Source organism: Clarias gariepinus, chromosome 12 (assembly GCF_024256425.1).
Source record: "Clarias gariepinus isolate MV-2021 ecotype Netherlands chromosome 12, CGAR_prim_01v2, whole genome shotgun sequence".
NCBI classification, from domain to species: domain Eukaryota; kingdom Metazoa; phylum Chordata; class Actinopteri; order Siluriformes; family Clariidae; genus Clarias; species Clarias gariepinus.
In genome coordinates, this window is record NC_071111.1 from 5,840,815 (window position 1) to 6,129,172 (window position 288,358).

The 288,358-nt window shown below is 38.8% G+C and overlaps 14 protein-coding genes across 20 annotated transcripts; 9 read left to right on the forward strand and 5 right to left on the reverse strand.

The window, feature by feature from the left end:
• The first annotated feature begins 73,582 nt into the window (after nt 1-73,582).
• slc26a5 (solute carrier family 26 member 5) lies at nt 73,583-92,200 on the forward strand. The gene is made up of 19 exons (XM_053508353.1): nt 73,583-73,672; nt 77,037-77,241; nt 77,518-77,657; nt 78,536-78,646; nt 81,801-81,973; nt 82,707-82,871; nt 84,996-85,148; nt 85,240-85,322; nt 85,396-85,543; nt 86,085-86,198; nt 87,434-87,511; nt 87,983-88,078; nt 88,188-88,294; nt 89,437-89,506; nt 89,600-89,692; nt 90,033-90,158; nt 91,108-91,308; nt 91,774-91,828; nt 91,929-92,200. The coding sequence occupies exons 2-19, from the start codon at nt 77,090-77,092 to the stop codon at nt 92,066-92,068; spliced, it is 2,205 nt and encodes a 734-aa protein (XP_053364328.1). The 5' UTR covers nt 73,583-73,672; nt 77,037-77,089; the 3' UTR covers nt 92,069-92,200.
• Nucleotides 92,201-96,102: 3,902 nt separating this feature from the next.
• Nucleotides 96,103-101,941, reverse strand: psmc2 (proteasome 26S subunit, ATPase 2). The gene is made up of 12 exons (XM_053508354.1): nt 101,749-101,941; nt 100,665-100,702; nt 100,499-100,580; nt 100,293-100,392; nt 100,063-100,194; nt 99,902-99,974; nt 98,913-99,008; nt 98,662-98,826; nt 98,489-98,576; nt 97,078-97,280; nt 96,482-96,578; nt 96,103-96,374 (listed from the first exon to the last, which is right to left on the reverse strand). The coding sequence occupies exons 1-12, from the start codon at nt 101,816-101,818 to the stop codon at nt 96,217-96,219; spliced, it is 1,302 nt and encodes a 433-aa protein (XP_053364329.1). The 5' UTR covers nt 101,819-101,941; the 3' UTR covers nt 96,103-96,216.
• A 130-nt stretch (nt 101,942-102,071) lies between these two features.
• Nucleotides 102,072-110,594, forward strand: prdm4 (PR domain containing 4). The gene is made up of 12 exons (XM_053508280.1): nt 102,072-102,203; nt 102,362-102,418; nt 103,645-103,766; nt 103,983-104,171; nt 105,068-105,802; nt 106,191-106,340; nt 106,764-106,882; nt 107,024-107,109; nt 107,226-107,353; nt 108,327-108,758; nt 108,996-109,164; nt 109,938-110,594. Exons 3-12 carry the CDS (start codon nt 103,646-103,648, stop codon nt 110,269-110,271), a joined length of 2,463 nt encoding a protein of 820 aa, XP_053364255.1. The 5' UTR covers nt 102,072-102,203; nt 102,362-102,418; nt 103,645; the 3' UTR covers nt 110,272-110,594.
• Nucleotides 110,595-113,237: 2,643 nt separating this feature from the next.
• Nucleotides 113,238-124,370, forward strand: akr1b1.2 (aldo-keto reductase family 1, member B1 (aldose reductase), tandem duplicate 2). Of its 2 annotated transcripts, none has more exons than XM_053508719.1 (10): nt 113,238-113,481; nt 119,604-119,771; nt 119,886-120,002; nt 120,299-120,376; nt 120,461-120,583; nt 122,938-123,044; nt 123,128-123,209; nt 123,700-123,783; nt 124,058-124,140; nt 124,248-124,370. In XM_053508719.1, exons 1-10 carry the CDS (start codon nt 113,416-113,418, stop codon nt 124,288-124,290), a joined length of 951 nt encoding a protein of 316 aa, XP_053364694.1. In that variant the 5' UTR covers nt 113,238-113,415; the 3' UTR covers nt 124,291-124,370. The 2 variants fall into 2 exon arrangements, with proteins under 2 accessions (XP_053364694.1, XP_053364695.1); XM_053508720.1 differs by lacking the exon at nt 113,238-113,481 and adding an exon at nt 117,773-117,895.
• Nucleotides 124,371-128,317: 3,947 nt separating this feature from the next.
• stmp1 (short transmembrane mitochondrial protein 1) lies at nt 128,318-130,990 on the forward strand. The gene is made up of 3 exons (XM_053508776.1): nt 128,318-128,428; nt 128,698-128,751; nt 130,385-130,990. The coding sequence occupies exons 1-3, from the start codon at nt 128,414-128,416 to the stop codon at nt 130,454-130,456; spliced, it is 141 nt and encodes a 46-aa protein (XP_053364751.1). The 5' UTR covers nt 128,318-128,413; the 3' UTR covers nt 130,457-130,990.
• A 1,397-nt stretch (nt 130,991-132,387) lies between these two features.
• Nucleotides 132,388-135,193, forward strand: LOC128534455 (uncharacterized). Its single transcript, XM_053508884.1, has 3 exons — nt 132,388-132,668; nt 132,903-133,026; nt 134,285-135,193. Exons 1-3 carry the CDS (start codon nt 132,458-132,460, stop codon nt 134,553-134,555), a joined length of 606 nt encoding a protein of 201 aa, XP_053364859.1. The 5' UTR covers nt 132,388-132,457; the 3' UTR covers nt 134,556-135,193.
• Nucleotides 135,194-136,756: 1,563 nt separating this feature from the next.
• Nucleotides 136,757-143,016, forward strand: golt1ba (golgi transport 1Ba). Of its 2 annotated transcripts, none has more exons than XM_053508248.1 (5): nt 136,757-136,938; nt 137,979-138,070; nt 139,065-139,243; nt 139,489-139,570; nt 140,810-141,711. In XM_053508248.1, the coding sequence occupies exons 1-5, from the start codon at nt 136,914-136,916 to the stop codon at nt 140,816-140,818; spliced, it is 387 nt and encodes a 128-aa protein (XP_053364223.1). In that variant the 5' UTR covers nt 136,757-136,913; the 3' UTR covers nt 140,819-141,711. The 2 variants fall into 2 exon arrangements, with proteins under 2 accessions (XP_053364223.1, XP_053364222.1); XM_053508247.1 differs by lacking the exon at nt 140,810-141,711 and adding an exon at nt 142,396-143,016 and having other exon boundaries at nt 136,765-136,938.
• Nucleotides 143,017-148,336: 5,320 nt separating this feature from the next.
• Nucleotides 148,337-150,416, forward strand: spx (spexin hormone). Its single transcript, XM_053508209.1, has 6 exons — nt 148,337-148,457; nt 149,554-149,634; nt 149,747-149,804; nt 149,907-149,969; nt 150,059-150,145; nt 150,284-150,416. Exons 1-6 carry the CDS (start codon nt 148,452-148,454, stop codon nt 150,340-150,342), a joined length of 354 nt encoding a protein of 117 aa, XP_053364184.1. The 5' UTR covers nt 148,337-148,451; the 3' UTR covers nt 150,343-150,416.
• gys2 (glycogen synthase 2) lies at nt 150,411-167,601 on the reverse strand. The gene is made up of 16 exons (XM_053508208.1): nt 167,370-167,601; nt 165,206-165,387; nt 164,675-164,866; nt 164,286-164,471; nt 162,041-162,185; nt 161,448-161,565; nt 161,227-161,347; nt 160,970-161,076; nt 159,947-160,006; nt 158,869-158,947; nt 157,172-157,285; nt 156,875-157,001; nt 155,360-155,455; nt 154,604-154,767; nt 153,632-153,712; nt 150,411-151,099 (listed from the first exon to the last, which is right to left on the reverse strand). The coding sequence occupies exons 1-16, from the start codon at nt 167,488-167,490 to the stop codon at nt 150,866-150,868; spliced, it is 2,127 nt and encodes a 708-aa protein (XP_053364183.1). The 5' UTR covers nt 167,491-167,601; the 3' UTR covers nt 150,411-150,865.
• A 2,918-nt stretch (nt 167,602-170,519) lies between these two features.
• Nucleotides 170,520-173,629, forward strand: kiss2 (kisspeptin 2). The gene is made up of 2 exons (XM_053508587.1): nt 170,520-170,600; nt 173,169-173,629. Exons 1-2 carry the CDS (start codon nt 170,525-170,527, stop codon nt 173,432-173,434), a joined length of 342 nt encoding a protein of 113 aa, XP_053364562.1. The 5' UTR covers nt 170,520-170,524; the 3' UTR covers nt 173,435-173,629.
• Nucleotides 173,630-173,702: 73 nt separating this feature from the next.
• ldhba (lactate dehydrogenase Ba) lies at nt 173,703-182,483 on the reverse strand. The gene is made up of 8 exons (XM_053508586.1): nt 182,329-182,483; nt 177,888-178,019; nt 177,676-177,793; nt 176,906-177,079; nt 176,294-176,467; nt 175,978-176,095; nt 174,541-174,664; nt 173,703-174,176 (listed from the first exon to the last, which is right to left on the reverse strand). Exons 2-8 carry the CDS (start codon nt 178,014-178,016, stop codon nt 174,009-174,011), a joined length of 1,005 nt encoding a protein of 334 aa, XP_053364561.1. The 5' UTR covers nt 178,017-178,019; nt 182,329-182,483; the 3' UTR covers nt 173,703-174,008.
• Nucleotides 182,484-197,095: 14,612 nt separating this feature from the next.
• tmpoa (thymopoietin a) lies at nt 197,096-211,690 on the reverse strand. 5 transcript variants are annotated; one of them, XM_053508618.1, is made up of 14 exons: nt 211,284-211,683; nt 206,652-206,769; nt 205,605-205,757; nt 204,169-204,296; nt 203,943-204,044; nt 203,705-203,755; nt 203,479-203,631; nt 203,302-203,379; nt 201,325-201,405; nt 201,164-201,205; nt 200,849-201,073; nt 199,766-199,882; nt 199,449-199,552; nt 197,096-198,846 (listed from the first exon to the last, which is right to left on the reverse strand). In XM_053508618.1, exons 1-14 carry the CDS (start codon nt 211,515-211,517, stop codon nt 198,456-198,458), a joined length of 1,977 nt encoding a protein of 658 aa, XP_053364593.1. In that variant the 5' UTR covers nt 211,518-211,683; the 3' UTR covers nt 197,096-198,455. The 5 variants fall into 5 exon arrangements, with proteins under 5 accessions (XP_053364593.1, XP_053364592.1, XP_053364591.1 ...); XM_053508617.1 differs by having other exon boundaries at nt 203,302-203,619; nt 211,284-211,687; XM_053508616.1 differs by having other exon boundaries at nt 203,302-203,631; nt 211,284-211,687.
• A 1,436-nt stretch (nt 211,691-213,126) lies between these two features.
• strap (serine/threonine kinase receptor associated protein) lies at nt 213,127-223,130 on the reverse strand. Its single transcript, XM_053508140.1, has 10 exons — nt 222,921-223,130; nt 222,553-222,712; nt 221,159-221,294; nt 219,217-219,298; nt 216,688-216,760; nt 216,505-216,604; nt 216,282-216,419; nt 216,034-216,170; nt 215,748-215,897; nt 213,127-213,937 (listed from the first exon to the last, which is right to left on the reverse strand). Exons 2-10 carry the CDS (start codon nt 222,662-222,664, stop codon nt 213,876-213,878), a joined length of 990 nt encoding a protein of 329 aa, XP_053364115.1. The 5' UTR covers nt 222,665-222,712; nt 222,921-223,130; the 3' UTR covers nt 213,127-213,875.
• A 6,881-nt stretch (nt 223,131-230,011) lies between these two features.
• On the forward strand, nt 230,012-257,437 carry etnk1 (ethanolamine kinase 1). Its single transcript, XM_053508370.1, has 8 exons — nt 230,012-230,387; nt 238,925-239,184; nt 240,956-241,096; nt 246,744-246,886; nt 249,696-249,779; nt 250,684-250,844; nt 253,658-253,731; nt 253,854-257,437. Exons 1-8 carry the CDS (start codon nt 230,241-230,243, stop codon nt 253,924-253,926), a joined length of 1,083 nt encoding a protein of 360 aa, XP_053364345.1. The 5' UTR covers nt 230,012-230,240; the 3' UTR covers nt 253,927-257,437.
• Nucleotides 257,438-288,358: the final 30,921 nt, after the last annotated feature.

Below are 288,358 nucleotides of genomic sequence, written 5' to 3' on the forward strand. Positions count from 1 at the left end.
GTTCGTCTCTTGGGTCTCTGGCTACTAGCCAGTTTAGCAATTAGTCTGTTTAGCTCATATCTAGCTTAGCTGCTAATGTGCATAACTGCTAGTAGGCCTAGCCAAGCCTGTCTTGTGTATGTTTAGCCCCTTGAATGTATAGTACCCTGTGTTTAGTCCTCTAGTCTGTTTAGTGTCTTATCTTGTCTGGTTTGTATCCCATGTCTGTATTGTATTCGATTGTGTAATCCCTAGTCTGTGTTTTATGAGTTCTGTTTATAGCATGCTCCAATGTAAAGCCAACTTCCTTTGTTTAGTTTATCATTAAAAAGACTTTCACCTCATCCCCTCTGTGCCCATGCCTCAACACCATGCCCGCAGTCCAACATCTAGCAGTATGTGACACTGTCTGTCTTTCTGTATGGCAGAACTCTGTTAAACTTAATGTGGAGAAATCTCAATATGCAAGATGTTTTGCTGCATTTGATACATTCCCTAATCACCTGACACACATAGGAAATATCTATCTGCAAAGGACAAAACATTACGTGTCAAATTTTGTAAAGATCAGCGCAAGACCTTTGAAAGCACTGTACTGGGGGTACTGTCCTCGCAATGGCAGGCAGTCCTTTTATTTTATATTGCAAGCAACTACAACTCAAGCAAATAAAATGAGGTAGATTTATGGTGCCAATAGCAAATACTAAGCAAAGGGTTCAAAAGAAAAAAGAACACAATGTCTTGTAAACTTAAATTAACAATGCATGCTAACACTGCCTAAGAACATTTTTGTATTATAACAGAACTCTTTTATACCCTGGTCCTGCGACTCATGTTCTAACAGCCACTAATCAATTAGCAGGCCTTAACCTTCTAAGGTAAATACTGATGAACAAAGCTGTGCTTATACTGCCTCTAACTAAACCTAACACATAGAGCAGAATACATATTCTTATCTTGAAGTTGGCTATAACACAAAGTACATATCAGTTGCTAATGTCACCCTGTAACGGGAAGTGCGTTAGTTGCAGACATCATGCTTCACGGTCCATCTTGGGTATGATCATCGTTGGTAACCGCAGTCTTGCAGATGTCGACAGCTTCTGTCTCTGCACGTGTTGCAGCAATGTCAAGAAGAGATGTCTTTGCAGAATTTCGCCTCTCGGCGTCTCTTCTTAGGCCTTCATCAAGCTTTTATATCTGAAACCTATTCGGCTTTATACAATACATCTCCTATAGTGAGCTGAGACATATGACAACTTAAAACATTGGCCTCTTCCACAACAAAGTGTAGGGGTCATGAGGTGAGGTTTAAACCAGCCTCGTGCACACTGTCGGAGCTTCCGTGGCTCCCGGAGCTCCAGCAGTGTGCACACGGCTGTCCTTATTGCGGCGATCAAAGGCGTACTCACGTTTCCACTCTTTTGCCTTTCAAACAGTGACCTAAGTGTTCCTAAGAGATAGAATACAGGATACAGTCTGAGTGATAAAACAAGGAGCGTATACATCTGAACAGTATACGAGCTTAAATTAGATCCGCTACATCAAAAAGAGCCAGCTGAGGTGGTTCAGGCATGTGATAAGGATGCCTTCCGGATACTGTACCTACCCAGGGAGGTGTTTCAATAAGTGCTGAGAGTGAGGAGGCCCGGGGGTAACATTATAGACCCTAGGGTTACAAGACATACCTGTAATGTCTCTTGTCTGGCTTAGTACTGCCTGGGTATGTCTGTGTGAGCTTCAGGAGGTAAAAGAAAGAGGGCATCTCCACTCAGACTGTAGAGATGACCTGGTCACAGATAATTGGTAGAAAGTAGATGGATAGATGGATGGATGGCAGTGCATCATAACAGATATGTGGTGTGTATTTTGGCAGAATGTCAACCAAATAAACATGGTCTCACCATCTGTGCAAGATTCGCACTAAAGTCAGTAAACATATCTGCTCAAACAACAGCAATTTAAAGATTTAGCCTTTCATTTCAGTCAAACTAATGCTCATTTAACCAAAGCTTCATTACTATCCTTTAATTTTTATTTAATTTTACTTGTCTTTGTGATACTCTGGCTTATCATCCAATTCGCTTATTGCCTGTGATTTGTTTCACATTAAATAGCAATAATTATTTATTTAATATCAGACAAGGGAGGCTGAGATAAATGTAGGTTTAGTCTTTTTTTCTATATTAAAAAAAGTACTAGAAGATAATCCAAACTGTTAGCAGAAGCAGAACCAGGAACAGGTCCAGGGTCTGGTAATGATACACTTCAGAAAACTCTTTGAGTCCAGCATGTACTTACAGTATATGCCAGTTAGTGAGTGTGATTGTGAAGAGGTGTTATAAGCATTAAACTCATTCCTGTGACACTTTCAAATGGTACTTTTTTCTCACCTAACCTTCTCACAAGCACATACAGTGTTCAATATCATTGTGCGGCATTTGCTCACGTTGTTGCAGCATTATACTTGTGCCACAATTTCAGCCAATTAGTAACTCTAGGAGGGTTTTATCGTTCCCCATCCTGCGTAACATTTAGATGATTTTTTTTTATAGCTTGTCTGCATATTACATTTTTCATGTCACTGTTTGGGTCAGTTAATTCTCATTGGCAAGCTGGCAATTTCTGATGGGGAAGATCTCTCACACAGAAGTATAGATAAGATAGGGAGGAAGGTTGCTGAGTGGACATTAGGTCAGGTCTCCCCACTGAAAGCCTGGCTGTGGGATATAGCAGGAAAAAAAAGCACACATCTAATTTTGTACACACTAGAATTTATAGTGTTTTCTCCTGTTGCTGTGTTTATTGCAGCTAAAGTCTTTTTTTATCACGGTCTGGTCATCATGGTGGATATCGAGGGTGACCTGGGTTACATAGTTAGTGTAACGGGTTTGACCCTTGTGCACAGGTGGCACCACAGACACACAGGTCTTACAGGAAAAAGGGAAATTTTATTTAGGTAAAATTGGTAAGGAAAGAGTTAAAAGAGGGAGGAGGGATAAAAGGGACGAAAAAAGTGAAGGTGTGCACATGCAGGTCTGGTGGGCTTTTGCTTTGCTTCCGGCCCTTGGACTGAACTCTGCACTTTACTTTAATAATGCAGAGAAAGCCCGAGGTCCATTAATGCTCATTATCGCCAGCCGGCCCGACCTGGTGGCCCGGCCCTCTTCGCGTACTTGCAGAATGGGGGGCCGCCTGTGTAGGGAGCCTATGGAGTAAGTGAGGAGCGATAACAGATTGGGTGCACACCCCTTACTTCATTAGATACACAGTTTTAAAAGCATTTTTGTAAAAATGGCAAACATCTATTGGGTGTCCATATGTGTTACTGGCAAATAAAACATGGTGGGTATTTGGGATTGTTTCAAAATGCACTAATTTGATATATTGTTAATTATGAGACTGCATCAGCCCAGTATCAGAATGCATCAGCCCATGAACACATTACCACAGTTTTGCCATTTCTGGACAGCAAATTCATGATAGATGGAATTGCAGGCAAGGCATAAGTGCAGAAGTTAAGCTATTACCTTATATAGGGGAAACAAACATAAGCCTATAGCTTAAGGCGGCCCAAAACAATGATAGTATGCATAGCTAACAAAACAACACAGGTAACAAAACAGAATTATAACAGATGCAAAACAATTCAAACACCAACCCAAGGCCTATTTGTACACCCATAGCTCATGAGCCACAGATGCGCCTACTCAACCCATGTGACCAAGGTGCATCCTGGGAAATGGATTTACATGGTTAGTTTACCAAAGTTTACCTTGGGTGTGAGGCACCCTCTAGGGGTTATTCCTGACACTCTGTTAGCAAAATCTGTATTTTCTGTCTGTTCTTAGTTCGCATTCTACCATATTGCATGGGATTAGTGAATAAGCCTGTTTATTTTGTATCAAACGAAGTGGAATGTTCTGCCAAAGGGGTTTCCAGATTCACTCAACTGTTTTGCAACTGATATATTGCACAATCCTTGAGACCTTTAAAGCACTTGCAAACACGCTGTTGCTGTTCCATTGTTGACAATTTACTGTTATTTTGTCCGTGTCAAGAAGCCTGTGCACAGTTCGCTGATAATACATTATTTCTGCTGAAGGCTGAGACCCTGAGCATGTCTCGTCCATTTCTAAGTAATGTCTATATTAGGCTGGATGAGTTAATAATGTGCAAGTCCTGATTATGGTGCAATCTCTCAATATTTGTCTGATTTAAATAGACGAAAATCTTATGACTCATGCTTGACTCTCCTACACTTTCCTTTTATTCCTAGACCTGACCTAGCTGATGTTTCTGACAACAATGCTAACTCCATATGTTCTGTTGATGTTCTAGCCCACATTAACCTCATGGTTTTCCCTCCATGGCTTATGCCAATTACAAGCGGTTTTCTGTAGTTAAAAACATTCAGCTGCCGTGCTTTTTCTTTGCTCTTGGCTTTTGTTTTGGATAAAAGGGTGTCCTTGACAGTTTTTACTGAAATTAACTTTGCTTTCAGAACTCTCCATGACACAGGTGTCTTATTACACAACGACATCTTCTAACCTCCTTGAACAAAGCCATGCTCTCTTACAGAATTTTGCATTTATTATCAATCCCTGTCACTATCCACATAATCCCTAGCTACTTAAGAGATGAAGAACTTTGAGAATATCTCTGTCTGGCTGATCCATGAGGTCCTTGCTCAGCATACATTTGTGCTTGACCTTTATACCAGATGTAAGACATAACACATCGCATACTGTTAGCTCACACCGAATGCCTCTATGTTTTTTTTTATTGTGTTTGATCATACCTTGTATTGTGTACACATAGTGACATATGTGGTATTTACACTTACGAAAGCAGAGTTAATGTTTTAAGATGAAATATGCATTTTTTTATGCTATTAACTGAACATTCTGAATCATTAGAGCATTTTGGCTCTCATTCTTCGCAAATTTTAACCACTCATTTTCTGTCTAGTCCCTGTACTCGAACAGTTTCAGATGAAAGTTTTCAGTTTGTTAACTCACATAGTGACCTATGAATCGTTTTAGTATACTGAAATCCTATCTAATTTAAGGCATGAACCAGTGAGAAACACATACCCAGTTGGTTTATGTATCTTAAATCTTACAAATTTAGCATACTAAAACATCTTAGACAACGCTATGCTTCTATGCAACTTTGTGTTCTGGAAAAGACTCTTTTATATTCCAACATGAACATGCCAAAGTACACAAAGCAAGGACTATAAAGACATGGTTTGATGAGTTTTGTGTGGAAGAACTTGACTGGCCCAAACACAGAGCCCTGACCTTAACCCCATTGAGCACCTTTGGGATGAATTGGAACAGAGATTGCGAGCCAGGTCTTCCCATTCAACATCAGTGTCTATTTTGATTCATACACATTCACATTCCATACAAACTTAAGTAATTATTTTGATTGTGTAAACCTGATTTGCGACAAAGACAATTGTTAAAAGCGCTATACAAATAAAATAAAATACAAAATGAATGGGCACTAATTTCTATAGAAACACTCCAAAATTGCCTTCCAGAAAAAGTGAAAACTGTTACAGCTGCAAAACAATTGGGAGATTGACTTCTTATTGAAGTATATATATATATATATATATATATATATATATATATATATATATACTATATTAAACACAAAACACAGCAATGTAAACTTATTTAAATGTATAGTATTTCCTGGCTCTGATGGAATCATTTTTATTATGTTTTTACTTAAAAAAGAGGGGACACTAACTTTTAAATATAACTGTTACTAAACTGATCCTGCTATGACACAAACCTGGTGTTAATATATAGACTGGCTTAAGTGCATATGAAATATTTAGTCAGAGTGCTATCACTGTCATGTCTGTTATCAGGATGTAACAGTTATGCCGTTTAGAACAAAGAGAGGTGAGAAAGGAATAGACAGAATGACATCATACAGCTTCACGTGCTGACGTTAGGAAAGATTTGTGTGAGATATGAGGATAAACGTTTTTCTTATTTTTATTTAAATCAATAAAAAAATACACAAAAATACAATAGTTCATTTAAAACAGATTTATTTATTTATGTGTAAAAATGTGTGATATTATATGTGATAGCCTATGTGCTGTCTGGTACATTAAAACTATTAATTAATATTAATATACCAATTATTGTACAAATGTAAATGTAGGGCTGTTTATTTTTATGCAAATGAGGCTCTGTGTAATTATACATTTGCATACTTAATCAAACCATGAATCTACTCTGGATGTTATTTTAGATTTAAAATGTAGATTTTAGTGTGAAAACCCTAAAAGAACTTTAATCCAAAACAGAATTACAAAAACTCTTTAATGTTCAGTGAGAACAAAATCATGCACTGTTAATTAATTTTTTTTCAATGCAGCAATAATAAAATGTATCTGGATCATGCTTCTAGTTAAGCATATTAATGAATATGTACAATTTTATTGCTTGTACACTCTGAACAGCAGATTATTTTAGACTAACCCCACACTACAATAAGATATTTCAGACTCTATGACAGTACAGTATATTGACTGGCTCATGTGTCCTGTAGCCTGATTGTTCACTTTAGATCTGTGTTCTTCTGGAGTCCCCTAGTGGTCAGGACAGTATCCAGTCAATAACCAGTTCCTTTAAGCAGAAAAATCAAAGTGGAAGAAAAAAAACAGGAGGTATACCAAAACAGATCTGAAAATATTTTATCTTATTTTTTATATAAAAAAAAACATTTATGGTTGTTTTGACTTGCTTTTGAGTGCAATAATGACAGGATGTTCATCTGACTCAGGAAGACGTGACCCAGATGCTTTATTCAGAAAGGCCTGTTTCTCTGATCATCTACAACTCCCTGGAGTGTCTGACTGATAAGTGTTACTCAGCACTTTACTGTTACATCACTGTCGAAAGAGAACTTCACCGAAAACTTCACCTTTTGCTGACAAAAAAAAACAGTTGGGCGTACATCCAGCGCACACATTACTAATACATGTTTATTAGAATTCTTATCTCATTTTTATGTGCTGAGTTTACTTTTATGTGCTATGTACTTATGTCCTTTTTTTTTTTTACATCATTGGGCAGATGTCCTTATCCAGAGCGACATACATTATAAACAAAACCGCATCTCAGATAAAATCTGGCAAGACAAGCTCAGGGGCATGATGGACACACGTTGTTTTAATATGAATGAGGCAATCAGCAACACCTTTAAAGTAACCTGAGTCTGAATATAAACAGTGCTGTGTGACAAATATGCAAAAATAAATAAATTCAGGAAGGGGGAAATTCATTTTTTGTGGCACTGTACAAGTACTTGTTTATCTTGATTAGAAGACACTTCCTACCTTGTGTCACTTTTTAGTTTATCAATCTGAAACAGAAACATGTTTTCAGGCCATATTTTGAAGCACTATAGGTTTTAATCAAAGGTCCCGCTCAGTGTTAAATAGAATTGAGGTCCTAGAGACTTATAGTCACCCAGTGGACCACATTAGCATTCATTTCACACACAATGATCTACTACCAACTACTGACCAAAGCTCATTGTTGCCAGTGAGGACCAAAAGCCACCTTGTCCCACAGAAATGCCAATGCCACAAAAATCAACAAAATCAGTTAACGTTGTTCATGATAGAAAGTTACCACAACATCCAGTGCACGACATCCTGTCACACATGAGGTTTATCAGCCAAAGAGCCCAAAGCCTCCAAATTCCCCAGGTCCCAATTCGATCTAGCACCCATGGGGTGCACTTGACAACAAATGAGATCCACAACTCACAGCACCCAAAGGATCCTGGTTCCAGACACCACAGCACACACCAGAATAGCCAGAGTCACCCAGATGACACAAAAGAAATGTACACCATCCAGGGCTTAATGGTTTGCATTGTAATGTTATGGTTGTTCAGTGGACACACCTTTTTACTCCAAGGTCTTTTCTGAATATTATTTCTTTCTACACTGTAAAACAATACTAAAGGTGTCCAAAATACACAATAATCGATTTGAACAGTTGATATTGAGATGTATCTGCTACTTATGCTCTGTAAAGCTTCATAACAGCTCTAATCTGAGGTGCTGTTCGTTAATTGGAAATTTCTGAGGCTGGTAACTTCAAATGAACTTCTCCTCTGCAACACAGGAACTTTTGGTCTTTTTTCCCTGGGATGGTCTTCATGAGAGCCAGTTTCATCATGGTGCTTGATAGGTTCTGCTAATGCACTTGGCAATACTGTACTTGCAAAAACTATTTCAAAAAGGCAGACCTCCAAAATACCATAAAATGTTATTTCATGGTTTAGTAGGAAAAAAAAATAATAATCCAAACTTTTGTCTTGACTTTTGACTGGTAGTGTGTGTATGTGTGTATATATATAAATATATATATATATATATATATATATATATATATATATATTGTGGCATGGGCGGGGCGGCGGCTGACGACCAGCATGCCTTGCGGGGATGTCGGTGTGTTCACCATGATGGGGAAAGGTGTTTGGGCTAGTGGCTTCGGCCCTGTTTGTGTGTGTGGGGGTGTGACGTGTGAAATGTGCTCCAGTTCAGGCTGACGCTGAATTGGATGTAGGCTCCTGAGTGAAGGTGCTGTTCATGCCATACATGCTGTGTGCCTAATAAAGTACTCCCAGCCATTGCATTGGGCAGCAAATAAGCTCACTCGTCTCTCTAGCATTCTTTCCGGCGTAAAAACGCTACAATATACAGTGGCGGCTGGTGAAAATTTTTCCTGGTGGGGCTGATGTGACAAAATATTTCTTTGCTTAGTCCAATATAAGAATTAAAATCAACAGTCAGACAATGATTACAATTAACAGTAATGATTTAATCTCCTCCTCAAAATCACCAGTTTCACAGATAAAGTAAATGAACAAATTTCCATTGTATAATACTTAATGCTTAAGAGTATCAAATACAATAATCAACATCAAAGGGTATGATCAGCTGGATCACCTTCCAAGCGAAGTTGCATCTCAAAGTGGTTCACACAAAGAAAAACAGGTTAAAAAATGCAATTTAACACAACAGTCTAAAACGGGTATATTAATAAGGATCTCACCGAATTTGGTGGAAACTGCTCTTCGCTCGTTAAGTTCGCCATCATTATTACTCTGATTGACCGCGCCTCTCTCTGATTGGCCGCGCCTCAAAAGAAAAAAAAAACTTAAATCTCGCGGTATTTTCTGCGGCTTGGGGCAGAATTTCCAGCGCCCCAAGACCATAAAATTCTGAGAACCTGATTGGCCGCATATTTATTAATTTACCCTAGCAACAGTACATGACGGGCTATTTGGCTGCACTCAGGGGCGCTTTTTCTCAGCGCCCCATGACAGAAACGATACAAGTCTGTCTGTGGAAATTCACTGTTGAATGAATGTCACTAGGTGGGAAATGTTGTATATGTTATTCATATCGCATGTAGACACATACTGGTGGGTAAACCGAATTTAAAAACTTAATTTGTAAAAAATATATTTTACATTTTTAGCCCCTCTTATCAGGGAGGGCGGTGCCCCAGCGACCCCTATGGGCCGGCCGCCACTGACAATATATATATATATATATATATAGTATATACAGTGCATCAGCCTTATGAGGATGGAGAGTACTGAAGGTCAGTGTCCTTGAGCTACATAATGAAACACATGCCATTCACAATCTATTGTTTTGCACCTCTATCCGAGAGGAAACAAACTTCTGGCCAAAACAGCTCAAGTTCCTCAGGTTGAGTACTGATTAAACCACAGTTTTAGCCCTGCAGTAATGTTCTAATCACGAGCTTCTGTTCTGACATAATTGCTAAAAATAAGCATAGCATATCTCGTACTGTAAGTGTCATGTTGGCAGTTTCTTCATTCAGACTCTGTGGAGTGTCACATGACCAAATGCTGCCATTCTACTAGGTTGACAGTCCAGCTGTGTCTTGCTGCCAAGATTTGGCATTAAATCTATCACAGTATTGATGTTTAAAACCCTAAGCCTTGCAGCCTGGCAGATTAATTCTGTCTCCTAGACATTTGAGTGAAAGTCATCTCTTTACGTTTACAACCTTTGCAATTTATTTACAGTACAAGGACTTCTTTCTACTGCACAGAATGATTAGAAGATTTAAATATAATAGAGGAAAGTGTTGAAAGAAAACACCACAGAGCAGATAGAGTAAGGTCAACCGTAGTACCTTGGGTTAAATATGAGCAGTGGAATCATTTCCACCGGCACCTGTGGCCTCAGCAGGGATTCTATACTAATAAATGTTGCTTTTGTCCTACGGAATGAGAACATCGTGACACGCCACACTTCTCTAGCATTTATGGTTTTATAGACACAAACCTAGTGATAGGATTGAATAAACTAAATTAAAGTGAATCAAGGCTCAAATTTTCATGTGAAACACTGTATAGTGGTGTTTGATACAGAGGAACCATGCTGTGATGATATGGGGGCATTAGGCAGCGTTTGTCTAAAAGCAGCACTCAGTCTGTGGTGATTTATAGGCACACTATCCAGTGTCACCCAGAACAGCATGTGTTCACTTTTCTGTCTGCTTCCTCTCAAGGTTTTTACATCATGTCATTTCAGGATGATTTTTTCCTCATTTCCGCTGTTGCCTCAGGTTTCTCGTTCAAAATACCAAAATTTCAAAAAGACTGATTCCTATTAACCAATCTGACTGTTAGTTAATTGCATTAAGAATATGTCTTATCCCTTAGGATTTGTCAGTGAGCAATTTTTGGAAAACAATGGCAATGTGAATGAGGTGTCCAATTGAATGAATGAGTGATTGCTAATTAGAGCACCTGGAGAAGTGATGTGATTTCAGTTTCTTGCTCATCGTAGTTTTATTCATACTAGAAACTTCTGGTCGCACCTCAACAACACTTGTAGTATTTATGAGTTCAAAATTGTTCTTCTCTGAGGAGTTAGAGGAATCCGTCAGAAATGTGGGTCCCAAAAGCCATGGGCTGTTTGCAAGATGTGCTGCTAGACCTTGTGGCTTTTTGGTCAGGATTTTGGTCAGTTTATACATAACCCCACTGTTCAGGCCGACTGGATCTTCTTATTCTTAAGACTCTGTTGTTACATGGACATAGGAGCATCTGGTTTGTTTGTATATGTACCCGAATACCACTTTTCTGTAAGTGTAGAAAGTGATAGCATCAAGTTAATGTCAATCTCAGATAAGACAAGGTCGGCCTTGGAATACTACACATAAACAGGTTTGCAACATAGAAATCATGCTGCACAACACAATCCACTTCAGGCTCATGATCTTGTCCTTCTAGGTGGACAGATTTTCTCAGACCATAAATTGCTACGGCTGATGACGGGCTATTTCTATAGACATGTACCTTGCAATATTGCAAAATGTACCTCCAAGACATGCAATACTTCATAATATTTTTGCTTGTCTTGGAACCATAAAAATCTCAAAAAGAGAGTAAGGTGGAATATTATATTTCCTTCGCCTTATTCCTAATTGATAATGCTAGCGGCGATGCCATTGCTGTTTTGCTTATGAGTAAGAAGATTGCTTGCTTGCGACTCGGCTGCTTTGTAAGCCGTTTGGGCTGGTAGCTACGGTGTGCATGCTGGTTAAGTTTCTTTTGGTTTTCCTATTTTTATTTTTGAGTGGCTTTTATTCTTGTTTTGTGTGGATGAAATTGTCCTTCTTGGCCAATTGTTTTGCATGTCCGCTCTGTGTATTATGTGGTGATGGTGCAAATGTTTGTGTTGTTGCTGTCCTTTTTTTTTTGTTATGTTAATTTGGTGCGTTTAGGCACCGATCTCAGTCGTATATAGGACTGGACGCGATTTGGTGTTCTATATACTATTGAGTCTGTGAAATAGTTTGTTTATATTTTCTTTTCTTATGTTTGATGTGATTATTGTTCAGTGTGGATTGTGTAGACTTTATGTTAGTTCTCGGTGTGTGTGTACTGTATGTTGTTGTGTTCTTTTTCTTTCCTTATTGTTTTGTTCAACTATGTGGTGTCCTCCAATACCTCTTTAGCCTGAGCCTGTCTCTGCAAAAAGTCCCTGCACTGTGGAAAACATCATGCATTGTGCCGGTACCCAAAACACCACGTCCTTGTGCCCAGAACGATTTCAGGCCTGTTGCTTTGACATCGCACATTAAGAAGGTGTTCGAGAGACTGATCCTGGATACACTTCGTCCCCTGGTGAAGTCCTCTCTGGACCCTCTTCAGTTTGCCTATCAGCCGTTCATGGGAGTCGATGACGCCATAATACACCTGCTACATCGTACCTACTCTCACCTTGACAAGCCTAGGACCACAGTAAGGATGATGTTCTTTGACTTCTCCAGTGCCTTCAACACCATCCAACCGGCAGTACTGGGGGAGAAACTAATGAACATAAACATTGATACCCGCTTGGTTTCCTGGATCATGGACTATCTGACCTGCCGTCCCCAGTATGTCCGACTACAGAACTGTGTGTCCGAGACTTTGATCTGCAGCACTGGAGCTCCCCAGGGGACTGTACTGTCTCCGTTTCTTTTCACCCTATATACATCTGACTTTAGATATAACTCAGACTCATGCCACCTGCAGAAGTTCTCTGACGACTCTGTGGTTGTTGGGTGTGTAAAGGAGGGTGACACCTCTGAGTACCAGTCTGTGGTGGACGACTTCGTTTCCTGGTGTGAGCGTAACCACCTACAACTAAACATCAGGAAAACAAAGGAGATGGTTGTAGACTTTAGGAGAAGCAAGACCCCTGTGACTCCTATATCTGTAAAGGGAGAGAGATAGTGGACATGGTCTCTAAATACAAATATCTCGGAGTCCATCTGGACAACAAACTTGACTGGTCACTTAACACAACGGCACTCTACAAGAAAGGACAGAGTCGGTTGTATTTTCTTTAAAGGCTCAGGTCTTTTAACATCTGTAACACCATTCTGCGGATGTTCTATGAAACCGTTGTGGCGAGTGTCATTTTTTATGCTGTGGTCTGTTGGGGTGGTAACATTAAGGTGTCTGATAAGAACAAACTGGACAAGTCAATTAAAAAGGCCGGATCGGTGCTAGGCATGGAGCTTGACTCTGTGGATGTAGTAGCAAAGAGACGGATTCTATCCAAAGTACAATCCATTTTGAACAATCCTTCTCACCCGCTATACAGTGTCTTTGCTGAACAGAGGAGCAGTTTCAGCCAGAGACTGATTACTATCAAGTGTTCCACAGAGCGCCACAGAAGATCCTTTCTCCCAACGGAAAGCCTGAAGCCCTTTCTCAACAGTTCTCACACCCTGTGGATCCCCCCCACCCTCAAGCTACCATCCTTTCCCCACATTTTTGGGTGGCTGACACTCATCTGGCAATAGAAAACCTGGTGCTACGCAAACATGAGCCGTGTCCAAGTAACGTTCCCCCCAACCGACTCTTCGTCCCAAGCCCCCTGCGTTCTGCTGTATTAGACTGGGCCAACAGTTCCAAGTTGGCATGCCACCCAGGCATAGCCCACACTCTTTCTCTCATTGAGCAGCGTTTCTGGTGGCCAACCGTCAAGGAGGATGTTAAAGGCTTTGTATCTTCATGCGACATGTGTTCTAGAAAAAAGGCCACAAATCGCGCCCCGGAGAGCCTTCTCAGACCGCTCCCTATCCTTCATCGCCGTGGTCGCACATCTCTCTGGATTTTGTCACGGGATTACCACCCTCTAACAATAACACTGGCATTATGACAGTGGTAAATCGATTCTCTAAGGCTGCTCGCTTTATCCCGCTCCCCAAACTCCCTTCTGCTAAAGAAACAGCTGAACTCTTAGTATCTCATGTTTTCCGGCTTCATGGTCTTTCATTACATATTGTCTTAGACAGGGGCCCGTGATTTTCCGCACAATTGTGAAACGCCTTCTGTAGGCTCATTGGTGCCACACCCAGCCTGTCTTCCGGCTTCCACCCCCAAAGCAATGGACAGACGAAACTGATCAATCAGAAACTAGGGAAGTCTCTAAGATGTATGGCTTCAAGGGACGCACCCTCATGGAATAAATTTCTCCCGTGAATAGAATATGCCCACAACTCACTCCCCACTGGAGCGTCTCCACTGGAATGTCTCCCTTTCAATGCTGTCTGGGATACCAACCTCCTCTGTTTCCTGCTCAAGAGGAGGAAGTTGCGTTACCGTCGGCCCAAGCTTTTGTCCACCGCTGCAAGAGGACATGGCTACAGGCCGAAGCATTCACGGTCCGTAAGCTCCTCAGTCCCGCTGCCGTGGACGCGGGTTACAATACCTAGTGGACTGGGAAGGGTACGAACCTGAGGAAAGAATTTGGATACCTGCTAGGTTTATCCTGGACAAAGCCTTGATTAGAGAGTTTCATAGGCTTAACCCGGAGGCCCCTTCAAGAACGCCCAAGACACCCACTCATCGCCAAATTATTGTGCCGTCCATGCCTGTATTCTCACATTTGTCACAGTTTATCGGTTACGACCCCACCTGTTTATTGGTTTTTTCCCTTTGTCTTCACGTTACGGATCTTGTGCTCTATTTTGGATTACCGGCTTTTGAACCTTGCTCACGTTTTTGACCACTGTTTTTGAATTTGCGCATATGATTGGATTAACTGGCTTTTGAACTGGACTTCCGTTTTTGGATTACGAGATCGGATTGTGTGATCAGATCATTGACCTCACCAGCATGGCATTGTGTGCAAACTCCTTGCAACGGCACTTCCTGGTTCCGGCAGACCGAGACGCCCTCTGCTGGCTGTAAGTGTCTCTCTCCTGATAATTCTCTTTCTCTGCTACTGGATCTACATGTATTCCCCCCCCCCCCCCGAGTGTCCCCCGTGACATCTAATTTAAGAATGCTCTATGTTCTTCAAAAGGCTTTTCTCTAAAGACACGGCACTTGCAAAGAGGATGTGTCTTTTTGTGTATGGGACAAAACTTGTCACAATAATTACCTGACATACTGTAAATTTGAAACTTGTGTCATTTCTGATCCTTGCCTGTTGACTAATAACCTCAACAAACACTCCAAATGTAGGAAATGAAACAATATGTCTCAGTTCATAGTCAGAGCCAACAGATAACCACCTTTCTTGAAGTTCGTGGGGAAGTTTTTCAACTACAGGATTTATGCCACTAGCAATAGCAGTGTCACAAGTCAGCCAAGGATGATGGAAACTTGCCTGGAGTTTCAGTACGTAAGTCCATAAGTAAGTCACTAAACTCTTTTAGTTTAAGTGGTGGATGGTCGATACAAGGCTACGGCCGTGAAGAGAAATGGCAAAGACTCCACCAATGTCCAAGAAAAAAAATAATTTTACTGTGCCACAGGTTTTCCAAAATGGTTTACAAATACCAAAGTCCATTAAATCTTCTTCTTTGTCTTTTGGCTGTTCCCTTTCAGGGGTCGCCACAGTGAATCATTTGCCTCCATCTAACCCTATCCTCTGCATCCTCTTCTCTCACACCAACTAACTTCATGTCCTCTCTCACTGCATCCATAAATCTCCTCTTTGGTCTTCCTCTAGACCTTCGGCTAACCTTCATTTCTTTGCTTTCCAGAGCATACCTCCACCTCTCCAAATTTTCATCTGTCATCTGCAAACATCATAGTCCATGGGGACTCCTGTCTTACCTCATCTGTCATCCTGTCCATCACCAGAGCAAACAAAAAGGGGCTTAGAGCCGATCCTTGATGCAGACCCACCTCCACCTTGAACTCTTCTGTCACACCTACAGCACATCTTACCACCACTCTAACATACTTCTCTGCCACTCCAGACCTTCTCATACAATACCACAGCTCCTCTCTTGGCACCCTGTCATATGCTTTCTCTAAATCTAAAAAGACACAATGCAAATTCAAATTCAAATCCAAATTTTGTCATACACAGTACGAAATGTAGTGAAATGCTTATACGACTGCCAGTGACCCTAAAAGAGAATTAAAGTTTACAATAAGAAATAAATATGAATAAAAGAAATACGATAGAAAAATTAAATAGAACAATTTAATTAAACTAGGAAAAATAGAACTAAAAATAAAAAAAGAAATATGCTAGGAAAAATTGAACTAAAAATAAAAATAGAAATATGATGTACATAAAAATAGAAATATACTGTACAAATTGAAATATACTGTACTGAGAAATATACTGTACAAATTGAAATATACTGTACTGAGAAATATACTGTACAAATTGAAATATACTGTACTGGGTGTGCAAATATGCATAGAACAAAGTGTCTTTGTGCAAAGGTTATTAAAGTGTCTTTGTGCATGGTCCAGGATGTAAACGTAAACATGTAGTGTAGTTGTGAAGGTAGGTGTGCAAAGTTATTAAAGTGTCTTTGTGCAATGGTCCAGGATGTAAACGTACAACATGTAGTGTAGATATGAAGGAAGGTGTGCGTGTAATTGTCCATAGTGTCCATGGATGTAAAAAGATTGATTGATTGATCAATTATGAAAAAATTGTGTTAGTTCTGCATAGTGGTGTGGTTGTGGTTGAGAGACCTTATCGTCTGCGGGAAGAAGCTTCTCCTCAGTCTCTCTGTGTTGGCCCTCAGGGAGCGGAATCGCTTCCCAGACCGCAACAGAGTGAACAGTCCGTTGTTGGGGTGGCTGAGGTCCTTCACGATCTTCCTGGCCTTGGTCAAGCACCGCTTGCTGTAGATCGAGTGCAGGTCAGAGAGCTCGATGCGGATGATGCGCTCAGCTGATCTCACCACCCTCTGTAGAGCTCGTCTGTCCTGCATGGTGCTGTTCCCGAACCAGGTCGTGATATTTCCCGTCAGGATGCTCTCTATGGTGCAGGAGTAGAAATTCCTGAGCACCTTGGAGGGCAGTCTAAAGTCTCTCAAGCGTCTGAGGTGGTAGAGACGCTGCCGGGCCTTTTTTACCACGGTGTTGATGTGACAGGACCATGCCAGGTCCTGCGTGATGTGAACACCGAGGTATCTGAAGCTGTCCACTCTCTCCACTGGGCTCCTGTTAATGACGGGACAACTCCCTGTTACCTTCTCTGTACTTCTCCGCCAGCATCCTCAGAGCAAATACTGCATCTTATGTACGCTGTCTAGGCATAAAACCATATTGCTGCTCACAAATGCTTACCTCTGCCCTTAAACCAGCTTCCAACACTTTTTCCCACAGCTTCATTGTCTGGCTCATTAGCTTTATACCTCTATAATTGCCACAGCTTTGCACATCTTCCTTGTTCTTAAAAATTGGCACCAATACACTTCTCCTCCATTCCTCTGGAATCTTCTCACTCTCCAAGATCTTGTTAAACAAACTTGTCAGAAACTCTACTGCCACCTCTCCTAAGCACTTCCATACCTCCACAGGTATGTCATCAGGACCAACAGCCTTTCCACTCTTCATCCTCTTCAACGCCCTTCTCACCTCACTTCTACTAATATTTGCTACTTCCTGTTTCACAACAGTCACCTCTTCTACTCTTTGTTCTCTTTCGTTTTCCTCATTCATCAACTCCTTAAAGTACTCCTTCCATCTTCCCATCACCCTCCTGGCATCTGTCAGTACATTTCCATCTCTATCTTTAATCACTCTAACCTGCTGCACATTCTTCTCATCTCTATCTCTCTACCTTGCCAACCTGTACAGATCCGCCTCTCCCTCCTTACTGTCTAGCCTAGCATACAAGTCCTCATATGCTCTTTGTTTGGCTTTTGCCACCTCTACCTTCACCTTACTCTGCATCTCCCTGTACTCCTGTCTACTCTCTTCAGTCCTCTCAGTGTCCCACTTCTTCTTAGCTAGCCTCTTTCCCTGTATACACTCCTGGACTTCCTCATTCCACCACCAAGTCTCCTTGTCCACTTTCCCCTTACCTGATAATACACCAAGACCTGTCTCCCTGATCACATTGGCTGTAGTTGTCCAGTCAACTGAAAGCCCCTTCTGACCACCCATAGCCTGTCTCAACTCCTCCCTAAAGACTTCACAACATTCTTCCTTTCTCAGCTTCCACCACTTTGTCCTCTGCTCTGCCTTTGTCCTCTTCGCCTTCCTCACCACCAGGGTTATTTTACACACCACCATTCTGTGTTGTCTGGCTACACTCTTCCCTACCAACACTTTGCAGTCACTGATCTCTTTCAGGTTACAACGTCGACACAAGATGTAGTCGACCTGAGTGCTTCTGCCTCCACTTTTATATGTCACCCTATGTTCCTGCCTCTTCTGGAAGAAAGTATTTACTACTGCCATTTCCATCCTCTTTGCAAAGTCCACCACCATCTGTCCTTCTACATTCCTGTCCTGAAGACCAAACCTGCCCATCACATTTTCATCACCTCTGTTCCCTTCCCCAACATGTCCATTAAAGTCTGCACCAATCACCACTCTTTCACCTCTGGGGATGCTCTGCATCACTTCATCTAACTCACTCCAGAATTTCTTCTTCTCTTTTAACTTACATCCTACCTGTGGGGCATAACCACTAACAACATTGAACATTATCCCTTCAGATAACATAACATAACCCAGCTTCAGACTCATCACCCTATCTGATACTGTCTTCACCTCTAGAACATTCCTTACAAACTCCTTTTTCAGAATAACCCCTACTCCATTTCTTTTTCTATTCACACCATGGTAAAACAATTTGAGCCCTGATCCTAAGCTTCTAGCCTTGCTACCTTTCCACCTGGTCTCCTGGACACACAGTACATCCACCTTCCTTCTCTGCATCAAATCAACTAACTCTCTTCCCTTCCCTGTCATGGTTCCAACATTCAAAGTCCCTACTATCACTCCTAAACTTTTGCCTTTCCTCTTCTTTCTCTGCTTTCGAACACGCCTTTCTCCTCTCCTTCTTCAAACAACAGTAGCCCAATTTCCACCAGCACCCTGTAGGTCAACAACACCAGTGGCGGTCGTTGTTAACCCGGGCCACGACCGATCCGGTATGGGAATTATATTCGTGATTCGCATCATTGATTTGGCAAATGTTTTACGTCGGATGCCCTTCCTGACACAACCCTCTGCATTTATCCAGACTTGGGACTGGCACAAGAAGACACTGGATTGCGCCCCCCGTGGTTGCATTACCAAAGTCCATTAAATACAGGTAGCCAAATAAAAATAAAAAAACACTAAAAATAAAAAATAAAAAAAAAAACAAATGAAACCATTCATATTCGTTTAGCTACTGGTCCACACCCCAGCCACACTCTCTCTCCCAAACAATTCTTTATTCCCCCCTAACCTTCAAAGTCCACCTCTTCAGGAGGACATATAGTTGACTACCTGTTCGCGGCCCCTCCCACTAGACAACTTCATGGGGGTATTCCAGAAAGCTTGGTTACCTTACCATTTGGTTAATCATAACCTCTGGGTTGATTTACCCCAAACCCACATACCGTGAGTATGTCAGTTACACCTGAGCAAAGTAAGTTTAATCAACCCCCTACTGGTTACCCAGAGTTAATGCGCGTGCACGGTGCATACATAAAGACATTTTTAATGGATCGTCGATTTCACGAGTTAAAATGGAAAATCTAAGCGAAAAAAAGAGAGCGGCATACTTTACAGAGGTTTTAATGCATGCATATAAGGAATTTAAGCCAATAATAATGAAAAAAAAGCAATACGGCTGCATCAGCTAAGGAAAAGAGAGTTGGCTTGGCAAAAAATAACAGAAAGAGTAAATGCATGAGTGTATTAAATTGCAAATTTGACATCACCTCCCCTTTAATTATAATGGAAAATAATTAAACATCCCTTCTTCATCCTTTTGACTGTTAAATAAAAGCATTTACTTTTCCTGACATTCGTTTCCTTAGGTCAAAATACCAATGTATACTGACTAAGAATTTATGCTTTCTTATTTAATCCCTTCTGGAGCCAGAAGCCAAGTGAAAATTAAACACAAAAACGTTCTGCAAAAAGGCAATATTTGATTACACAATCACTGAAGTATTTAATAAACAATTAGTTAATTAATTAGTAATTTATTTAATAATTAGTATATTCTTTCTGTCATGTAGATAATAGAAAGAAGGTTGAAGCCCCTAACTAGCAGGGACCCACTACCACCTTCCCTCACCCCATCTAAGGAACTGGCTTTGTCCCTTAATAAAGGGCGACCATTGAAACTAACAGGACAAAAAAAAAGTAACAAGATGTAAAAAAAGATGTACAAAACATAAAAAACACAAATAAGTATTAATCATAGAAAACAAAATTAAACACCAACAGAAACGTTTTGTACTTTATAACCGTACGTTATGACTTTTAAATATGACCGTTAGAGACGGTTGGTCAGGAAACTCCTGAAGTCAAATGCAGACAGGACACTTTTCAGTCACAAACTCCTGTAAAAAAATACAGAGATAGATTCAATTAAAATTCATGAGACTTAATTTAGCAAAGGAACAATATTTATACTTTGTTCCTCTCGCTTCACAACTCATTAGAACAGACCGAAACCAGAACCGAACCGCAGATTAAGCACGCACATATAACCGTCGGTATTTTAAGTGTGATTAAAAATACAAGAAATAGCTTAAACCAAAATACCGTGACTAAACATCGCTAAACAGCAGGTGAAATTTATGTTCAGCATTTCGTTTCTATTTAGAAAGATGGGAATTAATTCCTGCTTACCTTTTCCACACGCCCGCCAAACGTTTGTCTTCTCTTCTCGCAATATCTTCTCGTGATGTTTGATCTGATATTTCCGTTTTCATAGTGACATGATCTCTTCGGTTTATTTTAACATGATTGAATCTAATACATGTTAAGTTGTTGAATTTCATGCAAATACAACACAATTTATTCATGTTCATCTTGGAAACATGAAATTATTATGTACAAAACACATATTACATTTTAGTACATGTATCAGGTAGTGATGTTCATTTTTTTTAGTGCATTGTAGTTTGTTAAGTACTAATACCCCTATCTCACCTATCCGTTTTCTCTTGCGGTGGCTGTAAGTAGGACAGGGCTTGTAGGACGACTTTCACACACATTCTACCGGATTTAACAAATAACTCAGTACTTAAATGGCGGACCTACTTGGTTACATCAAAAAAGTAATCCAAGTACACTCAACACTGTATATCAGTGAGTGAGTGTGTGTTTGTGTGTATATCAGTGAACGAGTGTGTTTGTGTGTATACTGTATTAGTAAGTGTGTGTGTGTGTGTGTGTGTTTGTATATATATATATATATATATATATATATATATATATATATATATATATATATATCAGTGAGTGAGTGAGTGTGTGTAAGTGTGTAGAATAGCACCAGGCTGCCTAGGCACCATCTGCTTTAACTCGCGACACAATGCACTGTCCAGAACATGCTCCACCAAATTGGTCCCTCACCAGGACATCTGCATTAGACATATCTAAAGGGGCACACTGCTTTCCCCCTTTCCATAAGGCGCATTAATGCTAGTGAGGACTCCTGTAATGTTTCCTCTTCTAGCTGTCTTCTAAAAAAGAAGGGCTCCTGCAAAGCTACATAAGACTGATAACATCTATACAGCTCTTGCAGTATTAAAATAACCTTCTCTGGGTCCTCCCTATTAGCAATAGGACTATATCTTATTTGTTAAAAAAAATAAAAAAAATAAAAACTAGTTGCTCCATTACAGGAACACTAGGGAGTGAAGAGGCATTACCTGTTGCAGAAAGAGATTGTGAATCAGAAGGCACAACATTCTGGATTATAGAGTGGCAGAAACTCAATCCTGACAGAGCTGTTCACTATCAGCCCTCAAACTGGGCAACCAAACACCTTAGCTCCTGCAATTCGTCCTCCATGGCCGGAATCCAGATTGTGCCAAATACCACATTGTGGCGATAAGAAGGGGCTGTCTCATTTGTTTTTACAATAAAGCCAACTATGGCCCCTTGGGAATTACATGCAAGGAAATCAACCCTTGAAATTAACTTAACTAAGACACCCTAAGGGAGGTACGTTCACTGGACAAGCAAAAAACGTGGGTTTTGTACATAACACGTTTACAGTATTTGCACAAACCATGATCCCCAACTTAGCAATTCAAAAGTTACATACAACAATACTATTACAATACAACAATACTAAGTAGTTGCAACTACACACATGATAAACATGATATCCACAAAATACTATAATGCACATAATGTCAACTTAGAACTGGAGCTTACCAGTGGAAGAGCAGACTACGAAAGGGTAAAGTGGATATCGCACAAGAACCACACCACACACAATTCACTGTGAAAATAAGCAAGAAGGGGTGACCAGCACGCACACGAAGCAGGCCACACTACCACCACCTTTAGCTCACAGCTCCACAAGACTAAGGTAGAACATACACACAACCACAAAAATAGGAGGAGAAGGGGAAGAGAGAGAGAGAGAGAGAGAGAGAAAACAACTCTTAAAATTGTAACACCCATAAGGCAAAGTGCATACAGTATGAGGTAAAACAGCAGCATTCATGCAAAGCAGCAGCGTTCATGCATGAGTCTAAAGCATCCACTCCAACCTGTATAGTTTCTATGGTCAAAATTAAACAAATTAAAATGTGCATACCACAGAGGACAAAAATGTACTAAATAGAAATTACGTACCTGTTCCAAAATGTTGGATGAACAAACCTTAGCAATTTCATTACAACCAGGAAGTACAGGAAACAAGCCACTTACCGACCCCATTGAGGCAACGTTGTTAGAGAGTGAAGACTCTAGGTGGAAACTTTAACAAATAACAATAAATGTCTTAGATTCAATTACTGAATAGTCCATAGGGAACCTACAATCCAGTTTAAATGAGTACCATTTCCAGCAAACATAAGTAAATCACAAGAAGTGTTAATACCTGAGATGAAAGCAGAAGTCAGGGGCGCAACAGGTGTGCAATCTACTGTATGCAACTGAGAGTCTGTAGGAAAAGACTTCACTATGGAAGAATCCAGAGGGAACTTACAAACCAAATTAAGTGAGTGCCTTTGCCCATGAGCATAAAAAAGACATTGCAAGAAGCATTCATACCTGAAATGAAAGTGGAAGTCAGGCGTGCAACAAACCAGCATGCGTTCTACTAGATAGAATGCGTAGCCTCGGATGTTCTGACGATCTCAGGAACGAGTTGAATATTCTTGATAAAACTGTCATTTGTGTGCAAACCAATATCCAAAAGCTCCTGTCGGGTGTAAGATGTAAAAGCACTATTGTTCTGCACAAACAGACCCAAGAAGAGCAAGTAAAATACAGCAAAACTGCAAAAACTGGAGAGACACTAAGCCTCGCGATGTGTACGCGCCACCATCTTGGTCTTGAAAGAAAGATCTTGGTCTTGAAAGAAAGATCTTGATGCCACATGGAAAAAGATGTTAACTGGCCACAAACAAATGATATGTTGGAAATCCAATACTGCTCACCTTTTAAATAACACCATTTCTACAGTAAAGCATGAAGGTCGAAGGACTGCTGGCACTGCAGGAAATGGAGCACTTAATAGAAGGAAATGGATGGGGCAAAGTACCATAACATTTTTGAGGAAAATCTGTTGCAAAGTTCTCAATGGAAAGAAAGTTTACGTTTTAACATGACAATAACTTAAAGCACAAAACAAAACTGACGAAGCAGTGGTTGAAGGAGAAAAAGATGAATGTCCTTGCAAGGCCTAGTCAAAGCCCAGACATAAACCCCACTCAAAATCTTTGAAATGACTTGAAGACTGCAGTCTACAATGGTCACCATCAAATTCAACTTATTAACTCATATAACTAAGTCTAAATCTGCAAAGCTTTGTGAAGGTAATTTTACAAGTTTGCAAGTAATTTTTAGGAGGTGGGGTGATCCTTTTCCAAGTTAGTGATTCTGGTTTTTATTTTACTTTTTTCTGACTTGTTTTATCTTTCACCCGGATGTTAAAAGTTGCGCTAAATACAGCTGGATAAAACAAAAAATGTGTCTTCATTAAAGGCTGAAAGCAACAAAAAAAAAAGATTTTTTTGAAGGGGGGGGGGTTCTTTTCTATACCCAATGTATGATCATTTCATGTTTAATGCTGTATCTGATTATTGACACACAGATGTTTGACACTTAAACAATCTGAAGTCATTCTTTTTGTGCTGAAATTTAAGGACTGTGGGTCAGCAGTTGGATTTTTTTTAAATGAGGATTGTGGATAAACATTTAAATTACTATGGAAAACAATTCACGTCATCCATGCTGTACTCTCTCCAGGATTATAAGAAAAGGAGAAGTAAACAGTGTTTTACAGAGTTGTCTACAAGCTGTGAAGACTTCACACGTCCACCTCACCAGATTTTTAGATTACAGGTATGTTTTAATGATCAGTGCTTATCCTTATTGTTAGAATTAACTAAAATGCAAAATAACATGCAAGGGAAACATGTTTTAAAGTTTTTATAATAACCCAAGTATAATCAAGAAAAAAATAGCTTTTTTGTTAACATTTAATAAATTATTATTAACTGGATAGAAAGCTAAATAAAAAAGGTATAAATTGCATTAATATTCTCTAAAGATTATATGGTTGGAAATTTTACTCTTATTTTTTTGATAGTTTGTTTTTTGTGTTGTTTTATTTTGTTTTGTTTTTCAATTACTTAATTATTGAAATACATTTTGTTTATCGCACTTTGTTTGCTTTGTTTGTTTCAAAAATGAAATCTCTTGCAGTCACTGGGAAAACACTTATATTTAAAAATCAAGGCAAAGTGTGTTGCAAAGAATACCTGACATTTCCTTCACAAACACACATAGACACCCATATGCATGCACACATGGGTGCATGTACGTACACCCACACACACCTGTAAACAGGTGTCTTGTCAGTGGAGGGGAAGTATTACCTTGAGTGCTGCCATCAATTTGCAAGTAGTTCTTCACAAACATGCAATCCTAGGTTCCTACAGTACTGCATGCAGAACGAATTGCATTTATGGAAGCACTACAAAGTGCAGCTGTACAGGCCAGACAAGATCAGCCCAGATTTGTCACCTGGAGTAATGCTACTGTAGTTTCCTCTGGTCTGAGAATTGTTGTAAGTCTTGTTGATGAGATTAATATACAGTACCCTCGATTTTTCGATCTGATTTAGGAATTCTTCCCGTTTTCACTATGCAAAGGGGGTTGCATAGCCCACCTACCTCTTCTTCCAGTACTGAAAGAATTATGCAATGACACAGGAGAACGGGCAGTCCAGGGTTGGATAGACAAGCAATAGGAGCCCACTGCAGATTTTCTCATTAACATTCAGCGAGTGGAACGCCTGATCATTGAAAATCAATGGATAACTTGTCTCCAACTTAGAGACACATCTGTCTGTGAAAACTGCACTTTACAGGACCTCTTGCACATTACAGGAACTCGTCTAGGATTTACTGTATTGCCACATTCTGTGTATAGTCCTGAATCAAAAGTCTCATTTTGACTTGAACAACATTTGCACTTTTTATGTTTGATCTGATTGCACAGAGTAATAATTAATAAGTAAGCATTAGAATGTACTGATTTATGAAGATTTGATTGATGTTCACATTTTTAAAGCTTTTTGCTTTGTTTTAAATTTTGACCACATAGCTACAGTACATCCTCATTATGAAGCAGAAACTGTTTCTGATCATGTGTCTTACTGGTGAGTGCGATTGAATTTTTTCATTGCTATTTAACTCTTTAATCTAAATATTTGTTGCTCCTGATTCTCTTATTTGTTTGTTTGTTTGTTTGTTTGTTTGTTTGTTTGTTTGTTTGTTTTAGTTAAAAGATAATGCTTAAAGGCAGTGGTGTGGACAAAAATAAATACAGGTGCTTCTTCTACTTTTTAAATGGCAGCCTTAGATTGATGACTACTGTACATGCTACAAGTAATCTAAATAAGAAAACCAGAACCTTCTCATTTAATACATATGTACTGTACCATCTATTACTGACTAATGGCTGTGTGTTATTGACACCTGGTTATGTTTAATTTCCTAAAGGTTGTTCTTTCACATTTTATTCATTTTAATTGCCAAAATATTTTTCAAACATATGCCTAAATTAACCTGCCATGACAGAAACCTCATGAAGAAATACACATTTCAAACTGTGAGCTTTATGCAGACCTAAATAAAACTATTACCAATCAAGAACAGTTGAGTGAGCTTTAGCAGGAACTAACAGGGCTGTTTTAAAGCTCAACTGTGGGAGCTCTTCCTGTCTTCATTTTGGCAGGGTTCATCCATAAATGGGCAAAGGGAATTAAGCCTGGTTGTTTGTTAAAGCATTACAATTTACATTTAGGCATTTGGCAGACTTACTTTTTTTTTTTTTATCTCATAACACATCTGAGCAGTTGAAGGTTAAGGGGCTTGCTCAAGGCAAGTGGCAATTTGGTGGTTGTCGGGTTCGAACCTAGGATCTTCTGAACCATAGTCTAATGTCTTAACCACTGCGCTACCCCTGGAGCAACCCTACTTAACTCCACTTTATCAGTCTCTCAAATCGTTTTGCAACTCTACAACTTTACAACATTTCTTTAGTTCCAGGCATTTACTTATGCACAATTCTCTCAAGGTCCTGCCACAGTATTTCAGTTGGGTTGAGGTATGGACTTTTATAAGGCCATTCCAAAACCTTGATGCTTTAATTTTTCACCCCTTCTGATGTAGATTTACTGGTTTGCTTCACATCATTGTCCTGTTGCATGTGCATGTCACAATTTCGACCAAGCTTTAGCTGTCTTATCTGTCTGAAGAACATTTTTCAGGAGGAATTGTCCTGGCAACCCTTTCAAATAAACTATACTTGTTCAGTCTTGCTCTAATTGTGCTGTTACAAACTTGAACATTTTCATGTTTCCAGAACATTTCCATGTTTCAGTAACATGGTCAGTGAGGCCTGTAGGGTCTGAGATGTAGATCTACAGATTTTTTATGTTTTTTTGTATATCTCTGAGCATTGCACAGACTGACCTTGGGGTAAATGATTTATAACCCTTTTCAGATTGATGTGCAGCAACAAGTGCTTCTCTAAGACCATTGCTTAAGTCTTTCCTTCTTTAGTAGTGTGTTAACACACAACTAAATGCTTTAAAACAAAAAACTTACTTTTATAGAGGTCTGAAATTAATCAAAAGCTCATGATTAGCAGCACCTGGATGCAACTCAACATCTTAATATATGGAGCATATAATAAATAAATAATTGCATGGTAAAAAGAAGTCATATGTTGTTGTTCGTCTAAAGATGTAAGACACGCTACAATCAGCTTATTTTTATTATGATTTTACACGAAAACAAATGGAATTAACGAGAGGGTACTAACTTTTGAACATGACTGGTATAAATGCTCAAAATGCTAATTACCTTGCATTTGATTAAAATCCATCATCTATACCAAATGGAAGTGAAGGTGGAGAGAAACTGATCAGACTCAAGCAGGGCTCCTTTAGTAAGGTAAATATACAATGCCATTCTGCACTGCTGCTAGCACTAGAGAAAACTTTGCATAAAGACCCAGGAAGAATGGTTTCTATACCATGTAATTCCAATTCATTCTGTCCAGTGCAAGTCATTCTGTACCAGTTCACATAGTATTGCTATTTCTGATTTTTTAATTCTATTTATCATTAATTACTTGTGACTTCAAACTATTTTTATGAAAACTTGCATCTTATTGTCTTCAATTCTGTGAAAAAGCAGTTTTCATTTACAAAAAAAGAACATGGGAAGCCATGTTTAGGATTTAATTTGAGTAGCTGAGTAGAATTCCCAAAATTGTCAAATTTAAGAATTTTCTTAAACTAAAATCACATTTTATTTGATCACAATGAGCGTCCTAAAACCCATACCAGATTCATGTTTTTTTTTTATCTTTCCTGTGTTTACACAAATACAACTAAACTTAATCACTGAAAAACTGCTGTTCAGTTTTTACATAAATCTTATTGGCTGGTTATTATATTTTCTGAAAGATAGTACACATTGTGTTAGTGTGAATAGTGTGTTGTCTTCTAAACTGTACTCCTTTACTGGTTCACCTCAGGGTTGCATTCTGTCACCCATCTAGTTTCAATCAATGTCAGTGCTTATAATACCGTTTATGTTTTAAAATTTGCTGATGTTTCTGTATCCGTTGGAGATATCCGTGCTAGGTTAGCAGCTAACCCACACAAGCCAGCTATTCCTACCATCGTACTGGCTAACGTACGCTCTTTGGACAATAAACTGGACCACATTCAACTTCTTCGCACAACCCTAAGAACTGTAAGAGACTGTTATGTTTTTGTATTTACTGAAACATGGCTCATCAATAGCATTCCGGATAGTGCCATTTAGCTCGACCAGCTAACATGCTATCGTGCGGACAAAGCTCTCGCTGAGAGCGGTAAAACCCGTGGCGGCGGACTTTGTGTTTACATCAGTGATACGTGGTGCCGCGACGCAGTGGTGGTCTGTAAGTACAGCTCTTCTCTGGTGGATGTTATGATCATTAAGTGTCGACCGTTCTATCTACCGAGGGAATATTCAGCCATTTTTATCGGGGCTGTATATGTACCCCCCAACTCCAATAACAACAGGAGTGAGGCACTAAATGAACTATACCAGCTCATCAGTGAGCAGCAGACAGCTCACCCAGATGCTTTTCTCATCTTGGCTGGGGATTTTAATCATGCTGATCTAAAAAGCGTGTTTCCAAAAATACAACAGCACATAGACTTTCCCACACAAGGAAACAATACACTGGACCTTGTTTACATTACTCAAGAGAGGAGCTTACAATTTAATTCAATTAAATTTTATTTGTATAGCGCTTTTGGCAATTTTCATTGCCGCAAAGCAGCTTTACACAGTCAAAAGAATTATTTAAGTTTGTATGAAATGTGAATTTGTATGAATCAAAATGGTCAGTTTGTCCCTGGTGAGCAAGCCGAGGGCGACAGTGGCAAGGAAAAACTCCCTGAGATGGTAATAGGAAGAAACCTTGAGAGGAACCAGACTCAACAGGGAACCCATCCTCATTTGGGTGAAACAGAAAGCAGTTAATGATCTGCATTTATACAGTGTGTAGGGTGGGAGGCAGTTCAGCTATAATAGCTGATGTTAATTGATGTTAATATGGAGTCCAGGTAGTTATTGAAGACCCAGGTAGACTTGTAAGAAGTTCCAGTCATGAACTATCGAACTGTCAAGTCCCCAGAGAAACAGTTGCCAACACCAGTCAAGGCCAGAACTATTTTCTAGGTAGAGAGAATCATTCCCAGACACCAGACGCATCCCAGAGAGACACACGGGGCATCCATGTGACGAGATCTTCAGCCAGAAGCGGGGCACCAGGATGGGTCAGACAGGTCCATAGGGCAGAGGGAGTCTGGATCACTGGCAGCTCAGGAACGACATGTGTAGCTCGACAGAGAGAGAGAAAGAGTGAAAGGGGGAGACAGGAGGAGAGAGGAAAGAGAAAGAGGGGGGGAAAGAGAAGAAGAGGAGAGATGGCAGTTAGGTATGGTCACAGTCACACAATGTATAATGTAAATGTATAGTAACTGTAGAGTGCAAGCAGAGACTCCGGCAGGACTAACTATGATAGCATAACTAAAAGGGAGAGCCAGAAGGAAACACAAACATGAGGGCTTCCTGACATGTAAAGCAAACAATCACCTCACCGTCAGCAAACAAGGCCCTTCCCCTCCCCCACCTCGGTGCCTCAGACCACATCACTGTCATGCTAATGCCTGTATACAGACCACTGGTTAAAGTCACCAAACCAGTCTGCAAACAGATACAAATGTGGCCGGAAGGTTCTTCTGAGGCACTCCAGGACTGCTTTAGCACCACTGACTGGGATGTATTTAAGCAGGCTGCCACTTACAACAACTTCACAGACCTACAGGAGTACACAGAGACTGTCACTGCCTACATCAACAAGTGCATTGATGATGTAACGGTAACAAAGACCATCACTGTCCAAGCAAACCAGAAACCGTGGCTAACAGGGGGGGTCTACAGACTACTGAAGGTACGGAACGCTGCCTTCAAATATGGAGATACAGTGGCCCTGAGGACAGCTAGGACCAACCTGTCTTCCATTATCAAACAGGCAAAGAGACAGTACTCCAAGAGGGTTGCCCATCGCTTCAGCGACAGCAGAGACACACAGAGTCTGTGGCACGGGATACAGACCCTCACTGATTACAAGCCCCCACAGCGGACATGTGACAGCTCTATCTCTCTGCTAAATGAGCTGAATGCATTTTTGCCCATTTTGACACTCACAATAGCACCACGACACAAACACCCACCTCAGCCCGGCGACCAGGTGATGACGCTTTCCCCAGACAGCGTGAGAAGATCCTTCTGCAGGATTAACGCACGCAAGGCCCTGGGTCCTGACAACATTCCTGGCCGAGTATTGAGAGACTGTGCAGGGGAACTCACGGATGTCTGTACAAACATTTTTAACATCTCTCTGAGGCAGGCTGTTATCCCCACTTGCTTTAAAACCACCACCATGGTCCCAGTACCTAAGAAAACATCTCCCCTCTGTTTCAATGACTTCCGTCCAGTTGCACTTACTCCCATCATTTATGAAGTGCTTTGAACGGCTAGTCATGCAGCAGATCAAGACTGCCCCCCCGCCCTCCTTGGAGCCCTTCCAGTTTGCTTATCGGTCCAATCGCTCAACCGATGATGCCTTTGCTATGGCCCTCCACTCAGCGCTTACCCACTTGGAAAACAAAGACTCTTATGTTAGAATGCTGTTTATCGACTTCAGCTCAGCGTTCAACACAATCATCCCACAACAGCTCACTCATAAACTGATTCAGCTGGGGATCAGCACCCCACTGTGCAACTGGCTGCTGGACTTCCTGACTGGCAGACCTCAGGCAGTACGAGTCGCCAATAACACTTCCAGCACCATCATGCTGAGCACTGGGGCTCCCCAAGGATGTGTGCTGAGCCCCCTCCTCTTCACGCTGATGACCCACGATTGCATACCATCACACAACTCCAACCTCTTTATCAAGTTTGCGGGCAACACTACTGTGGTGGGTCTCATTAGCAACAATGATGAGACTAACTACAGGAGTAAGTGAGGTGAGACAACAATTTCTCCCTAAACATGGAAAAGACAAAGGAGATTGTGGTCGATTACAGGAGAACATACACCCAACACTCTCTGCTGTCCATCAGGGAGGAGACTAAGGAGTCTACAAGCCAGGACAAGCAGACTAAAGAACAACTTCATCCATCAGCTCAACTCCCTTTCAGCTCTGCCTTCCCTGTGCTCATCGGCCTCTCCCACCTCCTTCATTTCACACACACGGACACACTCCTACAGACACACACACACTTAGACACACAACACTCACACATACACACACTCACACATACACTCAATCACACTCTTGCACCTGTCACTTTGTGCTCCATGCACTATTGGTACTTTCACTACCTCAACCCAGGAAATAACATAAAACATTTTTTTACATACCTTGTTTATACTGTATTTATACCCCGTTTTGTTTACTGGTTTATATTGTTCATTATAATGTCACTTGTTACGTTAATCAACTAAAATAAGCACACTTGCACTATTCCTATTGCACTGTTCCGTTTCTCTCCATATCTGCCTCCTGTGTTGTTAACTGTCCCTTTTTGCAGGACAGTAACTAAATTACCTCACCTCTGTGGTTTTTCTAAGTTTGTGTTATTTAAGGGTTTTTTTTTCTTCCTTCAGTGGTATTTGTATCGAGGATAAGAGAAACCTTATTTTGATTCTCTATATGTATGCACTGTACATGTAGCAGAATTGACAATAGAGTTGACTTTGACTTTGACTTACAGAAGAACATTTCCTGGTATCACAAACATTTATGACACTGACATAGATTTAATAACTGAACACAAATACTTGGCCATGGCAACGATGAAATAAAATGATTTATTTAAGGTTTGTAAAGTTCTTATGATAGTTTTTATCAGTCGCAGTTATTGCATGATGGCTTGGTACAGTCATCTTAGATTTGGTAATAAAAACAGACTATCGAAGTTGTCCAAAGTGACCACTAAAGTGACTGAAGTGAAATTGCCTAAGACCACAGGATATTTACCTTAAAAGAGTCTTAAGAGTGCTTTTTAAAATGCCGCCGTGGTGCCTTCACTTTTACTGAGACCCAGCCTTTGCGATCCATCCACTGAAGCGGATAAGGCTGCTGCATTCGTCGTTAAGGCCGCTTTCCCCAGTCGGGAAAAGTGACAGCCAATGTTGGCTGCAATCGCATTAGACTCCCATCTATGGCCACACCCAAGAAGAGCTGGGAGCATTAAAGAGCCTGCAGGAGCCGCTGCCCACGCTGGTCCACTCTGCTCACCACCATCACTCACCAGCCGAGTGCTCACATGCCAGCTGGGCACTGCCTCTGAACCTGCACACATTTTACCTTCCTTCCTCCTTAAAACTATAATATATAGTTAATCCTTTATTTTTCACATATACACTACTGCACAGTGAAACTCTTCGCATATCTCAGCGTAATTGGGGTCAAAGCACAGGGTCAGCCATGATACAGTACACCTGGAGCAGATGCTGTTAAGGGCCTTGCTCAAAGGCTCAACAATAGCAATCTGGTGGCGCTGGGGCTTGAACCGCCGAGTTTCCGATCAGTATATATATACCCATCCAGTGAAGGTAGTTCTCTGGATCAAAATGCTTTGTTGGTGCCAGAGGTTGGTGCCAAATCAAATAACATCTTGTCACAACTAAGCACACAAACACATTGAACCTTGAAGCAGATGAACATGGGCATGGATATGTTTTTCTAAGTCTATAAGACTAACAGTGTGAAGAGGTGAAGAACATAGCAAACATAGCAAAACTGTATGCCCTGGTTAGTCACAGAAGGGGATGTTAAGCTTGAAATGTTCCAGAAGCTGGGTAGTGACTAATATTTCCCGAATCTTGGGAAGAAAAGGAAGATTTTTTGGAAGACTTTTTTTTTTAAGTGTGGTGATCACTGCAGATTTATAAGCTGGTGGGACACTAACTGATTTAAGAAAGATTAACAATTGTGGTAACCATGGGAGTCACAGCAAAGATGTAGTCATGGATGGAGGTTGAGGATTTTATATTCTTAATAATATCCACAAGTGTGTCTTGGGTTATCTCATTAAAAAGTTCCAGGGGAAGAAGGAAGATCTTTCAAACGGATCAACATCATGTTTTACCATCCTGTCTAGTACAGGGTGTTTGCCCAGTGTTCCCAATGATGATGTCAATAATGACGTTATGGGTCAGCAACGGGTTTTTGTAAACAAACCCATAATAGAAACCTCAGTGTGTATATCGGGAGTGGTTGCGGAGGTCCAAGCATTCCAGTCTGGAGAACTTTAACTTTAGTCCCATCACAACTTGGCTACTTTCAGATTTCACAAATTGCTAGGTAGGCAGCAAGTAGGCAAGCAGGAAATGGTGCTAACCAAACTGAAACCAGACCACAGCTGACTGCAGACTAGTAAAAATCAGTAATGAGCAAAAAGCATGGCAAGCAGGAGGCACTTTTGATACAGAGATACAACTACACAGAGAGAACAACGACAGATAAGAGATCTAATGCAGTGAGTGTAGTCACAGGTAAATTCACCAGTGACACTAAAACATGGGATGAAATCCAGCAAAGTATATGTCACAGTTTAAAGTTAGACACAGAGTTCATAGGTGTCAGATAAACAACAGGGAGGTGAAACAAGAAAAGCAGTAAAAAGGCAATAAAACTGAACACTTTGCTTGACTGCACAGATGCCATTGCAAAGGAAATTGCTGCTCAGGCTCCTGAGTTCACTCTTACTCAGAAGGCTCCTCCCAGGCATAATATTGTACCTTCAGGCCTACGGCAGAAAATTAACATTTGGCTAAAGAGTCCAAAACCATTTGGCATCCCAGTTTAATAGCTTGATCTACATAAACTGATAAACAATAACAAATGTAAGGCATGTGGACATTCGACAGGCAATCTGTGAAAGAAAGTTTAACAAAAATGTACAGTTGAGTTTTTTAGTAGATGTAGATAAAAATAAATCAAATTGATAAAATTATTTAAAATGTCACCAACAGGTCTCATACCGGTTTCTGTGGCCAAGTTAAGACCTGCCCATCACAAATACTACCTAATCATGCAAGCCTATACATGGCCACAGGGACAGAATTACTGCAGAGCCACTTACGGTGACATAGCAACAGTTATAACTAAAGAAGATTGGTTGAAACTAAACCAAGAAGCAGCAAGCAAATACTTTTCATCATATGCTTGGATTGGATTGTACAATGGTGACAATGGCTGGATATGGTCAGATGGGACTGAGGCTTCAAACCTCCCATGGGCTGCTGGAGAACCCAGAACTCATAATGGCTGGGCAAAATGTGTATCAACTCAACTCACTGTGGTTAATAGTTATTTTTGCAGCACAGCAGCCTATTTCTTCTGTCACACCGGTAAGTATCAGGTTTTCTTGCTTGTGATATTAATGTAATATGGTAACATCAAAAATAGTATATGGGATGTTTTTGGCATGCTATTTAGGCTCTGTGTGTGTGTGTGTGTGTGTGTGTGTGTGTGTGTGTGCACAGTTATACCAATGAGGGTAAAGCAGGTAATCAAGCTGCAGGTGATGTCTGATGGAAGCGTGTTTGATGCGGCTGTGCAGTCATCTATTTTAGGGCAGGTGAGTTGCATGATATCGCTGAAATTTTGCAAGACCTGTTATACTTGCTTTCCCTTAATTAACTCTCACCTTTCTCACTTTATGATCGAGCAATTCAGTTCTTATTTTGTTTCTCAGATCAAGCAGAAACTGGAGGACAATTTGATGCTGGAAAACACCACAGTGACCTGGAGGGTGCAGCCAGATAGAAACATCTTCTACAAGAAGAACAAGGATCACCAGTAGCATCCTAATAAGTGGGGTCAAACTCAAATTTTGACCATTAGCACTGTTGTCAGACCATAATTATTATTTTCATTTTTCATAACATTTAACCTGTCCTGCTGTGTGTCCAAAGTCTCATGGGATAGGATACGAATTCCTCTAAAATGTACTTTTATTTACACCACTACCTATACATTAACTATACATGTCATAGTTCTATTTTTAGTCATTAGTGTGACATAAATCAAGCACAACAGAAAGGCATTCATTTTAACCCGTGTTCCAGACCACAGTAGAATCTAGAGTGAGCATTACTGTTAACTGCCTACAAATGGCAACCCTCTGAATCTGCTGTGAATTCTGTATAGTGTGATAGCATTAAGTAATCGTGCACTATAGGACATTTCACTAAGCCTTTTTCACTAAGGACATGCAGGCCAAATTAATTAAAGATGTTGAAGCGAACAAGCCTTGTTTTTAAAACTCATAGTCTAAATGCTTATCTTTAATTCCATTCGAAACCTTTTAAAAGATCAACCTACAGTACAGTATTTAAGTTTTTAATTAGTAAGCGGGACCAGCGGCGAAAGTTAAAATAACTAGAAAAATAAAGCAACCGTTTTAGTGGGATGTTTGACAGGCAATTTTTTTAAAAGAATATTTGTTATTTGACACATTTAAGCTTTTAAGTCACCACAATGGTGAAGAAACGATATCTAGGGTATGTCAGGTAGTAAAACTAAGTTTATCAAAAATAATTTTCTCATTTAAGACACGGAACATGATATATTTTTGTAACTAAATGATGCATGTCTTGAACAGTCTAATTTAATCTACTTGCTTCTTTTAATTAAATAGCACCCACTTAATGCTATTTTATATAATTGTAGGCCATTAACAATATAGATAATACAGCAATTTAAATAAATCTGTTGTAATTGCTTTGTAGCCAGTATGTTATTAAACTCATTATGGTCTCCCACTATTAATTTAGTGTATGTGTTTTGTATGCATTTATAGCAATGTAACATTCCCATAATAATAATAATAATAATAATAATAATAATAATAATATGACAGATGATTGGTCAATTAGTGTAAAATAACATGCATGCTCTGGAATGATGAAACAGACATATATGTTAATCCATTGCCAATCTCATGCCAAGACATAAATACTTTTACTAGGACTACACGCATCTATAAATAAGCTTCCTGATCACAAAAGCAAAAATAATTAATTAAAAATAGTTTTGTTAGCTCTGCATTAGCTTGTGGTAAAGTCTGACCTTCTGGATGTTCCACTAGGTCCATAAACAAGCTCCAGTTAGTTTAGAATGCAGCAGTTTTTACTAAAACACATCACTCCTATGTTATCCACATTACCTTGGCTCCCAATGAAATACTGCATGGATTTTAAAATACTTCAATTGACCTTAAAAGCACTGAATGGTATCACTGCATGGTACCCGGGTGATCTGCCGTGCCTACTTTCATCAACAGATACAGACTCATTTTTGGTGCTTAATTTAATGAAAACTATAGTAGAATCAAGAGTTTTCACTTTTAAAGACAAACAGTTATTTTTATTCGTTCTTTAAATTATTGTTTGGGACTGGGACAGTTTAAGTGTTTAAATCTAGGTTAAAGAAATATTTGTTTAGTCATGCCTTCAGTGAATATTTTTGAGTTGGGGACTTATGGGCATATAGTGTGGCCAACTAGTATTTTTGGATGCTTTCCTTCCAAACATTCATGAGTTCCAAACATCACACAAGTTGTTGATGGTGAAGTGACTAGCAACTCCCAGTCAAGTCAAGTCAAGTAGGCTTTTATTGTCATTTTCAGCAAACTCGGCGGTCCTCTGACAAATCTAATCCCATCCAAATGCGAATGTGAAAAATGCGTTTTCTTTTGTGTTTTGGTCAACGTGAACTACCATACTGTACTATCTCTAGCGCACTGGTATTCAAGTTTGCGCACCAATAATGGATGTAGAATCCACGCATCCTGGACATGTGGTCTTGTGCAATGCTCACATGTAAAAGACTACCTCCATAATAAACACGGAGATGTAAGTCCTGTCTGAATGCATACATGAAATGACAGATGTTGTCTGAAAATCATTCTAATTTAAACATAATTTGGAAAACTAGTCCCGCCCGAATAGGGATTAAGAGACCTAATTATCTGTATAGCTCAGATATGCTCAGAGATAGCTCAGGGAGACCTTACAGTATGTCTATGTTTCCTTCTGGCTCTGTTCTTTAATTATAATGTCATAGCTAGTCCTGCTGGAGTCCCTGCTTGCACCCCGACCTTATCCATTATGTGACAGGGAATGTACCATATATATCATGCTCCCTCTCTTTCGCTTTCTCTTGTGCTATCTGGTATCACCCTGTTGAGGATGGATTCCATTTTAAATCTGGTTTCTCTCAAGACTTTTTGCTTTTGTCAACTCATGGAGGTTTATTTTTCTTGCTACCCTTGTTTCTGGTTTGCTCATTATCAAGTGCTTTGCAAAAATGTAAAAATTTTACATGTTTAAAGTGATATACAAATACAACTGAATTGAAATAAATTTAAATAATTATAAATTAAATAGAGTAAATGTTTTAAATCATGGTTAAGCTCAGCTTAACCATGTTTAGCTAAAAGCCATGCCTAGCTGATTGCCATGTCTTTAGCCCTCGTCCCGTCCCTCTCTTGGTCTCTCGTCTCCCTTCTCTCTAGTGTCTCCCTTCTCTCTAGTGTCTCCCTTCTCTCTAGTGTCTGTGTCTCTATGTGTTTGGCCCCCTTGCTTGTGTCTCGCCACAGGGCGTGTTATGTGTCTCCCTCTGCCTGTGTCTCGCCACAGGGCGTGTTATGTGTCCCCCCCTTTGCCTGTGTCTCGCCACAGGGCGTGTTATGTGTCCCCCCCTTTGCCTGTGTCTCGCCACAGGGCGTGTTCGGTGTCCCTCCAGTCTATGTCTTGCCAGAGAGCCCCTGTTAGCACAGAGTTAAGTATTGTTTGAGTTTGTTCCTTTGTTTGTGTCTTTATTTATACTTTGTGTTTAACCTTTATTAAAAGACTCTTTTTTTTTTGGTTACACCACCCCTCTGCCTCTATGCCTGCTCCTTCCACCCATGGCGTTCAACACCTGCCACAACACCCCGTTCATGACACCATTACATTATCATTCTTTCATCACTATTTATTCTAACACCATTCCATACAAAAATTACATAAATATACCTACCTGTTCAGCTGCTCTTATTGTTTTATATTTCGTCATACATTCTTCAAATATTTTCTATATTGTGTATTTTTGTCGTACAGTTATTATTTATTTTTTTTACTTTAGGTTTTATATTTTATTCTTTTCTAGTTTTATTTACCCTATATTTTAATTCTCATATTTATTTCCTATTACTATTCTTAGTCTTCTATTTTAGGTCATGAGCAGTTGCCTAAGCATTTCACTGCATATTGTACTGTGTATGTGACAAATAAAATTTGAATTTGATTTGAGTTGAAGCCTGTGTCATTTCTGGTCAAACTTTCTGATTGAATGAAAATAACTTTAGGTCAGAATTTCCCAGGGGTATGAATAATTTTGGGCTTGACTATATATAAATATGGATACATATATACAGGTATATATTTACTTCATAAATCCAAAAAAAGAAAATTTTGAATTATCATGATCTAAGATCATGGATAGGAGAGATGGCAGTAAAAATGCTTACTAGGTTATTTTACAAAATCTTAAAAAGTGAGAAGATGCCTGATGAGTGTAGAAGTGTTTAAGTTTCAATTTTTAAGAACAAGAGAAATGTGCAGCAACTACTGTACAAAGTCAGGTTTATCAAGATAGCAAGACAAACTACATGCATGTAAATGAGAGAGAGGGTGGAGGAAAAGGTGCAGTAGAAGAAGGTAGAGGTAGGTAAGGTGGAAGAGTTTAAATATTCAGGGTCAACTGTGCAAAGCGATAGGGGGTGTGGTAGAGAAGTGAAGAAGAGAGTGCAGGCAGGATGGAATGGGTGGAGAAGAGTAGCAGAAATTCTCTGAGACAGAAAGGTATCAGCAAAAATAAAATGGAAAATTTACAGACCAGTAGTAAGACCAGCAATGTTGTATGGTTTAAAGATGTTGCCACTGGCAATAAGCAGAGAAGAAGGTGGCAGAGCTGACGAATTTGTTTTGGGAGTGACAAGAACAGGATTAGGAATGAATATATTAGAAGGAAGAACAGGTAAGTCAGCTTGGGGACAAAGTTAGAGAGCAGATTAAGATGGTTTGGACATGTGCAGATGAGGAATAAGGGGTATATCAGGAGGTAAGTGTTAGAAATGGAGGAAAAGAGGAAGGCCCAAGAGGAGGTTTATGGATGTTGGAGGTTGGAGTGACGGAAGATGGAGGTTGGAGTGACAAGGGAAGATGTGGTAGACAGAATTAGATGGAGACAAATGGTCTGTTGTGGCTCCTGATGGGAGCAGCCAAAATAATAAGAAAATTGAGATGTGAGATAATTTAAACCACTTTAAACACTAACACAAGACCGAAAACATTGAGATCCTCACAGGAAAGAGACCTAATACTCAAGATCCAGGAGATCCAGAATGTCTTGCAAATACAGAAATTAGAAAAATATGTACGGCTTGATTTTGTAATGAAGAGTGTGATCTGTATAATAACTTCATCGTTATTGTTTAAGTTTCTCAAGCTTAACATATATAGGGAACATTATTTTACTGTCCATTTTTATTGTCAATTGTTATTCCAATACAGGAATTGTAAAAGTAGAAGATGCGCTTTGTAAAATTCAGTAATACGTGAAAAAGCACAAAGAAATTATATTAAGGCTAATGCCATACCAAGAAGTCACAAAGATGTTTCTTGATAGAAATATCTTTTATTTATTTTTTTTTCATTGAAAACTAACATTTGATTTGAGCCATTTGAATCATGCTGATACTCGGACATTTCCAGCTTTTAAGGGTAAATCTAACCCAGTGGTTCTCAAACATTTTCTGTCATTTCCCACTTAAGGCGGTGGGCGAATTTTCAAGCCCCACTTGTCAACAAAATGATAACGAAATCGGCCAAGTTTACTATTTATTGAACTATCAAGTTCAAAACAGATAAAATACACGTGCTATTGTTATAACAGGCTTACTTTGTCACTTATCTAGAGCTTTCTTTCAAAGAGGTTGAGGGGCTTATTAACGTGACTGGGGTGTGTTGTCTCTAAGTGTCTTCCTACTTTGTTGGGTCTCGTGCTGTCTGCTGCCAGCGTTTTAAGACACAAAACACACAGAGGTCTCTCCTCTGCCCTCACCATCCCCACCATGAATCCAAACGCAACATACAGTAGGCTTTATCATGTTTTCCTTTCGGCTGGATTTTTGGTTGATTAGGCTGTTGGTGCTGAATCACCTGCTTTTTTGTGGTCCATGTAACAAATGTATCCATTGACGCTACTGACCCGGTGTTCTGCCCTACATAATCTCTTTCAAATAATATATTAGAACATAAATTCATAGGTTTATGGTTTACAAATGACAAATTATAACAAACGAATTTAATTATAAAATAAGCAATATACTGTAAAAAAATGTTGTATAGGGGAAAAATATATAAATTATATATTTTTTACATAGAACATGTATATTTTTATATTGCTCATTTTATAATAAAAATCGTTTGATGTAATTTTTCACCACAAACAATATTTATTTAGTGTAATTTGTGATAAATAATTTGTTATTTGTACATTGACAAACCCCTGCAAAATAAATGTGCCATAAAATAATCTGTTTTGGGGATTTGTCTCGACGGTTGTCGCGTGCCTAGGGTTAATTATAATAGTAATAATATCTTTAATAATAATCAACCTTTGAATGTATGTCCTAATATAATATTTGATAGAGATTATGTAGGGGGGCAATCCGTGGCAGGGGGGCATTTTAGCAAATAACACCTGTTTGTGTCCGCGGTAAAGTTAGTTTGATATTCGCATCTTCGAATTCAATAGCTACGTAAATAAACCCGCGAATAAGATACCCACATATATTTCCTCTCTACATTGCCTTTAAGCTACATCCGCCTTAAATTATACAAGTTTAAAAGATAAACACCATTATTCTCTACAGCGTAACAAATGATTTAGGGATCATCGCAAAATGCCGCACACCAACAAAAAGCGTAGAACGATATTGATCTTCCCTTCTGTTCAGCGCCTGAAGGATCAAAAAGCAACTTTGTTACCACACTGGAAACTAGAAATGCCAGACAAGTACTGCCAGATAAAATAGTAATGTTTAACAAAAATACATAAACATCAGCATACACATAGGAATAAATAAAATTACATATATAATACCGAATGTTTCCTTATATATTGTTCCTCTGCAATTAACATGCTGACGTTAAACCGTTATTGTTGCACTATGGTTCCACTTTTTCTCTGATGTTATTTTAATTTACTTGTATTAATGATCCATTTCTTTGCGTGTGATTGTTTAGTTTCGAGTGTCCGATCTTTACTGTCAATAAATAAAAGCATGAATTAGAATAGGTACTTTCCTATTATTTTACACTAATTCCCTCCCGTTCATTGCGCCCCACCTGTCATGTCTGTATTCCCTCACTAGTGGGGTGCGCCCCACACTTTGAGAACCACTGATCTAACCCAATAACTGTTATCCAGTGCAAGTCTCTGTTAGTTAATCTAAAAGGTGTTCATCTGTATAATACTCCGGATTAGACTTATATTATATCTAAGGTCTTGTATTTCAATGACATTAGTGTGACGTATAAAACATGAACTTACCTTATTAATATTCAATTAGGCTTCCTCTTTCAGCTTTATTTAAGCCATGTGCTACTGAGTTAGGCATTTGTGCTGTTGTTCAATCAATAGGTCAAAATCTATCCTGGATCGGGGTGTTCATTACAACGACTCTGTGGATTCTTCTGCAAGTACCCCAATAGTCTTCTCTTGTGGATCTTTGACATTGAGACTCTTCTTAAAAGAAATCTTAGAGGTAAATTTGTACTTCCTGATGATATTGTACAATCGTATCTGATTCTTGTCTCTACAATAATTATGTTTTCAATATCTAGATAAAAACTCTGAGAACATGACTGAAGAGGAGGCAAAAGGCAACACTTGGTTTTGCTACATCAGTTTGTTTTGGGGCAGGTGTTTGTTCCTGTCCAGTCTCCTTCCGTGTTGGTCTTCGATAGTCTGTCTCACATGGGCTAATTGTTTACAGACATTTCTTATTCTTATTTCCATGTGTATCTAAGACCTCTGAATGAATTCACAAGGGACTTTTTGGGGGTGGGGGTGGCGGGTTCAAGGAGCACTCTTAGGTAGCACCTTTACTGGTCCACCATTACATGCCCCCTAATTATGAGCTTAGAAAAATAGTCCTAAATGAAACAACAGGGTTGGTGCTTTACAGTTACAGCATCATCTGGACAAAAAGCTAATCTTCCTGCTTTATTTCTCACTCTTTGTAAATGTGTCTTTTAAAATATACACCATCATGACCTGGTGTTGAGGTGTTGCAGGACAAACAAGTAAGAAACTGTTAACTATTACAATTCTTTAATATTTATTGTGTGACCTGCAATATTTAACAATGTGTTTCAGATTTGGGCTTATATATGTTTTATTATTTATAGCTATTATTTTTGATGTTTACACAGTTAAATTAACAGAATAAAGTAGTGGACCTACTTTACTCTGTTAATTTAAACAAATGCTTTACACTAAAACTCATCTAATACTGTAACCTAATATATGTAAGGAATCATTGGAGATTGGTATTTATTCTCAAGGAAACTTGGCAACTGTGTGATGTTACATGGAGACACTCCTTTTTTTGTGTAACATTACTACCAGTGACAGTGAATACTGGTCTTGGGTGACCCTTCTTTTCCTATGCAAATATAACTCTTTGTGCATATAGTTGAAGAGTCAAAAAGTGAAGGCTTGATTTACATGTGCATCCAATGCTGGACAACAGTGGTACTTTTTTATTTGCAAAAAAAAATGCATTCAAATAATCACAATGTGTATTTTTAACATTAAAAGGTGTGTGGGAATCTATCCCTGACCTGTTTCTCTGTAGTCATGTAAATTTTCTTCCTGTCAATTTTAAGTAATTGTGATTAAGCTGCCTCCACATTTTTCCTCTGCTTTGTCAATTGGTTAGATTTGATCTCACTGCACAAAACTGCTGCCCTTTTCGTACACTCAAAAACAGTTGGGTTAAAAAAACAATCCAACCTTTACCCAAAAGTTGGGTCCCTATTGGACAGAACACTGGTGTTACCATTTAACCCAGAATTCTGGGTTGTTCAAGTGACCCAACCAGTGGGTAAAATTGACCCTTTACCTGGGTTAAATGTTAAAGGGCTGGGTTGTTTTATTTGACCCAACCACTGGGTAAAATTAACTTTTGCTGGGTTGACACATTCTATTTAATTTATTAGATGAAGCCATGATGAAGCCAAAAAAAAGTCCCAAAATGTAACTCAATTACAGAATGATATAATCCCAAGGTGACAATTTGTTAAATATATAATAAATGTAACTAACACTCTTTGTAAAACAATAAAACCAAGAGGCCCCAGTAAATTTTATTTCAATTTATTTTTTATTTTTTTGCATTTAATATAATGTTTAAACACTTTTATATAGTTTTATAAAGTTTTCAATACCTTTCAATGCCTTACAATGGCAACATTACATAACAGTCCCCATCTTAATAGTTTAACTATTATTTTTTTTACCTTTAAGCTTAAATACTACTATTTCATTTACTTTTAAAATAACATTAACAACAAGAACAATGAAGCTAATTCAAATGTGGGCTAAAAAAAAAAAGTTTGCCTCAGTGCTACAGAGTCTCAATAGCATTGCCTTCAACACTAGCAAAGGTGTTTCAGGTCCCCCTTGTCTCATCCTCAAGGCACAAAACATGGAACAGTGCTTCAGTCATCTCTGTATTTTGCTGATATTCCACAATGTTGGTCCCCATCTCACTTAGTGTTGCAATATACAGTAGAACCTTAAATTACGAGCATAATTCATTCCAGAAGTGGGCTCATTTTCCAAAACACTCGTAAATCAAAGCAAATCCTCCCATAAGAAATAATAGAAACTCAAATTATTAGATTTCTACAGCCCAAAAAAAAAAAACATAAAAATCATTACTACAATATATAAACTAAAAATAAAACAAATTAACCTGCACTTTACCTTTTTAAAAAGTAAAAATAAATCCAGACAGATAAGTGTTTCCATTTATGCACACAGGTGCTGTGTGTGTGTGTGTGTGTGTGTGTGTGTGTGTGTGTGTGTGTGTGTGTGTGTGTGTTCAAGTTCAAGTTCAAGTAGGCTTTATTGTCATTACAACCATATACAGTTAGTACACAGTGAAACGAAACAACGTTCCTCCAGGACCAGGGTGCTACATGCAACATAAATTTACAACATAAATTAACAGAGACACTAAACTAGCTACCCAAGAGGCCTAGTTAACTGGCTAGCAGAGACAGGACAGAGAGACCTAACATAAATTACAACATAAATTAACAAAAACTAACTAGCTAGGTATAACTATTTTTACAGACAACATAAAGTGCACGTGCAAACAAGAGCAACAACAAAGTGACAGTGCGCAACCACGACATAACAGAACATAAAATATGGTGTTGAGGTAGTGGGTAAACGTAAACGTAACAGTTACAGAACATAAAATATGGTGTTGAGGTAGTGGGTAAACGTAAACATTCTTTAAAAACAGCAGCAAGAATTGAGAAATTAGTGCAAAAATTAGTCCAGTAATGATCATTGTGCAAAAGATAAACAGTGAAGCATTTATAGGTTGGTGTGTACGATAATTTGGTGGTGTAGGTCAGTGTGTCTGCACTTGTGTTGATTAGTCAGTCCAGTCCCAATATTTTGAGGTAGTTGAGTTAAGCTGTAAGATAATGTTTGTCTTAGTGTGTCTGTGTGTGTGTGTGTGTGTGTGTGTGTGTGTTTATCAGTCCAGTCCCTTTTTGTTGAGGAGACGAATTGCTTGTGGAAAAAAGCTGTTGCACAGTCTGGATGTGTGTGCCCGAATGCTTCGGTACCTTTTTCCAGATGGCAGGAGTGTGAAGTGTGTGTGAGAGGGGTGTGTCCGATCAGCCACAATGCTGGTGGCTTTGCGGATGCAGCGTGTGGTGTAGATGTCTTCAATAGAGGGGAGAGAGACCCCGATGATCTTCTCCGCTGTCCTCACTATCCGCTGTAGGGTTTTGCGATCCGATATGGCACAATTCCCAAACCAGACAGTGATGCAGCTGCTCAGAATGCTCTCGATAGTTCCTCTATAGAAGGTGGTCAGGATCGGTGGTGGAAGCTGGGCCTTTCTCAGTCTTCTCAGAAAGAAGAGACGCTGTTGGGCTTTCTTGTGTAGGGAGCTGGGGTTGAGGGACCAGCTGAGGTCCTTCTCTAGGTGGACACCCAGGAATTTGATGTTTTCGACGATTCCCACAGAGGAGCCGTTGATGCTCAGCGGAGAATGGTCGCCTCGTGTCCTCCTAAAGTCAACAACCATCTTCTTTGTCTTGTCAACATTTAGAGACAGGATGTTGTCTTTACACCAGTCCGTTAGCCTCTGCACTTCCTCTCTGTACGCTGACTCGTCGTTCTTGCTAATAAGACCCACCACGGTCGTGTCATCAGCGAACTTAATGATGTGGTTCGAACTGTGTGTTGTTACACAGTCGTGAGTCAGCAGTGTGAACAGTAGGGGACTGAGCACGCAGCCTTGTGGGGCCCCAGTGCTCAGTGTGGTGGTGCTGGAGGTGCAGTTTCCGATCCGTACTGGCTGAGGCCTACCGGTCAGAAAGTCCAGGATCCAGTTGCAGAGGGAGGTGTTCAGGCCCAACAGGTTCAGCTTCCCAATCAGTTGTTGGGGGATGATAGTGTTGAATGCTGAGCTGAAATCTATGTACAGCATTCGAACATATGTGTCCTTCTTGTCCAAGTGTGTGAGGGCAAGATGTAGTGTAGTGGAGATGGCATCGTCCGTTGAGCAGTTAGGACGATACGCAAACTGCAGTGGGTCCAGTGAGGAGGGCAGCAGGGTCTTGATGTGCCTCATGACGAGCCGCTCAAAGCACTTCATGATAGTGGGTGTGAGTGCAACGGGACGGTAGTCATTGAGACAGGACACAGTAGACTTCTTGGGCACGGGGACGATGGTGGTGGCCTTGAAGCACGTGGGAACGACGGCGCTGCTCAGAGAGATGTTAAAGATGTTAGTGAGATCATCTGCCAGCTGTTCAGCACATTCTCTGAGCACTCTGCCTGGGATGTTGTCTGGTCCAGCATCTTTACGTGGGTTGACTCTGAGTTTTCCTCACCTCAGCTGTAGTGAGACACAGCACCTGGTCGTTCGGAGAAGGGGTGGTCCTGCTCGCCGCCACGTCGTTCTGCCTGTCAAACCGAGCATAGAAGTTATTCAGCGCATCTGGAAGGGAGCCATCACTGTCACAGGCAGTTGATGTCGTCCTGTAGTGAGTGATGGCTTGTAAACCCTGCCACATGCACCGTGTGTCACCGCTGTCCCTGAAGTGATTGTGGATTCTCTGGGCGTGTGCACGCTTTGCCTCTCTGATGGCCCGAGAAAGTTTGGCCCTTGCTGTTCTGAGTCTCTGGTCCTCAGAAGTGCACGCACTTCCGCAGTAATCCACGGTTTCTGGTTGGGTCGTGAGACGATGCTCTTGGAGACAGTGACGTCATCGGTGCACTTGTTGATGTAGCTGGTCACTGATGACGTGTACTCCTCCAAGTCAGTGAAGTCGCCGTAAGTTGCAGCCTCCCTAAACATGTTCCAGTCAGTGCTCTCGAAACAGTCCTGAAGAGCAGAGATGGCTCCTGCTGGCCAGGTTTTCGCCTGCTTCAGAACCGGTTTTGAGCGCCTGACGAGTGGTCTGTATGCTGGAATTAGCATAACAGAGATGTGGTCTGAGTAGCCGAGGTGGGGGCGGGGCTCTGCCCGATATGCGCCGGGGATGTTTGTGTAAACAAGATCCAGCGTGTTTTTCCCTCTCGTTGCAAAGTCCACATATTGATGGAATCTAGGAAGCACTGACTTGAGATTTGCATGGTTGAAATCTCCAGCAACAATAAACAGTCCATCCGGGTGTGTATTTTGCAGTTCACTGATCTTTGTATACAGTGTGTGTGTGTGTGTGTGTGTGAAGCTAAAGTAAAAGGAGATGAGAAATCAGCGTGTATTATTACACGCGCACACGTGTGTAATAATAAACAGTACATGCTGTACACACACGCTTACAAACACAAAATAAAATATGTTTTTTAATGTTTTTTCTTTAGTTTTATACACGCACACACGTGATAACAGTGTTATAGTAAACAGTAGACGTGTACACGGATGTTGATTATACCAGTGAGAGACACGTACTCGGTACTCAAGTATCATGTAAACCAAGACTTGCTCGTTTTTCAAGTAAAAAATTGGTAAAAATCGTTGTTTGTCTTGCGAAACACTTGCAAACTGAGTTACTCGCAATCTGAGGTTCCACTGCGTATATTATTTTTATATTACATAAATATTACATGGTTAAAATTTGTATTATTTAATTTGTGCAGTACAACACAAACCTAATAAAACATGCAGTCTTTGGAAGCAGTGGTTTTTAAGGACTGTAGAATCACTGCTGTATTGCTTTTCCCCCAAAATGCTCAATTAAAAAAAAATTATTTAGAGAAATATGTATTACTAAACTTAAACTTAAGTGTTCACAGTTTTTATTATCTCTAAAATCTGTGTACATGTTCATAATTTGTACATGTTCTACTTGTGTGATTAAGAATATTATATAATTAAGAATATTATTTATTACATTACATTATATATTACCGTTGGAATTTGGTAGTAGATTTTCTGCCAAATGTTTGTGACAGAAAACTTAACCAAACAAACAGACCGCTAGCATTAATCAAAGCTAATAGAAAAAAAATGCCATTTCTGATCAGAATTTCTAAAAATGCTAACACCTAAAACATCTGCGATGGATAATGATTGAGTCTTAGCCGAAACTAACAGGACGTGGCTAACCAGTGTCTTGGCTTTATATCGCATTGCACATTTATGCCACATTGCCCCAATCAAATCCTTGCTCCTGTAGCACTGGAATGGGCTACAACAAACTGGAAACATCATGAACCCCAAATGGAAGTGAGAGTGGACAGAAACTGATGTACCTTTCAGTACAGTCAAATATAGCCCAGTGAAAACAAACTTGCCCTTGTGCCATTTGTAGAGGATATATAAAATGTAAGACTCCTTAAGTAATCTTTAGGTTGTCTTTAAGACTTTACTGTAAAGACTTTGGGAAATTAGTCCTGAAGATGTACCGGTAAGACACGGCGCCCCGTACCTTTTTGTGCTTTAGTGCTGTCCAACTGAGTTCCCTTTGTGCTTTCCCCAAGATGAGCGAGAAGGTGTTGTCCTACAATGTGCACTGGGCTTCAGCCCGTCGGCACAGTTCGATTCCTGCCTTGAGGTCTGTGTATGGAGTTTGCATGTTCTCCCCATGCTTGGTGGAGGTGTGTTTCTTCCCACTATCCAAAGGCATGCAGTTTAGGCAAATTAGCATTTTCAAATTGCCGTAGTGTGTGAATGACAATTGGGTGTCAAACTGGCATCCTGGCCCCTTAAATAACTGCCACAGAAATGAGGTGTAGTGCCTCTTCAGTTTGGGGAGTATCTGTCACCAGATGGCATTTGGATGAACTGAAATATAAAAAAATTGCTTGATGTTAATATGCAGAGGTTAGATTTAGGTATGATATATGCTTTGTAATGTACTAAAGATTATAATTTAATAATAATTAAATTAAAGTGTATTTTAATTTTAAAAATTTAAATACATTAACACAAGAAAATAGCAAAATGTGATTAGGCTGAGACACAAAAAGAGGTGGTCTGCTTTCTAGGGCGCGTTCATAATCAGTATACCACACTAGACATGATGGTGAGGAGCAAGAGAATGCAGGTCATTGGAGTAGATTTCTTGCGTTCTTTTAAACAATGTTGTAATGGTACGCCCACGGCTCGAGCCAAGTTATGATCACCATGACTCCTTTCCACACTCCGTTCCCCAGCTTCCATTTTGCCGCCTCAATCACAGGCTCTAGCACAACGGTTCCTCATTTCATTCATCACTTCGCTCTATATAAGTCTTACACAAGCAACCACTGATTGCCAAATTATTGCATGCTCCAAGCTCCGTGTCTAGTGTATTTTGCTTGCATTGAATACTTTGTTGTGTTTTCATGCTGTCAACCCATTTTGCCCCCCCTGTTACGTTTCTTTGCCTTACGATTTGGAATTTTCTGCCTTTGGTCTCCCCACACAGACGCTCTGCATCTCTGCATCGCTCATCTCCTTGCCCCTGTCTACACCCATTGCCTATCCACGCCACTGCCCACCACAGACAGAACCCCAAGAACTGGTTTACTGCTTAAGCTCCTTCTTTTTCTACCTTTCACATGGTTAATTAAAATCACTAAAACTAAGTCCATTCTGTTGTGTCTGCTTCTGGGTCCTCCGAGCCTGAGCTATGCGGGCACCTAGTGACAAATGTATGGGATTCTGTAACTTTCCATACTTTAAAACATTGCACACAAATAGTGTAGGTGATAGTAAGTGAAATAATAAAAGGTTTCCCCATTTTGTGACCACTCTATGAGAAAATTAGCAATAATACCAAATGCCTTTACTGTAGATGCATTCGTTTTTTCTAGACAGAAAAAATGTGTTGTTTCTGTAGTTACAGCATTGTAGACACAGTTTTTATTTTTTTTAAGAATAAAAAGGTGTATATAAGATTACATTTACAAGACAAAAGATATTCACAGGTGTGAATTTCCATTTCTTTGACCACAACTGTGAATTTGCATCTCTCTGACCACAAGTGTGTATTCACATCTAGAGTCAATGTGTCCTTGTCTATACTGTTTACAATGCTGTGTAATAGACAAGAAATAACTTGACGGCAACATGAAATAACCCTGTTTTGCAGTTAAGAGAAAAAATACTTTTTTAAAGAAGCAAGAAGTGCCAAAATAACCATTCTTTTTGGTCATATAAGTGTACATTTGGTGTCATTTTTTAAAAACCTGAAACTCCACCTCGCCCACTTTTGTAACAATGGATACATCAGCCTGCATTTCTGTTGGTGGTTATTTAGGTGTGCAGTTTAGGGGCAAAAACATTCTGGTTGAAATTTAATAAAATGTATAGCAAACTCATGCTTTGTTTGTGATTCTGAAAGCAGTGGCAACAAAACATTTTAATTACAAAGATTGTTGAGGATCAAGAGAAACAAAAACATGACTTTACAGCATCATCAGGTCCTGCTTTTACCAGTTCCAGTTTTAGTTAAGTAAAGCTTTCTATTCATAGTACAGGTATGCCCTGTTAAATGTTCTTTTGTAAATTTGTACAGTATTCCACATAGCTTTGTAAATTATATAACATGTGGTTTGCACACCATCCAACCGCAATGGCAGTTACAGAGTGAAAATGTTCTTTTTCATGGCTTCAACATTCTCCAAAAATCCAGTAGTTGTATTTAAACCACTCATGGCAGCTGCTGCACAGGAAGGATCTATGCTCCACTGATCATATCGCAGAAAAAGCATTAAGATTAACTTGTCACGATGCATTTCTTTAAAAAATTAGGCGACTTCAGTAGGTATTCAACCAGAAGGACTATTACTGCTGTGCTCACCGTCTCAGCAAAACGACAGTGGCCAAAATAAATCAGTCACATTTCAATGTCATTTGTGAAATGACTGCCAGGTGGCGCGAACAGTTTGCAAAACAGCTGCAATTGCCGCAATTTTTAATTGTAAGTAGAGCTTAAGTCATAAACAAGTCATAATAATATGTTGTATTGAAGAAATAATAAATTGATGGTAATTTCCACATTTGAGTACTTTATACAACAAACATCAAAATATCAGAACCAAAGCTATTGACATTTACTGTACAATGAGGAGTTAAAAAAAAAGCTTAATGTTGTTTAGACAGGCGATCAAGTTTACTAGCTGACAACTTTATTTGTACAAAGAATGAACTTTTATATAGCCTATCTCTGTTTGTATCTGTTTGTTGATATTATAATTTTTATTACATTTAAAGACATTAAACTTTACATATAGAAATAACTGGAAAAATAGACTTTTAGAATAGAAAATTTTTATAAATCAAAAAATAAATTGTCTTACATCTTTGTAAATGTTTCATAGGATTATTTTTGTGTGGATTTTGTTGTACTAAATAATATTTATGCAATATAAACAGAACCTCTTAATTTGTTATTCATTCTTGGTTGTCATTGGTTTAGTATTACTGTGTGTGCTTTACAATGTCAGACAACCGTCAAATGCAAATAATGCACCTTTTCCCACTCCTATTGATGTCTCACCTGTTCACACCTATTCATTCAGATTCCTTACAAATAGGGTTTACTGAGGTCATGGAGAGAAACAAAAGTAAAGCATGATTTCTGAAACATTCATTGACATGCAATTCTTTTGCACACTGTTATGAAAAGTGCTAATGTCTTAAGCTGTCATATGTCCCAGCTCAACTATAGGAGGTGTAATGTGTGGAGCTAAAACTGTTCTAGACATCAATGCAAGATGAGCTGCAGCTCGATGGGAATAAAGGTCTCACAAGAAACTGACAATGCTATATTTCCTGACACCATTTCCTGGTTGATGTTATCAAAGATGGTCTACACACCTAGATATGTTGTGTGAGGTGCAATGTCTGCAGTTACGGTATTGCTGGAGAAATTGTCTGACAGTTTGTAAGACACAAGAAAATGTTATATACTTTGCTGATTTTGCTAAAACCATTGGGAGCCAAGAGAGAGCATCTCAGCTCATGAAAATTTTAGTTAATCACAGTCACACATACACAACAATAACACAGACATTGGACTTTCATACATGCGCACTCACACTTTTTTATTTTTGTATATAATTTGTGTATATTTATTTGCGGTGCACCTTGTATGTTTATTTTTTATTTTTTTACTCAATACACTTTGGGTTTGTTTTGAAATTGTTATTGTCCATGGTCTATGCTTGCACAACACCAGAAGTAATATTTATTAACCCTTTTTTAGATTCTCAACCCCGTAGCAGTGTAACTAGCTTTAATAATGTAGACAAGCGTTACAAAGTGCATTTGCAAAACCCATCAAGCACCATGATGAAACTGGCTCTCATGAAGACCTTCCCAGAAAAGCAAGACCAAAACGTACCTCTACTGCAGAGAAGAAGTTGATTTAGAGTCACCAGCCTCGGAAATCACCAATTAACAAACAGTAATTTAGATTAGAGCCATTATGAAGGCTTTACAGATCATAATTAGCAGACACATCTGAATATCAACTGTTCAAAGTAGATTATTTTATATTTGGGACACCTTCAGCATTGTTTTACAGTTTAGAAAAAAATAAAATCAGAAAACACCATGGAATTAGAAGGTGTGTCCAACCTGTTGACTGGTAGTTTACATATGTATTCTACCATTAAACTTTGGTTGGTATTTTAATTGAACTGATTCTGAACTTTAATCTCTGTAATGAACTTAAAATGCAAAAACTTTTAAACAGATTAAATTAGATTAGATTAGATTAGATTAGATTAGATTAGATTAGATTAGATTAGATTAGATGTAAACAGTATACAGAGCAGGAGTTATATACAATGAGTGCAATGAGTTTAGATGTATGCAATGAGAAAGATAAATAATTTTCATATGTAAAAAGTACACATAGAAGGGTATATACACTAAGTGCAATGAAAGATGATGTATAACCTCTTAGCAATACACAGAGAAGAGGAGTTTGGTGTTCCACAGGGTTCAGTTTTAGGCCCACTGCTTTTTTCCCTTTACATGCTTCCTCTGGGCAACATAATCCGTAAGCATGGTATTAGTTTTCACTGTTATGCTGACGACACACAGTTATACATCTTAGCAAAACCTAATGAGATAAACCAGATTAAGAAAGTTGAGCAATGTGTGCAGGACATAAGAAATTGGATGCTAATTAACTTCCTTCTGCTTAACCCAGATAAGACAGAAGTTCTAGTCATAGGACCGCATACAGCTAGAAGTAAGATTCTAGATCACTCTGTAACTTTAGATGGCCTTTCTGTTCTATCAAGTGCAACAGTGAAAGACCTTGGTGTGATTATAGATTCCAGTCTTTCATTTGAAGCTCATGTAGATAATATTACCAGGATAGCATTCTTTCACCTCAAAAATATTGCCAAGATAAGAAATTTATTGTCGCTAAACGATGCAGAAAAACTAGTTCATGCTTTTATCACCTCTAGGTTGGACTATTTTAATGCCCTACTAGCCGACAGCTAGTCCAGAATGCAGTAGCGAGAGTCCTCACTAGAACTAGAAGATACGAGCACATCACGCCTATCTTATCTTTACTTCATTGGCTCCCTGTGAAATTTCGCATTGATTTTAAAATACTACTTTTGACATATGAAGCATTAAATGGTCTCGCACCGCAGTATCTGAGTGAGCTGATAGTGTCTTACAAACCGCCACGCCTACTTAGATCAAAGAATGCAGGCTGCTTATCGGTACAGTGTATTATGAAAACTATAGCTGGGGGCAGAGCTTTTTCTTACAAAGCCCCAAAGTTATGGAATAGTCTTCCAAATAGTGTTCGGGACTCAGATACAGTCATAGTGTTTAAGTCCAGGCTAAAAACCTATTTATTTAATTAAGCATTTTTATAAATAGATTTGCCATAGGTAAAGGAGCAGATCTGGGGGACTCATGGACGTAGAGTATTATGGTAGAGTATTACCTAGAAGACGGTTCTGGCCTCGACTGGTGTTGGCAGCTGTTTCTCTGAGGATTTTACAGTTTGATAGTTCATACAAGTCTACCTAAGTTTTCAATAACTAAATGGACTCCATATTAACATCAGTTAACATCAAATGTTATGCTGAACTGCCTGCCAACTAACACACAGTATGAATGCAGATCAATTCCTGCTCTCTGTTTTACCCAGATGAGGATGGGTTCCCTGTTGAGTCCTTGAGTTCCTCTCAAGGTTTCTTCCTATTACCATCTCAGGGAGTGTTTCCTTGCCACTGTCGCCCGCGACTTGCTCACCAAGGACGATCTGCTCATTTTGATTCATGCACACTCACATTTCATACAGACTTAAATAATTCTTTTGATTGTGTAAAGCTGCTTTGCGACAATGACAATTGTTAAAAGTGCTATACAAATAAAATTTAATTCAATTAAATTATTTACAGTGTCTGTATAGTAGCATGCATCACATTATGAGTAGGTTATAGATTATTAATCTTAATCACAGATATCGTTCTCTCTTTGCATCAGTTATAATATTTAGTGGCTAGGGGTAGTTAAGTGGTTAAGGCATTGGACTACGGTTCAGAACCCCACAACCACCAAGTTGCCACTGTTGGGCCCTTGAGCAAGGCCCTTAACCCTCAACTGCTCAGATGTGTAATGAAAATGTAAGTCGCTCTGGATAAGAGCATCTGCCAAAATGCCTAAATATATATAAATATAGTGGCCATACAAACCCTAAGATAATTATAACCTATAATTATATGAGAGGGACTTTTTTTTGGAAGCAGCACAAAAAAACAGGCTTTATTAAGTTACATTATTCAATGAAATCAAACTAGAAATCCTGTGCACATTGATATTCACTAGTCTTAAACTAATTTTATTTTTTAATTTTGTGTTTCACACACACACACACACATACACTTAATTTCTCCATTTTAGGCTATTTCACATGCAGGAGAGTGTAAATGGACTTGGAGAAAGAAAACCATCTCTACTTTGCCACATTCTATGACAGAAAAATTGCCGCAGTCCGCCAGTCCTTCGCTGCCAACCCAACTCCTACACCAGAACTTAAGGACCTTCCCTTTCCTCCCTTAGCAGAATTCTCCAATTTCATCTGATGAGATTCAGCAAATCATCTCGTCATCCAACCCCACCATCTGTTCATTAGACCCAATCCTTTCCACAATGCTCCAGGCTATCTCACAAGACCTTCTTCCCTTTACCAAAACCATCATTAACCATTCCATATAATCTGGTCATGTTTCTGCTGCTTTTAAGAAGGCAAGGTTATTCCCATCCTTTAGAAACCCTGCCTGGACCCAACAGGTTAACCCAAGTTAACAACTATTGCCCGTTATCGTTTCTCTCTTTTATTTTCAAAATACTGAAGGAAATGTTTATAACCAAATCTCTTTTTATCTCTCACAGAACAACCTTAATGATCCCAATCAATATGGATTCAAAGGGGCACATTCCACAGAGACTGCCCTTCTGTCAGTCACTGAGAAGCTCCAAGCTGCTAGATCTGCTAAACTGTCATCTGTCCTCATCCTCCTGGACCTGTCAGCTACATTTGACACAGTGAACCACATGATTCTTTAATTTATTCTTACAAGCTTTGAAATCTGTGGAACAGTGTAACAAAGGTTTACTTCTTTTCTACAAGATAGGTCATATGGAGGGGATCCACAGCTGCCCGACGCAACTCTCTACTCTTCTCTACTGGTGTCCCACATGGCTTAGTACTGGGTCCTCTTCTGTTCTCTAAACCAGGTCTCTTGGTAAGGGTATATCATCACATAGATTTTTATACCATTTTTATGCAGATTTCACACAACTTATTCTCTCATTTCCTCCCTCAGATACTCAGGTTTCCATCCAGATCTCAGCATGCCTGGCAGACATCTCATCCTGGATCGCAGCTCATCAGCTGAAGCTCAATCTGAGTAAAACTGAACTGTTGCTCATCCCTGGTGACTCATCCCTAGTTCAAGACCTTGTGATATCCCTGGACAACAATCAGATCACTCCTTCAGCGTCCGCCTGCAATCTTGGGGTAACCGCTCTTCTTTACAACATCAGAAGAATCTGCCCATTTCTTTCTCCACAGGCTACTCAGGTGCTTGTTCAGTTCCTTGTTATTTTAAGACTGGACTACTGCAACTCACTTCTGGCAGATCTGCCACTGTCCACGATTCGTCCTCTGCAACTAATCCAGAATGCAGCAGCATGTCTTGTTTTCAACCTTCAACTCTTTTCTGTTATTGCACTTAGGTGGTGAAACGAACTTCCTCTATAGATGTCTGTACAGCGTAGTCTTCGACGATCTTTAAATGACGACTCAAAAAGATCTGTTTTTTTTATTCTTGGGAGTTGGTTTTGCTTTCCTGATTACAAGAAGCCCTAAAGCACAGAGGAACTTCTAGATATCAGCCAATTTTTCGTTAAAACACAGTGTGTCAGGTTCAACATAAGAGGAGAGGTTTGAAACAGATGCAACATCTAAAAGGTGAGAGTGTGTTTGGTTCCACAAGCAGAGTATTGTCACTCTGTAGTACTGAGGATTCACTAGCACTGTTGTAAAGTGTATTTGACAATATATTAGACTGTATTCGACTGTGTAACTATATTAAATTATATACTGCATATAGTATATAGTTCTGTAAGTTGCCAAATATTATAAATGTAAATGTAAATAAAATCTAGACTTTTATTACTGTATCACAGTATCAGTCTATATTATTGGATCAGACTTAAGCTCTGTATCACTGTGATTGTTACAAAAACAGAAGAAAAAAAAAAGCAACCAGACACAGGGAGCCATTGTTAACTTTACTAAAGTAAAACCAGCCTCTGCCCCCAATAACAGAGTGAAATTATTACCTAACGGCTGAATGTAGATAAACAAATACACATTGGAGAGTTTCTCTAACACTGTGTGTGTGTGTGTGTGTGTGTGTGTGTGTGTGTGTGTGTATAGTGAGCAAATTGAGCAGCAATCTGCTGAGTTATTAAACCACAATGTGAGGCTTATTGAGCTTAGTTCCTGGACCTCACCTCCACGAGGCTGATGGGTAAAACCCCACTCACCATTTGGTCCCAAAAGGAATCAATTCAGTATTGAAGTGAAAGAAATGTGATTAATGGCCTTTCCATGAGTTATTAGGATGACAAAGAGTGTTTAAACGTCCAGCACTTGGCCCCATCTGAGCAGAGGTGGGTAGTAACGAGTTACATTTACTTTGTTACATTCACTAGAGTTACTTTTTGAAAAAACTTCTATGAGTGGTTTCACTGCCCCATACTTTTACTTTTACGTAAACAGATTTGTTACTAGAAAGATTTAACACATGACTGTTTCACTTATCAGACGCAGGAGCAATAAACATTTGACTCAGTTTTACCAATCAGCCGCAATAACAATAACCACATGTACTGTAGTCAGACTGTGTGTGTGTGTGTGTGTGTGTGTGTGTGTGTGTGTTACTGTTCTGATTAATAACACTTTATAATTTAAGGTGCATTAACAAACCTGAGAGAAACACAGACACAGCACCATTCTTCACCAAACACACACATTCACTGTCAAACATGTCTGTTTAGTGAAAAAAGTAAACCCTATCAGTAATAGAGAGAGGGTAAGAATAATCTCCTGGCCAAGCCAGTGGCCTTGTTCACACCCTCTTTACCACTTACACACTTCATTACATACAAATCAAGGGCCCTTGAGAACAATTGACCCCTATGCCATCAGGTGACCTGCTGACTCCCAGACTAAGACATGGAGGTCACATGGGAACAGGGCTTCTATTAATGAGGACTTTTATAGGAAGTGATGTGGTGTGTGTGTGTGTGTGCGTGTGCGTGCATGTGTCTGTGAAGTGACATCAAGACATGTTAACCTTCATCATGCAAACAATTGCTTTGTGACACATTGCAGCTCTTCCCTCTCTCCATGAAAACCTGACAGATTTATGTGTCTCCTTTCCATGGTGACAAAACTATATGAAAATGTCCTCTGTACGTCCAACCTTGAAGAGTGAAATGAGCTCAATAAAAGATTTTAATCTCAAACCATTTCTTTTTTTTATTATTAGAGCCTCGTTCTGACGCTTGGCCATAGAAAGACCTGATGATAAAGATCAGAGCATCAGAATAATTTACGCCTACAGAGACAAGAAGGAAGCTGACAGGACGTCAGGTATTCTCCATAAAACACCAACATTTCCATTAAACTTCAACATTCTCCATCAAACACCTATTTAATTATTTGCCATTAAACAACATTTAACATTGGATGCAAAAATTTACTATTTATCACCAGCAGTTACCATTAAACACAGAGGGTCAGCAAAAAATACCCAACATTCTCCTCCAAATACTAGTATTCTCCAATTCACCAAACCCAACATGTTCTATTAAACATCAACATTCTCCAGCAAACACCAAATTTCTTTGTTTTTGTTTAGTGATTTATTTTCTACATTCTACAACAATACTGGGGATTTCAAAACTATGAAATAACACATATGGGATTAGGTAATTACGTAACAACAACAAAAACAACAGTTAGTTGTTATTTTAAGACACAGAGGTCAGCCTTTCTGTCAGGTGCATTTGCAAAATCCGTCAAGCACCATAATGAAACTGTCTCTCATGAAGGCCGTCCCAGGAGGGCGAGACCAAAACCTACCTCTGCCACAGACGAGAAGTTTATTTAGAGTTATCAGCCTGAAAAATGACCAATTTACAGATTAGAGGCGTTATGAAGTCTTTACAGAGCAGAAGTAGCAGAAACATCTCACTATTAACTGTTCAAAGGAGATTAATGCATTTTTTGGATGCCTTCAGCATTCCTTTACAATGTAGAAAGAAATAAAAATCAGGAACGATCATGGAGTTAGAAAGTGACCCCAAACTTTCAAACGGTAGTGTGTGTGTATGTATGTGTACATATATATACTGGCTTTTACTGGTGCGATTTTGAAAATGTAAGCAGGCTGGGTGATTAAGCTCACAGATCTAGGAAAAGTCATGAAAGGAGGGTCCTGGATTTTGATCAAGTGTGAAGTTTTTTTTTTTCCCCAATGCGGTCAAATGACCAGTACTCGGCGCTTCTAGTATTAAACATCACTTGTTTAACAGAAATCAACAGAAATCTTTTTCTCCTAATGTTGCTATTTGCTTATTGAGATGTTTAAACCATACGGAGAGGAACAATATGAAGGCAAAATATTAATTATCCAATGCTAAGCTGATATTTGTTAGTCACATCAACATTTTAACATTATTTAATTAATTTTATCTGTATTACAGTTTGTTGAAGGTGTTCTATTTGTCATAATTTCCTCTCAGACTGATAGTTTCTTTAGAGATCAAGTTTAGATGCTAATTAAAGGCTTAGTTAGATTTTGGACAGCTAATTGATCTGAAGTTTGCACACGGACAGTGAGGAAGTGAGCCATCACAAGAACACAAGCTTGATTAGAGTCAGACGTCAAGTTAGTGTCAGTGTGACAGAAGAGATGGAGAAGAGAAACCCAAACATCACAAACAAACCCAAACAAAATCTAGTATTTAGCAATTATAAGCAAGGTAACAAGATCCGAGAATTAATTAATGACTAATCTACAATACATGAAACTACACTACTTAAACGCACGCACGCACACACACACACACACGCACAAACACACACACACACACATACAAACAGTTTGGAAGGTGAAAATAAATGAAGTTATTCTAGTACCATTAACTAGATCAACGAAAGTCACAAGAGCAGAGTCTTGGGTTTTATCTAACGGCTCAGTTATGAAACGAGCACCAATATCAGCAAGGTATGCAGCTTTCTTTATTTACTTGCGTTATGTTTCGTTCTCATCCGCTGGTTCGCCCCCAGCGAAGGGAATCACGGCATTACTGATTGGTTGGTGCGCTGTTGTAGAGATGACGTCAGTCAGGAAAGCCCTTCGGTGATGCGTTGGTTGCCTGGTTACGGATGGCTGCGCTCTGGAACTTCTCCTGGGGGTTTCTTCGTTGCGGGACTTTGGAGTTCTGGCACAAAGTCTCGTTGAGAGTTCTTGAAGAGCGGATGACGCAAGCAGTGGCAGCGTAGCACCCGCAAGGGCAGAAGCCCGAGCTGCTTGGAAGGTGTTGTAGGTTGCAGTAGTACATGTTAACTTTTTTCGACTGTAGACTTTCTTAGGGTTGTTAGACTGTCCCACGGGTGATTGGTCCAATCGGATGTAGTTGCGGGGCTTAGCCACGCCTTACGTGGTTCCCCCTTTTGTGCATACCTTAGCCCGGTGTTTCGGCTGTCACGTGGGGCCCATCCGGTTGAAGTTTTTAATACCTTTTATAAAGTAATTTTTCATGAGCTCTGTTTGTGCTACAAATTTCCAATGTTCACCAACGTTCTTTGAATAAAACCAGCTTTAGAATGATATCAAACATTACATATCTTACCCACTCATTCCTTCCTTTATCTAGTAAAAGGGGTTTGTAAATGCTGATTACACCGTTTAAGTCATAAATAAGTCAGAATAATCAAACATACACACAGGAATAAAACATACTGAGTAAATATATGTATCCGCGTTTTGCCATACTGGCACACTTTAAAGATGGTTTAAAGTAGAGTCTGTGTCGTATGCCCTTGTTTATTAAAAGGCATGTGCTCTGGAGAGTGTCAAAGTCTGACTTGGTGGTCCAAGTCGGGGTGAAGCTGTTTTGTTTTTGGGGTCTACTTCAAAGTATCTGGTCTTATGATTGCATATAAGATTGCAGCTTCATTTTGCAGATGCTCCTTTATAAATAAGATTATCGGGATGGCGACATGCACGCTGGGAAGGGGCGCTGGGATGTGATCAATTGACTGTCTCTTTTTGGGAGCCCTGCTCATCACTACAACAGATAATGGTCAAGAATGGAAGAAAGGGAAGTCTTCAATCAGTCTACAACACTTACTGTCACCTAAACCCAACACAACAGGGACAAACCTGTAACACCTCAAGAAATGTTATTTAATAGTGAATATTTGAGGGTTTCCTCCGGATACTCCGGTTTCCTCCCACAGTCCAAAGATATGCAGGTTAGGCTGATTGGGATTCCCTAATGCCCATAGTGTGTGAATGAGTGTTAGTCTGTGTGTGTGCTCTGCAATGGATTGGCACCCTGTCCAGGGTGGACGCTGCCTTGTGTCCTAAGCCACCTGGGATAGGCTCCAGGTCCCCGCGAATACAGGATAAAGAGTATGGAAGATTGAGTGAGTGAGTTTAAGGGTTTGATGGAGATTGATGGTGTTTAGTAGCAAGTGTTGGAGTTTAATGGTGAGTATTCTTATTTAATTATGAGTTTTGGAGTTTAGATTATCATAAAACTGGAGTTAGAGTTTAATTATAATTGTTGGTATTTAATGGATGAGTGTTGATATTCAGTGGTAAGTGCTGGAGTATGATAATGAGTGTTGATATTTAATAGATGTTAGTATTTAATGGTGAGTGTTGGGATGTGTCAGGGTTTGATGGTTAACTTCTGTGTTTGATCTCACAAGGTTTTTCTGACTGTCCTGAAAAAGACAAATTATGTCTCAATATGAGACCTAACAAAGATCTTAACGACTTTATCTGCTTTTCTCTTGGTGTCATTTGATTTGATTGGTATCAAAAACAGTATATAATAATTTCTCTTCTCATTACCAACAACTTCAGAGTAAAATTAATATCCTATAAATCTCTCACAGCAAAGACAAGATATTCTTTCACTTTCTCTCTCTCCCTCATACACACACACAAATTTTTCTCTTCTTTTACTGCAGACTCAGTGTTCTTAAGAAAAGGATAAATGAGTGTTTATGAAATCTGAGAGAAGTAGTGTGTGGGGGGCGGACAGGAGCATAGCAATTTCTCCTCAACACACTCAGCAGCAAATGCTGCACGCATCTACAATGAGGTCACACAAACACACACATGCATGCACAATGCACACACACACACACATAGAGAATACATGATAGGACACTGTTGAGTTGTGGAACAGAATGATGATGCATTTAAATGAACACATCAAACTGACAGAAAATCAATAGGATAAAATGGAGACCAACATTAAATGAAGGTACATACACTCACACACACAAACACACCCACACACACACAAATACATACACACAAAATTTTGTTTAGTTTTTATCTTATGTTCAGTAAAGTAATAGATCTGGGTGGTGAAAGTATGGTTATTAGATTTGTGTGAATTAAACACTGATAAAAATGTCAGGACTGTGTCATGACCATATCATCTCATTTCCTGTTTTTTAGTAAAACTGATGAAGCTCCTAAAGCAGAAGAGGAAAACTTTAAGATCAGTACTCATCAGTCACCCAGACAAAATGCAGCTACTCTTCCTATTACAGTGAAATTATTTTAAAGTACAATACACTGTAAGTCTGATCTGCTCACTGCAGCTTCACTGTGGACTTCACTGGAGAAGACATGGATCTGATCTAATCTGATCTAAATGAAGAAGTCAGAAAAATCCACTTCGCCATGTCTCCATAACAATTCAATTCATTTGAACTAAACCGACTCGTAACTGAATCACTGGAACAGAAGAAGTGTCTTGACTCCGATACCTGAGAGACACATCCAGGTCACTGATCAGTCACTTGGAGCTTCAGGAGATCTTTCCCGATAATGAGCACCTTCATTCTCATTTCCTCTAAAATCTCTAAAGCCGTCTGGTCCTCTCTCACAGCTCTGGTGTGTCTGCCTTGATGGTGTTTGACTGTGAATTAATTCATGATTATTTAGCCTTGGGGAGAATTAATTAGTGATGAGTTTCCATATGCTGGTCATTTTTCTTTTTTTTTCTCTCTTTTTTCTGTCTGAGGACTCTAAAGGGGTTAATTGGACTGGAATTGAGCGGCTCTGAGTCTGTTATCGACTGGAGGATAATGACACCAGACGAAGCTCAGAGGATCTGCATGGCTTAAAGTTACGGATAAGTGGAACAGAATGAAGGGTTTTAAAATCGCCAAAGCACCAATCAACCTACACACACACACACACACACACAAATACACATATGGAAAGAGAGAATCTCTCAGGACTCTGATTCCCACAAGCTGCTGTGACACAGACTGGAAGGAAACAGCAAAGTCTTCGGCTATGTAAATATTTCTGCTCTTTCACTAAAAGTGCAAACCAGAGACACATGTTTCTATGCCAGCAGCTCAGTTGTGTCTGTCCACTAACTGCTTCTAAATTTATAAATACTGAAGAAAATTCCTAAAAACCCAACTTATTCAAGCACAGCTTTATACTTAACAAGCTATTATATTTGTTTTAATTTTATTTATAAAATTGTAATGGATTCATTTACTGACTTCATTGCACCTCCAAGTGGTCTATGAGTCTGATTGGTGCTGATATGTTCACTTTTGACATGTCAGCCATGTTTGTCTTAATGACAAGCTGTTGGCTATGAGGGTCCACCTGCTTGGGAGATCCTCATGTGAACAGAACAAGCGAAGGGTGCACAGTATAAATAAACATTGAAAAACAGTATGTGCCAAAATATACAGCACTGAAATGAGAGGACAAACAATATTACCTAAGACAAGATAAGATATAAAGTGGAACCTTGGATTTCGAGTAATTTGGTCTGCGAATGTTTTGCAAGACGAGCAAATTTTTAAAATAAACCTTAACTTGTAAATGAGCGAGGTCTTGATATACGAGTACTGTAGTACGTGTACGCTTTGTCTGCAAAGCGTCACGTGATCACTACTGAGCCAATAGTTCCTCTCTCTCTCACACTGTGGGATTGTGGGTAATCGTCTCCCATGCTTGGATGCTATAGTCAACATCCTTGCACGCCTGTACTGTTTATTATAACATTGTGACGATGTGTGCACACACACACACACTTGCCTTTGCAGCCCCCCTTTCACCCCCGCCCCCTTTTGGCTTCTTCACCCCACACACACACATACACACTCTCTCTGCCTTACACAGAAACTCTGCTCATTCGCGATTCTTTTCAAAGGTTTAAGTGCAGGTTCTTATTTTACAGCAGTGAATCCGTTAGTAAACACACATGCGCGCTGTACAAACACGCTTACAAACACAAAATAAAATATGTTTTACGCACACACACATGGTCACAGTATTATAGTAAACAGTACACGCGTGCACGGATGTTGATTATACCAGTAGACGAGCACTAAAGACTAAGGTCTGGCTCCACCAAGGTGTGGTGCGTAACCCCTGAACATTTACCATAATTTGGTACATCCCGCCCCCTCAGGGTCGGCCTGGGGAAAGACAGGAATCTGGACAATGCCCACACCTCCATCGCATGGTATTTATTACTTGTAGGGCTCCCCACAACTCCACCAGACTGGCATTATCATCACACCTCTACCACCAGAACCATTCACCAGAAAGGACGTTAAGACAAACACCGGGCAAGGAAAATAGACATCAGAGGAGAAGGGAATAGGAATACACTACAGCTTACAGTGCTGTATGGGTGTGGGAATTGGGAATGAGCAGAAGGTCCACAAAAGGCAGGTCCTTTAGATGTCTTTACATGTGCATACAATGTGTACTATTGACTGACAAGGTCACTTTTAATGTTAGACAAATTATAGAGTAAACATAAAATTATATTAGCCTAGCACAATTAAATAAGGTCACCTGTAAATAGCAGCACAGCGGTTTTCAATTAGAGTTCTTTTAATTTTACAGATTTTTTTTTTTTTAAACAAAGGTCAAAAAGTCACATCAGAGAAACACACAAACACAAGGCAAATAGAAAATAGCCATGAGCTGCACTGATACTTACACAGGAAAAAAAAAAAATTCTTGCTTTAATATACTTGACATTAAGTGAGTGTAAATATTCAAGTTGTAACAGACCACCTACTATTGTTAAAACAGTAATTAGCTGTTAGAAAAATGAATGAGTAAGGACCACCAGAGATATCAATAGTATATATTCAAAGTTTATATACATTTAATATTGTGCTATATATTACACCACTCACACACCCGCCACGCATATCACACCCACAGTCTGTAACATTGTTAAATATTTAGAGTCCTTTCTTTCTTTAACACAAGTCCATATGTACAAACAAAGAACCAGAGATAGCCATCCCGCTCCTCTCCCGGTGTCCTCCCACACACACTCCCCGGACACCACACGGTGATACGTTAATCCCCGGTGAACAGCTGACGCACACATCAACCCTCAGGAATACACATACAAAAACAAACACAAAACAAAAAACTCTCATGCGTATCGGATAGTCTATGCCGCATTTGGGTTTACAAAGTATTATGCTTTTAGCATTAGCATTTATCTTTTTGACTTCGGCGGTAAAACGGCTGCTGTTACCTGGCCCAACCTCTTTTCTTCTTTTATTGATTGAACAGAAACGGTCCCCACACGCCTGTTACACCCCATCCCCCTCAGAAGAAGGTGTGACTTTATACATTTTTTTATTTAAAAACAATACTACCCACAAATTGTGCAAAGATTTCTATGGGCTTTATATATTTTATTTACCTATATAAAGGTAGGGACAAGAAACACAAAAAAACAACAAAGTAAAGCTTCAAAACGCACTTCACTAAATAGTTCCTAGATTTCTTGACACACGCGTTGAAGCATCTGCACAGTACGTCCCATCACTCATTTTCTGTTTGTTCTGTTGGTTCATGTTACTATGTTACTACTATATTGCATACAATTATTGAACAGGGCTGTTTATTGTGTATCAAAGGAAGTGGAAAGTTCTGCCACAGGGGTTCCCAGATTCACCCAACTCTTTTACAACTGATATATTGCACAATCCTTGAAACCTTTAAAGCACCTGCAAACACGCTGTTGCTGGTCCATTGTCGATAGTTTATTTTAATCTAGTCTGAGTCAAGAAGCCTGTGCACAGGACGCTGATTATACATGATTTCTACTGAAGGCTGAGACCCTGAGCATGTCTCGTCCATTTCTAAGTGGACGAGACATGGCGGTATTGCACCCTACAGCTCTTCCCTTGAAAAGCTGTCCTTACCCTCGGTACAAACACTTTAGGAAACGTCCATCAATCGGCTCAGCACGCTACTTCCAGAATCACGGTCACGGCACCATTGTAACGACTCCAATCTGCATTGTGTGTAATTACTGCGACAACTGACACCATTTTACGCCTTGGGTGGAATATTTTATTCTGATAAAAGACATTTAAATGTAGTGGTCAATTTCACAGCATTCTTACAAGACGTCCCATTACAACCACTCTCTTGCTTGGTGTGAATATTAGTAATGAACGTTTTCAGCAGTAAATATACAACTGTCACACATGTAGTACGGTCGCAAAAACAGGAAGCATAAAATGAGACAAAATGGCGCTTCACATCGCTCAGTCATTGAGTTTGCCCATAACGGTACTCACTTGGGTTTACTTTCTTATTAGAGTGTGTGTTTATAGGACGCGGGTTAAATTTGTGTTTTTCCCTTGCTCCCCTTCTGTGAGAGTCCTTAGACTAAATCGCGTGGTTATCCTGCCTATTCGCTTGCTTCCGCGTTTGGGTTTACCATCCACGCTACAAAGGGCTAACCGCTAAGTGTGCTAAATCTTCTGATCATTCCGGTTAGTTCGTGACAACAACACAGTTTGCAAATTACAATGATCCATAATAGAACATGTACCTGATAAAAGACATTTAAATGTAGTGGTCAAAGTCACAGCATTCTTACAAGATGTCCTGCAATGACAGGTACACAATAACTATTACAATATAATTTTTCAACAAGAAAGAAGAAAAAAATACATTATCAAAATATAAAGAGAGCACTCACCCATTACAACCGCTCTCTTGCTTGGCGCGAATATTAATTTTATACAGGTATTTCTAATATTAATCAGTATTAGATTATGGTGAAATAGTATACTGTATATGCATGCATCTTCATTCTTCATCTTCACATCTAAAAAAGCTGGACGTTGTCTATTATGCTGCTTTGAGATGTGTAACTGGTGCTGCACCAAGAACACATCACTGTAATCTATATGACATGGTGCAATGGACATCATTGCACATTAGAAGGAAATCTTACTGCCTATTATTCATTGTAAAGGCTTTAATGGGTAAACTATCTCAGTACATATGCAATCTACTGACACTTCGCATTAACACTTACAGTACACATTTATCAGTAAAACTCTTTCTTCATTCTCCAATAACACGGACAGAGTTAGGCAAAACTGCTTTTTCTTCATATGCACCACATGAGTGGAATTCATTACAAAATATCCTAAATTTGGACTCCCTTTAAATCTTTAAATGTTTTCAAAAATATTTTAAACTTAGTTCTTATACACTGGAACCTTAGATTACGAGCATAATTTGTTCCAGAAGCGGGCTCGTATTCCAAAACACTCGTAAACCAAATTAAAATTTCCTATAAGAAAAAATAGAAACTCAAAAAATTTGTTCTACAGCCCAAAAAAATTAATAGATAAAAATAATTACTACAAAATATAAAGTAAAAATAAAACAAATTAATCTGCACTTTACCTTTTAAAAAAAAAAGGTAAAAATAAATCCCTACAGATAAGTGTTTCCGTTTGTGACGCAGGCACTGTGTGTGTGCAGAGTGTCCATCTGTATCTGTGTGTGAAGCCGAGAGGAGGAGGGGGTGGAGGCGGGGCTATGAAGGTGAGAGTGTGTGTGTGTAATGTGCGTGCACACAACACACATTAACGGAGAGATTGTTTTATCGGAAAAATAAGCAAGGAACATCGCTAGTCACACTCGCGCGAGCACATACTAACGGAATCACTGCTGTAAAGTTAAAAAAAAAACTAATAAACCTTCACTTTACCTTTATAAAGAATCGGAACAGAGCGGAATTTCTGTGTAAGACAGAGAGTGTTTGTGTATGTGTGTCTGAAGCCGGTAGTAGGAGGGGGTGGGAGGGGGTCTGTAAAGGTGAGTGTGTGTGTGTGTGTGTGTGTGTGTGTGTGTGTGTGTGTGTGTGTGTGTGTGTGTGTTGCTGTGAGTGAAGAAGCACTTACGCGCTTACAGCAGTGATTCCGTTAGTAAGCACACACACACACATTGTACAGACACGCTTACAAACACAAAATAAAATATGTTTTACGCACACACGTGATCACAGTGTTATATTAAACAGTACACGTATGCAGAGATGTTGATTATACCAGTAAGAGACGAGAACTAAGACCCAGCAGGAGAGATGAATACCTACCATTCCACAATGCAAGAGAGAAAAATCGCTGGCTCAGTTGTGATCACGTGACTCTGGGCGTCAAAACAAGAAGCATATGCGTGATACATGATACTCGGTGCTCGTAAACCAAGACAATGCTCGTTTTTCAAGTTTATTTATTTATTTTATTTTTTTATTTATTAAAAATCTTTGCTCGTCTTGCGGAACACTCGTTAACCGCGTTACTCGTAATCCGAGGTTCCACTGTGCAACAATGTCATTGTTTTTTTTTGTATACACATATATTTTCAATATATATATATAGGCTTAGTGGTAGGTGTTTTGCCTGCCATGCGCAAGGCCTGGGTTTGATTCCCAGCCAGTGCCCAAAACCCCAGCCACTGAATGCAGTGCCGGTTAAAAATGGCAGGGTTGTGTCAGGAAGGGCATCCGGCGTAAAACCTGTGGTGTAAAAGTTGTAGTGCGGACTGGGTATACCACTGTGGCGACCCCTTCCTGGGAGCAGCCGAAAGACCAACAACAATATATATCAAAATATATATATATATGTTAAATTCTTTATTTTTTCATCTGTTTTCTTGTCCATAACTCTCTCTGTCTCTTTTTGACCTTTGGAATTCCCATCCCATCTTGTATTTTTTTTATTTTGTGTTAACATTGTATATTCTATGTGTATATATGTTGAAACTTTTCAACTTTGTTGCTGCCACCTTGGCCAGGACTCCCTGGAAGAAGAGATGTAATGGGACATTCCTGGTGAAATAAAGGATAAATCAAAATAAATACAAAATAAATGTTTCCAACATGGCACCAGCCAATGAACAGAGAGTGCAGGTTTATTATTATTAAGGGTCCATACACCTAAAAATTAAAGCAAGTAGAAGCACTTTTTTCTAACCTGTTACGCCAGCTACTTAAGAGATGAAGACCTTAGAGAATATCTCTGTCTGGCTGATCCATGAGGTCCTTGCTTAGTATACATTAGTGCTTGAATACCAGATGTGAGACACAACACATCGCATACTGTTAGCTCACACTGAATGCCTCTCTGTTTTTTTATTGTGTTTGATATTTTTATAGTAGTGACATATGTGGTATTTACACTTAGTAAAGCAGAATTAATGTTTTGAGAACTTCATGGCTCGGCTTCACAGGACTCTGTCTGATGCTGTCACGTGACCAAATGCTGCCATTCTGCTAAGCTGACAGTCCAGCTGTGTCTTGCTGCCCAGATTTGGCATTAAATCTATCACAGTATTGATGTTATGGGACCGAGCCTTGCAGGCTGGCAGATTAAACCTGTCTACTAGACATTTGAGTGAAAGTCAGTTTTTTACATTCACAACCTTACAGTACAAGAGCTTCTGCTACTTGACCAAATGTTCAAAAGATGAAACTATAATAGAGAAAAGTGTTAAAAAAGGCACCACAGAGCAGATAGAGCAAGGTCAACCGCAGTAACTCGGGTTAAATATGGGCAGTAGAATCATTTCCACCGGCACCTGCGGCCTGGATCAGACTGAGCGAGGATTCTCTACTAATCAATGTTGTTTTTGTCCGTCTGATGGGAACATCAGGACACGCAACTCTTCTTTAGCACTTATGTTTTTATAAGTAGACACAACGCCAGCAGTAAGAGTGAATAAACGAAATGGAAGAGAATCAAGGCTCAGGCTGTCGAGTCACCTGAACGAAACACTCTATGGTGGTGTTTGAAACTGAGGACCCATGCTGTGATCATATGAGGACATTAGGCAGCGTGTGTCTAAAAGTAGCACTCAGTCTGTGGATTTATAACTGCACTATCCAGTGTCAGTCTAAAGAGCATGTGTTCACTTTTCAATCTGCTTCCTCTCAAGGTTTTAACCTCATGTCATTTCAGGATGATTTTTTTTGTTCCTGTCGCCTCAGGTTTCTCGTTCAAAATCCCAAAATTTCAAAACACTAATTTCTATTAACTGATCTGACTGTTAGTTAATTGCAGTAACAATATCCCTTACATCACTGTTTAAGGTTTAGTGATGAGGAAAGTATAGTTATGTATGGATCTGTAATATGATCTATACATATAGTTAAACTGTAAAGCTTGAGGTAACATATAGGCTGGGTTTCATCGCAATCAGCCTACAGGAAGTTACATTACTAAATACCCTCATCATAAAAAAAATCAATCTTGAAAAAAAAACTACAGTAAGTTCATCTCAAAATTCAACAGATGGCACTGTACAGTTTTTTAATAAATATATTATTTTGTAGCGCTCACCGCTATAGAAATCACACCACAGGTACAGTTTTTATTAACTTGACTGTTGTCGGCCACAGTCACGCCAAAACAAAACGAACAGAAAACCGAACTATATCCGCCCTCGCCAATTCGGAACCGGGACATTTTCCTCACCCGAAAACTCTCACACACACCACACACTCTTTGCTCTCCCCTTTCACACAAACTGTGCAGATATATTTTTTATAAGAATATTTTATTTATCATTCTGGAAAAGATTCATCTTTTGATGCACTGAGATGTTTACATTGGCTATCAATGCTCTTACATATGGTTGTACTTTGTTTACACATACTGTATGTACAGTAAGTTTTTCCCTTATATATATCTGTGTCTCTCTATGATTTGCCAAAAGTTTAAACAAGTTCTCTTTATTGATAATAAAAAGAGATCTTCAAATATGTCATGTGTGCATGTGTGTTTGTCCCTCTCTCCGGGTTTGCACACCAAGTAACAGTTTATAAAACTTAAGAAGGTTAGTGGTTCCCCCAAGTCTCCACCAGGTTGACGGGACAAGACCCTCAACCCTCTCTGCTCCAGTGGCGCTTATCATGGCTGACCCTGCACTCTGACCCCAGCCTTCAGGAAGCTGTCATATGTGAAAAATAAAGTATTTTACTGTGCAGTAATGTATATTTGACAAATAAAATATGAATTTAACTTAACGCACTACAGCCAATTTAGAAATAAAACCTGGCGGTGTAAAGCGACAGTGCCAAGGACTGTCCCATAGTGCCGCATTATTATTATTAGTGGTAGTAGTAGTAGTAGTATAGGCTTACATTTTGACAAGTGTCCCATAAAAGCAAACTGTTTATAAAAATACAGGCAAATTACTGATTAAAAGGATTAAACAAATTAATTTCTCAAGAACAGGAAGAAGACAAAAAAAGAAAGGAATAAACATGAATTTATTATGAATGACTGTGAGTACATATATTCATTGTTATATTTTCTTATTATACTATTATATTAGTATAGTAGAACCAGAAGAGTCAGGCAAATAATATTTTTTTAGGATGGAATTATTCTGCTGCAGTTACATGGTCTGACCAGCAGATGCCGCCGGAGATACACGGTAGTCTGTCCAGTAGCAGAAGTAAAAATTATTCTGTGCTGTTTTCATTTAATAATAATAATGATAATAATAATAATAATAATAATAACAACTTTTATGAAAAAAGACTCATCATTTCACTTTATACACACACAAAAAGGAATAAACATAAATATATTATAAATGACTGTTTTCATTTAATAATAATAATAATAATAATAATAATAATAATAAACTTTTTATAAACAAAGACTCATCATTTCACTTTTTACACACACACACACACAAAAAAAACATGAATATATTATAAATGACTGTGAGTGCATATATTCATTGTTATATTGTCTTATTATATTAGTATAGCACAGTGGTTCTCAAACATTTTCTGTCATTCCCCACTTAAGGGGGTGGGCGAATTTTCAAGCCCCACTTGTCAACAAAATGATAACGAAAATGGCCAAGTGTACTATTTATTGAAAAATCTATTTCTAAACCAATAAGATAAATAACACCAAGTTCAAAACAGATAAAATACTTGTGCAATTGTTATAACAGGCTTACTTTGTCACTTATCTAGAGCTTTCTTTCAAAGAAGTCGAGTGGCTTATTAACGTGACTGGGGTGTGTCGATAAGTGTCTTCCTACTTTGTTTCATGCTGTCTGCTGCCAGCGGTTTAAGACACAAAACACACATGGGTCTCTCCTCTGCCCCCACCATGAATCCAAGAGCAACATACAGTAGGCTTTATCATGTTTTCCTTTCGGCTGGATTTTTGGTTGATTAGGCTAATAGTGCTGAAACGCCTGCTTTTTTGTGGTCCATGTAACAAATGTATCCATTGATTTTATTATGCCCACTACAGAACACTACTGTGTTATGGTCTAAAATGTCCCCCCACCCCCCCCCCCCCCCCCCCCGCCATGGACTCACACACATAATCTCTTTCAAATAATATATTAGAACATAAATTCATAGGTTTATGGTTAACAAATTACAAATTATAACAAATGAATTTAATTATAAAGTAAGCAATATTAAAAAAAATGTATAGGAGAAAAAATATATAAATTATATATTTTTTTCATATACAACATGTATATTTTTATATTGCTTATTTTGTAATAAAAATCGCAACGAATGATTTAGGGATCATCGCAAAATGCCGCACACCAACAAAAAGTGTAGAACGATATTGATCTTCCCTTCTGTTCAGCGCCTGAAGGATCAAAAAGTAACTTTGTTGCCACACTGGAAACTAGAAATGCCAGACTAGTACTGCCTGATAAAATATTAATTTTTAACAAAAATACAGAAACATCAGCATACACATTGGAATAAATGAAATTACATATATAATACCGAATGTTTCCTTATATATTGTTCCTCTGCAATTAACATGCCGACGTTAAACCGTTATTGTTGCACTATGGTTCCACTTTGTCTCTGATATTATCTTAAGTTTTTTTGTATTAATGATCCATTTCATTGCGTGTGATTGTTTAGTTTCGAGTGTCCGATCTTTATTGTCAATAAACAAAAGCATGAATTAGAATAGGTACTTTCCTATTATTTTACACTAATTCCCTCCCGTTCATTGCGCCCCACCTGTCATGCCTGTATTCCCCACTAGTGGGGCGCCACACACTTTGAGAACCACTGGTATAGCAGAACCAGAAGAGTCAGGTAAATATTTTTTAGGATGAAATTATTCTGCTGCAGTTACATGGTCTGACCAGCAGATGCCGCTGCAGATACACGGTGGTCTGTCGTAGCAGAAGTAATAAAAATAATTTTGTACTGTTTCATGTAATAATAACAACAACAACAATAATAATATTATTAATAATAATAATAATAATAATAATAATAATAAACTTTTTTTATGTACAAAGACTCATAATTTTCATCACTTTCTACGCGCACACACACACAAGCACGGTTTGGCAGAGAAACGCAAGTTACTTCCGCGTTACGTGCGGTGACGGAACTACAGGTCACGTGACGCACCACGTTGTGACGTAGGGTGGGGGTGTCACGTGGCTCGGCTTCCTGGAGCGAGTGAGCCGTGCGGCGGTTAAAGGACATAAAGTGTGTGTGTGTGTGTGTGTGTGTGTGTGTTTTATCAGTAACTACAGGGAGAAGGAGAGACAGATCCTGAGACTCAGCGCACTGATACATCACTACAGGTGAGAGGAGGAGGAGGAGGTGGAGGTGATGATGATGTTGTTGTTGTTGTTGTTGTTGTTGTTGTTGTTGTTATTGTTGTTTTTATGATTATATTAATGATTATATTAAAGTGTTAGGACATTAGACCATATGCTGGGATTTGGTGTGAGTTCCCCACTCATGTGTTTCTCCTTCCTGAGTCAAGAGAGAAACAGAATGACTGCAGAATGTGGTGTGATGTGACATCTGAGTTCCTGTTGAATGTCTTCCTCTCTCTCCCTCTTTCTCTCCCTCTTTCTTTCTGTCTTTCTCTCTTCTTTAATAGAAGATGAACATCCAGTAATAATCACGGCTTTAATTCTTCTTTTTCTTTTAATGAACTTTTCACACCGAAAGGTCGTTACTCGGGTTTTGGATCGACCTAAAGGGTACGACTGTCTCATCCGGGACAGATTTATTCGTTTGTCTTCTCATCGTCTACACCACTTTATCCTGTATACAGGAGACTTGGGGCACGATGCGGGGTACACCCTGGACAAGGTGCCAATCCATTATACACACACACACCAGGCGATTTGTGAATGCCAATTAATCTAACCTGCATGTCTTTAGACTGTGGGAGGAAACCAGAGAACCCGGAGGAAACCCACTAAGCTCATGCAAACTCCATACACACAAACCCTGAGGTGGGAGTCGAACCCAGACCCTGAGGGTGTTGTGAGGCGACAGTGCTAACCACTAAGCCACCATGCCACCAGTTTGCTCTCTTTACAGATGGATTTACATTTCTAATTTCCTGCTAAGTGGAAACTGAAAAGGAGACGCATGTTTATTTATTTATGATCGTTATACTAAACAGTTCATGCTGAAGAGAAATCTATATGATGAAGTGGAGCTACTATATAGTGTTTTGTTCCTGTCATAGCTAATAGCCTGTAATAGCATACTTTTTCTCCAGTTACATTTATAGTGCCACCTCAGCAGACGAACACCCCGCCTCACGAATATTCACCTTAAGAACTGAAATTCTGCAAGAAATGTACCGCGGCATATAAAGCATTTTCCGCATATAAGTGCTATAGCTGGTCGTGCATCCGTCATCCAAAACTTGTTCATGTCAGTGGAAAGTTTTTTTTTTTGCATTTTGCATTTTGTGCAAGATTTAGTAAAGACATAGCAACATGGATCTCAAGAATGTTATCAAGAAGAAAAGGGAGTCACTTTCAGTTGGGTTTTTAAAGCAGCCGGTGCCAAGAGGAGTCATAAATTAAGAGTTAAATGAGGTATAACGTCTGTTTATTTTATATTTTACTTCATCTACATGTCTTTTCTAAACATTTTGATTATTTTATTATGCAAAAATATTATTATCATGTTGGAAATTGATAATGTTTTTAATATTTTTGGGGGCTGAAACAGATCATCTGCATTAACATTATTTCCTATGGAACAATACGTTTCGCAGTATAAAATTTTGCAGTAAAAACTCGTCAGATTGTAACAAATTACATTTGTATGCAAAGGTAACGCTGTATATCTTTAATGTCACGTTAGTTTAATAAACACGTTAGTTCCTGTTGCAAATGACTTTATAGCAGCCATAAACAGGTGTTTTCTCACCAACCTCGCTTTTTTTCCTCCTTCTTAACAAGACCAAAAGTTTTAATACAAAGCTTCTTCTCCTCCGACTCCTCCTCTATATTAAATAAATTAATTTCCTGCAGTTCTACAATATTAGGACATTTTTATGATGTACTGTATGATACTGTATAGACGTGTACAGGATCTTTAGGTTTGCTCACAAAGTGCAGAGAAAAGTTCAGAGAGTCAGATGATCTCTTCAGAACATGAAGTGTTCCTTTTTGTTTCTTAATGCTTTAACTAAAAGAAATGAAGTAAAACAATAAAGGTGGGAAAAAACAGGACAAAAATAGATCTTCTGATTGTGACGGTGACTGGTGCGTTGTGATCGCATGAGTTTCCTCTCGTTGCCAAGTTCATATTTCATATTATCCAGTCCTAATGATAACCTTTTTAAACACTGATAAACACTCCATCTGCTACTGCTTTAAAAAAAGAGATGGAGACAAATATCTGAATAGATCACATGACCATTTAACTCCTCTTATTATTTGCTTTTCCTTTATTCTGTATTTACATCATATCAGTATTTACATAACTTTTCTATTATTTTAAACATCATGCTTTTAGGCAATGCATCATTTTACCTGCTTGTATTTTAAAAGTATATTTTCATTTATTTTTACTGCTGTTATTTATTATTTATTGCAATTGTATTGTTTATTGTATTTTATTTTGTTTGTAATTATTAGCGATACGTTTGTAAAATGTTTTAAGTCTATTAACGTATACATATTCTGTATATATTATGTATTACTACGTTTTTTTCCAACTTTCTTGGAATTTTTATATATCTATATATATCTGTTTTTTTGTTTTTTTTTGTTTTTTTGTTTTTTTTTATACATTATCTTGTCAGATTTCCAGAAAAGGGGAATATTCTGTTCTTCTGCACACGCTGGATCGTTATTCGGCTCGTTATTTGGCTCGTCTTTGTACTTCATACTTGCACACTCCGTGTTTTGGCGGTATGGTGATAAATGCCAGTGAAGAGTAAACTATTCAGAACTTTTTAATCTAAATTAACATTTAAATAACAAGTGGTTAACGTTTAAAAGTGTTTAAACAAGTTACACGTCTTAAAGCTACATATTTAACTAGTTATTGCAAACACAAATCCTTCCGCGTCTGGTGCAGCTAACTAGCCGCGACTGGTGGAGCTGAAGACTGACAGTTAGTGTAATTAACAGGAGTGAAAGTAGTTTTAAAAGGTGAGGGGAATAAACCATGGCGGGGTTGGACAGTCTTGTAAATCTCTGTATATTTCCACTTATTCCACTTTAGAATATTAGCTCTGTTAACTTTCAGGTTATGAGGTTAAAGCCAGAATAGTTTTAAATAGAAAGCTAGTGCACTACAGTGCCTTGTTTCACACACCAAGTAGCTCTCTTGATCAGGGGTTAGAGAAGGATTTGGGATAGAAGCTAGTTAACGTTGTAGCTCAGCTTATGCGTAAATAAAACACCACATAGACGACTTTAAAACAACTATCAGAAATGACGTAACGTTATCTGGTGTGTGTTGTTGCTGAATGTGCTCCTGTGACTGGTTGTGAATGTGGGTTTTGTCAGGCAGCTGTTCTCTCCTCAGTACTGCGGACCGTACAGACCTACTCTAACTGACAGTTAGTGTAATTAACGATCGTATGAGTCCCGGTCCTGTTACCGTCTATTATCGCCACCCATGGAGTGGCTCTCGTCCAATCAGATTACGCCTGTCTTATCATGTTTTCCATTTAAACAGGAAGTGGAGAGAGAGCTGCGGGGTGATCAGTGTCATGCCCCTTCTGCGTTGTTATGGACCATGAAAGCGACGATGCTGAGACCTCCTTCGCGCTGGTGTACCGACTCGAGAGACCTGTGTTCAACGAGGAGCACATCCACACCCAGCTGCATAAGAAAGAACGGACGCACAAGCCTGTTCGACAGAGAGTAGCCGAGCACTGCCGGTAAATTATCCACAGTCAGAGTTAAAATCAACCACGCGGGATAATTACTGTTCCCTAAATACTGTATGTGTCCTTGTTAAGGTGTACTGTAATTACTTTTAAACATCAGCTTGTTTAATTGCATCAATACTGCAGTTCTGTAATTACAATGGAAAGTATGTCATGGTTTAACCTGATCTTAAGCTGAAAATTAAACACTTTTATCTCTTTCTTTCTCTCTCTCTCTCTCACACACACACACACGTACACACATCCTGTGGTTTTCTTCCCCCTCAGCTGTTCACCTAAAAAAGCCAAATCTGCCATCTTCAGCTTCCTCCCCATCCTGTCATGGCTGCCGTCCTATCCGGTGAAGGACTATCTGTTTGGGGACGTGGTCTCGGGTCTCAGCACGGGAGTCATGCAGCTGCCCCAAGGTCGGATCTTAGGACGCGCGTCTCATTAACATGTTTAGAACCTCAACTCTGATCTTTATCTGAGAGTGGTTTATGGAGTACACAAATACACACATCTCTCGTAGCTGCAGGAAGTAATTGCTGTATGTGAAGATGATCTCGATACTGTAATCTCACTCTCAGAAAAATCTCTACTGTTATCTCTTGTGCGACGTAGATATGTAAAGCTGTGTTTAGAAAACGGGGACAAGGAGAGGACGGGAAATCCTTGGGTTTCGTACTCTTTTCCATGAAAGTGTAGTCGCTATAGAATAGCTCTCTCTCTCTCTCTCTCTCTCTCTCTCTCTCTCTCTCTCTCTCTCGCTCTCTCTCTCCTGCCCCTCTCTCACTGGAAGTGTAAATTTTAGCAAAAAATAGTATTCTTTTTAAACAGACTTCTAAATCTTCATAGTTTCCAAGTTCAAAGGGGCTTAGGTTTACATGAAGTAGCTATTATAGGAGTTACTCCAAGTTTTGCGAAATCATCTCCGTCATTTTTACGAACTGCGCCGCAGTTTAATCCAGTTTAATTTGTATCTTGTATTTTATTTATTTGAGAAGTTAAAGTTTAGAAGAGAGGAAGAAGTTTGGGGGAGGACACATTTTGGGGACAGAACGAATTTTGGTGGACAGGACAAAGTTTTGGGAGGGACACAGTTTGGAGGCAGAACGAAATTTAGGGGAGGTCGGAGTGTGATGGGCGGGATGAAGTTCTGGAGATACAAGTTTAGGAGACAACAATGTTTACGCTCTCCCCAACTCCCTGTCAATCACAGATGAATATGATGTCATGTGCATGTATGCTTATCCCTAGCATGTCTTGTACTGTGCTGATCTCTTGCCCCCACCCCTCCCCCCAGGTCTTGCGTACGCGATGCTTGCTGCGGTTCCTCCAGTCTACGGCCTGTATTCATCATTCTTTCCTGTTCTTCTCTACACCTTCTTCGGCACGTCCAGACACATCTCCATAGGTGAGCTCCTCTTCCTCTCCCTCTCTCTCCCTCTACCTCTCTCTTTCTCCACAGCTCACATACTGATGTACAAGGGAAAACTCAGGAGTGTAAACCTCTCTCTCTACAGCTGCAGTTACTCATCATTTAGACTCCATGTTAATCAACGAATTACACTTTTATAAAAACACTTTTTTTTACACTTAAAAAAAAAAGTCTATTGAAATAAGTGACTCCACACCTCCTGACCAATGAGAATCCAGAACTCGGCAGAGTTGCGCTTAAGCGTGGACACATCTGGATAAAACGAGTGTAGTGTGAACACACACAATATATATATTTTTGAAAGATAGATATGAACAACCTCAGATGAACTTAAGTTTATTTCGTCTTTTACACATTCTCACAGCTGGATCAGTGAGTGTGTGCAAGCTTTCCAGCCACGTGTTTGTTTGTGTGTGTGTGTGTGTGTGTGTGTTATTATGCTGAGTGTTACCATGGAGCTGAGGCTAAAGGGCTAAAAAGCTCTCTCCGCAGGACCCAAAACTTAACTCGACAGGAAGATAAACACGACCTGCCCTGTTCTGGACTCCCGCGGAGATAAAGTCTTCAGTATCTGACGATCAGCACGGCGGTGAGCGCGAGGAGCGACCGAGTGTGCTTTTAGGGCTTTAGATCAGTTCTTGAGATATGGCTTTAAAGAAAGACTGCGTTCTGTTCTCTCCAGACTCACTTGCTCGTGATCTCATGAAGATAAGAATAGAAGACTTTACAGGACAACTTTTCACTGAGACACACACACACACACACACAGGTAGGATCATCAGACACAATCCAGGTGTGTCTCAGCATCATCCAGGTGTCTTGTGCTGCCCGAACGATCCGAGGGAGCCAACTCTGTGTGACCTTTTGTTCAGTCATGATTTAAATCAAATGCAAGTTTTTACATTTTTATTATTTTATTGTACGTTTTTTTTTTTTTTTTCCTTTTTTCCCCTCTGGTTATCAGGCTCTTTATCCACGCATCCATCCAGGATGTTTTTTTCAGCACCATTTGTCAAAAACATTGATTCTATAGATTTATTTATTTTAATAAATAAATCTATTTGAATTATATATTTTTTTCAAAGTGGATCCACTAAGGTCAAGGTCACAACAAGGTCAAATGCCTAAAATATTTCCCTTAATACCTTCCTTCCTGTGAGAAAAATACATTACTAATACTTTCACGCAAACAGATGAATAACAGGAAAGAGTGCACTTGTGAAACAGGAGGTTCGTGCTGTTGGTGTTGAGTTCCAGCAGAAATAACTGTACGTCCTCACACTTATACACGAGCTTAGGATCACTTGCATATGTCTGTTGTTTTAGTTTAGGGATTAATTAGACGGTTGTTAATGAATTTTGTGAAACATTACACGTTTACACGAATCCATTTGTACTAATAAGTTCTCGTTTCCATAGTAACGGCTCATTCACAGCAGATGCAACACATGAATTTTGTTTGTTTAGGTTACGGATGGAGAGAGTTGGTCCAATATTCAGTTGAAGGAGTCTCCAGTGTCGCTGATTTAGGAGCGTCTGAGCTAAAACTATAACATTTCCCACCTAAAGCACCATGTCTTGTTTTTTGTTTTTTTTTAATAAACAGAAGCAGCCAGTAAATAGTAGTGGGATAAGCGGATTAAACACCCCAGAGTGGAGAGAGGAGGAGGAGGTGTGATTTAGAGGAACAGTACGTCATCATACCAGTGATTTGGTTAATACTGAACATGTGGCCAGTGGCACAAATAATGGAAATAGAGGAAGAGACGCGCTCTTAGTAACGTGCGCTCTGCAGGAAATGTCTCTGACAGACTCCACCCTAGTGTTCACTAAAGATATTTATCACGATGACTCGGCAGATTCTCTTGTACACGCCGCTGATGTATTTATTGTCATTAGTCACAACCAGTCAGGTTGTGTGTCGCCTGCCTGTGAGACGAAGGCCACACACACACACAGTAAGACATGGGTCGCTATACGTCGTCACGCAGGGCGTCCTCCTCGCGCTTTTACTTGGTCTGAATCATTCATGGGGATTTGACCAAACCCCCGCAGAACATTAATGATGAAGTGTTGACGTGCACTGGCTATTTCACCTCATTTAATAAGTGCGAATTTTGGTTTCATTATTAAGACAAGCAGGTTTCTTTTTTTTTTTTTTTAATTATACAAATTAAGAAAGGAAACCTCAGTGCTAGTGAGGGAATGTTTGATTATCTGGCAACCAAGAACTTGTGAACTACTGTACTGTACACAAGCCTTAGACAACCTGTTTTGTAGTAAAAGTTTTACAGTACAATCTGCACAATAACAATCACTCCAACACACACACACTGTTGCATACTTTTTCATACACTTGTGGAATTTGCACACTACTTTACCGTTTACAGTGTAACATTTAATATTCTCATATTTTAATATTTTCCTTTTTTTTAATTCTATGTAAAATGTATATTTTTTTATATCAATTTTTTAATACCTTTGTTTATTATATACATATTATGTATATGTTTATTTTATTCAATTTTATCTTTATTAGTAGTTTTTTCGTGGCATTCATTAGGGCACAGCAAAGAAAGTTCTTATGCAGCTAGAACGAAAACATTTCAGATTTTCAAACATCAGTAGCCAGGAGATTATTTATGCGCCAGAAATGACGGCAGCAAATTCTAGAAAAAAACGTACTGTAGTTTTCGTTAATTATTGTTTTCTGGGCTTTGTAGTGTTTTTGTGTCCTTTGTTTCAAAGGCGTTCTCGCTCTTCAGCATTTCTTTGCGTGTGTCAAAACTTTCCCTCGGTATTCTGTACATACGGGTGACTTTAACTATCTCACTGACTCACTCACAGAAAATCACACCAGGAAATGTGTGTGTGTGTGTGTGTACTATGATTATGATCACTCTTTGCGTAAGTCTTGACGTAATCCAGTCTCAGGTGACATAATACACACAATAAAAAAAATTAAACCAACTCAAAGATTACAGAAAAGTTACAGAAAAACTTTGGAGCTTCTGCTTCACATTGTTGATCAGTTCCGCGTAACAGGACGCCCCCTGGTGTTCTATTTGTTTATGACCCTCTGTACTGCGCGCAGCTAACTGTTATTGTTGTTGTTGTTGTCGTCCCACAGGCACGTTCGCGGTGATCAGCCTGATGATCGGCAGCGTGGCGGTGAGAGAGGCGCCGGACTCCATGTTTCCTCTGAACGGGACAAACGGGACGGGGCTGATCGACGTGGCCGCTCGAGACGCCAGGAGAGTGCAGGTGGCGGCGACCGTCACCGCGCTCATGGGACTGTTCCAGGTGCTTTTACACGTAGTGTAGTGGGACAGTGTGATCAGTACTAATGAGAACCTCAGCACTGCAGTGTTCAGATAAGGAGCACATGATGATGGAGGGAGTCTTTAAAAGGAGCAAAGGCACAGAAAACTCAAACAGTGTTTAATGTTTATGATGTCCAGAGTCGAGTGCAAAAATCTGTACACCCTATATATAAATTTAAGAAGATGTTTAAGTTTAACTCTTTCTTTTGCTCTCTATATCATCTGTCTCTGTTAATCTCTCCCTTTCTCTCTTTTGATTTTCTTAATCTATCTTTCTCCACCACTTTTTCTTTCTTTCTTTGTCTTTGTGGTATTCTTTCTATCTGCCTTATTCAATCTCTCTCTCTTTCTCTGTATTCCCCTTCCTCGCTTTCTTTCTCTCTTTCTTTTTGTCTTTGTCTCTTCCTATTTCTAATCTTCTTTCTCCCTCCTTCTATTCACACTCTCTTCCTCTTTCTCTCTCTCTTGCTTTCCCGCCTTTTATTAATGCATTTATTTATTTCTAAATAACAAAAATATCTGTCTGTCTATTTGTGTATCCAAGTGGGTTTTGAAAAAATGCTGCTTAGGTGAAGACATGGTTAAAATAAAGGTCAGAAGTGAAAAACTCACTTTCTCTCTGCTTCTCTATTTCCCCCACATCCATCTCTCTCTCTCTCTCTCTCTCTCTCTCTCTTCTCTCTCTCTCTCTCTCTCTCTGTCTCTGTGAGCAGCTGATGCTGGGCCTGCTGAGGTTCGGTTTCGTGGCGATCTACCTGACCGAGCCGCTGGTGCGAGGCTTCACCACCGCCGCTTCGGTGCACGTGTTCGTCTCTCAGCTGAAATACCTTTTCGGGGTTAAAACCCAGCGCTACAGTGGGCCGTTATCTGTGATCCACGTGAGTGAACATCTCAAAGTACACACGACCTTTTACCGTGTTATGACCCGCACTCGCTGAAACGCGTCTCGCTGCTGAGTGTGATCCTCTCTCTGTTGGTTTTGGGTTTGTTTTTTTGTCTTTTTTCCCAGTGAATAACATTTGCCTTTTGTAAGCACATGAGCACAAGGTCACGGTTAAACCTGATAACTGCGTCATTCAAACACACACACACACACACACACACACACACACACACGATCACTGAATAATCGCTGAACTTTTTAAGTTTTTTTTTTTTTATCCTTTTCTTTATATACAGTGTCCACAATTACAAAGTAAAAGCAGGTATTTGGATTGTTGTGCTACTTTATAAAACAAAAAATAAAGACTAGAATTTTCCATTTCCTTAATGACCATTTTGTTAGGACACTTATAACTCAGGAGCTCTGGCGTGTCCTCCTCCCATCAGTGGTCCTTGCCTGGAGTCCAGCTGTTCTTCATTGAAATCGTTGGACGTCATTAGCAAAGACACACACACCTGTCTATAACATCTCACATTAGATGGTCAGACAAGTAACCAAGAGCGTAAAGGTCAGTATAAGTGAGATCCCGAGTTCCCCTTGTTGGAGATGGACGACATCCATCACTGCAGCACTCAGGCCACCGTACAGCAGCCAGACAGAACTCATTCCTCAGCAAAAGTCACATGACCGATCGTCTGAGATCAGGAAATCAAGCACCTTATGAAAGTGAAGTTCATTAAATCCACCCCACAAAAGAAATGCCTAATAAATAACGTCTCCAAGCATCAGAAAATATAAAAACTGATCATCCAACAATTGTTGAAATCCTAGCCAAGTTATAATTTTTAGAATTAAATCTTTATCATTATTATTATTTATTTACATTTTTTTTTACCTGAATTTCTTTTTAATTTAGTCGTTTTCAATTCCTCCCAGTCACTAGGCGGCTCGCACATTAAGGAAAAATAACAAACTACATGAAATAAATCCTGATGTGGAAACAAAACACATATTGTTGGGATCAATTCATTTATACAAGACACTCAAAACCGACACACATTTTTACTATCAAGAGAAAGTTCACCATCATGTAAAACCCTTCTGTCCCTCAAACGTATATTATTTAACTGTAATTCTTTTACCGCTGTAAGGAACCTGTTTTATTCTTTTAACACTTAAAAAAAAGTTTTTAAACAAGTGAATTAAAAGTTCCAAAAGCTTTTATAAAAAAACATCTCAAACATCTTAACTAGTTTTAATATCAAATAGCAAAAACTGACTCTCGCCATGAACAGAAGTAGAAGCTGGCATGGCTTTTTAAAAAAAAAAAAAAAAAAAAAAAAAAAAACTCCTCCACAGTGCTCAGGATCTCAGGCTGGGATGACGGTGTTTATTTCAGCAGGACAACAACCCGAAGCATAACACCAAGAAAACCCAGGAGTGGCTTTAGAACAACTCTGCCCAAGTCCTGGAGCGGCCCGGCCGATGGATTCTGAACCCGAACGCCATGGAGCATCTCTAGAGAGTTTTGAGACTGTGTGAACACCGACCCTGCATGTGTAACCCGGTCGGGCCCAAATGATAATGCCAAGAAGAACGGAAGAAACCTCCAAAAGAAGGGTGTACTGAGTGTGTATCATCGTTCACAAGCAGACTGGAGGCCGACCCTGCTGCCAAAGGAGCTTTAACCAAGACCTCACTTGTATATCAAGTTACAATTTATTTTAAAATTTTGCTTGTCTTACTAAAGTGCTCGCAGACCAAGTCACTCACAATCCAAGGTTTCACTGTACTTACCAAAAAACTCCCAGCACCTGTTTTTTTGAGTGTTTTGCATAGAATGATGAGAAAGAAAGAGAATTTGAATTCATTTTTCGAAAGAAAAAAGTGTCATTATGTGTCTCAGAGGAAACAAGACGATCGAGGGGTGATAAGGTCATGACGAACAAAAAAGGGGAAAATTGTTGGAAAGTGTTTAAAACCTTAAAGCATTTTGTCCCACAATTACTCCAGAGTGGGCCGATTTATTTATTTATTTATTTATTTTTAAGCAGCATACAATCCTTCAGTATTCTATGTAAGCACATTTTTTTACGAACGTCTTCTCATGTGTCTGCAGAGTTTCATGGCGGTGTGTAAAGAGATCACCAGCACTAACATCAGCGCGCTCGTCGTGGGACTGGTGTGTATCGTCTTCCTCTACGGTGTGAAGGACATCAACGAGCGGTTTAAAAAGAAGCTGCCCATCCCCATTCCCGGAGAGATCATCGTGGTAATGTTGTGTTTATGAATCTAGCCTTGTATACGCGCGCACATGTGTGTACGTCTACGCGAAGGTCCTCACACGACGCATGCGTTTCCAGGTGATCGTCTCGACGGGGGTTTCCTACGGCATGTCTCTTTCTGAGAGGTACCAGACGGACATCGTAGGAGAGATCCCGAGAGGGTGAGTCTCGGTGCCGCCGTCCACGATGGAACGCGTACGCACGCTTTTAACCACAAGGTTTCTGCTTTTTTAGGCTCCAAGCGCCATGCGTGCAAGACTTCAGTCTCTTCCCCAACCTGATCGCGGATGCCGTCGCTCTGGCCGTGGTCGGGTTCTCCATCGGGATCTCCCTGGCCAAGATATTCGCTCTGAAATACGGATACAGCGTGGATGGAAACCAGGTGACGCCTCACTTCCTGTGTCACGCCGAGCCTCAAGCGTAACCTTAAACTGACATATAGTATAAACTATCCCACTCGATGCGTTTTTGACATGTTTAAACATCATCTGACCATTGCATGTTCGTGAAGAAAAAGTATTGGGGCCGGGTTGGTTGACACAGTTCCTTAAGCAACTGTATTATTTAATAAGAGAGCTTTTACTTAATTAAACATGTACAGTAATATATTGTCTCCTTCCTTCTCTGAGTCGTAGAGCTCTAAACCGTCTGCGATTTATTACTGCTTTTTTATTACAGATGAATGTTCTTGCCAACATCACGTTTATTTAAAGATCCGATCCTGGGTTTGGGTTTATCGTCACACCAGGCTGTAAAGTGCTGATTAAAATGGACTTCCTGTTTGTTTTGTTTGTTTTTTTATTCATAGGAATGGTTGGGTGTGATATTAACTTTTTCCTTAACCATATGATGATTGATTTATGGCGGTAACTGAAACAGCAGTGATGTGATGTGATTGATAAGGTTGTGATTTGTGACTACAGGAGCTGATTGCGCTCGGGTTGTGTAACTTCGTCGGCTCCTTTTTCCACACCTTCGCCGTCACCAGCTCGATGTCTCGCAGTTTGGTGCAGGAGAGCACGGGTGGAAAGACTCAGGTAACACACACACACACACACACACACACACTTAACCTATTGTTACATAGGTTAAACCTTTGTTTGTTTAAATGTTTGTTTGTTTGTTTTTTTCCTTTACTTTATGTGAACAATACAATAATCCGTCCCTGGGGCGAGTTCTTAAGGTGAAATTTCGTGTTGTGAAACACGCTGTCCCATAGGAAATAATGTAAATCCAGATAAACTGTTCCAGCCACACTAGAATATTACCAATATTTTCAATTTCCAACACTATAATCATATTTTGTATAAAAAACAATCAAGACATTTAGAAAAGACAAGTAAATGAAGTAAAACATGAAATAAGTAGACATTAAACCTCACTTAACCTTCATTTATGATTCCTCTTGGGACCTGAAAGTGAAACTTCGGCTCCCTTTTCTTCTTGCTGACATTCTTGGATCCCATGGTGCTTCATCTTCACTAAATCATGCACAAAAGGAGAAAAATATATGTAAACTCGCTTCACTTGGCTTTCTACTTGGCTCGGCTCGGCTCGGCTCGGCTCGTCTCGTCCTCTCGTATACCGAAACCAAGTTTTTGCAAAGTTTCCGTTCTAAAGGAGAAAATTTTTATAGCTTGTATGCCGAGGTACTGATGTGTTTAAATAATATAACATGATATTCAGATTAAATGCCTGGAGTCCGAGAGACTGTGCTGCTTTGAGTGGGAGGGGCTTGTCCCCTGTCTCCCCTGTCAATCACAGACGTCTGTAGATGGTGTATGAGGAACAGGGCAGAGAGCTGCTTTGTGTGACGCAGCATGACTGTGTCATGGCTTTATGTGTCTCAGAGGAAACAAGACGATCGATGGGTGATTAGATCATGACGAGGAAATCGAAAGAAAAAAGGGGAAAGATTTTTGGAAATTGTAAAATAGATGTGTGTATGCGTTGTTTATCCCCATTTGTAGCAGATTTAAATGTTTAAATGTGCTAACTGGTAGCAAGGAAGTTTAGTGTGTGTGTGCGTGTGTGTCGGGGTATAGAGTTAATCACTGTTTTTTGATGGATGATTTCCTGCCCGACATTGTTCAAGGTGTGTGTGTGTGTGTGTGTGTGTGTGTGTCCTGGGCACGACATAATTACAGTAGCTTAATTTCTGTTGTGATAAGTGTAAGATAAGCTCACTTATTGTAAGTCATAAATGTAAGATAAGAATTTTCTTAACTGGAGTTAACAGAGTGTGTGTGTGTGTGTGTGTGTGTGTGTGTAGATTGCAGGATTGCTGGCCTCCTTACTCGTCCTTTTGGTGATTTTGGCAATCGGGTTTGTGTTCCAGCCTTTACCACAGGTACACTTTTATTCATATTTATACATGTCTCTCTGTCTCTCTCTCACTTTATCTGTCTCACTTTCTCTATCTGTATCTCATTGTCTCACCCTCTCTCCCTCTCACTCTCTCTCTCTCTCTCTCTCTCTATATATATATATATATGTATATACATATATGTATGTCTGTCTTTCTCTCTGTCTCACTTTCTTTGTGTCTCTGTCTCACTCTCTCTCACTTTGTTTCTCTATCTCCTTGTCTCACTCTCTCTTTTTCTCTCTCACTCTCTCTCTCTGTCTCACTTTCTCTATCTCTATCTCTCTCTCTCTCTCTCTATATATATATATATATATATATATATATATATATATATATATATGTCTTACTCTGTCTGTCTCTTTTTCTGTCTCCCTCTCTGTTCTAGTAGACTTGTTTGTATTGTTAACGTTTAAGTCACATGGTCTCTCTCTCTATCTCTCTCTCTCTCGTCAGACGGTGTTAGCTGCCATCATCATGGTCAACCTGCTCGGCATGTTCAAACAGTTCCGAGACATCCCCGCTTTATGGAGAACCAGCAAGATCGAACTGGTGAGTTTTTAAGCTTCAGAGCATCATATTGGAATTAGAGTCAGAAAACACACCAGGGTCTGCTGTGTAATTCACAAGCCGTGTGTGTTTCTCATCATCTCCTCCCAAGGCGATTTGGGTGGTGGCCTTCGTGGCGGCCGTCCTCCTGGGGTTAGATTACGGACTCCTGGTGGCTGTTACATTCGCGATACTGACCGTCATCTACAGGACACAGAGGTGAAGAAGACCAGTTTATACATAAGAATAAAAAAAAACAGTCTGTGTGCTTGGATTGTTCACTGAATCATTTGAATTATTCATACTTTTTTTTTTTTTACTATTTACGAATCATTTGAATGAATCATAAATCACATTACCATCCAAAGTCTTCCTAAGAATGTGCTCTTATAATTTACACAATCATTTAAATTAATTTGAAGTTATTTACCATTCAAAGCCTGCGAGCATGAAAAATTATTTTGAGTAAATCATTAAACATTTGAGTCCTTCAAGGTGCTTACACTTAAATTAGTCAGGAAATCTGTTTAACTACCACAAACCTGTGATCGTGAACGATCAGTTAAATATTTTGAAGTGAATCAGGAATCATTTCTTCATCTAAAGTCTTTCTAAAGTGTTCGGATGATTCACTGAATCACTATCCTGGTTCTAATGATTCATAGAATCATTTGAGTAAATCTGAATGAGTAATAGACCTCAGGTGATTTATTTTGTTTTCATTTGTAAAGTTTAAATGTTTAGTTGAATCATTTAAATGAATCACGAATTATCATAACCTTTAAAATCTTGTACAGTATTTAAAAAAAAAGTGCTCAGATGATTCACTGAATCACTAACTCATTTCTAATGATCCATTTATCTGATCCGCTCACTGAATCACCTGAGGTCTTAAATGATGAGTAAAATAAGTTAAATGAATCCTAAATAATTTTAACACCCAAAGTCTTTCTATCAATTCGTTCAAGTAAATCATTGAATCACTAGCTGAGTTCTAATGATTCACTGAATTCATTGATCGAATCAGGATAATTTTAACAAGTTGTACTTTGTAACTGTAAGTAATAATAATAATAATAATTATTATTATTATTATTATGTTTTAAACTTAAACTTTATACGTTGTACTTACATTTAGCAATTCAATTTGATTTGTTTTATTTTATACCTTAAATTAAATATATTAATATCTCACCATGCATGGCTGATAAATTTTTTTTTATTATCATTATTATTTTTTACACTGTGCTGTTGTTCTCCGGTGACTTGACCCTGATGTTTTCCAGTTCATGAGGTTTTGTTCTGTAATATGAGATTTTCACAATATTTTGCTTAAATATGATCCTGATTTTGTTTTCCAGCCCTAAGAGTGTTATTCTCGGGCAGATCTCCAACACTGGACTTTACTACGACACTGAGGAATATGAAGAGGTAGAACATCTTCAGGACTGAAGTCGAGTTTCGATTTAATCTGCATTGTAAATATCATTCGTCTCATCATTATCTCTCTCTCTCTCTCTCCAGGCTACAGAATGTTCAGGGATTAAGATTTTTCACTCCAATTCTTCAATCTACTTTGCGAACAGCGACCAGTACGTGAGCGCTCTCAAAGAAAAAGTAAGAAGATACTCGAGGGAAATTCACAAAAAATACTAAGCGTAGTAGCAGAACACTAACAGCATGACTTGTTTACATGTAATGGAAAAACATGAAGTGTATAAAACTTTAATTCCCCTCCAGCTTCTCTTTCATCTCTCTCTCAGAGAACACTCAGAGTTCCTCCTCTCACCATTACACAGCTCTGACTGAACTGAACACTCCTCACACACGCGTTAAATAAACATCTCCTTACGGAAAACTTCACTATTTCATTACCTGATCTCGTCAAACAGTACGAACTATTGAAATCGGATCAAAGTGAAACGTGTTGTTTATCTGAATCGTGTCTCTGATACAGACGGGAGTAAATCCTGCACAGATTCTGGCCGAGAGAAAATCCCAGCAGAAGCGCGAGAAGAAGAACAGAGAGAAGAAAGACTCGCGGCACGGCTCTGAGCAGAAGAAGACCGCGGTGGTTAAACAGGTACACTGGGGGTATAGGGCGTTCTCACACACACACACACACACACACACATCAATACTACTCTATAGTAATACACATCATTACAGTGGAGTACCTTTTATTTTACTTCTGCTCCATTCTACTCTACTCGTCTTTTACTACACAGTAAAAGTCGTTGGCAACAATAAATTCCACACAGTAAACTGTGTATTTTATTTTAGACCACCTACAAACGTCATGACGTTTACTTTATCCTGGTAAAAAAAAAAAAAAGTGCTCTAGCTGAGTTTCCAAAAGTTACAGATATTTTTTGTTATTTTTCAATTCTTATTGTTAATATTGTATTTAGGATTTTTTCTTTTTCTGGCATACCAGGCTTTTTAGGGCCCTAACATGCTCAAAAAGTTATAAAAATTAGCACACAGGTTGGAATCTGCTGCCATTAGTACACCTGAGAGTCTGGGCCCCGGCCATGGATTTTGCTGAATAGCTCATATGCACTTGCACGTAAACATGCAAAACGCATCTAATGGAATTTGATATACTTCTCCTTGGGGATTTATACAATCACCACCAAACTGGGCCGATGTGATCTAAAGACATTGAGGATGCAAAATTGCGAAGGGATTTTTGATATTTCAAACGGGTCAGCCCTGGCGAGGACTTAAACTTATGCCAAAAATTGGCTAATAACTCCTGGAGTGACATCACATTGGGTGACACCATACTGTCATGCTTTTTGGACGTTTTGACATGCTCAAAAAGTACACACATTGTGTGGTGCATCCAGGCGACGATTGCACTGGTGCTTGGGCCTGCTCATTGTTGCTTTGGAAATATATACTGTATATTCTATAAATGTAATATTTTTTTATATATAAAATTTTATATATAAAATGTTTTCATATAAAAAAAATAAGAATTGTTTTTTGCAACACTTGCAAGTGTGTGTGTGTGTTGTTCCTGTTAGGATGTGGAAGGCGTGAGTCATGAAGTGATAGACGAAGTCCAGACGCACGTTGGCTCGCAGGTTAACGGGCAGATCGGTGAGACGGAGTCGGGCTCTGAGGACGATCGCTTCCTCCAGCCGCTGTGTCCCGTCCACTCCATCATCCTCGACTTCTGTTCCGTCAACTTCATGGACTCTGTAGGAGCCAAAGCTATCAAATCTGTAAGCGCACACCTTTTATTTCTACATAAATGTGGAATCGTCTGCATTCTGCATTGTGATCGATCCACAGGAAGTGTTGATGATTTTTTTTTTTGACCGGGATAAATCGATTCAGTTGCAGTTTATGGTGGTAAAATGTTGCTGGTCCTCTGTAATATAAACGTAAACGGAAAACAGGAACAAACTCGTTCAAAAGCATTTAGATGTTACCCTTAAATGGGTAAAAAAATGGTGCAACAATTTCTTTAACGAACAGAAATGTAGAATAATTGCTGAGTCATCGTTGTTCAAGCAAAATGAGCGTCGTTATGGAAAAATAATCAGGGTTGGTAACAGTAATTGTTGCTTTGTCACACCGCTCTGTTGTTATTTTCCTGTATCAGTGTGACGCAGAGTGTTTTCTTCCTCGTGTAAACTGAAGACTGTGTGCGTGTGTGTGTGTGTGTGTGTGTGACTTTATTTCAGGTCATTAAGGAGTTTGGAGCCATTAATGTGAAAGTCGTGCTCGCCGGATGCAGCCGTAAGTGTAGAAATATTTTAAAATGCACTTGAAATTATTTAAAAGATGAATAAAGAAAAATCCTTTATACACTCTGATCGTGTGTGTGTGTGTCGGACAGGAAGTCTCCTCTCCGATCTCAGGACTCTGCAGTTCTTCAGCGGCCCCGTGACCCTGGACATCATCTTTCCCACCGTCCACGATGCCGTACTGCACTGCCAGCACACGGGGGCGCCCTCCTCCAGCCTCGCCAGCCTGTGAGCGCACAGGAAACAGGAAGTGCTCTTCTGAAGAGTGTGTGGGGAAAAGTCATTTAGAAGCAAAAAAATATAAAAAAAAAAAAAAACAGGAGCTCGGTGTCAGGTACCTGGAACACATCCTGCCTTTAAACACTTTACGTGTCTGTGTGAGTTAAACACGTTCTCTGTGAACAAATGCGCGCGCACACACAGCTGTGGAATCATATTCATATCTCAGTAGCAATCTGTCGTATGCTGGGTTTTTTATCTACTGAACACACTCTTTGTGTTTGTTTTTCAAAAATTTCACTCAGCAAAGTTTTCCTCAGTCCCCTGTGTGTAACTCGACGGTAGAAGCTTTAAATAAAGAAGCTGTTTGTCTGACGTTTAAATTAAAAGGAACATCGTTACAGTGTGACTAAACAGAAAATAGATATAATTTATTTATTTTTTTGGTGACATTTTATTTAAATCAGTTAAATTAAAAACATTTAATTTATTTATTAAAATGTGACCAAATCATATAAACTAGAATGACTGAAATTTAAATTAATACTATAAAATGTAGATGGATAAATAAAAAATGACAACTAAAAAAACGCCTAACAGGAAAAAAAAAAAATTGACTTCAATAACTAGAATAAAAAATTATAATAAATTATGATTGTAACTGACATCAGACGCCTCTTGCCCAAGTCGGTGAAAAAATTAGAGAGTAAATATAGAGAGCGTATCTATATTATAGAATATTAATTCATATATAATAATCACTGAGAATAACAGAGTTACTCTAGAGCTGAGCCAGGCTCGTAAGCTAGCTTAGCTAACGTTAGGAACACTGATGAGCATCGCTATGGTTACGCCCTGACTTGTTCGCGGTTTGTTTAAAACCCTAAAAATATGCGTTACCGACGTTTGAAGAAAAAAATAAGGAAATTTCCCAAGCTGTTACAGTGTTAGAGTCTTTAATCGAAATGCTGAGAAAGATCAAATATCGTATTTAAGATGCTTGAGAGTGTTAGAGTTTTATTTTTACTGGGTTTGTTGTTTGTTTTCTAATTCAGCGAACAGAATCTGAATGTGTGTGTGTGTGTATATATAAACTTAATACAGTGGAACTTTGGATTGCGAGCATAATTTTTTCCAGAAGCGTGCTATATCAAAACACTTGTATATCAAAGTGAATTTCAACGTTAGAAATAATGAAAAATCTGATTATTTGTTCCACAACCCAAAAATGTTCATATAAAAATAATTAATACAAAATATAAAGTAAAAATAAAACAAATTAACCGGCACTTTACCTTTTAAAAGAATCGTAACTGGAGAGAGACGAGAGAAGGAGGAGGAGCAGGAGGGGCTACTGTGTAGGACGACTTTCCTTCTCTCTCTCTCACACACACACACACACACTAACGGAATCACTGCTTTTATGTCAGCTCACTGGATTCTTCTACTTTTTGCTGGACTTTAACAAGCTCCTTTCTGATGTCACTTGCTTTTACTTGCTTTTACGTCACACGCGGAAATGTGACGTTAAATTGTCGTTAAACAGATTCCTCTCTCACACTGCCACAGGCTTTTTTTTTACCCTTTTCTTCTTCACACGGGTTAAACTCTTAAAAAATTTTTTGCTCAGGTTGCAAAACGCGGTTGCCAAATCCACGGTTCCACTGTATATAAAAAACATAATTTAAGAATTTCTGTAAAAACATAATAAAAATCGTAGCAGGTCTCAGTCTTGGTCAAATACAACTTCAGACCAACAACAATATAACTTTTTTTTTTTCCATCGTGCCATTATTTATTTATTTAACACAAATGAAGCCAAATAAAAAACAATACCGAGCAATACTAAGTGCCCCCCATGTTCCAATAGCGTGTAGATCCATCTTCAGCAGCAGAAACTTGAAGGAATCGTTTCCTGTACTGTACAGTATGTTCTGTATTTATTATGTCTCTCACGTCAGTTTCTTTACAACATTGCTTCACTTCATTAAGGTTTTCAGCCGTTCGCTCATGCACAGTTCAGTTGGGTTGAGGTCTGGACTTCTCGCTCATCGTCTTTACCGCTTTATACAGGCGGGATACACCCTGGACGGGATGCTAATCCAGCACAGGGCGCTCACACACACTCACGCAGTCATTCACACACTCTGGGCAGTTTGGGAACACCAATTCATTAATCTGCATGTCTTTGTACTGTTGGAGGAGACCAGAGTACCCTGGGGGAACCGCAAACTCCACGCACACAGACCCCGAGGAGGGAATCACACCGGGACACCAGAGGTGTGAGGCGACAGTATTAACCACTCGACCATTCCAAAACCTTTATTCTTTTATGTTTCAGCCATTCTGATGTAGATGGGTTGGTGTTCGTCACATCATTTTACTGTTGTACGACCCAATGTCGACCACGTTTTGGCTGTCCAACAGATGCCCTCTCGTTTGCCTCCAAAATACTCTGGTATCCCGTGGCTGCAAAAAACAAAGCACTGACCCCCTCCCCCGTCGTGCCTGAACGCTGGTTATGAGGTGTTTCTGCTGAAATGCTGTTTGGTTTTCCCCAAACTTGGTGCTGGACATTAAGGCCAAACACCTCCACTTTAGTCGTATCTGTCCAAACTGCATGGCTTTGTGAACCTCAGTCCTGCTTCAGTGGATTGTTTTTGTTGTTGTATTTCTCTATGCATTGCACGGTGTTACCTCTGGGTACGCTCACTCCTGGGACAATTGGTTACTGTCTTGAACGTGTGAATAACCTTTCTTTCTGAACTGTTTGGAAATGGTTTTATAACGTTCCTCTTAGACCATCGGTTGTGTCTTTTACACTTGGCTCTGTTTAGTGATGTTACTGTGACACAGAAGCTCCGAAGCTTGTATCGAGCAGAAGGGGGCGTGTCCAAATGAAGCCTCGCTTCGTTGCACGTTCCGGTTACCTGAGAGTCACGTGACCAATGACCAACGAAGCCTGGCATTGCCGGAATCATGTGACCGACTCTTTCGTTGTTTAAGTAAAGGCTTGTGCACTCTTCTGTTAACTTACAAAGTTTCAGAGATGGTGATTATGTGCATAGACATTTCCTTTAACAGTGCAGCTGCATGTACATAGATTAATTGTGCTGCTTGTGATGTTATGATCTAGTTGCTAGACAAAACCTGTCCACTAGATGGCAGTACAATAATCCCTTGAATGAAGCTTCATTAAATGAACCTTCTGTCTGGGAAACCTCGGCACCTGAATGATTCGCCTGGTCATCACTAATATTGTGTTAACACACACACATCGAATGCTCCAGATTAATTGATCATGAGCAGGTGTGCAGAAGAACTGCCAGAACGTCTGCACACCTGCTCATGATCAATTAATCTACTCTTCTTTACTATCCAGTGGAAGCAGTAGTGGGGTACTTAGTGTTGCTATTTGTCTTCGGTTGTATTTGACTAATACAGGTACTCGCTACGATTCAGATGATTTCTATTATGTTTTTACGCAAAAACACGAAGGATTTAAAGAGGGGGTAGTAACTTTTACATATGACTGACTGTGTGTTTGCATAATATATATATACAGTGCCATGAAAAAGAATTTGCCCCAGTTTTTTGCATATTTGTCACACTTAAAACTGATTTGATTAGAATAATTTAATATTACACAAAGATAACCCGAGTAAACACAACATTTTTAAATGATTTCATTTCCAGTAATTTAATCATTCTGATGAGGTGATGACTTTTTTTTTTGGCTGGTTAATGTAATTATGTAAGTGCACACAAACAAATGCTGGTACCATTTTTGTTTTTAAAATTCTTCTACCAGAAACAATCAATGATTACACACAGACTTGGATGATACCGAGTCTGAAAAGTGTTCATATATGACTGTGATTGTGTGTGTGTGTGTGTGTGAGAGAGAGAGAGCCTTGTTATGAAGCCTGAAGCTGCGTACTTGTGTGTAGTTTCTATAATGTAACACTATTTTGTGCTTCATAGAGGTACTTTGTATAATAAAAGGATCTATATATATATATAAAAAAATTAAAAAGTCTCAAGTCTTTTTTTTTTTTTAATGGTGGTACGGTTTTATTTATTATTTATAACACTAAAGGAAAAAAAACAATAAGCACATTTGGGCCTGTTTCTCTCCGAAAGAAAGAAGAGAAAGCGGGTTTAGTTGTAGGTCATGTATCGTGGAGTTGCGCTGAACTTGGCGTAGGATTTGATGACTTTGTTTACGGCTTCGAGGAAATCCTTCTCTGTGGCGATTTTCCTGCGAGCCCTGATGGCAAACATGCCCGCCTCCGTGCACACGCTCCGGATCTCAGCACCTAGACCACGAGTTTACAGACATATGGTCAGTCTTTGTAAACTTTATAAAAAAAAATATTTATATTTTAAAAACAAGTAGTGCATGCGAGGATGAAAGCGTCCGTACCGGTGCTGTTGGGACAGAGACGCGCCAGCAGCTCGAACCGAATGTCTCTCTCTACACTCATGGAGCGAGCGTGAATCTTGAAGATGTGAGTGCGGCCCTGGGAGAAATAAAAGTAAGGTAAGTATCATCAATATGATGCGTTTTTTTAAGCAGGAGCTCAATCACTTTGGTCCAATCATGTGCAAGATTAGAAGATATCACACATCTTGCATACTTGATTCATACTCATGTATTGGTGGTGGTTTATTAGACATGAATATATAGAATATTGAATCCATATTGAATACAGAGTTCATGGTTTAAAGATAAATGAGAAGAATATTCATAAACATGACGAGTGATACTGTTATTGTCTCGGCCTTGTGCATCTATCTATAAAAAAATTATATTGTTGAATTGTTGTGTAAATATTTACTTTTAGGGTGCTAATTAGGCCCAACCTATTTAATTTTGTTCTCTTAGCAACTAGCAACAGAAGATTATGGGATGGATCCAAGATTTAACTTATGAAAAACACATTCCACACACGGATGCAGATATTAATCTGGAGCCATCTCTGAAAATTTTGTTTAAACGCTCTTATAAACCGTCCTCACCTCCAGGTCCGGCAGGCTGAATTCGATTTTTCGGTCCAGACGGCCGGGTCTCATTAGGGCCGGGTCAAGAGTGTCGGGTCGGTTGGTGGCCATCAGGACCTTGATGTTTCCTCTGGGGTCGAAGCCGTCTAGCTGGTTGATGAGCTCCAGCATGGTTCTCTGAACCTCGTTGTCTCCTCCGGCTCCGTCATCAAAACGCGCTCCTGGACAAGGACAAGACAGAGTGCAGACGTGACGATGCAGGACAGCGTCTGTTTTAACTCTAAAATATTCATTTCTTAAGAGGAGCCGAGGTTGTAACTTCATTAGAGGTTATAGTAATACAATTTGCAAAATAATCTTTTATTGCGTTTTTGTCCAAAACAGTCTGGTAGCATCTCTAAATAAATATATAAAAGGTGCAATGTGTTTATTTTGGGCCCAAGCACCATGACATCAGCCCCATGTCGTCAGTGTGTAAAGGGCCTCTTGTTCTTCTAAGGATTTTGTTTCCCCCACCGTCTGGGGCTTTTTGGGCATCTTTAAACAAGCTCAAAAAATTGTTGAAAATTGACCAACACGAATCTGCTACCATTAGGACGCCTGAAAGTCTGGGCCCCAGGTGTGGCCCGGGGCCCCGGAATTTTGCTGCATAGCTCATACACACTTGCATGCGAAACCCGGTACACCTTTAGAGCTCAGGCTGGTTATTTTGGGTCATTTGCAAAAACACACCCGATGGATTTAAATAAACTCCTCGTAGGGGATTTATATGATCACCACCAAACTGGGCCGATGTGATTTAAAGACAAATGCAAAATTGTAGAGGGATTTTTGATATCTCAAACGGGTTAGCCATGATAATGCATTAAACTTACGTTAAAAACTGTTTAATAAATTGACATTTTGAGTAACTTTTTTTTTTTTTCAGCATCTGTGGCTTTAACATAAAATTTGTTAATTATGTCATAGTGGTACTGGTATGTCCCTTTAAAACCCATGTTAACATGCTCAAGTGCTAAGGTGTTCAGGGGCTTGGGCCCGCTCATCATTGCTTGCAATAAAATGTTTAACTTGTTTCCTGTGCTTCACATAAATAATAAAATAATATAAAAAAGACATGATTAAAATCACATCATGCACATATCAAATATCAATGAAAGAAACTGGACCAAACCACAGCACTGATTTGTTTATCACATTACGCTGATGAATTTAACAGTCGCTGTACAGCATGAGAGAAAGCGGGGACGTCTCACCAGAGCATGTGTAAAAGGTCGTGGAAAGCCGAAATGTTACTAATGTTAATGAAATGAAAAAGTTAAGGAGCTTACAAAATTTATCACCTGCACAGCTGTCAATCATTCAGGTGTCAGGTGTGCATAATAAACTCAATAAACGTGAAGGAAGTGCCGGACGCTTTCATCATTACCTCCGATAGCATCAATTTCATCAAAGAAGATGAGGCAAGCCTTCTTGGTTCTGGCCATCTCGAACAGCTCCCGAACCATCCGAGCTCCCTGAGGAGAAAAACCGAGTTCTGTGTAAGACACCGCACAGTAGTGCAACAGTAGTAGTGTGTGTACAGCGGTGACGTCGCCTCACCTCTCCCACGTACTTCTGGACCAGCTCAGAGCCGATGACTCTGATGAAGCAGGCATCGGTGCGGTTGGCCACGGCGCGAGCGCACAGGGTTTTCCCGGTTCCTGGGGGTCCGAACAGCAGCACGCCTTTGGGAGGCTCGATGCCCAGGTTCACAAAGCGCTCCGGCTAAACGGGGAAACACAGACGAGCTCAGAGCAGGAAGAAGACAGGAAGTAAACACAAGCGTATTTAATGTTTAGGTGAGGACGTACATGCAGCAGAGGGGTCTCCACCACCTCCCTGAGCTTCTCGATCTGCTCTTTACAGCCTCCCACATCGCTGTAGGTCACGTCTGGCTTCTCCTCCACCTGATCGACAACATAGAGTTATTGTTATAGAGGCACAGAAGATTTTATTCATTGTTCTAATAGGACAGGGAATTTTCTGTGTAAATTAAGGCTTTTTTTTTATTATTATTAATTTAAGAACATGAAAAATGAGGGAATGATTGCTATAAGGCAAGCAACGACAGGAACTAATCTGTTTTATGGCCATTAAACACAACAATAAACAGCTGCACTATGCGTAATGTTGTTCGTTAAAGTTGTAATTATTGGGAACAATAGTGTGTGTGGAACAAGAGGAATAAAACATTTGCCAACTTCATAGTGGTAAGAGGAACCGCACTAAAGCCAACATTATAGCCCTCCTTCCACCCCCTTTCCGCACTTGTTTAAACAAACACATAATTATGTTTTAAATTTACATTTCACAGAGTTAAAATCGAATCTTTTTGCACATTGTTTTGTCGTATGGTGTAAAGCGAGACGACACAGGACCCAAAATATTTTTAAAGCACTCCAACGCAGAAACAAAACAAATGAATTGAATGAATGAAGAAACAAAAAAAATGATATAAGACCCCAGCAAATTAGACATTCATGACATTCACATGATTTACACGGGACTGATATCATGTGTTCTGTGAAATATGGTAGGTAATTAAATTACTTTTTTTTTTTTTTTTGTCATTACAGACATGGCTGATTCACACAGGATTAAGATCACAGACATCCTCCGCAATTATTACACATGACTGGAGGTCCTCAGGTGATACTAATCCCATGCGAATGGAGCTAAAGAAGAGGATGTGTACTGGATAAGTATTAAGTAAGTAGAAGAAACAGGGCTGCTGGAACCAGCTGCCTCTAACACGGTCTGATTGCTTTTTTGCTCAGACGGTTCTGGTTCGGTTCCTCACCTGCATCATAGTCACTGTGGGGTCGATTTTGGGCGGGAGTGGAATGTGGATCTGGTACTTGTTTCTGTCGACGCTACAAGATGAGAGGACACAAAACATTATCTCTATTCCTCCTTTTTCAGAGCGATGCGTTAGTTGTTTGTTGCCTTTTGGCTACGTACCCGACCCTCATTCCCTCCTCGATGTCGGTTGGGGCGACCTGATCGCTCAGATCCACCACGAACTTTGCAAACTGCTTGACGTTAATGATGTACTTTGGGTCCTCAGAGTCGGCATTGATGATCTTGGTGCACCTGGTACGGTCAGAAATATTACATCTTCGTGATGAGAGAAAGTGATCTCAATCATTAATAATTAATAAGTTTAAGACTGTAGGACGTGCAGCTCGTACCTGGCCACCTGCAGTGGCTGTTCACTCTGCAGCGTCTGTTTATCAGCAGCCAGGTCCCACAGCGCGGGAGGAGCCAGCCCCGTATCAGACTCCTTAATCCCTGCACGATCCACAAACACATGTCTCACAACACACAACGACTAACAGGAGCTTTATCTATTCATCCAACTTAACTACTTCCATTTTTACTTGCAGTCTCACCGTACCTGTGAGCTCATTGATCTTCTTCAGGAGCTGCTGGATGTCGTCCTCGACTTGCTTGATCTGACGAGAATACGTGCTCTGACCCTGGACGTGAACAAACGCGTGTCAGCTTTAATAACTTTACACGATATGCGGCATAACAATGTGTGTAAATCAAATGGTACCCACATAAGTCTTAAGAAGAGCGATGTCTCCTTCATCCAAAGCTGATGAAGAAGAAAAAGAAGAAAAAAACAATGTTAATCAAGAGAATGTACTTGAAAATGTTTCTGTTTAAAAATAAAATGGCTATTACCTGGACTAACAAGTAAAATATCAAGAACTCTGGGATGATTTCTTTTTACCTTATAGCTATAGTGTAATACAAAAGACTGATTTAACTGATACGATTTAAATACAAAATGGTGTGTAATTATTAGTTAAATATCACCGTTTAAATCACAATATGTGGCAAAATAATCACAATGCGACTTTCCAGTTCCCTCGCTTCCTCTCAGTTTCATCTTTTACATTAATAAATTTTAGTCGGTCAGTAACTAGCGGAATAGAGACATTCTTGTAACTTACAGTCATATACAGTATCATAGATATGCAATTTTTTTATTTTGATTTAAAGAAAACTTAAAACAATTCATACACTGAAGTGATATCATTACAGCACACAACCAGTAATTTATTACAAAAAAAATAATAATGATAAAAGAAACTTATTAAGTAAACACATCTCACATATGTTTATAATGATGTGCAAAGGTTTTCAGGGTTGTTGTTTAAGGGGTTGCACTTATTTAAGGGGTTGCACTTATTTAAGGGGTGTACATTCTTGGCGTAATAATAAGCAACACATCCTCATTTGATGTTATACTTTAAATAATTTGTTGTTGTTGGCCTTTCGGCTGCTTATAAATAAGTATGAGGTAATAAACTGAACAGTCTTGTAAATATTGCCTAAAGTTAATACAAATACATGTGGGGGCACTAACTTTTGCACCCACTAGTAACCAATGTAGATGTTGGGTTTGATCAATTAGCCAAATTTGCTAACGTCCTGCTTAACTCCCGTTACCTGACAACAATTATTATATAAATATTATTCATTCCTTATATTTTTATTAATCATATACTGATATTTTATTTTATCAGAAAATGTAGATTCCTTTTTTTTTTTTTACAAAGCGCTGGTTATGTATGTTAGCAGTTTTAGCTAAAGCGCTAACTAGAAAAATACATGTTAAAAACAATTAAATTATACCTCGAATTGGCCCGTCATCTTTTTCCTCCTCTTTGACTTTACGCTGCTCAGTTCCTAAATAATCCGGCATGATTTTATTTTTTTTGTATATATAATTTCTATTTTATTATTATTATTGTTCTTGCCGTTGCTTGTATTGAGCTTCTCTTCGGTTGAAGCCGAGGCAAGATTACACAGCAGGTTTTCTAGCTTAGCATTCTCCTTCACTTCCGGTTCACTTCCGGTATGTAAGCTGCATAAATATCCGGTTTATAAAATAAAACCACTTCCTGTTTTCTGAGCGATGAATTCCTGTTCAAAATCGTCGTTAAGTCTTTTATTTTGAAAAAAAGGCTTTCTCTTTTTCTCCTTCTCGTCTTCTCTCCTTATCGTTTAGCTATGTTATTGTTTTCTTCTCATTATTTTTTTTTCTAAAATTGTAATAAATAAGTAAAGTGTAAATTTTAGATCTGATTGTAAGTATTTAAACGTATTAATCAAATTGTATTGTGCAGTGTTAAGTTTAAGACAAGCTGTAGAGACTGTGTGCATTCTTCCTGTACATGCATGTGTTGATACCTTACTGTAATACAGTGATGAATTAAAGTTATTAACTGAAGGAAATATTTTTTAGTGGCAACAATGTAGCTGTAAACAACAATAAACCTGTGAGTGAGATCAAAGCCTTTAGGTAAGTAGTGCTGTTACACTGAAACTGATTGTATGTGCTTGTTAGAAATGTTTAAAGTCTTGTTGTAAGCTCTTATTCCTGACTGATGGTCATGATCAGTGTGTCTGCATGACGCCGCATGGGTGATCCATGGACTATAAGCTGATCTTAAAGTATATCTGTGTTTAAAATAAGCTTTGCCACTCATTAGTGCGCTCCTGCATCCCCCTTTTGCCACCTAATAGCTCTACAACTGTATATTTCCTTACAGAACTCAGTTGTACAAGTGAAGAATAATGTCAAAGCAAAGCTCCACCATGAAGCACAAAATCTATCTATTTATCTTTCTATCTGTCTATATATCTGTCTGTTTGTCTGTCTATCTATCTATCTATCTGCAGTGCTGTGAAATCAGTGCCTGAGTTTTTTTTAATTAAACCTAATACCTGATTGTGCCACCTTCACATCGCTGTGGAGGAATTTCGGCCCACTCTTCATTCAGAATTGTTTTATTTTAGCCTCATTTTAGGATTTTCGCACATAATCAGCCTGTTTAAGTCTAGACTTTGTGGGACTAGACTTCTGGGTAAGAAGAGAGAAGGATGAAGTGATGCACCCATAGTGTCCACTGTACAAGCCTCTGGAGACAGTGTTATGATCTGGGGTTGCTTCAGTTGCTCAGGTCTAGTAAGGTTATGTGGAAATAAAATAAAGTCAGCTGACCACCTGAATGTACTGAATGACCAATGGATTGTTTCTTCCATGATGGCATGGGACATACTCCAAGATGACGATTCCAGGATTCATCAGCCTTAAATTGTAAAAGAGAGGTTCAGGGAGCCCGAGACATCATTTTCATACATGGATCGGACACTACAGGGTCCAGACCTTAACTCCATTGAGAGTCTTTGGGATGTGCTGGAGAAGACTTTACACAGATGTCTGACTCTATTAACATCAATACAACACAAATATCTTGGAGAGAAATTAATGTGACTCTGGATAGGAATAAATGTTTTGCCATTGAATAAGCTTATTAAAACAATGCCATGGCCATACAGTAATCCAAGCAGAAGGTGGTCCAGTAAAATATTAATGCATGCAGGGCGATATATCTGTCTTTTTATCTATCTATCTGTCTGTCTGTATTCTCTTCTGGACACTCTGCTTGAAGTTTTTCTTTAACGTTGTTCTAGACTTTTGTGTCTGATGAGTTTGATTTACGTCAATACTTCTTTTCTGCTCAGGATGAACGACATGAACCTCAGTCCGGTTGGCATGGACCAGCTCAGCGTGCCCTCCGTCAGTGCCAGTCACCTGGGCCTTACTACCTCGCCCACTCACAGCCACAACCCCATTACCACTCCAGGTCAGAGCGCTTGCGTCATTACGACTATCGTATTATCATGAGGGTTTTATTCCTAATTAAACATGCATCATACAGTATAATGGACCATAATGTCGTAACCAGTGAGTCGATTTGCTCTGTATAAAGTTTTGTAAATAGGTAATAAATATTGTTTGCTAGTAGATTACACAAGATTTACCGAAATGAATCGATATCTCTCTCTGCTGCTTTTTACAGGGATGCCGGTCGCCATCCCCAGCCTCGGGCCGTCTCTCGGGCCCCTCCCCTCAGCGCTGTCCCTGATGTTACCCATGGGGCCGTTGGCAGACCGAGGAGTCATGTGTGGCCTTCCGGAGAGGAACTACACCCTGCCTCCTCCACCGTACCCTCACCTGGAGAGCAGCTATTTCAGACACATCCTCCCAGGTAACAACCACAAACACACTGTATAATAATAATAATAATAATAATAATATCATCATACTTTTCTATGATATATATGTGTCACGAAATTAGTTAAATGCAAAACTTTATTTTGTTTTAAAAAGGAGCAGTGTGATATTTTAGTGCTAAAGCTAAAGAAAATTTGAAAATAAATGATGTATTGATGTGAAAATGTAGAAAAAATCTGAATAAAATAGACACAGTGATTTTTTTTCTTCCTTTTTTAATGATCCCTTTAAGTGATTTTAAAAGGATTTTTTTTATATAAAATTAGCTGATTTGAATTGTTAATTATGTTAAAAACTGAATTATTATTATTATTATTATTATTATTATTTTTAAATTATTATATTTTAAGTCTGTTGATTTTATATTCTCACCCTTCTTAGTTCAAGCTGTTTCTTTAGTTATTTCATCACCAATACGCTAAATACATTTTTTACAACGGTTTAAACAGAATGCAAATGAAACTAAGCGCTTTTATCACCATGGTAACGGCTATTTCGTGTTTTTCTGTTTTTGGTCCAATTCTTTTTCAGCTGATGGTATTCGCAATTAACTTGTTTTTTTCTAGGTTATGTAACTTAAATATTTTTTTGTCTTTAAATAAGATAAAGAAATTAAAAGAAATATTTTTGTCTAGGAAAATCATTATCTTTCTCAAAGAAAACAAAAATACACACACAGACGGCATTTTAATAAGAAATAAAATACAAAAGGGCGGATTTAAAATTTCCCTAGGGGTGCCAATACTTTCCAAACTAACAAAATGAAGCACTCTGACCCCTATGTCACATGACTAAGATTAACAAATATAAAATAGACAGAATCGACGTCTATCTGCGTCTTTGTTTTGTTTTGTTTTTTTGCCCCTGTAGGTATTTTGTCGTATTTGGCCGACCGCCCCCCGCCGCAGTACATCCACCCCAGCAGCCTTAACATGGACGCCACCCTGTCCGTGCCCAGCAGCAACCCTTCATCCCTCGACCCCTACAGCGGTGCCGGCGGACATTTAGAACAAGGCCTGGTGTCCATAGACTCCCGGCAGGCCGATCTCCACCAGGGCGGCGCTCACGAGGTGCAGCTGGACGCCACCGGGCTGGCGATGGAGTCCCGCGTGAACAGCCCCATGTCTCCCGACGGGATGGGAGAGGAGCTGGCCACCATGGACGGAGTGGTCGTGACCGCAGACGCGCAGCAGCCCCTCGGAGGCAGGAATCAGCCCCACGAGAGCCTGGAGGGAGGCGTCATGACCCTGCACGGCCCCGGGCTCGAGCTGCCCGTGGTGATGGAGCAGGAACACATGAGCGGACGTGTAGGGAGCGGCTCAGGAACCGGAGCTCCGGGTTCTCTGGGTGAAGCTCTACACTCTAACGGGGAGCTCGGCTCGGGCGTGGTCAGCGTGGTGCTCACCGGCGCCATGGCGGCGCAGACGCAGCTGGAACCCGTCTCGCTGCACAGCTCAGGGATGGGACTGGAGCCCGTCAACGTGTCCCCGATCACCGCCGAGGTGTCTCTCGGCCCGGATAACAGTCTGGTCCTGGTGAACTCCACACTGCAGCTGGAGAACGGCACTGCGAGCAAGGAGACCATGAACGCTGCCTTCACTATTTGTAAGTTTAATCAAAGTTTTATTCATTTAGATAACATTGTTAGATTTTTAAGTCTCAGGTCGACTTAAATACGTATTGGAAAATAATCAGGGATAGTACTGGAACTGGAGACTCCTTCTGATAAACGTCTCTTATCAGAAAACGTCACCACATTCAGTACCTGCGAAGGAATGTCTTTAAAAAAAATTACAATTTCAATTACATTTAAAAGAAAAAAAAGAATATTAAGAAAGATCACACAGATGTGGATTGCGTTTCTTTCTTGCTGTATTTCCTTTTTCACATCCTTTGCCTGTTCCGCTTTTACTTTGATCCTGTTAGAACGTAATTAAGGTTAATAGCAGCTTTAATACCTTTTAATCCAATCTCTGTAAAAACGTGTGTTTAGGGTGCACGTTATGCGAGCGCTCGTACGGCTCCGACTGTCCCGAACACGGACCCGTCACCTTCATCCCGGACACGCCCATTCAGAGCAGAGCCCGCCTCTCTCTGCCCCGCCCAGTCTGCCTGCGTGTGTCTGTAGCCGACGAGCCCAACGGTCAGTAAAGACACTTGTCCTGTTAAAAAATATACAACAAACATCGTTAGAAAAACAATCCTGTTCATGCATGGTTTCATGTTTTTTACCAGGGGTCGTTCAAGTCAAAGCGGGACTTTTGTTTCTGCAGAAAAACAGAACAAGATGTTTATATTCAGTTTATTTCTATATATAATCCCCTGCTACACTAATGCACCTATTTTACTGCGGCTAAGACTACGGTACTGCGCTTGAGGTCTTCTGTAAATGTCAATCACTTTTATGGTTTTATTCATTAGACATTGCATCACAAGTCTCGGTTTGACTTGAACGCCCCTTAGAAAGCAGAATTAAGAACCGTGTCAAATATCATATGTATGTATTCCAAAGAGACGTAAACTCCTTTGTCTCAAAGACGTCATAGATACAGCTTTACCTCCTCAGGTGTGTTTGCCCGGGACACGATTCCCAGCAGGACCTGCTTCGGCCCGATGGTTGGACAGCACTGCAGCAGCGTAGAGCTCTCCGACTGGACTGATAAAGACACGCCCCAACTCTGGAAGGTCAGTTTTTGTTTAAAAAAAAAAATGCATTTAAAACATATACAGTAGTGCTCCTTAAATGCATTCTTTTGATTTAAAATAGTCGTTAGGTTTAAAAAACTCTTTCTAGAAACAGAAAAAAATGTGTTTTTAATTTTTCAGATGTTCCACAACGGCATCTTGGAGTTCTGTATCGTGACGACTGATGAACACGAATGCAACTGGATGATGTTCGTCAGGAAAGCGAGGTACCATGATCACCAGTCTTAACACGTTAACGTCCTTCACAGATAATCAGATAATCACCCTGGGCTTTTGTTTGTTTGTTTGTTTGTTTGTTTGTTTGTTTGTGTTTGTTTTGCAGGACAACGGAGGAGCAGAATCTTGTGGCGTATATAGATAACGGGAAGCTGTTCTTCTGTACGTCCAGAGAGATTCTCCCGGAGCAGGAGCTGTTGTTTTATTACAGCAGGGAATACAGCAGACAGCTGGGTAAGACCGCGTTCAGGTTTAGGCAGAGTCTCACAAATTCTACTCCCGGTCCTCCATAACTGAGGTCATTCCAATAAATGTTAGAAACCTTTCCTGCCTCCGAGACAAGCCGTTCGGAAACGTTGCAAGATCAAAGCTATGAAAATGTGACTAAGACGAGACGATGGCGAGACGACACGGATATCAATAAACAATATTGTTGACGCATGTGGTTATAAAAACCAATAAAACATCGGTCTTTATCTTTCGTCAACATATAATTGGGGGAAACACAATCGCTGGGAAAAATACCACAAACCTGAAAAGACGCGTGGAGGCATCCCATAATAGTCACCCAGTTTTACAGCCTCGTTACACACGTTAACATCATAATGTTGTGATGTATTTTATTTTATAGGTAAACAGTTGCCAAACACATTAAGCTAATAGGTAAGCAAATGATTGTGACCCAAAGGAACAGTCAAAGTGTGTACATTCATATATATATATATATATATATATACAGTATATACAGTATAAAAAATATGGATATTTCATTGACTAAAAATAGACTAAAATACTTGAAAAGTCCAGACTTTTAGTTGACTAAAACATAAATAAACAAAAATTGGATAAGAAGTGATTAAAAACTAACAGGGACATTTATCCTGGGACTAAGACTAAAATTTAAAATAGCTGCCAAAATTAACATTTAGTTCGATTAGACTTTGGAGCGATATAAGAAGGTCATGTGACCTGATGAGTCCAGACTGAGTCTATTCCATAGTGATGGGCACTACACTAACAAATATCCAGTGTGGCTGTGATTGACGGTGGAGTAAGACAGAATTCACTTTACCCCCAAAAAGCATGACTACAAATGTCCTATCATCTTCACATTCTTTAATTTATTTCAAGTCCTACTTATATGAGCATTTGTTAAACGCTACGAGCCTTTCCAACTCTAACATTATTCCCGTAACCTATCTTGCAGGCGTCCCGCACGTTCCAGAGGGTCAGATCTGTCACTGCGGAAAAGAATGCACCTCTTTCTCAGAGTTTAAATCTCACCTCGGCAGCCACGCCCACAGCCACAGCCCCTCCCAGGAAGACCCCAGTCACGGCGTCCACAGTCAGCCACACCCCCAGGAGAAGCTGGCCAGCGAGGCCCCCAGTGGCACCTCGTCTCCGGCGTGGCAGTGCCAGGCTCAGGCTGACGGTCAGTCCGGCGGCGGCGGAAACGCTCAACGTCACGGCAGAGAGAGGAAGTTTAAGTGCAGCATGTGCTCGCGGGCGTTCACAACCTCCACTAAACTCAACGTGCACTTCATGGGCCACATGGGTGTGAGGCCGCACAAGTGCAGCTACTGCAGCAAAGCCTTCAGCGACCCGAGCAACCTCAGGATGCATCTGAGAATCCATACAGGTACCAGAACAGTACCAGAACTTACGGTTTGGTCCGAAACAGCAGCTTTGATCATGAATTGTTAAAAATGTCGTTTTTTTTTTTTCAAGAGCTTTACACCTGATTCATGCTAAATTAGTATTTATTCAAGCATGATGTCACGGCGTCACTGTTTATGCTGATAAAAAGTTTTGGCACCCCAACCTAATCATCTCGGATACAAATGTCGTTTGATGATTTGATTTTCTCATCTTAAAGGTCAGAAGAACTTCAGGTGCAGCGTGTGTGGGAAGTCCTTTACCCAGAAAGCTCATGTTGAGTCCCACATGGTCATCCATACAGGATCCAAGAACATTAAGTGTGACCACTGTGACAAGACGTTCAACAGGAAGCAGGACCTGAAGCAGCACATGTATTCACACTCTCTGTAAGAACCTGTACATTTTATATGCTAACATCTCTTAAGGGTGTGGCCTTATAGTGCTGTGCAAAAGTATTGAGCCCCCTTCATTTCCTTATAATAAATTAAGTTGAATTGAAACGGGAAAAAAATGTTTTACTGTGGCAGGCTGCAAAGTGCCTAAAGACATAATAAATAATATTAATAATTATACAGTTTATTCATGAACACCTTTCAAGCACCCAAGGGCATTTTACATTAAACATAAAAGGTAAGAAACTAAAAACAAACATTAATAACAAAAATGAGAAATTTCCCCACAGTGAGACAAATAAAGATTTATCTTATCTTAGTAAAGAATTAAGAACAAAATCAATGAAGAAATAAAATAGTAAAGAATTAATATCAACAATATCAACAATTTTAATATTATATTAAAATAATATTAAATAAATAATTTGATATAATTTAAAGAGTCAATTAGTGAAAGTTGACAATCCTTATCTACAGTGCCTTGCAAAAGTATTCATACCCCTTTAATTTCCGCATTTTGTCACGTCACAGACATCAACACAATGAGTGCTAAGTATATATTTATAATTAATATAATTAAGTGCTTCACATAATTCTGAAGTGGAAGGAAAATGATAAATGGTTTCCAGACTTTTTTGCAAATAAATGTCTGAAAATTGTGGTATTCCTGTATGTACTGTATTCCTGTATGTAGAAAATGAACGGTTACTTGAGTGTTTTTCTTGTCGCATACCCTCTTAGTCTGTCTCTGTATGTTTGCGCCGCAGCGATCGCCAGATCACGTGCCCGAAGTGCGACAAGCAGTTCCTCAAAACCGATCACCTTAAGAAGCACCTGAACTCCCACGACGGGAAAAGGGACTTCATCTGTGAAAAATGCAACAAGGGCTTCCTCACCAAATACCACCTGACACGCCACCTAAAAATCTGCAAGGGCCCCAAGGCAGCCAGAGGGGCCGCCCACGACGAGGAGGGCGATGATGAAGACGGGGACGAGGAAGAGGAACCGGACGAAGAGCAGGAAAGAGATTTACGAGCGGCGGACGAGAGGAAAGAGTGTGACGCTGGCATGGCCGGGTTTTCCTCAGACAAGACTCTGTAACCTCTCACTGTGATTTCACATTCGATCTATCCTGCTTGAACTGCACTATTTATTTAGCATCATGTTTATATTCGGTTTACATTCTGTTTTTGTTACATTCAACAACGATTTGTTTCCTCCCGTATGTGGAACAATTCATGCAGATGAAAGTTGCTCAGATTAAACGATGCAGAAACAAACAACACGCTGTATTGTATGTGAAACACTGCCATGGTAATGTTTATCAGTTTAATGAAGTCTGTTTTGACTTTAAAGTTATTATTTATTTGTATAATTTTTGTGAAAGCTATGATACAATAGGAAATGAGGTCGTTTATAAATAAATAAATAAGTTTATAGAAATCTTGTTAGCCACACTGCAGATTGATTTTTTTTGTTGTACATTACATGACGTAAACACGTCAGTCGTATTTGTTATGCTGCTTTGTTGTGCCTTATTGCTGATTCAACAGCGAATTAATAGATTTTATGAAAGTCGGTGTGTATGTGAAGTAGAAGGTAGAATACAATTTACTTAATAGCACCCATAATTAGTCGAATAACAATCACTCACATCTTTTATTGGTGGAATAAAAGATCAACAACTTAAATGGCGACGAAATGTTCGGCATTTAAAAAAAGTCGAACCTTTCTGGTGATCATGTGATCTGACTCATTTAAGATACCTAGTGGTACAATAAAAGAAAACATAAGACATGAGGAAACGGTTTCAGCCACGCTTGGGCAAAGGAGGATCACACTGGAAATTATCGCATAGTTTATCCTGTTTACCGTACGGAGAGAAACGAGTCGAATTTAGGCATTTGGCTGACTCTCTTATCCACGACAACTTACCAAAAGTGATTTGAAGTTTCCGTCATTGGATAGATCCTTACACTGGGATACCATCAATCAAATACAGTTGGGAAGGGTTTATTATATATTTTTTTAATGGGGGGGGCGGGGGTAGTCCAAGTACAGAAGAAACAGGTACGCTTATTTAACCTCTTAATGCCGAGCGTTTTTTTCCCCCTGTCATTTGGGATTAGTAGGACCTGATGAGTTTTATAAGGACACGATGGCTTAGTGTCGCTTTGCACTTTCAGTTCCTGGGTTCGATTCTCACGTTTGTGCTCTGTGTGTATGGAGTTTGCATGTTCTCTCTTTACTTGGTGGGTTTCCTTCAGGTTCTCTGGTTCCCTCCACATAAGGAAACACATTCAAAGACATACAGATTAGGATAAGCATTGGCCTCCACGGTCCCTCGTTGGACTACAGATTTTCCTGGATGGATGGATGCATAAGTATAAAATCCAAGTATTGCCATTGAACAGGAAATGGTTTTGAAAACGAATGACTTCCTCATATGGGGACATTGGCAATGGCGCAAGAGTTACCAGTATGTAACAAAGTATGAAAGTGTTTATTTCAAAGCCCTGCAAAAACATCATTGCAAACACTGCTACACAACTAAAAGTCCCGTGATTACTCCAAACTAAGAATGCCCTTTTTGTCTGTAAGTACAGTCCGTCACATCTACTGTCCAATGCTGCAAACATCTACTGTCCAATTATTTTGCAAGCACAGGAACATTGCACACAAGGTTTCCGCGAGCCGCCTTTTACTCTGCTACACATTGGGCGGTTCAGGTTGACCATCTCTGGAAGATGTTTAGCGCAAGTTGTACAGACTGAGACAATGGGGTATTGGAGTGACCAGAAGTTTTTTGCCTTGTTAAAAAGCGTGCATTATCTTTATGTATGTGTTTGTCATCATGTTCACACTTGCTCAAGTAACTCTGGAGAAAGGGACTGCACTACGTCCTCCATTGGTGCACTGCATTCCATGTTACTTCGAAGATACAATAGCCAGCTGTGGGCTGAAGCCTGATCAGTAAAGTGTGTCAGAGGAAGTGTATTCGAATTCTACATTTCTTGGTTCGGATGCTCATTCGGTAGTAACTCATCGTCTTGTCTACCAAGTCATCTCCACCCTTTTTTGTATAGTACTCATACAAAATACCTGGCCATCTGACAGACAAACAAAAACGCTCAACACCACAAACTTTATCAGGTATTTGAAGGTTAGTGATCGTTACAAATACAAAGAGTTTCCAAAACTAGCAAGCACGAAGGTAGAGAGCGCGAGAGCGAGACCCCTCATCATCTCAGCCGCCATTCACTCAGCTAACGATTACAGAGACAGCACAATGACCGCAACCCTACAGCAAGGACAACAACTAATCCACGGATATATCTGCCAAAGTCATGGAATTAATTTGCCTCGATCAGCAGCTGCTGTCTTTTGTGGAGGCCGAAGGTTTTAGGTGACACATGTTCTATTTGGATCCACATTACGGTCTGCCAGGGTATAAATATGTTACTGCTGTGTGCCTGCTGCAGTGGTACAGAACTGTGTTCACACACACATCGACTCCATGATAAAGAGAATAATTAGTTAGTGAGAGTTTGGGGGGAAAAGTGGCTGATTGGAACCTTTTAACGCGTATGTATATTTAGATAATGTAACACCATAAAAACACGTTTTTGTTGCACCAAACAGAAACTCATTCACATTGCACATACAGTACAGTATGTGAGGCTGATCGCTCGATCACCAGTCACTGGTTACTGGTTGACAGACTGGTGCGTCTCTGTTAGAAACGTAGGATGATTTTTTGATGAATGAATCGAATTGTTATCTTATTTTATAACTGAATCATTTTTTTTTTCCCAGGTCTAGAGTTTTGTACTTGTTTCACTTTTATCTTGGACTCAGACAGCATGGCATGAGACTGGCGCCATCTTTTGTTCCCACTAAATCACTGCAGTGTGTTTGTGCTACCACCAGATGGCACTAAAAGTCGTGTATGAATGTAGCGTCTACATATGAGGAAGTTGAAAAGGGAAAAAAAAGCTGAGTCAGACCACGTGACAGGGAGAAGCGCTTGAAGTTCACGCTCCGGTCCACTAGGTGGCGGTGTTGTCGCCGGATTTAGACGCTGTTCAGAAATAGCAAAAACACAGCCTTTCATTCCTTTCTATGGTCGGAGTCAGCTGTCACTCACTGCCTTCTGCATCAGTTCCGACCTGAAGATCTCATTAATAACAACAGTAACTATTGATCTGATATCTAATACACAGGGAGAATCTCATCCTGTCGAAAATGGCAACGTCAGTGAAACTCAACACTGGGGCAGACATGCCTGTCCTGGGTCTGGGGACATGGAAGGTAAGAGGCGCACAAATTTAAATCTCATGCATTTTATGGCAAATAACGTTGTAATGTTTTGCTGCAATGCATTTCATTCTTTAGGTTATCATTATTATAACATGTAGATCAGAGAGTTAGAGCAGAGGGCTCACTGTATCACTGGAACATGAGAATGGTGTAACAAAAAGAGAGAAATGGCATAAAATAAACCAGTCTCGGACTTGTATAATAATTGCAAATGTTACATTAGACACATTGGACATAGAAAAAGACATCAAAGACATCAGGGCTTTAAGAGTAACAAAGTTGCAACAATGTAGTCTAAAAACAAAAGATCAAAAGGAAGAAAACTGTCTGTTGTTTACAATATAACTTAAACAAATAAGTGATTTCAGCAGAAAATCCCCATAACTTCCTTAATGTAAGAGAGAACTCCATGATGATATTCAGGAAGTAACGTTGGTCACCTGCTCTTCTATTTGGCTGATTCATTGTATAATTTACTTATTAAAAATATTAGGTAATCCTTTTCAAAGTTGACTTACAGTGCATGACATTTTTGCCTCTACATAAAACGAATCTCCAAACACCCAAAAGGAAGGTTTTTTTCTCCCCTCCAAAGTGGGAGTCTACGCGATCTGTCAGTATTCCGTTGTCAAACCCAGTGTTTGCTACAAGCGAGTCACATCTACCTTTACAGCATGTGGCAAACACCTTATTCAGGGTGGCTTACATTTTTCTCTCATTACACATCTGAGCAGTAAAGGGTTAAGGGCCTTTTACCCCTACGCTCACTGCAGAACACAGGACACTTGGATATTGTCCATCCATACTGTCGTTCTGTGAGTTGTTGAAATGTCCTTGTGGCTCCAGACCGGATGTTGTTTTTATTTTTATCTTTTCCAAAGTATGTCTAAACATTTGACAGTTAAGGGCCCAGCAGTGTATATACAGTATGTGACAAAAAAATCAATAAATCTTTTAAAAGTAACAAAGTTGTAACAGTTTATTCTAAAACAAGATCAGAAGAAAAAAAAATGTCTTGGCCACAAATAATTAATTTAAACAAAACGTGAGAAAAAAAAGTAAAGTTTGTTCAAATGGTCACTGACTTTTTGGGAGATTAATTTTGTGATTTTTGAAAAAGTTGACTAACAGCGCATGAAATTTAAATTTCTACAGTTATGGTTATCTGCAGTATTTTAGTGATGTAAAACAGTGCCAAAAATGGCTAGTGTAAATTCTTTTGTAGAATTAGTTATCTGTAGTTTTTTTATTTTTATTTTTATTTTTTAGAAATAACTTATCTGAAACATAGAGTTTAAAAAAAAAGGTTTGCAGTCGTTTGCTCCTCTCTGAGGGGTTTGATTATTTGTTTGTTTGTTTTCTGGAATATAATGCGATTAACTTGTTTTTGACAAACACTGTTCACAAACATTAGTGGAAGATGTGTGGTCTTCCTCATCAGTTTGTGTTTATTCCAAGATTTCTTTATACCAACAAAAATCTCGTTATAGACGTTTCTTGAGCTGCTGATATTGTGCGAGAACGTGCAAAAAGAAAGCTTTGGCCATGTACAGTATCTAGTAAATGTACTTTTTTATGTTATAATGATGGGCAATTATTATTATCATAAATTCAAGGGATTTTATTGTTTATCAAATGTAAAATGACAGAAGTCAAGCCAAAGTGTTTTTCAGTAGAATACCTACAGTATACATGCAGTACAAACAACTGTACATATTCTTAGAGTGCAAAATGCACAGGATAAATATAAATAAGATAAAATGTAAAAATACACTATAGTGCTATAAAAGTTAGAGGGCCATCAGCACCAGTAAATCAGCATTATCAGAGCAATGGCAATGACATCATAGTCATGTCATCATTGTGCTTATGTCATAGTCCTTGGGGCCTAATAAGCTCGAGCCAGTAATAGTCTTAAAATTCGATTCCCAGCCGGTGCCCAAACCCCAGCCACTGGATGCAGTGCCGGTCCCAAGCCCGAATAAAATGGGAGGGTTGTGTCAGAAAGGGCATCCGGCGTAAAACCTGTGCCAAGTTGTAGTGCGGACTGGAGGACTACCTCCAGACTACCATGATGTCATAAGCCTGATGTCATAGCGCTTGTGCCCTAATAAAAGCCTTAAAGTATAGATAAATATAATAATGGCTAAAAGAAAAGTAGAATGAAATGTCTGCATTGTCGCAGTGGATGTGTCAGGGAAATCTTTTCTCTTCAGCTTTAATATTAATATTAATAATCACAGTTAATATAACTGTGAGTAGGAGCAGCTCTGATGTGATCCAGGAGATTATTCCAAAGTCTCAGCACAGCAACGGCAAAATCCCTGTCACTTTTGCTCTTTAAAAGGAGCTGTTTAGACGTCAGTCTTAATGAGCGTGGAGCAGAATACTGGGTGATCGAGGCACTGCTGTATTGATGGGCTGGACCATTAAGGGCTTTTATTGATTAAAATAAATAAAAAACAAATTAGTTGGCACCAGATTTAATTGTCGATTCGCACATGACATCATCACACTCGATTCTTGTGTAAACTGTGAGCGCTCTAATGTGTAGCTGTCGGGCTTACAGGAGGGAAGTGAGTAATAGCGCGATAAACACTTTTACCAAAACGTAAAAATCTCCTACTGAGATTTGTGTGTGAAACATTTCACTGTTAACTTGAGCAAAACAGCCGCTAGAATTAGAGGGAACGACTTTGTGCAAGAGGGGGGGCGTGGCCATGTGTGTTTTCTCTGTCTTTCTTACGCAGTTGCACTCGACAATATTTTTCACCTCACACACACAAACACATTGCATTGCTGGCTCTAAGCTCTGCACATGCGTTCTCTCTCTCTCAAAACGTGCATGCGTGAAAGTCGTCTTACACTTTAGCCTTCCTTCTTCTCTCCTCTCTCTGGTCTCAATCACTTCTTTTTAAACTGCAAGTTAAATTTTTTTTTTTTACCTTATATTTTGTATTCATTATTTTTATTTAAACATTTTTGGGTTGTGGAATAAATTGTCTGAGTTTCTGTTATTTCTTATGGGGGAAAGTAGCTTTGATATACAAGCGTGCTTCCAGAATGAATTATGCTCGCAATTCAAGGTTCCACTGTATTAACTTAAAGAAAAAGTGAGATCAGCAGCAAAATCCCAATGACTTCCTTAATGTAAGAAAGAACGCCATGAAATTATTCAGGAAGCTTCAGGAATTATTCAGGAACACTGAACGTTAAACATGTACAGCATCTAGTAAATGTACTGTTAGGTGTGACCGTTTCAGTTTATAATAACGGGTTATTATTTAGTCTCGCCAAGTCATTTTATTTGTTTTTGCAACAAAAAAAAACAAAAAAAAAACAGCAGTGGAACCAAAGTGCTTTCCAGTAGTATATCTACAGTACACAAGCAGTACAAACAACTGTACATAATCTTAGAGTCATACCTACAGCACTTGGCAAACACCTTATCCAGGATGGCTTACATTTTTCTCATTATATAACTGAGCAGTTAAGGATTAAGGGCCTTGCTCAAGGGCCCAACAGTGGCCCCTTGGGTGTGCTGAGGCTTGAACCTGGGACCTTCCAATCAGTAGTCCAACACCATAACCCAGCAGTTTGTCAATTTGCGGTATTGGATGCTCATCAGTGTTAGATAATGCATTAGCTTTCCTTAGCTTCACATGACACTGGACCAAAGTGACTGCCCTGAGATCCAGACTAGACTAGACCAGACACTGTAGGACTCGGTAAACCTCCACAACTCACCGTTTGACTTCACAATTGGCTATTTGGCAAGTAAATAGACGTTCGATGTGGGTAATAATGCAAGCACTTTATCTCTCTGGAAAATATCTGGTAGCCCAGCGTCCCATTTAGAGCCAAGACTGAACAATTACAGGGTGAAAATTATTACAAACTTCATTTGGTTTAGAGAATGCATAGCAACAAGTTGAATGGTGCTGGTGAGCCAAGTCAAATAATCCCTCCCTTAAAAAAAAAAAAAGAGTGAAATTCTATAAATGTTTTGGTAAAACATTTTTGTTAGACAACAGTTTCACTAAAAGTTTGGTATTACGAAAAGTTATTGTTCAAAATCTATGTCTGGTTTAGAAATCTCCAAGGATCTCCTACTGGCCAAACATCTGGCTCTGTGAAAGGTGCCTGCAGGTCAAGTGTCAGTCCACAAGGGGGCGATGGTGTACCTGATATGATATGAGTGCAGGACACTTAAAATGCAGGATATTTTCAGCAGTTTTTGTACTTTGCCTGCTGTGGCTTTAAGGTCAGATGAAGCTAGCTGCCTTCTGCACGAGTACTCTCCCGGACTAACTTCAGAGAAAGGTCAATCCTGTTGAAAATGGCAACTTCGGTGAAACTCAACACAGGAGCAAATATGCCACTCATTGGTCTCGGTACATGGGCGGTAAGAATACGTTTAAATATAAGAATTTCCTGTTTTTATGTTCTGTACATTTTTTAAAATAAACAAGTGAGATGGCATTAAATAAAGATTGTTATCCTTAAAATAATTAGAGGTATGCTCTTGTGTAGTACTTGTATAGTTTATAATAAAAGGGAAATAATAAGTACAACTACTAATAGTACTAGTAATATCATATTTAGGGAAATATTTAGCTTAAAAAGATATGCATTATTAAAATAAAAATGCAAATATAAAGAAGCAAAAAGGAAAATAGTAAATAGCTTTTACAAATTTTAGTATATTAGTATTAATAGATTTTTTGCGTTATTAAAACATTAAAGTTAAAATAAAAAATAAAGTTGTTAATATGCAATATTATTAATAAATGGGTAAAACATACAAGAAGAGAAAATAATCAGCATCTTTTTTTAAATAAACAATTGCTCATGATATCAAGTGTACTCTTGAAGATTTGTTGATTTTACATGGTCAAAGGTACAGAGATGTTGATTGTGTATACGTGTGTGTTTTTTTACTGTATATATATATATATATATATATATATATATATATTAAGTTCATGCTCAGTTTATAAGTTTTTATAATAACTTTTTTGTTGTAGTTTTGTAGTTTTTATACGCTGATGTATATTTAATTTTGCTCGTCATGCTTGATCACTCCCAAAAAAAAAAGAAAAAAAAAAGTGTCTAATAACCCAAACCCTTAACATTAACTATATGAAGCTGAACCAAAACTAGACACTGTGTTCAGACTCTTTCATCTTCAGAGTTGGAAGGAGGTTAGAACGCTGGAGGCTGCAGTAAGTAAGCGTGAATCAGCAGTTTCAAACCTGTTGAACTTTGTGATGGAATAACCTCATCCAGACCATGTATGTCTACAGAGCATGCGCAGAAGGTCCACAATCTATGAATTGGGCCCCAGGAAGGAAAAAAAAACACACGCACACTCACACATGATCCTGATAAATGTCGTCTCTAACAGTGTAGACTCTGTGCTCAGAATAAACCAGGAATATAAAGCAGGAGAGAGGGATTCGAAATTCAATTCCATCCTTTTTGAGAGCCAAAGCAGATGGATGTGTAAAGAAAGAAAATAAAGACTGTCCGTTACACAACCTGCAGTGCAATCGGGAAAATCGTGAACAGGATTACAGACAGAAGAGAAGCCCTGATTTCTCACACTTCATTCACACTCCAATAAGTCCCCCTGACAGGACTGGGGCTGCTAACTAAAAGAGCAGAATGAGTTGCCAAGGCGAGCACAAAGCCTCAGTGTGCACTGCATAAGATAAATGACGTCACAAAGTGTTTCAGTCAAAGCCCGAATACCCACAGCTTCCTGCCAAGATTCAGTTAATATCCTAAGATAAACATGAAGAAGAATGTGTAAGCATGTAGATTTTCCTGCTTATGAAGGAACCACGATGTGGTTATCTTTCATTAAATCTCAACCCTGAAACCACTGGGACTGGACCAGATTCTTTCAACAACCATCATAAGCTAAAAATGTAATCGATTTAGTAATAAAGTGAGATCTTCATATCTGTTGTCTGTTTAAAATGATTTGTTTTTTGGCTTAGTCTTACAACAACTTTTCCTGATAAGCACCTTTGTGATAAGCCCCATTCACAGGTGTAAAATCACATCATGAAAGTTAATGTTTACAAACCCTTTATTCTTTGCCCCAGTCTAAACCAGGTGAGGTCGCCTCAGCTGTGAAAGCCGCCATCTCTGTAGGTTACAGGCACATCGATGGAGCCTTCGTCTACAACAACGAGAAGGAAGTCGGAGAGGGCATCCAGGCCACGATTCGAGAGGGCGTGGTGAAAAGGGAGGAGCTGTTTATCGTCAGCAAGGTACCACTTTAAGGCATGAAAATCCTGCCCGCATTTCAAACCTTACGACAAACTAGCTCGGCCCAATGAAGGCTGAAACAGAGAAGGAGATAACTTTTGTTTATTTCTTTACAGCTTTGGTGCACCTTTCACCAGAAATCAGCTGTAAAGGGAGCGTGTCAAAAGACTTTAAGTGACCTGCAGCTGGACTACCTGGATCTGTATCTGATCCACTGGCCAATGGGTTTCAAGGTGACTTTATATTCTGTAGCAGTAGCTATAATAGCAGTAGTATTAGAAGGAGCAGTCTCTGAGACAAAATGATTTAGTCCAGGGGAATCCTTACAGGGCTAATCTCTAATTCTTCAGATGTTTCCTCACACTTTACACAATGGCAGACATCTTATCTGGATCACCTGGTTAGGTTGTTCATAATGTAACCGTTTGAGAAGTCTGAAAGCTTCCACTTGCTCTACAGTGGTGTTAGAGGAATAAAACACTTCAGACATGACTGATATGACTTGTGTTACCATGGTTCTGTCTCTCAGCCTGGATCAGAACAGTTCCCGCTGGACAGTGAAGGCTTGACCATCAGTGATGACACCAGTTTCCTGGAGACCTGGGAGGTGAGAAATCAATCACAGTTCCATTTAAATCTGCTTCTAGAGACAGTGTCTTGTCATTAACCAATGATCTGGTTGTTGTCATAGGGAATGGAAGAGCTGGTGGATGCAGGGTTGGTGAAGGCCATTGGTATCTCCAACTTCAACCGAGAGCAGATTGAAGCCATTCTGAATAAACCAGGCCTTAAATATATACCAGCCAACAACCAGGTACGGTCAAGGCCAGGTTGTACCACTATTTAACAGGGCTAGAAACAATTGAATTCTCTACTGATATGTTAATATGAATTTATCAGTATGTGACCCAAAAACATCAAGTCTGCTAAGAACTGGGATGAACAGCAGTTTGGTTTTTACTAATATCAGCTGATGAGCTGCCATCCGAAATAAGATGTCGGTTCCGCGTGGAAAACTGAGTAAAGGAAAGAATAAGTTGAATGTCATCCGCATATCCGTATGATAAGCTGTGTAAGGAATAAAACCTTACCAAGAGATCAGGTATAGAGGAAGAACATAAGAGGAGCGAGTACAGCATGATTTTATAAGTGTCGCCTTCCAGAGTATCAACGCTAATAAAGTGCATGGTATCCGCATAGTAATTTTTTTTTTTTATAATTTAAATAGCCAAAATCTTGGGTTAGGGTCCTCTCGCCCTCACTCTCACACACTATAACGCATCTGTTATAGATGTATCCGCCCCTCCACATGTGCATACAAGCTGTGCAATTAAAGCACTTGTGAATCATACCTTATACCTTATCTTAACCCTAGCCATTAATTTATGGCTAATCAGTTAAACTCTTAATGGAAATTACTCAGTTAATGTTACATCATTATCAAACATCAGATTCTTTTAGATTCATAGTACTCTATTGCCATATTGTTGTAGCTGAGTGAAAATTAGCATTTGTATTTAACAATTGTTAAATATAGTTCCAAAGCAAGGATAATCTGGCCCAAGGACCAACGACCTGTGTGCTTTTTGACCATGTTAAGACCTCCAAAAAGCCTAGATGCTGGAAAAAAAGCATCGTTATACAGTAAGTTTAAGGCATTGCCTCAGCTAAACCATTTCAAGATATCAAAAGCAAGACATGTGACTTGAGATTGAGTATTGGCACGGTTTGGTGGCGATCATATAAATGCCCTAGGAAAAGTATAGCGTTGAGTGTGTTTTGTAAACAACCCAAAATAACTTCCTGTTGAGAAGAGTACATTACATGTATAGCGAAAATTGTTCAGCTCAATGATATCTAAAGGTGTACCCGGTTTCACCTGTATATTTGAAAGTGTGTATGAGCTACGCAGCAAAATCCCGTGTGACAACTCTGTGCCATGCCCTGGGCCCAGCAACTCGGGCATCCTAATGGCAGCAGATTCCAACCTGTGTCAAGATTTTCCTGACTTTTTGAGCATGTTAAGACCGCCAAAAAGCCCTGAAAGCTGGAAGAAAATGAATAATCCTTAGAAAAATTAGAGAGCCCGTCACACACTATGACAGATCATAGGGCTGATGTCCTGGTGCTTGGGCCCTAAAACAACTTAATAACTCCTGAGGATCAGACCATGACATAAGCCTTAATGAAATTAGTCACCAAAGGGCAAACTTTTCTATAACGTAGGTGTGTTTCATGTGTTGTTTCCTCAGACAAACAAAAAGAAAAAAGAGAAGCCAGTGAAGAAAAGACTGTTTTTTTTAAGCAAAAAGAGGGGAACTTGTTTCACAGCCCTTCCTCAAAGCCATCCTTTTGTTTTTGTCTTTCTCTCACCATGAGCTCTGGGTGCACGTGTTCTCCTTGTGAATGTCTTCCCGAGTGTCTGCTTAAAAAGCAGTGACATTGACCTTGTTAGCTTGTCCCCTAAGGCTTCATTACAGAGCCAGACCAAGACAGAAAGGTCGTATCATATTTACTAATCCTTGCTTTGCTCATGGCAGCTTAATAACACTCTGCCTTCTGGCGTTTGTCTAAAAGGCGTCGCCGGATTTCAGGCCACGGTCTGTGCTGCAGTGTTTTAGTGTGATGTGATTAAGCATAAAAGATTATGTGCTTGGAATAAATCACCACCAAGTGTCCACAGTAAATGCTTTAATAATGTCATTAGAGTAGGAATCATGAATGGAATAACTGTTGCTTTTTTATTGAATAAACCCTTTTGTTGAATATTGCTTTTATGCAACAGTTTGACAAACTCCATTGATTTTCAACACTTTATGATTAGTTTTTTTATTTAACCAGTTATTTTGCTCCACCCACACACACATCCGTCCACACCTGGAGGAACTAACTAGCCGTGACTGACGGAGCTGGCGACAACAGTGTAATTAACAGGGTGAAAGTAGTTTTAAATTCTCAGTTTTAAAGGTAGGGGACAGTCCTAAAAAAAAAAACTTATTGTACCAGATTTATCTTAACCACTGTACAACACCTGGGATTCCGAGTGATACATATACTGTCGAACTCGTAGATCACCTCTCCTGGGATCGGACTGTTGTATGAGAATGCAAAGAAACACAAGTCTTCATTTATCATATCCCATGATCTTATCATGCTTGTTTCCTGCAGGTCGAGTGCCACCCTTACCTGATGCAGGACAAACTCATCACCTTCTGTCAGTCGAAGGGGATTACTGTGACCGCGTACAGTCCTCTGGGTTCCCCTGACAGACCATGGTAAGAGATTCTTCACCTATTCTTTAGATTCTTTTTTAATAAATGGTGACAATAGCAAGCTTTAAATCATTTTTAATAATCAGGGCTAAACCTGAGGACCCATCATTGCTGGAAGAACCAAAGATCAAAGCCATTGCTGAGAAGCACAAAAAGACCAGCGCTCAGGTACGAAGACCGAACAGTTTCATCTAAAGTGAACATAAATCATTTCTAGGAAGCTCATTGTGCCACGCAGTTAAATGTTTTTAATTTGTCTTTATCATGCCTGCATACTTGACATTATAAACATGCTATGCTATTTTAATACAAACTATTTGATTTGGTCCTTATTATGAGTTAAAATAGTAGGGGGCATGGCCATGTGTAAACCCTTTTACACAGAGACATGCTTCCTGGAGTGCTTTTATACTTTTCTATTTTTATAAGGTATTTCTCCTGTGGTTGTTTCGTTTTTTTTTTTTTTTTTTGGTTGTTGTTGTTTTTTTTAGTGCATGCAGAATTCTTTATATCACAATGCTAGAGTAATCCTTCTAATAATTATATTGTTACTCAAAATTGTGAAGTAACTCATTAAATCTGAATATATCTTAAGATCAATTTGTGTTCAGGCCAAAAAAACACACACAAAAAAAACAGATGTTCTGTACATATCCAGGTTTTGCTCCGCTTCCAAGTCCAGAGGAACGTCATTGCGATCCCGAAATCTGTTACTCCAGCACGTATCACGGAGAACTTCCAGGTAAGTGTGAATGATAAAACTGACACGCCTCGATACTGATATTGATTAATGATAAACCATTAATCTATTAATTGCCATAAGAACATTATTATTATTATTATTATTATTATTATTTAGTTTGGATTGTGGCACTTGAAATGTTTAAAAATGAAAGTTTTTTTAGGGATTTACTGATTATTGCTTGTTAACGTGTTAACCTGCGAAATTTATCACCCCGATGCCAGAAAATATTCTGATTTCGTCTGTTTTAAATTTAATTTTTCTCTGATGTCAGGTGTTTGACTTTGAACTGAGCGACGATGAAATGAAGACCATTTTAAGCTTCAACAGGAACCACAGGGTTTGTCCCATGCAGTGGTGAGTGCTTTCTGTTCTAAACAATGCATGAACATATGGCATGATAATTATAGATGGATAACCTTCACATATTTGTTTTTATTGTGTTGTGTTTGTTTGTTTCCCAGGAGTGTGAAGCACAAAGATTATCCATTTAATGCTGAGTACTGAAACTGAGGAAGCTTACTCAATAAAAAAGCAACACAACAGCCAGGCAAAAATAATAAATAAAAATGGCAACATTGCGTCAATGTTGAATCTTGTCAAGTTGATGTTTTTGTTCTGTATTATTTGCCTTGATATTTCTCTATGAACACTCCAAACGCTCTGTAAGCACTATCCTTTAAATATTTCACTTGTTTGGGGATAAAACAAGTTTAAATCAAAGGACAAAAACTTATAAACTAAAGTTTCTTTCCTTTTTTCACTTTATTTTTTGAGTAAATTTAACGTTTCAACTTGAGATGGAAATTTGTGACAACAAAGTTATTTTCATAAATCTGAAATTATTTTACTATTGACAACCAACATGCTTTTGTAATGTTAATGTAATTTTGGTTTGTTTAAACAATGAATAAAACATCCAAAAATAAAGCCAATGTTTTATTCAAAGTAAAAATGTAAAGCCTGTCTGCCCAGAAAAAGTCGCCACCTGGATTTAACTAAGCAAATAGTTCCACAAACCAAAGTTCCACAAACCAGGCTTCCATGATTACTGCAGTGATTAATGCGGTTTAGCTGCAGTAAGTTATTTAATCCTAACTGATGCAGTGAGGAGCTTCTCATTTCTTAAACAACCATTTCAGAAGATATATCATGTGGTTGAGGCAAAGATATTCCTCTGTTACAGAAGGTTAAAATTATTGTCCCACATCAAGCAAAGAAACAACTGAGGAGATTACTGAAGCGAATACAGGGGTGATAGCGTTCCGGCACCACGCCAGATTTCCGGCGTACTGTGGCTGCAGGGGGAAAAAAAATCAGGTTCACGGATATTGATCTGTCATTTCTTTAGATCTGAAATGCGCAGGTAATAGAGAAGGAACAGCCAATCAGCAGTAGTGTGTGGAAGTCTGTGATTGGCTGGTTTTGTGTCTGTTTTGTAACAGTGGACAAAGTTGAGCGAGCATACAGGCAGAGTCGAGCGCGCACAGAAAACAAATGTTGCACTCGCATGCAGGCGGAGTCGAGCGCGCACAGAATTGAGAAGTCGCGCAAGCGCGGAGAACATGTTGAGCGAGCAGGGGAAACACCGCACGCGCAGAATCGCTCAGAATTGTGGCAGGAATATACCGCCATAATATTTCACCCTCAATGACCGATCGTGTGACTGATTTAAAAATTCGCTTGTGCTCCTTCCTTGCTGAGCTTGACCTGTCGTTTAATATCGCCCACCCACTCGTCACTTTACGTAAGAAATTAGCGGAGGATAATCAGTTAGGTAATCAATTCCTGTGTACTTTGGAGTACTAGTATTGCCACTTACTGACCTGTCTTGGTCTGGCTGTAGCATCTGTAGCATTTACTTCCAGTGATTGTACTAAGATGGGCTAATAATGTCAATCTAGGCACTGAACATATTGAGAAGAAAATGCTGTATTTTCTTGAATAATACTGGGGGCATAATGCAAATATGAAAATATCTAAAAAGAGCCACTTGACAATAGTGATGATCAGGGGTATATATAGGCTGTTTAAATATTTGGGCCCAGGGGCCAACAAGTTGTGTTTTAAAAGTGCGTCGCATACATAGTACCCCCACCCCTACTCACCTTGAGGGCAAGGAAAAAAAGTTCAGGCTCAGGAATTTTTTTTTACCGTCAGCCCTGCAAATAAAATTGGATTAAAACTTATAGTTAAAACCCACAGCAGTGGTGGAGCGTCATGTTCGATGGACAAATGTGGTTGGAAAAACAATCTGAATGATCATGATGGAAGATCAGTTAAAAGCTTAGTGAAATCAAATAATAAAAAACTGTAGAACTCATAGCTATTTTTAATAGTCAAAGTAAGAGCATTTCCACACGCACAGTAAGAAGAGGACTTAAGGGATTGAGAAACAGCTGTGTATCCTTAGGAAAAACACATTAGTGAAGCTAATGCTTTAATTTGCTAGGAAGCATAAAGAATGGATTGTGGAGCGATGGAAAAAGGTCATATGGTCTGATGAGATTGGATTTACTCTGTTCCAGTGTGATGGGTGCACCAACATGCCTCGTGCCGCTCAGGTCTAGGCTCAGCAACGTTATGTGGCAATAAAATGAAGTCAGTTTTTTTTTTCATCAATGGATTTTTTTTTTTTCCCCTTGATGGCCTGGGCATATTCAAAAATGGCAATGCCAGGATTCATTAGGCTCAAATTGTGAAAGAGTGGTTCAGGGAGCATGAGAAATCATTTTCACACATGGTCACCACAGAGTCCTGACCTTAGCTCCAGTGAGAATGTTTGGGATGAGCTGGAAAAGACTTTACACAGCGGTCTTACACAAGATCTTGGAGAAAAAATATATGTGACTCTGCAAACATCCAGTTTGGTGTTGTGTAAATTATGTATATTTGCTGGGCAAAAAAAAAAAACCCTGAAGACAATCTTGGTGGTGTACAGCTTTCATGAAAATATAAACAAAGAAGATGCCTTACTTTTTCTAATGATCTAATGATCTAATGTTTTTTTACCCTGAGGACAACTTAAAGTTTAACAAAGATTTGGATTGTTTCCATGAACCGGTATATTTGTATTGGTATTAAAATTGTATTTTAACTGCAAACAGGCTATACTTATTCAAACTTATTTTACATTTTCCCTTTAGGATTAATAAAGTACTATTAGTAATATATGGGTCATTCTACAAAAATTGTGGAAAGCCTGGTTGCTGTCATCGATTACATTACGGTTGATGCCAAAATCATTTAAATGAACATAACGTGCACATTACTTGTACATATTCAGGAAATATAGCATTTACTTTCAATCATGAAATACATTGTCTTACTTTAATGTTCAATATTTATTTGTGGCTTTTTTTTTTTGTTGTTTAAATAAATGTGTTGTCACTATTATCATACATAGAAATGGGACCATATACTTTTCATCGAAAGATATTTTTTCATAAAATTGTATTCACAATAACATCAATATCTTATAAAAATAAACACTATTGAACACAAATCATAAAACAATAACTGGTTATAATTTATAATCTGAAATAAATATCAGTCATTCCAAACTGTCATTGGCGTTATTGTTAAAGAGTTTAGTTTTGAAATACATTTAACGATTTGAAATTGTTTGTGCGTCAAAGGTCACTAGATAAAGAGCACTGGACAAATGCAAAAGGTATGTCATGTCTCTGTCCATTTGTTTAAAAATGTCATAATTTATTTAGCAATTTTGTGCAAAGCTTTTAATTCCGTCATTTGTTTTCGCTCACTCACTCATCGTCTATACTGTTTTGTCGTGTATAAAGTGTTGGGGGGACCTGGAGCCTACCTAAAAACCCACCAATCACAGGGACAACATGCAAATTCCATGCACACAGACCTGCGGGGGACAATCATACATGGACCCAGGAGGTGCAAGGCGACTACCACTACACCACTATGTCGCCATCATTGGTGTTACTCATTTTATAATTAGAACAGTCACAAATGTGACATAAAAACTAATTACATCTAATAATCCATTGTTTGTTTTTTTACACATAAAACCATGTGGTCTTAACTATTTACATAATTGTAAAAAGTGTGATTTTTCCTCTAAATTGTCATTGGTGTCACCAGGAAGAGAAGTAACACCAGATAGTAAATGTATAAAAGAAATTAAGCTTTACGTTTTGTGGATTAATAAACCTTAAAAAGTTTTAAGGTTTGCTATTAAAGAAGTTCTGGGTGTGAAAGAAGATTTTTATGACCCCAAGAGATTTTTATGTTCCAAATTCCACCTTTTCTGTAGGTCAATACTTAATTAAAGTATCTGACGACATCTGCTGGTCAGATCCTGTAATTACAGTTCAGAAATCTGAGCAAAGGCGGCGAAATTAAATAAATCAAAGCATTTTTTCCTAATGTTTTATGCACCATAATTCAATAAACATTATATATTTATTCCTAATATATTTGTCATTTATATAAAAGTTTTGTAAGCTTTTTTTTCCCACGCGTTACTTCTTGGACGTTTATTTTGAAACTCCTCAGAAACGCTAACTTGACTAGCTGGTTTCCTGTTCACAGCAGCAGCACGCACACACCAAACATTCTCTAAACACTTTATTTAATCACATCTGTAGCTGTAACCATGATGCAATTCATTGTGAGTATTTGTAAATTCTTGTGTGCGTTTAATTAATCTTAATAAAAAAAACTAAATCCTTAAATCGTGACTTAAATCACGATGAGCTAGTTAGCTTAGTTTGTTAGCTCGTGACGTTAGCAGATCTGTCCATAGATAATACTGGTTGATTAAAAAAATATTTTTAATGTGTAAATAATCTTACAGGATTTTTTTTTAAATATAATGAACAAATGAAAATATATCTAATATGTGTGGTAAAGTGTAAGGTTTTGTGTTTGTTTTTGCAGGTTGGCTTTACTTTAGGGAATGTGGTTGGGATGTACTTAGCACAGAACTATGAGGTTTGCTTCAAATGTATTTATTTTATAATTTATCATTTTATATTATGTGATATAATATTATATTTCTATGATATAATTTGTATACACTTTGTACAGTTAAAAATGTTTTTAAACCAACTATAGAAATATTTTTAATTGAATACATAAATCTACATTTAGACAAACATTTTCATCAATTGCCACTACACTTTTTTTTTTGTCCTAATTCAAGTATTTTTCATGCTACAAGTGTAATGCTTTCTGAACTTGTCTTCTGCACTTCATAGAGTTTGTAGAGTTTCTCCTAAAAGTTTCGCTGTTTAACATCACACACATAAATTGGGTTAAAAGCTATATATTCTCAGGAGGTAAATAATTTTATTATTGTATGAATTATGAGGGTTTGTTTTTGTTCAGATAAAGAGAACGTTATGAAAATTAATTCGTGCTCCAGGATAGTTTGCGATGACTTCCTCATACTTTTAAAGATGCTTTACATTGGTAACTGTTAAAGAGAAAGAAAAATAATCTAGGTAAATTAATACACACAAAAGAACAATTAAAAACAGGCTGGTAAAAAGAAATCAAAGAACACAGGGGAATAAAATGCAATACAGTATATGATAGTAAATGTGCATGAGGTATGCATCATTCCTGTCCTGGTAAATTTTCTTCAAACATCAGAAAGAAAGAAGACACCAATCCGACAGCAAGCCTAACTTACAACCTGTGAATAATTATTTATCAAATCAAAAACACCCAATTAATTTTTATTTATATAGCGCTTTTACCAATGGCCATTGTCGCTTAGCAGCTTTAGAGAAATTTAGTAAGTATCAAATGAGTATCAAATATGTGAGTAAATATGTATACATTAAAATTATCAGATTCTCCCAGATGAGCAAGTTAAAACTCTCTGACATGGTAATAGGAAGAAACCTTAAGAGGAACCAGAATCAACAGGGAACCCATCCCCATCTGGGTGATAACTTATCGCAGGGGTTGATCTGCAGTCGTACTGTGTGTTAAGAGGCAGGAAGTTCAATATAACAGGAAAAGTTAATCCAGTTTTAAGTTCGTTATTGGAGGCTCTGGTACAAAACTGTGAATTTTAGTCCTAAACTATTGAGTGACAGCAGTCACAAGTCAAGAGAGAACAGCTGTCTGCATCAACTGAGGCCTGGATCGTATGGTAACAGTCACAATTTATAAGGAGAATATATGTATTTAGTGCAGAGTGCATGCAGGGACTCCAGCAGGACTAACTATGACAGCATAACTAAAAGGGAGAACTAGAAGGAAACAGACATGGGGGTGAACTGGTATGTACAGTGACAAATCACTTCACCGTCAACAACCCTGAGTGATCAGTGAGCGTAAGGAAGACGGCATCTAAACATACCAGTTCACCATAATACTCTACGTCCATGAGTCCCCTAGATCTGCTGCTTTACCTAAGGCAAATTTATTTACAAAAGAAAATTTATATATACATTTTTACTTGCATTTAAAATGTTTATTTATATATATATCTATATATATATATATATATATATATATATATATATATATATATATATATAGTATGTATATATTTATATGTATTTTTTCCAAATGTCTGTCTAAATGTCTGGTTCTTCCGTCTGTCTTTAAGGTTCCTAACATCGCAAAGAAAATCGAGGCCTTTAAAAAAGACGTGGAGGCGAAGAAAAAGCCTCCAGAGTGAAGCGGTTGCCGATGATGTCTTCTGATGATGTTGATGACACTTTGTTGACACTTTGTTAATTTAAAAAAATCAATAATAATAATTTTAGGTCATGTTGTGATGATGAGGCCCAAGATGATTCTCCATAAGATGAGTTAAAGTTAAGTTAAGGATTTAATTGTATATACATACAAACACATGCTGGATGTAGTCTCCTGCAGGTTTCTTACAGATCTGTATGAATGTGGACCAGATTGAAACCTGAAAGGACCCTGAGTTTTTAGAATTTGGGGTCAAATTTGTGTATAAAGAAAATCTAAGTGCACTTTATGAACCCGAAAAGGTTTGAAAAGTTTACGTTTCAGCGAGACTTGATATTTTAAGCTATATACCAATAGCAGCCCAGAAGTTCATAGTTCTTCAGGTTTTTTAAAACACTTCTGGTGAAATACAGTAGATAATTAGTGCAAGTATATTTACTGCACAAATGCAAACTGGAAATTGTAGTTATTGTGTAATCATGACTTGAGAATAAATGTCAGTTCTGGGGATTAACTATTGCTGGGGTTTTCTTCCTTTCATTGTCTTTTTTTTTAAATGACAATTTTACAAATGTCACTGCTACATATTATTAATGAATTATGAACAAAAGATCCATATTAGTAAGTGATTTTTAAGAGACAATACACTCACTCACTCGTCTTCTATACCACTTTATCCTGTATTCAGGGTCGCGGGGACCTGGAGCCTATCCCAGGGGGCTTAGGGCACGAGGCAGGGTACACCCTGGACAGGGTGCCAATCCATCGCAGGACACACACACACTTTTTACACACTACGGGCAATTTGGGAAAGTCAATTAACTTTACCTACATGTCTTTGGAACGTGGGAGGAAACCCACCAAGCACAGGGAGAACATGCAAACTCCATGAACACAAAGACGGGAATCGAGCCTGGCCGGGAATCGAACCCAGACCCTGGTGATGCGTCGCAACAGTGCTAAGTTTTTGAGATTTTCTGTAAAATACATTTTCCTTTTATATACTATTACTATCCATATTCCATTATTTAGCATTCTTTTTTTTTGTCACTATAAAAAGTACAGCAAAATTAGAGGGTCAGTAATGCTCAATTTTGGTATTGTTTATAAACTATTCACAGCCACAATGCCTCATATTACATTTAAGCAATCAGGTTTAGGCAATTTATTAATTAAAGATGAGCAATTTAAGACTGAATTGATATACAGATGATAAATAAATGTAACTATTATTTTATTTAGGAATATTTTGGCTGCCGTTGTTGTGAGAAATGTGGCCAGCAGGTGGCAGCATTAACAAGGGAAATAAAAGCCCATCCAACATGCCACTTAGGATAGTTGCCCATTTTAAGATATATCCTCTTTTTTTTTACTTCTATAAATTGTGTAAACGCTACACATGTTATAAGGAAATAATGTATTTATTATTTTCCATCATTTTAATCCAGAAAAGTAAAATGAAAAAAGAAATTGTCAAAACTGCATACACAGTAGCAAATAGCTTTACACAAACACCCACACACACAGCAAGGAAGTCAAATATATAGTCTAATTGTACAGTTTCGTAATATGAACGCATGTATTAGTCAAACTGTACTAATGATTCTATGTAGAATACTGTACTATGGTAGTGTTTAGGCTTAACATAAATTTTTAAATGCAAATGATGGCTAAAAAAAAAAGGAAAAGTATTACAAATACTTTTTATGTCTTGTTAAACATAGCTCGTGTGGTTATATAAGATTTGCAGTTATTAAATAAATCGTTTAACTAACTATTAATTTATGTCACTATGGTAAACTTTCCAGTTTAGCGCCTCTAGCGGAAGAAGGAAGAATTTCGATTTCACTTACACGCCATTTTGAAACGCTTATTGTAGTACCTGTTATTTCCACTAGGGGCGGACCCCCCCCCCCCCTCTGACCTAGACGGCGCCATATTTGTTGGCAAACTGTGAGCAGCTGCGCTCTACACGGAGGAGATGGTGGTGTCCTGTTGGGTAAATGGCTGCACGAATCGCGCTGGGGGGCCGATAAAGTACGGCTTTTACAGCATCCCGATAGTCAGACATCATGAGGGGGAGCAGACACAGAGATTATCAGACGAAAGAAGGAGGCTGTGGCTGGCAAGGATCAACAGAAAAGAGGATCCTTCAAAATACTCAAGAGTGTGTTCAGTCCACTTTGTAAATGGTATGTGTTTTTTTATTTTGTTAATGTACAATTTGGGGTAAATGAACAAATCTGTACATGTTTTTTTTTTCCATATATTTCTTTTCAAATATATAAGCATGCATTAAACCAGACACTTATATACTGTATAATAGTAGTACTGGATGTCTGATTAAGATAAAATCAATCTGTCATTTCAACTACATAGAATATTAATATTAATAGCATCATTTGCACTTCATTATTTTTCCACAGGTAAGCCATCTGACCTCTATGCGAGAGCTAATCCAGACTGGGCTCCGTCTTTGAACTTGTCTAGGATTTTACCGCCAAGAAGATCTGCACGGCAAAAACAGCAATCTAAAGTCACTGTAAAAAGGTTAATGTCACAATAGAACATATAAACATTCAATGTATTAATAGATTAAAGATCAAATGCATTTAACCTGTTATAATCCCTGAAGAGGCGGTATGATGGCATACTGTTGCCTGGCCCCTCCACGGTTCGGGTTTGATTCCAGCCTCAGGGGTTTGTGTGCACAGAGTTTGAATGGTTCCCCAGTTTCCTCCCACAGTCTAAAGACTTTCAGATTAGGCAAGTCTTTTATTAGGAAATTGCACATAGCGTGTGAATCTTGACTGGAGGTCTTACTACATGTCACAGTACCACAGTGGAATAAATACCGGTAGGTAGGTTTCTCGCCCGCCATGCAGAAGGTACGAGTTCAACTCCCACACAAGGCAAAACCCCAGCCACTGGGGTCATGCCCAGATAAAAAAAAAACTTGTGCCAAGTTGTGTGTGGATCGAAAGGTCAGCTGCAGTGACCCCTAAAAGAGAGCAGCCAAAAGACAACAACAACGATAACAACAACTGGTACTATTTGTGAACGATTCGTTCTCGACTGAGTAAATAGCGAGTGAGTTTTTTATGATATAAAATGCCACCACAACTGGGACATCAACTCGGAGTGTTATTCCCAAATCCAAAAATATGTTTTTTCTCTTTAAGGAGTAAGGCCAAATCAAAATGGGTATGCATAGCGTCAGAAAGTGAAAGAGGAAAACAATAAGGGTTGGAATCACCAGGAATCACCTGATACCATATTATCACAATAATTAGGTGCTGATTCGATGTTTCTTGATTCTATAACATTCCTCAATTTATGTTATTTTTATTATTTTTTTTCTTTTTAGATTGTGTTACAATTTTAAACAAACTCAGCAAATAATTCACCTGTTCGACACTGGATGGGTTGCATGCCAATGTGTGAAAAGTTTAGAGCACCACCTGTAGGATTTTAGAGGAACTGCAACATTTTACCACATCCAACGCAAGCATATATAAATTGAAAATAATTGTTAAAATGAGTGATTTTTGAAATTAACTAATATACAAGTATTTGCTTTAAACTAATCAACATACAGATGGATTATTTTGGTAAATGTAAAACACAGTTTCCCACTTCATCTGTCAAATGTGCAGTAGTCAGAAGTGATATAATTCTTACCAGTGAATTTATCTTTATCAGAACATTTTGACAATCTTGCTAGTTTAAGCTGGATAATTTTTTTAAACAGTACCATATAAATATGTGTGCCATTGTATTCTATATACTGAAGACATATGTTTTACAGATATGCACGAGCTGAAGAGCGAAGAAGAACGAAGGAAAAGCACGAAGTGGCACGCGTGTTACTTGATCTTCAAAATATCCCACCTCCAGAAGATGACATAAATCCATTGAGTGATGAACCAACCGGCTTATTTTACCTGATGGGAAAAAATGAACCTAAACAGCCCTGTAAAAATACAGACCCTGACGCAGAATACCAGAAACTGCTGACTGAAAATATGATGCTTAAAGCCCAGCTAGACTCTTATAAAATCAAGCAGGAAAATGTATAAGGAGAAAAAATGTGCATAACAGGTGTGTTGTTGGAAGCAAGCAGGCGTGCCATGAATGGTGTCGTCAACAAGGTCATGTGACGTCCAGGAGGCTGTGAGAAATACATGTAGAATAGGAGCTCTGTAAGTGGTCATTCGAAAGGGTCGGTTCCTTGGGGTGGCTCTTTGAGTCTGCTCTTATAGGTAAACATCTGGGGACGCCTTGTGTATCTAAAGAGCCATTTTTATACGAACTGTTAAAAGAATGTTTCTTTTTCATTTAGCTGAAGTGATCTAGAATAATGAGCAAAATGGGTCTGAGTCACTGAAACGTCCTGTTGGATAACTGATTGCATTAAGCAGTAGTTCTGGTTGAATGAAAGGAGCTGACTGAGTCACGAAAACATGTCTGGGAGTCGAGCACTAGATCAACAAAATGATACCATGTTGTTTACTATTGTTATGTCTCCATCAACTGACTAGTAGAGTATAATAAGTGTAGTTGATTTGGTGCCAAATCAAATAATTTCAATTAAAAGATGCCATATTCATTTTTGTAAAACATATGTACCATTAACCTCTCTACTGGGGAACATGGTTATTTTGCAATGAAGTAGAGTGTCTCTGTTCATTTAATATTAAAAACAGTTTCATTTGAACTTTGGGCCTGTTGTTACTTATTTGCTTATTAAAATAGTAATAGAAAGATAGACCAGATAATTAATCAAATAATGTAATTTACAGCATAGATAACATTTTTTGATAACATGACTTGTAAAGTGGAGATTGAAGAAAAGCTGATAGTAGTGGTTTGTTTTACCTTAACCATAAGGCCACCAGGCTCTACAGCAGGATTCCGACACACATTGGCAGAAATTATACCTCCAAGGATCTGACTAAAAAAAAAGAGCCATCTGGGAGTCAAATGAGTCTAGTGAAACATCTGTCACATTGAAAAGAGACATCTAGGTGTTAAAAGAGTAAAGTAGTAGATCTGACTCACTGATAAAAGATCGACTCAATGTCAAATGAGTCAGGTTAAACATCTGGCACACTGAAAAGTGGCATCTAAAAGAGTCAAGTACTACAGTAGACCTGTCCCACCGACAAGAGCCATTAAGGAGTGCAAGGATTTGAATAATAGATATCACTTACAGATAAGACATTCTGGGAGTCAAAAGAGTCAAGTAATACATCTGACTCACTGAAAAGATCCATGTCAGAGTCAATTGACTTAAGTGTAAAATCTTCTTAAGATCTGAATCACAGAAAAGAGCCAAAATTAGTTTGGACTGAAAATAGCTATCTTGGAGTCAAAACAGTCTAGTAATAGATCTGCCTCAACAAAAAAAAGGTCATCTGGGAGTCGGAGGGATTGGAAAATAAATCAAACTCACAGAAAAGACCATTGGGAAGTCAAAAAAAAGTCAAGTAATAGATCTGATTCACTGAAAATAGTTATCTTAAAGTCAAATGAGTGTACGATTTGACTCACTGAAAAGCTATCTGGGAGTCAAATGAGTAAAACATCTGGCACATGGAAAAGAGCCATCCTGGAGTCAAAAGAGTGAAGTAATAGATCTGACTGAGCAAAAAGAGCCACGTGTCGAATGAGTTGTGTAATAAATATAATTCACTGGATGGGACGCCTTATAGGCAGGTGAGTCGAGTCATAGACCTGATTCACTGATGCAGCCGTCTCAGAATCAAAGTTGACTGAAAAGAGTTGAGGGAAACATTTGGCACAATGAAAAGAGCCATCTGTAAGTTCAGAGAGTTGAATAATAAGTTTAAATCAAAGGAAAGAGTCATCTCAGAGTCAAATGAACCTAATAATAGATCAGAGTTGCTGAAAAGAGACAAGCAGTAATGGAAGTAGTTCAATAAAACAGCTGACTTCACCTCAGAGTCAAATAAGTTGAGTCAAACATCTGACTCACTGAAAACAACGAGTCATTCGGGAGTCGAACAATAGATCTAACTGTGACTGAAAGAGCCACGTCAGAGTCGAATGAGTCGAGTGACACATATGATTCACTGGATGGGAATGAGTAGACAAGATTCACAGACACGGCCATGTCAGTCGAGTAATAGTTCTGATTCTCTGAAAAAGAGTCGTGTGGAAGTCGTGATTAATGTGATTTAATAGTACACATTCATAATCTTACAAGCTGTTTATTTATTTTTAAAGATATGAGTGAAACCTAGGAATAATTAAATACTTCCGGGATTGGCGGCGGTGACAGCCGCGCGCATGCGCAGTGAGAGCAGGAAGTGTGCGCTACAGCTGTTGCTGCCGCAGGTGACCAGCGAGTGGAGCGTTAATGTGCAGCTGCTCTCCAGTTTCTCATCGCGTTTAAAGTCTGAATCATTGCAAAGATGATTTCTCTGACTGATTCACAAAGTAAGACCTTTATGAGATACATCCGGGTCTGTGGGAGTGTTAGTACAGGCTGGGTTTGATAAGCTAATGACTTAGCATCAGTCAGCACTCAGCTAACTCACACTCACTGACTCAACACACTTTAATGACAGTGTGTGTGTGTGTATACACACCCCAGCAGAGGGGAAATGTTGGTGTTCCAGATCTTGTCATGGCAGAATATGAGTTAATACCACACTCTGATATATTGAGTATTTGTCTGTTATAGTTAATATCAAGTGTAAATGTTTCATAGACCTCACCAGCCATTATGTTAAAGACTAAACATCACTGCTGTCGCTCATCTGAGTTCTCAATGCACAATGCTGGGAATGTCACATGCGCTCGGTCGAGCTATTGACCTGCCTCGCCTTTCTTTGTCGTGGGTCCACCTCGTCTCAGGGTCGTACCCTGACGCTGACGGAGTCCTTTGGCAGACTTCGATGTTCCTTCTGCTTCTGAGTCAACAGCCTGGAGACAAACTCGGAAAAAATCTGAGGATCATCTGGATTGTTCTGTACGATGTCGTGGATTGGTCTCCGACGATAATCATGCACAAGTAGCCGAATGATTTCAACATTTTTGGGGGTTGAGTTCGTTGAAGGTCTTCCTGATCTCTCGTCATCATTCAGTGATGTTCTCCCGCTCTTGAAGGGCGCATGCCGCACAAAACGCCACGATTGACTCGCTGCAGCACCGCTGTAAACTTGTCGAATCGTGTCATGTCATCAGAATTTCATGTTCGCTCTTTGTTTTAACTTGCTGTCCATGATGATATAGCAGACGTCGTCAGAATTGCACGCTATGTACACAGTGGAATGTCTTTTGGCAAACTGACTTATGAAGGTCGGTCGGTGCTCCCTGTGACTGTATGTGCAGCCACCCGTTGGCGTGTTACAAACTTTTTAATACTCCTCATTATTAGTAAGGTTCACAATATGAATCATTTAAGGTGATGTTTTACTTTAAAAGAGAAACTCAGACATGGTTTAGCAAACCCTTCTGTTTTATTCACGCCACAGAGATCGGGATGGGACTGACAGGCTTCGGAGTGTTCTTCCTGTTCTTTGGGATGATCCTGTTTTTTGACAAGGCGCTCCTCGCTATCGGAAACGTAAGTATCTCAGGACGTTTTTATCCAATACTCTGTATTAGCTATACGATCTTTTCAGTCTGATCTTTTGACACAGTTTGCAAACACATAGATTACAAATGATCTTAGGCGTGTCCCTATCTCGTCCCTCGAGTTGAATGAGGTTTACATCTTGACAGAGTGATTCTGGATTCTGATTGGTCAAGAAAGTCTTGATTCATTTCCTGTAACAGCAGCAGGTCTGACTGGATGATATTATACAGATAATATTAGAGGTTTGTATTAATAAGATAAAAAGAAACGTGTAGAATCACAATAAAAAGAATGATAAGTAGAATCATTAAAAAAAGAGAACATTTCAAACATTTACATATGGAGTGGTCAGTGAAGATTGATTTAAGCAAAAATAAAAAGTTTAACAATTGATGGATAAGAATATTATATATAAATTAATAAAGTAAAATACAAAAAAATGCAGTTTTAACTAAATAATTTCCTGTTTGGCTCTATGCTGAAATGCTGTGTAACATAAATAATAATAAGATTTTTTTTTAACCCTTTTTATGGAAGGTCTTTGAGAAACGTGCAGCTGTTCAATAAAAAAACGCGTTTTGGTTTTCTTTCTGGCCTCATGATGTACATTAAGTCTGTTTTTTTTAGATTCTGTGCTTATTTATTTATTTATTTATCTATTCATGGAAGTACAATGTAAAAGAATAGAAACTTTTAGCTTATAATGTATCTGACTAATATTACACGTGAACCTACTTCTGTGATGAGACTTTTAGCCGCAGTAAAACATTTGAACCGTGATGGTGTCCAAGCACTAGTGAAACTCTGGGATAAGTGCATTAGTGTAACAGGGGATTATATAGAGAAATAAAAGGAGTTTTTACTGTTTTTCTGCACTTAAAAGTCCCGGTTTTATTTGAACGTAGGATCAACGTACTGCCGTTTACAATGTTCCTCAGTTGTTTTATGTCCTTCCTTTTTCTTCCTTTTCTCGTCCTCACAGATCCTGTTTGTGGTCGGCCTGGCGTTCGTCATTGGCCTGGAGAGGACATTCAGATTCTTCTTCCAGAAACACAAGATGAAGGCCACCAGCTTCTTCCTCGGGGGCGTGTTCGTGGTGCTGATGGGATGGCCGATTGTCGGAGTGGTGCTAGAGTTTTACGGCTTTTTCCTTTTGTTCAGGTGCAGAGCTTAATCACCTTTTGTAAAAACCTTTTGGTTTTGTAACCTCAGGATCGTAGCGCTGTGTGATTATAAGGCGACGATAGATTTAGCAGCTTTGAGACGGTCGTTTGGAAATGTAATTGTGACCCTATTAACAGCTTTGTCTCGTGTGAAATTCTTGTGTAATATAGTTTAATCCAGAGTCATGGTTTCTGAAATTATTCTCTTCCTCTCTCTCTCTCTCTCTCTCTCTGTGTGTCCAGGGGTTTCTTCCCGGTGGTTATCGGCTTTGTCAGGAGGATACCCATCCTGGGCTCCTTGTTGAATCTGCCTGTCATTAGTGGGGTAAGTGTGCTCACTAAGTAGTGCCCTACACTCACCTGCACCACAATCAGAACAATCGAGCAAATACAAAAAAAATAAAGTAAATGATTATGGACTGCGTAGTGATTACACACCCGGTACTTTCTTAACTGAAATACAAGTAAAGCTAGTTCTTATTTTTGGCTCGCTCAGGTCTAAAGTACATGATTTATTTTTTAAACTTCTTTTTGATATCATAAGCTCATCTCATGACTTTCATCATTGCCTTAGTTATTGCAGACTATAGGATTAGGTTTCCCACTTTTTCTTTTTTTTTTTTTGACAAATCAGTTTTCTGTTTATATCCAACCATTTTAATAGGTTAATTTAATAATTAATATTACCATATTAGCCTTTTTTGTTCAAGTTCTCCTGCCACCGTAGAAACAAAAATAAACCAGAAAGTAACATTTTGTAAAAAACAAACAAACAACAAAAAACGGACCAGTTCTGTAAATAATGTATGGACATCCAGATGTGTCAGGGTCATGCGTGCACAAACAAACTTGAAAAAACATTTTCTCCTTTATGCCTTTCTTTACTTCAACAAACCAGTGAGATTTTACTTCTGTTGTGATGTCATATAAGAAGATCCCCGCCTCCAGCTTGTTGCACAGCTCTGCTGTTCTCTGGAGAAGCGGGCTCAGCAGAAGCTTCTTTACATAGACACTGAAATGGTGCATTTGGAAGAGGAATGAGATATATGGAGTTTGAGGTATAAAAAAAAAAAAAAAAAAAACAGTATTTGAGGAGTATTTCAGCCGGAGCTTTACACCACATCACTCTGATAATGAACAGAGACGAGAACTAACACTGCATTCGATTTAAGTGCTCTGGGAGCTTAAAGGAGGAAAATAAAATCACTCTGTTATTTGCAATTTCTTTCTTGGGGTTGTGCATTCAGCCCTCTTGTTGTGAAATGAAGATGAGTTTACTATTTAAAATGTGTTTATGGTCCGGTTTAATGTACAGCACTGGTCATACATAACACTCTTAATCAAAAACTTACTCTGCCATGGAAGTGTATCTAAGAAAACCTGACTATTGTAGGCTTAATCCTGCTTCAGGAGGTGCATTGTGGGTAAAGTAGAAAATCACAGAAGAGAAACGTTTTAGCTTTAAATTAATCTGATCTGAGGACGTGAACTGTGTGATGATTCTTTACTTATAGTAAAGAATCGTGTGTGTGTGTCTGAATTTGTCTTTGTTGTTTTCTTAAAGCCTTCGTAATTCTGAGTGGACAGTCAGCAGTCTCGGTCAGTCACTGCTGCGTCCCCTCCTGCATGTGAGCACGAACTCATCCCGCCTGAGATCATTACATCACTTTCCCTCACAGGTCACATGACCATGCTGCATATTTATACCACAGCAAAGCGCCATTCAGGTCTGGATTCAGACAGGGTGTTATATTGATATAAGAGATCGGTTCTACAGAGGGGACGGGGTGTTCAGTTAAAGATGAATTCGGCTTATCAAGTACATCGTCCCTTTTTTAATGCTGTAAATCTAATGAGAGACAAATTTATTGTTTTAAAACGTGTATGCCTTTTGCGACAGCTGACAGAAAGACTGGAATAGAAATTTCTGTAAATTTGTAAATGAAAGCGAATGAACTCTCTTATTTAAGTCGTAAGTTCTGTTACTGCTTGCTTGCGTCTCTTTATTTTCAGCTCTGTCTGAGCCATGTTTCTTCCTCAGATAATGTAATGAGCCCTAACCATATGACTATGTATGAGCAGTGTTTAAGTCAAACCGTAACTTTTGATAGTGCAGAATAACAAAACACAGCCCTGAGAGTAAAAACTGCCTTTATTTCTCAATATAATGCCCTGCTACACTAATGCACTTATCCCAGTGTTTCACTAGAGCTTGGACACCATCAAGGTAGAAAGTTTTCTCAGTACGCTGGAGCCACGATCTGATTGCCTGTCTGATTCACGTCTGAAACGCCGGCCTCCCAGAACCTCCTTTAATGGCTCATACATGTGGTTTGGAGCGACGTCAGGACTGTACGACTCCCAGCCGAGTTCCTGTACGTGCAAGTGGTGCTGGTGAATAATGTGTCTCTTTCTTCCACAAAGTGACAACAAGTTATCCGTCAATTGTCCAGGATCAGGCGTTCCACAGGACCTTCTTCTGTAAATGTCAATAGTTTTTGCCCCTCCATTCGCCGGACGTATTACCAGCAGTCCCGGTTTGATTTGAACACTCTTGCACTGAATTAGCAAGTAAAAAATAAATAAATAAAATTGTTGTTTACACATTTTATTTGTTTGTTTATGCTATACAAATTAGCTTCAACTAAGTAAATATTTTTGTTAAACATTCAGCAGTTAAAATGATCCTACATTTATCGTGCGTGTTGGAGCCGAATACATCTTTAAACAGCTGAAGAGTTTATATGGGATATTTCCCTAAACTGATGAGGCGTCATTTTAACATTATTGGAAGGATAGTCAGGAAGTAATCAAAAATTATGTAATAAAAAAAAAGATGTTTAATTTATTATTAAATGTAAATTGCTGTGGTATAAGAGGAATAAACACTCGTCCTATTCCATAACAGAAAAGTAATTGACTCTTGTCACTTGGTGCCGTAACTCTTCTGGCCTCATTGCACCAAGCTGGCGCTGATTAGTTTCCTATAACAGACAACCCCAGTGTTTGATATGTTCAAGATTTTCAGTTTCATCAACAGTTCCTTCCTGTTCGCTCATTTCAGTTCATCCCATTGATGTAAAAATCCCTTACAGTCGTTTGTTTTCAATTGTTTATATTGTTTATCATTGTGTTTTTTCTCTCTTGCAGTATGTGGACAGAGTGGGCGAGAGCAACAGCATGGTATAACGGACACTGTGGGTTTCGTTCTTCTTATTTATGACGGATTTTCTGAAACAAACTGTTTGTAAGATCATGTTTTACAAAAGCCATGACGATTCGTTCCTGTTTTAAACTGTATGTCAATTATATGTGTGTGTGTGTGTGTGTGTGTGAGAGAGAGAGAGAGAGATTTTTTTTATTTGTAACCTATGAAAAGTCGATCCTCACGTGTTGGAGCCGAAACAGACATCTGGAGTTATTTATATGCATATTATACGGTTTTCTATTGCTGTATCCAAAAAAGGAAAAACATCCCCCTCTCTCTGTCCTTCATCATGTTGATGGAGGGAATGAGCAGTGATGTATGGGGCGACGAACAACAGCCAGGGGGGTTTATTCTGTTACACTGACGCACTTTGCTTCAGCTGTGAGTCGGACACCATGACGACACTAACGTCTCCAACGTGGGCTGTTAATGATCAGTACTTTATTTTTTGAAAATCTATTTTTTATCAAAGTATTGAGATACTATTGAGTATGCTTGAACTTTGTAAATACAGCAAAGTAAAAAAAAAACATCTGATGTTTGTTTTTTTCAGTTATTCAAATGCATCATAATTCAATCAGATTATTATAATTGAAGGTGTAATTATTAAAGTATTAAATGCGCATACGTGATTGTAAGTGTCAGTAATTAAAGGTGTCCAATTGAGTGTCATTAATCACACCATTAATTATAGACACTTGCAAGTTCACACTCATCACTGATTACTGACACACACTCACCATTAATTACTGACATTCACAAGCACACTCTCGCTTTTAATTACTGACACTCACAACCACACTCAGCTTTAATTATTGACACACAAGCACATATTCACTTCGAATTACTGTTACTTACACTTACCGTTACTACACACATGCAGTTACACACTTAAAATAAATTACTGACACTCGGTTACACATAAATTTTTGACAATCACACTCACCATTAAACACACACCATTAATTACTCTCACACCCATCTTTATTTACTGACACTAGCAATCACACCTTTAACTACTGACACTCTTACACATTCACTATTAATTACTGACACAATAACATAAATTTTATTTACTGTCACTTGCAATCACATTTTCACCATAAATTATTGACGCTCACAATCACACTTACCTTGAATTACCGACATTATTAATTTAAGACACAATTACAAAATTATATAAATACTGACTCTCACAATCATAGATTCACCAAGAATTACTGACATTGACACACACCACTACTAACACCCACAATCTCATGCTCACTTTCAATTACTGACACAATTACACACTGACCATTAATTACTGACATTCCCAATTACACACTTTTACTTTTTATTACTGACACTTTCAATCACACCTTAACTATTAATTCCTGAGACAGTCACACGCTCCCCCTTACATATTCACCACTTATTACTAACACAAAGAATCAAACGCTCACCTTTAATTACTGACACTTGCAATCACACACTTACCATCAATTCATCGCACTTACAATCACACACTCACTATTAATTACTGACACTCACAATTACACACACTCATCATCAATTAATGACAAAATCACACACCTTTAATTACAATCACATACCATTAATTAGACACTTACAATCACATGTTTACTGTTAATTACTGACACTCAGTCTAATATTCACCATTTATTACTGACACAATAACACTCACCACTAATTACTAACAATCACAAATTCACCAAGACACTCTCAATCACGCAGTTACCATTAATTCTCACATTCGCAATCACACACTTACCATTAATAAATAACTTCCATAATCACAATCGTTTTTATTTGTCGTATACACAGGCATACGACAGGCAGTGAGATGCTTACATGTTTACTAGCAACCAGAGAAAATTATTAAGTGTATCCACAATTAAATAAAAAAAATGATTTTGCAAATAAAAAAAAAGGGTATTCACTGTCATGATCGTACATGTGCAAAAAATATATATAATAATTAGATGCTGAACAGCAAGAGAGCAGTAAAAACAGGGTGAGAATTCGCAGCTGAGGTAGTTGTGTTGAAAGGGGCCGACTTGTAATGTGATATTAATCCAGGTTGTTGTCTGTGTTCAGAGCCTAAATAGAAAGTGAGAAGAAGCTCCTCCTCATATTCTTTGTGTTGGCCTTCAGGGAGCAGAACTATAACAGAGAGAACAGTCCATTATTGGGGTGCTTGAGGTCCTTCACTATCTTCTTGGCCTTGGTCCAGCACCACTTCCTATTTTAATTGAGTGCAGGTCAGGGAGCTCCGTGTGAATGATGCACTCAGCTGATCGCACCACCCTCTGTAGAGCTTATCTGTCCTGCATGGTGCTGTTCCCAAACCAGGTTTTCATGTTTTCTGCCAGGATGCTCTCTATGATGCAGGAGTAATAGTTCCTTAGCACCTTGAAGGGCAGTCTAAAGTTCTTTAGGCGTCTGAGATGGTAGAGATGCTGGCGAGCCAGATGTGACAAGTCCTGCGTGATGTAAACACTGAGGTACCAGCAGCTGTACACATTGGGGTCTTGTTGACAACAGGGGACTGGTAGTTCTTTTTCTGCTCTGTGCTATTGTTTACTGGCAACTCCTTTGTCTTGCTCATGTGCAGGATGAGGTTGTTCCACAGGTTTTTAACTTCCTCCAAGTAGACCACAAGGGTGTCATCAGCAAACTTGGTGCAAAGATGGTGGAGTTGATGGTGCCCACACAGTCATTTTTGTGCACTGAGTAGAGCAACGGGCTCAGGACACAACCGTGGGGGGCTCCAGTGTTGAGAAAGAGAGGGAGGCTGAGACCTGTCTGCCTTACTGCACTTACTGATTTCTGCCAGTCAGGATGTTGGAGATTCACTAAAACAGAATTCCCAGGTCCTCCAGATGAGCCTTCCAAGTGTCCATGTGACTTGTACCGTATGTAGAAAGTGTGAGATTGCATCTCTCGATCATCTTTCGATCGGTTTGGATGGTATGCAAACTGTAGTGGGAGTGTAGCAGATATACTACCCCTCCCTGACTAGCCTTTCAAAACACTCCATCACAACTGAGAAAAAAAATCCAACAAATGCTTAAAAGCTCACTATTAATTACTGACACTCACAACATTAACATCACAGTCAGTGAAGGATACACAGTTAATTAATAAATGACAATTAGTTGATATTGACAATCGGTTCATTCACTCAACACTCACAAATCATGACAGTAAATTAGACACAACTAATGATACTTCACAATAAATCAACGAATTATGCACAATCAATAATGTGACATTCACAATCAAATAATGACAATAAATTGTTAGCCTCACAATCAGGAAAAGGTTAGGTTTTGTATTTATACTGTACAAAAATTACTCATTCACTCAGTGAATGAATGAATCAATCAGTATAGCAGAAATTGGTCCAAATCATAAGTGTTTCTTGGGACTCAACATTATTATTAAAAAAATATATGTTTATTTTTCTCATGAAAAATATATTTACATTTTTTACTTATTTTTCTTTGTCATTTATTAAAAATATAGATATTTTTAAGTTTTAATACTTTTGTGACTTTTTTTTAGCAAATATATAGCTGTTTTTATAAAAAAAAAAACTATGTTAAATCATGCTATTGTAGGTTTTGTAGGTAGCAACTTAGAAATTAGAAATTGCTCTTTAAAAATTTAAGTTATTATATATTTAAATTATAAAGTCAGCACCCTGGTTAGGTTAGAGCTAAAATTATTTATTAGCATAATCAGAATTGTCAATTAAAACAATTACTTTTCTATGAAAAAAATTAATTAGTGTTTAGTTACTTTTTTTTCTTTGTTTGGTTATTGAAAAAACAAATTTCTAAAATGTAAGTATTCTTATAATGCATGATGTTTGTCAAAATTGGAAAATATGGCAGAAGTTCAATTCCTTTCATCAAAATACAGCCCCAGTTAAAAATCAGTGATTAATCAGAGAAACAATAAAGATGCCAGGATAACATGATGCCTCCAAAACCATGCTTCACAGCAGGGAGGAAGTTCTCAGGGTGTTGGGTTTACACCAGATGTAAAGCTTAGTGCCGAAGCCAAAAAGTTTCAAAATCGTTGTTCAGGTAGACAATAAAAGAAGTACCCATGAAGAGAAATGCGGCCTAGTTAGTAGACACACCCACCGGTCCTTTTAGAGTTTAAACTGTAAAATAGAGCGTGGTCCTTTTTTCCAATTATAACCCGTCTAGTCAGTCCATAATTCTAGGTTTGAAATAAAATCTACAAGTGAACAAGGAAATCGATAAAGGGAGCCACAGGGGTTATTAATATGACTGATGTTGCCTAAAAAAAGGCAAGAGGAAGCGGCGTAGTGTCGTTAATAACCTCAGGTCAGAGAGACGAACTCGTCAATACAGTGTCCAGAAGAGACCATCATCAATCCCTCCTGGGTGAGTGGGGAAGCCCTTTCATTAGATACCCGCCCATTCAGAAAAAAACTCCCCAGACTCTGTGTGTGTGTGTGTGAAAGAGAGAGAGAAGTAAAGAGTCGCTTCACTGATCACTCCGTAAACACATTCATATTTCCACCGGCGAGTCTTTCTGCAGCTGCTTTCTAACATAAATCTCTTCTGATATAAAAACTACTTCTTGGGATAGATATATAAAAATATGATTTATACGATACAATATAAATGATATTCCTCATAAGTAAAGTTAAAGTATTTCTCAATATGTAATTCTATTATTACAGAGTGATGCATGTCAACAAAGATATTTAACTATCTGTAGGTTTTAAGTATATGTAATGTATTACACTTATGTGTTGTAGTAAAGATTAGTTAGAAATATTTATGAGAAAATATTTTTCATAATCTATTATGTAATATCATATCTAATATATTTATAATAAATAATTCATGCACTGTTTATTATAAATATTTCCTAATTCACTTTAATAAATAACACATTAATTTAACACATCTGCATTAGGACCTATTTACTTTATCATTGTTAATTATATGAATAACGTTACAGTTCTTTTATTTTTATTTTAAATAGTAATTACACTGTGCTTTTAAACAGTGTTTATAATATATATATAAATTGTTAACTAAATTTAATGTGTTTATTACAAATTAGCAGCAAATCAGCCAAGGTTTGGGTTTCCATGGTAACATGGTTATACATCATTTCTAAGCATTACAAAAGATGTTTAATATTTTCTTTATAAATATTTATGTTTATATAGTTAAATATATATATATATATATATATATATATAGATATATACATATAGATAGATAGATAGATAGATAGATAGATAGATAGATAGATAGATAGGTACTTTATTGATACTGAAGGACATTCCAGAAGTTAACTGTAAATGTAAAAAGAAATATTCTTTCAAAACACAATATTCATGTAAATATTATAAAGAGTATGTCTCTCAGAAACAAATATCTAGTTACTGTTCATAATATATAGTATTTATATATATTAAATGTTTTTAAAATCATGGTTAGTTATATTACAGGAATATTCTTATTTATTTAAAATGATAATGTAAAAAAAGTTATCAGGTTATTCCAGCAAGTGAAGTGTTTCAATTATTTCATTGGAATAGTGCTGACCTATCTATCTATCTATCTATCTATCTATCTATCTATCTATCTATCTATCTATCTATCTATCTATCTATCTATCCACTTGTCCATCTGTCTATCAATTTATCTATCTGATGCTAATGGTGTGCGAGCTCGTCCCCTCGTTAATCAATGTTTCTTGACCTATCACCATAGATGCTGCTCATTGACTAAAGTGCTGTGTGTGTGTGTGTGTGTGTGTGTGTGTGTGTGTGTGTGTGTGTGTGTGTGTGTGTGTGTGTGTGTGTGTGAATCCCTCCACCCTCCACATTTTTATTATAAATAGGAGTGATTGTTTAGGAGCAACTTTGTCTACACTTCTCTCTCACTTCTCTCTCCCTCACACACTGATCACACACTGAGGAGCTCACGGCGAAGACATGAAGGTAAGAGAATCACCTGTGTGTGTCTGTGTGTGTGTGTGCAATTATTTAATGCTTTTTAAACAAACATTTGATTTAACTTCCCTATTAGGTGCAGTATTATTAGGATTAATATTAGTATAGTATTTACTAAATCATCCTACTCATTGATCTTTAATCATTTTTAATTAATTTTTACTTTTATTAACCTTCTCTTTATCTTGCATGATTGTGTTTTTTTTTTTTATTTAATTATATGTTTTATTTCACTGCATGTATTGTATCTAATTATTAGTATTTGTAGTATTAATAAAACAGTTTATCAGTTTATTTCTTTTGAATCTTAGCTTTAGCTTTGCACATAGTTACAGTCTGAACTCTCTTATAATTCTTAGTCTTTTTAATTAAGTCACATTTATTAATTATTATCTGGCATTTAACATAATATTTAATCATTTTATTCTCTAAATCTTGATGTATTATTTTTTCCTTTCTTTCTTTCTTTTCTTTTTCTTTCTTTCTTTCTTTCTTTCTTTACTAACTAACTTATTACTTAGAGGACATTGGGTTTGTTTTAGTTGTTTCCATCACAGCTGTTAATTGCTTGTATTATCTATATTTATATTATTTTAGTAATTATGGGATCTTATTAGTTATTTTAGCACACGATGGCATCCATTTGTTTGTTTGTTATTTATAACAATGATCATACTTTTTAATGGAATTATTAAGTCATGTAATGATTATTATTACTTCTAGCTAATTAATAGTTATTTAGTTTTAATTTTTTTAGTTAATTAATATTGTTATATATGTTATTATTATTTCATTCCGTTATTACTGAATCTCATCCTTTATTCAGCACATGATTATGAGCGTAATGTTGATGTTTTTGTTTTAATAGATATTGTTTTACATTTGATTTAATGTTTTATTAATTTATAGGGTTTTTTGGGTTGTTTTTTTTTGGTAATCAAACTTTTTAAAGGTTTAATGTAGCCAATTAGGGGAAATAAATGTATTTATGAGAATAATTAATAAAAAAATTTAATAAAAAAAAAACATTATAGACTGTGTGTGTGTGTGTGTATGTGTGTGTGTGTGTGTGTGTGTGTGTCAGAGTGTAAAGATGTTCACAGCTTATGCGCTGGTGTTCCTCTTGCTGTCCTCACTCATCTCTCAGGCGTGCAGCGCTCCGAAGGTAACACACACACACACACACACACAATCCTGATGTTATCACTTTAACACCTTTACACTGAAACCCCTCCTGACCTTTCCTGTAAACATGTTGACTTTTTATTACACTAAAGGGCAGGTTCCAGCGGCGTAACTGGACTCCTCAGGCCATGCTGTACCTCAAAGGCACGCGTACGTACTGTACATCTTCTGACCCATTTCCTCAGATTCCTCAGTTTTAAACCACACTCCTGACTCTTTAACGTCTCAGTCATAACATCTTGCTCTTTGCAGAAGGACGCCGCTTTGTGTCTGTGGACAGAAACGAGGGTGACGTGTTCGACACGCTGCACTTGGGTACCGCTATATAATCCTGCTCTTTGACACATTTTCTAATCAGATTAAAAATCCTGGCTTTACCTTTGTTCTTAATTTTCTCTTCACAGAAACACAGAATGAAGACACCGAGAATCTGAGCGTCTCCAAGGCGGCCACGGTGCTCCTCAACTTCCTCCAGCAAGCCAAGGACGAAGGTCTGTGTCTCTGTTATTCTTTTATATAATATAATATAATATAATATAATATAATATAATATAATATAATATAATATAATAAGCTCATCATGAAACAAGGACGTGTGATGACAAACCCAGTGCTTTTACCTGTTTCAGGGATGGATAACGGATTGTTTTTGCAAGACGCGCCAGTGTGGAAAAGAGACTACTTCTGAGAAAGCTCCTGTGTAATATATATAACTGAAGTGTACAGTTTGATTTCTTTCTTTATTTTGTTTTCTGTATTCGGGCTTGTTTGAGGTAAACTCATATTTCATGTACAATACAGAGATTTTGAACCTCCTATGTGTTTGTGGTGTTTAATAAAACTGGATTTGCATGCACTGCATCTGTAATGCTCCATCATGTTTAAGGAATTAATGTTTAATTATTTTTTGTTGTTTTTGCTGCTTTAAAAATCTAACAAATGTGTTTCACTCTGGATTTAAAATGACTGCCTTGAATTGCATAAAAGAATCGATCAGATAAGTGATTTTATATAGCATTTGATTTATATGGGGGCACAAACTTTTGCACGCAACAATTATTCTTACACATAATCAGAAATGCAGCTACTTCATGACATCAGAAGGCTTCATCCTACAAACTAAAAAGTCTCTCAATAATGTTGAGATGAATAAGGGGGCGGAGCATGTTGAAGAAATGGGCGGGGAAATATATGGTAAGGGCGTTGCATTTTTAGTTCCTGTACTCTCCCGGTTGCTTCGTCTTCCCCTTTGGTATAGATCCGAGAGTGAAGGGTGACTTGATGTTCACTCTGTCCCTCTCGGCCTCCTCTTCTTCATCATAGGGTTCTTGCTCTTCATCTTCATCGTCCTCGTCCTCGGCGTCACTGTGATGCGGGGTGGAGTGGAGGGAGGCTGAGGGGGAGGGCGGGACCGAGGGGGGTCTGGGGTAACGGAATCCTTGAGCCTGGAAAGATATTAACACAATTTTAGTGATTCTGACAACAAAAATACACCATCTTCATCATCATCATCGTCATTGTTAAATGGAAACCTCAGAACTTCTCAAAAAACGTACACGACTGATAAGTACATTACAGATGTAATGATCTCGGTTTGCTTTCAGAACATAAAAGTGTCTTTGATCCACGTTTGAACAATTAAAAAAACGAAAAACTTCCTGAGCCCGCCCCCAATCCCGCCCATGTTTACAAAGCTCCGCCCCCACAATCTATAGCAACTCATATGGTAAAGCATCTATAAAATGCCTGACAGGAGGCGCGTCCTAATACAACCAAGCATTCTGCGACTGAAATCAGTTTCACAAATGAGTTTTATAAGCCACACAGCATCATAAGTCCCCTCGTCCCTCACACACGTTTTCTCCCAAACAGACGCACAGTGTGTACAGTGTATACTTTTTCAAGGTTTTTTTAAAAAAAAAATCTTTGGCCAAATTTTTTCCTGATCAGTTTAATAGTTATCAGTTAATTTAATTAACTTTATTAAAATAAAATGTAAATTAAAAAATAAAAGCGTAAATAAAGAGCTTAACAACTGACTTATGATTAAAATAAATGCACACTTAGAAACACAAAAGTCAAATGGGGCTTTAAGTTTTTTTCCTCATTCTTTCTTGGAAATCTTTACAGGCTCCATGTACAGCCAGATGGTGTGGGATTTTCATTTTAAAAACATTTTATAAAGCGAAGAACTCGACCATTATGATGAATGTTTTTGTCAGTAAAGACTCTTTACTATTTATTTCCTAATGTTTGTAAGATGAACAACAATCTAAAGGAACATCACTGCCTGGCCAAAAAAAGACATCACACTCTAAGATTTAATTCAATCACCTTTAGCTTTGATTACACACACTGTGGTGTCCAGTTCACGTGTGAAAATGATTCCTCACGTTCCCAGAGCTAAACTTTCACACTTTGAATCCTGGAATATATCCGTTCCATCAGGGAAAATAAACTCAATAGATGTGAAAACCTGGTGATTCAGTACATTCAGGTCATCAGCTGACTTCATTTTATTGAACTTAGCAGTGAGGTTCTAGACCTGAGCAACTGATCAACTCCAGATCATAACACTGTCTCCAGAGGCTTGTACAGTGGACACTATAAATGATGGGTGCATCGCTTCATGAGCTTCCCTTCTTACCCTGACAAGCCCATCACTACGGAATAGACTCAATCTGGACTTATCTGGTCACATGACCTTCTTCCATCAGTTTTTATGCTCCCTCGCAAACTGAAGACTTTTTCTTATAAACAAAAATCCCAATCCTGTGAGTTCTTTAACATTGTGTGTGTGGGAAAAATGTTTGTAGTTTCCGCTCTGGTTTTTACTGTTGATTTTTTTACCCTGCAACTTCACCAAGCGTTTTAAGTTATCTCGATTCATTATTTATTTCTGGCCACATTTCTATCACAGAGTTGAGGTTTCAGCACTCTCCTTCCAGGTTTTGATGATGTGTTGAAGGATTCTTAACCCAGTTCCAGACATTTCAAATCTCCTTAGTTGTTTTCTTTGCTTTTTTTTTTTTTTTTTTGGCCAGGCAGTATACAGTATGTTCTCTAAATGTATTAAACACATGAAAAGCATTTTTTAATCTGCCTCTTTAAAGGTACCTTTGAATGTTCTATGTAGAACCCAGTAAAGAGTTCAAACAGGTAGACAAGCAAAACAAAGATTTGTTGAACAAAAGTGTTCAGTGAAACTTTTAAAAATGGGATCTCAACTCGAAAAAGGATCTCAACTTACTACAGAACCCTGCATAAATATCTTTCCACATAGACGATAAAATCTATAGACTGACGAGTACTTCAGAAAACTGAAAAAAGTTTGTTTGTAACATCAAAAAAAAAAGTAAAAACCCTTTTCTAGCCTCCCTTTATTTTAGAAAACGCTGAATGTCTAACTATTCAAAGGGTTCATCAAGAGCCCAGAAGGAGTTCTTGTTCAAGTCCAATAAAGTCAAGCACATTATACGTTGTGTTCATTCAAATAATAAAAGCAGTTTCAACTTCCCAGAAAGGTTCTACAATCTAAGGATTCCTGAGTTTCTCTGTCTTAACAGTCTCATATGTAAGTGTTCTCCAATCTGAAAGGGTTGCAGGTAGAACCACATCAAAGAGCAACAAGAAATATCCTGTTTAAAGATCTTCAGAGAAACCGTTGTTCCAAGGATTGGTGTATTAACCAATAGTTTTATTCTAAAATGAATACTACACATGATTACATTTGATGTAAATGAATGAAACGAAGAGTTATCAAGGAAGAGAAATGTGAACAGAACTCTGAGAAACCTGAGCAGGTTCTGCGTCACCCGAGACATGCAGGGGATCTTTACCTGAACCAGCACCAGATAGAAAATAGTTGTGATGAGGAAACTGATGTCACTCTGATATTAGAACGGAGCGAATGTGATGATGTCAACTGTGTGTAATTGGACATTAAAGCTGTGTGAGGGTGCAGGTGTGGAGCTCACCGGCGGAGGTGCGAGCGTGTCCATTTTATATTGCTCAGGAAAAGCTCGGCTGAGGGCCAGGCGTCTGGCGTGCATGTAGAACTGAAACACACATACAGTCACAAAACATTCAGAAAACACACAATGTCTAGAACTAAATCCATACACACATCCATACACACACACACACTAAATTCACTGATTCATAGATTGATTATGATGTGGTGCTGGTTATTAATCCAATTTGGGAATAATTCATAAATAATAATTATTAATCACATTAGTGATGATAGTAGTAAAACATATATATTATTTTTATTTAAAAAATTATTAAAAACATATTTATTTGGTTTGTGGTTTGTGACAATGACCACTGTTAAAAGCGTTATCTACTGTAAATAAACTGAAGTGATTTAAAAAAATACAATTTCCTTGTTGTTTTGGGGGGGGGGGGGGATCACATTTCTTCTCATGAAGATTCCAAGCACAATACGGTGAGGAGACTCGACTTAATAGCCGCATTAAAACATTTGAATGGGTCAAGTATTTTAATGAAGGCCAAACGTCCATGAATGATGATCTCAGGCTGAGGTGGCTCAGAGCGTACTGCAGTTACAGTGTTCCTGTGGACATTACAGTTACAGTGAGTGGAACGCCTGATTTTTTAATACACACACACAATCAATCAGCAACACCATTTACACGTTACAGGAACTCCGCTGGGAGTTTTCACCACATCCCCCTGTACAGTCCTGACGTCGCTCAGAGACATTTCCACATGTTTGGGTGAACATTAAAGGAGTTCCTGGGAGGCCGGTGTTTAGGATGTGAAGCAGGCAGTCTGATTAGTGTAGAAGGGGATTATGCAGAAAAAATAAGGGGAGTTTTTACTCTCATAACTGTATTCTGCACTGTCACAAGTCCTGGCTTGGCCTGAATGTGCATGTGTGTGTGTGTGTGTGTGTATCAAACACGGCCGGCGTGTCCCCTCACCCGGCCGAGGTATCTCCAGTCCAGCAGGTCGGACAGGCGCTCGGTGCGGTTGCGCTGGATGATGCGCTGCCGCCGTGACTGCTGGCAGAACGTGAACATGAACTGGGTGAGCTGATTACACGACTCGTCTGCTGAGCGGAAACGCCGGTCCACGATATAAACCCCTGTGTGGAGAGGAGACATGGCGCATCACTCACGAGCTCCAAAGCTCTAACAGCTCCAGAGAGAAGTGTACACTGTTTTTCATTTTTCTTTTTAGCATATTAAGTAAAAGAGTGAACATTTTAGTGAGGGAACAGCTGTTTGCAGCTGCTGTGATGTCATGTGGAATGATAACAGTGTGCAGGATAATGTGACATGTGAGGAGTATAAATGGATAAAAGTATGATGTTTACCATGTTTACCCAAAAAAAAGGGAAATCGCAGTGATATAAAAGGAGCAACACAATTCAAGGTTTGTTAGGAAACACAATCAGCTCGAGGACACACACACACACACACACATTTTGCAATAGAGTACTTCTAAGTGCACTATTATCCCTTTACTGCCACTAGAGACGTTTCAGTGACTGATATATTGATCATATTTATTACCCCCCCCCCACTCCAATCCCCCCCCCCCCCCACACACACACATATAAATCTTTACATTACTTTTTAAAGGCTACTCTATACTGTTTCTGTTACTGTTCTGTTACTGCTTTAATTTTATCGTCCATTAAAGCTCAGTTGAGAAAGTAAGCTTGTGTGACTGACCATAAGCAGTCGGGTCTGATATGTGCTCCTCCATGAAGCAGCCGAACCCCGACAGGTTAGTGGTCACGCTCGGGATGCCCATCACCGTGCACTCGCCTGACACAAAGATCACGATTAGCAAATGATCAGCGTTCTGTGCGTCAGCTGATGTGTTTAAACTGTTTTCACATATTTAATTGTGTTCATCAGAATCAGGTGCACTGCCAACAGACAAGCAATGTGGTGCAAAACGTATACGAAATATACAACTGAGCACAGAATATAAACAAGAACTTGAATAATTAAAAATAAAAATGATTATATTTACAGTATAAATAAATCATTAATGGAACACTTTATTTATTTATTATTGAAAACATCTTAAGCACGTGTTAAAATTGTCTAATACTCCATTGTCTAATAATTGACTAAATTGGTCTGATAGATAGCTAAATACATTAATTAATAAATAAATTTTTAATCCATTCCTTATAATAATTATGAATTACATATTTTAAAAATATTAACTATTTATTTTCATGCAAATATCTTTTAAAAACATTTCTATCAATAAATGAAATTTGAATAATGATCAATATAAAAAAAATTACATTTTATTAAAGTACATTTAAAAAATCTAAATTCAAAAACAAAAATTATATTTACCATTTTTAATGTTATTTAACTGTTTAAAAAAATTTAATTCATAAGTATAATTGAAATGTTTCTGAATCTTTATAAAAAAATAAAGATTATAACCAATTTAAAATATATATATAAATGGCAGTAAATATAAGAAAAATACAAAAAATAAAAATAATATACAATAAACAAATATATAAATTATCTTTATTTTGTTTCATTCAAATCAATAAATATTAATTGATAATTAATAATAATTCATAATCTTTAATCTAACTGCTTCTGAATATTTAAAATAATCCCAAACAGCATGAAATATGAAGCCAATAAATAAATAAATGAAAATCTTCTTGTAAGCACCCCTGGTGTTATATTCTGCTCTACAAAACTATAAAGTGCTCTGTTTCTTAGATATAAACAGATAATAAACGTTAAATGTCTTGTCTGCTCCTCTTGTCCTGATGTCCTCCTGCAGAACACATTTAAAACTATATTTATATAAATAAACCAACAGTGTGTTAGACTGCTGCACTGATCCAGGACTGATCACCGTCTAGGTCTCTGTCTGGTTCCTGTGATGACATCACTTCCTCTAACTGACGACTCCTTTCCTTATTTATCCCGATAGTCTGAAATGACCAAGTCCACCATGTTACACACTCAGTGTCCACTTGGTCCTGGTCCACCCTGGTGTCTTATAAAACCTGGTGTCACTAGTCTCGACTTCTTATACAGTTGTATGCAAAAGTTTAGGCACCCCTGGCCAAACGACTTACTTGTTAAAAATGATCTTCTACAGCAAATCAACTTTTATATTTATGTTTTATGCTTCAGTTACTTTGTATTTTATGAACAGTACAGTCAGTAATTTGAGAAATGAATAAAGTGTGTAACCTGGTGTGTATCCCCAGGGTTCATAATAAGATGGAAACACTCCCAGGTGGCAGCCGCGGACGAACTCCTCGTAGTCCAGGGGCAGCAGCGGGCTGGTGGAGGACAGGAACTCGGGATGGAAAACAATCTGAGGCACAAAGAAATAAGTGCAGGTGATTATTAGGGACATTGTAAAGCTACATGTTTAATTAGGTGCAGGATGTAAGGTTCAGTTGATTTATCTTTGTACTCGCACATTAAACCAGGACAAGTTGTTTTTTTTAATTGTACAATAAGTGTAACAAGCACGCTGCGGACCTTGACTCTGTCGTTGCGGCTGTTGAAGAGGCCGATGCGACGGACGTTGCTCAGGATGGGGTCCGTCGTGTCGTCCAGCATGTTGTGCGTGGTCACTGGAGGGAGAGTGTGTCTCTGCGTGTGTGGGAATAAAGAACATGAGAGGAAGAAATCGGTAATCGATGAGAGCGCTGATCCATGAATGAGACGAGAGACACGAGACACAGAGCACAATGACATTAGGGATGGACATGAGACACTATCACAGCTGCAAAACTTCTCTTTTCTTCTCGTCGTCTCTTCTTTTAAATGAGCAACATGAGCATTTTCAGGTGAATTATGGACACTTGGACAGAGCAGGAGAAATGTCCCCGGCGGCCCGCTGATGTCCATTTATTACCCACCACCTACACACGCGTGGGTAATAAACCTCCGCCCTTAACGCCCTGAAATATCGATGTAAGAATAAATCTGATCTGAGAGCTGCTTTATTAGCCCTTTATGCGCGGCCTTGTTATTAAGTAGAAGTAATATACAGCAGAGGCGATTGATGGACTCGGATTCGTGTAAATGAATGGTGGTGAAGAGGCCGGGAGCTGCGTGAGGACAGTGAAGGGAATTCCGTCACTTTCTGAACGGTGACACAAATCGTCCATCAGCGCGCCCCGAAGCTGACCTTAGCTCATTCAGAAAAGCAATGCGCGCATCAGTGAATGGGAAAAAAAGAGAGAGAGAAAGGAAAGGAAAAAAAAGCTGTTCTCTGTTCTGTATCTATGGAAAGTGATGACGATTTTACAGAGACAAACTGAAAAATGGACAGTGCAAATGTTAGCGCACCATTAATCCAAGTAAGGAATAAAGCAGTGCATGTGGTGCTTTTATTATTGTGATAACACTGCACACTTGTTTATTACAGAGGGACACGTTGGACCTTTTATGCATTTATAGTTAAACTGAATGGGGGCAGTGGTGGCTCAGGTGGTCAAGCCTGTCGGGGGTTTAAACCAGCACCAGGTCACCCCTGTTCGGTCCGTGGGCAAGACCCTTAACTTTACACAAGTACAACCCAGCCAGTGCGTGCACATCTGGTCCCTTGCCTGGTTAGATAATTGAAGGGATGCGACAGGATGGACATCCAGGGTGAAACCTGATCCGATGTGGAGATAAAAGGGTAAAGGATTTATTTATTTATTTATTTATTTACTTATCCATCCTAGGATGAAAAAAGAACAAATCCCAAGGAAAAAATATACATTTAATGTCCAAGTTCCTGTTCTGACTTATGTTACAGCAACTCAAATATCTCTCTCTTTCTCCTCATTCTTGTCTTTGGTTGTATAATTTATAAAGGCGTGAGTATACACTCAATTCGATTGTTGCTGCGCCTTCAACCTTTAACCCCATTCTCCAAGATCGGATCTACAGATTCCCCAATAATATCACAAATAATGGTTTAAATCTTTAAGCTAAGTCACTTTTCCTTATTTACCTGCTTTTAATCTATAAAGTCACTAATAATTTCTGATAATTGCACAAAAATTGCTTAGTTTCTTATTTTAAAGTCCGTATTTTTGTATTCTCTGATTTCTTTTTTTAGGAAGTAAGTTTTTATGCGAATAAACAGATACATACAGTCTGGCAGGGAAAGAGAAACCTGAGTGTGAATGATGAAAGACTTTGGTTATTATTAAAGGAGGATGTACTGGGACGAGTCTGACCTGCGTTGCGTAAATGGCTCTCTTCATTATCGTGAAATCATCCTTGTCCAGAATCTTGTTCATGTCTGGGATCTCGCCCCTGAAAAAAAAAAAACATGGTGTTTTCAGGGAAGCCGCGTATCCTCAGGACTGACCCGGTGACATCACACCCTGCCGCTGAAAATATCTTAACAATTAACGCATCATCACCCAGCGTTAACACGTCTCACCAACACCAACACCTACAGTAATCACGAGGAGGTCAGAAAGGCACCAGGGGTTCTGTTTGATTCGATTTGGCGTTTTTTAATCCATGATTTCACTGGCATTTATAATTATTTTTTATACGGATTTAAGAAAGCATTTATTTAATTATTCGTAAAAAAACGATTGCATTTTTAAAGGTTTATCTGCTGCATTTTGCTTGTGTGTAGCAGGGTTAGCATGGAATTAGCACAAAGACAAAAAATCACTTCTAAAAAGTAAATAGTCGAACAATTTTTAAATAATTAGCTTAAATCATTGTTCCTTATTTATATGATTTTTCTAAAATTGCTAAAACTAAACAAAAACTAATAAAAATGTATGCTTAGTTTTATGAGTAAGGTGATGCTCTTCTGTATATCTGACACAAGATAAATATATATTTAAACAATAATGCTTAAAATGATTTGCGTTTCAGGGTTTAAAGTTCAAAGCAACCTGGTAAGAGAATTCTCTTTCATCTCTCATAATCTTCAGAAATTTTCAGGGGAAAAAATGCATGAATGATGCACCTTCCTTTTGAACATGTGACATCATCGTGAAACACTTCCCAGAGGTGATTTGTTCAGGTAGTGTGTTCACGGTTCAGTGAATGCACTCAAATGCAGATTTTTCTTTTTGATCACTTTGAATGATCAGCTCATGGACATGGATGTTTTTGCGCATGAGGTTCACCATTAAATGCAATAAGAATCTGATTTTATAAGCACCACACTTTTTAGACGACTTTGTTAAAATGGCTTTTTTTCACATACAAGTTTGGACGTCCCACAATACTTTTTTTGCACAATCAGTGGTAAATATTTTTCCGATCACATCATTCCCAACAGCTCACCGTAACAAAGCCTCGTACAAGCGCTTGCCGAACTTCTCCTTCACCGACTGCGCCGTGTCCCTGTAGGAAACGAGATATTAGCAACACCTCAGAATACACTAGATTTACTGCAATTCTGATTGACATTTCTGCTCACTGGAACTTTATTATTCCAGCACAATTATTGCAATTTTATCATTTTAAATGAATTCAACTGTATACAATCCTATAATGAAATTGAGGGCGAACAGTGATGACCAATATACTGTCTGATTTTAAATACTAGCTTCAGCTACTTAGTGGTGCAGTGATGGTTCACACCATCGCCTGGAGATCACGAGTTCGACTCCCTGGTGATGCTACAGATCTGTGGCCGGGAGTCCCGAGTGTTTTCTCGGAGTGGAGAGTTAGCATACTCGCACTCTCACATCAATCTTAGTGACGCGAGATAATTGTGGGGCATCTGTGAGCTCATGAAAGCAAAATGGGCAGATAGCGCTTTCCTCTGAGTGTGTTACGCCGTCAACAACATTGTGTTGAAAGCATCATGCACAAAACTTGCACCTGCTGGGTCCTGGTTTGATTCCCGCCTCGGGGTCTGTGTGCATGGTGCTCGGTGGGTTTCCCCCGGGTTCTCCGGTTTTCTCCCAAAGAGCGAAGACATGCAGATTAAGTTAAATGCCGATCCCAAATTGCACATAGTGTGTGAACGTGTGTGTGGATGTTGATCCCACCATTATTGGAAAATAATCAGCTTTAAGAAGGAGAATTGATCTGCGCTTCATCACGCTTCATCATGCTGTTGATTATTTTCCTTGAACAGCATCACACTACGCTGCTATATGATGATGATGATGATAAACAGCACATAATCTCATGCCTCCCTGTTTAAAGTGCCGTGTGTATTTATGAGCATGAGATGAGCACACATTCCCTTAGCACTCTAATCCGGGATTAGTTACAACCCAAGCCTAGAAAATCCTTTTGGATTTTTTCGGACACATCGTTTGGCCAGATCATTAACGGCCAGGCGTGATGACGCACCACAGCTGCTTGCGCACGGCTTGACCTTTCAGACTTTCCACGTTGAAGTTGTTCGTTTTAGCCGGCATGATGAAGAAAACCACCACCGTCACGTCACTCTTGTGCACCTGACAAACACACAGTGGATTTCCAATCAGAAATTACAAATCAAAAGTTACACACTGTATATATTTGTAAAATGATAAGAAAAGACTAAAGGTTATTTAAGGATCTTTAACCTCTACAGAGTGATGGGAAGTAAAAACGACTAAAATTACCCGGAGCAGATAATTTAGTCTGGACAGCGCCTCGAGAAAGAGATCGGCTCCCTTGTTGGAAAACTCGTACCGGCCGGCGATGAAGAAGAAAAGCGTTTTCTCCAGATTGAAGTCCAGGTGTCTGTACAAGAGAAGAAACCAAATCTCATCAGGATGGACTACGCAGAACCTTCCAAGAGCGGGAACTATTTGCCTGTGTTTGAGCTGGAGGAGGTCTTTACCCGTAGAAGTGTCCTCTCACAAACTCCTGGATCTTCAGTTTGTTCAGCGAGTGCAGGTTCTGAAACTCGTGCATGGCTGAAAACTTTTTTACATTCAAACCGTTCGGTGTAACTACATCTGCAAAACCAACAGCAAGAAAAACAACAACGCTGAGAATCACAACAATAACAGGAGGATTGCTGTGTGAGGAGAGAAATAAAACATTATGTTAACAAGCTGGTGGAGGAAAATAATCTAATTAAGATATACAACATGAACACCGGCCTGTTTTTAATTATATCTTTTTTTTTTTATAAAAGCATGATACAGTGTGTTGTATTTCTAAATGATGTCAAATTTCCAAAGAGAACTAAAAACATCTGCACTAACATTCTTCAGCATTATGTCACTCTGTGATATCTAAGAGGGCACGAAATTTTGTACTTTTTTTTTTTTTTTTAAGATTTTAATACATATTATCTTTAAGACATGCCAGGCATTTGATGATGTGACCATTCCATCATGTGGTGACATGGTAAAGCTCCAGATCAGATACAGACACATCTCCTGATCTTGGATACGCCTTCATTTGGATAAATGCGTTCAGACCCACCGGGTTTCCTGTGGAGCATGTGGTCGGCCTCCACCGCTGTGATCTGCGAGACGGTGGTGAACACGTGCGAGCAGTGCACTGCGGCTCTCTCCAGACAGTAGCGGTGGTAGATCTGCCTCTCTCCTGCCTCCCGGTCTATATCGAACTGACACACAGAGACAGGAAGTCATGAAGCTTAACTCCTGATGTTAGTCTACATATTAACCATGTGGTGATCATCAGGTACATGAAAATTATTTCCTAATGTTAAGAAAAATAGACATCCACATTTTAAAGTTGTGCAATAAATCAGTTCATGTGATACGTCCATATGAATAAGTTGTTTCTATAAAAATGATAAAGTATTAGAACAAACAAACTAAACACTTTCTTCCAATTTATCAGAATCCAGAATTTAACAGCGCTGTAGTATTAACTTATATATTATTATATAACAAATGCAATTGTTGGCAGACTGTTATGGACCCCAGGTAATAGAGATTATGCTGTTAGAATGTTTAGAGGGTTACATTCCAATAACGTACTCTCTGTTAGGAAAAAAAGAGCCAATATTAAAAAAAATTCTTATAATGAAAAAACTTTTCAAAAGTTATGGACATAAAAAAGTTCTCAGAATGTTCACAAATTGAACCGTTTTACAAATTCATATTTTGCATATTAAAGTAACTAGAATGACATTCAAATACTGTAGGTCACATTTACATAAAGAGGGTTCGGGCTATTTGAGTTATTGTTATCCAGACACAGGGCGCTAATGGAGGAGCTTAGCAATGAAAATCTAACAATGAATTTGTGTCCTAAATTATAGACCTGGGAAAAAAATGCAGGCTGGTGAAGTTTATTCCGGGGTTGTTGCCTAGTCTGATCTAATCTCAAAATGTTAGCTGTGAAAGTTTTCAGGAAACAATTAAAGGAGAGCTGTGTTGTTACATATTTGGCTCTTCAGTTTGGTTCTTTGTGAGCTACGTAGATAAAGGAGGTTCCTCTGGGGGTTTAGAGGCTGGAGAATCCACTTCCCAATGATAAACACGCTGTCAATTAGCCTTGTGCCAAATCGCATGGCCTTTAGCATCTGATGACCTTATAGAGCCCAATTATCACTCCATAGCCAAGTGCATCTTCGCTTTTTACTGTGGAATAATAAGCGTTTAACTGAGCAGGTTACTCTCCTGGTTCAGATAGACAGATGGATAAATGTCAGAGGTTCAGCGCAATTGATCTGGTTTTTGAAACGTTAATGTCTGTGACGTGTCCTCGTATTCTTAAAGCGCACAATCATGTCAACTCTGTGCTACGGTAATCATAGTCATAACCAACACACAGGCTTAACATCAAGACCAAACAAAACCAGCCAAAAAATAGGCGGAACTACAAAGAACACCAAAATAATAAACGAAACTGTATCAGACTCTCCAATGTTTTAGAGAAACCAGGGTGAAAATGGACAAAACTTGGACATGAGAAGGACATGAATATGTGACGCTTGTCACCTTGTAGAAACAACGCCTAAGTTATACATACGGTAACAGTTTTTATTTTAATGAAAATTTCTGATCTAAGCTCAGTTTGGAAATACAGCGGTACCTCGGCATACAAATTAAATCCGATTCTGAGATGAGTTTTTGAGGCGAAATTTTGTATTGCAAAACACATTTTCACACATATGTAAATATTTACAGATATTTCACCAATATTACCAATTTCCAACACTATAATTATATTTTTAAAGAGACATGTAAATGAAGTAACATGAACTAAATAGACATTAAACCTCAAAACTTAATTTACAATTCCTCTTGGAACGAGCCAACCTGAAAGCGGCTCCCTTTTCTTCTTGCTACCGTCATCGATAACATTCTTGGGACCCATGGTGCCATGTCTTTACTACAGTTTTCACAAAATGCAAAAACACCAATAAAAAAAATTAAACTCGCTTTGCTTATCTTTCCACTGATGCGCAACTTAGCTAGCGTTCGGCTCAGTTAATTAGCTTGTTTGCTCATATGCAAAATCTTGCAGTAATGCAGCTCAGCCACTGCAGCGCTTCAGCTACCAGAGACACACTCGTGCAACTGCTCGTCCTGTTTTAGGGCGCAATTACTTTTTATAATAATAGCTAATCATCATTTATGGACTTTTCTTTCTTTTTGCAATCACTTTCTTACAAATCATCAATATTAAACGGAAATATCTGTAAGTAGATTTATTTCAGTGAAGGTGCGTGTGTGTAAGCTCATGGTCTGACCTTATCCAGGTTGTTGTAGAAGTCCACATTTCCAGCACACAGGTAGCGCCCCAGAAGTGTAGCGTGTGTGGTGAACATGGTGGCCATGGGAATATTCCGTGAGCGACTGAGCACGAGGCCAGCTCCGGACTGCCACTCGTGGAAGTGAGCGATCACGTTGAGTTTGCCCTGAAGTTGATCTGTTAACTACAAACAGAGTACGCACGTCATGTAGCTGCAATTAACAGGCTTGTTTTACTTTTAGGGAAGGAGTCTCCAGTGTCAGTGCTTTGCAACAGTAGCTTATACATCAAGCTTTCTGATATCTAAGAGTGTGTTTGTGTGTGTGTGTGGAGCTTTGTGACAAGACTACCCCACCCCACAAAGCATGTTCCAGTCCATGTATTCACCTCTTTAAAGAACCACGCCACCAGCGAGCCGAAGATGAGCGAGTCGTTGGCCTCTCGGTCGTGGTACGGCAGCCCGATGCTACAAGTGTTCCACAAGTCTCCCTTCCAGCGGTCCAGGTTCCAGGCAGCGGCTCCGATATCAAACAGAACCACATAGGGGCTGCCCTCTATGAGCCACCGGCCAAAGTGAACCTACACACATAGGGGAAGTGATATATACGTATGTGTTTATCCATCAAAACTATTTTAGTCATGATTTAATATACCATCTCTCTCTCTCTCTTTCTCTCTCTCTCTCTCTCTCTCTAGGGCTTTTTCTTATCTGTAAAAGGAGGTTGTGATTTGTAAAGGTCTCTCAGCACCATCTTCTGGCATATGGTGTGAAAATCACTCTTTTCCAAACCAACCAAAAGCGCCCAGGTCCACTGCCAATTAATGGATGTTAAACTGAAATGATCAGATGCTACACTGAAATGATTTAATATGAAGTTAATGATCCGAAGTGCCCCCGGTGGATTTCAAGTGCACTACCTGACAGCCGTTGTTGTTGATGGACTCCATGGCAGCTTTCACGGCGTCGTTTGGAGGTTCACATTTCTCCACCTGGGTCTTGAAGTTGTGTTCGTAGTAAGGGCCGATCATGAAGAAGTTCTCACCCCACTCATCCACTGTGATCTTAGCTTTGGTCTGGATGACTGTGTAAATTCCTCCCACTGGAGAAGAAGGAAGAGGAACAGAGGAGAGGAATCGAGAAGAGAAGGAGGAGAGATTCAAGTCAATCCTGTCTGCTGGGGAACAAATACTTTTGCCCTCAACAGTAAATGATTATGTATAGTAGCACTCAGAATGAATCCATACAATGATTTTGTTCATGATATTTTATGTATAGATGCAGGCCTATTAAAGCATGTCACCTAGAGGGCACCTTGTCACATGATCTTGAGGGCATTGAAGTATATTACATAACTTCATGTGACTCTAGAAGGCACTTTATCGCACATTATTTACTGTAGTGGCACTAAAGAGAAAATATTTTAGCTACTGTAAGGGCACATAAAGGGCACTTTATCACATTATCTACTATAGGGTAACCCTAGAGAGCGTTGATCGCATTATCTGATAGAGGATCACCCTAGAGGGCATTATAGCGCTATGTACTATAGGCCCCGCTAGAGGACATTCAATCACATTATCCGCTGTAGGGTCACCCTAGAGGACATATTATTACATTAACTATTACTGGGTCACCCTAGAGGGCATTTTATTACTTAATCTGGTGGGTGCTTTATCACATTATTGCTATTATAGGGGGCCACGGAGGGGGGGCTAAACCTAGAGGGCACTTTATCACATTATCTACTATAGGGTTACTATTGATCACATTATCTCCTATAGGATCACCCTTGAGGGCATTATATCACATTATGTACTATAGGCCCCCCTAGAGGACATTTAATTACATTATCCACTGTAGAGGCACCCTAGAGGGCATATCACCACATTATCTATTACTGGGTCACCCTAGAGGGCATTTTATTACATAATCTAGTATGAAGCTTTAACACATTATTGCTGTAAGTGCGCTCTAGAGAGCATTTTCTTAAATTCACTATTATAAGGTCACCCTAGAGGGCATTTAACACATTATCTTCTATAGGGTCCCCTAGAGAACATCTTATTACATTATCTACTGTAGGTTCACTAAAGGGTATATTATCACATCGTCTACTACTGGGTCACCCTATAGGGCATTCATTGCATTATCTACTATAGAAGCACCCTGAAGGACATATTATTACATTATCTCATAGTGGATCACACTGGAGGGAATTTTATTACATTATCTGCTCTAAGTCCATCCTAGAGGGCAAATTATTATACAGTATTGTCTACTGTAGTGGCACCATAAAGGGAAGTTTATCACAATGTTTACTTTAGGGGTATCCTCAAGGGTACATTATTATATCATCTACTATAGGGGCACCCTAGCACAAAATTTATTATATTAATTGACATAAAAGTTTATTATATTAATTAACATAGGGTTAACCTTAAGGGTTAATGAAGGATCTTTAGTGACCATCCAGTGTAGAGTCACCCTAGGGGGCATTTTATTAAATTATTTACCATAGAGGCCCCTTTTTCAAATTATGCAGCACAAAGTGAACTAATATTATTTAATAAAGAGCACTCCAAAAATCTTTCGGTTAACCATTAACAGCAACCTGCAAAATCTACAGCACTTACAGTACTGATATAAAACACCTTTTTGGATTATTCCAGTCTTCTCTAGCATTTATTTAGCAGTAATATATGGGTCTATTTAATAACTCATGATTGAAATATCCTAATGCATGAGCTGTCCATTATAATGAATGAAAAATCTACATTTTAGTTCAATGCCACAACCCAGAGTTACCCTTATGAAATATCTGGAACATCCATAGTTTAAAAGTCACATGTTTACCAGGATGTTGTATCATATGTTCCTGAAGATCATTTGAGGAAGGAACTCTTTAAGAGTACAAAACAATATAAGTACATGTAATTACATATAGAGTATAAATAAATAAATAAATAAATAAAAACATTTTGTGCGTTCTATCAATTAATGTTTATCCACTCAATGTGATGATGGATTTGAATTTTTAAATAAATTAGAAGTTATTTCCCTAGACATCCTAGTCCTTCTCACCTTTGTTGGTGACTTCCCATGCTATCTCAAACAGCAGCAGATCCTCCACGGGTAACTCCTCTTCCTCCCAGAGAGGAAGGCCGCTCAGTGAGCTCATGGACAGAGATCTGGTCAGGGGCATGATGGGAGGGAATCCGATGTTTCAGGTGTTTCAGGTGAAATCTGGCAGGAACAAAACAAGTGAAGCTGCCCTGAGAGCCTGAGAGGCTTCGTCACTGCTCACTGCTCTCAATCCCAGAGAGTCGCAGAGGAGTTTGGACTGAACTGCGTTTCTTTTTTGAGGCTCTTAAACAAACATTGACAGTTTGGGCTTGAGGTCACCGACATCACGGTGAGAGCCAACTTGGTACATGGCCAATTTTTTTTTTTGTTACCTTAATACAATTTTCCATTGTATATGTCCATTGATGACGAATGCATTAATTTTTAATATTTTCTTCAAAAATAAATGTTATATTTTAATTGAAAGCTTTAGATATTATACTGTAATATTGCACAAAAATCATGTGCACCTGTGCTTCAATTAGTTTATAAATTGTCATAATGTTGCCAAATTGCTCATTTTTACCAGGGTGAGGCTTTCTTGATTTTAAACAATGAATAAAAACCATCAAAATGAACGAAAATTATTTTTCTTTTTTATTTTGAAAGTATAAAGACTAAAAAAATTTATTATTTAAATATCGAATGTTTTAATGTCTGAAAAAGTTCATCAAGTTACCAATAGAACTGAAAAGTGATTGTGTCCCAATGCCAAGTGACATCATCTCATTCTGCTCTGTGGTTAAATCCATCATCATTCTTACATCATTTGCGCAATCAGTCTATAAATGTCACAGCACACATTATTCATATGACTACAGCTTTTCAGTTTTTGATTACCTTCTAACTTTATGGTTTTAATTTCTTTCTAAACTGTAAAACAATACTGAAGGTGTTTATCCAAAACACACAATAATCTCCTTAAAACAGTTGATATTGAGATGTATATCTGCTACTTCTGCTCTGTAAAGCTTCATAACGGCTCTAATCTGAGGTGCTGGTTTGGTCCTGCTTTCCTGGGAAGGTCTTCGTGAGAGACAGTTTCATCATGGAGCTTGATGGGTTTTACAAACACACTTGACACAATACTGTTCTTGTAAGGACTGATCCAGAACAGCTGACCTTCATGTCATAAACTTACAACCGACCATCGTTGTTGTTAATTAATTAACTAATGCCATATGTGTTATTTTATAGTTCTAAAATCTCCAGATTTGTTCTAAAGTGTAAAAATTTTATCACTAAACAAAAACCACAGAATTGGTAGGTGTCTCCAAACCTTTTTGGCATTGGCACAAATCATTTTGGGGTTACAAACATCTGATGGTAACAACTGAAGTGAAACAATCCTTTACGTAAAAAAGAACTGTTAATGTTTAAGCTTTATAACTAAGATACTGTATGTTACACTAATATGTTTTGTTCTGTCGAGAAAGATAACTGTTCTTGTTTTGTTTGTTTTTTTACTTATGAGAAACGTACCTCAAACTGTACAGTAAAATGGCTCATATTTGATTATACAAACACAGATCAAACATATCATTAACACCACTGACAGGTGAAATAAATAACATTGATTATCTTCTTACAGTGGCACATGTCATGGGGTGGAAGACGTTCTACAGCAAGATGTCTGTGAAGCTTCTCAGTCATATCAAACGTTTTGTTACTCATCCTTCAGTCCGAGTGAAATTAGTGGGATTCGACAATTGTGTATCGTCCAGGATGACAGATCCTCCCCTGTCTAAAAAGGTGAACAATGGAGAGAGCAGGAGGAGGAGGAAGGGGGGGGGGAATAAGAAGAACCAGATAAAGAGAGAGATTCGGGAGAGTCGTTAAGATGTAATGGAGATGTAATGAAGATAGGGGAGTCGTTAGGAGTGGATTTCTTGGTGGATCTGTGAGGAGCTCCTGATCTTCCTGGGGATGGAAATTACAAATTAATTGATTGATTGAGTGATTAGAACTTTAAAATGATTAAATAAGTCATTAAACCAAATTAGCTTTTTTTTTTTAAATCCATTTAAGTATTATTACTTTCAGTGCACACCTAATATAAAAAAAAATATTTTGCAAGAAAAAATACAAATTACATAAATCTTTTCAATTATTGTTCAATTTCTTTTCACTCTTTTTCTCCTTATCTGTTTTTTTCTTCACCCTCAATAACTTACAGGAATTTTGTAAAATTGTCATTGTTCACAACACAAGGGGGCAGCCTGCGACTCCTCGACACAAAAATGACCAATCATGGTAAAATGTGGTGGTTTGTTAGTTTCCAGCATGGAATGTCCTGGATGTCTCACTGTTACTGTACATCATGAGTCCTGTTATTTTAAGGGGAAAGGCTGCCTCTGCCAGGAGGTTAAAGCCTCCTGTTAAGGTTTAAAGTTTAAAGGTTATAGTCACATGTCCTGCAAGCGCCAACATACACAAGCTTGAGTTCTTTATTCTGCATTAACACCGAATTTATCTAAATCTAAAAACCTAATAGACGCTAGAGAAACAGGCGATTATTCAAATTTTTGAAATAGGTTTTTTTGTGGAAAATCATAAAATCGCTCACGATGGAGGCCCATTTTTCCTGATCACGAAGTTGGTGATATTGGTGAAGTTGCGAGGTTCAAACAAACAAAAAGCAAACAAACCCCGTCTGAGAAACAGCAGTAAAGTGTAATAGCACCGTTTTATCCTCGTTTCAGTGCGTTTCTCCGAAAAACACAGTGTGTGTGAGAGCGAGATGGTGCGTAAAAAGCATTCAATTTATTCATTATTGTCTGTTTTGTTTTCGTCGTATTCTTTCCACCCAACCATGGCGAGAAACAGAGCAATTTAAATAATCACCCTGCTTTCTGACAGCAGCGTGGGGAAATAAATACAAATAACATTTCCAGAAAGAGAGCGAATGGTCGAAACAGGAAAGAGGTGCTGAGTGAGGTTAGAAAAACTCTCTCCCTCTCTCTCCCTCTCTTTCTCCCTGTGTGTGTGTGTGTGTGTAAAAGATGCCCCCCACCCCCCACCATGCTTATATATCTAGCAAAGCTCTCACATGGAGCGGTTATTCTCAGCGGGGACGAGTTTCTGCACAGGAAGCAGCTCCATCACACGTCAATATGAAACTACAGGTGCTGATCATCTTCACGTCAGTCCTCGTGGCTCAGTGCGCATCCTCACGTGTCAGTATTCCAGGTAAAAGACTTCTGCGATGGAAAGAAAGGTAACACTTTATTCGAGGGGACACAAATACAAGCAGCTCTCAGGACACAGAGGGAGTTAAATACCTTGTAAGTAGTCATAAAGTGGGGAATTTGGATATTTCGTGTAAATCATATCGAAGAAACTTTAAGTGATGTAAAATTTTCCACCTTTTTGGAGGCTACAATCCAAAACGTTAATTATTTCTGCAAATCAAAAACATTCAACATTCAAATAATAAAATTAAACAGCAGAATGAAATATTTAGAAAGAAATTTGTTCAGAATTAATTTAATTTTGATTTAATAAAAAAATTGTCTATTTATTTATTTATTTAGTCAATTGATATGTTTCTGTTTCTGTACAGTAGACTGAGTAGACCTTGGGAAATTAACAAGTCTGCTGGAAGTGTGGACACTGTGAAAGAGTCGATATTAATGTTTTTTTTTTTTTTTTTTTGTAAAATGAAAGCTGAAATGTATATTTCATTGTCAGACTTTTAATCTGAGAGAATTTTTTAATAGATTTTTTTTACTTAAAAAAAAATAAAAAGCATTTTCAAAGGAAAATGTTCAATACTTAAAATATGTAAGATTTACCTAAAATTTCTGTTGTGATTTTAAATAATAATTTAAATAATACAGTAAGAGTTTTACACAAACATTGCAGAGCAAAAATGGGACAAAAGCTAAGACCCTCGAAAGTTGATGAAAATATTTTTAATGGGTTACGTTAGCACTCAGATTATTAATCATTATAGAAGTTGTACTGAATTATATTTTGATATGTTGGAAGCCTTTGAAATCCCACTGTATATTTAGCTGATGAACTCTATATGGTTATTTATTTATTTATTTAACTAATTAAACTCACAACCTCAAACCTAGAGCTCCAGGATGGAGAATTTATTGAAAACAAAATCTGAATTCAGGTGTTTGGTACTAGAGAGAAAGTCAAAAAGCATCATACGCACTAAGTATTTAAGAGGAAAAGTAATTTTTTAAATAAATCAAGACATAAATTTTAAGTTATTTGGCGTTTCATTTACATTTTAATCCTGTTCTAACGCCATGTCTATAGTCGGGACCTTCGCACAAAGAGAAATTAGCACACTTTCATTAGACACTAATGAAAATGTAAATTTTTTTTTTTGATATAGCAGCTGGGAAGCGAGAGAGAGAGAGGAAGAAATCTCATATTTTAAGGATATTTCAGAGGGTTTACACTCCAACTCTGTGCTCAGTGAATTACTCACTAGTGAACTGTTTATTCAGTGTTGTGTAAAAAGACGCATTATTTTAAAGAGATTATAAAATGAACTAATGAGCATGAATGAAGTATGTAAATTCACACGCTTTTGGTTTATGATTAGCATCTTACACACTCCTGACTGCGAAAACATTTATTTTCCAAAACACACTTTGGTCTTCGATGTTTATTTGATGCATTCTGCGTTATTGGAGGCATTTAATAAAACGCCTCATGGATGAGAGACATGTATGAAGAGAACCCGAGCAGATTTGTCGGATATACAGTATTTCACTCTTACAGTATAATCACTCTGTACAACCATGATGAGCAGAAAAACACCTCAGCATCCACAACAACATCAACCAAAACATTTAAAATACTGCAGGCTTTTATCTCATCCACACACATGGGAAGATAATCTAACTGTTCAATAATCTAACTGTAATTCTTGACCATTAATACAACACTCATGAAATAAATCTTACTAAAACTTAAAATTTGAAGATTTTTCCAACACTTTTTCTTTGAAAAAAAAAAAAAAAAACTAATTATGTTGCAAATCAAGGTCAGTGAAGTTGCCAAATACTGTATGGTCCTTGCACAGCTAGGGTAATAATTTTTCCAAAGTCAATATATAAAAATATTTTTAAGTAAACAAAAAAAAGATCCAAAATACAATTGTATTTATTTTCTACAAATGCGATTTTTCTTGAGGTACTGACACTTGTAATTGATCAAATGCAGTTCTTCCAGTTAAACTAGAATAAGCTAAATAGGTTTTACGACTGATCAAAATATGCAGCAACCTATGTGGCATATGATAAAAATGCAAGAAAAAAAAAAAAAAAAAAGCTTAAATTTTTTTTTATTGCATCACATCACATCACTAACTTCACCATCCAGTTATCCATCTTCATTAGTTTGTAGTAATAATAACTGATTATTCAATCTTGGTTTGGATTATGAGATTTCTGGATTATGAGACTAACCCCAAAAAAATTGGTGAAGAATAAAATCCTATGAGAATGTACGGAACAGAATAGATACACACCTAAAGATCAGAAAACAGGACTGATTCAACGATGTGAATTTCAGTTAATTCATTCTTGATAGCTCGTATAAGGTTATTGAACATAATCCCAAATTATGCAGTAACCTAACGTGTACTCTACAGAGTATTAGGCATTAAACATGAGCAAAGTTCTAATTTACATACGTGTTCCCTTAATTTAAGTGTACTTAAATAAAATGAGAAACTACCATTTTATATAATTAGACCAAGACGTTTGTGTTGTTTTGTTCGTCCTGTAGATTTAGCCGGATTCGGAGAGGACGATCAGAGAGGCGTGGACGAGCGGAGCACATCCGAGGACGACAAGATCTGCTTCCTGTTGAAGGAAAAGGATTCCGAGAGCCACATCTCCTGCAAGCACCGTTTGACCCGCAGTAAATTTAACTACAACCCATTCGGCCTGCGCTTCGGCAAGAGAGACGAGCGCGTCATGTCCGAGAGATCGGGATCGAGGAAAATGCTCCCGCTTCTGCTTTTCGTCAGAGAACTGGAGGAAGCGACATGAACAAACACGCACACAAAAAAACAAAAACAAAGGAAAAATAAAGCGAGCAAGTTGTGTGAGCTGGATTAACTGGAGATCTTGATTGTGCTGGACATTCTGGCCTGTTAGATTAAAGCACGCGTGTGTGCGCAATAAAAGCTTGTTTTTTGTAAATTGTTAAACAGTTCAGAGACTCAATTTTACAAATATTCAAATTTAAGTAGTTAGAAGTTGTTTAATTCTTAGCAAGGTGTCAAGTGTTAAAGAAAAGAAGAAAAAACAACTCAAATGTTCTTAGCAATGATTTATTTTGTTCTTTGTTTCAAACATAACTTTTTTTTTTCATATTTAGAGAAGTTCATTACCTCTACTCCACTCCGTACACACCGAACTCCTTCACTCCTACTACACTTTGTAAAGATTTGATCTTACATTTCACTTATTAGAAAAGAAGAGACGCAACCGAGAGTGTGATCTTTAAAAATAATGACGGTGATGTAAAAATAGATCCGTGTCCCAGGTGTGTGTATGTGTGTGTTAAGTGGAGGAGTTAGAAGCACATGTATGATGTGTGTGTGGCACTACAGGATGACTTTCACAGGTCCTTCAGGTCTTTCTGGATGTTCCACAGAGTTTCGGCGCTCTTCTTCAGCTGCGCCACCTCGCCGTCGGTCAGGGTCATGTTGACCACGCTGCCCACGCCGCTCGCGTTCAGGATGCAGGGCAGGCTCAGATACACCTCATCGCCGATCCCGTACATGCCCTTAACACACACACACACACAATCATTTATTCTCCATGGTGTAAAATCCTGATCAGAATCCAGAACACACACGGATTTACAAAAGAGCGAATAAACAGATCTGTGTCACTTTCCCTAGATTTTACATTTCAATTTGGTTAAAATAAATAAATAATAATTGAAAAAATAATGAGTTTAACACTAGGTGGTGCTCTAAAGTCAAAATGTTTCACATTTCTCATCTTTATTACACCTTCACATCATACAATATAATAACCGTCTGTCTCTCAATTTCCCCTCATTTACAGTCTCACTTTCTGCCTCACTGCCCCCATTCTCTCTCCATATCCGTGTGTGTGTGTGTGCGTGCGCTCGCGTTCATCACCTTGACCATAGTGGAGATGGGATGGACTCTGTTCAGGTTCTTCACCAGACTTTCGGTTAGATCCGCCACGCTCATTCCGATGGCCCAGTTAGTGTAACCCTTCAGTCTAATCACCTCGTAGGCGCTGTGGAACACACACACGTTCAGTCACATGATCAACCTGAAACATAGAACTAATGCTTCTGAGCATCATTCTGACCCCGTGTGTGTGTGTGTGTGTGTGTGTGTGTGTGTGTGTGTGTGCGCGCGCGCGTGTGTGTGTGTGTGCGTGCAAGTCTGAGATTGATTAACCCATTTACCATTTAAATCAAACTTTACACTGGAGAGAAAGATGGGAGAAAAGAAACCAAGTATAAGAGCGAATAAAGGGGGGAAAAAAAAAAAAAAAAAAGTGTAAGGAGAGTGAGAGGGAGCAAAAAAAAAAAAAAAAGAAAAGAGCGAGGGAGAAAGGAACAGAAGGAGGGAGAGAGAAGATGAAAATAAGAGAGCAAAAAGGAAAGGAAATAGTAAGTATGAGAAAAGGGAAAGTAGAAAGAATTTCTCACTTACACATGTCTAAAAACTGTCACATGTTCATGTTGGATGAAGAAATATACTTCCGTTCAGTTGTTCACATTTAACCTCAGCCACTTTATCAGCACCGCTGGGCCGAGGATTAACAACCGCTGCACAGGTCCAATCACCCAGTGAGTTATTTTAATCAGCTTTAAGAAACCGCGCTTCCCATCAGAACTCTGAACGAAGATTCAACAAGCAGAGGATAATAAACTCTAGTGTACAGTAACGGACGTCCAGATGTCTCCAGATGTTAAAAGAATGAACACTGGACATTGTGTAGAGAAGTGTATCGGGACAGGCTGTAGACCTGCATCAAATATCGACTAAACAACCAAATCTCAGAGTCTGTATGTGTAGCAGGTGTGTAAACTCATCCTCATATAAACTTCTCTGCAAGATGTCGTCAGCGCTTACGCACGGCTCATCTGATCTACATCAGTATTTATTTACATCACGTCTGTTGCAGCGTTTCTGACGGCGTGGAAATAAAACCCGGCGAGGGGAGATCGGCTGACGCAGAAACGCGGGGCGTCTGTAAACATCAACACTAGATCAGACCTCGGACCCGGCTGAGACGGAGGAGCGGCTTCATTTGGTGCACACGTGCCAGCTGGGACAGAGTGCGTCCACGGTACAAGAATCACGTCAGCTATCACACTCCTGTTTGTCAACAAGGACAGAGTCCACGGTGGGTCGATGCCAAGAGAACGGGAAGATTGAACGACAGCGTGTAATATTTTGTTCCAAACTTAAAACACATGGAAAATTTTATTTTGACAAAAAAAAAAAAAAATAAAAAAAAGGTCTAAAACGTGACCTCGTATGGGTTGACCGTATGTTAATTTACAAAATAAAACCATGACATTGTGACTTTAATACCTGTCCACCACCATCTTGTGAACCTCCTTCCATTTCTCGCCGTCCTGATCCGTCCCGATGGCCGGGTTGAGCTTCTGCAGGTTCACTCCGGCCACGTTGGCGCCGCTCCACACGGGCACTGGAGAACACAGGAACCACAAGATCTCACACCCACGCTTTCCATCTTAAAACCCTGAACTACTGCATGATATTATCCCCATAGTATACGATCAACCAAACGTTTATATAATCAGCTCCCATGTTTAGGCTTTGGTCTAGATCTTTAGCCCCGCCCACCCTCGACACCTCACTCATCCTCCCGTGTTCCGAGGCTCACCGCTGGAGTCTCCGTGCTCTCCCAGGACGTAGCCGTTGAAGCTGCTGGCGTGGATGCCCAGCCTCTCGGCCATCATGTAGCGGAAGCGGGCGGTGTCCAGGTTGGTGCCGCTGCCGAAGACGCGGTGCTTGGGGAGGCCGCTGAGCTTCCAGGTCACGTAGGTCATGATGTCCACTGTGCCGAGACAAAAACGGCTACGTTACACAAAGCGTTTTCAGAAACGGGACAAATTTGTTTACAATGTCGTCAGGAATTATTGGCACCTTTTATTAAAAAAAGTTAAAATAGTCAGCATTATCAAAATAACTAAATATTACAAAATATTACTGTTTTCAATAAATTTTTAGTTGATTATTAGTTTTATTAGTTAACTGATACCAAACACTGACTACTGGTATTTAAACCATTCATATATATTTTTTTTTTGCAGACATACAACCAACATTTCTCCGTTTTTAATCTTAATTTAACATTTCTAGGGACTTGTGTTTAACCATCGTGTTTAGGAGACGTCAGTATCTTTTCTAGCAACATTTAAGTATAGAAAATATTCTTGTTTTCTTAAAGGGTGCCAATAGTTATGGGTTAGGTGGTGCTGGAGCGCGGGCTCACCCGGGTTGGAGACGACGAGGATGGTGCAGTTGGGACTGTATTTGACGATCTGAGGGATGATGTGCTTGAAGATGTTGACGTTCCTCTGCACCAGGTTGAGGCGGCTTTCGCCCTCCTGCTGACGCACGCCGGCCGTCACCACCACCAGGCGCGAGTTCGCAGAGACGGAGTAGTCTGTTAGACAGGGGCAGAGAGACAGTTAGAACACCCCAAAAAATAAATAATAATAAAGATTTCATGGTTGTCTAACGCAGGTTTTAATTTTTACATCAGTGGATGTAATGAAAGGAAAAGAAATTACAAAAACCAAGTATGAATAAAAGGGAAAGTGGGGGAAAATGGAAGTACGTACAAATATGAGTCTAGAAATAAAAAGTGTATGGGAAAAGAAAAGGAAGGACATACAGTAGAGAGGAAGGGAAGAAACTAAGGACTGAAATCTGGAAGGAGAGAAGGACAGAAAAAGGGACAAATTTAGTATGAAAAGCAGTTAACAGAAGGAGGTCTCAACATTTAGTTTGTTAAATCTTTCACTAAGTCTCGTGTTTAATTAATTTTACTGTTTTTTTTTTGTTTTGTTTTTTTAGATAAAAATGGTCTGAGAACCACAGATTTATTTGATAAATCATTTGAGTAATGATTTAAAGCGAATCCTTTGTACAACTGCAACGCTGAACAAGAGAGACATTTAAAACATGATTCAGAAAAGGATAAAAAAAAAATAAAAAAAAACTAAAAACAGACTTGTTCGTAAAAGACCTCTCTCTCACCCTTATCGGCGACGATCTTGCGGGTCTTAAGGAAGAGGCTGCCGTGCTGCAGGTCCATCATCTCTCCTTTCAGCTTGTCCTCGAGCACATCGACCAGCGCCAGCTCATCACACAAGCCCTAGAGAGAGAGAAAGAGAAGGAAAAGCCAGGTCAAGTTAGGGGAAATTTGCTCACACCATGGAACTGTGGTGTGTGTGTGCGTGTTCTCTTACCCTCTCCAGGATGCTGATGGCACAGGCCATGCCCACTTGCCCCACTCCCACCACAGTCACCTTGTTGGTGGGTGGCTCTGCAGGGCCGCTGCTCACGGGGGTGATGAGTTTCTCCATAACTGAGGCCATGATCTACACACAGTTGCAGCACTCATTACAAAAAAAATATTTTCTATACAAAAATCCAGATGTACTTGAAGTCAATACTTGAGGTATTCCGTTTCTGTCGCAGCAGCACTAGTGTTACACGCTTTAACAAAATCTCCTCGTTACACCTCACTAACGCCTCCTGTCCTGCTTTTAGCTTATTTAAAAAAAATAATAAAAAAAAAAGTTTTTAGCTATGTAGCGACTGAGACGGATAAAATCATTGCCGCGTTTCTTTTTTTTTTTTTTTGCCGTTGTCCAGAAAACTTCTAAAGCAGTAATGGGTGTGAAAAACTTCTTGTGCTTGGACACGCTCTCAGATAAAACTTTATTTATTATTAGCTTGTTTTAGTTTATTATTAAACTTTATTTAGATAAAACGTTATTGCACACGTACAAGATGAACCAACGATCTCCACTACATCCCATCCTTCAGAGTTCACCTTTTCACTTCGCAACGTCTTTATACACAGCAATTAGGAAAGATTCAAACTTTTTTCCATTGAATTCATTTAAACAGTAAACAGAAGCTACTCACAGGGAAGGACTGCAATTACAAACAATCTCATAAGCGATCAGCTCAGATTTGTCATTTTACAGCATAAGGCACAAAAAGTAAATACACATAAAAACCCTTAATCCAAAAGGTTAGCTGTTGTAGGGATTTATTTATTTTTTTCTTCCCAAGACTTTGACGGAAGGAGTCTCCAGTGTCAGGGCTTCATAACAATCAAAGTTGTAAAGACGCCGAGTGTGTTATTCAGTACTCAGAGTAATGCAGCAAACTGACGAACGATTCAGGACTGAATTCTGTTCAACTGTTTAAAAAGGTCAGAGTTAAAAGGTCACGTGTGTACGAGCTAAACATGGGCGAGCCAGCGTTCTCGGCATTCTTCCAGCTGCCGAACGCCGGTTATTCGCTAATCCTGAAATGACATGACGCCAACAAAAAGGACAAAAGGAGAACAGGCCACAGGCATCGGGCTCACACTGAGGGGAGTGAGAGAGAGTAGACAAACATTTTAGCACAGTTAAATCTGTTTATCTTGCTGATAAACCCACTCTGGTTTGTTAAGTACAACCGAGTGCAAAAGTTTGTACACCCTTAAGAAAGGTCATTCATAAAAGTTTTTATTTTGTAATGAAGTTTAAAATTCCCATAAAACATGTACTTTGGCTTAGTTTTAGCAGCTAACGTACAGAAGACACACTGCAAGCGTGTCCGATTTACTTCCTACTGTCGGTCGAATCACTTCCTTGCTCGACTTCCCACTGTGTTTGCGCCTAAAGAACCACACAGAAAATGAACACACTTTTGTTTACACCCAAAGCATGTGGAGTGCATCAGGTCAGATTTATATCCACAGCACTACAAACTGCACTCCATGTCTTACACAACCCTCAGGACCAAAGTTCAGACGATGCTTCTGTTCCCACTACATTTAGCTGACGTTTTTGTTTATCAGTGTTTTGTTCCTTTATAAGGCATACCCTTCACCTGGAAACGTGAATCGATGTGCGTTTGAAATGCTAAACGACTAGACAATAAGAGTTAAGCTGCAGGAAGCCGTCTGGGTAAAAGGTACCTAAACGGCACCATAACTGCGCCCAGATCTCTTTCCAACATGGTTAAAGCAGTTTGATGCCAGGAAACGAAGACGCCCGTTACAGAAGTGGGTGAAAGGAGAACAGACAACTCTCTCTGTTTACAGATAATGTTTGCTGCGCAAATAGATTCAGGAACTGCATTTCATTCGGTCTTAACACAGTTTAGTCACTGGAACGTTTTCAACATTTCCTCCAAACATCAGTTGTTAAATCTCCATCGCACCCTCTTTCCTCACAACCGCGCGCGCTCTTGTATTGCATAACTTCACGAGCCCCGTTTCCCTCTCAATGAGACACCATCAGCAGTAATAAAACAGTATTTAATGTTCTTATGAAAATTTCAGAAGTGCATAATGTTTAAATAACTAACTGATTTAATAACTTTAAAGTAGGCCCGAAATCTAAATTAGCATTTCAGATCTTTTTGAAGCTCTCCAGTAGGGTTAAGCAGCTTTTCCTTTATTAAGTTCACAAATAGTAGTTCTTTATTTGCTAATGTTAGAAACATTAGAGTTTGTCACTCCATTAGAAGCAGCATTTGTTACCTTAATTGCGTTAGCAGCTTGTTGGAAGCAATATATTAGCTTACTAAAAGCAGCAGCTCATTGCTAGCACAAGCATCTTTTTTTTAACTCATTGGAAATAGCAAGAATTTGTTAACTGATTGCTAGTACCGAGTTTGTAGTCAATTGAATTAGCAGTTTGTTAGTTTTTTTTTAAAGTAATATATAACTGGCAGTTTGTTAGCTCATTGGGAGTATTGGCATTTTGTTAGCTTTTCAGAGTAAGGAGCAACTTTATTAGCTTGTCAGTAGCAGGAGACTAGCTCATTACTAGCATTTGCAGTTTGTTGGAGACAGTGGCAATTTGTCAGCTCGTTACTAGCACTGGCATTTTGTTAGCTCATCAGTTGCATCAGCAATTTGTGAGCTTATTAGTAGCGTTAGCAGTTTGTCAACTCCTTGGAAACAGCAATTTGTTGACTACTTACTAGTATTATTAGTTTGTAAGCTGTCCAAAGCTGTACCAATTTGTTTCTAGAATAAGCAGCTTGTTAGCATTTCAGAAGTAACTTGTAACTCATTACCAGCATTGGCGGTTTGTTAGCTTTTGAAAAAGCAGTAACAATTTGTTAGTTTGTTAATAGAGTTAGCAGTTTTTAAAATTTCAGATGTCATTTATACCTCATTAGCATTGGCAGTTTGTTACCTTGTTGAAAACATTAGCAATTTCCGTTCATTACTTGCAATAGCCATTTATCTTATTAGAATCAGTACCATCACTCAATTAGCACATTAGTACCATTTGCATTTTGTTAGCTTTATAGTAGTAGGAGCAATTTGTAACTTTATGGCAATCTGCTAGCTTGTTGAAAACTGTTGTTGCTTTAGCTTAAATGTTAGCTTTAGCTTATCAGTAGCAGGATGTTAGCTTATTACGAGCATTAGCAGTTTGTTAGCTACTTGGCAGCAATAGCAATTCAATAACATTAATAGTATTGGCAGGTCGGTAAGCCTGTTGCAATTTGTTAGTTTGTTACTAAAATTAGCATTGGCAGGTGGTAGCTTGTTAAATGCAACTTGTCAGTTCATTAATAGCACTAGCATTTTGTTACTAGCTTATACTAGCATTAGCAGTTTGTTAGCTTGTTAAAAGCACTAGCAATTTGTTAGTTTGTTTCATAGCATTAGCAGTTTGTTAGCTTTTCAGAAACAGTAGAAATACATCTCATTACCAGCATTAGCACTTTTCATGAATTATAAGAGCAATTTCGGCTCATTACACAAGTTATCACCTTGTTAGCTTGTTAGAATCATTGGTATGTTAGCTTTTCAGTTTGTTACTAGCATATGCAGTTTGTTAGCTCGTCTAAAACAGTTTGCTAATTACTGGCTAATACACTTCGAATCTCAGGGTATTTTTTTCCAGAACCTAATTTGGCTGTTGTACAAAGTATGCAAATTTAGAAAAACAAGAGATTTCTTTACATTCTTTTTATTAAACCGTGGAGACTGTGATCTCTTTGGCTCATCACACCGTGAACTGATCAGACCGTACAGCGTGCGCATGACGTCACAGCTCAGTGTCCCGGATGTAGCAGCGTGAAGGAAATAACAGATATTGTACAATTAAGAACAAGACAACTAACATAAGCAACAGAGTGACGCTCCAAAGTGTGTGTGTGTGTGTGTGTCCTTGCAGTGACCTTCACCGGCTCATGTTTCCACAACAATTCGTTTCAGAACAAAGTGCGCAGTTTCCAAGCACAAGGTCAAGTTCATGTCGGCTTCGTTTTATGACCGCGCATCTTTCAACACACACGATCAGAGTCCTAAGTGCGCATCAATTAACTAATTAACTGATACTTTTTAGGCGCAATTAAGCGCAATTGCATTTAGACTTAAAAGAGAAAAAACGCGCATCTTGGAAATCTCGTGAACTGGAAACACACTCTAGTGCGGAAACAATGCATGCATTTTATATATATATATATATATATATATATATATAAATAAATAAATAAATAAATTAAAAACACACACTTATCACGCATATCAACGCCTACATGCGTTTCTGGCCTATATGCACGCGCCTTGTTAAATTACTTCTTATAAAACCAAACAAAAGGCAAATATTTTGGACCATAAATGAAATGAAATAAAAATAACCCGGGTGGTGTACGTACATCAGGTGCGAGAGTGTGTGAATGTCTCCAAGTTCCTGCGGCGCGTGAGTCTGAGCTGATCCGGTCCGATGGCAGGCAGAAGAGGATGTGCGCGTGAAGGGCGCGCGCTCACTTTAGGCAGCTTCCGCGAGCGAAAAGGAGGAGGAAGCGACGGCGGAGGTGGCGCGCGCGGTACGCAGCTTGCGCAGGCGCCCCGAGAGCGCACGGAGTACGCAGTGAGATGTGGAGTAAACGTGTCTAGGAATGTGAGGATGCGGGCGCGCAGGGAGTCGTGGCTGTGACTCCACCAACCTTGACTGTGTTTTTCCACCGGAACCAAGGTGGGGCAGGATTCAAAAATAATAATAATAAGACAAGTTTGTTATGTTAATATGAAATTTCAAATCTAAGTGAGAAGGAAAAAAATCTCTTACATTATACAAAAAAGTTTCTCAGTTTATTTAATTCTATTTTCATGCAGGGTCATTCATTACTTTAGTCTAAAAGTCAGAACAAAATGTCATTTCATGAAGATGTCTCACAAGCATCCATCCATCCATCCATCCAAATAAAAGAACATTGTCTGTACATTGATCAGAACTCACTCCTTCACTGGTATCTTTAAGTTTTATACATTTGAGGACCAGAAACCAGTCTCAGAAACATTTCGGTCTGTTTGTCTCTCCAGATTACGTCACAGCATCACACAAAACTGTCTATACTGAATTTAATAAAACTGTTGCAGTCCTTAGATTTCTGCCTGGACTTTAATCTGCAGCATCAGTGAAATCAAAATGATGTTATGAACAGTTATGTACCAATTTAATGATGTATTTTTTAAGTAAGTTACTAATAAGTAACTTTCCCAATGTAAACAAACACCTGCAACAATAGATATTAATTATAAAAGCTGAACTGTTTATCTTGATATTTTCACTGCTGAAGTGGTATAAGTGAATTTTAACATGCTGGAGTCATTTTAAGACAAAACTTTATTTTGTCTGAGCTACTTTTTATTTTATCGAACAGGGAGTGTATTTGACTGACGATCAAAGAAGTACAATGTGGCGCAAACTTTTCTATATCCTCTCTTTCCCACTGATAATAAGTAACAAGATGAATTTACAGTAGATTGTCAAAATCTTGCCATGAACTAGGTAGATTTTGTACAATTTCCTAATATTTAGCCACCAATACCATATAATGTTGTTGCACCAAAATATTTAATAAGGAGTTCATCTTTGTTGTATGTAAGTGTCAACCTGAAATAATAATATACTAATAATATCACAGATTATTTTAAGCTTTAACCTTTTAACTATTTCTACAAGTTTTTTTCCTGTCAACAAGGAGTACTTATCCTGTGACCCTATTCCCCGGGACATTAGGGGTACACCCTAGATGGAGTGCCACCACATTACAGGACACACACACACACTTACACACACTCAGTCATACACGTAACCATCAATCAGTTAACACCACATGTTTTTGGATTTTTAAAGGAAACTGGAGAACCCAGAGGAAATCCACTAAGCACAGAGGGAACATGCAATCTCCACATACGCAGAGTAGGGGTGAGATCAAACCTCCAACCCACAAGCCTTATGTCAAATGTATTTGTTCCTAGAAGGTATCTGTAGCTCCGCCCACATGCAGATACATGGTGAGGGACTCCCACTACACCGGCCCACGCTACACCGGGCACCTGGTTGTTGATGATGCTGCCTACTGTTAACGTCGGTAAGGAACGCCTGTGACACGCTCAAGCTATGACAAAGCTATAAAGTTGTTGGTTGCCTACTGTTACATTCAGTGATATGAAATTATTTAATTCTACTCTATTCCTCTCTTCCTTGTGGATCTGATGTTACCAAGTTAAATCTATTCAGCTATTACCTTCATGGATCTGATCTTAAGATGCTAACAGTCCTACACTCTCTTTCTCACTCTTTCTTTTTCTCTTTTTCCCTCTCCCCATACCTTTAGCCAACACCTCCTGGTTTGTCTCTGGACGAACATCTGTACAACTTCTACTCTTTTTTCCTCATGATTTCACCTTGACATGTTAAAATGGTTTATGTCCTTTGTAGTAACAGATGTACATGACACCAGGTGTTTGGCTAAACCTATAAATACTCTGTCTTTTTCTGTTAATAAATAGAGACCTGAGGGAGGGACTAATGTTTTTGCACACCTGACGTTGACACCCATATGTGGTTCTTCCTTAAACTGCCAACACAAATTTAAGAGTTGATAATTGCTGGATGCAGGATTATAGTTTTCTTTGACTGGGAATGTGTTCCAGCACGTCCAGACGAGCCCCATAAAGACATGGGGCGTTACGGTTATATGGGAATTGTCCCGCTTCTGCGCTGAACCCCTTACCTATGGGACGAGCTGGAACTAGTGCCTCCTCGATATCTAGAACACAAATCCACACAGCCCTGCCACAGAATCAAGTGCAAAGCCTTCCCAGAAGTAATAGTAAAGGGGAATATATCTGGAGTGTGATAATCAGGTTTCACCTTGTATTGTACAAGCTCCACTCTCATATCAAACCATACTTTTCTTTGTGGTATAGGTAACACGCGCATAACACGTGCTTCCTGTGAGACATGTGAAGCCAGCCACACAGCTCTGTTTAACTGCTTCCACACACACCAAAGCTCGAAGAAGGTGAGGATTGGCTAGTGTCCATGTGATTGACATCAGAGACATCCAACTGGCTTAAGGACTGAGCTGTTTTATTTTATTAATATGGAATTTTTAACAGTATCACAAAACAACTTTACACACACACACACACACACACACACACACCACAAAACTGTAATGACGAGGAAACAAACTCCAGAGAAGAATAAAGCAAGAAAACTTGAGAGGAATCAGGCGTAATAAGGGCGCCCTCTTCTGGGTAATTAAAAGTCAGTCGTAGTTTTAAACCACTCAGGGTATGCTACGGTGGTACCCTTAGCCTGGCACAGTAGAGAAGGTTCTCTTCTTGGATCATTCTGTATATTTGGCTCCATCCATCTCGCCCCCATTCCCACAACCTGATGCTACCACCACTATGCTTTACAGTGAGACAAGACCATTAAGCTCCATTTCGGTCTCATCAGACAGGAGAACCTTTCCTGCAAGATGCCTTCAAGTCAAACCAGGATGTTTGGTTGTGCAGAACACAGAATAGAACACAGTTATAAGAGTATAATCTACCTTTATTTCTCCATATTATTCCCTGCTACACTAATGCACCTATCCCAGCGTTTCACTAATGCTTGGACACCATCAAGGTACAGTAGAAAGTTTTCTCAGTACGTCGGTGCCATGATCACATCTGCAACGCCAGCCTCCCAGGAACTCCTTTAATGACACAAACATATGGAAATGGCTTGGAGAGAAATAGTTTTTAGCTAATCAATATTGTTCTTAAATATTCAGGCTCTTGTGATTGGACCATTCTCAACAAGTCTTTTCAACAGTCAGCAGATTGTTAGTTAATATGGATAATAAACATGGATAAAATACCCCTTCGCAAGGCGATCGGATGAAAAACGAACAAAAGTTAAAGAGCTTGGACCAGATCGACCTGATCTTCTAATTAAGCAGCAGTCACATGATCACGCCGAGCTTACACTCGGTGCTTTTCCAGCACTTCTTATGGATATTTACAGGCAATTATTAAACGTTTCATTTTTATTTTCTTTGCGACCTCGTCTGAATATTTGGGCTTGGTTCATTGACAAAAAAAGTAAAGATGTATTAAAATGTACAAACAGGACAGCGATGTACATTATTATATTTTATAGATGGTTATATTCTTGTATATTTTATAAGACTGCTTTTTAAACCTGTATGGTTTGCACTAAAGGAGTCAAATGAGTTTATTGGAGGACGCCTGGCATTCTGGGTTGTGAGGACAGCCGAGGTGAAATTAAAATCCCAGACACGCTGAAAGTGGTGCAGTGTGAGTCTTTGGAAATCCACGAGGAACAGTCCGTTAGTTTAGGTGTCAATCCGCTGCTCTGATGTCTTTCACTGGACTGAACTAAAGCAACACTGTTTGTTCGGTGAAATGTTTAAGTGAGTTTCAGTGTGTGTGTTAAACTCGGGCAGGTTAGGAACAAGCTCCACACACACACACACAACCACACACACATAGTCTAAACAGAGCACAATGAAATGCTCTGAGCATCCAGGAGCGTTCCAGTAATCCCCGGCTCTCACAGCGGGAGGAACATGTCGCCTCTCTCGCCTCCCAGACTCGAGCAGGAGGAGCCATCACACCACCTCTTAGATCCTCCAATGAGATTCGAGAGCAGGGATCTGAGAAGTGGGCGGAGAGAGCAGGCGCGAAAGCCTTACGGAGAGGTCACACAAGCTTTCTCACATCTTATTCATATTGTTGATCATATTCTCTTTAGATTATGTTTCATACTTTATTTTTCCTCATGTGGCGTTTGTGATTCAGGTCTGATCTCTCGCACCATTAGGACTTCTCAGACCCGATGTTTCAGCAGACATAATTAGCTTTAGCTAATTTTCAGACTTTCGTACTGTAGATTGTTCATTTCCTTCTGATCTGATTAGTGAACTAATGACATTATTTGTTTACAATAAAGTAAAAGATTAAAACATGTGCTGCAAAACAAGATCGAGTTTTAATTATAATACCTTGAATATATTTAAATTATACATTTAAAAACATTAATCTATTGATTACATTGTTTTAAAAACACTTAGAAGACGGGTAAGACAATTTCTACATATTATTTTAATAATTTTAAGATTAAATTGTGTTTTATTAACAGAGAATCTGTTTATTTAAAGCATTTATAAGATAAAATAATTTGAAACTTAGGTATATTCTTGTCCTGTTTAAAAATCAGCCTAATATTTTTATATTAAAATTAAGGCCAAGCACTTTTCGGCCTCGTCCCGAGACTTTAATCACCTGTTTCCATTGAGATAATAAACTTAAAACCTGAAGACTTAGTTGAGATATTCTTATTTAGCTAAACATATAGTAAGTGTCTGACAATTAAACAACAATCCAAACCACAAAGCAGAACCTTACAAACTAAATAACACTATAATACACCTATTAAGTTATAGAGGCTCTCATTCAGAACATAAGATTTTACACACACACACACACACACACACACACACACACTGTTCGACTGCTGAAGATAATAATGAAAACCTGTAAACACGATCACACTAAATGTCTCCAGTTCAACGACTGAAATGAAATTTTGCATCTGTAGACTTTGAAATAACACACACTCATCACACACTCATCACATGAACAACGTGACCCCTGCTGTGGGTCAGTTTGCAGCCTCGGACTAACCAGTGACCTCCATTCTGGAGTGTTGGCCAATCAGAGGGCTGTGTAAAAATGGCTGCTTTGAGTGTGTGTGTGTGTGTGCTACAATTCAGGACAAAAGGACACAGGAGAGGCTCAGAGCCAACTTTGTTCTTATTGTTGGTGTATAATAAGAAATATGATCAGAGCTCTGTTACACATTGAGACTGTCTGACTGGACAAGACGCACTGTTCCACAGCATGTGAAGTGACATGGAAAATAATACCAAGTATGAATAATAATCAAATATATACATTTATGTGAATATTACAGAGGTGTACCAAATCTTGCAAAGTTTAGTTGCAAATTGCAAATCTTTTACAATGAGATTCAATAAGTGATTCATCACTTGAGGATGATTCAGTTCTTTAAATTGGTTCTTTAATTCTACTCCTGCGGTGACCGCTAAGAACTGAGTCTCATAAATCCTAAGAGACATTCATCCATCCATCCATCCATCCATGCATCCATCCATCCATCCATCCATCCAGGAACCTCTGCAGTCCAATTAGGGACCAAAGGGGCAGCGGTGAGCTCTGTATTTATTCCCATTTTACAACCCTGGTAGGACCACCGAGCAACACTCACACACACATTCATACACTACAGCCAATTAGCCATTATCTGCATGTCTTTGGGGGAAACCCGCCAAGCACGAGGAGAACATGCAAACTCCACATACACAGTCCTGAGGCGGAAAGCGAACCCCGACCCTGGAGGTGCAGGGCGACAGTGCTAAACGCTACACCTCCATGCTGCCACTATATGAGTCATTAACTGTTCAAATGCAATGCAAAGGACGCGATTGTATACATCTTTTTAAAATAATAAGAATATACAGGAGTTAAAAGATGGTTAATATTTTAAGTTGCCTTACACTTGGAGACACTGCCATGTCATACATCTTTAAAAAAAAAAAAAGAAAAAATTTTAATTCGAGGGAAAAAAAAGACAGGCAGCAAGTAAGGGATGATCCTGGCAAGGAGGTGAATTTTAATTTTAATTTGTTAATTTAAATTTGGAGTAAGATTTCAGAAAATACAAGTTAATGTTTTATGGATCATTTTTAATGTGAATACAGAAGTTATACCTTTTTGATGAGATGAATAATAATTCTGATAAGACGAGAATTCCAATCAGTGGACTGGTCACATGCTTACACACATCCACAAAACCTGGAATCACTCACAGGGGCAAATACTTATGCAAAGTTCTCCATTTTTATCATTAACAAAAATAAGGAACATCACTCATTGTTTTTTTCTTCCTGGGATGTTAAAAGAGTCAAGTCAGATTCCAATCACTAGACAAATCACTTATACAGTCCTGAGACATGGTGAGGTCACATGTTACCGCGGAGACTCTTCATTTCAATTCTGATTATCGGTATAAACCTGTTACAGTATTACAGATGAAATTAAACGATTCCACCATCATCATTAGAGGATTCAGATTTCATTGCTAAGTATAAAGAACAAGGCTGGGTGACATGCAGGTCTGATCCTGTTAGAAGTGTTTCACAAGTACAGTGATATTTATAATGCATTTCCATAGTGTAAAAAAGGTTGGCGTCATTTCTCTCTCCCTCTGGTTGAATCTTGTCCAACAGACTGAATAAGCAGAATAAATTCGCTGTGAGCTAAATAAAGTGCATCTAAGCAGCAGAAGACTGTCCTGTATATCAATCATCCAGGACGCTCAAACCTGTGACCAAATGTACAAAGATTATTTATATCAAATGCACACCCATTCAGGAGAATTAACCAACTCTTCTTTAAAATTTTTCTTTTAAAATAAGAAAGAAACCGAGTAAAATGACATCTATGGAAGAGTTCCAAGGTAAAAGCCACTTGTTGGTCTTTCGGCTGCACCAGTCAAGGGGTCGGCACAGCGGATCATCTGATCCAAACAACAACTTGGCACAGTTTTACGCCAGATGCCCTTACTGGCTCAACCCTCCCAATTTATCCGGGCCTGGGACCGGCGCTGCACCCACTGGCTGGTGTTTGGGCACTGGCTGGAAATCAAACCCAGGCCTTCTGCAGGGGCGAGAGACCTACAGTACCACAATCTATACAATATACAAGTTTCACTTTTTTAATTGAATTACTGAAATAGATCAACTTTTTGTTCATGTCCTAAATTATTGAGATGCACTTGTAATATTGTGTTTTTCTGTAAAATAAAAAAATAGGTCATATTTTGATTATGATCAATTCAGCATAACAAAATATGTTTTTTCAAGCCTACTTAAGATGTTTTTTTTTTTTTTTAATTAATAGTGTCTCCACTAGTCCTGAGAAAGTCCTCGTCCAGAACAAGCGTTCACTATTTTCTGAAAAATCACTTATTGCGTGCTAAAATAACTACATATTAATTAATTTATGGCTGTTAAAAAGTAATTCATTATTATTTTTTAACTTTAATTTTTCATGTCAACATTGTTAGATTATTTAAAAAATAAATAAAGTCAGGCAATCTTGTGGTCAATCAAAAACTCAATGACCTCTTTAGGACCAGTGGGGGACGTTACTTTTTAAAGTAACTAATTACGTTATAATACTTTTTGTCTCATACGAATACTTTTCCATTACAGAAAATGAAAACTCCTTTGTGATTCCTCATGCATGTTGTTTTAGTCAAGACCTTTATAATTATTTTACCATCATCACTCAGTGAAGTTTGGCCCATAATGTGTTAACTACTAATACCCCCATCTCACCTACGCGGGTTCGCGCGGTGGCCCTAAGTACGGTTCATCATGATTCACCGCGGGTTTTGGCGCTGTGATTAGGTTTCCATCTTTATTGGCGTTGGTCATCGCGGGAGCTCATAGACCTTGCAAAACTTGGCGGAATGTTGGGCGGTCACTCGCGGTGAGAAGCGATGTTAGGAACAAATAGCCGCCGCGAGTGACCGCCCAACCTGCATAGGTGAGATAGGGGTATAACAGCATAAATAACAGATTGGGGCGGGTTATCGGGGGCGGGACTCGTAGGACGACTTTCACACACACACACACACACACACACTAACGGAATGACTGATGTCTGACTCACGGATTACATAAATTGTTTGAATAACGGATTATATTTTTGAAAATATAACTAAATAACTGAAAACTTAAATGGCGGATCTATTGTGTTAGATTACTCGTTACATCAAAGAAGTAATCCGAGCAGCGTTCCATCCAACACTGTTCAGGACACAAAGGCTCGTCTCACATTTGCCAAATAACATCTTGACTTTCCCCCAAGACTTTTGGCCAAATATTCTATGGACTGATGTGACAAAAGTTTAACTGGCATAAATCTAGTACAGAACATCATACCAACAGTCAAACACGGTGGTGGTAATGCGTGGTGGCTGGAGCTCTGCAGCTTCCGGACCTGGACGACTCGCCATAATTGATGGAACCATGAATTCTGCACTTAACCAGAAAATCCTCAAGAGGAATAGAATGTTTGCGGGGGCAAGTACTTTTACACAGGTTCGGACAGCTTTTATTTACTTGGGTTATCTTTGTGTAATAATCAAATTCTTCGATGATCTGAATCATTTAAGTATGACAAATATGCATAAAGAATAATGGAAATTCAGGCAAATCCTTTTTTACTGCACCGTATACATATAGTACAAATACTGTGTTTCAAGTTAATGTTGTGTTTTGGGTATCGCTGCTGTGTTTTTGTATTCAGTTCAAGCACTTCAGGACTACTGTGTAGCTGTAAGCAATAAGTGTTTGTGATGATTGATAATTTGGGAATAAAAGCACAAGAGACACCCAGCTGCTGGAGCTGTACACCCTCTGGCTGTAATGAGTTGTGATGTGTGGCAGAAAGCCGGCGTTTAAACTCCTCTCTGTCTGCGTATGAAACCAGAAGCAAAGTGGCCTGATGTATGTGTAATAGTGACAGTCTGGGTTGGTGAAAGTTAGACAGCGAGAGAGAGTTAGTCATAGTTGGACAATATCACTCAAATCATTTGAAGAAAACAGAACAATGATGGATAAAGAGGTTATGTTTCACCCCTGGCTTTCTTTTCCATGATTACTGATTTTAAAAAACGTCACAAGAACAGGTTTGCGCCACATCCTCTAACCTTCAACGCAGAAGAGAGTCCATTTCTCCGAACTGTCATGAAAACCGGTGAAACCAAATGGATTCTAATGACAACAGTCGCCCCTTACTGCGCGGAACTCGTCTCACATGTTCCCTCCTCGCTAAATAGCGTGACGCAAAGGTGTCTCCATTAGTGCCTGGAGATGGTGTGAACTCCCAACACACATGAGCACTCACACGCAACCGAGACTGCAGCACACACTCTTACTGTTGTCTCCAGCTGGTGACCTGGAAGCTCCGCGGCTCTGATAAGCTCCATTTATATTCGTCGAGCTGCCAGTGTGGGGGTCAGCAGAGCTCGTACTCAAAGCTGATGAGAGAGAGAGAAAAACAGGATGGGTTGGATAGGATAGAGGGAAAAAAGAGCACTCTGAAACACACACACACATTAGATCTCATTTTCTAGTTTGTTCTGTATCATGGAACAAAATGGTTATCCAATTACCTGGAAATAGTTTCCTGATAGATGTAGACGCATCCTTCGGTCACAATTGTGACAATGGAATAGACCTTTAATAATATCTATTTCATATGTCTGTTTCAGAAGCATTTCTTCTGTATTCTAGCCACATTCATACATTTGGTTAACACTCAGTTGCCGTACTCTGGAAAATGCTAATACCATTACAGGGGAATATACACTATATCGACTAAAGTATTTGGCCAAACCTGTTGGTTATTGAATTCAAGTTTACAGGATAAAGCGGTATAGACAGTGAGTGAGTGAGGTGTTTCAATCAGGCCCCTTATCTGCAGTGGGGGACAATCTTAATGCTTCAGCATACCACGACATCTTGGACAATGGTATGCTATAGTACTTTGTGGCAACAGTTTGTTGAAGGCCCTTTTCTATTCCAACATGACTGAGCCCCAGTGCACTAAGCAAGGACTATAAAGACTGGTTTGATGAGTTCGGTGTGGCCAAACTTAAATGGCCCTAACACAGAGCCCTGTCATACCTCAACCACATCAAGCACCTTTGGGATGAGGTGGAACGGAGATTGCGAGCCAGGCCTTCTCGTCCAACATCAGTGCCTGACCTGATAAACACTCTACAGAATGAATGGGCACACATTCCGACAGAAACACGCCAACATCACGTAGAGAGCCTTCCAAGAAGAGTGGAAACTGTTATAATGGCAAAACAACTGGGTGATCGACTCCATCTTGATGTGTACGTATTTGGATACAATGTCATTATTATACAAGGCCAAATTCTTTTGTCCATATAGTGTAGTTGTTGTTGGTTCTTTCGTTGTTCCTTTGACACGTGGTTTTACACTGTTTTACACTTTGTGACTCAACCCTCCCCTTTTATCCTGATTTAGGACCAGCACTGCATCTAGTTGCTGGCATTTGAACCCCAGCCTTAAATATATCAGGCAAGAAACCTACCACTGCCACCAGTCCCCTACATGTAACTATAATAATTTAAACAAATCACATATTATTGCCTATTAATTGCTGATATTGGTATTTTTTGTGTTGAAATTGTGGAATGATAACACTGAAAAAGCCTTTTAATTGAATTTTTCCCCCTTGCTGTGGGATCATATAAAAACCAGGACTAGATGTTGAGGATAAGTTAAGATAAATACTTATTAGTTTCAAGGACCAGACCGAATCAGATCTCAGTAGTTTCAAAGACATGCCAAAATCAAGTCTTATTGGTGTTGAGAACAAATCAACATCGAGTCTTATTGGTGTGGAGGACAACTCAATATATCTAGTCTTATTGGTGTGGAGGACAACTCAAGATCGAGTCTTATTGGTGTGAAGCACAAATCAAGTTGTGTCTTATTGGTGTGAAGGAAAAGTCAAGTCAAGCCATGATCAAGTCTTGAGAAAAACCTTTTGAGACTAGACTTCAGTCCTACAGCCCTAGCAGCGTACCCGTAACCATTATACTCACCTAAGCTTGCTGAACATCACATTCCAGTATTACCTCCATCATTCTTGGAAGACCTTCCACTAAAGTTTGGAGCATGACTGTAGGGATTTGTGTTGATTCAGCTACATGAGCAGTAGAGAGGTCAGGCACTGATGTCAGGTGAGGAAGCTCCAGTTCATTACAAAGCTGTTCAGTGAGGCTGATGTTCTTGCAATCCAACCTCAACACACCATGTTCTTCTCTTTGTGCACAGGGGTGGTGTGATGCAGGAACAGGTTTGGGCCTCTATACAAATATGTGCCTCAGGCTTTGTGGTTACAGCTTGGGGAGGAACCACATATGGGTGTAAAGGTCATAGGTGCACATACTTTTGGTCCTATGGTATATTTAATACATCTAAGTTTTTGAACTCCCTACAGGAGGGAGAGATTTAACTTAAAAATAAGTCATGTAAAACTGCAATAAAAAAAAAAATCTGTAATAGACAAAAATGAGTCTTATTGGTGTTGAGAACAGTTAAAACAATGTTTTAACATGCTTCTATTCTGGTTAGTGTGGTTTAATATCATTTGTGGCGGCGCGGTGGCTTAGTGGACAGCACTGTCGCCTCGCACCTCCAGGGTCTGGGTTCGATTCCCGCCTCGCAGTCTGTCTGCATGGAGTTTGCATGTTCTCCCCATGCTTCGCTGGTTTCCTCCAGGTACTCTGGGTTCCTCCCAGAGACATGCAGTTTGGGCGAATTAGTTTCCCCAAATTGCCAGTGGTGTGTGAATGTTGACTGGAGGTCCTATGGTTGTAAATGGGTATAAATACAGAGGTCACCAATAGCCTCCACGGTCTCTAACTGGATGGATGGATGGAATAGGGTTCACAAAGCTTTTCAAGGATGTGTAAAATGGCAGGATTGTAAAGTGGGATTGTAAAGAAATATTCTTTAATATGCTTTATGATCTTGATCATCTTTGTTCCGACACTTACAAGGGAAAATTAATTGAAACCCATGGAGGTCTAAGGGGGCAATACAATGCAGGATGTAGCTCAATGGACAACTTTAGCCACCACAAATAAAGTGAACTAATTCTCACTCATTTTTGTACTTTTTCAGGTGTTTGACTCACCCTTGTCCTTTCTATGCACACTACATTCAGTTTTATTTTTTAATCTTCTTTTTTCACACCATTCTCACATTCCGTCCCCATTTGTTACTTCATTTGTTAGTAGATAAATTGCAGTAGATTAAATCTTTGCACTCAAGTGAATCATCAGCTAGAAATGATTCGAGTTGGCTTTTTCTTCGTGTTTCGACACTGCAGACGAGTTCAGACACATACTGTACCATCAGAACCAACTAAAGAACAGGGGTGTCTTGCTCTGAGAATTTATACATTTCTTGCTTTTCCGCTCGTGAACTCGTCCACACATCAGCAGAGTTTAGCTCATTGCTCTTCACCTTCTCATTATTTTAAACTTTAGCTCGTTCCATGAGCTCTAATTAGATCTCAGTCGCATTTAGGGATTTATTTCAGGTTCAGTGACATTCCTTGGCCTTTGTTTGTGTGTGTTAATGTTCTAGTCGTTACCTAACAAACCAGACCACTGAGGCATTATTATTGCTTTGCATTTTTAATATTGCAATCATTTCTACAGAATTAATGTCACTCTTATTCACGTTTTGAGATGTGTGTGTGTGTGCTTTATTAATTGGCCTGCATAACTCATCCTCCTCTTCAGAGACTCGGGCATCTCCGGGGGGAGGCGGGCGTGCCAGGCAGAAATAAACCTTCACCGAAGCGTTCAGATCATGATGATGCCAGCGAACGGCCCCTTCCACACGCCTGCAGGATATTATACATACTTATTCATCTCTCTTCCATACACCTAATAGGTTATTAAAGTTATTGAGCAAAGACAGGGTTTAGCATTAGAAATTGTAGTATAAGTGCACCTCCTGGTGGAGACTACATGGAACTGCATCCTCACAACATTTTAAACTTATCCACATGTGCGGTCTTGTGGGTGTGAAGGCAGACGTACCCTAAGTAAGTCTGACTCACCTGACTTGACCTAATCTGCACGTCTTTGGAATGTGGGAAGAAACCCACCAAGCACACGGAGAACAAGCAAACTCCACACATCCTGACCGAGGTGGGAATCGAACCTAGACCCTGCAGGTGCGAGGCCACAGTGCTGTCATATAATATATTATGTTAGCTGTTAGCTAATAAGCAAGTGTTAGTAATAGTGAACCAGCTAGTTATGTTGAACCTAAATGTTCCTTTGATGTTAGCTAATATTACTCTTCCCCTGATCGATTAGCTAAACAATATTGTTCCTTTGATCTGTTCGCTAATCTTAACGCTACTTCAATCTGTCAGCTAACCTTAATATATTCTGATAGGTTAGCTAGCACTATTATTTGTTATTTGGTCTGTTAACCGTTTTATTACTAGCAATATCAGCAAAGAAGTCAGCGCTGCTGCAGCTCAGGACGTCTCCAAGACAACATAAGGCGTAGTATTTCATCGAACCATTAAATACAGCTCACATCCGCCTCTTGGAAATGTTACATAATCCAAAGAAGGAAAAAAAAAACATTACTTGGGATGATTTGTGAGAACTCCACAAACAAACACTAATAATAAATCTAATTGTATTGGCTGGGGTTTAAACAAGCGAGTTAGATTTTCCACCTATTGTGACGATCCGTCTCAGCTTTTATGCTGTATGGCGTTTGGCATCCAATACATTGCATTACCGCCACCTTCTGGTCTTGATCTCCCTCATCTTTCTCTCATCTAGTTTAAATCCTCTTTTATCAAATAATTTCTTCCTTTATTAAATAAAAACATTCCTTTTCATCTATAAATGAGCTTGAACACACTTTTTACATTTCCTGCCTGGTATGACATCATTCCAGGAAATGGGAGGGACAAAAAAAAGGGCTTTGATGCTGGATGTCCCATTTTCTGTAGTCTGACTGGCTAGAAAAATTAACTTTAGCAAAGGGGCATGGGAGAGGGGCATGAGGTTATACTGCTTTCATCAAAATGAAAAATAATAAGTTCACTCACTCACTCATCTTCTATAACGCTTAATTCTGTATTCAGGGTCGCCACCCTAAATAGTTTTTAATTACAAATAATAAAATAGAAAAAATATATTTTTAAGAATGCTTTAAGAAAATCAATAAATTTTTTTTTTTAAATATATATATAGAATGTTGGTTGTTCCATATTCACCAAAACAAAAAAAAATATTTATAAAATGTAATTAAAAATAAAGTCCAACCTGCCGGTTTACCTCTTAAGACCAAACTGATCAGCCGTGTGTGTGTGTGTGTGTGTGACCGGAACATCTGACTAGTACAACACCACCAACACACAAACAAGAAACGTCTTAGATGAAGTTAAATGTTTTATTTTATTTCTACAAATCACATAATGCGGGCTACGGTATAAAAAAAAACTCCCACTGTCCTCAGTCTCAGTCGTAATTCACGCAGCGTTCTCCTGAATAAACATAAACATAACAATAAATACTATACGGAGGAGTAAATATAATATACATGAAGCAATTACCATGGATAAATGAAGTGCTAAGCTTTTGTTACGCAGATAATTCATATTTAAAAAAAAGGTTTTTTTCATCGATAAGCTTTATTTCTTTTTAATTATGACAAGATAAAAAAAAAAAAATTTGCTGTGGGAAATTTTTTATGAATAAACATGTAAAATATGTAGCAAATATTCAAAAAGTAAGTCATGATATACACTGTGTCTACTTTATTAGGAACATCTAAACAGCCAATCAAGTGTCTGCAGCATGATGTATAAAAAGTCCCGTATAAGTCAACAGACTATCATTTGTATCAAACATCTCTGACTTTAGAGCGTGGAGTTACCGAAAAAACCTGGTCAGAGGAGGACAGTCACACTGGATCATGTCGGGTCTTGTGCGTCTACAGTGACTTGAATGATCACTCCTTACAACGAGCTGAACGATCTCAAACACTGTGCTGCTGCAACGTGATAAGCCGATTACATGAATGTTTCTAATAAAGTGGCCGGGCGAGTTCACGTTTTATTATATTGCCAAAAAAAAAAAAGGTATACATAAATAATATAAGACTCGACAAGATAACACTATGTGAAAGTGAGAGTTAGTGAGAAGACGGGTTCGGAAATGGTTTAGGGACGCATCAGGAGGATGTTTATTTGTTTATTTATTTATTCATTTTCAGAACTTTTATTTGGTCTTTGATGACATCAAAACAAGCAGGCTCATTATAATTAACAATCAGGAGAGCCGTGAGATATTTTATTCTGCTCCACGCTGCGTGCACATTTGTACTCGCTCTCTCCAACATTAGCGAGCGGATTCTTGTAACTCGCTGCGTTGATGCGTCCCGAGTTCAGTTTAAGGCCGTCTTGTGACTTATTAAACTCATAAATCAGATTAATTATGCTTTATTTCTCTAGATAATTTATTCACAGAATGTAAAAATACACAGAGACGTTGTGTGACTCCTTTGGCTTTTCCTTAATTCTAGCTTTTGTTCAGAAGCTTCTGACCCACCTACTGTAGCACCACACAGAGCTGCTCGGAAAAAAAACTCCTCCGAAAACAAAACGCAAACGGGTTCTTGAGACCTCGCTTGGTTCTGGACGGTTCTCTGGACCAGGCGAGTTAGAAAAATGATGTACACGGGACAGAAAAAGTCTTTAAATGTGGTGTTCTGAGGGTGGGTTGAAGACAGATTGTTCATTTCCCGGAGGTGTCTAGCGCCTCGCTGTGGCCCGGCTGCCCAAACGGACTCATCTGGTTGCTCTCCATGGCCTGATAGACGAACAGCAGGAAGCCGGCGACTGCGCTGAGCAGCAGCAGCTGCACCCAGACGGGCACTCGGCGTCGCGATTTGGGCGGGACGCTCGGGGGCGCAGCGAGTTTGGGGACGGACAGAGGGACGGACAGGGGGGTCGACAAGGGGGCGGCGCTGAGGCGAGGGACTGCGCTGAGGCGAGGGGCAGACCGGGTCTCTGTGTAGGATGAACTGGTGTATCTGTGCTCGGTGAGACGGGGACGTAGGTTGTCCTGCCAGGTCTCACTGAAGGGCCGTCCTGCAGCTCCTTTAATCGGCTGCCGACGAGTGGCGCTGAGAGGACGCAGAGATACCACACTCATTGTTAGATACCACAAACATTATAACTTCTCAAAACAACAAATCAAATACAGACATGGACTACTGAAACCTCATATCTAAATATCAAAACCTTTACCTTAATCTCAAAAGAGAAATCATTATTAATCTCCAATCCTTATCTTTAACACAATTCCAAATTGAAGCTTGAAAACTATTTGTATCCTTTACTATTCATTTATTCAATAAGATTCAATCAATAAGATTTAATAAGATAAATTAAAGCAGGCAGATGATTTAAGCAGAAACGATTCAGTTTAAAATGCAAAATCATTCAATTTAAAATGAACAATGTTTCAAATAAAAAACAAATTTTTTATTTAAGATGCAAAATGATTCCTTTTAAAATATTCTATCATTCGGTTTAAGATGCAGAACGATTCGGATTGAGTAAAAAATTTGGTTAAGATGAAAATTCACTTTAAGACAAAAAAGCGATCCGGTTTAAGATGTAAAACGCTTCAAATAAGAAGTGAAATGATTCAGTTTAAGAAGAAAAAAACGATTCGGTTTAAGAAGTGAAATGATTAAATTAACACACATTATCACATTCTCACCTGATTCCTGTGGGAGTGTTGAAGACCTCGTTAGGGAACATGTCCTTCAGCAGGTCTCTCTCTGGTGTCTTAGGGGTCTGCTCAACGGCTGATAACTTCTCGATCTGCACACAAACACAGAATGTATGATAAACGCAGGACACCACAAACATCAAAGACTTGCACAACATACTGTGTTACTTATTAGCCCTCAGAAAAAACTCTCAGAAGAACCACACCAACAGAAGAACACTAAAAATGTAGATGACAAGAACCATAGCTGAGGAACGAGGTGAGAGTATAGAACAGGAAGTCAGACGCGGCGCCTGGTGCATTACCAGCGCTCCTGGAGTCTGATCTGTAAGGCCGTGGTCCTGCCCCCGAGCAGGCGTAACTGGAGAGAAGAAGCCATCGATTCGGCTCTGTACTGCTGACGGAGAAGCACACGATCGCGCCTAATGTGGTAAAGCAGAAGCGGTCAGAGACCCTCAACAACAGCTGCAGCAAAACTTAAGATTGAACTCTAATCCAAACCTTTAAATTTCAAAACCCATCATTCTTAAAACGTAACCCTAAAAGATTAAAACCTCAATCTCAAAATCTAATCTTAACCTTCAAACCTTCTCTTGGAATTTAAGATTATATTCAAGCCTAACTTTAATACATTTTAAAACTTGATCTTATTCCTGACGCCTAACATTTAAACTAATCCTGAAACCTAATCTTCATCTTCAAACCTAGTTTTGAAGCTAAATCCTAGAATATAATCTTAAAACTTCCAAGAATCAGATTAATTCAGAATTTCTTTATCTTAATCTGAAACCCAATCCTAAATTGAATCCTAAAAACTAATCTCCAAACCTTAATCTCAAAACTGAATCCTCACCTTATCTTGGGATTTAAGATTGTATCGAAGCCTAACTTTAGAAATCTGAAACAGATTTTAATCTTGAAAAGTAAATATTAATCGTAAAACCAAACTATAATCCTGATTTGTACTTAATCTGAATTTTTTTTTACAGCTGATTTAAAAAGATAATCTTAGAATCATAAATACTTTGAATTAAATTGAGAAATAATCTTAATCCTGTTTTTTTTTTTATTGTAAAAACTAATTTTGGTTTAAAATGCCTATACTAATCTTGGAACCTGATCATCATCTTGAAAATAAATCTTAACCTTTTAAAGTAATCCTAATCTTGGAAACTATTTCTTAATCCTAAACTTGAAACATTTGAAAGAATTGAAAAAGCCTCAAGTTGGTCAAATAAGGTCCTAGTATGGTGGATTAAAAGCAGTCCAGAACCGCGTTCTACTGTAAATTAAATTCGTACCACCTACAGTGTATACAGAGTTAAAAACGACAACACCCTCCACCACCGTGAGCCAAAACCCACAGACCTATCGGTGTAGCTTCAAACCTGTACGTCAGACGAGCTCTTCATGACAGGAAGGTCACGAGACGGACGACAGGGAGACTCCACGAGAGAGAGAGAGCTCGAGGAACCTCTGTCTTGACCGGCTCGAGAAGGTGAGAGTCTGCACATCGCGTGGATCAGCTCTCTGGATGGCTGAGGTGAAGCTGAACAAGGTGAACTCTTCGGTTTTGCGTGCTTTGACAATGATTTAAACTCGCGTGGCGAGTCCTTTAACACAGGCATGATGCAACAGTGAAGAAAAAAGTGAAGAAACTTTCCCAATCTCAGAAACCAGTGTCTCAGTATCTCAGTACCTACCACATGATCAGGTCTGGAGCTCAGAACCTCCTGTGGACCAACCTGGCGTAAAACCACACACAATAAAAACACACCGCATGACTTTGATAAGGACAGAATGTGAGATTCTGTGGTGTTTTAACGAAACTAAAAAACAGGAAGAACGTGTGTGAAGAAATCACCTCGAGGAGAGCGGTATCGAGGAGGGAAAGCTGGACTTCCTCAGCAGATGCTTTAGGCAACGCAGCGACACTTTCACTACGCTTTAGAGAAGAATGATTAAAAAAACTAAACCCAATAATGTAGGATCTGCTAAATTCTGTCTTCTGACTGGTCAAAGGAAAAAAAACAAAAACAAACCAAACAGAGCTGATAAACGTCCTGTTACTACAGCTGTATATCACAGGTTTATAGACCTTTTACAGACACGTCACACCATTGGCAGTCACAGATGTGTACAGCCGTGTGGGTTGTATTTCAGAGGCGCAAAAAACAAATATTAAATAAATAAAAATAATAATAATAAATACCGATTACCTTATGACCTAATACAGGATTACCGGCCGCTTTGACACACAGATAAAATAGTATATACTCTATAAATTTTTTTATTGTAACTTGTAAATTTTGTATTTTCAATAAAAAAAAATATATATATTTTAGTCTCAAAAACACCAGTACAGTGAAACCTCGGATTGCGAGTAATGCGGCTTGCGAGTGTTCCGCAAGACGAGCAAAGATTTTAAATAAATTTTGATTTGGAAAACGAACAAGTCTTGGTTTACGAGTACCGAGTATCATGTATCAGGCACGCACTTCTTGTTTTGACGCCAAGCGTCACGTGATCACAACTGAGCGCGTCTCTTAATGGTATAATCAACATCCGTGCACGTGTGTACTGTTTACTATAACACTGACCACGTGTGTGTGTGTAAAACACTTTTTGTGTCTGTATGCGTGTGTGCAGCGCACGTGTAAAGCAAAAGCAAGTTTCAGAGAGATTCTCTCATTAGAGATAAAAATCCATTTTATCTCTCCCTCTCTATATCAGCCTGCACCCTGTCATTGGACACTGTGCCCCTTCTCTCACACACACGCACACACACAGTTCAGGAAAAGTAAAGTGGAATTTGGGATTCAGCCTTGTGTTAGAAGCTAGTTAGCTGCTAACAAAACAGTGTAAATGATTCAGAGGCGACTCGAAACGACTTAGAAGGAACTAAGTGCTGCAACGTTATCGATGCGTTTTGTTGCTGAAAGTCCTTCCGTGACTGGGTTTTGGTTCTTGTCTTGGCGGACAGACATTGTGATGTTAGGTAAAAAAAGAACGATAATAAAAAGCGCTAATTATTTAATTTTGCTTGATCCAATACATTAATATGTACAAACAACAATATGGTGATGTAAGTTGATACTGTGACGCTTTCTTAAAGTAAGGAGATGTTTATTTAACATTAATGGAAGGAGTCTCAAGTGTCTTTAGCCCTATTCAGACGGGACTAGTTTTCCAAATGACGTTGGAGTTAGAATTTTTTTCAGACGACGTCCGTCATTTCATGTATGCATTCGAACAGGACTAACATAAAAGAGTAGGAGAGTCTGTGTTTCACATGTGGCCGTTGCACAAGACATTATTGGTGCAAAAACTTGAATACTAGCGCACTAGCGATAGTAAGGTAGTTCACATTGACCAAAACACAAAAGAAAAAACACGTTTTGGAAAAAACATTTCCGGCAATCACTGACATTCGCATTCAGGGTGGATTAGATTTGTCAGAGGACCGCCGAGTTTGCTGAAAAACAGTAGGTAATTTGCTCTGGAATTTTTACCGAGGTCGTGTGAGAGAAAGACAGCCATGGCAGATTCGGACGGGATTAAAATCACAAAGTACGTCAGTGAAACAGAAACTTCTCTAACGACCCCCTGTAAAACTAGTCCCATCTGAATTGGGCAAATGATTCTCAACAACGAGTAAAAAAAAGGTAAAGCTGGGACACTTTAAAGCAGAGGCACTTAACACTTTAGTGTTTAGTTTACAGTTTTTCTATAAACTTCTTGTGATGCACAGCAGCTCTTGAAATAAATGCTGGAGAGTCGTTCTCTATTAAAATAAGTTTTTGTAGACACACTTTCTAACGCAAGTACCAATGAAAAGCACCTTTCTTTCTGGCTGGCCGGAGGGTGATGTATGACGCGGTCCCACGGTCTTCACAGCGACGGTAACCCTTTTATAAAACTGAGGAGGAGGTTTACTTATCAAACAGCAAATGCGTGTGAGAAACCCATTCCCTTCACCCAGTATTAACTCAAAAACCACATCTACTTCACACGACACCTTGTCAGCGGAAACGGCGCCGTCCTGATAATCCAAAGGGGCGCGGGCCGAAGACGGACGCCGTTCGGGAGACTCAGACGAGCCCTCCTCACTCACACGAAAAGACCTCGGCAGTGCTTCGGCAAGCAGCTCCTTCGGCTCCTTGGGTATTGCCTTCGATAGAAAAAAATGTGTCACGATTCTACGAGAGCCAGTCGATAATTCCGTGCGTCGTTTACTTACATACCGGGAATCGTTTCCTCTCACGAGGAACTGGGAGCAACTCTGACACAGATACCTTCGAGAACAAGAAGATGACAACATGTGCCTAAAAATAAATAAATAAACAAACACTAGAAGAATGAAAGTCCAGAAAACGTCCCAGGAAAGGTGCACAAGAACAGACAGGGTGTGCTGAGGGTTAAACCCGAGAGCCCTCTGTGGAGCTGCAGAGCAGCATGAAAAACAACAAGCCGTGATGTTACAGAGTCGGGAACGGTGTGATCCACACGGCGAGACGACCTCCTCGACTTCCTCTTGACATTTGCCGCATCAAGGTCTTCTTCTTCCAACTCGTCACCTTCATCCTTACGTACATTTATACACACATACACATACTATTGCAACAATCGTTGCAACAATCGTATTAGAGAAATTGTGTGTGTGTGTGTGTGCATGAGAGAGATCAGTATTACCCCGCCTCCTCCTCACCTTGTTCTGGCTGCTTCTGGTTCTGGTGGTCACTGGGGTTTTTCCTCGGCTCCTTAGCGGCCGCTCTACTATCGGGACAGGCTCGGGTTCAGGCTCTAGCTCCGGTTCTGGTTCTGCTGCTCTTGTTTCTGATCAAAAATCATGCAGCGTGTGAATTTCCTGTATTTAGTGTGCTGGTGATTACCACAGAGACCAAACAGGAAGCTTCTGCTTCCTCAATCAAAATCTGAGTATAAAGGAATTTTTATGTTCAAGATACACCAGAATAAATGCACGTAGTCCCCTATATACGAACGAGTTTTGTTCGGTGAGCACATTCGTAAATCAGATTGGTTCTTAAGTCTGACAAAGTGAGTCTAATACACCTTTGACATGGATATACAATATAATGCATACCAATCCACTTGACTAAGTCTCTGTCCCTTTTTCCCCACACTGCGATCATGATGCCGAAAACCATAACCGCGACTAAGGAAATTAATCTCACTTGTGTTAAATGTAGCGGTGTTGTTTCTGCACCTTTAAATTGTTAGGGGAATTTGTGTTAGCATCATGCTCGCAGCAAGCTAACCGTGTTAGCATCATGCTCGCAGCAAGCTAACCGTGTTAGCATCATGCTCGCAGCAAGCTAACCGTGTTAGCATCATGCTCGCAGCAAGCTAACCGTGTTAGCATCATGCTCGCAGCAAGCTAACCGTGTTAGCATCATGCTCGCAGCAAGCTAACCGTGTTAGCATCATGCTCGCAGCAAGCTAACCGTGTTAGCATCATGCTCGCAGCAAGCTAACCGTGTTAGCATCATGCTCGCAGCAAGCTAACCGTGTTAGCATCATGCTCGCAGCAAGCTAACCGTGTTAGCATCATGCTCGCAGCATGCTAACATGGGGGTGGGCTCATTTTTAATCAATCAATTTTTATCAATCAGTCTCAACATCATGCTAATATTGTTAGCATCATGCTAGCTGTGTTAGCATCATGCTAGCAACATGCCAATTGTGTTAGCATCATGCTAGCTAACATGGGGATGGGCTCATTTTACTCAGGCAACCAATCAATCTCTTAGGATTATCGTGAAGCTTTTAAGCCACACTCTAGGCCCAAGTTTTGCTACAGCAAGCACCGCTCACATTTTATTCAGAAAATGTACCTCAGGAAATGTATTAGTATCTGGTGCACTGCAGTGTCTATTTTTTGTACAATACACTTGAGCTATGATTAACCAAGAAGTAGAACCGTGGTTCATTCGTATCCGTGGAAATTCTTAACTCAAATGTTCATAACTCGGGGACTACCCTGTAACACTCTCAAAAAACAAAAATAAAGAGCTCAAATTTATTCATTACTGATTACAGACCTCTGAACCTCTCAAAAAGTGGGGGGGCTTCACTCTGTCAATCCCATCAACACTAACCAATCAAATGTGTTCACGTTGTTACCTTCCTCTTTATCGCTGTACTGGTCCGAGTCTGCGCTCCCGTTACGGGTGGTGTGGGTCTGAACCGGCTCGGAGACGGTGATGACGGTGGTCTGAGGAGGACCCTGGTCCAGTAACTTCTGCAGCTTCTTCTCGTACACTTTACGTGTGGACGCTGGAAACACACATACAGAGGGGTAATTGAATAATCGTCTACAACTACAAACAGATAGAAATTCAACTTGTTTGTAGTCAATAAACCTTTTGGCAAATTTTCTTTTGACTTCATAACTCTTTCATATAGTACAAGAAATCTTTGTTATAATTTAATAAAAATAATAAAATTAAATAAAAAAGATTACAGGGAATTGCCAAAAAATTTGCATTAGGCGATTAGTTAGGAGATAAACAACTGAAAAAAAGTATTTAAGAATCCGCATTTTTAAACAATTCAGATCAAACTAATTCTTTATATTACACAAAGATACCCAGAGTAAATAGAAAAAAGCAGTTTTAAATAAAGCTTTTAATTTAATAATCCTATTTATTAAAGGGAAAAAAACAAGCTGTCTAAACCTACCTGGTCCTATGTGAAAAAGTAATTGCCCCCTAAACCTAATAACTGATTGTTCCACCCTTGGCGTTTGCAATAACTGATAACTGGTGGTGAATCTTTCACTTCACTGTGGCTTTAAAGCATTTTAACTGAATTAAATTAAAGTTTAAGGCATCTCAATTACATTTTCCACACAGGGCCAGATAGGGTTGGAAAACTTTTTTTTCCCTTTAATAAATTATATGATCATTTGAAAACAGCATTTCGTAATTACTCGGGTAATAAAATTTTGTTTGATGATCTGAATTATTTACACATATGACAAAGCTACAGAACATTTTTTTCACAGCACTGCATTATACAATCACAGTACGTGTGATATCTGGTACACGCTACAGCAGACTCGACAGTTAATAGTAATAACACATCATGACAGCATATTTGTTTGAGCGAAATGTTCATTTCCAGTTACGTCTCCAGCTCAGACCGCCGCGCTGCCTCCTGTGGTCTCACCTACGATGGGTCCGGCACTGACCCCGTACTTCAGCAGCTGCTCCTTCAGCTCCTCGTTGGTCAGTTCGGTAACGTCGATCTCCTCGGGACGAACCCGGTCTGTTTTCCTGGTGGCTTTCTGTGAAAAAGGAAAACGTCAAGTCAGATCGGGTTGAAGGACAGAGAGCGCTAGCTCGAGTACACAGGGACGGGAAAAACCCAGGACCAACTGATCCGATACCCAGGTGAGCAGTCTTGCGCACTCGCCCACTCTCTATGGACACAGTAATGTCTCACTCACGCACACACACCGGCTGGGAAAAAAAGATGCCGTTTGGCAGAACCTCAGGGAAACTATAAACCCGTTCCCAGATGTTAATCTTGCCTCTACAAACAAGACTTCAAGTTTTCAAGAGTCAAAAAAATTCACGAGAGATTAAATCGGTTCGAGCAAATTCCTCAGTAATGGAGTCACGTGTGCCGCGGGTCAGAATCCAGCCACGTTCGCCTGGAGCTCAGTCACGTCTCAGTGTGGAAATCGAAAACATGTGATGGAGATGAAGTGGAACAGAAACACAGCGAGAGAGTGAGAAAAAAAAGAAAGAAGAAAAAGTGTGGTGATGAGCTGAGAGTGTGTGTCACTTTATAACAGTCTTCTGCATTTAAAAAAAAACAAAACCCTGAGATCCCGATGAGGCAATCAGGAGCGACATTACAGGACAGATTTCACAATCAGTGCATTTTAAAGAGGAAGGAAATAAAAAAAATCTTTTCTCAATCTCCTCACCACACCTTGTGTGTTAGCTGGACTGTGTAAAGACAAAACGTTAGACAGAAGGTCGAGACACAAACCATGTGGTTTTGCATTTGAAGTATTTTTTTTTATCAAAAAAGAGAAACAGTGCAAGATTAGGCAGGGGGTGCCAAAACATTAAAACCACCGACAGGTGATTATTCAGTGGCACTTGGTAAAGGGTGCAATATGAGCCTCAGTTCTCAGGAAGAGTGTTAGAATCTGAGCGACTTTCAAAAGCGCATGGTTGTGACGTCTAGACAATTAGATCAGAGTGTCTGCAAACCAGCAGGTCTTGTGTGTTCGCACCAGGGTCACATGCTTCCAGGACCCTCTAATGTGTGTGAGGGGCCGTCCGGTCTGATCCGATCACACTAAAAAGCTAACAGAGTGATCACACTGGATCTGAACGAGAGGAGACGGGTCACGGGTTGTCGTGAAGCTCCACGCTGACCCAAGTCCGTCACTGAAAGCGTCATCATACAGACCGAGTAAATGGAGAGAGGTAAAAGAGGGAATAACTAAAGACTCTAAACTAAAGTCTGTATTCAGGAACTCGGCCACGTGTGTAGTCTGGATGGTGCTGCGGTGCTGTTTTCAAACAACTCTCGTTGAAACGTCACTGATCCAACGTCAAAGACTACTACTCTAATGTCTTAAAGACTTTCTTAACTGGAGAAACACACACACACATCTGGCAGCACAGAGGCAAATTCCTCCTTACAGGCAACTATTTCCTCAATAAAGAAACCAAACCCAAAAGAAAAACAGTCGAAAGATTCAGATTCCTGAGCACAGAGCCAGAACGACATGATACACACACAAAAAATAAAGGAAATTCCTATATTATAGCTTGGACTCGATCAGAAGAGCCACTGGAGCGATCACGATCTCATCACCAGCGTTATGTAGGGGAGGAGAGGGGAGGGGAGGAGGCAAAAAGTGGGGTGTTTAGAAACAAACAGCAATAAATACATTAAAATAAAAAAGGCAACCGCTGCATCAAAAAAGTATTTGTTAAATTTAAATAAAATGGAAACTTATAAATGAATCAATAAGCAGGGAAAAGGGTGGATTGTTTACAAATAAACAAATAAATAGATAAGCCCCAATAATATTAAATAAAATTATTTGTCAAATTTAAATAATATTGAAATTAATCCACCAGGGGATAACACGGGTTGTTTTATAAATAAACACTCATTTGTTAAATTTAAATAACAATAAAACATAAATGAATCAGTAAGGGAGAAAAAGTTGAGCGTTTGAGTAAATAGCATGAAGTAAAAAAAAAAAGAAAACAAAAACGCAACAGGGTTTGAGAACTTTTAACACATCATTTACAGACTAATTAATTAATTAATTCTTGTTAAAAATTATAAATCACTTGAAAATAAATATAGTCATTATGCAGTAAACATTTTGTTGCTCTGTTATGATGTTATTTAGCGTTTTACTGTTCTTTTTTTATATAAATAATAATATATAAAAGTTTGGTTGGCCTTCATTCCTTAAAATAAAAAACTGTGTACATTTTTTAATTATTAAATCCACCACTACTTTTTTTTGCTGATAGTTTTAATTTTATTTAATGTATCGTTATTATTGTTATTATTATTATTTAAAAGCAAAACCACATCTTGATAGCTCATTGTCCTGCCTTTAATAATCCTGACCCGAGGTTTCGGTCTCGTCGCTGACACCCAAACACACACCTGCCTTACTGTATATTAAACTATTAAACAGTGTGTTTCTGACCCTGACGCGACCCGACCGCATTACAGTCCAGTAAAGCTGTGATAAAAAGCCGTAAGTGTTAATAGCACTTCTTTCATCACACTGTGTGATGTTACAAAGACGGTTTGTAAAGATCACAAAAACAGGAAGAGAAAGTGGAACAGAAACACACTACACACACTCAGAAATACTTATTAAAATAATAATCACAGCTCGTTTTAGAACACACGCTATCTGATTAAGTCAATTACTTTTCTACAATAATTTTAACTAATTAATTACCTCACTCTAATTACCGTACATTTTTTCAATCCATTTTTACAAACAGTAACAAACATCGATCGATCCAAATCGTTGAATCTGTTTATCATCATCATCATCATCATCATCAAAGTGTCCGCTGTACAATTACTGTTGCTATAAAAACACCAACATCTTAAATCGAGTGCATTTACACCCGTGCTACAGTCATGAGACTAACCAAAGCCTTTGGCCAATCAGAATCAAGAACCCGATTCAGGATTAAACATCTCTATGTGACTAAATGAAGTCTTGACTTTTTTTTTCACGCTTTTACAGCATTTTTAAAAAATTGATAAACAAATAAATCTATTTATTTAATTATTAACTTTGACATTTAAAATTTTTGATTTGGGGAATTTGCATTAAAACAAAAAACTGTAAATCCCTGTAAGTGGTAGAGATGGAGGTAAAAAATATATATATAGTTATAAATCGCAATTAAATCAATTCATGTATCGCCTCACTGACTCCAAAGTTATAAAAAAACAACAACATTTTTTACATTCATAATCAAGATGAACCAGTCGATCAGCCAGTGATTACGATTAGCTGGTTTTCAGTTCGATAAGCTGATCAGCCTCAGACATGGACGAGAAGCTTCCGAGTGGCGCAACAGAAACGCATTTTTATGGTGTTTTACAAAAAGGGTTATAAAGTTTTGCATGTTAAAATCCTTCGATCTGACTTTTTCTTTACCATCAGCTCACATTAAGCGAAACGTATATAAAAAAATAAAAATAAAACAAGGTTAAGAATTAAACACGGTATTACAAATATTCCATATTTATTTATTTTTAACTTGTTTACTTTTCTATCTGCACCGTGATCATGGTGTGAAGCTACCAGTGGTGGCAGGTGCAAATTTTTTTGGGGGGTGTGTAGGGGAGGTTAGCTCGGCTGTGATCACTTGACTGCTGCTTAATAAGAAGATCAGGTCGACTTGGTCCAAGCTCTTTAACTTTTTTTCTTTCTTCGTCCGAATATTCTCTCATATTTATCTGGCTTCCACATCAATCACTATTCAATACATTAACTAACAATCTGCTGAGTGTTTATAAGACATAAGACTCGTTGAGAATGGTCCAATCACATGAGCTTAAATATTTAAAAACAATATTGATTCGCTAAGAACAAAACCGCGAGGGTTCGGGGCGCACGGTGGATGTCACCCCAAGGATGATTTGAAAAAGAAACCAATTAAAGCTCAGCCTCAAATCACACGCTTTTCAAAACTTTACGCGCTCGTTTGCCCTGCGTACACAAACACAAATAACCATAATACAGTTTAGTTTTTTTATGTAAATTAGTTATATGAAGAAATACAGGCGAATATTGTGACTAAATGAGTTTTTCATTATTAAAATAAATAATAATTATGTTAAATAATTACATGTTACAGTAGCATTCTCCTCTGCCTAACTTATTGACCAGCTGCCACCGGAAGCTACAGTATCGTACGGTATCGTATCGCGTGCAGTAACGGTTACCATGACAACACCTTTACGATCATTGAAGCGGGAAAGTCAAGCAGCATGGCGGCGCGCGCGTATGTTTGTTTGTTTTCCCCCTTCTAACGTCATCACAGATAAATAATTTAAGTCTTACGGTTTGTTCGTTATACTAATTAGACGTTTAAAAAAAACTTTATATAACTTTATATAATATTCTATTAAAAACTTTATATTTCGCGCCGAACCCCTCCGTTACTGTTGCTCCCGAGAGTCGGCCATGTTGTCCAGGTAAAGCGGTGTGTTTACATCCCCAGTAGCGGTGCAGTGATGAGCGGGTCTATAGAGCGGATCAGAGGCTCTGAGTCTCACCCTGCCGGAGCGCGCGGTCACGGGGGCTGCACCGGGGGCAGGAGTCTCCTCGTCGCTGGAGAAAGCCTCCGCGGAGCCGCTCCTCTTGTTCTGGGACGTCAGGTTTTTCAGATACAGCTCCACGTACACTCCCTTCCGCTGCTCTCCGTTCGGCAGCGCCACGTTGTTGGCCATCAGCGCGCTCTTCAGCTTGTCTTTAGTCAGCACGGACGGGTCGGTGAGAAACTCCGCCATGGCCGCCTGCGTCTCCTTCACCCTGTGTGTGTGTGTGTGTGCGTCTCTCTCTCTCTAACTCCCTCTGTCTGTCTGCACCACCATTAGCCGTCCCATGTTCACGGACTCACAGCTCTGATCCTATTGGTCGGCCGGAGGAACAACGAACGATCCTATTGGTGGAGAGATCTCACGCGCTGAACAGTGCGCGCGCGAATTGGATAATGACGAGGCCAACGTGATAGAAGTTAGAAACATCTATATAAACATAAATAAACCAATACATCTATATAAATACATCTATATTAGTATGAAAACTTTGTGTGTATATATATATATATATATAAAGCTATATAAAGTAAATTTTATATATATATATATATATATATATATATATAAATGTATATTGGTATGAATGAATATATAAAATAAAAATAATTTAAAATAATAAATATAAATAAATGTTGTTGGTCTAAATAAATATAAATAAACAAAATGTAATCTATATGATTTAAATAAATATAAATCAACATAAATACACATATATAAATCTATATAAATATAAACAACGGAATTACCACTAATACATTAAATTAAAGAATATTTAAGACCACAAAATTTAGGTTATGTGATTTTAATACATTAATAATTAATATAAATCAATCAATCCTGATACTGCTACTAATATTTAAAAACAATTATACACATGAAGACTGCAACCTTCAACAAAACTTTAACAAAAATTTTATTTAACAAATTTATATAACTCATGCAGTGGCCTAGTCAAAGGCCAGACCTAAATCTGATCAATATGGTGTGGCATACTCAAAACCCTCCAATGTGGGCGAATTTAAAAATTCTGCATAGAAGAGCGGGCCAAAATTCCTCCTCAGCGATGTGAAAGACTCATTTCAGTCATCAGTAATCACAAACACTTAAATGCAGACAACCAGTTATTGGGTTACAAGTCACTTTAATAAGACACTTTCATGCATATTTGCACACCCCCCAATCATTTTTCTTTATTTACACAACAATTTCTTTTTTTAATACTAGCTAAATACATTTTTTATTGGATTTCTTTATTTATATGTATTTTTTATTGATAAGCTTTAATTTTTAAGGTCACAGGCGGTCATATAAGCATTTTACTGCATTAACTGCATAATACTGTGTATGACTTTGTATGTGAAAAATAAAATTTAGGGGGAAATTACTTTTTCACCCAGGGCCAGGGACATTTGGACAGCTTTTTCCCTTTAATAATAAAAAACAGTTAAAAGCTGTATTTTGTATATATTTAGATTATCTTTGTGTAATATTAAAATTGGTTTGATGATCTCAAACATTTAAGTGTGAAAAACATGCAAATATATATATATATATAGGGGCTAATACTTTTTCACAATAATCTATCCATCCATCTATCAATGTGTCAAAAGCTTGAATGTAAAATAGCAACAGAAATAAAGCATGTTTTTTTTTTTAATAATGAACAAAAATGATGTAAGAGGAATAAAACACCAGGATCTCCTATGATAATAAAAACTTTTACCACTGTCACTTTATCACTGATTATTTTCCCATCAGTGCTTTATGTCCCCCTTGAGACAGATATGAAAAGAAGCACGTCGACACATTTTCTAAACGGTTTCTCATTAACTCTTTATTGAGCACACATTACAGCTGTCACGTTGTAAAGGGAAAAAAAACAAAACAAAAAACAAACAAAAAAAAAAAAACAGTTAAGAACTTAAGTCACTTTTTTTTTTCTTTTAAAGTCAGGTTTACGTTTCAAATAACACCCAAGCACTGACGTTGTCACCGGGCGATTATAATACACCAAGTCACCACTGTGGATTACATCAGACGTAACACTTGTTCCTCAGGATCACCTTCACTGAGACCAATAAACTCAATAGAAACACTGTGCATCCCCTTTTTTTGTTTGTTTGATTAAAAGCACACATTTTACAAATTCTTGGAAAAACAAAAACAAAAGAAGGTTAGGATAATGAAAGGAAAATGTGTGTGTGTGTGTGTGTGTGTGTGAGATGGCAGCGCGTTGGAGGAGCCGGATGATGTTGAACAGCATCAGAGAGAGAGCAGGCAGCTGGGAGTCAGAACGTGAGCACCCCCAGCTCTACTACTGCCTCCTGGTGCGTGGTGTGGGTGGTGTAGCGTGACGCGCCGCCGGGTTCCCCCTCCCCCCTCCTCCGCGGGCCATTTGTTGTTGGTTTTTTTCTTTCTTTAGATTTCCCGTTTCCTGGGTGATGGAGATTGAGGTGGCACAGCACTCTGCAGGGGATCTGATCTGGGCCTGTCCTGGACCGCTCCTCTCTTCTCCTCGCCGCTCGCTCTTCATGCCGTCTCCGTACCTCAGGCCTTGATCTCAGCCGGAGGGCAGTACAGAGCGTCCGAGTTCTCTGAGGACAGCTCCTCTGTCGGACACGGGCGCAAGAGATTTTAGATTAGAGAGACATGACGTGAGCGAAAATATCCCATTACAATATCCAGGCATTTCTACGGTATGCGATACAAAGTTTAGCCCTCTCCTTCCAGGTGTTAATAATGTGCGTGTTAGACACTACTTAACCCGAGTTTGATTAGTGCAGGCTAATAAAACAACATTTTGAAATAACTCTCCTTTTTATGGTGATAGTGTGCACATCTATATATAAAATTTACACAAAATATAAAAACATACTGATCTCTATAACCACTGACGAGATAGCAGGGTCAGTTCTGGAGATATTTGAGTACTTTAAGGGTGACACACCACCAGGGGGCGCCATGGATAAAAAAAAAAATATAGAAATATGGAATCTTTTTTTGTTCTTCCTAAATTCACTTAAGTTATTCAGTTCATTCAGTTATTTTCTTTTTAATAAAAATCACCTGTTCCACAATTATTGGCACCCCAACAATTCCGATCACAATTCAAATCTATTTTATTATCCTATATAAATTTTTCACAAAAAGCGCATTTTAAGACCTTTACAGAGGTCAGAGGTCATTTTTTATAAACGAATCACATTCTTTGAATTGCTGCGTCATCCCTAGCAACGGGGTCGACCACGCCTCCTCACTACGGTTTTTGTTGTTGCCTTCCTCAAAGTTGAGACGTTTCCCAAATTACTTTAAGTTTAGGACTCTCAGCTAGGACTTTTTAGGCTGTGATAGGAGCTCTCTGAGAGAATTCTAAAAAGCTCTAATATGGGCCCTGGAGAACGGCATCATGAACTCTTTGAAATACCAGGACATTTTAAATCTCAACCTCATGGTCTCTGTCAGACAGCTGAAGATGGCTCGTCATTGGGTCTTTCAGCAGGATAATCACCTAAAGCGTGTGGTGAAATCTACACATACATGGTTCAGCAGACTTAAAAATCAAGCTCCTCTCAGTCCTCAGACCTCAACCCAACTGAAAACCAGTGGGGTGAGCTGGAGAGGAGAGAGCATGAGAGAGGACCCAGGACTATCTGGATGATCTAGAAAGACTATGCGAAGAGGAATGGTCGAAGATCCCTTGATCTGTATTCTCCAAACTTGTGAAATGTTATAGGAGGAGATTAAGTGTTGTGTTGTACAAAGTTTTAACACCAGGGGTACCAATAATTGTGGCACACATGATTTCATAATAAAAAATATTATATTTCTTAATGTGGGATTTTCTTCCAATGCATAATCGTACTTAAAGGTTGAATTTCTCTTTTCTTGAGTTGTGGTTCTAGATTGTTTAAATAAAAATTTATTAGAAGCTAAAAAACACATCTTAACCAGGGGTGCCAATAATTGTGGAGGGCGCTGTGTTCTGTGCATATATACACAAACACACACACACATCTATATACATACATATAAAAAAAAGAAGGTTTACACATATTAGGATGTTACTCGGTGCCACCTTGTGGTGTGGAAAGAATAGAAACGTCAGAGTCGTGAAGAAGTGATAAAAAAACATTTGTTATTTTTTTTTGAGGTGAAAAAGAAAAAGTAAAAGTGCAAAAACATATCAAATCAAAAGGTAAAAAAGTACTGCTAATCATTTCTTTTTTCTTCTTCGCTTCTTTTGCTAACTAAAACACAAAATGTTTGTGGCTTGTTTTCTTGCTTACTAATAACCTTCTAGAGTCAAAATGACATGTGAAGCCGCTAGCTTGGTGTGTTTTTTTCTCTCTTGTTTTTGAGATATTCCGGTGTGAGACCCGGGTGAGAGACATTACTACGGTGTGTGTGAAATGGACTCACCGGGCAGCACACACTTCCACAGTCCGTAGGTTTTCCCTACAGCGGTCTGCCACAGGCGCAGCGTCCCGTCCTCAGAGCCGCTGGCGTACAGCTCTCCGTCAGGACTGAAGCGCACACAGTGCACAGGCCCGAAGTGACCCTTATACGACTCTGTGACGAGAGAAAAATCAAGCTTTATTGAACCACCAACCTTCTGATAATGAATCAACCGTTTGATCCAGCACTGCCACTAAACATCTCCCAAGACGCTAAAGGAAGTAAACATTTTCCTACAAGATCTTTTTACCCATTTCCTCTTTGGTGGTGTAGTCGTATTTGTAGAGTTTGAAGTCGTCTCCTCCTGCCACGAAGAAGTCTTTGTCGGGATGCAGGGAGGCGGAGTGAATGGAGGCCGGAGCGTCCACCGTCTTGATCAGTTCCAAACTGCGGACAAGTAGGGAAAAGATATGGTGGAACGTAACGATATGATCATCCGCCATGTTTAGGACTTGTTTATTAAAACAAGAGGAAGGAGAATTTGTCGCTTGTATTTACGAGTGAGCGTTGTAGAAGGCGATGGTCCTCCCGTAGGTGATGACGAGGATCTCTCCGTCGGGGACGTACTCCATGCTGCCCACGGACGCCTCGAACGACAGCGTCTTCACCAACTCTCCCGTGGCCCTGTCCCACAGCCTAAACGAGAAAAAAAGAACATCTCCATCACTCGCTCCGATATAGACTCTGAACACGTGCAGACGTGACGGACGTGAGAGATTACCGTATGGTTTTATCATCTGCGGCTGAGAGGATCTGCTGGTCGTCGTTACACCACAGCGCCTTCTTGATGGCGGAGGTGTGGCCCGAGATCTCCTGCGGCTCTACACAAACACAAACGCAGAACATCTTCACATCTCTCTCTCTCTGTGTGTGTATTAGAAATCTGCCTGGTTATTGTCCATACCTGCTTCGGGCTTGTTGAGGTCATAAATACGCAGCACTTTATCATTTCCTCCGGTCAAAAGGCAGTTACTGTCCTGTTCACATATAAAAAAAAACACACAGGTTTACAATCATGTGACTATACAGAAACGTTCGCTGTTCCAGTTTGCATCAATCACACAGGAGGAGATTTCCTCAAGCTTTACACCTGGTTAAACTCCACTTGAGGATGAGAAATCACATCACCACACAGGATTGTTATTGTTATTAATACTTGTATAAAACCAGTGCTGTTAGAGGACCGCTGTTCATCACTGTAAACAAAAACAAATGCAAATACAGAATTTGAATGCCTTCCTGGTTAGAAAGACTTTACGAGGACGGAGGGACGTAGGAAAGTTTCACACTTTCATCTGTCATGTCACAGGGAAAAAATAAATAAATAAATATAGCAAGGGAAAAAACAAACACCACCAAAAATTTTTTTTTGACCTTAGACATTTTATACTTTCACTTACACACTGAAAATAGTGTATATTATTGTAAATACTGGTATCTGGTGCACTGCAGTGTATATTTTCCGTACAATACACGTGAGCTACTTCTGGGATTTGTTTGCGTCAATGAATGTTTGTACCTGCGTTTTCACACTGATTAGTACTGTGCCCAGGAACGGTTCCCTCCCCACTTCCCAATATTATAGTGAACAAGTTCTGTTTCAGGAGCTCGTTCGCAAGTCGGATTCGTTTGCAAGTCTGACAGATAGGACTAAAACGATTCCTCGAGTAATTCGATTACAAAAAATTATCGAGGCAAAATATTCTGCCTCAAAGCTTCTTTTAAGTTTGTTTGTTTGGATTTATTGCCATATCAGCTTCTCAGGCTATTTCATGGCAAGATTCACATCAAATATTAAGCTGATTTATTATGTTATGAAAATGTAAGCGGTTAAGAGAGTAGTGAGAAAGTTAAAAGGATATAATAATAATAGATCACATAATAACATGGTCTTGGTCAGAAGAACAAGGTTTTACATTTGGTTCTTTGTGTGTACTTTAGACAGAAATTGTAAGAGTTTTTCTGGTTTTGCCTTGCAGAATATGTTTTTTAAATCTTGTTCCGGTAGAAATACTTTTCTTACTTCTTTTAAGTAATTTTAAAAGCTTGCGTTATGTTTTTTGCACTTTTGCAATTATTTGTTTGGCGTGACACAGTGTGCTTCCGGATGCTAGCCGACACTAAACACTGACGAAGAAGAAGCGCTAACGTCACCCACAAAGCGAAGGAGACACAAACAGTTAGCTGTGTATTGATCCGAGGGAGCGTTCTGTTGTGGGCTGCAAAATGGAAAGGGGCGATAAAAACGAAAACACCAGAAATTGTCAGTTAAGGTTTATGCTTCAGCTGTAGATTTTGAAACTTTTAGTTCTGTAAATTAAGTTGCACAACTTTTTTTGATACTTAAAGTCATTTGAAATACCTTTAGTGTTTGCATTTGAGAAAAGACTTTAAAATAATGTATTGCACTGTAATGCACTTAATTCATCTCAGTCAACTTTAAGCTATTTCTTGTATTGTGAATAACGATGTTTATTTTTAAAACAATGCTGTATGTATTTAAACAAAAGAGTTTTTTGAAAAAGAAAATCAATTAATCTTTGTTTCTCTTATATATATTTTACAATGCAGTTTATCCGAATTCCTTGATGAATCGATTACATTTTTGGTAGAATACTCGATTACTAAGATATTCGATAGCTACAGCTCTACTGACTGAGTTTTACACCCTATTGACACGAATACACAACAGAAAGCCGGTGATGCAGCAGGCTCAGGTGACCTCGTTTAAAGAGGAAGCCAGGAAGATGTGTCCACTTCCATGTTCTGGTACGACTGTCCTCCCTATGAGATTCGATCCGTGCCCGAGTACGCCATATCCTTCACCTCTTCCAGCGGACTCGGGCACGGTTCCCTAGTGCGAACAATTGTGTTCACACTACCCCCTTTTTTTTACCGAGGCGATTCCAGAGCTAGTTCGGAGACGGTGGGAAATTTTGAACCAGTGCTTTGTGGTTAGACACCAGCCATCAGAAAGAAAAAACGATTCCAAAGGGCGGCACCGACATCTGGGCTGGCCCAGGACAAAGAACCTCTTACATCAGGGACTCGACGTGCAGCTTAAATGCTATTTTATTAATGATGAAGCCGGGAGAACTGCTCACAAAGCCGTTGTTGAACAAAAGGTCATTGTTCTCATTGTGCTCACTGCTACTATTTCTTTTGCCTCATTGATGGCGCCAACATCGATGGGAAAGTAGAGACGTGAACAGTGATGTAATGATGTTGCTTTATTGGAAAAACAAAGCCAGGTTTCCGGAGGTTTGCTACTGAATCGGCTCTGAACGGGCATTTGCACTGGACATTCGCACCAGACATGAGCTGGCACGGGGTGTTTTCACCTGGTTGAAGGAAAAGCGGCTCCTGATAAAAACAAACTTTAAATTAAATTTCTCCTATAAAATCACATGTCCCGGCTCTGACGTGTTCTCACCTGCGTGAAGTTAACAGATTTGACGATGTGCTTGTGGGCCAGGGTAAGGACCTCGTCTCCCGTGACCGCGTCCCACACCTTTCTGCAAACATACAGAAAAAAAAAAACACTCTTAGAACCAATAACCCTGATAATGATGCGTTTCACTCACAGACCTGTGTGACGACTAAATCATTTAAACTTATCTGATTTGATTAGTCAAATCAGTTCGAGATTCAGGACCGCGTCACACTTAAGTGAACTTCTGTCTAAAACTGAAATTCCTGAACAGAAAAATATGCGACACATTCATTCTCATGAATACTCCTGTTTTAAAAGACCATCATTTCTTCTGCATTCCTGTACATTACTGCCACCTAGTGAGGAGGAGACGATCGTCAGGATTTTTTTCCTTTTCTCTAATGAGATAGCTCTGGGTTTTTTTTTTTATGAACAGTACATGAACTCAAACAGCAAGGAAACTATAAACAGAAAACAGAACAAAAACAATAACAGTCATGGGCAAGATTGTCAATTTGAGTTTCTTAATGTCTGAAACGGTTTAAATGAATTTTTTCGCTAATTCACAGATTCAGGCCCGATTTATTGAGGCTTAATGAACAACTAAATGTTTCATGCGAGTGTTTGGTATTAATTCTTTGAGACTGTGCGTATCCTACTCATGTTTATAGAATTTCACTTGTTTAAAATAAAATTACAGCATTTAGCAGGTGATTTGATCTGCACCGACTTCTAGAAGCGCTTCGGAGTTTCGATCAAAAACCACAAGCTCATTCTACTGCACTGGGGCGGAGAGGATGCACCAAAAAACAAAACAAAAACAACAACACGGCAAATAAACAAAGTACTTAACTAAGACGAATCAAACTAATCATTCATCCCATCAGAGCTTGTCCGCCAGTGTACAGATCTACACGCCCTCTCGCTCCTTTTCATTAAGGCTCCTTGTCACACCCCCTGTCCCCCATCCCCCCCTACAGCCCTTAGCTCCTCGTCTCCATTTTCGGGGAGAGAATTTCACCTGCAACATCGATTCTCCAACCGAATTAAAATCTCGACTTAAGACCTATTAATTCAGAAGCGCTTATCCTACATGATGTAAGGCTGAATCATCATTTGTTTTTAAATGTACTAAATCATGATGTTTCACTTTGTATTGTTTTAATATTACTCACTACTCGGCGTTATCTTTGTTATCTTGCTTAATCTTTAGGTTTGTAAGAATTTTAAATATTGAAATTATTTTCTTGGTGTAGAAACCATGATTGCTCATTTAATGTCCCGGCTCCCTGCGCACTTTACCTTTTATGGTGTTTTGTGGGCGTCAGCAACATGCACATGAGCTTCACTTTATGGCTACATGAGCCAGCATGAGAGTACGTTTAAATTTATTAAAAGGTTACTACAATCAGACCTGATGTCTGTGAACAACAAAAAAAAAAAAACCACTATTAATCCATTCTGCCCCGGGACACGTCCTGACAGATAAGGAACAAAACCTTATAACGGAAAAAAATGTGAGACAAGCTTAGAGTTTTGTTAAAAAAAGAAAGTCACGTCCGGTGCCAGAGGAGTTCTGATGGCGAGTCTGAGCAACAACGATGTAAAAATAAGTGCATGCTGATAGCTGCGTCCTCATAAGTTTAAACATACTTCATCTGTCTGTTTTCACATCAATAAATTACCCACAATGCCACAGTGCAGCAGGATTAACCCCTCGCCTCATCTCCAAGTTAAAAATGAGTGATGCAGCGAAGCTTTAGTACTTAACCTTCAGCTTTTTACGTTAAGATAGCCGTCATCTTGTATCTCGCTAACTAACTGGGAAAAACATACTCGTTGCATTGCATTCTGGGACATCGTCACGACATCTGATAAAAACACCCGAAACAAACAAACACTTGTTGCAGTGACATTTTTGAAGTGTGGCGTTTTTCCTTACGCAGTAAAATCCGCAGCCGCCGTGGCCGCCTTCGTGGCTTCTTTATTTAAGGTGGCGCCCCAAACAGCACCTTTGTGACCCAGGAACGTCCCGATCCAGTCCCCTGTGTCCCCCTGGCGCAGCATCGGTTTGCCATCTGCGAGGGAGGAAAGAACAGAGACAGGATGTTAACGTCATGGTTACTTGATATATTGTGCTTTTGTAAGTATCACGATTAAAAAAAAATTACATTCAAATTGTTTTTGTGACAACTTCATACCTTAACTTTTTTTAAAAATTTTTAACAAATTCTTTTGAAAAGTTTTATACCTTAAGCTTTGTTCACAACTGAATTAAACATGAGTAATTAAATGTATCCCGTTCCTTATAACATCTGTTTTCTCACTGAAAGACCAAGCGTTTAACATTTTACTTCAAAAAAAAAAAAAAAAAAAAAAAGGTACATTGCTCCTGAGCAGCGCGTATCTATCGCGTCATCTGCAGCTGCGTTTTTAAAATGTAATATTTTAGTTAAGAAGCGATTCTGGAGTAAATGTGGCGATACATGATGCGTAACTGAAACTTTTTGAAGTATGTAAAGTAAGTAAACTTTTTCCTGAAGTATGTATACATTTTTTGGCTGACTATATATTTTTCTTCTTCAATTTTGTTCCAATTTGTTTTAAACTTTGTAAACAAGTCGCTCCTTCCACACGGGACGCTGTGCTGCCGGCTAACGTGTGAATAGCTACGAGTGCACCACCTGCAGGATTACAGAGGAACTGCGCCTAAGATTTTACCTTCTTAGATGAATAACAATAATAATAACAGTAATACGTTTATTTTAAAGTCAGTGTGGAGTTGTGTGTCAGTGTGAATCGCCACACAAAACAATCCCGTTAAATCACAAAATCCATTTTGTTTTTCCTCGTGTTAATTAGTAAATCTTGTAGTAACCTATGCTACGTCCGCACTACTGTTTGGGTTAAAACAAAACGAAAAACAAACATCCTCGTAATGTGATGTAATATAAAAACAAGTTTAAACCAGATGTTAATTTCAGCGTGAACTAAAGCAGACGATGCGACGACTTGCTTGTCCGAATGCTGACGTTTATTTATGGTTTTCTTTTGTTATTGTTTTTTAAGACGTGTTCTGCGTCATGAAAACGTGACATGCTTCTCGTCTATTGTTTTTCCCCATCACAGCCATCACACATCAAGTTAGTGTGTCTAAACCTGGACACTGGCGTTCCACAGGGCTGTGTGCTGGGTCCGCTACATTTCGTTGTTGAGTTCCCTGGACCATGCGATGACAGTAAAGATGACCCCTTCCTATTCTGTCCCTGAGACATTAGACAGGACTGCACTTGATGCTGAGTGACTCTGAGGAGACTCCTGGAGACTCACACCCACCTTTACACGCACTGATCAGGAAGTATCCATAAGGTGTGATCCCACTGAAGGCCAGGTCCACGACCGGCCTGGTGTGACCCGAGCACGTGAGAGGAGTCTGTCTCATAGCCATGTCTCCAACCGGAAGCTTGGATACAAACCGGAAGTGAAGAATATTAACCTGATAAAGACACCACCAACAGATTATTATTAGTTTTATAAATCATTAGACATATTAAAACATATTTTCAAAAAGAGAGTTGTCTCTCTTCCCTTTATAGTGAATATTTAGACATATATATATGAACTATAACCCATAAACCCGAGGAAATCCTGCGGATCAGCCACGTTAGCATAACACTCAGGCTAGTTAGCATTAGCTTATTAACCTGTGCACGCGGACAGCACGCCGATAGTTTTCTCCAGGCAGGAACAGGGCTGTTAAGATGGACTCCGTGACGCGGAAAGCTCGCTGAAGAGCCGCGCACTCACCCCAGTGCAAAGTGCTGTGCCACCGGCTACAGGTACACCGGAACAGCGCTGCTCACTGAACTCCACACGGGGGGAAAAGCGCTAATGCTAACCGCTATTTCTCATATAGTCGCTAGAGGGCGCAGGAGCCAGCACTGATTTGCTTATTCATTGCACAGTTTTTTATTTATTTATAATAAACATCTTACTTATTAAAATAGTATGGTATATATTTTGTACCATATTTTTTGTATAAACATGTATGTAATGACTGTAAGGTTTAACACTATTTAAATATTTACGAACAACAATAAAACAACAACGAAGAACCCGGAAGTGTTTAAGTGGGCGGAACAAACCATTCTAATCAGTGATTGGTCATCGGAAACAATGCTGATCAGTGATTGGTCAATTCGAAGACCATTGCCACAGTGATTTTTTTCATTGTCCTTACAACCGTAGATTCTGTCAAAACAATATAATTTGTCAGCTCATATATAATAATATATTATCGAAATTGTGTTAAGCATTTTTAAGGTAAAATAAAATATCTAAAATTTATATAAAATCTGCCAAAAAAACAAGATCCCGAAATTGCAGGCTGTGTTCCAAACCGCAGTGTATTTTTCTGACCAAGTGCTCTTACACTGGGCTTGGTACGACGCAACGTGTGTATATATTGTAACCAAAAAATTAACGATATAATATCATATTTCCTGTATGGAAAATGTAGTGATAATACATTTTAACACTATTTAAATATTTACGAAACGAATAACCAGGAAGTGTTTGAGTGGGCGGGACAAACACTTCGAATCAGTGATTGGTCATCGGTAGCAATGCGGATCAGTGATTGGTCGATTCGAAGACCGTATTTTTATTATAATTATTATTATTATTATATCTGTTTATAACTATATATACTCTATATATGTAAAATAACTGCATAACAATAATATCTGATTAAACATCAAATAATATCTCTAAAATAGGTCGAAAACCTGCCACCAACAAGTTGCTAAACGAAATTACAGGCTGTGTTTCAAACCGCAGTGATTCTTCTATAGAAGTGCACTTGCACTGGGTATCAAATAATTTTTAATACGTACTGTATAACCAACAAGTTTACTTTAAGGTGTTTAGATTTGTTTATATGCAGTGTATTATTACAAAGAAATACTTTTTTAATTAAAAATATTTTATGTATTTATTTAGGAAAATTACTAAAGTAGCTCAAGCTACACAATACACAGGAATACACAAATACAAAATGTGTCACATAATTCTGATTTGTTTGATATGTTATAGCAGCTAAATAACAAAACAGGTCAGAGTTTCTTATTTTGTTTAATGCAAAGTAAAATATGGTTGCAAAGCAGCGATGATCGGGCCCAAGCACCTGTTCCATCGCTGCACAGGATACACAGCAAATAGTCCGTGGGCACAGTGGGCAAATACATTTAAAGGGGAAATATCAATACCATTACGACACCATATTAATCTATATAATTATATATAACTTAGGAGGATTATATCAAAAATCTATTGGGTGCGTTGGGCAAACAACCCAAAATAACTGACTTGCTGTTTTGTTGAGCCCATGACAAACAGTGTGGAAGTTGTACAGCTCAATGAGATTTAAATGTGTACAAGGGTTTATATCCATACATGCAAGTGTGTATGAGCTATGCAGAAAAAGCTCCTGTGAAGGCCCTGTGACATCCCTAGGGCCCAGCCGCTCAGGCATCCCAATGGCAGCCGATTTTAACTCCAGATATTAAGATCTCCAAAAAGCTCCATATGATGAAAAAGAATTATATATTTTTTAAAGAACAAGATGGCCCTTTACACACTATGATGTCATAGTGCTTGGACCCTAATAATTCCTAATAATAAACTATGTGAGCACACAAGAAAGTCTGTCCATAAACAAGTAGGATACACCTTACATTAATTAATTGTTTCATAAACAAACATAATGATTCATTCGTTATCAGTAAAAAACTTTATCTGTAAAAAGGTGAAGGAGGATGTGGAGCTGGTTCCTGGAGCAAAGCCTGAGTACACGTCTGAAACAGGACACAAAGAAAGAAAAGAAAGAGAACCTCTAGATATATAGCAGATTTGTATTAGCTACCTATCTGGAAATTCTCACTTGCAGGAAAAGCACATTTTGCCTTCACAAGTAGATCAGTAAGACATACTAGCCATGACTAAGTGCTTTTTAATTTTTTGTTGTTTTATTGTGCAGGTACCACAAATAAGAAACAGGAACATGTTTTAAAATACAATAAATTAATAAAATTAAAACAATAGTGAGAGTGCTAATGAAATAAATATGTTTCATTACAATTGAAGTGCATAGTGTCGAGGTACAAATGCTTAACAGGCTTTTTTATGTTTGTTCTAATCTGTTTGTTGCATACCCATTTGTTTGAATTTGCTGTTTCAATTTAAAAAATGATGAAGAATTATAAACTGTGAAAACAAACAGTACATTTTTAACAGTAAATACAAACTCTAAGTCAACATATCACATAGACCTGATGAAGGCCTTCACTTAGATCATTAGAAAATGGGTGAGTACACACAGTGAACAGCTGTTCAAAGAAATGAATAGCTATTAGGCTATAGATGCCTTTTTATGTTTTCTGTTCTGGCTCCCAGGTGGTGGAATGTAACACCTCTTTACAGGGCCTGGGGATGTGATTGGAATGGTCCTTCCACCATCACTCATCCTCCTTCATACGTACACTACTTCATAACATACTCACTGTTGCCAGTCATATTTATTATCAGCATTATTTTATATTTATAGTCATATTTATTTTCTCAAAGGGAAATCGTATCGTTACAGCAGCCAGTTCACACATTATACTGGACCATAAGTAAGAATTGCAGTGAGGAAAAGGTAAAGTAAAAAAAAAAAGACATAACTGTTTATAATCAAGGTGCTATAATGAGGTAAAAATTGTGTCAAATAATATAAATTCTATGTACACTATAGTGATGTCAGAGAAGGAGATCCCTCCCCTGGCACAGAGCGATTTATTGTAAAGTCTAACAGCAGTTGGTAGAAAAGACTTCCTGTAGTGTTCTCTGTCACAGCAGAGCTGAAGCGTTCTCTTACTGAAAGTGCCCCGTGGTTTGCCAGTATGTTGTGGAGGGGGTGTGAGGTGTTCTCCATGATGGTTAACAGTTTAAATATATAATGTGCAAACAAGCGCAACAACACGACACAATGCAATACTCTGTGATAATGAGTCGGGGTGGTGCAAATAAACTGTTCATTAACGACAGATGAAAACCAATAAACATATCTTGTTTTATACATACAGTGTATATATACACACACAGAGTCAGCCAAAAAAATGCATACACACTTAAGCAGTTTTTATATATTATACACTTTTTATAATAAGTTATTTCTGTCGTAGTATGGTTGTCTTACATACTACAACGTTTTTATTATTTATTTGACTACACTGTACTTGATTAACAATCAATAATTGCAACTACATGTTTATGGAACAGAAAGACAGGAAAAGCCTGGGCAGGTTTGACTGATAAAGAAGGTCAGCTCAGTTCTGGGGATTCCCCTGGACCATGTACAGAAAGGAGGAAGCTAAGCTAAGCTATCTTCATCGCCGGAGAATGTCTCTCACCCTCTGTATGAAACAGTTACATCTCTGAGCAGCTCCTTCAGTGACAGAGTGTTACTTCCTAAGTTTCTGAACGAGCGACATCGAAGGTCTTCTCTCCCTGCTGCTATTAGACTGTACAATAAGAGTTGTATACTCTTATATAACGTTACAATATCTTACATTTTTGTGCAATAGCAACTGTGCAATAATATAATTTGAAACTGTGTAAAATGTAACTATTGTATTGTCTTACTTTTTCTTCTGTATTCATACACTGTACTGTCTCTACTTTCTATTTGCACGTTGTTCTTTGCTGCTGTAACAATAAAATCTCCCCACTGTGGGGCAAATAAAAGGATATCTTATCTTATCTTTTTTTATCTTATGGTCTATTATGTTACTATCCTTGCTACACGACACAATGCAATACTCTGTGATAATGAGTTGAGGTAGTGCAAGTAAATTGTCCGTGAGATGGTAGATGAAAAACAGTAAACAGTTCTTGTTGACAGCAAGCATTTAGTCTATATATATTCAAGATTCAAAGGTGCATTATTGGCATGACAAATATGACCATCTGTATTTCCAAAGCTTGAAAAGGTACAAGAAAATAACAGTACAACAGGAGTAGATAGTAAAAAACACACAAAAAAAGTAGATAGTAACAAAAACAAAAAAAACAGAATAGCATAGAAAGAGTAATAATAAATAAATGTATATAAAACAAAAAAGTAAAGAGACATTTAGTCTAAGATAAAGTGACGTGTGATCTCTCTCATATATGCAAATAACAGGAGTGTACAGTACATTAGGTTTTTATTTGTTTTCATCTGAAAACTGGTCTGTCTTGTACTATATATGATTTTTTCTTTACAGACCTGCATATATTTTATGTACAGCAAATATATATTCTTTTTGTCTTGGTTATTTCTGTTGTCTTGGTATAGTATGGTTGTCTTCCAGGTTTTTTTTTTATTTTTTTATTGACCACACTGTACAAGATGTAATGATTAACAACCTGTAATTGCATCTACATGTTTATGATCTATTATGTTACTATCCTTGCTACTGGATGTTAGAAATGTCCCTCTGGATCAATGAAGTATCTATCTACAGTACATTCTATATTATAGAATATATATCTTAGATTAGATTCAACATTTCTGTCATTGTGCAAAGTACATGTACAGAGCCAATGAAATACACTAAGTGGCCTATTTACAACAAATATATACTGTACAATGTGTTATACAAACAGAATATACATGTGGTAATAAAGTTATGGTGTATATTGTGTTATAGTAATGTACATTATAACTGGGCAACATTGTGCAGTTAATGTGCTCTAGTAAACAGAAGCTGCATTAGGTAATAAAGATGTGGAATATATAAATAATGGTGTACAGTACAGTATAAGACCAAATCTTTCTGAATTAATGCATAAATATAAGAGGTTTGTTTCAGACCTAAATCATAGCACGTCTACAAATTTTGGCTTAATTCCAGTAATGAAAATATTACAATGCAGCTAAGGACATATTATAATAAACAGAATGAGTTCCTTTTTTAGTCCGAATCAGTTGTTTTTTTGTCATGTGACTCCCATAGACGCTATGCAGTGCAGTACACAGGAAACATAATTGAGCGGTTCTTCTTATCAGTCTTCTAGTCTGAGTAGATTTGAATCTACTGCCCTGCATAGGGTCTATGGGAGTCTAGTGATGGGTCGTTCATGAACGATTCGTTCTTTTTAAACGAGTCTTTAACATGACTCAGATGAACGAGTCGTCTCGGAGAGTGATTCGTTCATTTTCTATTGGGCTTGCATGCGCAAAGCATCGCAAAACCTTCGGATGTTATATACAGAAAACAGTATTGAACGATTCTCAGCAATGAGTCAAGTCTCGCGTCATTCGTTCTTTTGACCTGTGACTCCCATAGACGCTTTGCGGTGCAGTACACAGAAAACAGTATTGGACGATTGTGCTAGTGAGTCTTCAAGTCTCGAGTCATTCGTTCTTTTGACACGTGACTCTCATAGACGCTTTGCGGTGCAGTACACAGAAAACAGTATTGGACGATTGTGCTAGTGAGTCTTCAAGTCTCGAGTTATTTGTTCTTTTGACCCGTGACTCTCAGAGATGCTATGTGGTGCAGTACACAGAAAACAGTATTGGACGATTGTGATAGTGAGTCTTCAAGTCTCGAGTCATTCGTTCTTTTGACCCGTGACTCCCATAGACGCTATGCAGTGCAGTACACAGGAAACAGTATTGGACGATTGTGCTAGTAAGTCTTCGTGTCCCGAGTCGTTCGTTCTTTTGACCCGTGACTCCCATAGACGCTATGCGGTGCAGTACACAGGAAACAGTATTGAACGATTGTGCTAGTGAGTCTTCGTGTCCCGAGTCGTTCGTTCTTTTGACACGTGACTCTCATAGATGCTATGCAGTGCAGTACACAGGAAACAGTATTGAACGATTGTGCTAGTGAGTCTTCAAGTCTCGAGTCATTTGTTCTTTTGACCCGTGACTCTCATAGATGCTATGCGGTGCAGTACACAGGAAACAGTATTGAACGATTGTGCTAGTGAGTCTTCGTGTCCCGAGTCGTTCGTTCTTTTGACCCGTGACTCCCATAGACGCTATGCGGTGCAGTACACAGAAAACAGTATTGGACGATTGTGCTAGTGAGTCTTCAAGTCTCGAGTCATTTGTTCTTTTGACCCGTGACTCCCATAGACGCTATGCAGTGCAGTACACAGGAAACAGTTTTGGACGATTGTGCTAGTAAGTCTTCGTGTCCCGAGTCGTTCGTTCTTTTGACCCGTGACTCCCATAGACGCTATGCGGTGCAGTACACAGGAAACAGTATTGAATGATTGTGCTAGTGAGTCTTCAAGTCTCGAGTCGTTCGTTCTTTTGACACGTGACTCCCATAGACGCTATGCGGTGCAATAGATTTAAAAGAATGAACGACTCAGATTGGAAGATATGAGAGGTGAGTTACTCATTCTGTTTATTATAATATGACCTTAGCTGCATTGTAATATTTTCATTACTTGAACTATAGCCAAAATTTGTGTATGTAGACGTTTTTTTTAATTGAAAATGCAACATTTTATTTTATTTCTGATCAAATGAACTAAATGACTCAAAAAAAGATCCGTTCAATTTAATGAACGAGATTCAAAGAACCGAGTCACTAAAGTGATCCAAATCTCCCATCACTACAGTACATTACATTATATTAGTCCCCTGCAGTTACAGTAGTGTAAGGCTAAGAGCTCTGGTGATGGTGAGGGATGAGTCAGAGAGAGGACCCAGCATGCATTGCGCGCCCTTCCTCCAGGGGGCGGGTAGAGTAGAATAGAGGAGACGAGCAGAGGAGAGGAGGAGAAGGCGTAGGCAGGCTTTTAGTACATTACACTAAGCCGCTTTAAATTCTGCTCCCGGGGGCGACGCACAGCACAACACACACTCCTAGACACACACATACACACATCTACTGCTCCAGCAGCGCTTGCCGACCTTACGCATTCTGCAGTTGTGTTTTTAAGGTGTTTTCTTTGCCCCGTTCTCATTTCTAAACCCCATGGCGAACTACATCCACGTCCCCGACGGCGCTCCTGTCGTGCCCAAGCTGGACGTGACCGTGGACGAGCACGACTACAGACCGGGCGCGCTGCGGCTCATCCGGGCGCTCAGACCTCACTGGAAACCGACCGAGGTCCAAATGAAGGTAACACCGTGTGCACACGTTAGATCACGTGTATATAACGCGCTATAAAAAACGCGGGTAAAGAAACAGATAGGTGAAGAGCTCTGTTGCTCCTGCGCGCACTTCTTCACGCGCACTTCTCCACGCGCAACTGCGTCACTGCGCGCGACCTGGGTTCTGTATTCTGTGTGTGTCGTCTGGATCTGTTTAGTCTTGGAGCACTCCCACCGAGGTGGTGTGATAGTGTTTGAAGGGGTGTGTGTGTGTGTGTGTGTGTGTTGGAAAGGGGGGAGCGCCAGAGTTTGGTAAATGATTAGAATAAATTCCCAGATGTGCGACTTCTGTTTTTCAGGCCATTTCTCCACTTTACAATGAGCAAATCTCTGTCGGTTACAAGTAGGGTTTAAAGTGAAGATGTTTAGATGATGGGGCTGATCAGGTTGAGTTGAAGTTTAGATGCGGGGGACTTCCTGGACGGCGTGATAAACCTCTACCGCTGCCTCCGACTTCCGCCACACACACACACAAAAAGAAAAAAGAAACAATTCAATACAAACCCGATCAGAACTTAAAACACGGCGGCAACAGTTACTTGTTTGTTTCACGTTGTTTCTCTCGGTATGTTTTGGGATGTGGGCTGTACATCATGTTTAAATGCGCGTGCATACACAATTCTCGTCGTTCAGCCGTGAAATGAACCGAAAGTTTGCGTCGTCTGCAGCTCTAAACCACAGCGCGCGCTCAGCAGTAAGGTCTCTCAACTGCTCCTGCTCAGAAGCTTCCAGAACCAAAAAACCGTTACTGCTGGACCACAGAGTGAGATGTGTGGAATCCACAGCTCAGCTCAAGTCTCTCTGGTCTGTCCAGTGAATAAATACCAGTAAATATCTGTCCTACACTTACATTAACGTGCGAATAAAACAAGATTTAGATTTTTTTCAGTGTCTTTGATCATGTTTGAAAATGATTCCTGTGCTGCCAGAACCACCCTCACACCCTAAATCCTGGAATATCAGGAAAGGAAAAACACCATAGATGTGATAAGCTGGTCATTCAGCACATTCAGGTCGTCAGCTTTTTTTAAAAAAATTTTTCATTTGCTGGAGCAACACTCAGATTAACACCGCCCGCACTGGCACTATAAATAAAAAAAGGGTTTTGTCTGTACACTGGGTTAGACCTCGTACTTTCAATGATATATTTATATATTTATACACTGGAGGACCTGAAACCAGTCTCAGAAAAAAATCTGTCTGTCTGTATGTCTGTCCAGGCAAATTTTGTCACAGCATCATGCAAAACTGGCTGGACTGAATTTAATGAAACTTTGCCAGCACTTTGGTATTTGTCTAAAGTAGAAATAAAGTTATAAAAAATGAATTCTGGACAGAATTTTATGAAACTTTTGCAATACTTAGATCTCTGCCTGATGTTTAACCTGCACCATAAGTGAAATCTAAATGTTAAGTAAAAGCAATGTTATGAACAGTTATGTGTCGGATTAAAGAATCTGTTTTAATTTAGGATCCAGGGAGTGTAATGTTTTACCAGGAAAGTAGTACAACTTAGTGTAAACAAGGCGTAAGATACTTAACCTTACATTATTCTTTGTATTAATAAGTTGGACAGAGAGTTCTGCTGTACAGAGAGACAGACAGACATGTACGTGGGCTTCAACCTGAAATAATAATCATATCACTGATTACATTAAAGATCAGCAAAATGTTTTTAACCTTTAGCTTTTTGACTATTTCTGCTAACTCTTTATACGTCAATGACACGTACTAACGCTAGTAATGTATTTACACATCCACAGTTTAGTTTTAAGGAAACACTTTGCAGGGGTCAATATTTTGTTGGGAGAGAGAATAATAATTTTTCAGTGTATAATGATATAAGACAAATCCAATAATCTTTAACTATTTTGTGAAATTCCTCAATAATAATGGTCTGTGAGAACAGAGAGCAGTTATAAACAGTGATTGTTTTTTGTGAATAATGGTGATCTGTGATTGGTCGTCGATCAAAAAGTCACATTGCGATTATTTTGACTTGTATCGCGTTTGCGATCTAAACAGTTGTTGTTTAAATGTATTTATTTATCACATAAAAAAGTGTTAAAAAATAAGCATTGACAAACACTGCATAGGTTCATGCCTATGTGTATATTACCTGTAATAAACTGCAAACATGCAGTTGATTATGCAGCATTAATTCTTGTAAAAAAAAACATAGAGAATGGCGGTGACCCATGATTGGACGTGGACGTTGAGGACAACGCAAATCAATGATCTGTCTTTGGTTTTACCTGCAAGACGAGTTGAGCAAATCTGCCCTCCGGTCTGCGATATGAAATGTAGTCACGCAGAGCCGAAAGACTTCCTCATAATTGTTACAGATAATTTCAAACATTTCCCGTGTAGTTAGAATTTTTGCCATAACAAGACCTTTGAAGAGTCTTCATATCCAGAACACTAACTTTCCACCCACGTGTACATACTGTAATACCTGAAATACTTATTACAAGTAAGTTCTGATCCCGAGCACTAAACAGACTTAACATGTTAAAAGATCAGTAAAAACAAGCTCCACTTTTTGAAGGCATCCACATTTAAATATTTATTATTTAGCATTAATAAAGAGCTTTCTGAGTTTCCCTTCACACATTAAACTGACATTCGGCTTTTGGAGCTGCTTCGGCAGTGAGAATACTGAACTTAGACACTTCCAATGTGAAAGATTGGACCAAAATCACAGAATCGAACTGATCCCCCAATGGGACAAACAGGCTGTGTGTTTTATTTACAGTTTACAAATTTGAATCGTGTCTCATCCTGTTTCAGCCACGTCGCTTTGTGGACTCCTGGGAAGAGGAGATGTGTGTGGAGTCGTGCCTGTTAAACTGTGCTTCGAGTGCATGGGTGTGGCAGACAGAAGAAACGTGTCGTATGAAGCTGCTTCGAAACACTACTTCGGATAACGAAGGATTGTGTTGCAGGTAGCAGCAAAACCTTTTCCACCCGGGGAAGTTGCGTTACCTAAGGGATTGTGTTCACTTTACAGGACATGAGAGACCCGGGCAGAGCGTGGTCGCCAAGCCGTCATGTGCTGGCGTTACTGTATCTCTGTCGTATAGCAAGATGCAACACGCTGAATGTTTATTAAACACTCGAACAGACAGAGTGACATTCACGCTAACAGTAGGGTAGCTGCAAATCACACTTTTTTTTTTTGTTAATAATTAACAGCTCAATCACAGGGAGTCATACATTAAGAAATGTTCTGTAAGAAAAAAGTCTTTTTGTTAACAGCGATGGAAGGAGGCTATAGTGTCAGCGCTTTGAAACAGTCAGAGGTAAAGCTGTAAGTTTCTTGACATCTTAAGGACAGAAGAGTTAACGCGTCTTGTCACGGTAACGTGACAAGCTGCAAGGAGCAGCTATGACATAGCCGCTATAACATAAGCGAAAACTGCTTAGTGGAATTTAAGATAAGTAGAAAACATGCATGTGTGTGATTGCAAATTGCTGCGATATAAAAGCATTAAAACACTTCAGAGAGTAATCACACAACCTTTTTAGAGAACGCTTATGTCTGTGAAAGACGTTACAGGCCGAGGTGGCTCGGAGCCCACTGCAGCGGAGTGTGTCGACGGAGAACTTGACGCCATCTTGTGGGAGACGGATCTTTCTGGATTCCAGGAACTCGCTTCAAGTTTAACATTTCCCCATGTTTGGACCATTAAAGGAGTTCCTGGGAGGCCAGTGCTTCAGAAGTGATGCACAAGTGCCTGGTGGTATAAGTCCGTTTATGTAGCAGGGGATTAGCATCTATATTCTGCACAATAAAAAGTCCCGCTTTGACTTGAATGCCGAATTAGCACTCAGAATAAGGGTACGGATTTAAATGTTCATGTTGAAACCTGTTACAAACTTGTAAAAGGTTATTTTTTTTAAGTCTGCTGTTTGGGGGAATGTCTCTCAGAAACAGCCTAAAAGTTACTTCTCGTTTTTTTCCTGTTGTCGCTGGTTCATGTGGTGACGAGCTGGTGCTCTATTACACGTTTTCAGCAGCTAGTGCTTTGACAACCCTGGTGCAACCCGAGCCTCATAAATCGTCCACGCTTATTTGGTACATGATGTAAACGATATCTTGATGATAGACGATTTATTTGTTCGTGATACGAGCGGACTGAGTTAAATGAAAAATGAAAATGATTTTCACGTGACTGTGTGTGACCCTGCTCATTTCCCTTTCATTTGGAAGACAAAACAGGGTCGGGACGAGAGATTCTGAACAGACGCAGAAACTTGAAGCAGTCGCTCGAGTTCAGCTCATGGTGTTCAGGTCTGCTTTTTACAGCTCAGGTTTCTGCTGGTTTTATTGTGCTGACTTGTTAAGCGCTATGGAGACCGGACACTCCGGGTCTTCAGCCGCGCTCCATACCAGCAGGTTTGAGTTTCCTACTGTACCAACTCGTTTTTCATACTCGGGTGTAACGAATGAGCTACGCAGCTGGACTGGGAGAGGATGCATGTTCATGGACCCGCCTCGTGTATGTGACTATAGGGACCAGTGTAGAAAATCACATGAATAAAGAGAGACCGGTTAATCAAGTGACTGAGCTGCTTCTCATCAGCATAAAACTGTGTTTTGTTCCCAAATCCCAGGCAACGTCCTGTTCCCTTGTGGAAGTTTAGGAGGCGGGGACATGACATGCTCGTGTGTCCAATGTGTGCAGGGGGCGTAGCGCACGCTTCATTTATTTTTTTTTTCTTCGCCGATGAAATGAATCAAAACAGGGTGCTCGGTCAGCACATGCCGAACCCTCGCAGAAAAATAAAATTCCTGCCATTCCATGTTGCCTGCGCTGAATCTCCTGATAGGACAGACAATAAGTTGAAGGGATTTTCTAGATCCGCTAAACTTTAGACAATCAGGGTTTATATATTGTATGACTCTGCGATTAACACTAAGCACCTCTTTTGTAGTTAATGACATGATTTAAGGAGCAGCGCGGGTGGAGCAACACAACGGGTAATGTGAAAAGGTTATTACCCACCACGTTTCCCTTTCCTAATGGCAGTCCTGCTGTACAGAAACACTTGCTACACATGAGTGCTTAGTGACCTTGTGGTTTTTTTTGTGTCAATAAGGCAAAATTTTTGTAAAAGTAACAATTCACACACACAGAAATGTGTCAGTCGGCTTGGTTTTAGTGTTGTGAAGCCACAGCTCAGTTCCTACCAGACGCCAAAACATCTCTAAGCACTGACAATTTAAAATTTAACAATATAATAGTACGTTATGTTTCTTCTTTTAACCTTCAACACTTCACTTCCTGGAACGCGTTCAAATATAGCTGAAGGCTAAAGACTTTCATCGTTACAGATTAACAAGAAGAAGAAAAAACAGACCTTACAGTGACGGATATGGGTTAGGGTTGAAGAATGTGTATGTATTTGGTTCTTTTGCTTAATGAGATGCTAAAAAGAGAAAAGAAGAAGTGCTGTAGTGAGACTGAAAGTTGCAGTGCAGAATTACAGATGGTATAAAAAGGCCGGGACGAACACTCGGAGACCATCTTGGCAGGAGCTGACTCCCGGGTTAATCCCCCAGGAGTCTTGTTGGAATACGCCTACTTATCTCGGTTACTGCAAGCTTGCTAGGTGAGCGCTAGCATATCTAAAATGCTAAGCCAGCTAACGTTCATTTATATGCTAACGTTACTTTGCATTGATCGTCCTATGTTAACTCCCACATTTGTTGCACTAAGTTAAAATCCAACAATCCCAATTAGCTGGTTAGCCAAAGTGATACATAGCAGGCAGCTAGCAGTTTGACACCTACAGTACAATGCAGCTGTTACTCAAATCAACCATGTCCCCAGTTGTGCATGATTTAATGGCTTAATAGTGGTCATTCGTGGAACTGCACGCTTTGGTACTTCTACGTTGGACTCATGTTTTAGTCCCTTGTGCAGAATCACGTAAAAAAGTGAAACCAGCAGGGACTATGCAATGTTGCTATACAATTTATTGCAGTTTAGACAAATCCTTACATTTCTATCTTCTGTTTGGTCTTGCAGTCGTGTGGACAGTCCTGTAAGTCTTGTTGTAAAGTTTCTCCGTATATTTCTTCTTATTCCGCTTTACAATATCAGCTACGTTAACTTTTTGGGGTTCTGTCCTGAATAGTGTTAAATGTAAAGCTAGTGTGCTATATAGGGTGTACAATCCCTTGTCACACACACAAGGTAGTGTCCCCTGATGAGAGCAGTTGCGACTTCACTTCCTTTCAGCCATGCTGCAACCAACAGCTTAACACACCAACAGATTAAGGATTCTTAGACACCTGCGACACCGAGTGATAGATGTACTGTAGTTAAATGTCCCAATGGTGTTACCATCTATTATCATCACTGGTGGAATCAATATGGTCCAATTAGATTGCTTGGTCGGAACTAATTGCTGCATAATGTGTTACAAACACTGCTAAAGCGTTGGTATAAAAGCTGTAACGCGTAGTAGTTAAAAAAGTTATAACTATGCATTTATAATTAAGCATAAAGTAACCAGACGTCTTCATATAAATTGTAACCAGTTGTGTTTTCTAATCTAGTATCAGCGGTGACCCTGACCAGGCTGGTTGGACTGAAAATAAAAACGCAGTAATGCAACACAGCTTCACATGTTCTTGTTAATGTTCATGATAATCTTGATTGATATATCTGACCGCTCTCTCTTTTGTGCCTAAATGAAAGAAGAAAATTGATGGAAATTATTTTTTGTTAGTCTGAGAGAAAAATCTATTCCCTTTCTATTCAGATAATATACAAATAAATACAAGTGTTTTTTTTTTTTCGAATAAAGCACCAGATTGCATGACTGTATTATATACGGTATACAGTATATCTCTTCATCTCCATTGGACTGCTTTTGAAACACTTCAATACTAAAATGGTGCTACTTTAATTTTAGAAGGAAGAAAGGGGGAAAAAAAAGTTCCTTGCATGTTGTTTCATGCGAGGGAAGTGTGTGCAGCCCTGTCTCACTCTCTCACCACAGAAACAGCAGGCATGTGCGGCATCTATATAAGAGCAGTTAGAAATCAAAGAAGCACCGTGGAGCCCGGTTTTATTTCAGCTCGGTTTTTTACGACACCAATAACTTAGAAACTGGAGAGAAGACGGGTTCTACACGGGTACCATGGAAATAGTAATAAAATGTTCAGTATCAGCACGATAATGGAAGTAAATGGATGAGTGGTTGGAAGGAAATTATATCGATCATATTGTGATTAAATTCTCCGGGACCCGACTAGGATAAGTTTGGTTCCGGCACAACAGTTAAAAAAATTAAAATTAGTTTATTCCTGTCTAAAAGTTTCCAAAAACAAAATGGCAAATTGTTTGCCAAATGAAAATGTGCTAGTCATGCTAGTCCTAGCGCTAGCCTATGAGTCGTTAGGGATGCTAGTTCTAACTGGCTCGAGTTATCTACACCTGACAAAACGTCCGCTACACAAAAAGCATTTAATATTTAAATTCAAAACAACTCTGAATGAGTTAGCAATGTTGCTAAACTCAAACACTGTAAGGTTGCACAATGCTCTGCCTTTGAAGTTAGCGTGCACGAGAAGATAAGATTGTCAAGATCCTTGTGCTTGTTTTGCTCAGTTTAATCATCTTTGCAAAACAAGTCTGTCAAAAACACAAAGATAAGGAACCAAAATGTAATTTCCACTCCATCAATTCATAATTATCAAAATTAGTTAGCATTTAGTCAACAGATTAACAGATTAACGCTGGTCCAGAACAATGTCAAAGACACTTAAGGCGCTCGGTTTTAGCTCACTTGGCTCTCTTGATTCGAACTTGTGCGTATTGTGAGAGGTTTTCATCACGCTCACCTCTTGACTGAGTGGATAAAAAAAAATCTTAAGAATAATTATGTTTAAAGCAGCATATAAAACAATAGTTTATTTCATGTGCAGTAATTATGACGATGTAGCCTGTATTTAGCTTTAAAGCTGATGTTGGAGAAAAATCACTCACTAATGTCGCATGAAAACAACAGACAAGTTGTTCGGGATGATTATTTTATTTAAAATGAAAATAATTAGGTTATTCACATTCTATGATACAAAATGTTTGCTAAAAATGTTCCAGGAAAAAAAAAAAACTATTAATATACTGGTTTATCAGTCATAGTTTCTAACTTTTGAAAAGATTTCTTTTTATTTACTAAAATTATAGAAAAGAGTATTCTGACTCATTTTATAACAGTTTCTACATTATATCATTACATCACTCTGTACAACAGGCGGATTCATCCTGGTTTTTTAAGTGTTTGTATTATTTAGTAATACCTTTTTGGCAGGTTCATCTATTTGTAAGATTACCGTATTGTCATTTCTCTTACATGTGCATGTCGAAACACTTCAAGGATAATGAAGAGTGATTTATCTAGAGAATATCCAAACAAACAAGAAAAAAAAGAATGTCAGCCTTAGTGTCACATGAGTCATCACCTCATTCATCTCTCTGTTTTTACTAGACTTTCACCGATGGCATCACCAACAAGCTGATTGGCTGCTACGTGGGTAGGTCCCTGCAGGACGTGGTGCTGGTGCGTATCTACGGCAACAAAACGGAGCTGTTCGTAGACCGAGACAATGAGGTGAAGAGCTTCCGAGTGCTGCAGGCGCACCGGTGCGCCCCGCGTCTCTACTGCACCTTTAACAACGGCCTGTGCTATGAGTTCCTGGAGGGTGTGGCCTTGGAGCCTGAGTACATCCGCAACCCTGCCATTTTCAGGTAAAACTGGCACTGTAGATCCAGTTCTACAGTTTTGCATGTTTGCTACTCACGTTAGTTTTTTTGCCAGGCATGTGCTTCATGCTCATTTCCTGTCTGTGCTAAAGCCATGGCCTTCCTTGTAACATGATTCATTTGCTAGACTCCCCTCCCCGGGCCTTATACACGTGAGGAAATGCTGCATGCCTTGGCAGAGGCGTCTGTGGCATCATTCCATCTCGTGTCTATTCATAACTTAAAAACCTTGCACAAGTTAGCTATACATTCACGTCACTAAAGTAGTACAGACATGTAAGAAACATGACTCTGAGGGTGTATGCACACTTCTATTAGCACGGCCAATCAGATTGAACCGTTTGGAAAAACAAAATTGCCTGTGGAATTTTTTTTTTTTTAGGGTACAGTATGTACAGAGTAGATATAGGAGGTTATAATTGCTTGTATAACGTGAGAAAGGATCTGTGCATTGTTCGTGTTTGCTAGCTGAAAAGTAAATATTAGCAAGCCTTTCTGTCTGGATGATCATAAAGAATTATTTTAAAGAAATAAATCTGTTTATACTCCAGGTAAATGCAAAAAGAAAAATATTAAAGAATAAAAAAAACATGGGTGACAATAGAGAAAAGTGAAAGTACAGAAGAAAAAAGAAGAAAAGAAAAAAGAAGAGTACAGTGAGAAAAAAAATTACTTAAATAAACACTTAACACAAAATTCACGTGGTTATATATTAACTAGCTTAATATAGTTAATATAGTCACATGGTTATATTAAATAACTTAATATAGTTAATATTAAGTTAGTTTCTAAAGCTGTACCATTAATTGATCAGAGCACTGGCCATAAAGCCATTAGCCTAGCCGTAAAGTTTATATGTGCTTATAAATCCTGTCATGTTAGCTCCTGTTAGCTAGCTAATTACGTTAGCTAGGAAATATTACAACATTCTGTGAATGAAAGCGATTTATCCTAGATGTTATATAGCTTGTTGGCTAAAATTGTAACTAGAAATTTTATAAACTAGCTAACTTTACTTTGTTTGATTGTAATTTAATTGAATTAAAGGTAATTTCATTGTATGCCTGAAGTTCCATTGTATTACAATATTATTATATATTAATATACAGTATATGTATATAATATAAACTCAGAAATCTCGTCAGGTTAGCTCCTGCTAGCTAGCGAATTATGTTAGCATTCTGTGAATGAAAGCGACTTATTCTAGATGTTTTGTAGCTTGTTAGCTAGGATTATTATTAGAAATATTATAAACTAGCTGTGGCAGCAACTTTGTTTGAGTGGGATTTACAGTAATTGGAAGCTCATTAGCTTGTCTTTAAACTGACGCAAACAAGTTTTAAACATTCGTGCACCTTAGCCGTCGTTCGGTTCGGTTCGGTTCATTCGTTTAAAGGCAAATTTCATGCACAATTTCGATTCTTAAGATGAAAATTTTATAAGGGAGGGAATTTTGCTGTATGCCTGAAGTTCCATTGTATCACAATCTTATTTTATATTACTATAAACTTGTTAGAAATCCCGTCAGGTTGGCAGTGATGATTGAAAAACATTTACTACTAAAAACGTGTTATGAAATCCGAATCTCAGAATTCCCGTCAGGCTAGCTTATTACCTAGTTGGCTAGATTCCTGTATGTGTTTCTATTAGCCAAATATTCATTCATTCATTCATTCAGCTATAAATACCAATCCTTTTAGATTAATCCTGGCAGATTAGACGATTAACTTTGAGGTGTTTTATATTTATATTTTAGGCTCATTGCCAGACAGTTGGCGAAGTACCACGCCATCCACGCACACAACGGTTGGGTTCCTCGCTCTGATCTCTGGCTCAAGATGGGCAAGTACTTCTCCCTCGTCCCCACCCGCTTCGAGAACCCAGAAAAGAACCAGAGGTGAGTCTTTAAGCCACGTTACGAACCTAAGGGAGCTGTCTGTGTATGTATGGACTGTCTGTTACTGTGGCATAATCAAAGACGGGGAGGTTTAGCAGACTTCCTGTACTTTATTCCTTACAGCAGCAACAAATGAGTATCAGTTTTTATTGATGTAATTTTTTGTTCATTTATAGTTATATTCATTGCTGTTGAATGTCTAGAAACAAGTTATTTCAAAAAATATATATATTTGTTATATCAGATATGAACAGGACTTTATCATAAAGATAATAAGGCAGAGAAATACTTCCTCCATCCTCCTTCCAAAGTTTAAAAATGCTTTACATCTGACACTGGAGACTCCTTCCACAAATGTTAACTAAACATCTCCATACAGAAGACTCTTTATAACAGTATTAAACCCTGATAACTGTTAGATATTTGCTTGTTTTTATTAAGCTAAGTTTTTTTATATAAATCTGTGATTTGCCTCTCAGCCTGCACCGCATCTGTTATCATTTCGTGAGGTTTGTGTTCAACGTTTCTGTGCAGAAAACTGTAAATTAGTAAGAGACTCCAGTTTAACTGGTAATCATTAATTCTAGACAGCTACATGTTACACCCTAGAATGACTCACACGCTCATGATAAACACCAAATCTACAGGGATCAATCTGACATTGTTCACTGCATCTGGTCTGATCCCTTTTTTGACATGTCTATTGCTGGATCATTTCTTTAGGTGGTTATACTGTATATTTCTCAACAACTGTTTACATTCGATAAGACATTTAGTACTAAAAACTGAGGATGGGAATGTATTGAGAAATAAAAGTCAGATCTCAGTAAGGGTTACATTTTAAGCATTAAGGCTGCATTATTTATTTATTTTTTCTCTCAAATTGGATTTGCATGTTATGATGGGTCACATTCATAATTACAAGGGACTTTTATCTGACTCGCGTCTGTCCTCTGAAACGGCGAACAAGCACACAATGATGTGTCTTTGCTCACACCATTTGAGTAAAAACACATCATGGGTTCATGTGACCGCTTGTTCATTCCAAACAATGCCTGGGATTTTGCTCTGGAGGACAGCAAGCAGTTGGCTGTATTTGTTGAGGTCCAGAACAAGGAAGAAAGCCAGATTTTAGCTGTTTGCATACTGCTATGAAAGCCTCACACTGTTGGAGCTGGCTGGTGGTGACAGAGAGCATGCACAGAGGCAAAAAGTTGCAGGAACTGCACCAATCTGCCCTTTCTCTTTCAAGTCTCGAGATCACATAGCGGGAATGTATTCGTTCTAGGACAACACGTGATCATGAAAAATCTGATTTGTGCGTTTAGACAGCCCGAAAAAATCTTTATCACTTAAATTGAGTCAATTCAGGCTGGCAGTGTGAAGGTCACTTAACTACTCTAGCATCATTTCCAATAAAATACACCTGCTAATGAACAATATCGATACAAACTGATACGTGGTAGCTACTGGTTAATTAATGGTCATCTCAGAATAATATAAGTTCTGATGGTTGATTAAATCGGATTTATCCGGGTAAGCTGCAGTATGGGTAATGATTGGCCGACTGTCTCACCAACACACAGTAGTAAGTTTATCCCCAGAGCTTTGCTCGACCTCCTCCATTTTAGTTTGCGTCAGAGTTTTGGTCTATTTAAGACTATGAAATCAAAGTCCAGAGCCCGTGCTGAGTGTAAAATGTATTGCTGTTTAAAGAAAACATTGTTCAACCAAATATGGTCACGTGCCAATTCCTTCTCACCAGCAAACTCCCCCATGTTTACATTCAGCAATTTGATTGGATGCTTCACACGTAAGTGTTAATAAATCGCACTCACATGTCCTGGTTGATTTGAGGATCCGGGTTTGGTCCCTGCGGTTGGGGATATACTCAGGCATGTCAAATAACGATGTTTACTCAGTATTTTACACTGGTATAAAAATTTGTATCTTCGTACCTGGAGAATAAAACTATAGAGGTGTATGAGTGATCCTTCAGGCATTAATGGTACGACCAAAGGAAAGAGGAAAAGTACTGGAAGATTTACGTTTAGTTTTTAGATTTCAGATTTTTAGATTTTACTCTACATTCACGTTATAAAATAGGAAACACAAAGTCATTAGAACCATTTGAATTTGTTGTTGTTGTTGTTTTTTCCCTGGTGAAAATGAATCACTTATTTGTTGTCATCAGCATCTGTTTATATCTTGAAGTAATTAAATTATGTAAGTATTGTATTTTCTAAGTCATGTCTTATGACTTTAGCACAGCTTCTAAGAGCTCGAAGATTTTTGACCTTGTTTTTACCCTCAAGCGCGAACAGTTGTGAGTTTGTTTCAGATTGTTTCAAAACAACCGAGTCCTTATGAGTTTATTAGATCATAGATCACGTGTGTGACTGCTACAGGACGTCAGGACATGGTGGATATTACGCATATAAGACAATGCCACTGTCTGTAGCTGTAGTTGAATCTGAAGTGGGCGTGGCCTAAACAAGAAGATTGTAGCTTTTGTTGTTGTTCATTGTTGTTTTTTATATAACAGCGCACATTGTATAATCGGAATAATCTACTCTGAGTTACATGCATCACAGAAGAATAAAAAATCTCAGTTGCTTTTTCCATCACAGTAAAAACAACATCTGTTTGGCACGTGAATCCGCCGTGTACACGTGAGCTACAGACTTATGTTATGAGTTTTTTTTTTTTTTTTTATAAATTTTTTTTTATACAATAGTCATAATTTTAAAACATTTCTGGTTTAGCAAAAACTTTAAAATTTATTTTCAGTTATTAAGTTTTTCAAGTTAAAATGATGCACTGACACTGCTTAACCCTAAGAAATGTTAATGGTTTAATTATTTTCTAAACACTGCCTCTGGCTTTCTCTTACATTACACTTTCTCAGAAGGTATGAAATATTCACCCTTTGAACACACAGAATGATTAAGTGAGAGTCTGGAGCGCTAACAGCGGAATACATCAGAGCTCACATGATACACTTGCACCAGTTCATGCAAACGGCACGGCGCTGGAGTTCTGGATCTGTCTAAGCAAATGTGACGTGACTGTAATCGTATCGGGCCAGCCTGGGTTTCATTTGAATGAGGGCTTCACTTGTATGCAAAACTGTATCAGACCATGACTGGATGCTGATGAAGTGGTTTATTACTTGTATGAAAAAATACATATATATCCAAATGTACTGCAGGTGCACTTCTCGGTCACTTTTAATTGAACTATGATTATAAAGATTCCATAAAACGTAGCCCTTAAAGCTTTTTAATTGGCATTTTAGCCATTAAAAAATGTTTTTTTTTTTTTTTTTTTAAATAAGCATATATATGGCAGAGGATTGTACAGTACTGAGTGACACAATTAAAATTTATTTCAGCACAACCTAGGCGATATGATTAATTTGATTAATTCTTATCCAACTATACAAACATAACAGAAACAAAATGAGTCACTTATGCAAAGAAATAGCCCAGATACACATGATCACGTGTTTTTATGGTTGTTTTCAGCTGTTTCTATGACCAAAAAATAATACATGTTGAGTTTTACATGAGCTAGAGTAAGCTAGGTAAACGTGCATTATAGGCAACTATCCTGTAAGAACATTAGCTAGCTAGCTAGATTTTACTGTACTAAATATATTTGTATGTCCGTTGAAGCACAATATATTAGTCATATTTAGCAAACTAGCAAGCTAAGCATGCTAATTCCTAACAAGCGTACTTAGATATTTGACAGTAAAACAAATAAAACCAAATATCCGCGTCCCCAAATGTTTTATTTCTCTCATACCACAACAAATTACCAGCATTTATATTTTTTTCATTTATTAGTAATCAATTTATTGTTCTTTCTTTCTTTTTTTTTTACATTTGTTGTTTTGGAACATCTGAGAGACTAAAGTGCATTATTTCATGTTATTTACGTTTAAGGTTTACTTATTACTTTATGTTTTAATACATAATTGTTTCTGTATGGAAAATTACTCAAATTTTAAAACTTGTCTCATATATGCAGGATTATATTTTTATGCTCACAATTTTTTTTTTTAAATGCTAGCTTTATACTCTATATTTATAAACTGTTATAATTAGATTAATGAATTATTTATATACTGTATGTGTAAAATTCAAAGGTTGCACAATTTTAATTAATAAAAAAAATCAAAAGAGGAAGTTATTATGTACATATATAAAATCTGTCGTTAGACGTCTCTGTTTTTGTACAAACTTGCCCTTTTTAGTCCAGATTACATTTCACATGATCTTAGGTTCTGAACAATTCTACAAAATGATGAGCGAAGTCTTAAATAAGACCGGCTTTCTTTCGTTATGAGCGAGAGAGAGCGTGAGAGAGATGGAGAGAGAGATAACCAACGAAGAACCCTGTTCGTTTTAAAACCTTTTAAGGTATTCGAACCCTTTTAAACACCTCACGCTCTTCTGAGTCACATTTATGCAAACTCCAGGAGGCCTGTTCTGCATCTGTGTAACCAAATCTACACGTGACACGTCTGTTCAATCCTCACGACAGATTCATATCGCTGAAACAAATCGAAGTCAGTCTAAGCAGATTTAGATCAGACCTGGGCCTGGGCGAGATATGACCATCACACAGAGATATCCTCACACATCATGTCAAAATACACTGCTTCAATGTTCTGATCTGATACCTCGTAGATCTGCTTAGGTCACATCAGTGGAAAAGATTGGCTTCAGATTTGGACTTTTTTTGTTGTTGACGTATTGATATTGAAAAAAAAAACATGTGTATTGTATATTTATATACACTTAATGATATAATTTTTCTATATATGCAGTGTCAGTGGGTTTTGCATTTTAAAAAGAAATTATTTTGAAAGGATTTAAAAGGATTTTTAGGATTTTAAAGGATTTTAAAAGTTACAAATTTTAGTTTCCATAGCAGAAAAAATAATCTTGCTTTTGCTTACATTTTTTTGGTTTAATAGGTTTTATCAAAATTTCAGATTTGTTGAAATTCTTGCAGATTTGTTGTTGGATGTATTTTTTTGTGATGATGAAATAGAAGTATCATCAAATGCATGTTTAAAATTTATCTTTCAACACAGTATTGTGAGATTTTAAGGCTTATTTGTATGTGCAAAGATTTTATCAAATGAAAAACACTAGGATTAGATTTGGATTTTTTTTTAGATGTTTTATATTTTCTATTTATTATATATGCAGTGTCTGGGGCTTTGTGTAAAAGTCGTGCTTTAAACTTTTAAAGTGCATTTTAAAAATGAATCATTAAAAAAAAAAAAATTTTATTTTAAAAGTTATAGATTTTAGTTTCCACAGCAGCAAAAAACAATCACGCTTCCGCTTCAAAATATTTTTTTTTAAAGCAAGGTGTGGGTTTGATCTAAGTTTTAAACTTCATCATCATCAAATACATTTTTAATCTTTAAAAACAAAATACAATCCTGGCAGTGTTTGTACGATCCTGCTTTTTGTAGGAATGATGTGATATTCTCGTGCTATCGCTCCGCCCCCAAGTCAGACCTTCAATAACTCTTAAATGAAGTAAAATTAATTGGATGTTGGAAGCATGTCATGCTTGAGTCACTGTTGACTTTGTGTGTGTGTGTGTGTGTGTGTGTGTGTAGGCTGAGCAGCCAGGTGCCCAGTTTGGCATGTTTGAGAGAGGAGATGCTGTGGCTCCAGCAGAGCCTCTCCACCCTGGACTCGCCCGTCGTTCTCTGTCACAACGACCTGCTGTGTAAGAACATCATCTACCAACAGGCAGGAGGTGAGCACCTTTACCTCACCCTGATTTCACTAATAAACCCACTGGCTTCCCCACAACACACTGTCCTGCCTGAGGTAGGCCTGGTTTTTACACTTTTCTGCACTTAACAACAGAAAAAAAAGCTAAAGCATAAAAGAAAAAAAAAAAAACCCTCTGAACGGCCTTCCTTGTCCCGGCTCACTGTAAAGACTAGAAATCCAAGGAAGCTTTATGTTCAGTTTTTAAAGTTTTTTGTTTTTCTACATACTGTGTGATTATAGCAGCAATACAGTATATGCTTGTGGGAATGATGTTGGGAATTTAACTCCCCTGTTGTGTGATGTTGTGAATGCTTTTTTATGTTCCTTATGAATAACCCGCGAGCGAGCAGTGCGGCGTGACGCGGCGTGACGGCTGGCACGTCCTTCACACGTGAACAGCTGCAACATCATTTTTTTTGTGCATGTTTTGAACAAAAAGGAAGACGCTGACTGCAAAGGCCACTTCCTTTAGCTAAAGATAAACACACAGAGAGAAAAAGGGGGCGGGGCTAAGACTGTAAAAGCTGATTGCTGATGTCTGTTTCCAGTTTAACCTTTACACAGACTCCTCCCAGTCCTTCACCTTATATGCTGTAGTGTTTAATAGTAATTTAACATCATTCTGTGGGTCAGTTGTACCAAAGCCGGAGCTTTCGCGGGGACGCCGCGCAGACGTTTAGCGAGCCGGTGTGTCTGATCCGTGCTCTCGGCGCCGCGGGCGGGTGGGCGGGGCTAAAGGGAAGTTTTTCTCAGTGAATCTTTTTTTAAAGAAAAGGAGGAAGGAAGGGGGAGGGACGCAGAGGCCGCTCTGCAGTGAAGCTGTGTGTGTTCTGTGACAGATGTGAGTTTGCCCCAAATCTCTTCATCTGCTACACAGGCCTATAGCCACTGGCTGGAGCTGTTCTGTGTGTCCGGCTAGGATGCCAACGGGCCCGGTAACCACCTCACGTGTCTCTTTTTGTAGACCAACACTTCTGTCTACTCTCAAATCAGAACCTTGTTTTTTTTTTTAAACAAAAAAACAAAAAAAAAAACAGACACAGTTTAGGAAAGCAAGGTGTTGTTTAGATTGTTTGAACACACACACACACACACACACACACACACATACATATACATACACCCACACTAGCAAAAAAAAAAAAACTCTAGTGCTGTAATGGAGGAGGACTCAGGCTCAGTGTTCTGAAATGTCTTCCCTCGCCTGATAGTTGCTTTCCCAAACCACTAGAGGGCGATGCTATCCTTTACCTTTCACATTTTTCCCCTCTCTTAAAAATCTCGTTCTTTTCATTCTGATAAAATAATAATAATTCTGTAATACTCTTAAAGACTTTTTTTTTCTATCGCTTACAAATTGTCTAACACCTTTCCAAATCGGGGTGGAGGATTTACTCCAGTAGCTGTACTTTGTTAGCGTAGGTTGAGGATTGAATTGTGCGCCATTCGCACTCCTACGCTGCAATCCACTGTACTCAGAACTCCAAGTCCATCTGGCATGGCTTTGGATCTAAAAGCGTTCCGCTGATTGTTCTCTCAAACAATGTCTTCATGAAAATATACTTGGTCACAACGGAAAATCAAATCAGTGTTATTCTGTTTAAACTTCTAAACTTCGAAAGGCTGAATCTGATGTAAAATCCAGAAATTGATATTGATAATTGATGTTGTTTGGACATGGCCTGAACACGTTCCCGGCTCGGAAGCTCTGCTATGTTTTTCCGAGTTCAGCGTGCAGGGAGTGCAGCGTTCCTTAATTCAATCTCCAAAAAGGAAAAAAAAGCATCCTTTTTTTACTTTTTTACATTTTTTTATTACCAGACATGGCACTGATCTGATAGTCAAAATCAATATGTGTACTATATCAAAAAAATTAAAAAAAAAAGGCTGTAAAATAAGATTTAATTGATCCTGGAACTGGAGAAAAGATTGGAATTGGATTTGGAACTGAAAATGTTTACAAACACAAAAATATTTTTTATTTCTCATTCTCCTTTTATTATAACAATTCAGTAGAGTAGATGAATTTTAAATTGTCGTAGGTAAAAGACAAAATGGTAGTTTTAAAGAAAAAAATATTGTATGAGTATATATATATTATTATTTTTATTTTTTTTACACCCACAGGAAGCTTTATTGCGCACAACCAGAACTGTGTTTATGAAATTGTTTTATTATTATTATTATTATTATTATTATTATTATTAAAAATAGGTCAGGTGCATTTTTAATTTTCTGCACTTCTACTTCTTAATTAAGATTTCTAAACTTAAGTACAGTTGTCCTGTGTTTTTTTTTCTCCACCCCTGTTTATCTTGAGTTTCTGTAATAAAAAAAGCTTCATGGCTTTGAACTGAAAAAAAAAAAAATGATATAAATAAAACGCGCTTTCAACAGAAATCAAGGCGAAAGCAGCTTCCTCACTTCCCCTGCACACGTCGTTCTCGTTTCTCATTAACCCCCTCACACACTCCTATCAAACGAAGCATGCTTTATAAGTGTGTGTTTGCTCCTGTTTGTGCTTGATGCTCTTCCGCCTGAGTGCGCCGCTAACATGTAACCGTCTTTTCTTTGTTTTTGGTGTTGTTTTGCGTGCCGACTCTTTTGTCCTTTCTCAACACGAGGCCTGACTCCGACTCCGAGCTGCCACAGTCACGTTAGAGCTCAGATATAACAGTGTTGATTTTGGTTTGTGTGTAGTTTTGTAATGTTCCAGGATTAGGAAGGGTTTGGATGCGACATATCTGTGTTCTCTTCTAAACAAACCTCCCTTTGTTTGCCCTCCTCAGAACATGTCAAATTTATTGACTACGAATACGCTGGGTACAATTACCAAGCCTATGACATTGGGAACCACTTCAACGAGTTCGCAGGTAACGAAACATCATAAGGCGTCATCAACTGGAACAAATCCATCCACTACTTCACATGAAAGTATTAGGAATTTTGTCAATAAAATTATTATTGAGTAAAATTAGTATTTTATAGTTAGGATGTCTAGTTACTGTAGTCGTCTGTGTTTATTAATTAGATTTTGGTTTATGTTGAAAGTAGAAATTGTTTAGTTTGCTTTATAAAAATGTTATTTTCTTTTGAATAAGAAAGAATTATAATAAATTATAACAAATAAGGAAGAATTTAGATTTACACAAAATTTCTATTTGCATGATTATTTGCTATAATATATTATAAAATAATAGTAAATAAACTGATTAATTTGCCAAAAAATATTTAATCTCAATTTTTCCTCAAGATTTTTCATGATTTTAGCTTTTACATCTAACTATTAAATTGCTAAAACAATAATGTAGAGTTATTATTATTATTATTATTATTATTATTAACTCATATTATTATAACAATTTTCTTTGTAATTTTTTATTTTAAATTACAAATTCACACTAGATTTTTAAATTGTTTAAGCATGAATAAACAAATAAATGACCTTCACATTTACTAATTATCGTAATATGATAGTAAATTTTATAATTCTGGTCTGTGTTTTTTTTCTTATGTTGAATTATCGAGAAGCCTGTAAAGAAACCACCCCCTAATTTAAGCTAAGAAATCTTTTAAATATTCCAATATCATTATTCCTAAAATTGATTTAGAAAACCTGAACGCGTCTAGAATCGGTGAGAGATGACTAAACCCCATTACACCCCAGTAGAAACCTGTAGCGGCGATGACATCAGGCACATTTCCCACAGCTTCGAGCTAGACCCTCTTGGTGTCTAACGTTGATCTTTGTGGTCGTGGCCTGGTTGTGATTGACAGGTCTGAACGAGGTGGACTACAGTCTGTATCCTGAGCGCAGCCTCCAGCTGCAGTGGCTGCGAGCGTACCTGGAGGCTTATAAGGAGTATAAGGATCAGGGCTCTGAGGTCTCTGAGGCCGAGGTGGAGGTCCTGTACGTCCAGGTGAACCGCTTCGCCCTGGTGAGTATCGAGTGTCTTCACTCGGACGGAGAAAATGTTAATTTCAAATGTTAATTATGCTGGTTAAAATAATTGCCTTTTAGCCAACAATGTTACTAACTCCATGTTAACAAGTGATGAACAAAGCTGCTTGTAGTTTGTCCCTTTTTTCCACACTTGTAGTAGCCATACTAAACAGTGGTCTACACTACTTATAAACGCCATTTTTGCTTATCTGGACCGCTTCTTTCCAAGCTTTAGTTTTCTTCGCGAACTTTAACAAGAGGTCGTGTATCACAGGATTTAGACATTTTATTATTTTGCGTTTATGTGAAGACGGCTTAGTGGTTAGCACTGTCGCCTTGCACCTCCAGGGTCTGGGTTCGATTCCCGCATGTTCTCCCCGTGCTTGGTGAGATTCTTCTTCCAGGTTCTCCAGTTTTCTCCCACCGTCCAAAGACTTGCAGATTGGCGTTCCCAAATTGTCTGTAGAGTGTGATGGATTGGCATCCTGTCCAGGATGTGCCCTAAGTCTCCTGAGATTAGGCCCCCACAACCCAAAGATGTGTGTGTGTGAACTACATACTACATACTAGAGCAGTGTAGAATTGAGAAAATTAAAGCGTTATAGACGTGTCATGCCTGTCACATTGGCGCTTGCTAGCATGAATGTAGATTTGGTCGAAGTCTTCAAAATAAGTGGAAAGAAAAATAGTCATGAGAAGAATAACTTGCTGTTTGAGATCAGGTGTGATTTAGTATTGTAATGGAATTAGTGTTCATACTGTCTGACGATGGATCAGACTGGTCTACAGTATCAAATGAACAAATACAAATGAACAAATACACTCACCAAGAAACTCCTTTCATTTCAACATAAATCAAACATCCACACCTTTTTTTTTTGCCCTTGTGTTTCTCGTGAACAAACGATCAGGACTCACCTGTCAATCATGCTGCACTACAGTTTGTTTTTCAAATCACTTAAATTGAAACTCACTGAGCGTGTCTTTAACACCGCTATGGTCTCCCTTTGTTTTACTGATTGTTTTTTTCAATAAGCGATCATTATCATTTTTATAAACCTTGACTAGGTGTTTGTTATGAGAGGACGATTATTATCCCTGAGAACTTTGACATCATTCTGTCCAACTGGTTATAAAGTCAACACTGGCATTTACACCATCCACCAGTTACAGGCTTCGATGTCGTAACACAAAGAGTGAGCGTGGACGTACGAGTGTAGGGATCGTCCTGCCGCTTGGATAGTGAACCTGATCCCTAAAGCTTGCAGCTGGGAAACTTAAAACCACAAGTGTGTGTGTGTGTGTGTGTGTGTGTGTGTGTATACAGTGCTGCACAGAAGTTTCAAGCACATGCAAATACAGGCGATAGCTCAAGGATGCCTTCAAAAAAAAAAAAAAAAAACGTTAAAGCTCGGTAAACACTATTTAATGAAACGATATTAGTGTTTGGCGTGACGACGCTTCGAGAGGACGCTTCAGTCTCAGGTCGAATTTGTGCTGCTCAGTTTTACTGAGTCTCCTGCAGAACCACACACAGTTCTTCTGCGGACTTCGACTGTCGCACCTGCTTCTTTTAGGCATGTGAAACCTGGCAGGCTGCTTTTTTATTTCATTATTTTTTTCTGAAAAGTAGCAAAGCAATATTATCCTGTTACTTTTAATGTGGAATGTTTTTGAACTCAATATTAAAGTCTTAAGATGTTCAAGGCTTTGAACTAAGATCCAGAAGGTCCCAGGTTCAAATCCCACCATTTTTTTTATCTTGCTTGTTTACGTTCAGGCTTTTTTGCTCTCTACTGTTTTTAATCCCATTTTTTCCCCTATAAAAAAATAAGGAAATTAAGTTTTAGTCCAGATTGTGGTGCACAAAACTTCCTCTTTCGAAACGGCAGAGAATCAAAACAAATAAAATAAAAAAAAACTACTAACATCCAATTGTGGCAAAGTCTTCAGTTTGACGTTTTTTTTTTAAAAAAACAACTGCTAAATAAATAAGAGGAGAATAAAAATGGCTGAACATCCTGCGCTGTTTTGTCGTAGTCAGTGTCTTCTCTTTTATTTCCTGGTGTCGTGATTGGAACGAGACAGAAAAATAGACGTCAGAGTAAACAATCTCACACACACACACACACACACACACACACACAGGTCAGATTAGAGCTGGCCGTGGTGAACGCTGGCCCAGGGCCTTGAGCCACTGATTTATCGCGCACCTGATAAATAACACAAATTCTGTCTTATCGCGAGGTGCTTTTTGTTCTCCTCTAATGTCCGTGTCAGCGAGCCAAATCAAACAGAACTGGCATATGGGATTTTTAAAATGTCATCGCTCACAGGAAATGAAGCTCCGATTGTTCTCTGTAAACACGTCCATTACATTTATTTTTACGAGGAACAAAGGCGCTTAGCGCTTACTGGTACCAGAGGCGTAGGTTTGAGTCCTCCAGTTAGTCCATTATGTAATTAAAGTCTTATAAAGTCTTTATAAACGGTGTGATCAGAAGATATCTGACATCACAAAAGGGGCCCACATTCGCGTCCTGTTATGTATATAATGATGTAATGATTGTTTCCTCCCCTGGTGGTTATTTCTAATGAATAGATAAAAATGGTTCAGGAGGACGATTCCAACTCCATACATTTGATGTGTTTCATTTCATTTATTCATTTATTTATTTATCATAATTTTTTTTAACCTGTTTGTTTGATTCTAGTTCTAGTCTAGATAATAATAATAATAATAATAATAATAATGATAGTAATAATGTATCCATGTCTTCTCTATCCGTTTTGTCTCTCGCGCTCTAGGCATCTCATTTCTTCTGGGGACTGTGGGCGTTGATCCAGGCGCAGTACTCCACCATCGACTTCGACTTTTTGGGGTAAATTTACACACCTCGACAATCAGCTCGTCCGCCCCCAGCCAAGACAGTCACGTTTGCAGTGATATCCGTCTTTATCATTCATGTATAATATATATATTTTTTCCCTTCTCCACCCACAGATATGCGATTCTCCGCTTCAGCCAGTACTACAAGATGAAACCCGAGGTCACTGCTCTGAACCTTCCGGAATAGTGCCTCGCTCCGGGTGGATTGTGCTCCCCCTGGTGGACGTGGGCAGCACCAGCAGAGCTTTTGGGTCTGTGGGTTAAATGCTGCATTTATTCGATTGGAACGCTAGAAGAAAAAACAAAACATCATCTCTCTCTCTCTGTTCAGCACTTCGTTTTCCGTTTCTGTCAAGAGCCATGTCGAAGTGACGTACGTGCTCATGGGTTGAGGGTGATAGAGCTCGGGATGTAGATGTTCCTCACGACCTGGTGGACCTGGGTTTAGCGGATTAGGACCAAGAAAAAAAGAAAAAAGAAAAAACACACACATAATCAAGGCCTCCATCTTCAGTACTGAATGTGTGAGGCTATATATATATATATACTGTATATACCTTATATATATATCATGTATGTATATGAGGTATATATATATGTATATATTCTATGTCCCAGACTTCTTGGTTTGTTTGGCATTCCTGTTTGTTTACTGTGAAGATAAGTTTACTGCTGAGTTTCATCTGCTAGTATAGAGCTTTCAGATTAAGGGCTGAGAGTCTTATAGCTGCTTTAACATCTGTGATTGAGGAACCAAACGGAACCTCAAGTTAAGCTCATGCTTGCTTTATTATTATTATTATTATTATTATTATTATTTTCTTTTTCCTGTCACTGTGAGCCGCTTCGCTGCGTCTAGTCCCGTATCTGGTCCAAAAGGTGCTTAGCAAAGAGATGGAGAGCCTGTAGCTGTTGCCCTACACCGAAGTGCTGAGGTTCTTTTATATATCTAATAAATAAGAAGAGGATTGTTGAGGATGTTGAGTGTAGCTGAGTGGCCGTCATGCCTTAAATCAGGACTTTCTGATGGACACACCATGATGCTAATCAAGCTTTCATTTCTCAATTGCTCATCGTTCGTTGTATTAACCCAGGGTTTTGACTTGGATCTACAAGACCAGACTTGCACTTGTATGAATTGGGAGTTTTTTTCTTTTATTTTATTCAGATGTTTATTTCTGATATTTACCCTTCAAGCCCTATTCGGACAGGATAAAAAAAAAAAGAAAGTTGCCCATTTTTTAAGAGGACAGCTATACAGTGGTACCTTGGCATATGCATTTAATTTGTTCTCGGAGGCGAGTTCTTTTAAAATAATGTAAATGCAGAAAATTTGTTCCAGCCACCCAATTTTTTTTTTATTTATTTATTTATTTATTTTTAGCAATTTCCAACACTAAAATCTTATTTTTATGCATATAAAAACAATCAAAACGTTTAAAAAAAGACATGTAAATGTAGTCAAATTAAAGACAAAAATTGACATTAAACCTCACCTAACCTTAATTTATGATTCTTCTTGGCTGCGGCTGCTTTAAAAACCAACTGAAAGTGCTAACACTGCTAACGTTCCTGGGAACCATGATGCTACAATATGTCTTCACTAAATCTTCTGCCTGGGGCCGGTTAGAATTCAATTCCTCCAGGAGAATTTGGCCTGTGCATTAGCTGAGAGCCAGAAAATTTTCGAGGTCTCAAAAGTCTGACCTCCAGGGGTGTGACCGCGGGTGGGACATAGACGCGTTCGGCTCGATTTATTCACTCGTATGCCGAAAATGCTTCGTGTTCCGAAAGTGCATTTTTCCTTGCACAATTTTGGTTCTTAAGATGAAAATTCGTGAGGTGGGGACGTACGTATGCCGAGGTGCCACTGTATTATGTAAGCAGGATTCATTTTCTTTTACACTTTTGATTGATTATTATTCTCCACATCTCATCTCCACGTCAATAAATAAATGGTTTTCATTTCATTCACTCTCTTAAAAATGAACAAGTGAGCTTCTAACAGCATCGCTTCCGTAATGTATTCCCATTTCCTCGTGGTATTATTCCTACATGTTAATCTAAGATGAGGCTTTATACCTGCTGCAGGTACTGTAATACTCATCATGCATTAATCAGAGTGAAAGATCACCTTTATTCTTTTTTATTGTTACTACATGTACTTTTAACAGACTTCCAGTTAAGAAAGTATGTATAAGCTCTCTGTGTGTGTGTGTGTGTGTGTGTGTGTGTGTTTGCACGTGCGCATGTTGTACATTTTCATCGAACAAGCCAGACTAAAAAGCCATAAATTTTTTACAAATGTTTTGCTAACACTAATTTTCGAGCACACATACACATATATGGTGATAAACTCCCAATCACATCCTCGTTTACATTTAACCACACCCACAAATATTTTTAAAAGGTGAAGCTCATAAAAAATAGGGGGCGGGGGCTAAATGGTGAAAGTGTGGCGTGCGCTAAATCTTATAATAATGCAGCTCAGCCACTGCACCGCCTCTACTGTTTCTCCTTTAAAAGGACTGCAGTACCTTTTCTCATAATTAAATATATAGTATTTATTTGTAATAGTTTATTTTTTCATGAAGCTGATTGAGTAAAATAAATAAAAACAAAAAAGTGATTTTACTTTGACTGTATAAACTCGGAGGAGCTTAATTGCATCAAGTCGATCAATGTTAGCATTTTCCTCATATGTAAACTATTCCATTAAATCCCACTGGAGTAAACTGATCCTGTCCGAATAGGGCTTTTTAGCGAGCTCAGTTTTTAATTCTAAAGCTTATCTTTCTCTCTCTGTTTCTCGTACACGCACACATACACAGAAAGGAATATCAGCTTTATCGAACCTGTTACAAACTCGCTCACTTTCTATGTCGGATATTCTGTTCAGGGTCGCCTACGACATTTTATCGAGAGCGACTTACATTTTATCAGATTAGATATCTGAGCAGGTGTGGGTTAAGGGCTTTGTTCAAGGGCCCAACAGTGGCAAGGGTTTGAACCTGCGACCCTCAGTATCAGTAGTTACCTTAACCACTGAGCTACCACTGCGCCACACACACTCACACACTCATGTGTAGCAAACTGACCGTGTTATATGTAATTGATACTGTGAAAAGGAAGCTCTTTACATTTTACGCTCTGTTCATAATGTGGCTTTTCTAGCCGAGCTTCATCTCTAGGGAACAAGTTCTCGCTCATCACATTTCATTTGAATTCAGACATCTGTGTCCTTAAAAGAAAACTCGGCGAGTCTGTCACGATCACATTATGTTAAAACAGGTTCTCTCTCTCTCTCTCTCTCTCTCTCTCTCTCTTTCTCTCTCTCTCTCTCTCTCTCTCTCTTTCTGCCTTCCCAGCCAGACTGTGTCTATTGAAACTGAAGTTATTTTTTTTCTTTCAGACATGTGATTGTACAGAAAGTAATCCAGTGCAAGTGTAATCCACTACCACTTGAAGAATATATGTGAATATGTGTATATCTTTAAAAGCAGCTGTAATATCTTTGGGAGATAGTGTACATAGGGGAGATTTGCTTTTTTTTTTTTTTTTTCTAAAAATGAATTGCTACGAAGCAAGATGTTTTTTTTGGGGAGGGGTGGCAAGGGAAGTAAATAAAATGGGATGTATGGATGATGTTTAAAGTCTGTATTTACATGATCCGAATACAAATAAAATGATGAAACGTCCCAGTGCTGTTTGATTTTTCTGCCTTACGGTTAACTGGCCACTCCACTGTTTAGTTTAACAGGATTTACAAGACAACTTTTTTTAAAGTCCTTTAATATATTAAAACTTTAAGTTTTTACATCACACATACTGTATATTTACTCACTCACTCACTCGTTTACATCACTTTATCCTGTGTACAGGGTCGCGGTGGCCTGAAGCCTATCTCAGGAGATTTAGGGTACGAGCCGGGGTACACCCTGGACAATCCGTCGCAGCGCACACACACATACACTCACACACTCCAATTAGCGTAATCAGCACGTTTTTGGACTGTGGGAGAAAACCAGAGAACCCAAAGGAAACGCACCAAATATGGGGAGAACATTCAAACTCCACGGGTCAGGAACTGATCCCAGACCCTGGAGGTGCGTGGCGACACTGCTAATCATTATACCACCGTGCTGCCACATGTTCTTATTTTTTTTAACCCCAAACAATCCCTACTAAAGATGAGTTTTTGCTTATTTCTGAAAATCTGTGAATTTAAGATTAAAATTTTAAATCAAATTACCCAATTTGTAAAAAAATAAATAAATTTGCACGTTGCTACCACAAGAGGGCGACAAATGTCAAGAATTTCTTTCTGAACTATTTCATAATTCCCATTAAAGCTTTACTGTTTAAAGCCCTACGCACCATGGATTTATGTGCACTTTAATGCATTTAATGTAATAATATACACACATTAACTCACATTATTACTGATGAAGCGCAGAGTTTTACAGCGACAAGGTTGAGGTAATGTAGTTTGTGAAGTACAGACAGTAAAAGCCTCTGGAACAATCGGCCCAATCACAAATGTCACATCTAGTGCGCTTGATGATGTATATGAGGCGGTCTTATTAAACCTAAATGTAGTGCGCTTGGCTATGGAGTAGGGGGAGTGTTTGGGACGAAGCCAGCGCGGCGAGGAGCGGGAGCGGGAGCGGAAATCGGGCCAGGGCGCTCATTCATCTTGATTAGACGTGCCAACCTAATTACGAGCGGAGGAAACAGTAATTAGCACACGTCTCACCTCGTTAATCACAAAAGATTCCTCCGCTCTATTTTTATCTGATTAATGGCTCTTTGTGCGTGTGGGGGGGGGTATTTATATTTGGGCCTAGGCTAATTGTACACAGCTCGCTCGCTCGCCGTGGATTCATTTCACCGTAACCTCATTAGGTTCCTCATTGTTGAGCAGAAAGTCTTGTTAGCGCTAATTTGTGCACCTTATCAGCCAGACAGTCAACTTCTCTATCCTTTATAAACTGATTTAGGGAGGAGAAGTAGATGTAAACTGCATATCATGAGTTAAAAGCCTGTAACAGGCGAATGGAAATACGTGCCGGGTTATTACTTTGGAAATCAGAGATCACTTCAGGCGCCTCAGAAAAAGTACAGAATGTAATATTTTCCTTGTAAAAATTTTTTTTTCCAGCTTGTGGGCGGTCAGAATAATTAAATAAAATAATTAGCCTAAAGATTTAGACGTCCCAAAAGTCTCAGCCTCGCTTCAGGTCATAATCTCACCACCTGTAATCAGAGGGATGTTTAACAGGTAGCAAGTCACTTGTGTTGCTGCGGTTTGTCTCTTGTGGGTGTGTAGCAAGCGGCTAATGCTGCCGCTAGTGGGCTGGGATTGCGCAATGGATTTTTTAAAGCTTCAAAGAGAAACAGTGCCTATACATAACTTCAAAGGCTAACGATTTAAACGATATTTTTTTGATGTGCATGCTTGTAAAGTAAGCTAACTCTACCAGCTCCAGAGGTGCAAACTATCTCTGCTACTTCAGGGTTAGATTAAACCCTAGTGCTAAGGTTAACTTTCAATTTTTGTGAGATAATGACATGTTAAATGATTTTTTTTTACCTCAGAAATTGAATTAAAGTGTCATAGCTAACTTGCAGAAAATGACAGAAATAACACTGAAATCGTGACGCTGAATCGAGATTGTAGTACGTTGAAAAATCAACCACTTGATCGCTTGCTAGTGTGAACACAGGGCTACAGCGGAAAACCTGGACACGCCTCTTTTCAGAATTGTTCCAGATTTACACAAGCTGTATATGTTAAATATTTCTGTCTGGATTATAGTCCCTTCATCGTAAGCACAAAAAAGTGGCGCTCTGTGACAACTCATAACCTCAAAAAAAAAAGGGTTGAAACATTGTGATTGCAGAAGTATTTACACCCTTCACATCAAAAGTCATAATTTAAATGTAATTCAAACTTAAATAATTCTTTTGATTGTGTAAAGCTGCTTTGTGACAAGGACAATTGGTAAAAGATTTGCCCTATACAAATAAAATTGTATGTAATTGAATTAAATAGAATAATTCATGCTGCATTGGAGGAATTTGGTCCAAACTTGTGGTAATGGCTTGGAGCGAGGTCAGGACTATACAGAAAACATGGCAGTAACTTCCAGTCAAGTATTTCAGACATGAAGCAGGCGATTCACTCATGGTTCTGGTGTACTAAAAAAACTTTCTATCTTGACGGTGTCCAAGCACTAGTGACATGCTGGGATAAGAGCAGTAGTGTAGCAGGGGTTGATCTGAGAAATACAGTTCTGTTATTCTGCACAATCAAAAGACCCGCTTTGACTTGAACGCCCCTTGTGTAAACCTGTCACAAACGCTATTTAACAGAATTTAACAACGCTGTTGCTGTTTGTTCCAAATCAGTTTGACTCAAACGCCCCTTGTACAATTATTTTCCTTAGATCTGTTGACGCATTTAGACAGCATGCTGAACAAGCGTTGTAATTAAAAAGGTCTTGTCTGGACCATAACTTTTTTCCCCCCTTGATCTAATTTGCTGCCACCCACTTCTTGCTGTCTGACTCGCTACAAAATCACAATCGAGGCTGTATTTTTATTAAAACATATTATTAAAAGTAAATTTCATACTTAAATGAGAACAAACACAACTGCAGGTTGATTTATCCATTGTGATAAAACTGTGGGAGGTGAAGTTATAGCGGGTTAAAGCAACAAAATTTACTTATTACATAAGCCAAACAATCTTAACATAATGTCTTTGTCATTTGTGCATCTTAACACACTTGTGATTCAAAGAAAAGATGCACAAAATATTCTCTATCAGTTTGCAGTTCTTGCATTAAACTCATTTCTTTCCCTGAAAACCGCAAAAATGGAGTTATCTCATTTTGCTGTCAAACTGCTGAAATATCCATCTATAAGTTTATATATTATATACCATTAATAAAAACTTAGTCCCAGTTAGACTTGATTGTAAATTTAGACATACAAGTCTACACCGTTCAAGTCAAACCGCGACTAACTGTTACATAATTTTTTTTAAACAAAATGGTTCATGCTTTAAAGTATGGAATTGCAAAAATAATATAGTATGAAAGAATCAACAAAAAATTGAAATACAAAATTATACTTATGTACATGTGTGTATAAGAAAATTACTAAATCAGTGTCAAAGAATAGCTTTATTATTATTATTATTATTATTATTTTTAGAAATAAGCATTTTCACCAGTAAATGGTACTAGTATAAATAAACGTTAATTTATATATATATATATAAGATGCCTATTGAGAAATGAGATGATGTTTTGCTGCCCTGATAACTCTTAAGAGTGTAAGAGTTTACCGCTCCTGATCCACTTGTATGTGAAAAAAAAAGAATTACGTTTCTGATATTTGCTAACGTTGTTTTCCCCGCGAGCATTATCAGAATCGTTTTGACTACTTATTTTGAGAGAGAGCCAAACAGCTTGCAATCAGCTGGTGTGTTCGCTGCACGCTCGTCGAGCAGGTGTACTTACAGTCTCCCATCCCTCACACCAGACCCAAATCAAATATGCCGGGCGGCGGGAAAACATCTGGCGGCAGCTGCAGCATGGTGGAAGGCTTTTTGCTTACAGATGTGGATGGGTTCCAGCGCAGATTTGCGCTGGAGAATAATAGGCGTCGTAATGACCGGGGATTCGTAGGCCTCGAATGGAAGAGCTAAGTTATCGGAATTGGATGAGCGACGCCTGCACAATGCGAACAGCTGGTCTTAATGCAGCAGCGGCTAAAAGATATTCCCTCAAGTTAACGGCAGCACCGCGGTACCGACAGCTGTTGAGAAAGAGGATAATACAATAGACGGTGGAAAGCTGTGCGTGTGTGTGTGTGTGTGTATGTGTGTGTGTAATGGGTAAGTACATTGAGGAAAAAACATGTGCTATCATCACAAAAGAGCCTGTCGGCTTTGAAGGTCTTACATCCTTCAATCCTCCGGGATCAAACGGGCTTTGTATCCCGAGCGCCGCTCGACACTCGTGCTAATCTCGGCGCTCTTTACGGCTTTCCCTCGCTCAGAGTGCCGAGTCAGACACAACGCCGCTGTAGCCTGAAGAAGAAGAAGAATAAAAAGACCCCCAGACAGAATAAATCTCATCATCGGAGGCTGATTTGAGGCCAAATTCGAATCTGTTAGCGGTAAATCCTGAGTGTGTTAATGATGAGCGCTCGTGAACTCTGTTGATTAAGTTTTCTCTGATAGCAGCTTCGACACCAATTCAGTGTAGTGTATTAATGCGATATTGCTTTTGTAGTAACAGCTCAAGTGTGTACAAAATGCGTCTGCAGATATGATGAGGTTATGCAAGGAGTCTCCAGTGTTAGCGCTTTTGTGACAAGTGGACCTGGACCTGTTTTAAAACATAACTATAATCGGATAAAAAGTGAAAAAAAGTAAAAAAAAATGGAGTTGACAGATTGCTGGAATAAAACACTTCTAAAACTAGATTTAAAAATACAAATCAATATATAAAAAGAAAAAGAAGGTAGATAATTATGTGAGGAATAAAACTCTCGGTGTCATACCATTACAGGAAATTAATCAGTGATCAGTGAACGCTTGATGCAATAAGTTACTATTTCCACCATAACATTTGTTATTTATTGTGCGTGGTTTAGCACAGTTTTTAATTATTTTATTTATTAAGACATGTAACTTGTATTTTCCGTATTTTAACAAACAATTCTGTTTAATCTTCATCGAACAGAAAGAGAAATCACCCGGGTCATTCATCGATCTTTCCAATGAATTTGTCGATCTTTTACACTGTAAATATTCACGCGTTACTTCACAGTAACTGGCTACAGATGGCAGCAGTGCGCCGCTCATGGTACACACAAACGCGTTTCCTTCGACACTGTGCTGACAAATAAAGTCCGTCTCATAAAGCATCGCTTTCCAGCTAAAAAAAAAAAAAAACTCTCACCATTTTACCTTCATGTGTTTATTTTACTAATCTGTAAAGCATAAGAACTGAAACATTGCTTCCATCGAGTTTATAAATAAATTACTTTGTACATTGTGGAGCCAATCTGTGTCGTTTTTTATTCTGTAAATCACACAGACTGGCTTTAAACCATCTTGTGTTTTAGATTGTATTTGATTTAAATTTATAAAAGGGAAAAGAAATAACCAATAACTAAAAGAATGTGTTTAATACTCATTCTTGTTTAATTATTATTACACACTTATATAATGTATAAATGTTCTCCTGTTAATGCATTGTGTGTGTGTGTGTGTGTGTGTGTGTGTGTGTGTGTGTGTGAGAGAGAGAGAGAGAGAGAGAGAGAGAGTGTCTCTATTCCAGTTCATTATTGCAGAAGATAAATCTCCCCACAGAGTTTGAAGGATTATTACGAAACTCCATATAACACCTTTCTTCAAACATTACACTTCAGGACGAACATCAGAATGAGGACACGGACATTTAACAGCTTAAAACATGACATTAGGTTTATAGATCTAAGCCTTAATCACCAACATCGACATCATCATCATCATAGCAACAATTTAGGCAAATGTGAATTTTTATTTTTTTATTTTTAAGAATCAAATTCAGTTCTTAAATCTTGACTTCGTGTTTCTGAAGCTTGTAAGTGGTTTTACTGTGAAGAATTTGGATGCAACACGACAACACAACAAAGAGATCGACTATGGCCGTTACACAAGGCCATTTTGTGATATCTGTATGAAAAAGTATATGTGTGTGTGTGTGTGTGTGTGTGTGTGAGTAAATGCATATTGTGAATTAAGAAATACATTTAGCAAATGAATTTAGTAAAATCAAGGTATTTTAGGTCTGTGGCCTGTCCACAATGTGTGTGTGTGTGTGTGTGTGTCTGCGCATTGCAGATGGATTTAACAAATTGTGCAGAAAAAATAAAAATGATTATAAAAAATATATATTATACAATATACAGTATATACTGTATATCATTTCTAGAAATTAAAAAAAAAACAGCATAAATAATTCTAATAAATTTAAATGATAAATAAGTGTAATATTTTGAGATTGTATTATGGGATGTATTGTGTAGTTTCAGTGTGTTTGATGCTTTATGAGTTGCATTCATTTGTTCACACATACACACACACACACACACACACATGAAAACAAGCCATTGACAGGAGTGATGTTGATTAATGTGTAGAAATAACTTACTAGCTAAATACATGTAAATTAATAAATAAATATATTTAGCAAATGAATTGGTAAATTCAAGGTCTTTTAGATCTGAGACCTGTCCACTGTGTGTGTGTGTGTGTGTGTCCATTTAAACTGCAGAGTGAAAAAAGTAGCAGAAGCGATAATAAAAATGCTTTTATTTCTTTCAGACGCGCACGCAGGAAACATCAGAGGCGATCTGACGGAGCACAAAGCATCGCTTTATTCCACATGTTATTACAACAAAAAAAAAAGAAGTAAATAAATAAATAAATTGGCCTTGTCTACAATAATTAATATGTCCTTGAGGAAAACAAAAGGAGCCTCGTTTCGAAAGGCGAGGGATGCGGCGATGATGATGGAAAAGAGATGATAATTGTTTTCAAGTCCTGGCCACTCTGTAAATGAGTTGTGCAGTGCTGAAAACAGCGATTTCTGTATTTTAATTTCAACCTCACTGTGAGTGTGTGTGTGAGTGTGTGTGTGTGTTTTATCTGTTTCTTGCCATCCTGACTCCTAACACCTGACGGGCTTTCACGCGGCTCGTCCTTTTGTGTTGGAGGCTTTTAACATGTCAGTGCGTCTGTTCGGTCCTCGTCTTCTCCTTGCGCTCGGCGTGGACTTGAACCCGGTACAATGCCTGACATTTCAGCCTGTTCTTTCATCGGTAATCACGCAAGGTTCAAGTAAACATGTAGAATGGTCTGTGCATGTGAAAAAATGCAGATGGTTTATATGTTGCTTTTTTTTTCCCTTAAAAAAAAGGGGGGGGGGGGCAGGCAGACATTCTCGAACCACGGCTTACACACACGGGCTTTTATTCAATTTATACTAAAGGAAAAAAACAATGTTAATACAAAACAGTGCTGTACCATTTATCTCTTTTATACTGTATGATATTTTACACTTTGTGTTAAAAATAAACTTCTTTATTGTCTGATGGAGCCTAATGAACTGAACTGGATGTTAGTTTAATATATAATTTAGCCAAATCTACCTTTAAAAACCCATCATTTTATGTTCTGTCGTCTTAATAACAATACAGTGCAGGAAAATGACTCAGGTAATGCTATGACTGTCTGTAGTCTGTATTCATGTAAGTATACAATCCCACCTGTATTAATGTCTGCGTCTGTAAGTGTAAAGTTATCTGCAGATATCTATGGTTGTATTTATGTCTGTATTTGTAACTGTACGTGTATCTTTATTTATTTTTTTGTGTCAGTGTCTGTATTTATGTTTGTATTTGTCTATCTGTACCTTTATCTGTGTCTAAGTCTGTTTGTTTTTCTGTGTGTATCTGTATGTTTATCTGTCTGTATAAATGTCTGTACCTTTATATCTGTCTGTATCTTCATCTGATTTTGTGTCTAAATCTGTCTTTATTTTTATCTGTATCTGATTCTTTGCCTGTGCCTTTGTTTGGATCTTTATCCGATTCTGTGTTTGTGTTTGTACCTGTGTCTTTATCTGTATATAATTCTATATCTGTAACGGTGTCTTTATCTTTATTTGATTCTGTGTCTGTGACTGATCATGTTTCTGTATCCGTGTCTGTATTTTTATTTAATTCTGTGTCTGATTCTGTAACTGTGTCTGTTTCCTTATCTGAGTCTGACTGTATCTCTATCTGAGACAGTGTCTATATCTGACTCTGTGTCTGTATCTGTACCCATGTCTGTACCTGTATCTTTATCTGAGTCTCTGTCTATATCTGACTCTTTGTCTGTATCTTTACCTGTGTCTGTACCTGAGTCTGTATCCTTATCGGAGGCTGTGAGTCTGTATCTTTGCCACTGTAAACCTGACCAGGCAGTAACTAAGGATAAAGGAACGAATGCTCTTTATTCTAACAAGTTTCTTTATTCATTAACGTTTCAGATTCAATAGATCACTCAGCTCATAAAGATGCCGCGGCGCTGTAGACATTGACATGCTGTAACTAAGGTTGTGAATGGTTGTAAAGATGTAGAGATAGAGCAGCAGTGTAGAAATGGGTACTGAAGAAATGCTGTAGAGATATTGTAGAGATGTAAAGATATTGTGGAGATATTGTAGAGATGTTGTAGAGATGTTGTAGAAATGTAAAGATATTGTAGAGATGTTGTAAAGATGTAAAGATATTGTAGAGATGTAGAGATGTTGTAGAGATGTAAAGATATTGTAGAGATGTTGTAGAGACGTTGTAGAGATGTAAAGATATTGTAGAGATGTTGTAGAGATGTTGTAGAAATGTAAAGATATTGTGGAGATGTAGGGATGTAAAGATATTGTAAAGATGTTGTAGAGATGTTGTAGAGATGTAAATATATTGTAGAGATGTTGTAGAGATTCAAAGATATTGTAGAGATATTGTAGAGATGTAAAGATATTGTAGAGATATTGTAGAGGTGTTGTAGAGATGTTGTAGAGATGTAAAAATATTGTAGAGATATTGTAGAAATGTTGTAGAGATGTTGTAGAGATGTAAAAATATCATTTCAGATTTAATAGATCACTCAGCTCATAAAGATGCCGCGGCGCTGTAGACATTGACATGCTGTAACTAAGGTTGTGAATGGTTGTAAAGATGTAGAGATAGAGCAGCAGTGTAGAAATGGGTACTGAAGAAATGCTGTAGAGATATTGTAGAGATGTAGAGATATTGTAGAGATGTTGTAGAGATGTAAAGATATTGTAGAGATGTAGAGATGTAAAGATATTGTAGAGATGTTGTAGAGATGTTGTAGAGATGTAAAGTTATTGTAGAGATGTTGAAAAGATGTTGTAGAGATGTTGTAGAAATGTAAAGATATTGAAGAGATGTTGTAGAGATGTTGTAGAGATGTAAAGATATTGTAGAGATATTGTAGAGATGTTGTAGAGATGTTGTAGAAATGTAAAGATATTGTAGAGATGTTGTAGAGATGTAAAGATATTGTAAAGATGTTGTAGAGATGTAGAGATGTAAATATATTGTAGAGATGTTGTAGAGATTTAAAGATATTGTAGAGATGTTGTAGAGATGTTGTAGAGATGTAAAGATATTGTAGAGATGTTGTAGAGATGTTGTAGAGATGTAAAGATATTGTAGAGATATTGTAGAGATGTTGTAGAGATGTAGAAATGTAAAGATATTGTAGAGATATTGTAGAGATATAAAAATATTGTAGAGATATTGTAGAAATGTTGTAGAGATGTTGTAGAGATGTAAAAATATTGTAGAGATGTTGTAGAGATTTAAAGATATTGTAGAGATGTTGTAGAGATGAAAAGATATTGTAGAGATGTTGTAGAGATGTAGAAATGTTGTAGAGATGTAAAGATATTGTAGAGATGTTGTAGAGATGTAAAGATGTTGTAGAGATGTTGTAGAGATGAAAAGATATTGTAGAGATGTTGTAGAGATGTAGAAATGTTGTAGAGATGTAAAGATATTGTAGAGATGTTGTAGAAATGTTGTAGAGATGTAAAGATATTGTAGAGATGTTGTAGAGATATTGTAGAGATGTTGTAGAGATGTTGTAGAGATGTTAAAATGTTGTAGAGATGTTGTAGAGATGTAGAGATGTAAAGATATTGTAGATATATTGTAGAGATGTTGTAGAGATGTAAAGATATTGTAGAGATGTTGTAGAGATGTAAAGATATTGTAGAGATGTTGTAGAGATGTAAAGATATTGTAGAGATGTTGTAGAAATGTTGTAGAGATGTAAAGATATTGTAGAGATGTTGTAGAGATATTGTAGAGATGTTTTAGAGATGTAAAGATATTGTAGAGATGTTGTAGAGATGTTGTAGAGATGTAAAAATGTTGTAGAGATGTTGTAGAGATGTAGAGATGTAAAGATATTGTAGATATATTGTAGAGATGTTGTAGAGATGTAAAGATATTGTAGAGATGTTGTAGAGATGTAAAGATGTTGTAGAGATGTTGTAGAGATGTAAAGATATTGTAGAGATGTTGTAGAGATGTTGTAGAAATGTTGTAGAGATGTAAAGATATTGTAGAGATGTTGTAGAGATGTTGTAGAAATGTTGTAGAGATGTAAAGATATTGTAGAGATGTTGTAGAGATATTGTAGAGATGTTGTAGAGATGTAAAAATGTTGTAGAGAGGGAGAGATGTAAAGATTATGTAGAGATATTGTAGAGATGTTGTAGAGATGTTGTAGAAATGTAAAGATATTGTAGAGATGTAAAAATGTAAAGATATTGTAGAGATGTTGTAGAGATGTTGTAGAAATGTAAAGATATTGTAGAGATGTTGTAGAGATGTAAAGATATTGTAAAGATGTTGTAGAGATATTGTAGAGATGTTGTAGAAATGTAAAGATATTGTAGAGATATTGTAGAGATGTTGTAGAAATGTTGTAGAGATGTTGTAGAGATGTAAATATATTGTAGAGATGTTGTAGAGATGTAAAGATGTTGTAGAGATGTTGTAGAGATGTAAAGATATTGTAGAGATGTTGTAGAGATGTTGTAGAAATGTTGTAGAAATGTTGTAGAGATGTAAAGATATTGTAGAGATGTTGTAGAGATGTTGTAGAAATGTTGTAGAGATGTAAAAATGTTGTAGAGATGTTGTAGAGATGTTGTAGAGATGTTGTAGAGATATTGTAGAGATGTTGTAGAGATGTAAAAATGTTGTAGAGATGTTGTAAAGATGTTGTAGAGATGTAAAGATGTTGTAGAGATGTTGTAGAGATGTAAATATATTGTAGAGATGTTGTAGAGATATTGTAGAAATGTAAAGATGTTGTAGAGATGAAAAGATATTGTAGAAATGTTATAGAGATGTTGTAGAGATATTGTAGAGATGTAAAGATGTTGTAGAGATGTAAAGATATTGTAGAAATGTTATAGAGATGTTGTAGAGATATTGTAGAGATGTAAAGATGTTGTAGAGATGTAAAGATATTGTAGAAATGTTATAGAGATGTTGTAGAGATATTGTAGAGATGTAAAGATGTTGTAGAAATGTTATAGAGATTTTGTAGAGATATTGTAGAGATGTAAAGATGTTGTAGAGATGTAAAGATATTGTAGAAATGTTATAGAGATTTTGTAGAGATGTTGTAGAGATATTGTAGAGATGTAAAGATGTTGTAGAGATGTAAAGATATTGTAGAAATGTTATAGAGATTTTGTAGAGATGTTGTAGAGATGTAAAGATATTGTAGAAATGTTATAGAGATGTTGTAGAGATGTTGTGGATATTGTACATATGTTGTAGAGATATTGCAGATATGTTGTAGAGATGCTGTAGTTGTCGATGTTAATCTGTGTATTTCTCATCAGAAGCACAGAACAGCTCCACTCTGGGAGCTGAGACTTTGTGCCAGGAAATAAAAGACCTTTGGCTCTGTTACACTGGAAACTGTTCCCAAAGGAAAGATCTGAAAAAAATATATTTACTTTATCCCACTATAATTATAGCTCTAATTGATCATCCATCTACATACATTATATCTAATATAAAAATAATTTAAAAATCACTTTCAGATCCAACTTTCAGAAACATGACTTTTTTTTTAACAAGCTGATTGATAGATAGTTAGTAGAGGTGAAGAGAACTTGAGCACAAATCAGAATCTGCGAGTGGCGTACGCTGTTTACACAAACATCTCAGGCACCGCGCATGCAAACGTTAGTCACGGTGAGGTCACATGACCTCTCACGTGGCCCGTCCCTTTGCTTTACTCCTCCGCACGTCTCTTACTTCCTCTTATTTCCCCGCTTACTATACGCTCGGGGGAGCGAGGTTTCCCAGACGCGTCTCGCTCGGCGCTCCGAGCTCCGCTCGTGCCATCAGATAAATGGCAGTTATACATAGCCCTATTTGCATAGCAAGTTTCCATTAAATCCACGTGTGTCATTACAGTTCAAATTCTTAATTATGCCACAATTTTCCCTGAGGGAAAAATTCATGGAGGCCACTTCTCTCCACAATCTGTCCATATGGCGTTTAATTAAAAGTTTTCTTAAGCAGTAAATTGTGTTCAATTCAATAAAAAAAACTGTAATGTTGTAGCGAAATAATGGGCACAGCCTTCTACAGGAGAAAGAAAAAACATGAAGAGATAATTTTGTAAAAAAAAGTAATAATAATTACACAGGAATGTGTGTATATGGGGGCTTTGTGAGGAAGAAAGTAAAAAAGAAAGAAAAAAAGAACACTACAAAAAAATATGTAGTGAAATATTCCTGAATTTAGACAAACTTATTTTATTTAGACAAACTTATTTTCATTTCATAAAATGTTTTAAACAATCCCAATGTAAAGTTGTTAAGCCCATTTCTAGCCAAATGTTAGTCGAATGTTTCTTGTTCTATTGGCAAATAATTTAGCTTCTTTCAAGAAATACATTTCTAAAAAAAATAGCAAAATTATCTGAAAATAGAACAAGAAATTTTCACTTGCAATTTTAGTAACTTGTGACTAAGCGTAGTACTCTCATATGTCCTCTTTATTGTAGATTATTTAAAGAAAGTGTAGATAAATGTAACTTTATTCAAGAGATTTTCATTCGCTGATTCTTTTTTTTGTTGCAGTTTTGCAGAGAGAAGGAAGAAAGAAAAGAAACGAAAGGAAGGAGAAACGTTAAAAAGACAAAAAATAAAAAATAAATTAAAGCAGCCCAGAACAAAATATGCAAGAAGCAAAATATCACCAAAGCCTCCTACATGATATCAGGCCTTAGGCATTGCAAATGAACGGTGCCGGAGCTATTTGTAGATTCCCCTCTCGGAAAAAATTCAGACCATGACAAATGAAGCATTGGAGTTTGGCGGCAGAGGAACACAGAGGATTTAAGAGCAGGACGAAAAAAAAAGCATTCTGGTGGCATAAATATATAAATAAATAAATAAAATAGATAGATTGTGTAGCATTGAAGGGTAAACTGGTGTAAATTTATTCCCTTGAGAGGGCGGAGGAATAAAATTGTAGAACAAATATTAATAATAATAATAATAATAATAATAACAATAATAATAATAATAATAATAATAATAATAAAATCTAGCCAATGAATGAAGTGACCCCGAAAAAAATACTACAGGTGGAGTACAGGAGGCTTGTTTAAATCTCATAAAATGCCAAATGGTCAAGTGACACAACTGAAGTGCGTGTGTGTGTGTGTGTATTTTTTTGGGGCCGGTTTTTGGCCTCCTTTCTGTACAGTGAATAAACTGTGAATATTTTAAAAATGAAAAACGATGAGAAGCCACCAGCCTGGCTTAATATTAAAGAGAAATTAACCCAGAAGATCCCAGTGTGTATACTGTATATACACACACTGTATATATATATATATATATATATATATATATATATATATATATATATATATATACAGATGTAAAGACAGATTAAATATAAAATAAGAAACAATATGAAATCATTAGAACTGTTAAACAAAATGAACTTTTCAGTATTAAAAAAACAAGATTTTTTCAAATGAGCCAGTTCGGTCACATGCACTACCCGGGCACGTACCAGTTTTGGAAATGATGTCACAGGCTGTCACATGACTGCACCAGGATGTTCATTAGATGTCACTAAGGGACATCATCATAAGTAAAAACAAGGCTCTAAAATAAAGCTAAATAGGGAAATGTTCAGAACATTTAAACAGTTTGTGTCACTGTGGGTCTCTATGGGCTACCAAGTATTTATAAAGTAATTAATATGAGTAAAATTATTACACAGAGTTTAGAAATTTCCAGAGATTTTTGATACAGGATTCACTTTATTTAATGAAAAATACAATACAGTGATACAGTAAAGTTTTCAACAAATTTACATAGGGAGTCTCTATTTGTAGGATATTTGCAGGACGAACTGTTTTATTACTAAAATTAATAATTGTTAGCAAACTGCTGTGGAATAAAACACTTCTGCTATCAGAAAATAATCGGGCGGCAATGATGCTTCGTCACACACCATCCTGTCATTGATTAGTTTTCTGTAACAGCTTGTACAGTAACTACATTCAGCAACAGGTTTCATCAACGTAAATAAAGAACAAAGATATAAATCTTCATGTCTATTTGAAATGATGATAATTTTCTTTCTTAAAATAAGGTATCAGAAAAAAAATAGTATTTTTAATGCTTTTGCATCTCATTAATACAATCTTATATCATTTCCCTCTACAGCATTCGCATTTAAGCATTAATTCCCATTTTTCCTTTTTAAATCCAGAATCCGATTCATCACTTCATCTCCGACTCCATGGACGTCTTTGAGAATTAGCTTAGCTTAAGGCTCTTAAAAAGCCTCAGACCCATCTCTGCCAAGCCAAACAAGGCAGTCAAAAAGCCCGGAAGGTCTCTGCGTTTCGTCCGTCGTCTCCTTTTGATGCTGCGTTTTGCCAAAAAGAGACACAAGTACAAGGCAGCGACAACAGATCGAGTGAAAAAAAAAGGAAAAAGATCGAGAACTCGGCATTGCAACCGAACGCTCGGAAAAAGTGGGGAACTGCATCGCATTCTTCACTTTTAATTGAGTGTCAAGAGCAGCCCGGAGATTAACTACGCTCAAATCGCACAGATAAAGCCATGCCTCATTACAGATGCTTTATTTGTTATTGATATTTACGGGGTGTCATATTTTCCCTCGGGGATTAAAGCTTAGAGCGAGTGGCTTAGCGGGAGAGCACCCCGGAAAATCGCCTGACCCCCCCAACACACACACACACACACACACACACACACACAAAACTCCTTCTCCACCATCCCGATCATTAAAATCCTCGCTTCCATCTGATGTCTCTTTCCACAGAGTGACTACGGCAAGATGGATTTTTTTTTTCAGAGATAAAAAATCGTTCTTGTAATTAAAGCAGTAGGGTTTGCTTTTTTCAATACAACTTTATATGGCTTGTTTTTTTGGGGGGTTTTCTTTTACAGCTTTTATTATCATACCATACGTACAATGTGTTAAAAAAAACATTGTCATTATGACTCATTATTTTGACATAATAACTTATTAATTTTAAATATTACATTGTTATTTGATCTTAATTACAAGGAATGGAAATAAAAAGAAAAATGCACAGGCTTGTGTAAAAATGCTGCGATCGTACTAGTTCAATTATAGAAAAAAATCATGAAAAGTACTTTAGTAAGAGAAAACAACAAGAAGTCTTCTAGTGAAAAATTACTTAAAGGATTTCTTTAAAAAAGATTCTTCTTCCGAGATTTAGTTCTTAAAATAATCCTAATAGATTTCATTAACATAAACCAAAATGTATTTTGACATTATAAATCTTGGCGTGCACCTCCAGGGTGCGGGTTCGATTCCCACCTTGGGGTCTGTGTGCATGGAGTTTGCATGCTCTCTCCGTGCTTGTTGAGGTTCCTCCATTTACTCTGGTTTCCTCTGAAGACTTGGCGTTTTCAAATTGCCTGTAGTGTGTGAGAGCTTGTGATTGTGTATGTGGATTGGCACCCTGTCCAGGGTGTACCCCTTCTAGTGCCTCCTGGGATAGGCTCCAGGCCCCCTGCGACAGTGAATACAGGATAAAGCCCTATAGACAATGAGTGAGTGTGTATAAATTTTAAAAAACTAGCCAATTTAGTCTTAAAAAAAAGTGCTTGATCAGACCTAGCGTTTCTGAGACTGTCTAAATTGAACCCCCGTCCATTACACACTACACAATATAGGCCATATTAGCTGGCCAGCTAATGTAGCCAAATGCTACTGTTTAGTTAGCTAGCAAAGTAATGTCAATACTGAATTTAACTTAGCACAAGAACACTTAACGCAATGTGTAATGTGATATTGTTTCTCACAGCAAGATGTTCGACGTCGAAAAAGGAACATGGACGTCGCTAAGAAAGAGTACTCTACGTTCATGTAAATACATTTCATAGCAATTTCAATGTAATTTCAATTTAAATTTCATGTAAATTTCTTTTACAGGTACAATTCTGAGTGTTTGTTGTTTCTTTAATGCCATTTGGAACTTTAAATGTTTCTATACGTTTGAAGTTTTGGACTAAGATTCACATTAACAACAGCGAACAATTGGCAACAAGCTAGCCGGGCTAATTTTAAGTGTTGTTAGGTGATTATTTTCTCAAAACAGCGAGTAGTTATAGATTCAACTGGATACTGTACCTGTATATAAACTGATCTAAAAATCTAAAAATCACCATAGTACACTCCATAGGATTTTAGATCACCAGGGCAGGTACTGTGGTAGTACTATACCCCAATACTTTGGTAAATACCATAGTGCTTACTAGATACCACAGTTGCTACCAAAGTTCAGCATGTATATAATATGGTATGTTTGTGCTGTACATATTGGATATATTAGTGCAGTGCCAGTCCCAAGCCCAGATAAAATAGGAGGGTTGTGCCAGGAAGGGTATCCAATGTAAAACCTGTGCCAAGCTTGGACCGGATGGTTCGCTGTGGCGACCCCTTGCTGGGCGCAGTCGAAAGACCAACAACAAGTATATATGGCTGGTACAGTATGGTATAATTAAGGTAGTACCATATTACTGTAGATACCTGCTGAAGTTTGGTAACCACTGAGATACCCAGTAATACCCATGGTATTCAATAAAATACAGTGTATTAATCTTTGTGATATTATGGTCATGGTATACCCATGTACCTCTAGTACCTACAGTACATATAGTATATTTCAAAATATACCACATGGTACCTGTGGTAGGACCTTGTACCATAGTGTGGTACGTGTACTATATAAGCAAATAAATACCATAGTATTTTCAAAAATACGGTGTTACTTTACACCATAAAGATAAATTGTCAAGAGTTTGTTGTGATGTTAGGTGTGTAGCTAACATATTCATAGCTGTTGAGATTTCATAGATTTCTCATTTTTGTTTATTTCAGGAGATATATTATTTAGGGGAGTCGGTGAGAGGGGGTACACCTTGGATGGGACCCGTGTAGACACGCTGTGACATTTACATGCTGGCGGTTTTTTAGGAGAATACTGTGGAACCAGGAGGAAACCCACGTATAGAAGACACACAGGAAGTGTAATAGGAAGCCAAACTCGGGATCGAACCCTGGAGCTTTGATGTGGCGAGTAAATATTGTTGTACAGATTTATTTAATGACCCTCGAGAGTGAGAGCGTTCGCGGGGAATTTCTTTTCCAGTTTGAGAAAAGTTTGATGTAGAGAACAGTCTGATCCTGTACTCTACACAAGTTAATAATTCATTGTGTATCCGTCTACAGTCAGAGAGTGAAAAAGCAGAGAACATGTGCACGTTTCTTCTCCATCCCTCACTCTCTCTCTCTCTCTCTCTCTGTGTTTCTCTCCGTGTTCTGCCTGTTCGTCTGACAGACAGCTCGTGCTCTGGTGGCATCTGCCTGCTGCTCCGCAGCTTGCCTGTGTGATCAGCTCTCTCCAGCTCCTCAACACTTCGTCTTCCCTTCTTAGCCCTGCTCTCCCTTCAGAACGCGCAGCTTGCGTGCCAACTCACTGCCTCTATTAACTCGCATACCATCTTATGTACTGCCAAAGCAGATTGTGTTTGGAGGGCAGGCAATTAAGGGGGAGAAAAAAAAAATAATCGCAATGTAATTTTGGCTGCAATATTTACGAAAAATGCCCAAGCTTAAGCGAACGAACATGACAAAGTCAACACCGTGGAGAATAATGATTTAGTGCTGAGATTTAGTGGGAAGGGAAAGCTGGCACATTCCTAATTACGCAAGGCCAAATGTCAAGCCTGCTCGTCGTCAGCGTGTTTTTTTTTTTTTTTCACTTCCCTTTCGTTTTTTTTTTTTTTTCAGCAAGTTTAGCCTGTTTTATGAATCTAATTATAAGTCATTAAACTGCATCGGCTCCTCTAAGAGTTCTGGTACTCTAAGAGTGCCTGTGAGCGTGCAGAACGGTGCGGAGAACCGGTGAAAATGACCGCCGTTAATTCGTCTCCGCTGCAGAACGTCGAAGAGGCAAGCCGAGCGTAAGTGAATTACGATGTCCAAATTAGTTCAGGGTAACGCCACTGTGTAATTCGGCGTGTAATATTACCGTGCCCTGACTACCTCTCGCCCCGGGAGAGCGATCACCTAGAGCCTCCTAATTACTGTGAGATGCTCTGATGAGATCCGCGGCTACAGTAGCTGCCGGTTCTGCGAGGAAGCGTGACGCTAATCAGAAGCGAGAGGACGCAGGAATGCGCTCTGATTGGGGGTTAAACCCCTGTCTCGCTCCCAGATGAGGGTCTAGCAATAGATAAAGCTTCACCGAGGTGTGTTTATGGTTTATGTATATGCCTACGTGTGTGTGTGTGTGTGTGTGTGTGTGTGTGGCGGAGGCTGTGCGGGGGCTTGTGCTTTGGCAGCAGCCAGGCGTTGCGGTTGCGTTAGCAGTGCTGCAGATGGTGAGCACTCTGAGCTGAAGGTGATAGAAGTGTGTCTGTGTGTATGTGTGCTTGTGTGTGTGTGTGCGCTTGGCGGGCCATGCTGTGCCAGCGAGAGCAGGCAGGCGTCGGCGGCGTGATATTGATACCGCGCCGCCGCTTTGCTCCGAGCCCCGCCGGCACCCTGCGACTTGGCGAGGGGAGAAACGAGGCCTGCGTGGGCACCAGGCACACACCGATCCACACATTGTGTGCACGCATGTGTGTGTGTGTGTGTGTGTCTGTGTGTGCATATTCGCGTGACATACACGATCCTTCTCACCTGTCACCTGCTTGTGATATAGCCGATGGGTGACAAGAAGCGCCAAAATAAAACGAAGCTAAAAGTAGCGATTTGCATTAAGAGCTCCTGAAATGTTAAGGCCGCTCTCGGACCATCCTGCGATCCGGGTTCTCGAGGCCTCCGAAAGCTTCAGGTCTGTCTGAAAAGTGAAACTTCCGAAGAGGAACGTGTCTTAAAAGTTGTGAGGAAGTGCGTAGTGCTGCGAAGTTGGCGCACGCCGATGACCTCAGCGAAGTGGGCGGGCTGTGAACGTTGGAAGTCTGTTTGATCTCGGCTCGAAACGAAGCCAAACTTTTATATGTTAGTGTACGTCTGCGAATAGGGATCAGAAAGAAAACACGGGATGTATTCCAGAGTTCGTCGTGTTTAGACGTCGTTAACACAGAGTTGATGAAGGAGGCGATGGTGGAGTCAGAGACGGAGTTGAGATGACAAATCTGATCAGAGAAGAAAATACACATTCGTCGTATCCTCGGTGTTAATGTATAAACCACGCGGTGTCATGTTGCTCTGGAAAAACAATCAACAAGAGGGTAGGATGAGGGAGACGAATCAGGGTTACTACCCCCGGCGGTGATTGTTTACCTACAACGGCACTTCCCGGAGTGTACAGAAACACGTAGGCTGATGTAATAGAAAATACATCAACTTCACCTTCAGCGCTTCGTTCATTTCAAGGTGACGACTTTGTGTACATGTAAATGGAGAACTACTACATTAACTTGAGTACTGTTTGCCTTAGGGAATCTTTACATTTACCCAAGTACAGGATTTGTGTACTTGTTAAGGGGCGGGGCTAAACAAGAACGACTCTCTGAATAATAAAGTGAAGCTTTTTAAAAAAAAAAAACAACAACCCAGCTTTCAGTCGTGAGCCTGAATTTCTCTGACTCAGTGATGTGTTCTGGTGTGTGTGTGTGTGTGTGTGTGTGTGTGTGTGTGTGAGAGAGACTCAGTAGTACCTCCATCATATTAAGAGATGACAGATGAGGTGATGAGGAACCCCCACTGAGCTTCAGCGAGACACTAAGCCTGGCTTCAGAGCGAGCCTCGGCCCCGGGTGATGTTTAGCTCAGCTCCAGTCTTCTGTTTCAGCCTGATAAACACGTGCACGTGATGACGTGACGACGTCCCAAACTACACTGACACAAATTCCTTCAAACTTCTGATAATAGATAGGATCGGACGTGTGTGTGTGCGTGCGTGTGTGTGTGTGTGTGTGTGTGCATGCAATGCCTCATTTGCTAATCAGATTTCAGCAAAAGTAATTTTGTTATTTTTCTTTACTATATACATTAGTAGATCTCTGTAGAGATATGCATTTGTATGTGTGTGTGTGTGTGTGTGTGTGTGTGTGTACTCATAATAGGAAAGCACCGCCACTGGTCAAACACTGCAATGTGATGAGGTGTTTATTCCTTGATGATTAAACATTTCCAAAGCGCTGCCCCTGGGCTGGTACAGGGGTGTGACGGGGTGTCGACCCCCATTATGGGGTTAGTGGGACATTTGCATTACTGATATTAATCTTTTAGTTAAAGCCACATTTTATTGTGTTTAGGTTTTCTCTTCTGTTTATATATAAGAGAGATGTTCAAGTCAAACCGGGACTTTTGTTTTTGCAGAATAACAAAACACAGTTTGAGAGTATAAACCCACCTTTATTTCTCTATATAATCCGCTGATACACTAATGCACTAATCCCAGTGTTTCACTAGTGCCTGGACACCATCAAGGTAGAAGGTTTTCTCGGTACGCCTGTCTGATTCATGTCTGGACTCCCAGGAACTGCTTTAACGGCCCAAACATGTGGAAATGGTTTAAAGTGAGGTTAGGGCTGTATGAGGGGTGTAGCAATATCTCCCAGCTGAGTTCCTGTAACGTTTAAGTGGTGTTGGTGAATGATTGTGTGTACAGTTCACACTGACAGATGACAAGTTATCTATTGATTTTCATTGATCAGGCGTTCCGCTCGCTGAATGTTCCTGGGAATGACCGAGCCACCTTGGCCGGGATCGTAATTTACGGATATATGGCTGTCTTTAAAATGTTTATACAGTTACATGTCAATCTCTTTTACTTTTTCATTCACCATAAAGTCCCAGTTTGACTTGAACACACCTTTTATGTAATTATTTTAAATGCATTTTAAATAAGATTAGAAAATAGGGCTCATTTCAGCACATTTGATTATTTTTACATTTTATTTTATGGATGATCTAGAATTAGTATCAGGGTTTTATTTCATAAATAAAAATTTTAGGAATAAATGTATTAATTAAAAAAATTATACCCAGAATTTATATATTTCTGTTTTGGGCTGCTTTGTGAATTCTGTTGCAATTTGCATTGTTAAACTAAAAAAAACAAAGCGAATATATATAAACCTAATTGACTAAAGCAAAGAGGGGAAAAAGTAAAAAAAAATAAATGGGGAAAAAAGTTACTTAGATGCTTTGATGTTCATCAAAAGCTTCCACTTGTTGATGCCAGAAGAAGAGAAGCTGACGTCACATCTTCATCAGGTCACTCGGCTCAGGCGTGTCCGCATCTTTTCACAAATTATTATGGAAATTCATTATTTTTTTTAATCTGTAATTCACTTTTGGACAGCAAGAGTGTAAGATGCAGATTTAGTAATGCCAAACAGTACAGGTTGGAGTTGGCACGGTGAGAGGAAAAGAGAGTCTCTGTAGGAAGACGGAGAAGAATAAAGAAGAAGAAGCGAGTGCCAAGTGAAGAATGCATGCCCCTGAGGTTAGGGGCTGATGGGAGTGGGCGTCAGGTATGTCTCTTTAACGCCATCTCTCTCTCTCTCTCTCTCACACACACACACACACACTTACACACTGAAGGGCTGGATAACAAATCACCGCCGGAAGCAGCTTTGTAAACCTCCTCAGCTCGTCTAATAACATTTGGAAATGCTAAGCTTGTAAATTAGCGAATCTGGACCGCTGAGATATTATTTATGCTTGTCTCTAGTCCTGAAAGAGGCAGCATGATGGGTAAATTGTGTTTAATTCTTGGAAGAGATACTTTCTTTTTCTCCGCCACAGCATAATATGGGATTAATCCCTTGACAACCTTTGCAGCGTGAATGTCAGTGCTGCAAGATTTTGAGATGAAGTGAAAAGGGAAACAACATAAAGCACCCAGACTTGGGAGTACACTTACACTTTTCATCTTCTTTACACACACTTGCACACATTCTGCTTCACATGCACTAATGTTCCAGGTAATCAGAGATCAGTCACACTTCAGGTGTCCTGAAGTCTCCTTCATCAGCACTTGTACTCATGCATGTTCAGAGCTGCCGTTTCTCGGCCTACTTTCTCAAGAATGGTCTTGTCCAAAGCTAACATTTCTTGTTCAGAATTGCATCTCAGACTTTTCTCCTCCACCACTGCCAGCCCCAAGGTCTGTCATTTTCAGATCTGCCTTTTAAACAGCTGCATTTACCAGAGCTTCCTTCTCCACTGCTGCCGTTACCAGAGCTTACTTCTCTGCAGGTGCCTTCACTGGAGCTTCCTTCTCCGCAGATGTCTTCACTGGAGCTTCCTTCTCCGCAGATGTCTTCACTGGAGCTTCCTTCTCCGCAGCTGCCTTCACTAGAGCTTCCTTCACCTTCACTTCATAGGTTTGCTTGCCCATGGCTGGTTTACAAGAGCTTCCTTCTCCACAGCTGCTTTCCCGAGAATTGGCTATCTTTATTGGCTATCTTTTCTCAAACTAGGCATATGAGCTGCCTCCTTTTGAGTTGCTTTCTCAAGGCCTGACTTCTCCAGGCTTACCATCCTTGTAACTACAGAGTTTTGGGCTCCCTTCTCTAGTGATGCCATCCTTGGGGTTGCATTTTCAAGGAGATTATGCCTATTGGGGTCTTTTCTCCAGGGCTTTCTTCTATAGAGCTGTCTTCTCTTGAGCTTTTCTTTCTATAGATGTGTTCTCCCGGGCTTTCTTCTCTAGAGCTGTCTTCTCAAGGGCTTTCTTCTCTGGAACTGTCTTCTCCTGGCCTTTCTTCTCTAGAGCTGTCTTCTCCTGGCCTTTCTTCTTTAGGGCTGCATCTTACAGGCTTTCTTCTCTAGAACTGTCCTCTCTTGGGCTTTCTTTTCAAAATCTGCTTTCTCCTGGAGTTTCTTCATTATAGCATCTTGCTCCTTTTTTTTTTCTAGAACGGTTTTCTCATGGGCTTCCTTACCTGTAGCTCCCTTTTCCTGGGCTTTCATCTCTAAGATTGCTTCTCTTTTACTTTTTTCTCGAGAACTGCTTCCCCTCGACTTTCCTCTCTAGAATTGCCTTCTCATGAGCTGTCTGGACTTGCCTTTTCTATGGCTGCTTACTCTAGGGCTTTCTTCCAAAGAGCTATCTAACTTGCTTTAGAACTGCATTTCTATGGAGCTGATCTCTCCATGGCTGCCTTTTTTCAAGACTTTTTACAGCTGCCTCCTTAAGATTTATTTCCTCCAGGACTCCCTTCTCCGCGGCTATTTTAACCCTCCTTCTTTGCTGAACTCGGACTGTCTTATCCAGATCAAACATCTCCTTTTTTAGTAGTGCAATCTCAAGAGCTATCTTCTGCAGAGCTGCATTTAAAAAGGTCCCTTATCAGGAGCTGTGCTTTCTCGTGTTGTCTTTTTCAGAACTACAGTACCATACTGCGGTATATAGAAAAATAATAATGGTTACTTGAATATTATATAGTGTTAAAGACAAATAAAGGAGTTAACAGCCTTTCGACGGCTCATAAAAATAGGAATACTTTCCAGGCAGAGAGTGAGTTTCTCACCTGTGGTGTTGGTGTTTCTTTTAATTCGAGATATTCTTCACAAAGCTGTTTTGAGTTTGACGGCTCTTGGTCTCAGATCAGAGCCCTGAGGCGCCTGGATCACTTTCAAAGATACCGGATCTCTGTACGACCTGCGGGACTCTGACTGTCAACACATATTTACCTTCTCGGGGACTTTTTCTCTCATTCTTTCTTTCTCTTTTTCCCCCCGCGTGTGTGTTTTTCATCTAAAAATCTCGAGGTGGGAGGGATGGAGACAAGTGGAGTGGAGTGCAGACAGTAATTAGATTGTAAATGCTTGCTGATAACAGGAAACCACAGAGGGCAAAATCACACGCAGGAAAAAAAAAAGAAACAACAGCGCGCGCATCATCATTAACAAAAAGGCCGCTGACTCCGACTGCCCCCGCTTTCTTTTTTAACAAGCTGAAAATGACGAAAATGATGTTCGCCGTTTTGCATCTCGGTATGCAAGTTCAATTCGGCAATAAATCGACTCCAAAACAGGGATGCTCTAATGGACGGGTGGAGACCAAAAAAAAACAAAAAAAACAGCGAGTGGCAGAAAGTTTTTGCAAACATCTGACCGCGGCAATCCAAATAGAAAATGACACATCGCCTGTTTTCATGGAACAAGTCATTTAATGATAATTACTGTTATTTGCAATATTTCAAACACACCAATTATGCTTGCCTGGAGCATTTTAATGTATTTCTCCACTCAAAACAGGGGTGACAGTGAGGGAGAGAGAAAAAGATAGAGAGAGGGAAGAAAAATACATTTGTCACTGGAAGAATGAATAATTTGTCGACACTTAGTTAAAAAAAAAAACTTCCCTTTTTGATAATGACAGTCTGAGAAAAGCGTTCCCCGCCTGGTGCTGTTTATCGTTAAACATTCGGAAACGAAGCTTATACATTCTTTCAGTCGTAGGAAACAAAAAAACATTTTGTCAACCAAGATTACATGCTTGTGTGCGCATTTTCCGAGACGAAGAAAATAGGAGAAAGCAAAATGTCATCGCAGATAACATGACAAGAGCCAGCACTGCTAATCCACTCTGAGTTACTTAAGTTCGTTTCATTTGGCCTGTGATCTTTTACCATCGGTCACACACTCCATCCAAACATTGCTTTCATTGCTTTATCTAACATGCACTTTGACTCCCGGCCCATTCTCTTGCAAAACGCCTGAAAAGGAAGCGTTTCTCTGCTAAAAGATGGATTTAAACTTTTTTCCTGGCATCAAAGCATTTCTTTTTCTTTTTTTTTTCATTAAGACAGTATAATCCATAAAGCTGGCGGAACGTTTTCTGCCTCCGCACGAGCGTAAGCTGTCAGTGACCCTGTCGGCCATCGCAGCGTGGAAGAAGAAAGCACCAACACAAAACACCAGTAAAACGTTCATCTTTACGACCTGCTTTACTGATGCATCAGTCACCCCGCTTCTCTTTCCTCCATCTTGTCTTCACCGTATAACTATTATGTTTTCCTTTTTTTTTTTTATTATTATTATAAAAAGAGAACCTGTTCTGGTGTGTCTGAAAAACATACAACTTATAAATACACATATCCTGTGTGGTGTTGACGTTAAAGTTTATTCATGCCAAAGTTGGTACATTGGTAATTTGCCAACATTATACTGCAGATGTTGAGATTCACTGGTATTAGGTTGTTTGTCAATTTAGGATGACTTTGAGAAAATGGCTATTGTTGGACCAAAGTTCACTACTGACCATAGAAGTTATAGAATTGCAATGGACAAAAGGTGCACACTCGTGTCTTAAAATTTTTCTTAAAAGGGCATCGTCTTCAAGTTGAGTTTTGAAAGTTAGGAGGCGAAGAGTATGCGAGACAGGGGCTGTTCCACAGATGACCAATAGAGACTCTGTTCCTTTGATTGGTCTCTATAAATGCCCACAGTCTCCTCACTTGGGAGAATCGCCAACAAGACAGAAAAATAGATGATAAAAACTCATCTTTCATCAGGCTATCAGATCAAAGCAAGTAAATCTTACACATTAAAGTCTTTCAAAGATCCAAAGGTGTTGATCTGGTTTGTTACGCACATGCAATAATATTATGATCATTGTGGCACACACCAAAATATGTTTTAATAATCGAATTGGCTGGGAAGATCAAGTAAACTATGCAAACAAAAATTTCAGTACAAATGACTTTGAAATGCTACATCAGTGCCGTGCTAGCAGCAGCTCACGTGACCACAGTCCAGCTCCTGGTCCTATCTAGAGTGAAAAACCACCTGAGATGATCACCAAAGACGTTCTGTTTTTGAAGGACAATGCACAACCTCATCCAGCCCACTGAACGGCTTGCACAATAAAGGGGTGGGGTTAGCTCAGTGGTGAGGGTGTTAGACAACTGATCGAAAGTCCCAGGTTCAAACCCCCACATTTTCACATGTTTGGCCCATTAAAGGAGTTCCTGGGAGGCCGGCACTTTAGACAACTGTTACCACTCTGAAAACTGCATTCTGTTATTTTGCACCATCAAAAGTAACGGTTTGACTTGAACACCCTTCATTGTTAAATATGTTAATGTTAATTTAAATACATGTTACAAATTACACAAATTTGACTGGATTCAAGATATTTTCACTTGGTAAGATGTAATTTTTCTTAATTTAAGGAATGAAGGAAGTATTGCTGGAAAATGAGAAAAAACATTGACAAAAGTTTAAAACAATTAAAAGCTCAAACGTTCCAAAATCATTCAAGCTGGAATTTCCATGTGTAACTGATGAATGGTGTGTTAAGGAAAAAAAAAAAAAAACAGTGTCATGATGTTAAAGAGATACAATCAACAACACTGATGTGGCTATAAACAGTTATTTATTTACCAGTATCTCGTAAATCTTTTCAACCACAAAAATCCATAAAGTTAGGACAATTTGGCGTTTATTAGCAAAGAATCATCATCAATGCATTATTGGGCAAAAAAAGACGCACACTTGCATGTCATTCAGTCATGTTTACTGTATCTATGAAAATGATTCTTCATGCTCCAAAAACAATTTCACACTCTGAGTCCTGGAATATAATCTGGTCATTCAGTACATTCAGGTCGTCAGCTGACTTCATTATATTGTCGCATAACGTTGCTGAGTCTAGACCTGAGCGACTGATCAACCCCAGATCATAACCCTGTCTATAGAGGCTTGTACAGTGCATGATGAAGATGATGGGTGCATCACTTCATCTGCTTCCTTTCTGATGCCCATCACTCTGGAAAAGAGTCAATCTTTACTCATTATCTATCATCACATGACCTTTCTCTATCGCTCCAAAGTCCAATCTTTTTGCTCCATAGAAGGGTTTTTTATAATGAGTTTCACTAGCAGGTGTTTTTCTTCTGGACACACGGCTTGTTAGTCCCTGTTTGAACCCTTCTGAAATGATGCCTTTTTTTGGCCAGGCAGCGTACACTACTGTATATTTAATAAGAGCCTAAATATCTGAGAGATAATGCTAGTTAGTATCTTTCGGACAATAAAAGAAATAGTACAGTATATACAGTATATTAGAAAAAGGAAGATGGTATTATGTATTATAATAATTCATTAGGGTTCTGTTTTTCATCCCCCTACTGTACAATAAGACTGCATTTTACAGACTTGCGGTTAGTCCAATATTCCCTGTAAAAGATCATGACCGCAGGGCCACGTGGACGCAGCGCCGCACATCAGCTCCACATCTGTCCTCAAGCCCAGAGCCGACAACACACATCATATAACAATCCCACAATCCCCAGCTTTATCCCGCTTCAGTCTGGCCTCAAAATCCCCAACAAATCAAGCACATGTGTGCGCTCTCGGAGCGACGTAATCCCGAGACGCTGGTGTAAATCAAACCGCTATTACTCGGCGACGCTGAGCGTCTGTGATATCCCGCCCTCTGTGCCAAAGGCCACTAATGCACCCTTTATACATGTGACATTAGCATGAGTCATAAGAACACACACATACACACTTTAGCTGATATGGAATTATTCTGCCTCATACAGGCACGTGTGGGAGAAGTGAGAACAAGAGAGAGAGAGAGAGAGAGAGAGAGAGAGGAAGTGTATTTGACATTTCATCTGGGATGAAGTTATCAGCGTTCATAGGGAAGAGCGGAATTCTAATGTGAGCTCTGTGCTTAACACAACAAATAAAAACGTGATGTCGTTCAGATCATATCGTCTAATTTAGTAGGAACACTCATACACCTGCTCATTTATTAATCGGTACAAGCGGCGGCAGCGTTATGCATAAAAATCATTCAGGACAAAATATTAGAAAAGCAGTGATCTCACAGACCGGAAAAGTTTGCATTATAGAGGTCAGAGGAGACAATGACCAGACTGGACCGAGCAGACATCAAAGCTGGTTCAACTTACTTGAAGAATAATAATCAGTCTTTACATGTGTGATGTGCCGAAAAGCATTCCAAGATGGCGTTCAACTTCCGACAGAAGAACTGAAGAACTCTGATTCCTTTACGTGTCAATCAAATCACCTTCAAGAAACTTGAATCAAAGCCAAGCATGAACTTGAGTCAGACCGTTGAGAAGACAGGAATCTAACCTTTGCTCCAAGTGTCAAAGAGTTTAGATTAGCAGAACATTGAGTTATCAAAAAAGTGTGATTTAAAACCTTTTTCTTTTGCAGAACACTCTTGCTAACATTCCATTCCATTTTCCTGACCTCAGCACCCGGTGTGCCATTTCATCCGGCATGTAGAAAACGACGCCTCGTTTTTTTTGCGTTCCTTTTTTTCCTGACTAAAGGAAATTAACATGAGTGTGCTCGACACATTGTGGAAGGAAGACGGACTTATTAAACAAAGCTCAGTGCTAATTCAGACCCGAGCAGCTGGCAGTAATGTCGCTGACGTCTCAGCCGCGCGAACACGCCAGGGGCTTCGCTCTGTACTCCCTAACTGCAAACAGACCAAGAAAAAGAAAAAAGAAAAAAAAATCCAGCTTAGACATCTTGGAGCAATGAGCTGGAGGGGAGATGGGGGGTTAATTAAAAATGCACTCTGGAGAAGTGTCACGGAAAGAGGCGAGGAAGAAAATAAAAGCGGCGTCGGAGCTTCTGTCATATCTGAGGATGTCGTGTCTCATCCTGAAGAGGTCAGCAGTGGGCTTTGAGTCTGAGAAAGAGTGTGTTTTGGTTTGTTGTTGTTGCGTGGCGGGGACGTGGTCAGGTGACTGACCTGCACTTTTTAAATGTATTGATGTTTTGATATTAACACAGAAGCACTTAACAAGATCCATTTTCCTATTGATAGAAAATTTAACAGTATATTTTCAGCGTAGTGGTTAGCACTGTCACCTCGCACCTACAGGGTCTGGGTTCGATTCCTGCCTCAAACTCTGTGTGCATGGAGTTCGCATGTTCTCCCTGTGCTTGATGGGTTTCCACCGGGACCAAAGACATGCAGATTGGCCTAATTGGGCTTCACAAATTGCCCGTAGTCTATGCATGTGCCCTGTCCGGGGTGTCCACTGTCTCATGGGATAGGCTCCAGCCCCCAGCGACCCTGTATACAGGATAAAGTGGTTTAAACAATGAGTGAGTATCTATTTTCAGTACAGTAAATTACCCACAATGCCATTGGACTCCCTGCTGTTATCCAGCAACTTTCTTCTTCTCCAGCTAACGATGGCGATCTCTATGATCTCTAATCCGCCAGCTAGCCAAGCCAAGACATTTGTACATCTTCATTACTTCACTACTCAGGGTTTCTCCTGAACAGGATCAGGAACTATAAATACATTTTTTTTGGAACTAACTAAAAGTCACATGAGTTGTTTCTGGACAAACAACAGCACCGAGCAAGAACTTTGCAGCAGAATGGCCAACATTTCAGTGTAAAAACAGCGTTTTTTTGTTTCCTTTCGCATTTTTATGGACCCTGAGAACTCCGAGACCTTTGTTAGACTCTGAAAGTTGACGCATGCCATGCGCACTGCATGTCAGCCTTATCTACAGACATTAGCAAGGACGACTCTTGTTATAAATCACGTGTCTGTTTGCTACGCTCAGTGGACGGTTCCTGGCCTTCTCCACCACCACCAGCACGCATTATCATGCAGCGATGCTCTGTGTAAGCTCTTAGGGGTTTATTTATTTGTGTTTAGACTGCGTTTACAGCTTGCAAGTGACCCCGCCCAATTTTTCACAAGTGCTCCCGACAGCAGGCTCGCTTAGCGGCACCGCTCGCAATTAACATACGATTAGCATAATATTTGCATGTGAGGACCCAGGTGTTAATGGCTGCGGGAAAATGCGGCAATCAGGGCCTGGTGAGCACGAGCGGCCTCTCAGATCACCACTCAGAGACGAGATAAACGTGCAAACACTCCGCTTTTTTTTTTTTTGATGCCGACCTTTGAGCAACTGTTGCCAGGTAAATGCCAACTCCATAATCATTGGCACCCTTTATGAAAACGAGGGAAATGTCGATGTATAAAATCAACAACATGCCACAGGTGTATAGTGTATTATCATACACCGTTTTCTAAACGTTTTCCTAATTATGGTCTGTCAAAATTATTGGCACTCCAAGTAAGCATTCTATGGAACAGCCCACCTTTGAAACATTGTAATGTTAATCTGAAACTAGACACTGGTGTATCGTTCATAACTTGTGTGTTGTGTAATATACTGTACAGCACACATATGAGGAGAAGAGTCAGGGATTCGAATCTCGCCTCGACTCTTGTTTGTTGTTGTAGGTTTCCTCCTGGTCCTTTGGTTTCCTTCCACTGGTCCACTGACATGGTGTACTGTCGGTAGACTGGTGTTTTGAAATTGCCCATAGTGTGCGGATGTGTACGTTCCTGCGTGTGCCCTTCCATTCAGGGTGGACCCTACATTATGTTGTAAGTTCCCTGGGACCGGGCCCTAGGTGACCCC

Coding starts and splice junctions, on each gene's coding strand:
- slc26a5 (XM_053508353.1), top strand. CDS start 77,090: ATGGACCATGAAAGCGACGATGCTGAGACCTCCTTCGCGCTGGTGTAC. Junction 85,323..85,395: donor GTAGGAGAGATCCCGAGAGG/GTGAGTCTCGGT, acceptor CTGCTTTTTTAG/GCTCCAAGCGCCATGCGTGC. Junction 89,507..89,599: donor ACACTGAGGAATATGAAGAG/GTAGAACATCTT, acceptor CTCTCTCTCCAG/GCTACAGAATGTTCAGGGAT.
- psmc2 (XM_053508354.1), bottom strand. CDS start 101,818: ATGCCGGATTATTTAGGAACTGAGCAGCGTAAAGTCAAAGAGGAGGAA. Junction 100,703..101,748: donor AGATGACGGGCCAATTCGAG/GTATAATTTAAT, acceptor CTTCTTCATCAG/CTTTGGATGAAGGAGACATC. Junction 100,195..100,292: donor CAGCCACTGCAGGTGGCCAG/GTACGAGCTGCA, acceptor TGACCGTACCAG/GTGCACCAAGATCATCAATG.
- prdm4 (XM_053508280.1), top strand. CDS start 103,646: ATGAACGACATGAACCTCAGTCCGGTTGGCATGGACCAGCTCAGCGTG. Junction 104,172..105,067: donor TTTCAGACACATCCTCCCAG/GTAACAACCACA, acceptor TTGCCCCTGTAG/GTATTTTGTCGTATTTGGCC. Junction 106,883..107,023: donor ACACGCCCCAACTCTGGAAG/GTCAGTTTTTGT, acceptor TTAATTTTTCAG/ATGTTCCACAACGGCATCTT.
- akr1b1.2 (XM_053508719.1), top strand. CDS start 113,416: ATGGCAACGTCAGTGAAACTCAACACTGGGGCAGACATGCCTGTCCTG. Junction 123,045..123,127: donor GGTTCCCCTGACAGACCATG/GTAAGAGATTCT, acceptor TTTAATAATCAG/GGCTAAACCTGAGGACCCAT. Junction 124,141..124,247: donor AGGGTTTGTCCCATGCAGTG/GTGAGTGCTTTC, acceptor TTTGTTTCCCAG/GAGTGTGAAGCACAAAGATT.
- stmp1 (XM_053508776.1), top strand. Junction 128,752..130,384: donor ACTTAGCACAGAACTATGAG/GTTTGCTTCAAA, acceptor TCTGTCTTTAAG/GTTCCTAACATCGCAAAGAA.
- LOC128534455 (XM_053508884.1), top strand. CDS start 132,458: ATGGTGGTGTCCTGTTGGGTAAATGGCTGCACGAATCGCGCTGGGGGG. Junction 132,669..132,902: donor TTCAGTCCACTTTGTAAATG/GTATGTGTTTTT, acceptor ATTTTTCCACAG/GTAAGCCATCTGACCTCTAT. Junction 133,027..134,284: donor TCTAAAGTCACTGTAAAAAG/GTTAATGTCACA, acceptor TATGTTTTACAG/ATATGCACGAGCTGAAGAGC.
- golt1ba (XM_053508247.1), top strand. CDS start 136,914: ATGATTTCTCTGACTGATTCACAAA. Junction 136,939..137,978: donor TTCTCTGACTGATTCACAAA/GTAAGACCTTTA, acceptor TTCACGCCACAG/AGATCGGGATGGGACTGACA. Junction 139,244..139,488: donor GGCTTTTTCCTTTTGTTCAG/GTGCAGAGCTTA, acceptor CTGTGTGTCCAG/GGGTTTCTTCCCGGTGGTTA.
- spx (XM_053508209.1), top strand. Junction 149,635..149,746: donor AGGCGTGCAGCGCTCCGAAG/GTAACACACACA, acceptor ATTACACTAAAG/GGCAGGTTCCAGCGGCGTAA. Junction 150,146..150,283: donor CCAGCAAGCCAAGGACGAAG/GTCTGTGTCTCT, acceptor TACCTGTTTCAG/GGATGGATAACGGATTGTTT.
- gys2 (XM_053508208.1), bottom strand. CDS start 167,490: ATGCCCCTGACCAGATCTCTGTCCATGAGCTCACTGAGCGGCCTTCCT. Junction 161,077..161,226: donor GACTAAATTATCTGCTCCGG/GTAATTTTAGTC, acceptor TGTGTTTGTCAG/GTGCACAAGAGTGACGTGAC. Junction 154,768..155,359: donor ATCAGACCCGACTGCTTATG/GTCAGTCACACA, acceptor CTCTCCACACAG/GGGTTTATATCGTGGACCGG.
- kiss2 (XM_053508587.1), top strand. CDS start 170,525: ATGAAACTACAGGTGCTGATCATCTTCACGTCAGTCCTCGTGGCTCAG. Junction 170,601..173,168: donor CTCACGTGTCAGTATTCCAG/GTAAAAGACTTC, acceptor TTCGTCCTGTAG/ATTTAGCCGGATTCGGAGAG.
- ldhba (XM_053508586.1), bottom strand. CDS start 178,016: ATGGCCTCAGTTATGGAGAAACTCATCACCCCCGTGAGCAGCGGCCCT. Junction 174,665..175,977: donor CACAAGATGGTGGTGGACAG/GTATTAAAGTCA, acceptor TGTGTTCCACAG/CGCCTACGAGGTGATTAGAC. Junction 174,177..174,540: donor CCATCTCCACTATGGTCAAG/GTGATGAACGCG, acceptor GTGTGTGTTAAG/GGCATGTACGGGATCGGCGA.
- tmpoa (XM_053508616.1), bottom strand. CDS start 211,517: ATGGCGGAGTTTCTCACCGACCCGTCCGTGCTGACTAAAGACAAGCTG. Junction 206,770..211,283: donor TGACCGCGCGCTCCGGCAGG/GTGAGACTCAGA, acceptor CCTTTTTCACAG/AAAGCCACCAGGAAAACAGA. Junction 201,206..201,324: donor TCGATACCGCTCTCCTCGAG/GTGATTTCTTCA, acceptor GTTTTACGCCAG/GTTGGTCCACAGGAGGTTCT.
- strap (XM_053508140.1), bottom strand. CDS start 222,664: ATGGCTATGAGACAGACTCCTCTCACGTGCTCGGGTCACACCAGGCCG. Junction 216,761..219,216: donor AATCTGTTAACTTCACGCAG/GTGAGAACACGT, acceptor ATATGTGAACAG/GACAGTAACTGCCTTTTGAC. Junction 213,938..215,747: donor GTGGAAGTGTGTGCTGCCCG/GTGAGTCCATTT, acceptor CGTGTCCGACAG/AGGAGCTGTCCTCAGAGAAC.
- etnk1 (XM_053508370.1), top strand. CDS start 230,241: ATGGCGAACTACATCCACGTCCCCGACGGCGCTCCTGTCGTGCCCAAG. Junction 246,887..249,695: donor CATCTACCAACAGGCAGGAG/GTGAGCACCTTT, acceptor TGCCCTCCTCAG/AACATGTCAAATTTATTGAC. Junction 253,732..253,853: donor ATCGACTTCGACTTTTTGGG/GTAAATTTACAC, acceptor CTCCACCCACAG/ATATGCGATTCTCCGCTTCA.